At 44.4% G+C, this 288358-nt stretch overlaps 11 protein-coding genes and 1 long non-coding RNA gene across 17 annotated transcripts in view; all 12 read left to right on the forward strand.

Annotated features, from left to right (window-relative positions):
* The first annotated feature begins 2665 nt into the window (after positions 1-2665).
* On the forward strand, positions 2666-12980 carry LOC141106620 (uncharacterized). 2 transcript variants are annotated; one of them, XM_073597541.1, is made up of 7 exons: positions 2701-2869; positions 8844-8987; positions 9160-9316; positions 9433-9530; positions 9640-9778; positions 10727-10866; positions 11895-12980. In XM_073597541.1, exons 1-7 carry the CDS (start codon positions 2792-2794, stop codon positions 12285-12287), a joined length of 1149 nt encoding a protein of 382 aa, XP_073453642.1. In that variant the 5' UTR covers positions 2701-2791; the 3' UTR covers positions 12288-12980. The 2 variants fall into 2 exon arrangements, with proteins under 2 accessions (XP_073453643.1, XP_073453642.1); XM_073597542.1 differs by lacking the exon at positions 8844-8987 and having other exon boundaries at positions 2666-2869.
* A 10809-nt stretch (positions 12981-23789) lies between these two features.
* On the forward strand, positions 23790-114531 carry LOC141106771 (uncharacterized). The gene is made up of 23 exons (XM_073597698.1): positions 23790-24110; positions 27293-27436; positions 27523-27706; positions 27824-27921; positions 28032-28170; positions 28946-29631; positions 36466-37010; positions 77467-77593; positions 78665-78808; positions 78895-79000; positions 79117-79205; positions 79300-79435; positions 80770-81913; positions 88076-88322; positions 88447-88915; positions 92421-92424; positions 103659-103737; positions 103866-104057; positions 104144-104267; positions 104399-104631; positions 107874-108044; positions 108131-108254; positions 109588-114531. The coding sequence occupies exons 1-23, from the start codon at positions 23967-23969 to the stop codon at positions 111183-111185; spliced, it is 6927 nt and encodes a 2308-aa protein (XP_073453799.1). The 5' UTR covers positions 23790-23966; the 3' UTR covers positions 111186-114531.
* On the forward strand, positions 42278-55741 carry LOC141106618 (oocyte zinc finger protein XlCOF8.4-like). The gene is made up of 7 exons (XM_073597539.1): positions 42278-42425; positions 52326-52469; positions 52598-52757; positions 52869-52966; positions 53077-53215; positions 54201-54340; positions 54487-55741. Exons 1-7 carry the CDS (start codon positions 42348-42350, stop codon positions 54886-54888), a joined length of 1161 nt encoding a protein of 386 aa, XP_073453640.1. The 5' UTR covers positions 42278-42347; the 3' UTR covers positions 54889-55741.
* On the forward strand, positions 68926-71880 carry LOC141106629 (uncharacterized). Its single transcript, XR_012235742.1, has 5 exons — positions 68926-69379; positions 69496-69564; positions 69666-69751; positions 71200-71383; positions 71516-71880. It is a non-coding gene; the product is annotated as an uncharacterized lncRNA (long non-coding RNA).
* A 14658-nt stretch (positions 114532-129189) lies between the features above and the next one.
* LOC141106580 (uncharacterized) lies at positions 129190-138123 on the forward strand. Of its 2 annotated transcripts, none has more exons than XM_073597470.1 (8): positions 129190-129288; positions 131013-131121; positions 131208-131328; positions 131445-131542; positions 131653-131794; positions 132053-132150; positions 132269-132410; positions 133792-138123. In XM_073597470.1, the coding sequence occupies exons 3-8, from the start codon at positions 131247-131249 to the stop codon at positions 135327-135329; spliced, it is 2100 nt and encodes a 699-aa protein (XP_073453571.1). In that variant the 5' UTR covers positions 129190-129288; positions 131013-131121; positions 131208-131246; the 3' UTR covers positions 135330-138123. The 2 variants fall into 2 exon arrangements, with proteins under 2 accessions (XP_073453571.1, XP_073453572.1); XM_073597471.1 differs by having other exon boundaries at positions 129203-129288; positions 130952-131121.
* A 3735-nt stretch (positions 138124-141858) lies between these two features.
* LOC141106600 (uncharacterized) lies at positions 141859-159102 on the forward strand. 2 transcript variants are annotated; one of them, XM_073597511.1, is made up of 4 exons: positions 141859-141959; positions 149554-149793; positions 149931-150346; positions 150612-159102. In XM_073597511.1, the coding sequence occupies exon 4, from the start codon at positions 152879-152881 to the stop codon at positions 154484-154486; it is 1608 nt and encodes a 535-aa protein (XP_073453612.1). In that variant the 5' UTR covers positions 141859-141959; positions 149554-149793; positions 149931-150346; positions 150612-152878; the 3' UTR covers positions 154487-159102. Both variants share the same exon structure in this region, with proteins under 2 accessions (XP_073453612.1, XP_073453613.1).
* A 3227-nt stretch (positions 159103-162329) lies between these two features.
* Positions 162330-175630, forward strand: LOC141106624 (uncharacterized). Its single transcript, XM_073597554.1, has 4 exons — positions 162330-162438; positions 173508-173961; positions 174088-174533; positions 174799-175630. The coding sequence occupies exons 3-4, from the start codon at positions 174093-174095 to the stop codon at positions 175240-175242; spliced, it is 885 nt and encodes a 294-aa protein (XP_073453655.1). The 5' UTR covers positions 162330-162438; positions 173508-173961; positions 174088-174092; the 3' UTR covers positions 175243-175630.
* Positions 175631-177755: 2125 nt separating this feature from the next.
* On the forward strand, positions 177756-181100 carry LOC141106614 (uncharacterized). Its single transcript, XM_073597530.1, has one exon. It carries the CDS (start codon positions 178087-178089, stop codon positions 179371-179373), a length of 1287 nt encoding a protein of 428 aa, XP_073453631.1. The 5' UTR covers positions 177756-178086; the 3' UTR covers positions 179374-181100.
* A 21736-nt stretch (positions 181101-202836) lies between these two features.
* Positions 202837-215882, forward strand: LOC141106623 (uncharacterized). Of its 2 annotated transcripts, XM_073597552.1 has the most exons (5): positions 202843-202930; positions 210727-211170; positions 211297-211691; positions 212969-213088; positions 215076-215882. In XM_073597552.1, exons 3-5 carry the CDS (start codon positions 211302-211304, stop codon positions 215505-215507), a joined length of 942 nt encoding a protein of 313 aa, XP_073453653.1. In that variant the 5' UTR covers positions 202843-202930; positions 210727-211170; positions 211297-211301; the 3' UTR covers positions 215508-215882. The 2 variants fall into 2 exon arrangements, with proteins under 2 accessions (XP_073453654.1, XP_073453653.1); XM_073597553.1 differs by lacking the exon at positions 210727-211170 and having other exon boundaries at positions 202837-202930.
* A 3360-nt stretch (positions 215883-219242) lies between these two features.
* On the forward strand, positions 219243-259904 carry LOC141106772 (uncharacterized). The gene is given in 17 exon segments (XM_073597699.1): positions 219243-219249; positions 219321-219457; positions 219544-219667; positions 219784-219881; positions 219996-220137; positions 220311-220408; positions 220527-220662; positions 223182-224630; positions 228144-228147; positions 232741-232867; positions 235308-235341; positions 237271-237383; positions 238571-238759; positions 238846-239049; positions 239250-239369; positions 239456-239579; positions 251012-259904. Coding segments are annotated over 17 exon segments (4803 nt in total). The 3' UTR covers positions 252709-259904.
* A 1330-nt stretch (positions 259905-261234) lies between these two features.
* Positions 261235-267332, forward strand: LOC141106572 (uncharacterized). The gene is made up of 9 exons (XM_073597451.1): positions 261235-261309; positions 261817-261936; positions 262399-262566; positions 262653-262856; positions 262971-263159; positions 263246-263369; positions 263486-263574; positions 263869-264007; positions 265474-267332. The coding sequence occupies exons 2-9, from the start codon at positions 261841-261843 to the stop codon at positions 266970-266972; spliced, it is 2508 nt and encodes an 835-aa protein (XP_073453552.1). The 5' UTR covers positions 261235-261309; positions 261817-261840; the 3' UTR covers positions 266973-267332.
* A 13900-nt stretch (positions 267333-281232) lies between these two features.
* The window catches only part of LOC141106569 (uncharacterized), a 12604-nt gene continuing 5478 nt past the window's right edge, over positions 281233-288358 (forward strand). The window contains exons 1-10 of one of the 2 annotated variants that reach the window (XM_073597442.1): positions 281233-281443; positions 285018-285118; positions 285399-285551; positions 285638-285838; positions 285947-286135; positions 286222-286345; positions 286463-286551; positions 286673-286781; positions 287789-287886; positions 288006-288144. In XM_073597442.1, the coding sequence (XP_073453543.1) occupies positions 285023-285118; positions 285399-285551; positions 285638-285838; positions 285947-286135; positions 286222-286345; positions 286463-286551; positions 286673-286781; positions 287789-287886; positions 288006-288144 (1198 nt within the window). In that variant the 5' untranslated portion in view covers positions 281233-281443; positions 285018-285022. Of the gene's footprint in view, positions 281444-285017; positions 285119-285217; positions 285265-285398; positions 285552-285637; positions 285839-285946; positions 286136-286221; positions 286346-286462; positions 286552-286672; positions 286782-287788; positions 287887-288005; positions 288145-288358 lie in introns of those variants that run through there. The other variant, XM_073597443.1, reaches the window with a different exon arrangement.

A 288358-nucleotide genomic window follows, 5' to 3' on the forward strand; every position in this document is an offset into this window, starting at 1 on the left:
CACATCTGCACATCTGCAGGATTGCTGTCTCCTATGGCAACAGTCTTTAACAGTTCCTAACACAAATCATTACAGTTCTCTTTGCTTCACTACAACTTCTACGTGTAGTTCTTCAGTAACTTGAGTAACTGGTCTCTCCCTGGACCCTCTGATTCACTGACTTTGAATCCCTGGAGCTTCTGAAAACTTTTTGCGGTGGTATCTCCCTCAAGCGCCACAAACGCTTCCCTGCTGGGTCCCTAGCTTGGCACTCCAGATGCTTCTCAAGCTTCACCCCTGCTCACCGGTTCGGTCCCTGACTTGACACACAAGGCTGCTGTGCAAGCGTCACCTCCGCTGGCTGGATCGCTGACTTGATCACCGCCTGAAGTTTCCAAGTTCTCCAGCGTGCCCGTTCGGTAAGAATGCTGCTCCGGTACTTGCTTCAGTTACTCACTGTGGTCCCTGGTGAAGGTGGCTGGACCCTTTGTGGCGACAGCTTTCCCTCTACCTCCAACCACGGCAGGTTCTCCCGCCGGCAGAACTGTCACTTAAGCCGCAGTCCCAACCCTGCGCTGCCCTCTTACTTCTGGATAGACCCTCACACAGCCTGGCAGCCAGATGCCCCCAGGATAGGCCCAATCTCCAGCCTAGCAGCCTGGGCAATACAACACACATCCACCCAGACAGTCGTCCAGGTGGCACAGAACATAGATCACCTGACCTTACCCGAATATATAGGTTCTCCCAGCAGGCCAAGGGATCGAAGAAAACCCCCTGCCCATTGACTGAGATACCCCATATACCCATAACCTGACCTTCATAAAAGTGGGGGTTTTTTTTCCCCAAAAAATTGCGTTTCAAAAACCGCTGCGCGAATACCGTGTGACATAAAAAAAAACACACCCACCATTTTATTCTCTAGGGTCTCTGCTAAAAAAATATATATAATGTTTGGGGGTTCTTAGTCATTTTTGCGTTGTGGCACACATGGATACAAAGTTCTTCAGAAGGTGAAGGTTGCATTGTGGTACACATGGATTCAAAGGTCTTCAGAAGGTGAAGGTGAAGGTTGCATTGTGGCACACATGGATACAAAATTCTTCGGAACGTGAAGGTGAAGGTTGCGTTGTGGAACACATGGATACAAAGTTCTTCGGAACGTGAAGGTGAAGGTTACATTGTGGCTCACATGGATACAGAGTTCTTCGGAATGTGAAGGTTGCGTTGTGGCACACATGGATACAAAGTTCTTTGAAAGGTGAAGGTGAAGGTTGCGTTGTGGCACACATGGATACAAAGTTCTTCAGAAGGTGAAGGTGAAGGTTGCGTTGTGGTACACATGGATTCAAAGTTCTTCAGAAGGTGAAGGTTGTGTTGTAGCACACATGGACACAAAGTTCTTCGGAAGGTGAAGGTGAAGGTTGCGTTGTGGCACACATGGATACAAAGTTCTTCAGAACGTGAAGGTTGCGTTGTGTCACACATGGAAACAAAGTTCTTCAAAAGGTGAAGGTTGCGTTGTGGCACACATGGACACAAAGTTCTTTGGAAGGTGAAGGTGAAGGTTGCGTTGTGGCACACATGGATACAAAATTCTTCGGGAGGTGAAGGTTGCGTTGTGGCAGACATGGATACAAAGTTCTTCGGAACGTGAAGGTGAAGGTTGCGTTGTGGCACACATGGACACAAAGTTCTTCGGAAGGTGAAGGTTGCGTTGTGGCACACATGGATACAAAGTTCTTCGGAACGTGCAGGTGAAGGTTGCGTTGTGGCACACATGGATACAAAGTTCTTCAGAACGTGCAGGTGAGTGTTGCGTTGTGGCACACATGGATACAAAGTTCTTCGGAAGGTGAAGGTTGCGTTGTGGCACACATGGATACCAAGTTCTTCGGAAGGTGAAGGTGAAGATTGCGTTGTGGCACACATGGATACAAAGTTCTTCAGAACGTGAAGGTGAAGGTTGCGTTGTGGCACACATGGATACAAAGTTCTTTGGAAGGTGAAGGTGAAGGTTGCATACCTCCCAACTTTTTGTGATGGGAATGAGGGACACCTATCAGCAAAAGTATGCAGGCATAGGACACACCCCTTGCCACGCCCCCTTAAAAGGAGAATTGTACAAAAAACAAGTTTGGTTAAGCCCAAAAGTGCTTTTTTATACCACTACTATTCCTTTATATTGGCTTTTGGAATTTACAAATGCAGCAATTTAGACATTAGACAAAAAGGTTTAGTGCTGGAAAACACTTTTTGATAGGTAAAAAGTGCATTTTTATATACAACTATATAGATCAGACCAAAATGAGGGACAAATGAGGGAAAGAGAGACATTGCTCCAAATCAGGGACAGTTGGGAGCTATGAAGGTTGAGTTGTGGCACACATGGATACAAAGTTCTTCCAAAGGTATAGGAGACGTCAACGGGGCAGCAGAGGATTGGAACACTAGGTGCCACTTTCTCCTCATTCCTGAGGATAATAAGCTCCTGGGGACGGCCATATTATTGTAGCTCATACGTGAAGACATGTTAGCATATAACTAAATAAACACGTCACTTGCATTAGCAATGAGAAATTCATCCAACACTCAGCTGATGGTAACTTTTGGTGGATTCCATGAATAGAAGTCCTCAGGTTTGAGCATTGTTTTGTGATGAACCAGTGTGTTCCTCCAGGTCTGCTGGACTACAACAAAATGGCTGAAAAGAACCAATCACAGAACAGCCTGCCTTTTATTCATTATACTGACCGTTAGGGGGGGATGGGTGTTATTGTTGCAGGAAGTGAATAGGACAGAGTTGGGAGCAATGGAGGCAAACTGCAGCAACCTGACGGAGGGGATATTACGACTCACCTTGGAGATCATCTACCTGCTGACCGGGGAGGTGAGGAGGATTCTGGGAGCGCAACCGATATGTTTGGTTCATTTTATTGATGGCTAGCCGAGTGAAAAAAAAAACTTTCTACCAGTTTTTTTTCAGTAACAAATCTCCAGGAAGTGTCCGATGGTCGTAGTTCTCTTTTTACTATTTCAATTTGTAATTGCTGAAGTTGTTTGTACTCAAAACTTTTTGCACTAAACATTATGTTTGCATGTGCGTATTTAAGGCTGCTTTCACGCTGATGCAATTTTGTAGCGTTTTGCGCAACAACAACAAAAAAAAAAACGCAGTCCTATTGGGCCCTTCACACCGGTGTGGTGCACTTTCAAAAGTATTGCACACTGCACCTTTGGTGCATACCAAAACCGCAGATCCCCATTGAAAAGTATAGAAAACGCACCTGCGTTGCGTTTTTTTTTTTTTGGGGGGGGGGGGGTCACGCGTCCAAGTTTCACAGGTGCATGCTGGTCAATAGGCACCCAGAAAATGCCCCCAAAATGAAATGGAAACTAACCAAAAACACAGCAAAACAGCATTTTTGATGCGTTTTTATTTTAATTTTTTTTTGATGCATGTGAAAGTATTATTACTCTTGCCTCCTCCCTTAGGCCCCTTTCACGCTTTTTTGCAACCTGAAAGTGCAGCGACTTGAAGCAATGCCTAATGTAATCTTGGGGTCTATGGACCTTAAGTTGCATCAAAGTCGGACCAAAGTAGTGCAGGGACTACTTTGAAGTTGCTGCGACTTGAAGTCGCACAGATATGAACGGTACTCATTGTTTTGCTTTGCAGTCCCAAGTCGCACAAGGGGCCTAAGGCTAGGTTCACACCTATGCGTTTTTTAGGGCGTTTGCAGATTTCACACTACAGTCCATTAAGCCTGGGTTCACACTAGTGCGTGTGGAACACTGCATGTGATTCGCACAGGAATCGCACCGCATTCCTATGCACGTCATGTGCGATATCTGTGTGGTGCATTTCCCCACATCGCATGGCACAGTGTCCATGCGTTCTGCAGCAAATGCCAATGTTAGATTAATGACACCCCGAAACAAATCACAAAATGCAGTGCGATTGCCAGAATGTATGGCTCAAATCGCATCTGCACAAAAATGGTGCCGCAACCTTTTTTTTTTCAGCACCTGAATTGTTGCATCACATGGATGTTCAGAAACATGCAATGCGATTCTGGCAAACGCTTTCCTAATCAGTTTTCTCATCTGTTTTGGGGTGTCGTTAATCTAACAATTAGGTTTGCGGCAGATTGCATGGACGCCGCGCAATGCGATGAAGGGGAAATGCAGCGAATCTTGTGCGTTTCCTGCATCGCATAAGTGTGAACCAGGGCTCAACCTGATCTCCTATGGGTCGGGTTCACATCTGTGCGCTTTCAACCAGTGCGTTTTTGTTTTGTTTTTTTTTGGAAAGGGTCAGGGACTTTTTTTGCCCCCAGCAGGTTGCGTTTTTGGTTCTATGGACTTCAATGACGCATTAAAAACAAATGCACATGCGTTTTTGGTGCGTTTTTCTGCATGACACTAGACCCCTCCTCTAGCAACATTAACCCATCCCAAAAACGCAAAATGCATCGAAAACGTTTTAAAAAGTGTCAAACAATACATGTGCAAAACGCACCGGGAAATTGCATCAACCGCATAGGTGTGAACCTAGCCCAAGGCCCCATTCACATAAGCCGATTAGAAATCTCGGGCAGAATCGCTGCGATTCCAAAGTGTGGCAGAACTCGCAAAGCAGGAAGAAGCGTTCCAGCTAGCGATCTTTTTTTATTTTTTAATTTTTTTGCGGAAACGCGTGTCGCGTATACAATAATGGCACCCCAAATGCAGTACAATTCTGCTGCGTTTGTCGTGCAACAGAATCGGGTGGCAAAACGTACAGTTAAAAATCGCACCTTCGCTTGTTGCCCAAAAAGGAGCAAGGGCTGTTTTTGGGCGACAAATTGATTGGCCCCGCACATGAACGCTCTGCCCTTGTGGAATGCGCACGAGTGTCAAGAATCGTTAACCACTTTTTGTTTACAAGTTTAAAATCTGTATTTTTTGCTTGAAAATTACTTAGAACCCCCAAACATTATATATATTTTTTTTAGCAGAGACCAGAGCACATAAAATGGCGATTGTTGCCATTTTTTATGTCACTTGGTATTTGTGCAGCAGTTTTTCAAACTGAATTTAAAAAAAGAAATAAAAAATAAAAAACAAAAAAATAATATTCCCCCCAATTTTTTTGCATAATATAAAAGATGATGTTACGCAGAGTAAATAGATACCTAAAATTGCGCACGCTCGTGTAGTTGACCGTCATGGGAAATGTAGTTCCAAAACATCTGGGGTTCCAAAACTTCTGGGATGGCAAGGTTCGCCATCACAGGTCTAAGGGATGTCTTTTTGTGATTTATTGCTTGTAGAACTTATAGCAGGATAGGGATTAGGGCATGAGATACTTTAACACTCACAGCTGGAGACCATGAGAAATCCTTCAGAACAGCCTTAAGACATCACAGCTGGGGACCATGAGGTATCTTTCTAAATAGTCTTAAAGCGGGGTTCCACTATCTCGGATACATTTTTTTTTTTTTTTGGCAAAATGACAAAGATTAGGATCTAGTAATATAGAACTCACTTGTTCTGTTTTTGAGGTTCAGTGCTGCTCGTTTTCTCCTAATAAATAAAGTTATAAATTCTGCTCGAGACGGTTGTCATCTTGCCTGTGGGCATGTGAAGCCCACAGGCATCCTCTTCCGGGATACGGTGCTGCTGATTGACCAGCACGCACCGCCCGTTCTATTTCCGATCTCGCGCATGCGCAGTACACTGACATCGGAGCGCCGTCAACAGCTCAGGTTGCCATCACAACGAGCGGCGTCGTAGGAAGTCCCGCCCCGTTGTGATGGCAACGCTGATAATGACGTCACTTGCAGGATAGAAATCTCGAGATAACTCATGCCAGGCCGCCGCACTGACTCCTGGGAACAATGACACAAGCTCCCAGGAGCCAGTGTGGCTAATAGGAAGTGACGATTTAGCCGCAGTAAAGACGCCCATAACCGCAGGATGGACTTCCTGGAAGACACAAAGATACTAACAGCAACAAAGGTACAGTAGGAAAAAAAAAAAGTGCCGTTTTGTCATTAGGACATTGCGGCAATGCTCTTCATCTATTGTTTTAAAAATGGGTGGACATCCGCTTTAAAGCCTCACAGCTGAGGACCGTGAGGTATCTTTCTAAACAGTTCTAAAGCCTCACAGCTAGGGGACCATGAGGTATCTTTCTAAATAGTCTTAAAGCCTCACAGCTGAGGACCGTGAAGTATCTTTCTGAACAGTCTTTAAGCCTCAAAGCTGGGGGCCATGAGGCAAGTCTCTTTGGCACCTGGTTACCCTGCACAATTGCACAGCTGTAGTCTTTACAGTCTTGTACAGTCTTAAAGCCTCACAGCTGGGGATCATGAGGCAAGTCTCTTTGGCACTTGCAGAGCTGTAGGTACCCAGTGCAACTTCAGGAACACTATACATGGTACAGGAGGGCACTCTTCACAAAGCTTCCAGTCCAGGACTCTGCTGAGGATAGGGAATGGCCAGTATGCTGAGACCCTATGAGAGTTGTCTCAGTCCAAGCTACTTCTGGCACTTATATCCCAAAAGCACATATTCACCAGGAATCAATTCAAGGTCCCCAGGACAGCTGCCACCTTCCAGCTTCCTCCTGACACAACCCAGTGAGAGAGACTATCCTTCTCTAGACCAGATCCCTTGGAGGAACCTGCATTCGGTTCCAGATGACACCAAGGTCCCATCTCTGCCATCGTTGAGACCTTACAGAACAGTAACACAGTCCAGAGGCTGCCTAAGGGGCAATTGCCCCCAGAGGCTTAGGACTTTTTCTTGGTGAGGAAAGACAATTTCTTCAGGGCTCCAGACTTGCATATCAGCTTCCCAGACACCATCTGGCCACCACTCCCCAGGAATTGGCTAGGCCTTGAATTGAATCCTCCCTCCATAAGCTCTAGAAACTTCTTCTAGAGGCAGGGGGAAGCAATCAAACTCCCCAGCTTGCGAAACCCTCAACAGACCAGACCAAATGATCTACAGTATGCTCCTTTGATTACAGAAGGAGCTAAAGACTAAATTTACCTACAGGCCTTCATTAGGACGGTGATTATGTATGTGTGTGTGTGTGTATGTATATATAATTGCACAGTCAGTCTAAATTCAATTATTGTTTCTCTACTTAGAAAATGGATAAAAGGATTTGATGAGCCAAATATTGTGCTTGTGGCAATCACTGGACTCTAGGATAATCACTATGAGGTTGATTTACTAAAACTGGAGCGCTCCGAATCTGGTGCATGGTAGCCAATCAGCTTCTAACTTCTTCTCGTTCAATTAAGCTTTGACAATAAAACCTGGAAGCTGATTGGTTTCTAAGATTTTGCATGCTCCAGTTTTAGTAAATCAACCCCATTTTAACTTTACATCCTTGCTGTTTTTTCTTTTCTCTGCAGATGCCTCATAGACATTAATTTTGGAACTATCAGATTTGTAGACTTTTTGTCATTTAAATGTCAGAAAGCAGTCAGATATGCACTGTCAATTTCAAGATATATTTTGGTGGAACTCCAGATATAAGTGGGACCATTTAGGTCACATTAGTGTGCCTGTTATGCTATGGGAGGAAGGACGCACAGATGAAACATTTCAGATGGAAACTGGATTAGGTGTTTCAATGTATCCAAATGCTTTCTTTTCTAAGTTCTCTTGGCCAAGTCTAAACCTCCCATAGACCTCTTTATAATGGGTGACAGTCTCATGCTTCTCTTTACAGTGCTGGTAAAGTGTAATTCTGTTTGGTACAGATGGCATCTCAGTTCTGCTTTTCTGATGTGTGGGGGTCTACCACAAATTGGGAGCTTGCCAAACCACAACTGCACATTTCTTGTACACTGCAGCTCTGCTCCCATAGTTACATAGTTACATAGTAGGTGAGGTTGAAAAAAGACACAAGTCCATCAAGTCCAACCTATGTGTGTGATTATGTGTCAGTATTACATTTATATATCAATGTATGTTGCGGTCATTCAGGTGCTTATCTAATAGTTTCTTGAAGCTATCAATGCTCCCAGCTGAGACCACCACTTGTGGAATGGAATTCCACATCCTTGCCGCTCTTACAGTAAAGAACCCTCTACGTAGTTTAAGGTTAAACCTCTTTTCTTCTCATTTTAATGAGTGGCCACGAGTCTTGTTAAACTCTCTTCTGCGAAAAAGTTTTTTCCCTATTGTGGGGTCACCAGTACGGTATTTGTATATTGAAATCATATCCCCTCTCAAGCGTCTCTTCTCCAGAGAGAATAAGTTCAGTGCTCGCAACCTTTCCTCATAACTAAGATCCTCCAGACCCTTTATTAGCTATGTTGCCCTTCTTTGTACTCGCTCCATTTCCAGTACATCCTTCCTGAAGACTGGTGCCCAGAACTGGACAGCATACTCCAGGTGCAGCCGGACCAGAGTCTTGTAGAGTGGGAGAATTATTGTTTTATCTCTGGAGTTGATCCCCTTTTTAATGCATGCCAATATTCTGTTTGCTTTGTTAGCAGCAGCTTGGCACTGCATGCCATTGTGAAGTGGCAGTTCACACCAGTGCAGCTTCAAAGTCGACATCCCCGTGCGACTTCATTGTGGCTTGCATTCAACTTTTTTAACAGAAGACAACAAAGAAGGACCATAAATGCAGAACGTTGTCGTTGGATCTCCTGCACTGTGACTGATATTGTCTTAGTAGTGTAGTATCTTTATACAAGGTGATTGGAAACAACTCCAAGGTTTATTTGCAAATATGAGAAGAAATATTATCTCTAAAAGCCGTTGATTAGATCCTAGAAAAGAGGAACGATGATGGCAGTTGTATTGCCTTTTATTGGGAAATTTATATAGTGATTGCTAGTCTCTCTTCACAGAGTAACATAGTTGCGAAGAAGACCTCAGGAGATGAACAAAACCCCATTACGGTCCCTCTACATTCCTTACTGTTTCCGGAAATAAACAATGAAGAAAAGATTTTACAAGTCACCCAGAAGATCACTGACCTCCTGGCAGGAGAGGTGAGTGGTGGCGGGAATTCAGGGACATTATCCAGTAATAGACAAGGGATGTGTCTGGATGTTGACTATCATTGTCTGTGTCAAGTTCCTATAAGGTGCCGGGATGTCACTGTCTATTCCTCCATGGAGGAGCAGAGGCATTTTTACTTCTTTGTTTTACATTTATATTCAGGGTGGAAACTCCAGCAATTTTCATGTTAGTATCAAAGAAAATATAAAGGAAGGAGAGGCGAAGGATAGTGTGATGAAGGAGAAGGAGTGTTTAGAAGGACAAAAAGATCTCAACAAGAACGTTGTGATGGAGAATCAGCTGCCCCTCACATCACCGGGTAAGAGGAGACTTCATTGTAAAGGAGAGAGCAGTACGGTGGGTCCACCTAGATCCCCCATCATCTGATAAACACATAGAAACAATGTATTCAGTCAGTGTGTGTGTTTCCTACAGATGAATCCAGTAACAAAACCCCCAAAAAAAGACGTCCCCGTCCTCGGAAATCACGAAAATCCACACAGAAAGATCACACCTTCCCTCACCATGATCAGGTAGATGAGACGGAGGATGTCATACTCAAACTTGGTTCTAAACTGTATTAGATGATATTCTTCTATGTAGTCTTAGGATAATAGTAATCGCGTCATACTGTCATTTTAGGATGAAGAAGTGATGGGTATAAAAATTGTGATTAAAGAGGAAGAAGAAATGTATTTGATAGATGATCAGTTGTCTAGAAATGAAGATGAAATGATGGAGACAACGACCAAGGGGGAATCTTCTGTAAATGGCAGCACAGGTAAATATTATATGAAATGCAGCACTTAACATTTTAATTTTATGTTCATTTTTTCACATTTCAATTAATTATCATCAAATTTAGGTATGCAGTTTAACCAAAAAAAAAAAAGGATGTAAAATCAGCAATCCAACACACACAATTTTCAGACAGGGTGCCCTGTCCTTTTGAAAAAATAATTTTGAATTCTTATTCATGTTCCCAACAAATGAGGAGAAGATACTGTACACCATATGAAAGGTCCGTCTCCATTCCTCAATATAACGTCATGTTCCCAATAAACGAGGAGGAGATACTGTACACCATATGAAAGGTCCATCTCCATTCTTCAATATAACGTCATGTTCCCAACAAATGAGGAGGAGATACCGTACACCATATGAAAGGTCCATCTCCATTCCTCAATATAACGTCATGTTCCCAACAAGTGAGGAGGAGATACTGTACACCATATGAAAGGTCCATCTCCATTCCTCAATATAATGTCATGTTCCTAACAAATGAGGAGATACTGTACACCATATAAAAAGGTCCATCTCCATTCCTCAACATACTTACTGTCATGTTCCCAACAATTAAGGTGGAGATAGTGTACACCATATTAAAGGTCCATCTTCATTTGTCAATCTAACGTCATGTTCCCACACATCTGATGGAGGAAGGTCTATTTCTGTTCCTCACCATATACATGTTTTTAGTGTATGTACACCTTCACCCAGTTTACTATAGTTGCTTTGGTTGTATTGTACAGCTTATCTGGCTTCTGTCCTTGCACAGTTATCCCTGTGCAAGGACAGAACCCAAAGAGCTCTGTACCCAAAGATCTCTGTACCCAAAGATCTGGGTAACAGTTGTCTTCTAGACCAACATTCATCCTAACTGCGAAACATGAACAATAAACAATGTTGTTTTTATATTTTTATTGATTAAAAAATATATTTCCAACAGGAGGCCACAGAAGCTGGAATACCCCAGAGGGACGTCTTATTTTATCTGAAAACTGTATTAAAGAAGATCTTGGCATGGCACTGTATTCTTCAGGAAATAGCATTGTTATTAAAAATTTTCATCACAAATATAATTCTTCGGTAAGATCAACAAATCAATTTATTTCCGAAAATTCCAAAGATCTACACTATATTGTCAAAAGTATTGGGGCACATGAAATTTAATGGCATCCCAGTCTTAGTCCGTAGGGTTCAATATTGAGTTGGCCCACCCTTTGCAGCTATAACAGCTTCAACTCTTCTGGGAAGGCTGTCAACAAGGTTTAGAAGTGTGTCTATGGGAATGTTTGACCATTCTTCTAGAAGCGCATTTGTGAGGTCAAGCACTGATATTGGACGAGAAGGCCTGGCTCGCAGTCTCCGCTCTAATTCATCATCTTAACGGTGATCTATTGGGTTGAGGTCAGAGCTCTGAGCAGGCCAGTCAAGTTCCTCCACCCCAAACTTGCTCATCCATGTCTTTGTGAACCTTGCTTTGTGCACTAGTTCAAATCATTTGGTGTGGGGGGGAATTATGGTGTGGGGTTGTTTTTCAGGGGTTGGGCTTGGCCCCTTAGTTCCAGTGAAGGGAACTCCTTAAGACATCAGCATACCAAAACATTTTGGATAATTTCATGCTCCCAATTTTGTGGGAACAGTTTGGGGAAGGCCCCTTCCTGTTCCAACATGACTGCGCACCAGTGCACAAAGCAAGGTCCATAAAGACATGGATGGGCGAGTTTGGGGTGGAGGAACTTGACTGGACCTGCAGAGAGTCCTAACCTCTACCCGATATAACACCTTTGGGATAAATTAGAGCAGAGACTGCAAGCCAGGCCTTCTCGTCCAACATCAGTGCCTGACCTCACAAATGTGCTTCTGGAAGAATGGTCAAACATTCCCATAGACACACTCCTGAACCTTGTGGACAGCCTTCCTAGAAGAGTTGAAGCTGTTATAGCTGCAAAGGGTGGGCAAACTCAATAGTGAACCCTACAGGCCAAGACTAGTGTATAGTGTATCACATACCAATATCCTTTATGTCCATACAAGTTATCACAGTGCAGATAAATCATTGGATCCTTCTAATCTCGAGGAATATTCTTACAACTTTTTTGTTTCCCTTTCAGAATTGCAATCAACTTTTCAGAATAAAAGATAACCAGCTAATTCCTGTCTTCGAAGAAAAACCCTATTCCTGTCCTCAGTGTGAAAAGTCCTTCTTGAGGAAATCGGGACTTATCCAACACCAGAGAATCCACACCGGGAAAAAGCCGTTTCCGTGTCCTATATGTGGAAAGTGTTTCATCGACAAGTCGCAACTTAATAGACACAACATAGTCCACACCAAGGAGAGGCCCTTTTCTTGTCCTCAGTGTGGAAAGGGCTTCCCTCATAGAGGGAACCGTGATAAGCACATAAGAGTTCACACCGGGGAGAAGCCTTTTGTTTGTTTAGAATGCGACAAATCTTTTACACAGAAAGCGTCACTAATCATCCACCAGAAAATGCACCACACCTGAGACCTCTGAAGAACTAATGGTGACGTTTCATTGGCTGAACCGTTATGTCCTTAGAACAACCATACAATAAAGATGAGAAAGTCCGAAAAGGATCAGCCAAGCCATATGGAATGCCTTTAGTTTTATTGTCTATAGTTTTATTGTTTAATCACTGTTCTTTATTTCATTATTTTACACAGTACATTTTTTTCATTTATAATTTATTGTACATTTTTATGATGTAGTTTTGCTAAAAATTAAACATTTTATTTTTTTGCTTTTCTTCGTTCTGGGGATTGTACCCTTCTTCCTGTTACATTATACAGACAAGAACTGCGGGAAAGTTTGGAACAAAAAAAAAGAACTATAGGAATGTCTATCCAACAAGTATGCAGTCATCAATGTTGTTTGTTTAGCTTTTTATGTATGTACATGCCCCCTCCGGAGAGACTTTCTGTCCTAATGATAATTGTCAATGGGAAATTTCCTCAACAGGGATACAGATAACATAATACAGCAAGAGGCCTTCACTATCAATAACCTTCTCTATTCTGTCAGAAAAATAACTAAAAACTTTTTTTATGGATTTCCACTTTTAGTATATAAAGTTCTCTCAGAACAATGAGTGGGGTTTTGGGCTCTCCTTTTTGTCTTAGGTTACATAAAGATATGCAATGAGCGGCAGCAATAAAAAATGTTTTTCTAATTGGTAAACCATGCTGTGGACTCTTACTTTGTTTCCTGTGCACTGTTACTACTTGCTTTTCTAAGCAGCAACACTATGAAGGTGGCTTATTGGAACTTGTTTTTTTTGGAAAAGGTTATTTGCGTTCTAAAGGAAGAAATAGTAAACAGATTACAGACCTTCCCACAGAGGTACCCCTTTCTATAGGCAGCAAGTGAAGTCTGTGTAGAACAACTATCTGAAGAGACAGTCTTTTGCCCTAGTTCTTCAGCTAGCTAGAGTTGGGGCCCTGTCTTTATGGTGGTGCACATAATTACAGTTCCAGTAAAGTTTGCATGCAGCGGTAAAGGCTGCTAGTTATATATCCAGTCCCAGTGCACTCAGATTTGTGTCACATACCTGTTAGAAGAGTCTGACACGATGAGGAAGGCCTCTCTTACATCTCAAACTCAGGGCCCCTGATAGAACAGACAGGAGGCGCAGGAGTACAGTGTGGCAGAAGAGCCTGTTGGTCTTGCTAGCAGCAGAGGAAGACCGTCAGTAGACCACAGCAGAGCAGAAGACTGGAGCAGACTGGCACTGGTGAAAGCAGACAGGCAGTAAGCTGGCACCAGAGGTATATACAGTGCCTTGAAAAAGTATTCATATGCCTTGAAATTTTGCAAATTTTGTCATGTAAAACAAAAAATGTAAATGTATTTTATTGGGATTTTATGTGATAGACCAACACAAAGTGACACGATTGTGAAGTGGAAGGAAAATGATAAATGGTTTTCACATTTTTTTTACAAATAATTATGTAAAACGTGTGGCATGCATTTGTATTCAGCCCCCTTTACTCTGATGCCCTTAACTAAAATCTAGTAGAACCAATTGCCTTCAGACGTCATCTAATTTAGTAAATAGATGTCCTCCAGTGTGTGATTTAATCTCAGTATAAGTACAGCTGTTCTGTGAAGCCCTCAAAGGTTTGTTAGAGAACCTTGGCGAACAAACAGCATCATGAAGGCCAAGGAACACACCAGATAGCTCAGGGATAAAGTTGTGGAGAAGTTTAAAGCAGGGTTAGGTTATAAAAAAAATAGCCGAAGCTTTGAACATCTCACGGAGCACTGTTCAATCCATCATCCGATAAAGGAAAAAGTATGACAACTGCAAACCTACCAAGAGTTGGCCGTCCACCTAGACTGACAGGCCGAGAATGGAGAGCATTCATCAGAGAAGCAGCCAAGAGGCCCATCGTAACTCTGGAGGAGCTGCAGAGATCCACAGCTCAGGTGGGAGAATCTGTCCACAGGACAACTATTAGTCATACACTCCACAAATCTGTCCTTTATGGAAGAGTGGCAAGAAGAAAGCCATTGTTGAAAGAAAACCATAAGAAGTTAAGTTTGCAGTTTATGAGAAACCATGGTGCCCTCTGGTTAGATGAGACCAAAATTGAACTTTTTGGCCTAAAATAAAAGCGCTATGTGTGGCGGAAAACAAACACTGCACATCCCCACTGTGAAACACGGTGGTGGCAGTATCATGTTGTGGGGATGCTTTTCTTCAGCAGGGACAGGGAATCTAGTCAGAGTTGATCGGGTAATGGATGGAGCCAAATACAGGGCAATCTTAGAAGAAAACCTGTTAGAGTCTGCAAAAGACTTGAGACTGGGGCGGAGGTTCACCTTCCAGCAGGACAACGACCCTAAACATACAGCCAGAGCTACAATGGAATGGTTTAGATCAAAGCATATTCATGTGTTAGAATGGCCCAGTCATAGTCCAGACCTAAATCCAATTGAGAATCTGTGGCAAGACTTGAAAATTGCTGTTTACAGACGCTCTCCATCCAATCTGACAGAACTTGAGCTATTGTGGAAAGAAGAATGGGATAAAATTTCACTTTCTAGACATCCCCAAAAAGACTTACAGCTGTAATTGAAGTGAAAGGTGATTCTACAAAGTATTGACTCAGGGGGGCTGAATACAAATGCATCCCACACTTTTCACAGATTTATTTGTAAAAAATTTTGAAAACCAATTATCATTTCCCTTCCACTTCACAATTATGTGCCACTTTGTGTTGGTCTATCACATAAAATCCCAAAAAATACATTTACAGTTTTGGTTATAACATGACAAAATGTGGAAAATTTCAAGGGGTGTGAATACTTTTTCAAGGCACTGTAGGCAGAGGCTCACAGCAGGCAGCAGCGATGGCTACAGAGTTAGATGAACCGGGTCATACACAGGCAGATGAATCAGTAGTAGATGCTTAGGCAGGGGCGAAGTCAGGATACAGGCCGAGACACTAACAGATCTGTGGGGCAGCTGCAAGGGGCACAGGCAGAAGCGAGGTCAGAGGATGGCCAGGGTCGGTGCAGGTGGAGTTCAGGAGTAGTCAAGACAAGACGGGTCGGTAACAGTAGCCAGATGCAGAGTAACAGATTGCAGGTACGCACAGGAACACTGCATAGTACAGGCTCAGTTTACAGTAAATAGCCACTTGGCGCCAACGCGTGCAACAGATTAGTGCGCGTGAACAACAGATGTGCGCGCATGTACATTTCCTATGTGCATGTAAAGAAATATGAATTAGCTTGTGCCTATGCACAGGATGCCTTCCAGAAGAGCCATCTTGTCTGTTGGTATGCCCTTCCTGACACACTGTTAGCAGCAACAGGTTAATGGCATTGATGTCCCTCACCAATCCCAGAGATACGACAGCTCCAGTTATGGTTGCCACCTCATCTCTTTAAACCCGAACACATATTAATTACACAGGTTCTGTGGCCGATTAAGGTGGTAATAATACTCACTTGGTGCCTTATCTGCATTTAATTAGCCTCAGAACCTCTGTAATTCAAAGGTGTTTGGGGTTAAATGGATGAGGTGGCAACTCTAGCTCCAGTCCCTCTGTCCAGATGTCTTCTAAGTGGCCTGGAGCTACTCTGGTCCTCTGCAAACAGGTTGACAGCACTCCAGTCTCTGTCCTGGCATAAGGCTTGTATCAGATTGATGTGGACACCTTGGTCTACCCACAGCAAAGAGGAAATCGTCCGGTCGGCAGTCTGGGAAAATGCAGATCTCTCTCTCCCTTGTAACTGCCTCTCTCTGGGAACTGTAGTCCAATGGTCCATAGACTTCCACAGTATGACTCCTCTTCTGAGCTCCAACTCCCACAGTCCTATGTGGCCAGCATTCAAGTATCTTGAGCTTTTTCTGCTTGTTGGCTCCTCCTGGTAGGCAGAGGTTCCATGATGTTAAAAACTCATTCAGGCTGATAATCCAAGAAGACAGAGAGAAATGCAGCACTGGAGCCATGGAGGTGCAAGGATGCCAGGGTGGCTGCAGCAGAGACTACAGAGGGCTGTACTGTTGTAGGGGATAGCTTTGGTAGCTGAAGGGAGTGATAAACACACGTGGAAGAGAGGAACCGCCAGCAATGGATCACAAAAGATAAGTAGCTGTGACATTACCCCCTCTTATAGGGTCTCCCCACCTGTTGAGGGCCTAGTTTCAGAGGGAGGAGGTGATGGAATTTCCGTACAGGTTAAGGAGCAAATCATTCAGATAGAAGGGTAGTTCATTGCCTGCCTGCTCATGCTTAACACAATTGGATAGTCCCCACCAGAATGTGGCCATTAGGGCTTCTTCCAGGGTCATTAGGTTAGGACTCTGTGCGGGTCCAGTAAAATTCCTCCAACCCAAACTCGTTCATCCATATCTTTTTTGAACCTTGCTTTGTACACTGGCGCACAGTCATTTTGGAACAGGAAGGGGCCATCCCCAAACTGTTCCCACAAAGTTGGGAGCATGAAATTGTCCAAAATGTCTTGGTATGCTGACGCCTTAAGAGTTCCCTTCACTGGAGTGAAGGGGCCAAGCCCAACCTCTAAAAATCAACCCCACACCATAACCCCCTCTCCACTAAATGATTTGGACCAGTGCACAAAGCAAGGTCCATAAAGACATGGATGAGTGAGTTTGGGGTGGAGGAACTTGACTGGCCTGCACAGAGTCCTGACCTCAACCCCAAAGAACACCTTTGGGATGAATTAGAGTGGAGACTGCGAACCAGGCCTTCTCATCCAACATCAGTGCCGGACCTCACAAATGCTCTCTGGAAGAATGGTCAAACTTTCCGATAGACACACTCCTAAACCTTGTGGACAGCCTTACCTGAGGAGTTGAAGCTGTTATAGCTCTAAAGGGTGAGCCAACTCAATACTGAACCTCCATTAAAGTTCATGTGCGTGTAAAGGCAGGTGTCCCAATACTTTTGACAGTATGGTGTTTATTGTACATTCACATCATCCCTGCCTCAAAGAGCTTACAATCCAAGGTCCCTAACTCACATTCATATACTAGGGCCAATTTATACAGGAGCCAATTAACCTACCAGCATGTCTTTGGAGTGTGGGAGGAAATTGGAGTACCCAGAGGAAACCCACACAAGCATAGGGACAACATGCAAGCTCCGGGCAGGTGGCGTTGTGGATTTGAACCAACAGCCCTAGTGCTGTCTGGCAGAAGTGCTAACCACTTAGCCACTGTGCTTCCCTTATACCTCCTCAGACCCAGTCTGTCCAGATCACCTGCTGACTTGGCACCATCCACAGGCAGCTTAACTCTTCAATAAGACACACAAGTTGAACCCAATGCAATTTTACTTCAGCTAATTGCAATAGAGAGGATGTTTCCCAGTTTTTGAAGTGTAAGAAGATAATGATTTTCCCGAGCCCTGTCTCTGCGAATAACTAACACTGAAGAAGTGGGGAGGGTCTAGCTTAGGACTAAACTAACTAGCCCTAAACAGGAAGGGGAGGACAGAGGAAGATACCAAAATCGCATTAATATACAAGTTGCAGTGGGGCAGCTGTGAGTAGGTGCAGCGTGATGCGGCGGGCAGAAAACACACAGTCCAAGTGCAGCATCAAGAATATATTGTAACAGAAGTCATGCAATACAAGCAGACCCAGAGGGAAGGCAGCCTGATTGGGAGCACTCACAAGTTGTAATGTGTTGCAATGTGACAGCAGACTAGTGGATAAGAGGTGCCAAAGGCATCTGTCTCGAGGAGCGGAATGCAGCCTGGCCAGTCTATCCAAATAAGGAGGCTTCCAGAAAGGATGGTGAGTCCATCTCTGCTCCTCCTGAACCCTTCCCTGACGCTAAGCACTGTCCCTGACAGATGGATGACCTGTCCCTACTCTGATCACTCGCAAAGTGCACACAAATCTGGGATTTAGGGTCTTAAATAGACTTTGCCTGAACCAAGATGGCCGCCAAAGTCATATGGGGTGCCAGCATCCTATAGGATAGGCACGTGCAGAAAGGAAAAATTTGTTTTGTTCTGGATAGTTTTGTTATGGTACTAATTTTGTTTCATTATGGAATTTGCTTAGTTTCGTTTTGTTTTTGTTAAATTTCGTTTTGTTTAAAATTATTTTCATTTATTATTGTTCTAACGAATTCCAACTTTTCAGAACAATTAGAATTCGGATCGGTCGAAAAACGATAGACCGATCCGAATTCTGTGTGAAGAAATAGCTGGTTGTTAAGCAGTGTGCCGGTAAACCGGACGTCCGCGTCCTTAACAACCACAAGTCGTCATCTGACAGATAAATGTAAAGATAAAGAATGCCGGCAATAGAAAGATCTTACAAAAACGGCGCCCCACCCCCCCCGTCCATACCAGGCTCTTTGGGTCTGGTATGGATTTTAAGGGGAAACCCACGCCAAAATTGAAAAAAAAAAAAAAACCCATACCAGACCCTTATCCGAGCATACATCCTGGTAGGTCAGGAAAGGGTAGGGGATGAGTGAGTGCCCCCCCCCCCCATGTTGAAGGCATGTGGTCTGGTATGGTTCAGGAGGGGGTGCGCTTGCTCGTCGCCTCCCCTTTCCTGACCTGCCAGGCTGCATTCTCAGATAAGGGTCTGGTATAGATTTTGGGGGGACCCTATGCCATTTTTATTTTTACATTTTGGCGTGGAGTTCTCCTTAAAATCCATACCAGACCCGAAGAGCCTGGTATAGACTGGGAGGGGGACCCCATGCCGTTTTTTTTAAAAACATTTTTCTAATGCCGACATTCTGTATCTTTACCTTCATTCATTTACATGACTCATGGTTGTTAAGGACGCGGGCGGCCCATTTACATGACTCATGGTTGTTAGGGAGGCGGGCGAATCGGTCAATTGTTTTTCGACTGATCCGATTTCTAATTGTTCTGAAAATAAAGTTCATGTGCGTGTAAAGGGAGATGTCCCAATACTTTTGGTAATATAGTGTTTATATTGTACATTCACATCAGCCCCTGCCCTCAGGGAGCTTACAATCTAAGGTCACATTCTCACATTCATACATACACATACTAGAGCCAATTTAGACAGGAGCCAACCTACCAGTGGCGGCCGGTGCTCAAAATTTTTGGGGGGCAAAAATTTTGTGCCATCAATTGCAGCCACTGTGCCCATCATATGCAGCCTCTGTGCCCATTATATGCAGCCTCTGTGCCCATCATATGCAGCCTCTGTGCTCATAAAAATGCAGCCTCTGTGACCATCATATGCAGCCTCTGTGCCCATTATATGCAGCCTCTGTGCCCATCATATGCAGCCTCTGTGCTCATAAAAATGCAGCCTCTGTGACCATCATATGCAGCCTCTGTGCCCATGAAATGCAGCCTCTGTGTCCATCAATTGCAGCCACTGTGCCCATCAATTGCAGCCACTGTGCCCATCAATTGCAGCTACTGTGCCCATCATATGCTCTGTGGCTTACGCATGCATTTGCAAATGCGTGCAGACTAAACCCCTGCTTTTAACGCATACTGTTAGACAGGTTTAATTGGTTGTCTTGCGAGCTGGTCGGTAAGTAAGCTTGTTTTTTTTCCCTTGGATTTATCCTTGACCCTTTTTATAGCCCATCATATGTAGTCTCTGTGCCCATGAAATGCAGCCTCTGTGCCCATCAATTGCAGCCACTGTGCCCATCAGTTGCAGCCACTGTGTCCATCAATTGCAGCCTCTGTGCCCCATCAATTGCAGCCTCTGTGGCCCATCAATTGCAGCCTCTGTGCCCCATCAATTGCAGCCACTGTGCCCCATCAATGGCAGCCTCTGTGCCCCATCAATTGCAGCCACTGTGCCCCATCAATGGCAGCCTCTGTGCCCCATCAATTGCAGCCACTGTGCCCCATCAATTGCAGCCTCTGTGCCCCATCAATGGCAGCCTCTGTGCCCCATCAATTGCAGCCACTGTGCCCCCTGCCCGCTTGCTCGCTGTCTGACCGGCACTTACCCCATCTTGGTGGTGGGTCAGGCAGCAGGTGATGGCGGCGAGCTGTGGGATGGGAAGCGCTGGTCAGACGATGGCTCCTGTGTCCTCCATGCGTCTCTTCTTCGCTTCTGGTAGCTGGCCAATGGGATCGCCTGTGCCTTCAGCCAATCAGGTTGACCGGTATAGACCCACGCCTCCTGATTGGTGGGGAGGTGGTTCAGTGTTAGAAAAGCAAATATTAATTTGCTTTTCTAACACGCCTGGGTGGACTGCAAGTGCAATTCTCTGTGCTCCAAGTTCACCTTTTTTGAAGCCGATTAGAGCCTATGGCTCTAATCAGGTGCTTCAAAAAAACACCCCCGCCGCTGTAATTCAGGCGCCCCGTGTCCGAAAAGGGGCTGGACGCCTGAATAGGGGGTGGCTACAGCGGCCATGGATAGATTCATGCAATACAATGCATGAATCTATCCATTTGTCGTATAGGGGACAGCGTGACAGAGGGGGCGGCGCTCTTAATGGATGGGCCGCCCCTGCAACCTACCAGTATGTTTTCAGAGTGTTGGAGGAAACCTACGCAGGCAAAACATGCAAACTTCAGGCAGGGAGTGCCGTGGTTGAGATTTAAACCTACCACCCTAGTACTGCCAGACAGAAGTGCTAACCACTTAGCCGTCATTCTGAAGGTCCTCATAGATGTGAAGGAGAGAAGGTGCCAAGTAATGAGGGACTGGAGCGTGAGACATAAGACACCGGGTGATCTGAAGCAGGAGAGAGGATGTGACCATGTCGCAAAACTGAAAAGAAAGCTGTTCTCTAATGCCTCGTACACACGAGCGGAATTTCCGTCAAAAAAGTGTGATGGGAGTTTTTGGTCGGATATTCCAACCGCATGTATGCTCCATCCAACTTTTTCTGTCTGAATTTCCGCCAGCAAAAGATTGAGAGCTGGTTCTCTATTTTTCCGACGGAAAAAGTTCTTGACGGAAATTTCGTTCGTCTGTATGCAATTCCGGCACGCAAAAAAACACGCACGCTCGGAAACAGTTTGACACATGCTTGGAAGCACTGAACTTCATTTTCTCGGCTCATCGTAGTGTTGTACGTCACCGCGTTCTTTACGGTCCAAAGTTCAGAGAACTTTTGTGTGACCCGTGTGTATGCAAGCCAAGCTTGAGCGGAATTTCGTCAGAAAAACCATCCAAGTTTTTTCCCACGGAATTTCCGCTCGTGCGTACGGGGCATAAAAATAAGATTGTTAACGTCTCTCCTGATGTCCACAGTGCTCCACTGACTTCAGTAGACAATCCCACGGCAATAGAGCATTGTTTAGTAGGGTGGGCAGCAGGAAAAGTGCGTGTCAGCACTCTTCATTGCAGGTAATAGCTTTCTCTGCAATTTTATATTGATGAAAGGATCACTTTAAACCAAGGGTCTCCAAACTTTCTAAACAGATTACAGTACTTCAGACTTTAGAAGGCATGACTCAGGCAAGTGGGAGTAGAAAATGTAATGGTGCAAGTGGGAGTAAACAAGGCCCCATCTTTGGTATTATGGGAGGAATAGTGCCCCATCATTGGTGTCAGTGGGAGGAATAGTACCCCATCATTGATGTCAGTGGGAGGCAGTGGCGTCGCTAGGGGGTGGCTTTTGGGGCTATAGCCCCGTAGCCCCGCATCTGGGGCCCATAGCCCCAAGTCTCTGCAGGGGTCCCCAAGGGGAGGGGAAGCTCTCTGGGAACCCTGATGCAAGGGGGAGCCTCTTTGGGGACCCTGATGCATGGGGGAGGCTCTCTGATGTAAAAAGGGGCTCTCTGGGGACCCTGATGTAAGTGGGGGGCTCTCTGGGGATATATACACACACGTATTTCTACATGTGTATGCCCACCCAAGTGTATGACTTTCTTTAATACGCTGCTATGGGCTCTAGCCCCAGATCTTTTGTAGACCTAGCAACGCCCCTGGTGGGAGGAGTAGTGCCCCATCATTGGTGTCAGTGGGAAGAATAGTGTCTCATCATTGTGGAGGTAAGCTCCGCGCTCAGGATAGTATAAGGTCGCAGCCTATTCAGTTCCCAGCAGGAACTTACAAAGAATAAAAACAAAATGAGTTGGGGTGAATGGCGCTACCTTCCTAGCTGTCATGGGGGGTGAGTAAAAACAAGTGTATATAAATGAATATAACTGCCTATAGGCCAAGGAATTGACCCCAATAATGCAAGCAGCATACAGTCATATCTATATAAGTGACATAAAAGCAAACAATCATAATAATAATAATCTAGTGGGCCTATACGTGTGCAAAATGAGGTATAGATAAGTTGGTGAGATATAATCAAAGTGATGTAATTCACAATATTAAAGCCTGAAGTCATCAAAAGCTATCATAAAAATAATCCCAGAAAATTGTATGTAACACACAAAAAATTATATATAAAAAATTATATACAAAAAAACACAAATCTCAGATGTAGCAAAGTCCCAAACTGATATGGAAAACCATAAAATACTGTGATAAAAAAGAAAAAAAAAAGAAAAAAGAAAAAAACATATACTAGTGCAAAAGAGTTTATATGTGAAGCTCCAAAATGGCCAAATGTCCAAAAGCATTCAAGTGACTCTTGTGTTCAGCAAAAAGTGGGTGACTCATGTGCTTCCCCTGATGGGTCCCCACTCAACAGCTACCTGTACCCCTACAGGGGTAAAGGCATGTAGGGTAACTTTGAATGGTGTCCCTTGGTGACTCCACTCATGGTCCGTCTCCAGCTTTTGGTGATCTGTAGGACCTCTGCAGTTCTGTCCACCCCGTCAGGGCATCCGGAGGGGTTTCACTGATCAATTGTTCCAAACAGCTTGTCAGGGATGGGTCCTCTGCATCCCCTTCCACAACTGCTCAGTTGTGGAAGGGGATGCAGAGGACCCATCCCTGACAAGCTGCTGGGTTTCTCAATCACAGTTTCATGGAACCCTAGGAGGTTGCTGGGGTTCCTTTAGCAATTTATGCCTCTCAGATAAGTTCCCACTGACACCATTGATCTTTTTATCTATCCTCAAGGTGGTAATTCTTCTCAATGACCACAAGAGTAAGAAGCATTCTTCCCACGGACCTTCACACTAATGTATCATGAGTTGTAGATATAGTCATTTTAAGCAAGGGTTCCCTGAGGCTGAAAATGTATTTCAAGGGTTCCTCTGTGTTGAGAAGGTTGAGAAAGTTGGTGTAGATGATTAATGAGGGGATAAGCTCCTGGGGGGGCAGCCAAATTATTGTAGCTCATATATGAAGACACGTTGGCACATAACTAAATGAACATGTCACATGTTTTAGAAACTCATCCTGCTTTTCCCTTAGCTTACGGCAAATTTTGGTGGGTGTTTTTAGATGTCCTCAGGGTTGAGCATTAGTCTGGGTTCACACTGATGCAGCCGGGGATCCAGTGCGTCCATGTTCACCGATTCAGGTGTGAATCAGGTCTGAATTTTTGCCTGAATTCGCACCTGAAAACGGAACCAAAGATACACAGGACCCTTTCCAAATGCAGACCGTGGCCACCCTGGAGCTCCATAGAGAGCCGGTCACACTCTCCTGTCATGCAAATTGGATGCGGAGAAAACCTGATCCAATTGGCATCAGTGTGAACCCAGCCTTAATTGTATGATGAACAGTGTGTCCCTTCAAGTCTGCTGGGCTACAACAAAATGGCCGAGAAGAACCAATGACAGAAGAGCCTGCCTTTAACCCACGATGCTGAGCATTGGGGGGGGATGGGCGCTATTGTTGCAGGAAGTGAATGGGACAGAGTTGGGAGCGATGGAGGAAAACTGCACCAACCTGACGGAGAGGATATTACGGCTCACCCTGGAGATCATCTACCTGCTGACCGGGGAGGTGAGGAGGATTCTGGGAGCACCGCCAACATGTTTGGTTCATTTCGTTTGATTAATTCTGGCCTGAAAATATCTTTCCTCCTGTTTTATGAGTCTAATGGACATTTTTTAATTTACTATTTTTATTTGTAAGTATAATGGGCGTGAGTCTTTGTACTCGCAACTGAATTAATTTTTTTTATTTTTTTTTATATAACAGTTGATTTATTTATTTATTTATTTATAGCAGAATATAACAGTTGATTTAGTAAGACAAAGTTTTGCAAAATTTCTGTTACTGACAATGTCACATGTCTTTTTTACATAAAATTTCAATATATAATAAATGAAACCTAGAAGAGACAGAAAAAAAAGACCAAGAGGTACATTGAGTCTGCCCCATTTTATTTATTTATTTTTTTTTAATTTATTTTTTATATTGTTTTTTCTCATGTGAGTATAGATTTATGCTTGTCCCATGTATGTTTGAATCCTCCTACTGTTGACTGACCCCCCCCCCCCCACCTCTGCTGAAATTCTTTTCCGTGCATAAACTACTCTTTCAGTAGACATATACACATATAGATTATGGGATGGGAATATTCGTACGGAAATCCTTTTGTACATTCGATGAATGGCAAAATTTCACTAGCTTTTAACATTTAATTTTAAGATGGACGAAAACAAAGTTTCCTGTTCTGCTCCTTCGAATCTTCCCATCACCATGGTCAAAAACGAACTTTGATTTGACCCCGCTAACGATTAGAAAATCGACCCAATGTTAAAATAAGAGCATTGATGTGCTGCATGAGGGAGTGGGCGGCACTAGCACTCTGAAGATGGAGAGGAGGCACTAGTACTCTGTGGAGGGAATGGGGGCACTGGCACTCTTCAGAGGAAGGTAGGTAGAGGGGAGCACTGATGCTCTGCGGAGGGAGTGGGAGAGGGGGGCACTGGCACTCTGTGGATGGTATGGGGGGCACTGATGCTCTGCAGAAGGAAGCGGGGGAACTGATGCTCTGTGCAGGGCACTAGCGCTGTGTGGAGGAAGTGGGGACACTGGCACTCTGTGGAGGGATTTGGGGGTACTGGAGCTCTGTGGAGGGGGTGGGGGGCACTGATGCTCTGTGGAAGGAGTGGGGGGGGGGCACTGGCACTCTGTAGAGCGAGCAGTGGGAACTGATGCTCTGTGGAGGGAGAGGGGGGCCCTGATGCTCTGTGGAAATAGTGGGGGGGCACTGGCACCCTGCAGAGGGAAAGTGGGGCACTGGCCTCCTTTTTGGTGCAGTCCCACAGGATCCGGGACGGTTGGGAGGTATGGCCTACTGAGCAATGTTCTGCTCAGATTCTAGCAATGAGGGACAATGATGGCAGCAAGTTATACTTTTTTTTTTCTCACTATATCTTTTCATGTGACAACACTGAAGAAATGACACTTTGCTACAATGTAAAGTAGTAAGTGTACAGCTTGTATAACAGTGTAAATTTGCTGTCCCCTCAAAATAACTCAAAACACATCCATTAATGTCTAAACCGCTGGCAACAAAAGTGAGTACACCCCTAAGTGAAAATCTACAAATTGGGCCCAAAGTGTCAATGTTCAGAGCCTTACAGGTTGCCACTGGAGTCCTCTTCCACTCCTCCATGACGACATCACAGAGCTCGTGGATGTTAGAGACCTTGTGCTCCTCCACCTTCCATTTGAGGATGCCCCACATATGCTCAATAGAGTTTAGGTCTGGAGACATGCTTGGCCAGTCCATCACCTTTACCTTCAGCTTCTTTAGAAAGGCAGTGGTCGTCCTGGAGACGTGTTTGGGGTCGTTATGTTGGAATACTGCCCTGTGGCCCAGTCTCCGAAGGGAGGGGAATCATGCTCTCCTTCAGTATGTCACAGTACATGTTGGCATTCAGGTTCCCTCAATGAACTGTATCTTCCCAGTGCCGGCAGCATGCAGCCCCAGACCATGACACTCCCACCACCATGCTTCACTGTAGGCAAGACACACTTGTCTTTGTACTCCTCACGCCACCACACACGCTTGTCACCATCTGAACCAAGTAAGTTTATCTTGGTCTCATCAGACCACAGGACATGGTTCCAGTAATCTATGTCCTTAGGCTGCTTGTTTTCAGCAAACTGTTTGTGGGCTTTCTTGTGCATCATCTTTAGAAGAGGCTTCCTTCTGGGACGACAGACATGCAGACCAATTTGATTCAGTATGCGGCGTATGGTCTGAGCACTGACAGGCTGACCCCCCACCAGGGGCGGACTGATAACTCATGGGGCCCCCGGGCAATAGGAGATTATGGGGCCCCCAGGCAATCAGAGATTATGGTGCCACACAGTATACAATCACACAGTATACACATACATGTACACACAGTATACACAGACAGATGTAAAAAAAACCCACAGATTTATACATACTGTCCCTGGTGTTAATGAGGCTGGCAACCTTGATGGGGACCCCTAGTGGCCCAGGGCCCTCGGGCAGTGCCTGAGTGGCTCAATGGTCAGTCCGCCCCTGCCCCCCACCCCTTCAACCTCTGCAGCAATGCTGGCAGCACTCATATGTCTATTTCCCAAAGACAACCTCTGGATATGATGCTGAGCACGTGCACTCAACTTCTTTGGTCGACCATGGCGAGGCCTGTTCTGAGTGGAACCTGTCCTGTTAAACCGCTGTATGGTCTTGGCCAGCATTCTGCAGCTCAGTTTAGCCTAGGCCATCTTTATGTAGAGCAACAATTCTTTTTTTCAGATCCGCAGAGAGTTCTTTGCCATAAGGTGCCATGTTGAACTTCCAGTGACCAGTATGAGAGAGTGAGAGAGATAACACTAAATTTAACACACCTGCTCCACATTCACACCCGAGACCTTGTAACACTAACGAGTCACATGACACTGGGGAGGGAAATGGCTAATTGGACCCAATTTGGATATTTTCACTTAGGGGTGTACTCACTTTTGTTGCCAGCGGTTTAGACATTAATGGCTGAGTGTTGAGTTATTTTGAGGGGACAGCAAATTTACACTGTTATACAAGCTGTACACTCACTACTTTACATTGTAGCAAAGTGTCATTTCTTCAGTGTTGTCACATGAAAAGATAGAATAAAATATTTACAAAAATGTGAGGGGTGTTTTGTGAGGGGTTTTGTGAGATACTGTATATAGTGTTTGCTCATCTCTCTTCACAGGATAAAATAGTTGTGCAGAAGACATCAGGAGATGGACAGAACTTCATTATGGTTCCTCTACTTTCCTTACTGGTTCCAGAAAGAAACAATAAGTGGAAGGTTTTACAAGTCACTCAGAAGATCATTGACCTCCTGATGGGAGAGGTGAGCGGTGGTGGGAATTCCGGGACATTATCCAGTAACAGACAAGGGATGTGTCTGGATGGTGACTGTATCCTTGTGTGTGTCAGGTTCCTATAAGGTGTCAGGATGTCTCCATTCAGAGTGGAAACTGGAGAAATATTAATGTTAGTATCAAAGAAGAGATAAAGGGAGAGGAAAAGGAGAGTGTGATGGAGTGGGATTGTTTAGAAGGACACAAGGATCTCAATAAGGACGTCAAGGTAGAGGATCAGCCACCCCTCACATCACCGGGTAAGAGGAAACTTTATTGTAAAAGGAGAGAGCAGTACAGATGGTCCACTTAGATCCCCTATCATCTGATTAACACATAGGAACAATGTATTCAGTCAGTGTGTGTGTTTCATACAGATGGATCCAGTAATGGGAACCCACCAGAGAGATGTCCTCGTCCTCTGTATTCGCGGGATTCCACACAGGAAGATCACACCATCCCTCACCATCATCAGGTAGGTGGGTCTAAGGATGTTGAACTCAAACTTGGCTCTTAACTGTCTTAGATTATATTCTTCTATGTAAACTCAACATAATAGTGCTCACATTCATACTGTAATTTTAGGGGGAAGGAGTGATGGGTATAAAAATTGAGGTGAAACAGGAAGAGGAGATGTGTGTGACAGATCATCAGCTGTCTATAAATGAAGGTGAATTGATGGTGACAATGACCAAGGAGGAATCTTCTCTAGATGTGAGCACAGGTAAAAATTATAGAATATAAATTTCAGCACTTCACCTTTTTATGTCCTGTTCCTTAATTAATGTGACCTTTGAAAAAATAAATTTGGCTTGTTGTGATATGATGGAAAAGTATCCAGTGAACCTATATCGCATCCAATGCAGTGGAGATACTGTACACCATATGAAAGGTCCATCTCCATGCCTCAAAATAACGTCACGTTCCCAACAAATGAGGAGGAGATACTGTACACCATATGAAAGGTTCATCTCCATTCTTCAATATAATGTCATGTTCCCAAAAAATGAGGTGGAGATACTGTACACTATATGAGAAGGCCATTCTCATTCCTCAATATAACGTCATGTTTCCAACAAATGAGGTGGAGATACTGTACACCATATGAAAGGTCCATCTCCATTCCTCAATATAACGTCATGTTTCCAACAAATCAGTTGGAACTACTGTACACTAAATGAGAGGGCCGTCTCCATTCCTCCTTCAATTCAACATCATGTTCCCAGCAAATCTGATGGAGGAAGGTCCATATGAAATATCAATGTCATTAGTATACTTACATTTTCACCCATGGGCTGTTTTGTTGCATTGTACATCTTCTTCGACTTCTATCCTTGCATTGTTATCTCTGTACCTAATTCCGTAGAATATGCACCTAGTTCCATAGAAAGATCTGGGTAACAGTTGACTTCTAGACCAACATTCATTAATCCTAACTGCAAAACATCATCAATAAACATTTTACTATTTTTTTTTTTATTAAAAAATGTTTCCAACAGGAGGCCACAGAAGCTGGAAAACTAGAGGGAGATGTCCAATTTTATCTGCAGATTATAATAAAGAAGATGACATGGTACAATATTCTCCAAGAAAGAGAATTGTTACTACAAATTTACATCAAAAACTTAATCCTATGGTAAGATCAACAAATAGGTTTACTTCTGAGAATTCCAAAAATAACTCCCATACCAACATGCCATATGTCCATACAAGTGATCACTGTGCAAATAATTCACCGGATCCTTCTGATCTTGAGGAATCTTCTCTCGATAATCTGCATCCTCAGAATTGTGAAAAAACATTCATAGAAAACCATGATCTGGTTGTACACCAGAGAAATCCCACCAGCAGAAAACCCTTCACCTGTTCCCTGTGTGAGAAAACCTTCTTGAGGAAATCAGGACTTGTTCAACACCTGAGAATTCACATCGGGGAAAAGCCGTTTTCATGTTCTGTTTGTGGAAAGTCTTTCATTGAGAAATCGCAACTCAATAGACACCATATAGTCCACACCGGGGTGAAGCCCTTTCCCTGTTCCGAGTGCGGAAAGAACTTCTCTCATAAAGGGAACCGAGATAAACACATGAGGATTCACACCGGGGAGAAGCCGTTTTCCTGTTCAGAATGCGGCAAAGGTTTTTCACAGAAATCGTCACTAATCACACACCAGAGAGTGCACGCCACCTGAGGCTTCTGAAAAACCTATGATGGCGTTGCATTGGCTGAATCGTTAGGTCTTTAGTACAACCATACGATAAAGATGAGGAAGTCCAAAAGGACCAGCCATCCCATGTGGAATATTTATTGTTACTGTTGTGCAATCTGTTTTTTTTTTTTTCTATAATTTATTGTACATTTTCATTATGTAGTTTTGCTTAAAACTCACATTTTCCCCAATCTGGGAATTTTTCCCTATTCCTGTTGCGTTATGCAGACAATTATGGGAAAATCTTTCCAACAAGTACACAGGCATCAATAAAGCCATTTATTTAGTAGGTCGGGGAAGAGTTTGAGCTACTTTTTTTTGGGCTGTATAGGTGGAGACTTTCCATCCTCAAGGTAGTTGTCGCTGGGCAATTTCCTCAACAGGGATATAGATAACCATAACCAACAAAGACTCTCACCTTCTCTATTCTGTCAATAAATTACAAAAAGTGGATTATTTTTACTTGGAATGACTGAAGTTCTCTGGGAACATTGGTGGGGTTTCAGGCTGTCCTTCCTTCTTACTTACATAAAGATATGTATTGCATCACAGCGATACAATAAAAGTTCTCATTGGTAAACCATCATGTGGTTACTACTTAGGGCCGGGCCAAGGGGGGGCGGCTGCCCTGGGCGCAATGGTTTATTGCAGGGATGTGGGTACCCTGACCTTAACCCTAAGGGGGGGTGCAGTTTGGCATCTTTGCCCTGGGAGCTGGATGGCCTTGTCCTGGTGTTCTATCAGATTACCCCTAACCATCAGGTTGTGCAACGGAAGTGACATTCCAACCAAAAATGACTTGCTGCGCATGCGTGATGCGTTCCAGCTGCGTTCCATGGCACGATGTGTTCCACACAATTTATGATTTGACAGGTAGCGGTATTCTGATAGAACACCCATGCGGACATCTTACTACACCCAGCTATGTCTTGAGATTCAGAGTAATTTTAGCAATAAAGTGAGCGTATATAAATAAATATAGTATATTTAAATATATGATGCTGTTTTGATATTACATTTTGAAAGAAGCTGGACCCCATCAGTAGGAAGGTGGCGGAGGCCATGTTGGTACACCCCGCACTGCTCAGTGCTAAACATTTAGATCCCCTTTAGAGCAGGGTCCCCAAAGATCCCCCTTTAGAGCAGGCCAGGGTCCCCATAGATCCCCCTTTACTCTTTTTACCTTTTCACCTATATTTCCCATGCCACCAGGTACTCCAGGCTGTCCCTGCAAAGAAAATATATTTAGCCAACATGACCCCCTTTAGAGCAGGCCAGGGTCCCCATAGATCCCCCTTTAAAGCGGGGTCCTGAAGGGGCACAAATCCTTCCAATGACATACAACAATGGGGCCCAATGACACCAATGGGATACAATTCCTCCTACTGACACCAGATATGGGGCATTGTTTTATTCCTCTGGACCTTTTCTACTAACAATTGCCACAGTCTGCCCCCCTGATGGACAGTAAACTGGCCTTTTGTTTAGATAGTTTGAAGACCCCTGGTGAAGACCACGATTGCAGCTGGAATGTAGCAGAGACTGGGGATGTAGCTGAGGTACAGTGGCGGCTGAGACTATGGATGTTATGAAGGCTGGGAGAGAAACTGAGTTGCAGCGGAAGCGGTGTATGTACAAGAGGGCCGTAGAGGTGCAAGGATGGCTGCAGCAGAGTCAATAAGTCTTGCAGAGGGCGGTGAAGGTGCCAGGGAGGCTGCAGCGGAAACTACAGAGGACAAAACTGCTGTAGGGGATAGCTTTGGTAGCTTAGGGGAGGGATAAACACATATGTAGCTGTGATGGCTTAGTTAAATTTCAGATTCAGTATACTGCAATGGCACATGATGGGGTTGTGACACTATATGAAGAGTCCATGGCCCCGGAGAAGAGAGAAACCATCAGCAATGGATCACATAAGGTAATTAGTTGTGAAATTACCCCCCTTCTTTATAGGGTCTCCCCACTCGTTGAGGGTCTGGTTTCAGAGGGAAGAGGTGATTGAGGAGCAAAAACATTTAATGCCAGTTGAGATCCAGGAATGTTCCTCCAGGCTTTGCTAACAGATAATTCATAATACAGCTTGCCTCTCTGGATCTTGGAAATTTAGATTTGCTGGATCTTTTATCCCTGGAAGGAAGCTGCCTGAGAAGAAACTGCATGGAGCCCACAAGCGAATGTTCTATGGTAGCCAGTGAGCTTGGGCTGTCCTGGTTAGGGAAGAGTTAAGTTTTATACCACAGGTTTCCCAGGCTTTTTGGGTCCTGCCTTTCTGTGTTGAATTATCCCCCTCTCATAGGGTCTCCCCACCTGCTGAGGGCCTGGTTTCATAAGGGAAGAGGTAATGATCTTTCCGAACAGGATGAGGACCAAAAACATCTAATGCCAATGCAAAGAAAATACCGCTTTATGCATTGATGTACCTCATTGGACTAAGTCTGTCCAGGCTGTATGGTCACCTGCTGACTTGGCAAGATTTGAACCGTGTATGGACAGGCTGAATGTACCCATGTTTATCAGTCAATCAACATGGGTACAACCAGCCTGCCGGATTTTACATGCGATTATTGCTAGTGGCTGTTATGGCCCCTAGCAATAATCACTGTGTTCTCCCGGCGGGGATGGCTTCCCCCGATGGGAGAACACAATAGCTCCACCGGAGGGATTCCCCTGTCAACACTGACTGTGTTCATGGGGGAATCAAGCAAATTTGTTTTTGCAGGAAAAAAAATTGCTCTGTCTATGGCCGGCCTATTTACACTGACTGAGGGAACATGGAAGAAGTAGGGAGGGTCTTGCTTGGGACTATAATAACTAGCCTTAATGTGTAACTAAAGGCAAACACCTGTCAGGTTTTTATTGCGGTCTGTGCCCCCCATTAGGGAGATGCACCCTCTCAATTTGCCCTGTTTACCAATATCATTGAAAATGAAAGTAAAATCCTAAATTTTGGGTTTCCCCCTGAAAAGTAGTAGAGGGGAAATCTCCCTATGGGGAACACTAGTTCTGATGAGCCCCAAGAGATTCCCTTAATTTGCGGAGATTTCCTCTCACTTTCTGTTTTGGTGTGACAGGAAGTGAAGGTAAATCTCCCCAAGTGGACACAGATAGGAAAAACAAACCTTATACTTTCCCTTACTCTATCCAAACTTAAAAAAAAAAAAAAGGTTTGCTTATACTACTTTAAACAGAAGGGAAGGACAGCGGAAGATACCAAAAACACATTAGTAGACAAATTGCACACATCTTCAACTTACCCCCTCAGTCTCCTCACGTATCACAAATCAGTATGGATCTCACACCACTTCCTCAAACTCAATCTTTCTAAAAACGGAGCTTGCAATATTTCCTCCTCCCCAATCCCCTCCCCCCCATGGGTCATGACTTTACCATTGAGATCAATGGCACAACCATTGGTCCTTTCACACGCACCAGGGTCCTGGGTGTAATCCTATACTCCGACCTCTCCTTCAGGCCCCACATCCTATCGCTGACTAAGGCTGGGTTCACACTATTGCCAATTGGATGGAGGTTTCTCCGCATCCAATTCGCATAGCAGGAGAATGTGACCGGCTCTTTATGGAGTCAGAATCTGGTCAGTTTCAGGTCCGAATTCAGCCAAAAATTCAGGGCTGAAATTGGAACCCGAACCGGTGAATGGAGACACACCGGACACCTGGTGTGAGCCGCTCCATGCTCTAGTGTGAACCCAGCCTAAATCTTGCTGCCTTAACCTCTGCAACATTTCCTAACCAACGACACCACAAAACAACTTATTCACTCCTTGGTTATTACCTGCCTTGACTACTGCAACTCCCTCCTCACTGGCCGACCTTTACACAGGCTATCCCCCCCTTCAGTCTGTGTTATATCCTCCCACGCTCACTTCCAAGACTTCTCCAGAGCCTCTCCCATCCTCTGGAACTGCCTGCCCTATTATATCTGGTCAGCCCCTACCCTTAGACCAGTGGTTCTCAACTCCTGTCCTCAGGACCCACTAACAGGCCAGATTACGTTGAGGAAATGCAGACTAGAATACTGCAATCGCTGAGCAGCAAATGATATCACCTGTGATGTATTTTGCAAACCTGGCCTGTTAGTGGGTCCCGAGGACAGGAGTTGAGAACCACTGCCTTAGACCAGTGGTCACCAACCTTTTTGGCACCGGGGAGCAGCATTGTGGAAGAAAATTGTGTCAAGGCCCAGAGTGGTGTATGCGGCTTTTCGCTGGCAATTTATCAGGGAAATGGCTGGTGTTAGCGCTTCAATCATTCTGGCAGCATGATTGATATGGTGTCAGGAGGATTAAAGAGCATTATTTCTATTATTACATTGTAATATACAATGAAATAGTTCAACTCACCATAATGCAGAATGTGCCACCAGATGCAGAGTGTCACTTGCCTGCCACCAGATGCGTTTTGTTCCTTGCCACGTCCCCTGCCACCAGATGGGGATTGCCAATGCAGTGGTGCCAGCACAGGCGTGCGCATTAGTTCAGAGGCAAGCCTAGAGTAGTGGGTAGTGGGGGAGAACAGCATTGATGGGGAGGCGGGCGGTGAGAGATGGTCTCATCTCTCTGCCTCACCTCCAGCAGTGTATCGGTGTTCTGCCGCGCTGCGTGGGCGGAAGAGCAGTGATGCGGACAGGCAGTGACAGATGATCTCATCTCTCTGCTCCCCCGCCTTACCTCCAGCATTATAGCAGCCCCACTGTAAAAGTGTAAGAGCAGCGATGCAGGCGGGCGGTGAGAGATGATCTCATCTCTCTGCTCGCTCGCCTCAGTGTGGCGGCCCCACTGTGAACACAGAACAGCAGTGATACGGACGGGCGGTGAGAGATCTGCTCGCTCGCCTCAGTGTGGCGGCCCCACTGTGAACACAGAACAGCAGTGATGCGGGCGGTCGGTGAGAGATGATGTCATCTCTCTGCTCTCTCCGCCGCCGCACATCAGATAGTGCAGTCTTCGCAGCCCGGCTGCAAACAGGCCACGGGTTGATGACCCCTGCTTTAGATAGTAAGCTCCATGAGCAGGGCCCACCTATTCCTTCTGTATTAAACTGTATTGTAATCGTACTGTACCCCTTTATATTGTGAAGCGCTGCATAAGCTGTTGGTGCTATATAAATTCTGTATAATAATAATAATGGAGCAGTGTTTGGTAGGGCGGGCAGCAGAAGAGGTAAGTATTATCGCTCTTCATTCCAGGTAACAGCTTTCTCTCAGCTTACTATTTATGAAAGGGTCACTTTAAACCATGGTTATGATCATACATAATAAAATCTGTATCGTGGCGCACATGTATACAAACCTCTTCCAAAGATGAAGGAGATGTGATTGGGGCAGCAGAGAACTAGGTACCTAGGCTTGTCACCTCATTACTTTAAACCCCAAACACCCTATGAATTACACAGGTTCTGAGTCTAATTTAATGCAGATAAGGCACCAAGTGAGTTTAATTACCACCTTAATTAGCCACAGAACCTGTGTAATTAACCACTTCAATACAGGGCACTTTCACCCCTCTTCCTGCCCAGGCCAATTTTCAGCTTTCAGCGCTGTCGCAAGTTGAATGACAACATGCAACACTGTACCCATATGACATTTTTCTCAATCTTCTTTAATCATTTTCTTTACACAAATAGAGCTTTCTTTTTGTGTAAGGGTGGCTAGATGGTACCATAGGATGCGGCACCTCATCCCCAAAATAATCAAAAGACTAATGGATATATGGACAGGGGATTATAACGGTGCTAGGGTCAAAAGGTATAAAGGAGAAATACACGAAAAAGAGAGGTGTAAAAGGCAAAAAATTACAAAGTTTATTGATAATAATACATGGGTAGAAAATTACACTTAAAGCACTTAACATTTAAAATAAGTACGTATACTGTATGTGACCCAAAGAATGATGAGGTAGGCCAGATGGAGATGGCCGTGGAGAGGGGAGGGCTCGATTTCCTACATGTTTCGCCAAGACATTGGCTTCTTCAGGGAACAAGAGCTCAAAAACTGAATATGTAAAACAGTTCTGTATATGGGATATAGAAAACATCATGTAAGCAAAATTGTTTATCGGTACAGTACTTGGTATACACAAGAAAGAGTTAATATTGTGGCTGGACAGTCATGCGACCCACAGTCGTCAGCGATACCCAAATCATCCATCACCAAGGCACCTTAGGTCACACCGGCACTTCCGCACTCCCAAACGCACACTGCCACTCGGAGGGTAAGTGAACCCACCATCACTTCTATGATCCCAGCTAACCCATTACCTGTGGACCCTAAACTTGCACCTATTTTTTTAGGACAGGGCCAGGACTCCCTCTCGAGCCCATCTCCCAACCTACACACACAAACGTTGGTGATCCACGAAGATCATCCACCCCTGACGTAATCAACTTGTCTTCTATTCCATTAAACATGGATCAGATCCATGTACTTCAACTCGGCCTCACATTCTGTCCCTCTAACGACTATGATAAATTTGCCTTTATTAAAGACGTCCACCTGTTTGCACGTAAACTGCTTTTCAAAGTGATTTACGACAAATCTCCCCCCAGTACAGTACCTCTTCAAGACACGAACCACCCCCCTCAACAAGTCCCTACTTTGGCTGAAATACAAGCTCTTGAGGAATTGATGTCACTTTGGGAGGAGGGCTACACTGACGGAGAGGACCTCTTGGACTCCTATGATCCTGGGGCCACCGCCCTTGGTATCTCCTTCCCCCCTCCTGCTTCCTTCAAACCCAAATCCATGAACTTTCCGAACCTATCCACAAATCCCAATATCTGGGCTTTTATACAACAGGTCACCAACACTATTGAAGGCTTAAATTTCAATCCTTCTTATCCCTCCAACCTTACCCCGGCCCTTACCAAAGCCATCAAATCCCTTCAAAATCATCCTGAACTGATCATCAAGCCAGCCGACAAGGGTGGCAACGTGGTGGTGATGGATGTGTCTTTTTACGAACAAATGTGTCTCGACATCCTAAACAATCGCGATTGGTATAGACCAATTTCAAAATCACTTATCGACCATTACATATCCGAATACCAACAGCTGATATTTGGAGCTTATCAAAAGGGCATCATAGATTCCAACACATGGAAGTTCCTCAGCGTTAAAGAACCTACAACTCCCACCTTCTATTCTCTCCCTAAACTGCATAAATCCTTTGACCACCCTCCAGGCCGTCCAATTGTTTCCGGTCGACAATGTCTCACTGAATCTGCCAGTGCATTGGTCGACAAATACCTGGCACCTCATGTTGTGGCCCTGCCTTCATACATCAAGGACACCATCCATCTTCTTCGTATACTTGATGGTCAATCCTTACCCAATAACACATGGTTGGTAGCCCTAGACGTGGAAAGTTTGTATAACATCATTCCCCACAACAGAGGCATTTCAGTGATTAGAAAACTAATCCGAGAAAGAGGCTCTCAATATGACACTTACGGGGACTTCGTCCTCGAATTACTGAGGTTCATACTAACACGTAACTACTTTATGTTCGGCTCCTCCCACTTCCTCCAGGTGCAGGGTGTGGCTATGGGGACCAAGTGCGCCCCTGCCTATGCCAACCTCTACCTGGGGGGGTGGGAGAGGGAACTATTCGATTCGGCCCATCCCAACCCTTACCTGTCCAGGGTGATATCCTGGTACAGGTATATTGACGACATATTGCTGTTTTGGTCAGGTACTAAAGAAGAATTAGTTTCGTTTGTCCAATATCTTACCCTGAATACGTTTAATCTCAGGTTCACTATGGAGTGCAGCCAGTCGCAGATCCATTTTTTGGACCTCCAGATTGGTGTGCAACCTAATGGCCAAATCTACACTGCCCTTTACCGCAAGCCCTGTTCGGGCAACACGATACTGCACGCCCATAGTGCCCATCCTGAGCCTCTTCTCAGGAGCATCCCGTTTAGCCAATACTTGAGGATAAAACGCAACTGTACCCGAGAGGAAGATTTCCTCAGGGCTGCACATGAATTGTACAACAGACTTCTAGATAGAGGCTACAGCCACTCCCTGTTGAAAAAAGCCTTTAATAAGGCAAAGAAACTCAACAGAAAAGATCTGTTTTTTTTCCGACAAACCACTGGACCCTAAACAACCGACACGACTTATTACCCAATTCTCTAATCAACATACCCAAATTAAGGGTATTCTCAACCAATTTTGGCCCCTACTTACATCAGATCCCACAATTGCCAAATATATAAAAACATACCCTGATATCACATATCGGCGATCCCCTTCACTCCGTGATCGACTTATCAATAGCCACCATACAACTGACACTGCGCATAGGCCCACTGCCACAGGTACATACCAATGTGGCAGGTGTGACATATGTGCATTTGTCACTAACTCTCAAGTGGTGAACCTGCCTGATGGAAATACTCATACCATTAGACACCGTGTCACCTGTGCCACCGTAGGTGTCGTGTATTTGGCTCAATGCCAATGCGGCTCATACTACGTTGGCAAAACTAAGCGTCCATTCCAGACCCGTATCCGTGATCATATTAAACCGTTATACAAAAACATTACCACAACTGCCATCAATAGGCACATTGCTGCCCAGCACAATTCTGATCCCCATGTCATTTTATTTTCCGCACTCGAACATGTTCCTCCACATGTGAGAGGCGGCAGCATTGATAATAAGCTACTACGACTCGAAACAAAATGGATCCACATACTAAATGCTACCAACTTTCCAGGACTCAACGAATATATTAGTTTCAAACCCTTTCTTTAATACCTATTCCTCCATGAACTATACTCGCATACACCATGTATTTCTTTCCTCTATGCCCACCTCTCAGTCAGCGTCGCTCATAGTTTCCATCCTCCTCTTCCTCGTATCTGTTCCTTCTTCCCCAGTGTCCTGCATCCCCTTCCCTTGTCCCCTTTCCCCTTCTCTGGTTTTCTAGTCTTTCTTGCCTTTCATTCTTTTGCCATGGCTCCATTTGTGGTTTCTTTTATAGCTCCTTCTAAGATATCTCACACCACTATGACACTGTTATCTGTTATGAATGTATTCCCTTCTCACTAACATTCTTTATTTGATTTTGGAATCTTTGTTTAATTCATAAATTCCTGTTTGTACTCATAGATATGTAAAGTTCTCTCGATATCGTACCAACATAATTTTCTGACCCATATGTTTCTTTATGTAAGCCTATGTCATATGAGTATTGCTTTCTTTTTTTTTTTTTTTTTTTTTCTTCTCTTATTACATGTTTGACTGTACAACCAGGACCCGGTGGTTCTCTATGCATGTTATGCACTTCGTGGCTGGACATTGTGTGCTGACACACAGGTACTTCCTGATATCCCCAGTGACCCCTGTGGATTGTCGGGCTAGTATGGGCCTTGCCCCCCTATCCTGTGTCTCCGCCCAATATTTTTCATGCGCTTGTTGTGCCCCACTGCCGGATCGCATCTGTTTTCTGGCCTCTCGGTGCCTTTTGGGGGGGGTAGGTGGTCGCGGCGCTGGCTTCTCTCTTGGAAGTTGCACTGCCAGCGCCGTTTATGCCCGTACGGACGCCCAGGGCAGATCTCAGTCTGCCCAGGGTGTCCGCGTCGGTCTCAGACTCTCTGGTCCTTCGCTTCCCATCGGCTGATGGGAGGGGGTGGCGCCTTGGTACCTCCCATTCCGTGGCGTCTCGCTCTCCCATTCGCCCCACGGTCCGCCTGCTCTGAGCATGCGCGCGCGGTGCATGATGGAACGTGCAGTTCCGTGGCATCGCGCTGTGCGCAGGCGCGGATGCCCCTCACTGATCAGGTGTGGGGGGTATACAAGTAACCGGCCAGTCCCTCAGTTCCTTGTTGGACAAGGGACGTGCCTGCACTCGCTCTGCACACAGCAATAAGGTAATCTCTTTCCTTTATGGCATTTAACAACAACTTTTCCCCTAGTGTATCACTTACCATGCTCCTAAACATCTTTTACAGGAGTCACTCTGGACTTGTCATTCACTTTTTCGGTCAGCATCGATCCTCTTGAGCAACACTGTCTGCTATATGGCGGACTAGGTAATATGCTCTCTGTCTTCTCAGCAGTCCTGTCTTTGCTCAACAAAATCCAATTGTCCCAATTTCTCTTTCTTTCACATCTACTCTCTGTAGGACATTTTGTGATTACTGCCCTTTTCAAAAAATCGATTTATAATCTCCAAGCTAAGCATTCCATGTATGTGACTGCACCAACATGAGATTTCTATTTGACAGTTCACTTTACTAAATAAGTACCTCCTTGACTTTCCTGAAGTTCAGAGTGATCACCAGTATTACCCCTAAAGCAATCCACTCCTTTATTTAGGCCCTTTTTCAACTGATTGCTGATCTCGTTTACTTTGGCGACTACCTTGTTGTGTGTGTGCACCTATCCACAGGCACTTTGTGTCCACTCCATTCTACCGTTTTTAAAGAAAGACGTAAGTTTATACCTTTCCTAGAGATACAGATACACTGATCCATATATATATTTTTATATATCTTTTTAGCCTAATGCGATTTATGCGTAATTGTTTTATTTCTAGTCTCTCGTATGTAAAAGTGTATAATTATTCATATACTGTCAATACATTCCATCGCCAGGTCTACTGTATGCCCCCTGCAGGCACATTATACGGCGCGGCCTGCTTGCTCCCCCGCGGTGACGCCTCCGTGCGGCGCCCCCCCCCCCCTTTGGCGCCGACGTCCCAGGTACGTTTGCGTCACCGGAGTTCAGTGGGACCTGTGGGTCGCATGACTGTCCAGCCACAATATTAACTCTTTCTTGTGTATACCAAGTACTGTACCGATAAACAATTTTGCTTACATGATGTTTTCTATATCCCATATACAGAACTGTTTTACATATTCAGTTTTTGAGCTCTTGTTCCCTGAAGAAGCCAATGTCTTGGCGAAACATGTAGGAAATCGAGCCCTCCCCTCTCCACAGCCATCTCCATCTGGCCTACCTCATCATTCTTTGGGTCACATACAGTATACGTACTTATTTTAAATGTTAAGTGCTTTAAGTGTAATTTTCTACCCATGTATTATTATCAATAAACTTTGTAATTTTTGCCTTTTACACCTCTCTTTTTCGTGTATTTCTCCTTTATACCTTTTGACCCTAGCACCGTTATAATCCCCTGTCCATATATCCATTAGAGCTTTCTTTTTGTGGTATTTAATTATTGCTGGGTTTTTTATTTTTTACAAGAAAAAAGACCGAAAATGTTTAAAAAAAACGTTTTTCTTAGTTTCTGTCAGAAAATTTTGTAAATAAGTACCGTATTTATCGGCGTATAACACGCACCCCAATTTAGGAGGGAATTTTAAGGAAAAAAAAACTTTTAGAAGGGAAGTTGAAGGGAAAAAAACTTACATTGAAATGCCCATCATTGCAGATTACAATGATTACAGATTACAGACAGGCAGCGCTGATGGGTGGCACTGAAAGGCTGTGCTGACTGGCATCACTAATGGGCACTGCTGGGGCTTTCCTGTAATCAGGGCACTGATGATCAGTGCCCTGATTACCTGCCCTGGTCTCCCCTGCGAGGAGATACCAGTGATCGGCACTCCTTGCCACGCACTCTGTCAGTGTGAGGCGAGGAGAGCTGATCAACGGCACTACCACATTTACATGTGACCGGCTGCGATTGGACACAGCCGATTACATGGTTAAAGAGCCGCGTCATCGGCTCTTTACAGAGATCAGGGTCCTGCCATGTCCTAGGATTATGACGTCCTCCCAGAACGAGAGCCGCACCGTCCCTCCGTCATTTGACGGAGGGCGGCAAGCGGTTAATATGTGTTGGGGTTTAACGGGATAAGGTGGCAACGAGGGTTGCCACCTCATCCCTTTAGCCCTGTTTCACACTTGTGCGGTGCGAATTGAAGCTCAGGTTTCACTGGGGAGATAACAATCTCCTGTTCAACGGATTCATTGCGTTTTTGCTCAGTATCAGAGAGCAGGGAGAGGGGGAGGGAGGGGGAGGTGTAGTGAGGAGAAAGAGAAAATCCTTGTTCAGAACGCAATGCATCTGCGAATCAGATGCGTTCCCATAGGAGATAATAGGCTTGTAGTTCGCACCGCAATGCCCAAAAAACGCACACGTTTTTTGTGCAATGCGCAGTGCGAATGCAACGCACATATGTGAACCAGATGCATTCATATGAATGTATTTTAAAATGTCCTGCGAATTAGATGCGGTGTAAGCCGCATCTAATTCGCATAGGTGTGAACCCAGGCTTAAAACTGAACACATTTTAATTACACAGGTTCTGTGGTTGATTAAGGTGGTAATTCAACTCTCTTGGTGCCTTATCTGCAGTAAATTAACCTCAGAACCCGTGTAATTTATATACGTTCGGGTTTAAAGGGATGAGGTGGCAACCCTATAAGGTACCCCCTTCTCCTCATTCCTGTAGGTAAGCAACGAGGATAAGCTCCTGGTGGCAACATAATATTTTAGCCCATGTATGAACACATGTTGGCGTACAACTAAATGAACATGTCACATGTCTTAGAAATTCATCCTGCTGTGCTGGGCTACAACAAAATGGCCGGCAAGAACCAATCACAGAAGAGCCTGCCTTTAACCCATGCTGCTGAGCATTGGAGAGGGGGATGGGCGCTATTGTTGCAGGAAGTGAATGGGACAGAGTTGGGAGCAATGGAGGCAAATTGTACCGACCTGACGGAGAGGATATTACAGCTCACCCTGGAGATCATCTACCTGCTGACCGGGGAGGTGAGGAGGATTCTGGGAGCACCGCCAACACGTTTGGTTCATTTTATTGATTGATATCCAATTGAAAAGACAACTTTCCAACAGTTTTATTCCAGCAACAAATCACCGGGAAGTGTCTAAAGGACACACTTTTTGTTTATAAATGTTTTGCAACATTTAACAAAAATACACTTTTTTAAGCAACTTTTTTTGTACTCACAAATGGATAAAAAAGAATAGAAATATATATATATATAAAATATAATGAGACATTTGTCATGAATTGTTTAGTAAAACTTCTCCTGTCCTGTAGCTTACCAAATCAGTATTTAAAAAAAAAAAAAAAATTCATTCAGTTGTGAGTACAAAAAAGTTACTTATAGAAACTTGTCTTTCATTCTTTGTCAGTTACAAATAGAAACAGTAAACTAAAATGATGTCCGTTCGCCCCGATTCACACCAGTGCGGCCTCGAAATTGCACTGCTTTCAAAACTGCAGATCAGTGCGATTTGATTTGGCAATTTCATTGCGGCTTGCGACTTCATTTAACCACTTGCCTACTGGGCACTTTCAACCCCCTTCCTGCCCAGGCCAATTTTCAGCTTTCAGCGTTGTCACTCTTTGAATGACAATTGCGCGGTCATGCAACACACTGTACCCATATGAAATGTTTATCATTTGTTTCACACAAATAGAGCTTTCTTTTGGTGGTATTTTATCGCCTTCTGCGGTTTTTTTATTTTTTACTTAAAAAAAAAGAACAGAAAGTTTGAAAAAAAATTAAATAATTTTTCATAGTTTGTTATAAAATTTTGCAAACAGGTAATTTTTCTCCTTCACTGATGTGCGCTGATGAGGCTGCACTGATAGGTGACACTGATGATGAGGCACTGATTGGCAGCACTAATGGGCACTGATGGGCAGCACTGATAGATGGCACTGGTGGGCACTGATTGGCAGCACTGGTGGGCCAATCAGGTGATTGACACCCTCCCAGCACTGGAAGACCGCGCTGTAGCAGTGTTTCGGCTATAGTGCAGGCGGAAAGTGGTTAACAGAAGTCCAGTGGCGGCTCATGGTTTTTTGTTTCGGCAAACAACCACCACCTCAAAGCCAAACCCCCCCGCTCCCTGTCTGCCAGATTAGTCCGCTTACCCCATCCAGGTGGCGGGGATCGGGGCATAGGGTAAAGGCTCTTGTGTCTTCTCCTCCTCGCGTCAACCGTGCGTCTCCTCCACTCCTCCTAGGCATCCAATAGGGTCGCCTGTCCTTTCAGCCAATCGGGAGACGGGTATCAGACTTCCCGCTTGGCCTGGAGGAGGATCAGTGTTGAAACTTTGAGTATTCATTTGCTGTTGTAACACCTGGGTGGGCTCGTAGCACAATGCTCTGCGTCCCGAGCCTACCCTATTTTTAAGCCTATTAGAGCCTCTGGCTCTAATCAGGTGTTTAAAAAAAAAACACCCCCGCCGCTGTAATTCAGGCGCTTTTGTCCTGAAAAGGGCCAGACGCATGAATAGGGGGTGGCTGCGGCGATGGATAGAGCATCGCATCATCACTACAAGGTGGAGGGGGTTGCGGCCGTGAATAGAGGTAGCGGCGCTCAGGCGCCCCTAATGGACGGGCCGCCACTGCAGAAGTCAATGCAAGTCGCAACAAAATCACCGAAAAGTAGTGCAGGCGCCTTTTTTAAAGTTGCTGTGACTTGAATGGCAACAATTTGAGCGGTTCCATTGCCAAAAATAGGGTGCGACTTGTAATGCGATTTTGAACTGTCAAATTGCATGACAAAGTGCATTGTTGTGAACGAGGGCTAAGGCCAGGTTTACACTTGTACGACAAACGCTCCGACATTGGGAGCTCATGACGCATGACATGTGAAAATCAATGTTTCCCAATGAGAGCCGTCTTAACTGGTCCGACACAAGTCGTCCGACTTTTGAAAATGCTCCCTGCAATACTTTGAACCTACTTCAGCCCATTGAATATCACTGAAGTCAGATTGCCGTCTTAACTGATCCGACTTGGCATGCGACTTGTGTTTTAATGATCTTGAAGGGGAACTTCACGCCAAATAAAAAAAAAAAGGCATGGGTCCCCCTCCAAGATCATACCAGGCCCTTCGGGGAACCTAAGGGGAACCCCACACCAAAAAAACAGCGTGGGTCCCCCCCCCCAAAATCCATACCAGACCCTTACTCGAGCACACAGGTCAGGAAAGGGGGTGGGGACGAGCGAGCGACCCCCCCCCCCCCGAACCGTAACAGGCCACATGCCCTCAACATGGGGGGGTGGGTGCTTTGGGGCAGGGGGGACCCTGCGCCCGCCACCCCAAAGCACCTTGTCCCCGTGTTGATGAGGACAAGGGCCTCTTCCCGGCAACCCTGGTTGTCGGGGTCTGCGGGCGGAGGGCTTATCAGAATCTCCCTTTAACAAGGGGGCCCCCAGATCCTGGCCTCTCACCCTATGTAAATGAGTATGGGGTACATTGTGCCCCTACCCATTCACCTAAAAAAAAAGTGTACAAAAACAAAACGCAGTACACAGATTTTTAAAGTAATTTATTATGGCAGCTCCGGCGTCCCTTCTGATTTTCTTCTCCCCTCTCCGGGTCTTCTCTGCTGATGTCTTCTAGCCCTCTCTGGTTCTTTTCCCTCTGTCTGCTGTCTTCTGCCTCTGCCGGATCTTCTCTGCTGTCTTCTCGCTCTTTTGCTGGGTCTTCTCCGCTGTCTTCTTCCTCTGTTCTTCTTACGATGTTGACTTAACGATTTTGGGGGGACCCCCACGCCATTTTTTCAGCATGGGGGTTTCACCTTAAAATCCATACTAGACCAAAGGACCTGGCATGCTCTTGGAGGGGGAACCCATGCCGTTTTTTTTAGTTTATTTTTTTTATTTGGAGTTCTCCCTAAAGATTCATACCAGACACAAAGTGCCTGCATTGTCGGGATCAAAGTTGGATCCCCATTCATTGAAGTCGGACTTCAAGTCGCAGGGCAAAGTCGGATCCACAGTCGTACAACTGTCGTGTCGTACCAGTGTGAACCGGCTTAAGGCCCGGTTCACATTGGTGCGACATACGCTAGTGCAGGAACCTTTTTCAAAGTTGGACCGATTTGTGTCGGACCAGTTAAGACGGCTCTCATAGGGAACCATTGATTTTTTTACTCGTCATGCAACATGTGTTCCCAGAGCGTATGTCGCATGACGTGTATAAATCAATGGTTCACTATGAGAGCCGTCTTAACTGGTCCGACACAAATCGGTCCGACTTTGAAAAAGGTTCCTGCACTACTTTGGTCCGACTTCACCCATTGAATATCTTTGAAGTTGGATCAAGGTAGGATCCTTGTTCTAACCATCTGACTTGTGACATCCGACATGGTGATTACAGCAGCAGTAAAAGGAATTTATGTCATGCTGGGATTGTTTTGATTGGTCAAAAGACAAGTCGTACTATGTCAAATTCGGAGCAAAATCTTATCCTGTTCATTCAAGTTGGATGGAAGTAGGACTGATGTAGGACCAATGTTGCAGGGCAAAGTAGGATGACAGTTGTACAACAGTCGTGTCATACCAGTGTGAAGCCGGCCTCAGACACTTTGTCAAAGAACATGTATACCCATGATTACCAGGTTCTCAGCCCAAACTTGGTGGCACTAGATACAAGAAGGGCAACCCAAGGTCAGGTTATGGGTATATGGGGTATTTCAGCCAATGGGCAGGGGTTTTCTTGAATCCCTTGGCCTGCTGGGAGAACCTATATATTCGGGTATGGTCAGGTGATCTGTGTTCTGTGCCACCTGGACGGCTGGCGGGCATGGGGGGCAATTACAGAGGAGGGGAGACAATTACAGAGATTGGGGGGGCAATTAGAGGAGGGGGCAAATACAGAGGATGGGGGGTGCAATTACAGAGGAGGGGGGGCAAACGCAGAGGAGTCAAAACATAAGGGAGAGAGAGGCGACAGGCAGAATGGGACAGCCGATTTCACAGACTGACATATACAGCTCTGACATGTTGAGTGACTGGATTGTTTTTAAGCATTTATTTTAATAAAACTTCCGCACCAGCAGCTGCCTGTCGCCTCTCTCTCTCCCTTATGTTTTGATTGCTCTGTAATTCCCCCGCCCTCCGCCGCCCTTACCAGGGACCTCAGTAAGTAACTGAAGAAAGTATCGGAACCATATTACCACAGAACGGGCACGGTGGGGAATCGGGAAACTTCAGGCGGTCAGGGAGCCAACCTGCGGAGGAGACGCTTGCAGGGCAGCCTTGTGAGTCAAGCCAGGGATCTCGCCGGTTAGGAGGGGTGAAGCTTGAGAAGTATCTGGAGTGCCAAGCTAGGGACCCAGCAGGGAAGCGTGGGTGACGCTTGAGGGAGATACAACCGCCAACCTTGGAGGAGCTCCAAGGATTCAGAGTTAGTGAATCAGAGGGTCTAGCGAGAGACCGGGAAGCTCAGTGTTGAAGAACTACAAGAAGCAGTTGTAGTGAAGCTGAATTAACTGTTATGTTTGAGTGAGGAACTGTTAAAGGACTGTTGCCATAGGAGACAGCAATCCTACATGTGCAGAAGTGGCGCCTTGCTGGGGCCTTTCCCTGCCTGGCTGTCCTCCTATTGAAGTCTCGGAGTCTGTCAATTGAATCTATAACTACTTAAGGGTGTCCTGGTCCTAACCATCTTTCCCCCAAAAATACAAAAAGGACTGTCAAAGAAATAAAACCTCTTTTATATCCAAGAAGTGTCTGGCGCCCAATGACTTTCACCATCTTTGCACTCACTATGCCTTACAACCCATTACATACTGAAGGAAGTCAGCTATCTTTAGCCTTGGAGGTCCTCATTAGACTGGACAAGGCCAGAGACCTTGCTACATGTAAAACTTTGTCTTGTAACTTGTTGTTGATAACAAAAATAAAATTAAACCATAGAGGATTGACGCCAGAAAAAAGACCAAGTGGTACAAGTCTACCCTATTTTTTAAAATTTAGATATACACTATATTCTCAAAAGTATTGGGACACCTGCCTTTACACGCACATGAACTTTAATGGCACCCCAGTCTTAGTCCATAGGGTTCAATATTGAGTTGGCCCACCCTTTGCAGCTATAACAGCTTCAACTCTTCTGGGAAGGCCGACCACAAGGTTTAGGAGTGTGTCTATGGGAATGTCTGACCATTCTTCCAGAAGAGCATTTGTGAGGTCAGGCACTGATGTGGACGAGAAGGCCTGGCCCAAAGGTGTTCTTTCAGGTTGAGGTCAGGACTCTGTACAGGCCAGTCAAGTTCCTCCACCCCAAACTCGCTCATCCATGTCTTTATGGACCTTGCTTTGTGCACTGGTGCGCAGTCATGTTCGAACAGGAAGGGGACATCCCCAAACTGTTCCCGCAAAATTGGGAGCATGAAATTGTCCAAAATGTCTTAGTATGCTGACGCCTTAAAGCGGTTGAATACCTGCACAAAAATGTTTTATTTTTTTTCATAAAAACAGTAAGAAGAAGGCATAATGAGCTAGTATGCACCGCATACTAGCTTATTATGAAATACTTACTTACCTTAGAACGAGGCGTCGGCAGTTGATCCCAGTCACCGCCGAGGGAGCTGACATTTCCCCTCGGCGTGTCTTCCAGGCTCACGGCTCCGGCGCTGTGAGTGGCCGGAGCCGCAATGTCGTCACTCCCACGCATGCAAGGTCTGGCAGCGTCTGCCGGACCTTCAGCCCGACCTTCACAGCGCATGTGCCGCTGACGTCAGCGGCTGCATGCAAAGTGGATATCTCCTAAACCGTACAGGTTTAGGAGATATTCATTTTACCTACAGGTAAGCCTTATTATAGGCTTACCTGTAGGTAAAAATACAAAAAAAGGGTATACAACCACTTTAAGAGTTCCCTTTATTGGAACTAAGGGGAGAAGTCCAACGCCTGAAAAACAACCCCATACTATAATCTCCCCTCCACCAAATGATTTGGACCAGTGCACAAAGCAAGGTCCATAAAGACATGGATGAGAGAGTTTGGGGTGGAGGAACTTGACTGACATCAACCTGATAGAACGCCTTTGGGATGAATTAGAGCGGAGACTGCGAGCCAGGCCTTCTCCTCCAACGTCAGTGCCTGACCTCACAAATGCACTTCTGGTAGAATGGTCAAACATTCCCATAGACACGCTCCTAAACCTTGTGGACGGCCTTCCCAGAAGAGTTGAAGCTGTTATAGCTGCAAAGGGTGGGCCAACTCAATATTGAACCCTACGGACTAGGGTTAGGGAAAAATAACACTTACCATGGTTGTGGTCCTTTTATTAAAAAGAAAATCCACCCAGCCATCTTGGTGTGAGACCTTCTATAATGGGGTACTTGCATCGTTTTGTCTCACCTGGAGTGAGTGGTAGGTCAGGGACAGACACTTTTCTGGTTAGGGAAAGTGCATAGTGCAGACTCCTGGCGAGTGTGGTCAGCTCAGGGACAATGTCTGTTTGTAGGAGATATCCTGGTATCCAGACCAGCAATGTGGGGCTCTTCACAGCAACATTCTAGTGCCACCCTGATACACCGCTAACTGCCACCCCTCCAGCAGAAGTTGTCCTCAGGTAATACTAGGGTTGCCACCTGTTCGGGATTCACCCGGACAGTTCGGGTTTGGAATCATGCATCATGGGTTTCAGGCTGTCTGAGGGCCGGACACATTATTCAGACTGGACCAAGTCCCCCCCCCCCCCCTTCTCTCTCCTGCCTCTAAGTGAGTACACTAAGGTAAATCAGGGTTCTTAGAGCACCTCTTACATCAGAGCTCCCCCTTACATCAGAGTCCTCTTTATACACCAGAGCATCCCTTATGTTAGAGTCCCCAGAGTTCTCCCTTACATCAGAGTCCCCCCTTACAGTGAAAGGGAACTCCATGAGTTCAGATGTAAAGGGAGAACTCTGTGGACGCTGATGTAAAGGGAGAACTCTGTGGACGCTGATGTAAAGGGGGAACTCTGTGAATGCTGGTGTAAAGGGGGAACTCTGTGAACGCTGGTGTAAAGGGGGACTCTTGTGATTAACTTCATATGATTAGAAATGTTATTTAACCAATTGCCTACTGGGCACTTACACCCCCTTCCTGCCCAGGCCATTTTTCAGCTTTCAGCGCTGTCGCACTTTGAATGACAATTGCGCGGTCGTGCTACTCTGTACCAAAAAAAATTTTTTTATAATATTCTTCTTCACACAATTAGAGCTTTCTTTTGGTGGTATTTAATCACTGCTGGGTTTTTTATTGTTTCAAAAAAAAAAAAAATAAACAAAACAACATTTTTTGGATTTTTTACTTTTTTTTTCTGTTAGTAAATTTTGTAACTAATTTTTTGCCTTCACTGATGGGCAATGATAGGCGGTACTGATGGGCATTGATGGGTGGCACTGATGGGCGACACTAATGGGCATTGATCGACAGCAGTGATGGGCAGCACTGATAGGCGGTACTGATAGCCAGCACTGATTGACATCGCTAATGAGCAGGGGGGGGGGGGGCACTGATTGCTGCCATTGGTGGGCACTGATTGGTGACACTATATTGTAATCGGGACACTGATGATCAGTGCCCTGATTACATTCCTAGATGTCTCCCTGCGTGGAGATGCCTCTGATCGGCTCTCCTTGCCACACACTCTGTCCGTGTGAGGCGAGGAGAGCTGATTACCGGCATCTCCGTGTTTACATGTGACCGGCTGTGATTGGACACAGCCGATCACATGGTTAAAGAGCCGCAGAAGCGGCTCCTTACAAAGATCGGGGTCATGCCGTGTCCTAGTAACACGGCGCAGCTGCGATCGCTGCACGCCCCTGAGCGGCCGTTCTGGGACGCCGTCCCAGAACATGAGACGCCCCCCCCGCTGTCATTTGACGGTGGGCGGCAAGCAGTTAATAGCATCATCTATGCATACTATGAAAAAAAGATTGCTGTGCGACGCTGAAGTGTTCGGGTTTGACTTGAAGAAAAGGTGGCGACCCTAGGTAATACAGGCCCAACCTGGTGACACTAAATAAATACCAACTGCTCTATTGCATTCTATCGGTGCCTACAAAAACTGTCTTTAACCCCTTTGCACCTAAGGGTAAAACAAATCTTAAAGTGTTACTAAACCCAGGACTCTGCGATCACTATATCTGGTCTCCCACAGTACACAGAACATGGAAATGCAATTATTTTAGTAAATATAAACTGCTAAATACCTTTTCTCATCAGCAGTGTATATCAGTCTTATGACTTCTATCAGTGTCTGGCCAAGAACTGGCTACAGCTTGTAGGAGGAGTTTTCAGTCCCCTCTGACTGTTCTATGAGACTGCAGGACCCCTGACCCTCTGCTTGGACATTGCTGATTGGCCCTGTGCTGATCACATGCATTCTCCCCAAAAAAAAAGAGAACAAAAAAAAACCTCTCTAGCAATACACACCAAACTGAGCATTTGCAGAGTGCCTCCTTGGGCTCTGTTCTATTAGCAGATGGACTGAGGACAGTAAAAGCAGAGAAGGATCAGAGAAGACAGGATCAAACAGCTTTTTACACAATGCAGATGATTGACCCCTTAGGTTCCACAGTGAATATAACAAGAATGCTTTACTGCATATACAGACTGATTTTACTGTTGTGGGTTTAGTAACACTTTAATGCCTAAGCACAATTTTGCAACTTTTACAGGTGTTAGTAAAACTGTACATATCATCACAACTACTTTGTACATCCAGGTGGATTATACTGCGTTTTTTTCAGGACAAATTGGGCTTTCGTTTGGTGGTAAATGGATATCTCCTGATTTTTTTTTTTTTATCAATTTTTTTATTATCAAAGAAAAACTAACCCATACAAGTAAATATATATTTTTTTTTAATTTTAACCAGGGCCATCTTTAACGCAGGGCAAAAGGGGCAGCTGCCCTGGGCCCAGTAATTGTTGTGGGGCCCAAAGCAGCTGCCCCTTGAGCCTAAACTGCCTGAAAACAGTTGACAAGTGGATTCAGGAGGGCCCAAGAAAATGTTTGCCCATGGTCCAATCAATATTAAAGATGGCCCCGAATTTTTCAGTATTTTTCTTGCTAATACCCATACCCTACCACCAAAGAACAACCCAAATTAAATTCTCCTGCTCCTGACGATCTCAGCGACACCACATATGTGGATGTTAGTTGTTTGTACCTGTAGTACAGCTCAAAAACAATAGTGCGCATTTTGTTTTGGTTTTTATCCTACCTAAAACACCCTGACACTGATACTAAAAAAAAAAACTGTCCTTGACTTTTGACCCTGACTTTGACCCAAGCACTAACCCTGCCACTGACCTAGGTCAGACCTTGATCTAGTTATTCTATTATTTATTTATTTTTTTTATTATATATATTTTTTTTTTTTTTTTTTTTTACACATACTTTATTTTTTTTTTTTCAATCTGCAAGGAAAAAGAGAGACACAATGTATCTCACTTCTCCTTTCACAGAGAGAGAAAACATTGGGGGCTTGACTGATCACTGTGGTAGCCAATCGGAGCCTATCACAGCGATCAGGTGATCGGGAATCAGGAGTTCTAGGTAGCAATCGTTAGTATGGGACCCGGGGCTCCCAGCACAAAGAAAGATAAGCAAATATGCAGCCCCATGGAACAAAGCCCTGCCCAGTGGGACCGCATATTTGTGTACGCTTGGCGTGAAGGGGATAAACATTACCACTAACCTACAGGATATACAAGATAAATTAGAACATCAATAACTGTGTGTGTCTGGGGGCTCTCCCTGTTTGGGTACCGTGGGCCTAGGCCCTACCTACAGAAGGATGACAGTGATCAGATTCTAGCACAGAGGGTCATTGATGGCAGCAAGCTTTAACTTTTTTTGTTGGGACATGTATATAGTGATTTGCTAATCTCTCTCCACAGGATAACATAGTTGTGAAGAAGACATCAGGAGATGGACAGAACTCCATTATGGTTCCTCTACGTTCCCTCCTGGTTCCAGAAAGAAACAATGAACAGAAGATTTTACAAGTCTCCCAGAAGATCATTGACCTCCTGATGAGAGAGGTGAGTAGTGCTGGGAATTCTGGGACATTATCCAGTAACAGACAAGGGATGTGTATCCATAAGGTGTCAGGATGTCTCCATGGAGGAGCCGAGGCATTTATACTACTTTGTTTTATAATTATACACAGAGTGGAAACTGGAGCAAGTTTAATGTTAGTATCAAAGAAGAAGGTATTAAAGAAGACCAGGAGGAAGATAGTGTGATGAAGGAGTGGGGGTATATAGAAGGACACAAGGATCTCTACAAGGATGTCATGATGGAGAATCAGCTGCTCCTCACATCACCGGGTAAGAGGAGACTTTATTGTAAAGGAGAGAGCAGTACGGAGGGTCCACCTAGATCCCCCATCATCTGATAAACACATAGAAACATTCGGTCAGTGTGTGTGTTTCCTACAGATGGATCCAGTAATGGGAACCTACCACAGAGATGTCCTCCTCCTTTGTATTCCCGGGATTCCACACAGGAAGATCACACCATCTCTCACCGTCATCAGGTAGGTGGAACTGAGAATATTAAATTCAAACTTGGCTCTACACTGTATTAGATTATATTCTTCTATGTAGTCTCAGGATAGTAGTGTTCACAATCATTTTGTGATTTTAGGGAACAGAAGTGATGGGTATAAAATTTGACATTAAAGAGGAAGAAGACATGTATGTAATAGATAATCAGCTGTCTATAATTGAAGGTGACTTGATGGAGACAATGACCAAGGAAGAATCTTCTCTAGATGTCGGCACAGGTAAAAATGATGTAATATAAAATGCAGCACATCACCATTTTTATTTTATGTTCATTCTTTCATATTTCAATTAATTTTCATCAAATTTGGCTTGTTATGATATGATGGTAAAGCATCCAGTGAACCTATACTGCATCCCATGCAGTGGAGATATTGTACTTCATATGAAAAGTCCATCTCCATTCCTCAATATAACGTCATGTTCCCAACAAATGAGGTGGAGATACTGTACACCATATGAAAGGTCCATCTCCATTCCTCTATATAATGTGAGGTGCAGAAACTGTACTCCATATGGGAGGGCCTTCTCCATTCCTTAAAGGGGTTGTAAAGGTAATTTTTTTTTTAATGCGAGCTCCCTCGCATGGTGGTGAGTGCTTGCGGGCGCGCTCCCGTGATACAGCCGGCGGCTATAGCCGCTCGCTGTATCACTCGGCCCCGCCCCCCGGCGCGCCGCGTCATCGGATGTGATTGACAGCAGCGCGAGCCAATGGCTGCGCTGCTTTCAATCCATCCACTGCAGCCAATCAGCGACCAGGCTGAGCTGCAATGAGGACGAGCAGCGAAGATTCGAGGCGTCAGGTAAGTAAAACGGGGGGGCTGGGGGCGGCGGTACTGTCAAAAGTTTTTTCACCTTAATGCATAGAATGCATTAAGGTGAAAAAATTTTTATCTTTACAACCCCTTTAATGTAATGCCATGTTCCCACAAATTTGATGGAGGAAGGTCCATTTCTGTTCCTCACCATAATAAATGTCATTAGCGTATGTACATCTTCTCCCAGTGTCCTATAGCTGCTTTGCTTGTATTGTACACCTTATCTAATTTTTTCCTTGCATTATTATCTCTGTACCCAACTGCGGACCAAAGATCTGGGTAACAGTTGACTTCTAGACCAACATTCATTATTCCGAACTGCAAAACATGAACAATAAACATGTTTTCTTCTTATTATTATTATTGATTTAAAAAATATTTCCAACAGGAGGCCACAGAAGCTGGAATATCCCAGAGAGACATCTTATTTTATCTGCAGATTATGATAAAGAAGATAATGACCTGGTTCAATATTCTCCAAGAAAGAGAATTGTTACAAAAAATTTACATCACAAACCTAATCCTATGGTAAGATCAACAAATCAGTTTAATTCTGAAAATTTCCAAAGATAAATCCTACGCCATTACCCCATACAAGCTATCACAGTGCAGATAAATCACTGAATCCTTCTAATCTTGAGGAATCTTCTCACAATTATCTGTTTCCTTTTCAGAATTTTGAAACCTCATTCAGTAAAAACCATGACCAGGTTGTACACCAGGGAATGCCCACCAGTGAAAAGCCCTTTAAGTGTCCCGAGTGTGAGAAATCCTTCATGAGGAAAGCAGGACTTGTTCAACACCTGAGACTCCACACCGGGGAAAAGCTATTTTCATGTTCTATTTGTGGAAAGACTTTTACCGAAAAATCACAACTCAATAGACACCACAAAGTCCACACCGGTGAGAAGCCCTTTTCCTGTCCTGATTGTGGAAGGTGCTTCCCCCATAGGGGGAACCGTGATAAACACATGAGGATTCACACTGGTGAGAAGCCGTTTTCCTGTTCAGAATGTGGGAAATGTTTTGCACAGAAATCGACACTAATTATCCACCAGAGAATGCACATGACCTGAGGCTGGTGAAAAACTTATGGTGTTGTTTCACTGGCTGAATCGTCATGTCCTTAGAACAACCATACGAAAGGATCAGCCAACCCATATGGAATATTTTAGTTTTAATGTTGTGTGATCTTTGTTTTTTTTTTTTTCTTTCATTTTTTTAAAAAAAGTACCTTTTTTTTTTTTTTTTGTTTTGTTTTATATATATCTCATTTATTGTGTATCTTCATGTTGCAGTTTTTCCTAAAACTCAAACTTTTTGCCTTTCTCCATTCTGGAGATTTCCCCCTCTTCCTGTTGTGTCAAAAATGAAGGGAAAATCTATCCAACAAAGAGAGTCACAGGCATTAATAAAACCATTTAGTAGAGCGGGGAAGAGTTAGATCTGCTTTTTTTTTGGATGTACATGTCCCCCCTGGAGAGACTTTCTGTCCCAATGATGGGTGTCACTGGGAAATTTCCTCAACATGGATACATGGATGTGTCATATACTTCAAATGGATTTATCTTGATCAAGGAATTGATAGTGAAAGTCTGTGTTTTGTTTTTGTTTTGTTTTTGTTTTGTTTTTTTTTTTTTGTTTTTAGTTTTTTTTCTCTTTGGGTAATTTATTATTAATTACTCAACAAAAGCTCACGCCTTCTCCATTCTGTCTAAAAATAACGAAAAACAATTTTGGATTTCCAATAATTATTAAAGTTCTCTGCGAACAATGGTGGGGTTTTGGGCTGTCCTTCTTTCTTTATATAAAGATATATGTATTGTGTGACAGCAATAAGATGAAGTTCTCTTTGGTAAACCATAGTGTGGTCTCCTTGTTTTGTTTCATATGTACTGATTAAAGCTACTCCGATTTTTATCAGCAACATTATGATGGTCATTTATTGGAACTTTAGTTTTTGGAGAAGTTTATTTGTTTTCTAAATGTAATTGGATTATCTGCTGAACATTTTGACAAGGCTAAAGAGGGACATGAGAAGTGAGTATCTAGTCTGTTGAACCTGTGGTTGTCAGGGGTACGAGTAGTTACCATGGGGAAATAGCAACAAATAATGAAGGGAGTCCATGACAGAGAGAGAATCCCACAGTAACGTTGGCCCTTACTGAGTTAGCTAGTGTTTCTCTAGGAACCCCCTTACGGAAGTAACCCCCAGGTCTAGGGTTGCCACCTCATCCCTTTTAACCCGAGCACATAAGAATGACACAGGTTCTGAGGCTAGTTTAATGCAGATAAGGCACCAAGTGAGTTTAATTACCACCTTAATTAGCCACAGAACCTGTGTAATTAATATGTGTTCGGTTTCTTAAAGGGATGAGGTGGCAACCCTACCCAGGTCCCTCAACAAAAAAAGATGCACAGAAGGAAAGGAGTCAGGCAACAAGAACTGGTGAGTGAGAGAGGCATGAGGCAATGGGTGGATAGACGCTGGAGTGAGGCTTGAGGCTGTGGGTGCAATGGAGGGTTCAGACTTTTCAGATTTGGATGAAGTGGAGGCTCTGGGTAAAGCAGAGAATAAGGCTTTTGGTGCTGGGAGACAAAGAAGGTTGCAAGTGCATCAGAGGTGCTGTGTAGACTGTGGTTGCAGCTAGGCATGCAGCAGAGATGCATCAGAGACTGTGGATGTAGCTGAGGTGCAGCGGAGGCCGAGACTGTGAATGCTGTGAAGGTTGTGAGAGCAACTGAGCTGCAACGGATGGCTGCAGTGGAGATAATGAGTCTTGCAGAGGGCAGCGGAGGTGCAAGGGTGGCTGCAGCAGAGACTTGTGGATGTTGTAGTGGGCAGCGGAGATACTAGGGCTACAGTGCATCCAGAAAGTTTCCATAGCGCTTCACTTTACTGTATTTAGAGAATAGCTTTGGAAGCTTAAGGGAGTGATGGACACAAATGTAGCTTTTGGCAGCTCAATTAAATTACAGATTCAGCATGCCGCAACACCACATAACTGGTTACGACATGTCACATGATGTGACTGTGACCTCTCAAGTGTTTATGGCCATAAGGAAGAGCCAGCAATGAGTCATGGGAGGTAAGAAGCAGTGACATTACCCCCTCTTTTAGGGTCTCCCCATCTGTTGAGGGCCTAATTTCAGAGGGAAGAGGTGATTAAGGAGCAAAAACATCTAATGCCAGTTGAGATCCAGGTTCTTCCAGGCTTTGCTATCTAACAGGTAATTCAACTTGCCTCTTGGGATCCTGGAAATTTAGATTTGCTGGAACTCTTATGCCCCGTACACACGGTCAGATTTTCCAACGTAAAATGTGCGATCAGAGCTTGTTGTCGGAAATTCTGACCGTGTGTAGGCTCCATCGAACATTTTTCATCGGAATTTCCGTCACACAAAGTTTGAGATCTGGCTCTCAAATTTTCCGACAACAAAATCCGTTGTCGTAAATTCCGATCGTGTGTACACAATTCCGACGCACAAAGTTCCATGCATGCTCGGAATCAAGCAGAAGAGCCGCACTGGCTTATAAACTTCATTTTTCTCGGCTCGTCGTACGCGTTGTACGTCACCGCGTTCTTGACGTTCGGAATTTCAGACAAGATTTGTGTGACTGTGTGTATGCAAGACAAGTTTGAGCCAACATCCGTCGGAAAAAATCCATGGATTTTGTTGTCAGGATGTCCGATCGTGTGTACACGGCATAAGGTCTCATGTACACTGCTGCTGGTAAACGGACATTTACGAGCAGTTTGGCAGTTTTTTCATTATATTATCAGTACATGTACACAGGGTCATTTTATAGTTGTTTCTAGGCAGTTGAGTTTAGAAGCATTTTTTGGAACGCAAAAAAATGCGTTCAGGACCGATGTTTGTTTAGAGGCATTTGAAATGACAAATGCCCGTAACAGCTTGTAAACGCTGCTAAATGCAGTAACTCAAGTTTAGCAGTGTTTCGTGTAGGAGCACTTTTTTTTTTTTTGTTGAAATGAAAAAACTTCTGCAAATGCGGCAAAACGCCGCTAGCTGCGGCATGTAAACGCGGCTGAACGGACGTTTTTAAATGTAGGATTCTAGCTGTCAAGTTAAATTGTTCAGCTGAGGTTAAACAACGTTCCATGTACATGAAGCCTAAATCTCTGCCTGTCAGCTCATCCTTATCACAATTGTATAGTCCCACCAGAATGTGGTCATTAGGGCCTCATTATTCCAGACCAGTTCAGCCAATAGAACTCAAAAATGGAATCTCATATTGTCCCACTGTCATGCTTCCTTTGGTTGAGAGAGCTAGCAGCAGAGGAGGTACATCTGGGCACATTAAACATGGAGTGAAGGGCAGCATGGAACTTTGGCAAATACTAAACCAGGGGGATAGTCTCTTCTCCAGAGGGAAGAAGCCCAGACCAAGACATCTCTGGCTAGGAAGCAAGTAATATGGATCAGCGAATGGGGAAATTCCATTAGCTCTTTGGATTCTTGGAGTAATGAGGAGATGGTTGTAGAAGCAAGAGTCAAGGAGGAGGTAATTGGCTGAAATTGTACATGCACTACGAATGCATAGTAGAGATGGTCAGAGCCTCCAGGGAGGCTTCCAAGCAGTTCATGCGAGAGTCCAGGTCTTGCAAGCAAAGAACAAGCTGTCTTATGTGAAGGCAGAGGCACCTGGGAAATGTCTGTGCTTGGCTTATGCATTGTTCTGTTTCATATGCCGCTTTATGCATACACAAGAGCGGACTTTACGGCAGACTTTGCCCGGCGGACGGGATTTGGTCGGACAATTCGATCGCGTGTGGGCTCCAGCGGACTTTGTTTTCTCAAAAGTTGGACGGACTTTGAGACATGTTTTAAATTAATCCGTCGAAATCGAGTCCGGTCGAAAAGTCCACTCGTCTGTATGCTAGTTCGACGGACAAAAAGCCACGCTAGGGCAGCTATTGGCTACTGGCTATGAACTTCCTTGTTTTAGTCCGGTCGTACGTCATCACGTACGAATTCGACGGATTTTGGTGGATTGTGTGTAGGCAAGTCCGTTCATTCAGAAAGTCCGTCGAAAAGTCCGTCGAGCAAAGTCCACTCGTGTGTACGCGGCATAAGTCTCTCCAGAAAGTATGGTCACCTGCTGACTTGGTACCATTCACAGGCAGATTAACTTTTCAGCAAGACATAGAAGTTGAAGGTTAAACAATACCTTCCTTATTGGTTCATATATGTATATAGAGGGAAGGCTGGGCTCGAGATAGCTGGTAGATGGGAGCCAGAGGGTCCATGTCACTTGGAAGGATGTAGCGTTCGTCTGCCACCCCAAGGGAGTCACCAGTAATGGAAACTACCAGTTATTAACTCACACCTTCACAAGTATGCCTGGGCAGCCACAGGGTAGTTAGCTAGGAGCTGGGCTGAGATGCACTTTACGTTATAATGTTCCTGAAGCGTTTAAAGTTCTCAAACTGTTCTTGAGCCTAGTCTGGAGTTATTTGAGTGGTACATGGTGTTCAAGAGGAACAGGGCCTGTAAAGCGCACACGGGGGACTAAAGCAGGGCCACTACAGAAGGGGGTAACTTGGCAGAAGAGTCGGAGGAGGAGAGCAGTTACCGTGGGTAACCAAGAACTGGTGGGAATGTAAAGCAGCCGGTCAATAAAGCGTAGTACCAGGCTCGGGTGACAGGTCTTTCCAGGAGAGAAGGGGTCAGTGTTCTGGCTCCCTCCCTAGCCGCTGGTTCCCTCAAAGTATCTGGGACTGAACCTAGCCACATGGTATGGAAGAGAGAAGGCGTTAATCAAGTGAACGCACAGTGGGGACCCCATTCTGTCACTGGGAGGAGGGTAGCAGTGATACGCTAGACTGGTGGAGAGGGCATAGGCTCAGTGGTGCCCCTCCTAATGCAACATACATTGAGGAAGGTGTGCAGTAACATGGGACAGTACATTTTACCGAGGCACTCTGTACATTTACTGACTGTACTGAATGTTGACTTTCACATGAAGGTGGCCCCGCAAGGTCCCTGGCATTGATGAGTGCGCACACACAAGAAAGGTACCCCCATGTGCAGGGAGAGTAGGCCCCACCCACATGCTGTGCTTTCACTTTGTATTCGATTTGCTGAACAAGGCTTCCACTGAGTCAGCAGAAGTAACGCTTCCACAGGCACACAGGTCAGGCCAAGGAAGGTGACCTGTACTGGATGCCTTGTGTGCACGATTGCATGTGCGATGAAAAACTGCACCATTACACACAGGTGAACGCCCAGCCACAGCCCTGAATGGAGAGGTGTAGGCCACTGCATGAGCATGAGTAGGTGTTTGTGTCCTTGTGCTGACCGGGCTCTTCTAACACTGCTTATGACGGGGTTTGTTGCACACTTATTGTCACGACTGCCCATTTGTTGCCAGCATATTTCACATTTGCCCATTTCATTGCCCAAGTATTTAGAAGTATTTATGCTAAATACTATATGTGGGCAACAAATGGTCAATTGTAAATTGTGTATGCTGTCCTGAATATGAAAAGTACAGTAGGTTTTGAAGTATTATTATTTTTTTCATCTTCCTTATTTGTATGTAGAAAACCTTTTGGGGGCAGCCATTTTATTTTAGCCCATGTATAAAGACATGTTGGTACACAACCAAATGAACACTTCAGACGTCTCCTTGTTTTTTTCTTGCTCTTAGCTGACATGAGTTTTCTATCGAGATTTAAAGCATACCCTCAGGTTTGAGAATTCATTTATGATGAGCAGTGTGCTCATCTAGGTCTGTTCGGCTACAACAAAAAGGCAGAGGAAGCAATCAGAGGAATCTGTTTTTTACCCATGATGCACTATTGTTGCAGGAAGTGAATGGAACAGAGTTGCGAGCAATGGAGGTAAACTGCACCAACCTGACGGAGAGGATATTACGGTGTAGCATCACATATGGTGACCCATCACATTTCACTACCCACTGGAGTGCGCATGCGCGACGCCGCCATATGCGTTCCAACACTTTTACGACAAAACTCCACACCCCTCGCCATGCTTCGGGCACGACCTCACTTCGCTCGGCATAATTATATTCTAACCCTATGTCCACTTGGATGGTGGGGCTTGAACCTGGACTTTAGGGGTGGAGTTTTGTCGTAAAAGTGTTGGAACGCATATGGCGGCGTCGCGCATGCGCACTCCAGCGGGTAGCGAAATTTGATGGGTCGCCATATGTGACGCTACAACGGCTCACCCTGGAGATCATCTACCTGCTGACCGGGGAGGTGAGAAGGATTCTGGCAAAAAATTGGCAACCTTTTTTTTTTTTTTAAAACATATACCTGCCTAAGATAATCATTCTACTTTTTTCATAATATATATGTAGCGCTGGTAGATTTTCAATCTACTGTTGATAGGTAAATTTAGTGGGTTATCTGTTCATACATAGTCAGATTTGCCTCTGTTCCAGCTTGGCTGAGTTGCATGTAGTTTCACACGGTGCCTGTGGGTGTCGTTGTCACCATGGGTCAGTGTTGGAAAGGCAACACGCTGAAGCGTATGAGTGCTCCTCTGTCCCGGAGATAACTCGGTGGAGGTGGTCCTCCGAGTTGCATTCTGGGGGAGGGTATTTATGGGTCAGACGCCATGTTTGGGGTTCGTTTCGTTCCACCTGCTGGCCCTTCTGGCCAACAGGTATGTGCTAGGAGTACTACCTTGTGGTCCTCCATCCAGGAAGAAGTCTGTCTGGGGCCTACCACAGCAGCAGAGGAATGGTCCTGGGCTGTCTGTCCTAGAGGGAAGAAGCTGGACAACTGAGGAGATCCCAGGGGAGGACCCATCATGGAAGGATCATGCAGAGTGCTGGTCTGGAGAGGGGCCTGGTGACTCAGTTGGAGGACGTATCCTAAAGTAACCCTACCACATAGTACTGCCGGGTCGGCTTAAAAGTTCTAGTGCTGTGTTTGCTATTCATCTTAAACCATTACATCCTGTGGCAGAGGACTGTACGGGTTTCAATCCAATCAAGTCTGTGGCAGAGACTTTTGTTCGTGTCGCATACTGGCTGCTAGGTTAGTGAGAGAAACCTATCCAGGCGGGCAAAGATTCCACTCTTCAGAGAGAGTATATCCATTTACATATATATATATTTATATATATATAAATGACATCACCAGAAAATAAAGTGCACATTTATGATGAGCAGTGTGCTCCTCTAGGTCTGTTCGGCTACAACAAAAAGGCAGAGGAAGCAATCAGAGGAATCTGTTTTTTACCCATGATGCACTATTGTTGCAGGAAGTGAATGGAACAGAGTTGCGAGCAATGGAGGTAAACTGCACCAACCTGACGGAGAGGATATTACGGTGTAGCATCACATATGGTGACCCATCACATTTCACTACCCACTGGAGTGCGCATGCGCGACGCCGCCATATGCGTTCCAACACTTTTACGAGTGAATCAAGTCTGTGGCAGAGACTTTTGTTCGTGTCGCATACTGGCTGCTAGGTTAGTGAGAGAAACCTATCCAGGCGGGCAAAGATTCCACTCTTCAGAGAGAGTATATCCATTTACATATATATATATTTATATATATATAAATGACATCACCAGAAAATAAAGTGCACATTTTTTTTACATTTTTTTTTTTTTTTAATTCCACATTTATTAAAGCAAACTTTATTTTTTTATTTTTCTGGACAACAGGACAAAATAATAAAAAAATTATATATTTGTTAACTGCCACCTGGCTTAAAAAAAATGTTTACAGAATTTGTGTGACCATACACCTAAGGGTCTGGTATGTATTGGGGGGGGGGACCCCACAAATTTTTTTTATTTTTTTTTATTTTGTCGCTGGGGTTTCCTTTCAAGACCCAAGTCGCACTCATCTCAAAATCGGATCCCGTTCATTAAAGTCGCATTGGAAGTCGGATCAATGTCCGACCCATGTCACATGGCAAAATTTAACCGAGAGTCGCGTGACTTTCATGTGGCACCAGTGTGAACCCGGCCTCGATACTGATTCAGATATTGTGATTGTTAACCTTTGTTTTTTATTAAATAAAGAATTTATAAAATAAATAAAAAATAATGTTGTTTGTGTCCAGGCTGCATTATACTCATTGTATGTCACTGTGGCAGGTGATAATTTTACGCAATTTGCATCATAGTCAAAGTCTATTTGTTGGTCAACTATAACAAGGGTCTCCAAACTATGGCCCTCCAGTTGTTCAGGAACTACATTTCCCATCATGCCTAGTCATGTCTGGGAATGTCAGAGTTTTACAATGCCTCTTGGGATGTGTAGTTCCGCAACAGCTGGAGGGCCATTGTTTAGAGATCCCTGAACTAGCCTAAGAACAAATTAAACTGGTCATTTTTTGAGAGCTGAATATTAGCGTCTGTGGCAACCATTAGTACTTTAGAGAGGTTACACTGTACCGCCACATTCCTCCTTTCCTCCAATCTTTACTACATCCTTTAGTTGCAAGTTTAAAAGGACAATTGTTGTTGGATTTTCCACGGACAAATGTTGGATGGCAGGTTTTAAAATTTTCCGCGGACAAATGTCTGTTGTCAGATTTTCCGAGCGTGTGTACACAAGTCCGTCGGACAAAAGTCCAAAGTACAAACACGCATGCTCGGAAGCAAGGACGAGCCGGAAGCGGTCGGTCTTGTAAACTAGCGTTTGTAATGGAGAATTAACATTCGTGACGTGGCAAATTATGAAATCTCCAAATGCAGCGATTCTCTTCTTCTTTAATGGGATAATAATGAAGCTGCTTTGCTGGTGATACTGATGGAGTTATTGCTAACTAATTTTCAAAGGCTTTTTTTGCTAGTGATATCAAGAATAATATTATTATGTTTTTTTTTTTTTTTTTTTATTTAGGCAAGTTACCACAACACCATCATCCCGTAGTTTTTAAGATCAAACATACAACTATGTTGGTGTCCCTTGTCAATTGTACATTATATTTAAAAAAATACAACTGCCTAACCCCAAACTGTCATTTGAAGTAAAACACAGTATTATTCTACACAATTTTTTTATTGTGCATTAAAAAAAGAAAACAAATAAAATTAGACATGCTATCTGCCAAAAGAACGTAACCAAAAAGTGCATTCTATGCATCCAAAAATATAGAAAATATACAAAATCAAATCATTATTCAACCAAAAAAATAATGTCAAAGCAATAACTCCAAGGCCAATAATAAATAACACGTTATCTCCTCCGATTCCGCAACATGGCTGGTTGACGAACGGCCGTTCAGAAACAAACTGAAAAGCGCAAAATGAAAAGTAAGACATGAAAAGTGCGAATCAACACGAAATTAGCAGAAGGAGCCCAAAGGGTGGCGCTGAAGAGCTGAAAAACAACGTAGTACGTCACTACGTTCGTATCTGTTGGCCGACAAATCCTCGCCATTTGTATGCAAGACAAGTTTGGGCCAACGCCCTTCGGACAAAAGTCCATGGTTGTGTTGGCCAATGATCCGATCGTGTGTGCGAGGCTTAAGACTTTTTGTCCATAAAGATCAGTGAGCAGTTAGATAAGCACTGTCCATCTCAGGATGGATTTTGGTGGAACCCCAGCCATGACCTAACACCAGTACACCAGAAAGAGGACACCCAAGTAGGCCTTTACAAGATTATTGAACCAAAGTGGACCACAGTTGCAGGAAGGTAAAACTAGATGTCCTGGACTATGATTGTGATAGTAACCTACAACATTTAAGAGGAAATAGCCAAAAGGGCTTTTTTTGCAAATTTGCAAAAATTTGCAAAGAAGAGCTGCCTTTGCCTCTCACTTTTCACCGTTTCAGGTCCGACTTCAGTTTGATTTTTTCAGGCTGAATTCAGACCCGAAGCGGACCAGAAGATGCACAGGACTCAGGGGCGGACTGACAACTCATGGGGCCCCCGGGCAATAGAAGATCATGGGGCCCCCTGTGTCTCCGCCCACATGCAAGCCGCACCTACACAAAGCCCCACTTACATGGGGCACACAGTAAGGCACATCACATGGCACACAGCAGAGCACGGGGCACATTATGGGGCACAGGGCATACAGTAGGGCACATCACAGGACACATAATGGGGCACCCAGCAGGGTTTATTATGCTGTACACATCAGGGCACATTATTGAGCACAGCATGGTGCATCACAGAGGGTACAGGGCACATCAGTGGGTACACAGCGGGGCACATCACAGAGCACATCAGGAGATACACAGCAGGGAGCGTGCCGCACATCACAGGGCATGTGGCAAATAGTAGGGCACACAGCAGGGCACACAGTAGGGCACATCCTTGGGAACAGGACACAGGCGGTACACATCAGGGCACACATCCCAGGGCATGGGGCACACAGTAGAGCACATTACAGGGCACACAGTAGAGCACAACAGGCGGTACACAGCAGGGCACATCACAAGGCACATCACAGGGCAAGGGGCACAGAGTAGGGCACATAAGGGGGTACACTAGCAGGGCACATCACAGGCCATGGGGCACGCAGTAGGGCAAATAGCAGGGCACAAACCAAAACACAGGGCACACAGTACAGCACTGGGATCCTCCAGGCTTAACACAGTGTCTTTCAGGGTAGCCATCAGGGGGAAGGCGACACAGTGGGGGTGGAGGACACAGGGAGACACCATGGGGGGGTTGGAGGGCACAGGGGGACACTGTAGGTGGGTGGAGGGCACAGGGGGACACTGTGTGAGTGGCACAGGGAGACACCATGGGGGGGGATAGAAGACACAGGGGGACACTGTGGGGGGTGAAGGGCACAGGGGGATACTGTGGGGAGGTGGAGGGCACAGGGGGACACTGTGGGGAGGTGGGGGGCACAGGGGGACACTGTGGGGGGGGTGGAGGGCACTGTGGGGGGAGGTGGAGGGCACAGGGGGGCACTGTGGGGAGGTGGGGGGCACAGGGGGACACTGTGGGGAGGTGGGGGCACAGGGGGACACTGTGGGGAGGTGGAGGGCACAGGGGGACACTGGGGGGGGGTGGAGGGCACTGTGGGGAGGTGGGGGGCACAGGGGGACACTGTGGGGGGGGTGGAGGGCACAGGGGGGCACTGTGGGGAGGGGGGAGGTGGAGGGCACAGGGGGGCACTGTGGGGGGCACAGGGGGACACTGTGGGGGGCACAGGGGGACACTGTGGGGAGGTGGGGCACAGGGAGACACTGTGGGGGGGTGGAGAGCACAGGGAGCACTGTGGGGGGGTGGAGGGCACAGGGGGACACTGTGGGGGGTGGAGGGCACAGGGGGGCACTGTGGGGAGGTGGAGTGCACAGGGGGACACTGTGGGGAGGTGGAGGGCACAGGGGGACACTGTGGGAAGGTGGGGGGGCACAGGGGGACACTGTAGGGAGGTGAGGGCACAGGGGGGCACTGTGGGGAGGGGGGAAGTGGGGGGCACAGGGGGCACTGTGGGGAGGTGGGGGGCACATGGGGACACTGTGGGGAGGTGGGGGGGCACTGTGGGGAGGTGAGGGCACAGGAGGACACTGTGGGGAGGTGGAGGGCACAGGGGGGCACTGTGGGGAGGGGGGGGCACTGTGGGGAGGTGGGGGGCACATGGGGACACTGTGGGGAGGTGGGGCACTGTGGGGAGGTGGGGGGCACAGGGGGACACTGTGGGGAGGTGGGGGGGGCATAGGGGATCACTGTGGGGAGGTGGGGGGCACAGGGGGTCACTGTGGGGAGGTTGGGGTCACTGTGGGGAGGTGGGGGGCACAGGGGGACACTGTGGGGAGGTGGAGGGCACAGGGGGACACTGTGGGGAGCACAGGGGGACACTGTGGGGGGCACAGGGGGACACTGTGGGGAGGTGGGGGGCACAGGGGAACACTGTAGGGAGGTGGGGGGTACAGGGGGACACTGTGGGGAGGTGGAGGGCACTGTGGGGAGCACAGGGGGGCACTGTGGGGAGGTGGGGGCACAGGGGGTCACTGTGGGGAGGTGGGGGGCACAGGGGGACACTGTGGGAGGTGGGGGTCACTGTGGGGAGGTGGGGGGCACAGGGGGACACTGTGGGGAGGTGGGGGTCACTGTGGGGAGGTGGGGGGCACAGGGGGTCACTGTGGGGGGTGGAGGGCACAGGGGGGCACTGTGGGGAGGTGGGGGGCACAGGGGGACACTGTGGGGAGGTGGGGGTCACTGTGGGGAGGTGGGGGGCACAGGGGGACACTGTGGGGAGGTGGGGGTCACTGTGGGGAGGTGGGGGGCACAGGGGGTCACTGTGGGGGTGGAGGGCACACAGGGGGGCAATGTGGGGAGGTGGGGGCCACAGGGGGACACTGTGAGGAGGTGGGGGGCACAGGGGGACACTGTGGGGAGGTGGGGGTCACTGTGGGGAGGTGGGGGGCACAGGGGGTCACTGTGGGGGTGGAGGGCACACAGGGGGGCACTGTGGGGAGGTGGGGGGCACAGGGGAACACTGTGGGGAGGTGGGGGGCACAGGGGGACACTGTGGGGAGGTGGGGGCACAGGGGGACACTGTGGGGAGGTGGGGGGCACAGGGGGTCACTGTGGGGGTGGAGGGCACACAGGGGGGCACTGTGGGGAGGTGGGGGGCACAGGGGGACACTGTGGGGAGGTGGGGGGCACAGGGGGACACTGTAGGGAGGTGGGGGGTACAGGGGGACACTGTGGGGAGGTGGAGGGCACTGTGGGGAGCACAGGGGGGCACTGTGGGGAGGTGGGGGCACAGGGGGTCACTGTGGGGAGGTGGGGGGCACAGGGGGACACTGTGGGAGGTGGGGGTCACTGTGGGGAGGTGGGGGGCACAGGGGGACACTGTGGGGAGGTGGGGGTCACTGTGGGGAGGTGGGGGGCACAGGGGGTCACTGTGGGGGGTGGAGGGCACAGGGGGGCGCTGTGGGGAGGTGGGGGGCACAGGGGGACACTGTGGGGAGGTGGGGGGCACAGGGGGACACTGTGGGGAGGTGGGGGTCACTGTGGGGAGGTGGGGGGCACAGGGGGACACTGTGGGGAGGTGGGGGTCACTGTGGGGAGGTGGGGGGCACAGGGGGTCACTGTGGGGGTGGAGGGCACACAGGGGGGCACTGTGGGGAGGTGGGGGCCACAGGGGGACACTGTGGGGAGGTGGGGGGCACAGGGGGACACTTTGAGGAGGTGGGGGGCACAGGGGGACACTGTGGGGAGGTGGGGGTCACTGTGGGGAGGTGGGGGGCACAGGGGGTCACTGTGGGGGTGGAGGGCACACAGGGGGGCACTGTGGGGAGGTGGGGGGCACAGGGGAACACTGTGGGGAGGTGGGGGGCACAGGGGGACACTGTGGGGAGGTGGGGGGCACAGGGGGACACTGTGGGGAGGTGGGGGCACAGGGGGACACTGTGGGGAGGTGGGGGGCACAGGGGGTCACTGTGGGGGTGGAGGGCACACAGGGGGGCACTGTGGGGAGGTGGGGGGCACAGGGGGACACTGTGGGGAGGTGGGGGCACAGGGGGACACTGTGGGGAGGTGGGGGACACTGTGGGGAGGTGGGGGTCACTGTGGGGAGCACAGGGGGTCACTGTGGGGGTGGAGGGCACACAGGGGGGCACTGTGGGGAGGTGAGGGGCACAGGGGGACACTGTGGGGAGGTGGGGGGCACAGGGGGACACTGTGGGGAGGTGGGGGTCACTGTGGGGAGGTGGGGGGCACAGGGGGTCACTGTGGGGGTGGAGGGCACACAGGGGGGCACTGTGGGGAGGTGGGGGCACAGGGGGACACTGTGGGGAGGTGGTGGGGGCACAGGGGGACACTGTGGGGGTGGAGGGCACACAGGGGGGCACTGTGGGGAGGTGGGGGCACAGGGGGACACTGTGGGGAGGTGGGGGCACAGGGGGACACTGTGGGGAGGTGGTGGGGGCACAGGGGGACACTGTGGGTGGGAAGCTGTGCAGCAACTTTCTAATAGCAGCGCATGGTACAAGCTGCTGCACTTTCCTTCCTAGATGCAGAGTAGCGCGGGAAGCGGCTGTATACAGACCTCTCGTGATGCGCTCCTCCTCCTCGCCGGCCCCTCCTCTTTTCTGTCCGTCCGAGGTGATGACAGATACAAGCACCTGGGGTGGACGGGAGGGAAGGAGGGGCCGGCGGGGAGGGGGAGGAGCGCATCACGAGGTGTTCTGTATACACTGCAGTCTCAGCAGTGAGCAGGGACCCGATCAGCCCGTCAATCACAGCTAGCTGACGGGTAGATCGGGTCCCGACTCCCAAAGTGGAAGCTGCCATGGGGCCCCCTACTGGCCACGGGCCCTCGGTCAGCGTCCGAACTGCCCGATGGTCAGTCCGCCCCTGACAGGACTCCTGTGCAATTCACACCGGAGATATAGAGAGCCGGTCACATAATCCTGAAATGCGAATTGGATGCGAGGAAACCTACAGCCTGTGAACCCAGCCTAAAGGTGGGTAATATGTATAAAGGTTACTAACTGTATCATTGTGTGTGTCAGGTTCCTATAAGGTGTCAGGATGTCTATTTCTCCATGGAGGAGTGGGAATATTTAGAAGGACACAAGGATCTCCACGAGGACGTCATGATGGAGAATCAGCCGCCCCTCACATCACCGGGTAAGAGGAGACTTTATTGTAAAGGAGAGAGCAGTACGGAGGGTCCACCTAGATCCCCCATCATCTGATAAACACATAGAAACAATGTATTCAGTCAGTGTGTGTGTTTCCTACAGATGGATCCAGTAATGGGAACCCACCAGAGAGATGTCCCCGTCCTCTGTATAAGATCACACCATCATCAGGTTGGTGGAATTTAGCAAGTCAAACTGAAACCTATAATCTTTTATTAGATTATATTCTTCTATGTAGTCTCCACATAATAGCGATGATTTTGTTGTTTTAGGGAGAAAAAGGGATCCGTATTGTCCATGAAGGAAGCTGAAATGATGATAAGTGACAAGGAGGAATCTTTTTTGGATTTCACCACAGGTGAGCAGCAATTCACATTTTATTTATGTAGACTGACCAAATGTGACAAAGAATCGGCAGACCTTCAAATCATTTCACATAGTGTACATTATGAAAGGAAAAAAAGTGTTTGACAAAACCCTGTTACGCCCATAGCCCCAATACCACGCTCTCTTCGCCTAACCCTTGAAGTCTGCCAACATACCCCCTCCTTCCCTCTCCTCCTTTTCCATTACCTCTCTACCCTCCCCCCTCAACTCTACTTTCTCTACCCCCCCTTTTCTCCCCCCCTCCTTTTTTTTCTCAGCCCCCCACCCCAACTCGGAACCTTCACTAAGCAAACCCCATAAGTCCCCACATCTTTTATCATAGCCTACAGTCTCCCTGATATCATGCATCCATTGCTACTCTCCTCTATCAGGGAGCCTCATTACTACCCCCGAAATTAACGATCGGGGATGTCACGGAGATTCTAAGCCGAACCCCTCTCCCCCCTCTCCCCCTTCCTCCCAAATTCCACACCCCTGCAATTAATGTGCTCTAAGCCCACATCATACTCACTCACCCCGACGTAACCTAACACAAGGCGTTCTTCCTTGCTTTGCATTATTTAGCCTTCTGTGATATTTTCTGAATATTATATACTTAAAAGACCTAGACAGGAGGGTGGGACTTTGAATGAGGCGCGAGGTGTGTAGGGCCAGGCGCCTCCATCCCCAATAATTTGGACAAGGAGCAAAAAAGGTGGGACTTTAAATGAAACATGCACTCCAGGAGACAACACCGCCACCATGAATATGGCAGGTACCCAAAAATAGAGCAGAACCAAAGACGTTAAGTAGAAGCATCACATGACATCGATTGGCATAAAATGATTTAATAATATAAGATTGTAGAAAAGGTACACATTGTAGCATGGTCCATAGTGGTACTATAAACAACCTGGATCTAAGAGAGCCGAGTCTTACATCATACATAAAAAATATCATAAATACAAAAATAGTTTTATAAAGTAAACATTGTATATTGTAAACATTGTAGAAAGCAGTTTCATAGATAACAGGTCTCAATAACAATCCATTGTATTCTTAGTTGGTAAAAAATATATATCCAGTTTAAATGTAAAGTAAGAATAAAAATAAAAGCTGATGCAATTATAGACAACGGGGGGCCAGGTAATGGCTCGTACTCCCATAGTAAAACAACTTAATTGGTTCATGCCATAAATAATGTAGATAGCCAAATTCACTGAGGTGTGTCTCCATAGTAGGTGATTATAATCATCGTTGATTGGTGTGGTCCAATTAGTATATATATAGTAGTAGGGTAATATGGTATAAACGTAGGGGCATCTATTGGCTCAACGCGTTTCGTGGCGAACATACATACATACATACCACCACTCACACCAGTCACCATCCCATACACACACACACATACATATTCACTTTTTATCCCTTTGTTCATAGATGGCTATCACTTGGCATCACACCCATTCCCGCATCCATGGGGATTCCTCCTTGGGGGTTGCTGTTTGCACTCGGACTTCCTCCTGTGAGCTCTGGGCCAGTCCACCTCAGCTCCCAACAGGCTGATGTTCCGCCGGTTGGCCCCCAGCCTTCCACGCCTATGCCCAACCTCATAGGAGTACCCGTAAGTAGCTTATTGAATCGGGCTCTACCCCCCCGCTTCTTCTGTCTTCTCCCCTCCTCCACACTTACACAGATTAAATATACGATATTATTTTAGATGTTTTTTAATATGGATGTTCTTTAATACCCATAGACACCTACCTCATACTTGCTCCTGAAGAGTGGCGTTCGCCACGAAACGCGTTGAGCCAATAGATGCCCCTACGTTTATACCATATTACCCTACTACTATATATATACTAATTGGACCACACCAATCAACGATGATTATAATCACCTACTATGGAGACACACCTCAGTGAATTTGGCTATCTACATTATTTATGGCATGAACCAATTAAGTTGTTTTACTATGGGAGTACGAGCCATTACTTGGCCCCCCCGTTGTCTATAATTGCATCAGCTTTTATTTTTATTCTTACTTTACATTTAAACTGGATACATATTTTTTACCAACTAAGAATACAATGGATTGTTATTGAGACCTGTTATCTATGAAACTGCTTTCTACAATGTTTACAATATACAATGTTTACTTTATAAAACTATTTTTGTATTTATGATATTTTTTATGTATGATGTAAGACTCGGCTCTCTTAGATCCAGGTTGTTTATAGTACCACTATGGACCATGCTACAATGTGTACCTTTTCTACAATCTTATATTATTAAATCATTTTATGCCAATCGATGTCATGTGATGCTTCTACTTAACGTCTTTGGTTCTGCTCTATTTTTGGGTACCTGCCATATTCATGGTGGTGGTGTTGTCTCCTGGAGTGCATGTTTCATTTAAAGTCCCACCTTTTTTGCTCCTTGTCCAAATTTTCTGAATATTAACTAAAAATACATTATACCTGCTTTATCCCAAAGACCCTGATAGTGTTACTCTCACTTCTATGTTGCACTGTATTGTTCCTTTCGTTTCAATTGTTCCAATAACTACCTAATGACAGAACGTATTGTCTTTCCCTCATGGCGCAGTCTGCTCCCAGTTGGGGTGCCTGAGGGTGCTAGACAATACTCCACACCATTCACTTAGCCCCTGGAAAGGCTTGTGATATCCGCAGACACCAGTTCTCTACATTTTTACCTTTCCATGCACTACCTATTACTGGCTTTAACTAATTGTAAGTTATGCTTATTCTTTCTGTATACCTTGTAAAACTTCAATAAAATGTTAAAGCGGAGTTCCACCCAAAAATGGAATTTCCGCTTTAAGTGCAGGTGACCCCCTGAAATGCCACATTTGGCATGTAATTTTTCACTGCCTTACTAAAGAAGCTGAGGGTAAAGGTGATGGACTGGCCAAGCATGTCTCCAAACCTAAACCCTATTGAGCATCTATGGGGCATCCTCAAACGGAAGGTGGAGGAGCACAAGGTCTCTAACATCCACCAGCTCTGTGATGTCATCATGGAGGAGTGGAAGAGGACTCCAGTGGCGACCTGTGAAGCTCTGGTGAACTCCATGCCCAAAAGGGTTAAGGCAGTGCTGGAAAATAATGATGGCCACAAAAAATATTGACACTTTGTGCCCAATTTGAACATTTTCACTTAGGGGTGTACTCACTTTTGTTGTCAGCGGTTTAGACATTAATGGCTGTGTGTTGTGTTATTTTGAGTGGACAGCAAATTTACACTGTTATACAAGCTGTACACTCACTACTTTACATTGTAGCAAAGTGTCATTTCTTCAGTGTTGTCACATGAAAAGATAGAAGAAAATATTTACAAAAAACGTGAGGGGTGTACTCACTTTTGAGAGATACTGTATATGTAAAATGGCTAGCTTGAAGGTTTTGTGTGGCCCTCATTCAACTTACAAACTAAATGTGCGGTCATTAAGTTTGGGACGAGAGAGATCAATTCTTTTTGGCTTCCGCAGCTTTTCTTTGATTGTCAGTGTCTCTTTTCATTTGTTCTCTCCCACCCATTTATTCAGCTATGGTATATCCCGTTGTGTGCTGACGTGAGGTGGGCCAGGAAAATGAAAAATTGTTATCAAATACTTTCCATAATTTTCCTTTTTCTGCCCCATCCTCACGTCAGCACAGGACTCCCTCCCCAGTGGCCTGTCGCAGACTAGGTTATGGAACACCATAGTTGGGGGAGGGGCTGTCTTTTATTTAGCTAGGAAGAGGTGATCCTGTGGGGCTCCAGAGGAGGTGTTAACCCATTGTGTGCTGACGTGAGGATGGGCCAGGAAAAGAAAATTTGATAACAATTTTCCGTTGTATTGAAGAGTGGGGAAAAGGTACATTTGCTGTTGTGCTTTTATGTTTGTTTTTTTTATGGTTTTTCTTTTCTCCACCGAAAAGATTCCCAGTCACTTCCTATTCTGATGATGTACAAGAAAACAAAGAAGTTTCCTCACCTGGGACCGACTGAAGCTCTCACCTTCACAATTTTGTTGACAATACAAATAAGGGTTTTAAGCTGCATTTCCTCTTTAATCAGTGGAATTCTCTTGGAACAATGGTGGGCTATCAGGCTAACCTTCCCACCTATGTTACATAGTAACATGCATTATATAACAGGAATAAAGTAAAATTCTCACTGCTAACCCATACCGTGGACTCTTGTTTGTTACGTGCTAGGCCATCCATAATTTTATTTAACCAGAAAACACTATGAAGGTGACTCATGGGAACTTGGTAATTGGAGAAGGTTATGTGATTTCTAACAAGCTAAAGATAATCCAAGTATCTAGTCTGATGGGTTGCCAGAGGGGTGCTGGTACTCCATATGAGCAAACGGCAACGGGTGATGAAGGTAGCGAGAGAAAAAGAATCATAGAATGTCCTTTTTACAGTTTTTTACAAAACTAAAAAAAAGGGTATTGGTAGGAATTTGGGATTTAAAGGCTCCTTGGTGTCTGTACATGGGTTAAGGTTATGAAACACTCATGTTGCTGGGAAGGCGCAATTTATTCTTTTCTTATTGAGTTCCTTGGTGTGCTTGTCGAAAACCTGTGAACAAAAAAAGTAAACCGTGAAATCACAGCACACAAAAAGCATGCCTGCGTGTACAATAATGGTCCAACCTCCAAATTTGAAGGGCCTCAAACCCTGAACACCCCTGGGGTGCAAGGCTCCTGATAGGGGTAAGGCACTCTATGCTCTACCTAGGTGGAAGCCAGGTGGACCCCGCTCTTCAGGGGCCTGACGAAGCCAGTCCTTCAAGTGCTTGATGGGAGGTTTTCCTGAAGTGAGACCCCCCCCCCGTTTGGGGAGAAGAAAAAGACCTGAAGGAGACGGATCCACTCTCCCACATGAGGGTGGCCCCGATATCCTGCACAATGTAGAGGCGGTACCAGGCAACAATACAATTCAATACAAGAGGGTTAGAGGGGCCCTGCTCCTGGGAGCTTACAATCTACTAGGGAGGGGCTGTTGCAACAAAAGCTAATAACTGTGAGGGATGAACTGATGGGAAAAATAGAAGATTTGGTTATTAGCTGAAGGCAGGATAGGCTGCTCTGAAGAGATGAGTCTTCAGGGATTGCCTAAAAGTGGACAGAGTAGGAGATAGCAAGACAGATTGAGGTACTCAGTTCAGAGGATAGAAGAGGCTCTGGAGAAGTCCTGTAGATGAGCATGAGAGGAGGAGACAAGGGAACTAGAGAGTAGGAGGTCTTGGGAGGAGTGGAGAGGACGGTTTGGCCACACATTATAATCTATGTTGTGACACTTGTTCGGAGGGGACAGTAAGTTTCCCTTTCCTGGAACCAACATGGCAGCAAACATATGGTATTGGCTCTGCCGCCTGGCCCTGGTCCACAGGATTGGCAATATGTATTAAAAAAAAAAATGAAATATCCCATAATGAAATGTGTGGATGAAAAGAAGTCATCACAGGTCATGAAATCTTGAGAAAAATAGCAAGTATGGTGGGTAGAGTGGGAAAAACCTTTGTATAGATATTCACCAACCATATGTATGCTGCCATAAATGCACCAGGAAAGTATAATTATGTCATGTAATGAAACAATATTCACCTGTTCTGCCTTATTAGGCAATACATGAGTACACTGCTGATCCCACATGCTATGGGATCGATGGTAAATGTGACCTCTGCCACTCCAACAGTTTGTAGATTCAAGGAAAAGTACACCACCCCAACCCTCCGAGTTTAGCTGGAATCAGGTCCTGGCTTGGAGTCCATCCTTCTCCACACAATGGCTCAGAATGATTAAGCTCATGGGGTAAAATATGTCTGGGGGTGGTTCTTTCTGCTAAGATCAAGTCTATCATCTGTTCTTATCGGTGTCCAGTAGGGGTGCTACTCCATCATTCTGGTCTTTTGGTAGGAATAGCTTGCTGCATAGTATCCCTGCTGGTATGATGGGGGCTCTGAAGGCTAGCACCGGCAAGAACAGAAACTGGCAATTGGGGCACAGGAGTAATTCTGAAGTCTAGGGGGAGGATGTGTGGCCAACAGGTTCCTTCTTTGCCTGAACCTGGGGCAGTGTTGCCAACCCCCCGAAGTGAAATTTACTGGCAGAACGTCAAAATTTACAAACGGTGTCAATTTTTTACTGGCAAAGAAAAAACCATGAATTTTACTGGCAGTTCCACATTTTTTTACTGGCACTGCAAAAAAAGTACCTAGAATTACTGTTTTTAGTGCTAAACATATTAATATTAATATTTGAACTATAAACACATATCTAGTGCTATTAGCAATGTGTTTAAGTTAAACAAAGGTCAAAAAACATATTTCTCAATTTACATGAAGGTCAGGTTATACTATAACCCAGCCAGCAGAGAGTTCTCCCTTACATCAGAGTCTGCAGGATGGTGACCAGAGACCACCTTCCGCAGAGTGAATACACTAAGGTAAGGGGGGATTACTAATATAAGGGGGAACCTTTATATCAGTGCCCCCTTACATTATTGTATTCACTCCCGCCTTACATCAGTGACCCCCCCAGACTGACCTGGCGGCGCTGTCACTGACCTCCTCTCAGGTGCACCCAGCAGGGAACAGTCAGATGGCTCCAGCTTGGTGGCTATTCTATAGTCTCCTCTCCACACAGTCCACACATGTCTGTCTCTTCCCGTAACCCCCATCCCGGCAGCGCTCCCACTCTTGAATCCTCAGCTGTCAGCTTGCCGCCGTGCTCGATCGATTTGAAAATGGCGCCGGGTGGCGCTATTATGTTACTGAGCATGCGTCGCCCGGACGAGCGCGTACGAGCTTTCCCGAGCCTGGCCGGCTTCGGAACGGCACATGCGCAGTTGCGTGGCCGACTCGCGGCCATCATTTTTACGGGCATCGGTGCCCGTAACGGGCATTCACGGGCGCCCCGAAAAACGGGTTAAATTTACGGGCTGCCCGTAAATCTACGGGCGGTTGGCAACACTGACCTGGGGGGTCTCTCTTCGGGAGAGCCCCTTGACCTAGTACTCAGTGGTCAGCTTCAGCTGGCCACGAGGAGAGGGGTCCACCAGGCCTTTTGGCTAGGTGGACCAAGTTCGTAAACCTTGTCCCTGTCAGGAGCCTTGCGCCCTGGGGGTTAAGGGTAAGGTCCTACCCCTTCGGGGGATGGATTACAGCACACCCTTAGGTACACTTTTTTTGTGTTTGTGTTTTCACATGCACCTTTTTGGTTCACTTAATAGTTTTCATTTTTTTCCCACCACCGCGGATTAAAAAAATAAATAAAATTGTCATGGGGTGACATCATGTGCTGCATTTCTTTTGGCTTATACTCCAGAACTCGAAGCTACAAGTGTGATCATTGGGTGGCATTGTGTCAGCAATACTAGTTCCGATGCCATTCACATTAATTTTCCAAGCTGGAACCTCGTATTTCAAATAGTAAGTGAGGGTGCCATGTGCTTCTGGTGGTAGCCATTTTATTGTAGCCCATGTATGGTGACATGCTGGCATGTAGCCAGATGAACAACTGCTTTAGAAATCCACTCCACTCTCACACATTAAGTAATGTTTTAATAGAGGACCTCAGTTTTAACCCTTTTTTAATGCCAATGTTAGTGCCTGTTCTGCTGGGCCACAACAAAATGGCCGAGATGAGCCAATCAGAGGAGCCTGCCTTTTACACATGATTCTGATCATTGGGGGGATGGGCACTATTGCAGGAAGTGAATGGAACAGAGTTGCGAGCAATGGAGGCAAACTGCACCAACCTGACAGGGAGGATATTACAGCTCACAGTGGAGATCATCTACCTGCTGACCGGAGAGGTGAGGAGGATTCTGGGAGCACCGCAAACAAGCTTGATTTAATTTAAACTTTTTTTTTTTTTTTTTTATCAATACCTGACCAAAAAACCTCCAGTTTTATTTCAGTAACAAACCACCGGGAAAAGCTGTGCAATGTACATTTATTTAAGATTTAATTTTTAACTGACTAAAAATTACACAACTTCTCTTTCAACTCACAACTAGATAAAATTACTCAACGAGGTTAAAATAAAAAACCAGAAAAAAAAAAAAAACGGGCAGACTTGACGGACTACTCAGTCTTTTTCTGCCGTCACTTTCCTATGTTCCTAAAATATTTTATTACATAGTTTATTTTTTTAATCAAAAATAAGTACCTACTCTAGACTTTTTTTTTTATATACAATTTATTTTACTGACAGATGACTGAAATACACACTTCTTTTTTGGTTTTTATCTTGCCAAAAAGTTATAAAAGGTTAATGGTTTGGTTTTTTTTAACCCTTTCTCTGCCAGAGCCGTTTTTGCGGGGGTTGGACACGTATTTAAAAAAATAATTTTATGCCTGAATATTACATAAAACCCCCAACTATTACATATTTTCTAAAAGCTGACACCCTAGAGCATATAACAGTATTTGTTTCAATTGTTTATGTCACTCGATATTAGTGCAATAGTTTAGGAAATGCAAAATTTCAGTAAAAAAGTTAATTTTAGGGCACACAATAAGTTACCCAATTTTTTTTGCAAAATATAAAAGATGAGGTTACACTAAGTAAACAGATAGTCAACCTTAAAAATGCATATACAGTAAGTCCCCTTCATACAAACGAGTTCTGTTCCGAGAGCACGTTCGTAAATTTAAGATTTTATTTTGACATTTCGACGAAGCTCAAGCTCATCTTCCTTAGGACCTCAGCCTTAAAATTGCACGTACCTGTGAAACTGAAATAAACTTAAATACCCTATATTTTGCATAAGTGATGCTTTAAAAGCCCCCTACAGGTCATCAATGTAACGTTACCCAGGAACTCCGGTGGTAACTTCTTTTGTTTTGAAACGTATATAGTGATTGCCACACTTCCTCCACAGGATAAAATATTTGTGAAAAAGATGTCAAGAGATGGACAAAAATCCATTATGGTCCCTCTACATTCCTTACTGATTCCAGAGAGAAACAGTGATAAGAAGATTCTAGAAGTCACCCAGAAGATTATTGACCTCCTGATGGGAGAGGTGAGCGGTGCCGGGAATTCTGAGAAATTATCTAATAACAGACAAGGGATGTGTCTGGGTGGTGACTGTATCATTGTGTGTGTCAGGTTCCTATAAGGTGTCAGGATGTCTCCATGGAGGAATGTTTAGAAAGCCACAAGGAAATCTACAAGGACATCATTATGGAGAATCTGCCGCCCCTCACATCACCGGGTAAGAGAAGACTTTATCGTAAAGGAGAGAGCAGTACGGAGGGTCCATCTATATCCCCCATCATCTGATAAACACATAGAAACAATGTATTCAGTCAGTGTGTGTGTTTCCTACAGATGGATTCAGTAATGGGAACCCACCACCCCGTCCTCTGTATTCACAGTATTTTACACAGGAAGATCATACCATCCCTCACCATCATCAGGTAGATGGGACTGAGAATGTCAAACCTTAATCTAAACTATATTCTTTAATATTGTCTCGGGATAATAGTGCCCACAGTCATTTTGTTATTTTAGGAGGAAGTGATTGACATGAAAATTGAAGTTAAAGAGGAAGAAGAGAAGGATGTGAGAGGTGATCAACTGTCTATGAAAGAATGTGAAATGAAAGTGACGACTACAAAGGAGGAATCTTCTCTTAATATAAGCACAGGTATATGTTCTATAGACATATTCTTATCTTCACATCAGTTTCCACTAGCGTTTAAAATATATAAAATATATATATAATTTTCATCAATTTAGAGAACTTCTTCAAGTTGATGGAGAAAGCTCTATTGTTCATAAGAACATCAGCGATATACCTATTCTATCAGCTTGTGTGCCCAACAAATGGGGAGGAGATACTGTACACCATATAGAGGTCCATCTCCATTCCTCAATATAATTGCATGTTCCCAACAAATGAGGAGGAGACACTGACTGTACACCATATGAAGGGTCCATCTCCATTCCTCAATGTAAGGTCATGTTCCCAACAAATGAGGAGGAGATACTGTACACCATATGAAAGGTCCATCTCCATTCCTCAATATAACGTCATGTTCCCAACAAATGAGGAGGAGATACTGTACACCATATGAAAGGTCCATCTCCATTCCTCAATAAAATGTCATGTTCTCAACAAATGAGGAGGGGATACTGTACACCATATCAAAGAATCCAACAAATGAGCAGGAGGTACTGTACACCATATGAAATGGCCTTCTCCATTCCTCAATATAACGTCATGTTCCCAACAAATGAGGAGGAGATACTGTACACCATATGAAAGGTTCCAACAAATGAGCAGGAGGTACTGTACGCCTTCTCCATTCCTCAATATAATGTAATGTTCCCAACAAATGAGGAGATACTGTATACCATATGAAAGGTCCATCTCCTTTCTTGAATATAATGTCACATTCCCAAAAAATAAGGTGGAGGAAGGGCCATATATATTCCTCGACGTAAGTTATCATTGTATGCACACCTTGACTCCAATGTGTTAAAGTTGGTCAGGTTCCCCACAAATGAGGGGGAGACACTGTATACCATATGAAATGTCAATCTCCATTCCTTATTATTAAGTCATGTTTCCAACAAATGAGGTGAAGATACTGTCCACAAAATATTGGGTCCATCTCCAATCTTCAGTATTAATTCATATTCCCAACAAATGAGGTGAATGTACTATATAAGTCGTATAAAAGTTCCATCTTCCTCTTTTAATATAACGTAAGGTTCCCAAACAAATAAGGTGGAGGAACTTCCATTGCCATTCCTTGCCTTAACAAAGTTTTTAGTGTATGAACACCCTGACCCAGTGTGGTATTGTTGATTTGGTTGTGTTGTACACCTTATTTGACTTCTAGTTGGTATTGGCGTTCCTTATGCCATGCTGAAGTTCTGAGCAACAGTTGACTACTAAACCAACATACATGACTCCAGGTTGCAAAATATGAACAGTGAACATGCTGTTATTATAATAAGACTTCTTCCCAACAGGTGGACACAATGGCTGTATAACCTCTGAGGGACATCTTTTTTTGCCTCCAGATTATAATGAAGACAATAATAGCATGGCTCAATATCCTCAAGGAGTAAGCCTGTTTACCCAGTATATACATGGTAAACTTGATCATATTGTGAGATCAACAGATTTGTCCAATTCTGAGGATTTTTCTGAGAGATCACATACTATTATCCCAACAGTCCAGTCAAGCTATCACAATACAAATGGATTACCAGACCCTTTAAATCCAGAGGATTCTCCTTCCAATCATTTGTATACAGCTATAGAGAGACACAATAAAGCATTTTCATATTCAGAATCCAATAAACATTTTTCAGCAAACTCAACTCTTAATGAACATCAGAGGACACATACTGCAAGGAGTCCATTTTTGTGTTTGGAGTGTGGGAAGCGTTTTTCTCGGAAAATTGCTCTCGTTTTGCACCAGCAAACCCACGCCAGTGAGCCCCCATTTCCATGCATGCATTGCGAAGAATCTTTCCTAGAAAAACACGACTTGATTGTACATCAGAGAATTCACACCAACGAAAAACCCTTTTCATGTTCTGAGTGTGAAAAGTCCTTCAGATGCAATTCAGAGCTCATTATACATCAGAGATTTCACACCGGGGAGAAGCCCTACTCATGTTCGGAGTGTGGAAAGTCTTTCACCCTCAAATCACAACTCAACGCACACCAGAGGGTCCATGCCGACGATAAGCCCTTTTCATGTTTTGAGTGCAAAAAGATTTTCACAAACAAATCAGAACTCATCCGACACGAGAGAATCCACACCGGGGAAAAGCCGTACTCCTGTTCTGAGTGCGGGAAGTCTTTCACCCTCAAATCCCAACTCAAGACACACCACAAAGTCCACACCGGGGAAAAGCCCTACTCATGTTCTGTGTGCGGGAAGTCTTTTACCCAGAAATCGCAACTCATTACACATCAGATAGTCCACACCGGTGAGAAGCCCTTTTCTTGTTCCGAGTGCGGCAAATGCTTCCCCAGCAAAGGAAACCGCGATAAACATTTCAGAATTCACACCGGTGAGAAGCCGTACTCCTGTCTAGAATGCGGCAAATGTTTTGCGCAGAAAGCAACGTTAAGTATCCACCAGGGAATGCACAACACCTGAGGCAGCCAAAAAAACATAGGATGGAGTTTTAATAGGCTGAATCGACATGTCTGTAGGACGATCGTGTGATAAGGACGAGGCAGTTTGAAAGGATTAACACACCTAAATGGAATATTTTAATTTTAGGTGTTTTGGTCTGTTTTATTTTATTTCAATTTTTTTTATTGTGCACACATTAATGATGATGTATGTTTGCTTTTTATGTAACAATCCATTGTTCTTTTTTTATAACATAAAGCACAGAGGAAGCACAGATTACCCACTGAGGGTTTCCATTTTCAGCAGGAAATTGATGTAGTGCCATTTGTTTGTCTGCGTTTCAGTTGAGGGGGATTTCCACTCTGTCTGTTGTGCCATTCAACCAGGTTTAAAGGGGAAATACACTATATTACCAAAAGTATTGGGACGCCTGCCTTTACACGCACATGAATTTTAATGACATCCCAGTCTTAGTCCGTAGGGTTCAATATTGAGTTGGCCCACCCCTTGCAACTACAACAGCTTCAACTCTTCTGGGAAGTCTGTTCACAAGGTTTAGGAGTGTGTCTATAGGAATGTTTGACCATTCTTCCAGAAGCGCATTTGTGAGGTCAGGCACTGATTTTGAGTCAATGTACATATTCGCCAGCACACCAGAAATCTTCAATTACCTTCCAAAGGTTTTTATTGCAGATAGATCACATCACAAAGACAAGTGCAACATTTCGTCGCCAGGCACTGATGTTGGACGAGAAGGCAAGGGTGGCAGTCTCAGCTCTAATTCATCCCAAAGGTGTTCTGTCAGGTTGAGGTCAGGACTCTGTGCAGGCCATTCAAGTTCCTCCACCCCAAAACTCGCTCATCCATGTCTTTATGGACCTTGCTTTGAGCACCGGTGCGCAGTCATGTTGGAACAGGAAGGGACCATCCCCAAACTGTTCCCACAAAGTCGGGAGCATGAAATTGTCCAAAATGTCTTGGTATGCTGACGCCTTAAGAGTTCCCTTCACTGGAACTAAAGGGCCAAGCCCAACCCCTGAAAAACAACCCCACACCATAATCCCCCTCCACCAAATGATTTGGACCAGTGCACAAAGCAAGGTCCATAAAGACATAGATGAGCAAGTTTGGGGTGGAGGAACTTGACTGGCCTGCACAGAGTCCTGACTTCAACCTGACAGAACACCTTTTGGGATGAATTAGAGTGGAGACCGCGAGCCAGGCCTTCTCGTCCAACATCAGTGCCTGACCTCACAATAGCGCTTCTAGAAGAATGGTCAAACATTCCCATAGACACACTCCTAAACCTTGTGGACAGCCTTCCCAGAAGAGTTGAAGCTGTTATAGCTGCAAAGGGTGGACCAACTCAATATTGAACCCTACGGACTAATACTGGGATGCCATTAAAGTTCAAGTGTGTGTAAAGGCAGGCGTCACGATACTTTTGGCAATATAATGCATCTCCAACAAAGACAGGAACAATAGTGGGGTTTGAAGCTGTTACCTAAAGATATGCATTGTATGATAGCAAATAAAGCTATTACTAATCCAAAGAGAAGGGCTCTTGTTTTGTATGCATTGTTAGCAGTTATGACAAGTACTTGTTCCTATTTAGTAACACTATGAGGGCGACTCGTGACCTGCAGGGTACCCTGGGTCCCAAGAGTGGCAACTGCCACTCTATTACTGTGACAGGTAACTGGCGGGGAGGGATGCCGGATGCCGGTCCAAAAAAAATACACCTCAGAGCCAAGAGCAGCTTCCCCTAGGCTCCTCATCTGCTCTGATGTGTATCATAATAAACCAGTAGGAGGAGCTTGAGAGGAGAGACATCCTTCTGAAGTAAGCCATGGTGACCTGAGACAATGACTACCTGGGAGGTATTGGTGGAGGGGGGACAAAAATTTGTGTAGGAGGATTTATGCTGGGATGAGTAATTGATGGGAGTTGTGCTAAGGTGAATGCCGTCACAGGATTCAGTTCCTCGAGCAACCTTACAGGCCACTCGCACATTTTCATCCAGGATTGGTCCAGCCACAATCTCCAAGGCTCAGCCAAATAATCAACCAATCCGAAAAGCTACACATGAAAGCCACGGTAGCTATGGAGCAGCTACAACTTGATAAAAGAATCTTGCAGAACAAGACCAGAGTAAGTTGGGGAAGCAGGTTCTGTTAGTAGAGAAAACATCCATAACCTAAGGACACTAGCAAAAAAAAATGATGCTACCTAGGACGGGAGGCGTAATAGAGTGAATGCCCCTGCAGCTTTTTTTGCCAGTGTCCAATCACCTGAAGGTAGATGCCTTCATCCTTTGGTTATGTCTAGAGACCCAGTGTCCTGTACTATACAGCAGAGGTGGGGGACTCGAGTCACATGACTTGACTCGAGTCAGACTCGAGTCACCTGTTTGAGGACTTGCGACTTGCTTGACAAAATTAAAGAAATGACTCGACTTGACTTTGACTTGTCGCTAATGACTTGCGACTTGACTTTGACTTGGGCTATTTGACTTGCAATGACTGGGCACCACCAGTGCTGTGTCTTGGCCTAGGCAAAAGCCGCCCCCTCCACAAAAGAAAGCTCCCCTCAAGTCCCGGCTTCGGGGTAGATCAGTATTTTGACTTAATTTGTGACTTGACCAAAATAAATGACTTGACTTGACTTGCTTGACTTCTAGCAGGGACTTGACTTGACTTGCTTGCTTTTCACCACAGTAACTTGGGACTTGCTTGTGACTTGAAGGTTAAGACTTGAGACTTGCTTGTGACTTGCACATGTGTGACTTACTCCCATCACTGCTATACAGTTAGGAACATAATTTTTCGCCAGTAGATGGTGTGGGCACGCCAAAGACCAGCATACCTGTGCAATGGGGAAGACAGTGGCATGAGTGCCGAACGTGTAGGAGAAAAAACAATTGTTGCCCACCAGGAGGTAAGCAGGAACTTCCCGTTCCTTTTCAGAACGTGTGAAACATTTCATAAGGAAGTCAGGAGTTCATTAAACATATTTAAAGTCTTTGTGGGTGAAAAGCTCTCACAAATCCTAGGGGTCTCCTTCGGTCAGAAAAGTGTATCTAGATACTGGCACGCTTAGAGAATGACACATCAGCCATTTTTATAAAAAATATTTTCAGCTTCATAAATATATGATGATGATCTACGAGGGTTTTCAATTATTGTTTTTGTCCATGTGTCTCCATGGGAGTGATGACTGGCTCCTGGGTGAGTAGTTTAGATGTGTCATCCTCCAGGAAGTATAAGATGATCACTCGCTGTATGACAAGAAACTCCACATAGCTAAGCTCATATTTAGGGCACATATACTCAGCTTGCATGTAGGCAGGTGCAGTTTGCCACTTTACCACTAGGTGGTCTTTGTACCAGAATAGTGTCTGGTACATCAGGTAGTGACACTAATGCCGCGTACACACGAGCAGACTTTGCCCGGCGGACGGGATTTGGTTGGACAATTCGATCGTGTGTGGGCTCCAGCGGACTTTGTTTTCTCAAAAGTTGGGCGGACTTAGATTTGAAACATGTTTCAAATCTATCTGACAGACTCGAGTCCGGTCGAAAAGTCCGCTCGTCTGTATGCTAGTTCGACGGACAAAAAGCCACGCTAGGGCAGCTATTGGCTACTGGCTATGAACTTCCTTATTTTAGTCCGGTCGTACGTCATCACGTACGAATTGGACGGACTTTGGTGGATTGTGTGTAGGCAAGTCCGTTCATTCAGAAAGTCCGTCGTAAAGTCCGTCGAAAAGTCCGCCGGGCAAAGTCTGCTGTAAAGTCCGCTCGTGTGTACGCGGCATTAGTAAGAATCGTAGAAAAGGCTGGATGGCCACACTCTCTTAACACCTTTATTGAAGACGGTTTAAAAATTCTTCTGGTACAAAGACATCAGAGGTACAGGATCAATGAAAAGCTGACATGTTTCACACCACTATGGGGTGCTTAGTCATAGCTATGTTCCCATAGTCATAGCTAGGTTCTCTGTGCGTTCTTTCCTTGGGAACCTGCAAAGGGCACCCTGCTTCAAAATCCACAATTGCACGGTGGAGAAGGAATTTGATTACTAGAGCGTATGCTAAAAAAAAAAAAAAAAAAAAAAAAAGCAGCAAGCCTCTCTCGCCCAACTCTGTATAGCTCCCACCTGGTCTTTAGTTCATAATTTTCCAAAATTTTACCTGATGGATGTTAAATTCTCTGTGGATGCAGCTTTTGGCCACAAGGCTCTTGCACCAACACCCCTGAACCCGGGTCTTTTACCCCTGTTGTTGTTTGCACCTGCTGGCAAAGTTCCATTGCTTAGTTCTTGCCCACCCTTGTATTCATTGCTTAGGGACATCCCATTGAGTATGAATACGTTGTCAATGTCTTGCACTGTGTGATTAAGATCGGAGGAAGTAGAGTACAGGACACGGGTCACCTTCCCTAAACCCTCCTTGTTACTCTGCATTGCTTGCTACAAAACCGGGGACTAACATAGTAGGATAGGGTCATAGGGTGGTACCCAAAGGGAATGTATCCTCATAAGCTTGCCAGTGTCCAATCACCTGAAGATACAAGCCTCTTACCTATGGTGTATGAATAAGTTGCCTGTGTCTTGTACTGTACTCTAAGCTATGGAATTTATAGGTAAGTCAAAATTCCTTGGTTTATCCACTTGACCTCCGGAAAGATTTGCCCATCTTCATGACCAGACCATTTTTTGCAATACGGCACTGCGTTACTTTAACCACTTGCCGACCGACTCATGCACATATATACGTTGGCAAAGTGGTTCATTCCTGTGAAACGCTATACTCGTACTTCAGCTCCTATATGAGCCATAGCAGGTGTGCGTGTGCCCGCTGCACGGCGGGGGGACCCGATGCGCGTGGCCGGTGGGTGAGAAGTCATTCTTCCCACTGAGCACCAATATAAGGAGCATTCTTCCCACTGACCACCAATGTAAGAGACATTCTTCCCACTGATCACCAATCATTGATGGTCGTTGGATAGAATTTTCCTTACATTGGTGGTCAGTGGGAAAAATGCTCCTTACATTGGGGATCAGTGGGAAGAATGTTCCTTACATTCGTGATCAGTGGGAAGAATTCTCCTTACATTGGTGGTCAGTGGGAAGAATGTTCCTTACATTGGTGGTCAGTGGGAAGAATGTTCCTTACATTGGCGGTCAGTGGGAAGAATGTTCCTTACATTGGTGATCAGTGGGAAGAATGTTCCTTACATTGGTGGTCAGTGGGAAGAATGTTCCTTACATTCGTGATCAGTGGGAAGAATGCTCCTTACATTGGTGGTCAGTGGGAAGGATGTTCCTTACATTGGTGGTCAGTGGGAAGAATGTTCCCTACATTGGTGGTCAGTGGGAAGAATGTTCCCTACATTGGTGATCAGTGGGAAGAATGTTCCTTACATTGGGGGTCAGTGGGAAGAATGCTCCTTACATTGGTGACCAGTGGGAAGAATGCTCCTTACATTGGTGACCAGTGGGAAGAATGTCCCCTACATTGGTGATCAGTGGGAAGAATGTTCCTTACATTGGGGGTCAGTGGGAAGAATGCTCCTTACATTGGTGACCAGTGGGAAGAATGCTCCTTACATTGGTGACCAGTGGGAAGAATGTCCCCTACATTGGTGATCAGTGGGAAAAATGTCCCTTACATTGGGGGTCAGTGGGAAGAATGTTCCTTACATTGGTGGTCAGTGGGAAGAATGTTCCTAACATTCGTAATCAGTGGGAAGAATGCTCCTTACATTGGTGACCAGTGGGAAGAATGTCCCTTACATTGGGGGTCAGTGGGAAGAATGCTCCTTACATTGGTGGTCAGTGGGAAGGATGTTCCTTACATTGGTGGTCAGTGGGAAGAATGTTCCTTACATTGGGGGGCAGTGGGAAGAATGTTCCTTACATTGGGGGTCAGTGGGAAGGAGGAGGAGGACACACCCAAGGAGCTCTCTGTGAGAACCAGCCTTTTTCAAGCCTGGGCCTTGCCTGCTAGCTTGGCCCAGGAATAATGCCTGATCCTGGGGGAGGCCCTGGGAGGGATTCCCCTGATGATACGGGGCCTAGTGAGGAGGAGGAGGTGGAGGATCTGACTGCGGTCCAGGCCCTGGTGAGAATGTGGATGTCTACAGACAGAAGATCATTGACTGTTTTCGGGCAATTGGAAGGGCTGGGGAGAAACTTAAATGTTTAAAAGCTGAACATAAAAACTTCAGGGCCAAGTATTTCCAGGCCTGGAGTAAGAATCATTTGGCCATGAAGCCAGAGTTACAGCAAATGGAGGAAAAGGTAAAGAAACAATCTTTGTTTTTGGAGAAATTGAAAGACAGAAGTGGAGCTTTTTCAGAAAAGTTTAATAATGAGGGGAGATTTGCCAGCCAGACATCAGTGAGTTCTGTGGCTCAGCAGCTGCAGGTAACAGACAACCCGGCTTCATCTGCCTCTGCACCTCTCCCCCCCATGTCAGGCTTGGGAATCGCCAGCGGCAACCAGCCAGGGGGTTGAGAGTGAACATGGCACCCTAAAGTTCATCCAACAGATGGAGACACCCCTAAGGGCAGACATGTCTGTTGATGAACCAGCAGAAGTCCCTGAGGATAAGCAGAGGGGTTACAGAGCGGCAAAGCCAGCACTGGTGGAGAAATCCCAGTGCAATGTGCTGCCTCCTTCCAACATGTCTTCCCCACCGGCTGTTGTGGATGGTGTCCCCGCTGCGGTGAATGGTGTCCCCGCTGTGGTGAATGGGGTCCCAGCTGAGGAACAGAAAGGGAAGGAGCTCTGCAAACAGCTGCCTGTTGGAGTCTCTGTTGTGGAGAAACCCTCTGCAAACATGGAGGGAAAACCCCTGGCAGAGGTGTCATCAGACCACCAGAGCAATGTGGATGGATCTGCATCATACATCCCGGACGTGGATTTTGCTGCTCGTGCTGAGACCTGTAGTTCCACAAACAAGATGGCTGCCAGCTCCAAAGAGCCTGTTTCACCTTCACTTGGGCTGATTGATGCAGGTGGGGGAGGGGATCAGCATAGAGCAGCATGTGAAGTGGAGACAGCCAACCTCTGCCGGGTTAGCCACCCCATATCAAAATTTTATGAAAAAATCTTATGCAGTTTGTTAGATCTTTGTTAGATCAGGTTAGATCAACCGTTGTTTGCGTTAGATCTCACACAGAAGAAGCGATATTAACAGTTATTTGCTGGGGGGGCTAACCCGTCATCAGCCCCCCCTTATCAAAAAATTGACCAAACAGTTAGCTATTTTGGAAGCAATTTGTTAGATCCGGTATGATCAAGTGTTTTTAACGTTAGATCTCACATAATTAGAGACTTATTAAGTGATTGAGGGGGGGCTGGCCCCCCCTTATCAAATTTTCGGCCCAAAAATAATTCAGGCTAATAGATATTCGTTAGATCCGGTAAGATCAAGTGGTTTTAACGTTGGATCTCACATAATTAGAGACTTATTAAGTGATTAATGAGGGGGGGCTGGCTCCCCCTTATCAAATTTTCGGCCCAAAAATCATTCAGGCTAATAGATATTCGTTAGATCCGGTAAGATCAAGTGGTTTTAACATTAGATCTCACATCATTTCAGAGATATTCCACATCAAAATAGAGATATTAGGTGGTACATATGGACGGGTTAGCCCCCCCTTATCAAATTTTCGGCCCAAAAATCATTCAGGCTAATAGATATTCGTTAGATCCGGTAAGATCAAGTGGTTTTAACGTTAGATCTCACATCATTTTAGAGATATTCCACATCAAAATAGAGATATTAGGTGGTACATATGGACGGGCTGGCCTCTCCTTATATTCAGCGCAATGAAAATCACACCCAGCTTTTGCTGCGGCGCAAAAACTTTTCCTCAGCTGCGGGGGCCCAACTTATGATCCTGCACACAGGCCCACTGCTTTCAGAAAAAGCCCCTGACCTGAGCTCATCATTGCACATCCATTCCAGATGCTCGTATGTGACATCACATACATCCCATACATCACATACAAGCACGTGGGCTGGATGCAAGAGATGAATCAGCAGGATGAGTGTGCCAGGACAAGTAGATGTGTCTCATCTCTGCTTCCTTTTACCACTCTGCATATCACACATATCATAGATGAGAAGAGGGTACATTGGTGGGAAAAATGAGCAGGAGGGGTTTAGATGTGGGACAGAGGAACAGGAGGGTACAGCCGTGGGGCAGATGTGCAGGGGGGGTTCAGTTTTGGTGCAGATGAGAAGGAGGTTCAGTGGTGTGACAGAAAAGCAGGGGGGGTAGAACAGTGGGGCAAATGTGAAAGGAGGTGTATTGGTGGGACAGATGAGCAGGAGGTTACAGTGGTGGGGCAGGAGAACAGGGGGAACATAGGTGGGCCAGAAGAGCAGGGGGTACAGAGGTGAAACAGTTGTGCAGGAGGTACATTAGTAAGGCAGATGAAAAAGCGGGTTACAGTGGTAGGGCAGATGAGAAGGTGATTCAGTAGTAGACAGAAGAGCATGGGAATATGGCGGTGGAGCAAATGTGTAGAGAGGTTCAGTGGTGGGGCAGATGAGAAAAATGGTACATTGATGGGGTAGATGAGCAGGGGGGTTACAGTGGTGGGGCAGAAGAGCAAGGGGGTACAGTGGTGGTGCAGATGTGCAGAAGGTGCAGTGGTGGGAGGGATGCGAAGGGGGTTCAGCAGTGGGACAGAAAAGCAGGGGGGTACAGTGATGGGGCAGATGAGCGGGGGGTGGGTTTAGTGTTGGGCCAGATGAGAAGGGGGTTACAGTGGTGGGAAAATGAGCAGGAGGGGTTCAGTGTTGGGGCAGATGAGAAGGGGGTTTAGCGGTGGGACAGAAGAGCAGGGGGGTACAGCGGTGGGGCAGATGTGAAAGGAGGTGCATTGGTGGACAGATGAGCAGGGGGTTACAGTGGTTGGGCAGAAGAGCAGGGGGAACAGAGGTGGGGCAGATGTACAGGGGGTACAGTGGCGGGGCAGAGGAGAAAGGAAGTACATTAGTGGTACAGATGAGCAGGGGGTTACAGCGGTGGGGCAGAAGAGCAGGGGGGAACAGAGGTGAGACAGATGTGCAGGAGGTACAGTGATGGGGCAGAAGAGAAAGGGGGTTACAGTGGTGGGGCAGATGAGAAAGGGGGTTACAGAGGTGGGGCAGATGAGAAAGGGGGTTACAGAGGTGGGGCAGATGAGAAAGGGGGTTACAGAGGTGGGGCAGATGAGAAAGGGGGTTACAGTGGTGGGGCAGATGAGAAAGGGGGTTACAGAGGTGGGGCAGATGAGAAAGGGGGTTACAGAGGTGGGGCAGATGAGAAAGGGGGTTACAGAGGTGGGGCAGATGAGAAAGGGGGTTACAGAGGTGGGGCAGATGAGAAAGGGGGTTAGAGAGGTGGGACAGATGAGAAAGGGGGTTACAGTGGTGGGGCAGATGAGCAGATAAGTTCAGTGTTAGGACAGATGAGAAGATGGTTCAGCAGTGAGACAGAAGAGCATGGGGGTACGGCGGTGGGGCAGATGTGCAGGGGGTTACAGTGGTGGGGCAGATGTGCAGGGGGTTACAGTGGTGGGGCAGTTGAGCAGGGGGGTACAGTGGTGGGGCAGATTTGCAGGTGATACAGTGATCTGAGGTGTGAAGGTGTATGAATTGGGGTTGATCTGAGGCGTGAGAGGGCAGGATGTTAATTTCTCACTACTAAAGTAGTTTACAGCATTTACTTTATAAAAAATCCTTTTCGTGATTGAGATTGTGAAGTTGACTTTTTTGTTATAAAATCGGCACGCTCAATTTCTTTGAAAACATTTTTCGGCACACTGCTCACCTGCTTACCTCCTGGCCTATCAGTTTTTATTAAAGATGAAAAATGGGCTGTGGAGCAAGACCTGCTGTCGCCCAAAACTATTTTCTCATTTTCAATAGTCAAAGAAGGTAAGGAAAAAAGGATGGAAAAGGTAAAAGGAGAGAAGGGGGGGGTAAGGCTGGGGGGGGGGTGAAATGGCGTTGGTTCAGGATAACTATGGTGAACGGGCTCCGGAACTTATCTGTGACATTAAGTCCCAAGAAGGGCAGTACCCTCTGCGGAAACGACAAACTGGTTCCATAGTCCCCAAGTTTTAGAGTATTTTTGATGTTGGTGTTGTGCAGGGAGTACTAGATCTTCCATCTCATTTGGAATGGAGTTTTTATAGAGTTTGGCTCAGATGGAGGAGACATGTAGCAGGAAAAAGCTGGATCACCAGGAACCTTGTATTCCGTAAATTTTTGCGTGGTTTATCTGTCTCCCAGAAGTGGATCAATTTAGGGCACGACCAAAATATGTGAAGTAGTGTTCCTCCATCCCCCTGGCATCTCCAACATTGGTCAGTAGTTGCAGGGTGAGGTACCACCTTGTTAACAGTTTATAGTTGGTCTCTTTAATTTTCGTACAAACCGATGATTTCAACGAAAATCTGAGGACATGTTGTATCTGAGCAGATGTAAATGTATGCCCCAGCTTACTTTTCCATTTGTTCAAGAACGGTAAGTGTGGTTGTTCATCCGGACAGTTCAAGAGGGCGTATGTTTTGGATAGAGCCTGTGGAAGGGAACCCTCTTTGGAACAGTATGCTTCAAAGGACGTCAGGGGACGATTAAATCCCTGTGGATTAGGCAAAGTATTGAGAAAGTGTTGTAATTGTAGCGCTGTCCACAAGGAAAGTTTGAAGGGCTCATTAGCACTACTGTGGAAGGCCATTGGCCTCCCGTTAGGAAGTGGGATGCCTGGACCCTACCTGTTTGGCTTAGGGTCCGAAACATTTGGGGTTCCAGACCAGGGAGGAACCACGTTTTTTCTATGATAGGGAGCAATGGGGAATCAGGGAAGAAAGCCGGTTCTGTGTGCTGACCTGGGAGTATATGCGGAGTGTCGTACCCATTATGGGGTGTGACTTCAGCACAGGCGGTAGTTGGTCATAGCACCACAGAGCCCCTGGCAGCAGAATGTCAGTCTGGGCCTGTTCCAGTTGTGCCCACAATTTAGAGCAGCGATGCCAAAATTTATTAATTTTAAGCTACTGCCACAGGGGCCTAACTTCTCATATAAAATAACGAACTGTTACGTATTTATCATAGATTAAATAAAACATCTCACTGATCAAACTGCAACAAGCTTTTATCCCTACTTACATTGCGATTATTACTGATTTCTGCCATGTGCATGCTAGGTTTAATGCAATAATAACTTCATCTAACAATTATCCACTAACTTGGATGTTGTTATTGGCAAAGAATATGAAATCTCTGAAATGATGTGAGATCTTACGTTAAAACCTCTTGATCTTACCGGATCTAACGAATATCTATTAGCCTGAATGATTTTTGGCCCGAAAATTTGATAAGGGGGGGGCTAACCCGTCCATATGTACAACCTAATATCTCTATTTTGATGTGGAATATCTCTGAAATTATGTGAGATCTAACGTTAAAACCACTTGATCTTACCGGATCTAACGAATATCTATTAGCCTGAATGATTTTTGGGCCGAAAATTTTATAAGGGGGGGCTAACCCGTCAATATGTACCACCTAATATCTCTATTTTGATGTGGAATATCTCTGAAATGATGTGAGATCTAACGTTAAAACCACTTGATCTTACCGGATCTAACGAATATCTATTAGCCTGAATGATTTTTGGCCCGAAAATTTGATAAGGGGGGGGCTAACCCGTCCATATGTACCACCTAATATCTCTATTTTGATGTGGAATATCTCTGAAATTATGTGAGATCTAACGTTAAAACCACTTGATCTTACCGGATCTAACGAATATCTATTAGCCTGAATGATTTTTGGCCCGAAAATTTGATAAGGGGGGGCCAGCCCCCCCTCATTAATCACTTAATAAGTCTCTAATTATGTGAGATCTAACGTTAAAAACACTTGATCACACCGGATCTAACAAATTGCTTCCAAAATAGCTAACTGTTTGGTCAATTTTTTGATAAGGGGGGGCTGATGACGGGTTAGCCCCCCCAGCAAATAACTGTTAATATCGCTTCTTCTGTGTGAGATCTAACGCAAACAACGGTTGATCTAACCTGATCTAACAAAGATCTAACAAACTGCATAAGATTTTTTCAAAAATTTTGATATGGGGGGGGCTAACCCGGCAGAGGTGACAGCCATGGAAGTCTCCTGCAATGATTCACCTGTTGCTGTATCAGAACAACCTTCACTCTGCTCAGCTGATAGTCCTGTTCTGATGGAGGAGAAGAGTCTGCCTGGAGGTGATGTGTGTATGGGGACAGCAGTGAGTGAGGACACGACAGGAACTATGAATATGCCAGAAAATAATGACAGCAATAATACTGATAAAGCAAAGGATGTGCTGGTGGTGGTGAATAGGTTAATGTGGCTGCTTTACATAAAAATTACATTTCTTCTGCTCAGCAGAGGAAAGATTCATCAGGTGTGCAATCCAATCTTGAATCTGTGCAATCGTTATCTGCCAAAGTTGTTTTAGATGTTTTTAATCGCACAGATGGATCCTCTGCAAGGAGGAATATGGGGAGTTATGCGTCTGTTCTGGGGAGTCGCACTAAGGAGGGTGGAGGGAATTTTTTAAATGTTAGTCACAATTTGGGGAGGCTTGGTGGTGGGATGGTTAGTGGGTACAGAAGGAGGAATGTGGTTCAGTTGAAGTGGGAGGGGGAGGGGATCCCACCAGTAAGGGGGAGGGTGGCTGAGTTGGTTTTAGAAATGGGGTTTAAAGCCATGGATATATTTGCCCAGTGGGGAGTTATGAGTATAATTTGTCCTTTGTAAAGCCTAAGGGTCTGGATTTATTTTGGGAGAGGTATAGTAGGTGCAAGGGCCTTCCGCAGTGGAGTAGTTTGGTGCCAAAGGTGATTTCGAGGCAGCCTCTGATAAAATCGGTGACGATCCTGGTGCGTAACGAATCCATACCAGAGGCTGATTTGATAGTATGGCTACACCGATATGGTGAGGTCCTCGCTCCACTGCGGAGGGTCCTTAATCAGCATGGGATATGCACAGGGGCCTGGACAGTGTCACTAAAATTGGGGGGTGCTGGGCAATGTAGTTCAACACCTGCCCTGTTCAGTTTTTCTGGGGAGGGATAGGCTGACCATTTTATACCAGGGTCAGCCTAAGGTCTGTAATAAATATGGAGACAAAGGCCATTTTGCATCAACCTGTACTCGCAAGAAGTGCTCACTATGCCAGGATTTGGGCCATTTGGCCAAAGATTGTACCGAGATTTGGTGCAATTTGTGCCAGAAGCTTGGTCATGCTTACAGTCAGTGCCCGGAGGCATTACATAACTTGCCAGGATTGGCGGCTGAGCTACAGAGGCTCGATAAAGAGGATGAGGCCGCTAATGTTAGGGAGGAAACTGTTATTGCTCCTCCTGTGTCTGTTACATCTGTTCCAGATTCTGTTTCCCCTAGTAATGTGGTCCCTGAGTCTGTCCCTCTTGTGTCTGTTACATCTGTTGTTTTGGATTCTGTTTCCCCTAGTAATGTGATCTCTGAGTCTGTCCCCCCATGTAGTGGTCCCTAATCCTACTGTACGTAGATCCTCCAGACTAGCAGAAGCTGCTGGGGGGGCAGGTTTAGCGGATCTTCCCTCTCAGTCTCCAGTCCCTGTCCCTCAGCAGCGCAAACATGGTCAGGGGAATGTGGGGGTGCTGGATGGGGGTGGGGCTGATGGAAGGGTGTCCATATCCCATGTCTCACCCTCTGTTGAGGTGGATTTGGATGATGGGGGTGGGAGAAGTTTATTAGGAAGAAAAAGAAGAGGAAGACAAGTAAAGTGGTAATTTCTTCCTCAGAGTCGGACCCAGCAGGGGTTCCTCTTGGCAATACTTTTTCAGTTTTGTCGGGTGATGAGATGTCTGATCTATCTTTTTCTTTATCATCCATGGATGAGGGGGAGTCACGTAGTCTGAAGAGAGCTGTTTCGGGTGATGAGAGTGTGGCAAAGGTTAAAAAACGACTACCCCAATCATCCTGATGGCAGTTCCCACTCTGATAAAGGTGGCGACCATTCATGTCGCCAGCATTAAATCTGCAAGAGCTTGTGATATTGCCTTATTTTTGCTTAGCAAGTTTGATGCTGAAAAGGTTATGGGGTATTCCTGCGTATCGTGGGAGGCACCCACCATCACTGAGTTAATACACATATAATCATTGCCTATCTTAAAGGATTAGCGCAGCACCACATTTTTACCCAAGTTTGATGCTGAGATTTTATTTTTGCAAGAGACCTGGCTCAATACTTTGACCGATGTCCATCTAGCAAAAAGGGAGTGGAGATGCGGTCCCTCCTTTTGGTCTCTTGCGGCTGAGCCCTGCAGCGGAGTTGCGGTCCTTTTTAAAACCGATATGGTAACATGCCGACGGGTAATTGAGGTAGAAATGGGGAGATGCATGGTCTTAGACGTCTCTGTTAGGGGGCAGGACCTGCGCCTGATCAATATCTATGGACCGCAATCAAAATGGGGCAGGAAATGCCTCCTCACAGAGATCAAGCCCTTCCTTTTTACATCCCAGCAGGTTGTCTTTGGAGGTGATTTTAACACCATAATTAGGCCTGAAGACAGGAGAGGCTCCATAGACAGGCTGGGTTACGATAGCGTTTTTCTTAGAGATATGGTGAGACAAGCAGGCCTGGTAGATGTGCATATTAAGCACTGCCCTGGCAGCACAGGATTCACATTTCAGAGAGGGAATAGTCAGAGTAGGATAGATAGGTTTTTTTTAAAGGAGAACTCTGCTTTCTCGGCTCCTGAGTTGAGGGCGAGGGAGTTCTCTGACCACTGTATGCTGTCTGTGACTCTGAATGCCTCGGACACTCCACCCAGGGGAAGGGGTACCTGGAAGCTGAATTCAGCTCTCCTGGAAGATGTAGAGGTAAGACAATCCTTGGAGGATTTTTTTCAGGCACAGGTTTCTATTCTGGACTTTTGCAGCAGTAAGTCAGAGTGGTGGGAACTTGTGAAACAAAGGGCAATTGGACTTTTCAAGGGCATAAGTAAGAAGAAGCAGCTTGGTATGTACATTGCCTACCAGCATTTGCGGAGGAAGCTTGATCATCTTGTCTCGTATAGAGGAGATCCAGGGGAGATCTCTGAGGTGAAGTTTCTTCTTAGGAAGTGTCAATACGACCGGCATGCCTCCTTGGTTCTGGAGAGGGATTATGGAAAATATCACTCGCCTGATCCTTACCAGAACTGTAAGCAAGGCATAGCAGTTAAGATGGTCATAGGCCTGAGGGATAGTACGGGTTCCCTGGTGAAGTCCAGATCAGGGATCCTGGAGATCTTCAGATCATATTACGCAGACCTTCTGGGAAGAAAGGACCTTTGTCTGGACAGGATGGAAAGCTTTCTGGATTCTACTCCAGGATTGGGAAATGGTACGTCGCCTTTGATGGATTTGACAGAACCAATTTCAGTGGATGAGGTAGTTCATGCTATAGAGAAGCTGGCTACCAAAAATTGCCTGGGCCAGATGGGTTGACAGCTGAATTCTACAAGTGTTTTAAGTCCATTCTGGCTCCCTTTTTAGCAGAGGTTTATAACAGCTGTCTAGAAGAGGGTTCGCTCCCTCCCTCCATGAGGCAATCCACTGTGATTCTTCTGTCAAAAGGTAAAGACCCCTCAATGATTGAGAACTGGCGCCCCATCAGTCTTCTCAATGTTGATAGAAAGATCTTGGCGAAGATTCTTTTTTGGCGCTTGTCGTCAGTGGCAGGCAATTTGTTGTCCAGTCATCAGCACTGCTCGGTCCAAGGTAGAAGTACCTTTTTTCAGCTTTTTTAGCTGTCCGGGAGGCTTTGGAACGATGCAGGGCTGCTGGATGGAGAAAGTACTTGCTGGCATTGGATCAGGCGAAGGCTTTTGATAGAGTCAATCACGAGTACCTGTATTTGCTACTTGGTAGATACGGCCTGCAGGGGAGGTTTATAGATTGGCTGAAGACATTATATAAAGGGGCTGAGAGCCTCCCACTGGTTAATGGTTGGGTTGGACGGCCTTTTGAGGTTGGCTCTGGTGTGCGCCAGGGATGTCCTCTGAGCCCCTGTTATATGCATTCACAATCAACCCCTTCAAAGGAAGGCTAGAGAGTGGATCTTTGTGCGGGGTGCCTTTGGGCATTACTGGTGTGCCACCTTTGATGGCCTATGCCGGTGATGTGTCTGTCATTGTCTCTGGGACGGAGGAGGAGGCGCAGAAGGTGGTCTCTATGATAGAGCAGTACACCGAGGCTTCTGGTTCTAAAGTCAACCATGAAAAGAGTGAAGTTTTCTGGATGGGTGAGGAGGGTGAAAGCTCCAAGCTTCCGAATGCCTTCCCAGAGCCCCAGCAGGAAATTAAAGTGTTGGGCATCAAATTTGGTCCTGGTGACTATGGTCATCGAAATTGGGAAAGTAGGTTGGTGTGTGCCAATGCCAAAGTAGCAAGCTGGAAGAAATGGAAGCTTTCCTTGAGGGAGAGGGTTGACTTGATCAAAACATACCTGGTCCCAATCTTTTTATATGTCAGCTTCGTCTGTATCTTACCAGCATCTCTTTATGCAAGGGTGTACAGCTGTTTTTTCCAACTGTTATGGGGAAATAGGCTGAACCTGATCAAACGCAATGTATCTTACCTGTCTAGGTGGGAGGGTGGCCCAGGAATGGTCAACCCAATAGTTTTATTTTCTCTGCTCTTTTTAAAGTACAATCTTGGTAACATGTTAGCAGAGAACCCGCCGGGATGGGTGGGTATATTTCAATCTTGTTTTAGGCCTCTTCTGCGATGGTGGGAAGATGGCGGGCCAGTGAAAAGTCTGAGAGTCCGACATGGCAAGCTACCGGCTAGATTTTGAGCTCTGATTTCAGTGTGTCACTGGCCTTAAGGGATTGCCCAAGCTCTGTAATGAGGGAGGGGTTGCGTTTGATCAATTTAGAAAGAATCCCCTTGAAGTTTAGGGATCAAGCCTGGCTTGCTTTCCATGGAAGGCTCTATGTGAGAGGGAACTTGAAGCATCGCCCTGTGGATGATCGGGATTGTCCTAGAGCGGAGTGTGTTGGTAAAGTGGAGTCTATGGACCACTTTTTGCTGCAGTGTCCCTTTAACATAGAGGTGTATAAAAGGGTGGGGAGGGCTCTAGGCATCCCCTTTTTCTATCGCATGAGTTATGCGGAGTGGGTGTACGGGGCATTCCCGACTCACTGGGAATTTGATTTGGATACACTGTTTGTAGTTAGTTTAGTTGTCCGTTACTTCACATGGAATGCACGGTGCCAGATTACCCTGTGGAAGAAAGTCCTCTCTGTTGAGGTGGTGGTGCGCGATATTCTGGGTGAGGTTGGGAAAATTTGGGGTCTTGTGAAGGGCAGGGAGCCTTGGGCGGTCTGGAAAAGGGCGTGGAGGAATATCAGACCTGCTTTTGGTGAACTGCCCATCTCTGGGTGAGGAGCTCTTTTCTTTTTCTGTTTCTTTCACTCCCTTAGCTTTTGTTGGTTAGTATCTTCTTTTTGAAGAAGGGCTGCATGCATAATGGATGCGGGTTTGTTTCTTGACCTCACAGGTTTGATGTCTGGTGTAGTGGTGTGAGTCGTAGTGAGATTATCCCCAATAATAACATGTTCATCATGATTTTTGTTTTTGCTGTAAAGTCTTTTTCTTTTATTTGAGAGCAGATTTTCTATATTTATTTTCATTTATGTAAATATGTATATATTTATGCATATTATATATATAGTGATTTTATGCTTATTGATTGCAAGACTTTTAATAAAGAAAAATTGGGAAGAATGTTCCTTACATTGGTGGTCAGTGGGAAGAATGCTCCTTGCATTGGTGGTCAGTGGGAAGAATGTTCCTTACATTGGGGGTCAGTGGGAAGAATGTTCCTTACATTGGTGGTCAGTGGGAAGAATGTTCCTTACATTGGTGGTCAGTGGGAAGAATGTTCCTTACATTGGTGGTCAGTGAGAAGAATGTTCCTTACATTGGTGGTCAGTGGGAAGAATGTTCCTTACATTGGGGGTCAGTGGGAAGAATGTTCCTTACATTGGTGGTCAGTGGGAAGAATGTTCCTTACATTGGTGGTCAGTGGGAAGAATGTTCCTTACATTGGTGGTCAGTGGGAAGAATGTTCCTTACATTGGTGGTCAGTGGGAAGAATGTTCCTTACATTGGTGGTCAGTGGGAAGAATGTTCCTTACATTGGGGGTCAGTGGGAAGAATGTTCCTTACATTGGGGGTCAGTGAGAAGAATGTTCCTTACATTGGTGATCAGTGGGAAGAATGTTCTTTACATTGGTGGTCAGTGGGAAAAATGCTCCTTACATTGAGGATCATTGGGAAGAATGTTCCTTACATTTGTGGTCACTGTGGGAAGAATGTTCCTTACATTGGTGGTCAGAGGGAAATGTCCCTTACATTGGTGGTCAGTGGGAAGAATGTTCCTTACATTGGTGGTCAGTGGGAAGAATGTTCCTTACATTGGTGATCAGTGGGAAGAATGTTCCTTACATTGGTGGTCAGTGGGAAGAATGTTCCTTACATTGGTGATCAGTGGAAAGAATGTCCCTTACATTGATGGTCAGAGGGAAGAATGTCCCTTACATTGGTGGTCAGAGGGAAGAATGTCCCTTACATTGGTGGTCAGAGGGAAGAATGTCCCTTACATTGGTGGTCAGAGGGAAGAATGTCCCTTACATTGGTGGTCAGTGGGAAGAATGCTCCTTACATTGGTGATCAGTGGGAAGAATGTCCCTTACATTGGTGGTCAGAGGGAAGAATGTCCCTTACATTGGTGATCAATGGGAAGAATGCTCCTTACATTGGTGATCAGTGGGAAGAATGTCCCTTACATTGGTGATCAGTGGGAAGAATGCTCCTTACATTGGTGATCAGTGGGAAGAATGTCCCTTACATTGGTGATCAGTGGGAAGAATGTCCCTTACATTGGTGATCAGTGGGAAGAATGTCCTTTACATTGGTGATCAGTGGAAAGAATGCTCCTTACATTGGTGATCAGTGGAAAGAATGTTCCTTACATTGGTGATCAGTGAGAAGAATGCTCCTTACATTGGTGATCAGTGAGAAGAATGCTCCTTACATTGGTGATCAGTGGGAAGAATGTTCCCTACATTGGTGATCAGTGGGAAGAATGTTCCTTACATTGGTGATCAGTGGGAAGAATGTTCCCTACATTGGTGATCAGTGGGAAGAATGTTCCCTACATTGGTGATCAGTGGGAAGAATGTACCTTAAATTGGTGGTCAGAGGGAAGAATGTCCCTTACATTAGTCATCAAAATGCCACTTTAAACTGCTAAAATGAAGATTGGTTGGTGCTCTGCCAAGTGGTATTGAACTTTGCAGACATCATCAGATGGGAGGTCATTCAGTCACAGCTCAAGAAACCCCTAACAACCTCTCGAAGAACCCTGGTTGAGAATGGTGGCAGTAGAAAAACAAAGAGCAAGGGAGAAGTGACAAACACAAACAGGAAGTGATGTTGAGGACCAACAGGAAGTGATGTTGGGTACAGACAGGAAGTTCCGGGTGAAAGGTGAGTTGGAGGGAAGTAGAGAGGAGACATTGGTGGAACTGGCAGCAGAGGAGGTAATAAGATATTATTTTATATTTACACCCAGTAACCCCCCATTGTGTTGTCTTATCACCAGCAGACTCTGCTACACACATATATAAAGTATAATAGTACGACAATAGAATTTTGTCCACTGTTGTCCGTATTTTGGGTTACCTCCCTTTGCAGTGGCCATCAATAGATGATCAGGACAATTGGCTTCTCTAAGTCACGTATTTGGCTTCCTTGGGGTGGAAGGACGATCTCTAAAAGTGTCCACGAGATTTCTTTGCTTTTTATATCGCAGTAAATTAATGCTTCAGAAGCTAATTGCCCAGCCAGAGCCAGTTTACTCACCGATGTTTCAGAATGATGACTAGGGACTAGCGTAGCCACCTCATCCCTTTAAAACTGAACACATATTAATTACACAGGTTCTGTGGCTGATTAAGGTGATAATTAAACTCACTTGGTGCCTCATCTGTATTGAATTAGCCTCAGAACCTCTGTAATTCAAAGGTGTTCGGGTTTAAAAGGATGAGGTGGCAACTCTACAAGAGACTCTTTGACGAGGACCCAAAATAAAAATAAAAAACGTGGTGTGGAAATTGCACTACCTGCCTAGGGAATAGAGGGGGTGTGGCCAAAATGAGTGTGATTTCACATTGTATTGGACGGCTTGTAGCGTCACTTTTACTAATTTGCTGAGTTTAAAGGATTCGTTTACTTTGAGGGCTGGTTCACAACACTTGCGGTGCGGGAATTTGCACAATAAGTGTGCGCTTTCCCACACCGCATTTCTGCAGACGCGCACAGGTCCCATTAATTCATGCATTCACGGCCACCAAATTGCAGAGTACCACAGTACCGTGCGGTTTGGTGCAGTGCAATTTTGAAAATGCTTCAGGCAGTACTTTTTGCATGTTGGGAAACCCATTGAAATTAAAAACGTGCACGCTCAGGATGCACCTTTTTATGGTGCGAACAAGCCCTTAGAGAAAACATCCTATAAACTGTACACCCATTGGTCTGTCCATCCAAACCTGCTGGTTAAAGCAGAGTTCCACCCAAATTTTGACCAATATCTGTATGTATTCTCTTCCTTGCCTAGATGCTGACATGCTGTTTAAAAAAATTTAAATCGCCGTAATTACCTTTTATTTTTCTATTCTTCTTTGCACTTCCTGGTTCTCCTCCCATGGGAGTAGGCGTGTTTCTAGCCTCTCCCAGACTCCTGGGAGCTAGTCTCAGGCTTCCCAGGATGCCACTGAGCATGTGCGGGAACGAGCGGTGAATGCTGGGAGCACAGCATTCACCACATCCAGGAAATAAATGCTTGTGGGCTTCAAATGCCCACAATGAAGATGGAAACCGCCTGCAGTGAATAATATAAGTTATTCTTTCCAACGAAATCTGACACAGGTGGACATATTACACACAATATGTGAGTATGTAATGCTGAGAAGAAAAGTTTGTGAATGAACTCAAAAAAAACAAAAAAACGATAGATAGGTGGTCCCCCGCTTTAATAGTCCAGATACATCCTAAATATAGATATAGAACCATTTGTCCAACTGTCCATCCAGAGCCTCTGGTTTATAAACGAGATACATCATAAATATAGAACCATTTCTCCAACTGTCCGTCCAGAGCCTCTGGTTTATAAACCAGATACATCATAAATATAGAACCATTTCTCCAACTGTCCGTCCAGAGCCTCTGGTTTATAGACCAGATACATCCTAAATATAGAGCCATTTATCCAACTGTCCATCCAGAGCCTCTGGTTTATAGACTGGATACATCCTAAATATAGAGCCATTTATCCAACTGTCCATCCAGAGCCTCTGGTTTATAGACTGGATACATCCTAAATATAGATCCATTTATCCAACTGTCAATCCAGAGCCTCTGGTTTATAGACCAGATACATCCTAAATATACAGTAGAACCATTTATCCAACTGTAGTTTTCTTTCAGTTACATTGATTGACAAAGCTTACAATGTAGCATAGGAAGCCGACTCGTGTGAAGGATTATAGACGAATGCTGTGTAGTAATTATTTATCCCGTACAGTCCAGGTAATCGAATGTTTTTTTTTTTTTTTTGCAACTAAACACAGGAGAGTCGTACATAGATCACACGACCGACCACCTGAATGAGGATGGATGAAGACCGCAGTGACATGACTGAGACATTATTAGACCTCACCCTGGAGATCATCTTCCTGCTGACCGGAGAGGTGAGGAGGATTCTTGGAGGACACTTATGTCTGATTTAGATGTAAAAAAACATGACCAGGTGTGTTAGTGATAATGAGAATGGCTGTAGGAAGTACGTATTCATATCTGTCATGCATACTCTCAATAGGATTGCACAGCAGTGAAGAAGCCATCTGGTGAGTATGTGACATCCAAGACCCATTTGCATCTGAGAGGAGAATGGAGAAGGGCCCAGAGCTTGATCGCCATGTCTACATCAGACTCCTGGAAATATGAGAGAACTAATAATCTGAAGATTCTGGAAGTCATCAGGAAGATCACTGAGCTGCTGACAGGAGAGGTGAGTTGTGCCGGGAATTCTGGGACATTATCCAGTAACAGACAAGGGATGTGTCTGGATGGTGACTGTATCATTGTGTGTGTCAGGTTCCTATAAGGTGTCAGGATGTCACTGTCTATTTCTCCATGGAGGAGTGGGAGTATATAGAGGAAAACAAGGATCTCTACAAGGAGTTTGTGAATGAATATCAGCATCTTTTTGAATCATTTGGTAAGCAGACAGTAAATAGTTATCCTAGTCTAATGGAGATATTTTAGCTATGGGTGAATCCACCTAGATCCCTCATCATCTGATAAACACAATGAAACAATGTACTCAGTCAGTGTGTGTGTTTCCTACAGATGGATCCAGTGCTGGGAATTCACCGGAGAGATGTTCCACTCCTATAAAAGAGGAGATTGAGGAGGTAGTTGTGACAGAGGAGCTTGAAGAAGGATACATGGATATGTACAAGAACATTGTGGCTGGAAAACGGCAAAACTTACGTTATGTGAGGATGAGAGGGGATACGGTTCACCTGAATGACAGAATAATGAACATTACTCAGGAGATCATCTACCTGTTGAGTGGGGAGGTGAGGAGGATTCTGGAAGATCACATGACATCACTCTTATTTCTATTAATCATTATTATTTTCTATTTTTATAGTATTATTAGTATATATGAGGTGGGCGGTCCTTAAGTGGTTAATAAAACACAGACCTGACCGGAGAGGTGAGGAGGATTCTGGGAGGTCACATGACATCACTCTTATCTCTATTAATTACTTCAGCCCTGGAAGGATTAACCCCCTTAATGGCCAGGCCATTTTTTTGCGATACAGCACTGCGTTACTTTAACTGACAATTGCGCGGGCGTGCGACGCTGTACACAAACAAAATTGATCTTCTTTTTCTCACACAAATAGAGATTTCTTTTGTTGATATTTGATCACCTCTGCATTTTTTTTTTTTTTTGCGCTATAAACAAAAAAAGAGCGACAATTTTGAAAAAAAAACAAACAATATTTTTTACTTTTTGCTATAATACATATGCAGTAAAAAAATGTTAAAAAACAAATTTCTTCATCAGTTTAGGCCAAAATGCATTCTTCTATATAGTTTTGGTAAAAAAAAAAAATCGCAATAAGCGGATATTGATTGGTTTGCTTTGCGTAAAAGTTATGGCGTCTACAAAATAGGGGATTAAGTTTTGACATTTTTAAAATTCTTCTTTTTTTATCTTTACCAGTATCGGTGATCAGCGATTTTTTTTTTTTTTTTTATGCGGGACTGCGACATTGCAGTGGACAGATTGGACACTTTTGTGTTTAAAATATTTTTATTGAATTTTTTTTAGAAAAGAAAACATCTAATTGCTTAGCATGACATTCAAAGATCACGACATACATGATTACATAACGTGACATTCAAAAGATCGGACACTTTTGACACTTTTTTGGGACCAGTAATATTATTACATTGATCAGAGCTAAGAATATGCACTGTATAAATGACACTGGCAGGGAAAGGGTTAACACTAGGGGGTGATCAAAGGGTTAAGTATGTCCTAGGGAGGTGTTTCTAACTGTGGGGGGAGGGGACTGACTGGGAGTACAGAGATTGCTGTTCCTGATCACTAGGAACAAACGATCTCTCTGTACTCCCCTCTCAGAACAGGGATCTGCTTTGTTTACTTAGGCAGATCCCCATTCTGCCTCTTTTTGGAGCAATCGCTGGTGGCCAGCGGTCATGTGGCCGCTGTTCCCATGGATCGGCTCCCCCGCCGGCAGCGGGCAAATGCCGGCAGTGTCTCGTGGACGAAACGACATACGGGTACGTTGTTTCATGCAATAGGGCCGCCCTGCCGCAGTATATATACGGTGGGCAGTCTTTAAGTGGTTATTAAAACATAGACCTGACCGGAGAGGTGAGGAGGATTCTGGGAGGTCACATGATATCACTCTTATCTCTAATGAAGCCCCACTTCAGGACGATTTTTCTCTTTACCTACCTCTAACTAATCACTTAAATAACAACCCTATCTATATGCCCTTTTTTTACTTAGCTAGAGCTGCAGCCACATGATGATCCAGCCCTGAACCTTCTCCTCTTCTCTTTAATTCCTGCTTGGATCCTTCTTCAGATGTCCACATCACTGCCTGTGTGACGTGGACACTTCCTATTTGATGTCCAGCGGCGAGGGGTCCTCTTAGGATCCAGAAAAGGACTGACATCTGCAGAGGGGAGTGGAGAGAACTGGTGGTTTTGGGCACCATCGCAGCACTGGATTAGTGGTCCCCTATATATACAAAGAAAAGTATTGCTTTCTTCAGGATCCCATGAGAAAGATGAGAAGCTGATACTCAGGCTTATGGTGTCTCCGCTAGTGCTCAATAGAAAGATTCAAAGGGATAAACAGCCAGCAACTCTGTATCATACAATTGCAGAAGTGTTTATTGGTTGCAGGGGGAATACAATATAAATATGCTTTTTGGCTGTGACTAAGGCCTCATGGTCGAAACACGTAAGGATATTCATGTTGTATTCACCCTGTAAACAATAAAAACTTCTGCAATTAGATGATACAGAGATGATACCAGAACCAGCTAAGGCAGGGGTCAGCAACCTTTTTCCACTTTAGGGCTGGATTCAATGTATGTGGATGCATGGAGGGTCTCATTCACCTGCTAATAAATTAAGATAACATTACACAGCCCCCTCATCTCTGACCCCCTTTACATCACACAGTCCTCGCACCTCTGGCCCCCTTTAGATTACACAACCCCCTGCACCTCTGGACCTCTTTACATTACACAGCCCCCACACCTCTGAACCCCTTTACAATACACAGCCCCACACCTCTGGACCCCTCTACATTACACAGCCCCCCCTGCATATTACACACACCCCAGCTCCTAGGAGGGATTGGGCGCTTTAAATTGTTTATTATTTTTTTTCTTATTTTTTTAATAGTTTATTTTTCATTTTTACACGGTCCCTTTTGAAAAAAAAAATCTGTTCAATTTTATTGCTGTCACAAGAAATGTAAACATCCCTAGTGATAGTAATAGGCAGTGACAGGTACTCTTTATGGAGGGATCAGGGGTCTATAAGACCCCAAATCCCTCCTTTGCAGTTAAAAGCATTCAAAGCGCCAAGTTTGGCTGTTTTAAATTCTGTCATTTTTTAAAATGTGGCGCATTTAAGTCTTCTGTAATCCGGAAGTGATGTGATGACATCGCTTACTGGTTACTAGATCCGATACCCCGAAGCCGGTTCCGCTATTGTTCGGGTCTCTGGCCAGCCGACGGATGGCTGGTTGCTTTGGCCTCCCGGTGGGAGGTTGTTAACCCAAAAAAGCCAACCGCCGGCTCTAAAAAACGGTACCGGGGTGATGCGTGCAGCTGCAGGCATCACCCTGGTACAACCCCTTCAACCCAAGGCCACATATTTGCATACGGTTGGCGTGAAGGGGTAAAAATGTCCACTGGCCGGGTGCACGTGAATTCCTCACGTGCACTGACGGGCAGGGTGCAGCCCGTGGGCCGTAGGTTGCCGGCCCCTGAGCTAAGGCAAGGGACCTGGACTTGGGGGCTTCACCAGGTAAGGAGTAAATAAAAGAAACTTGGCAGGATGGGTTAGAGAGGGGTGGGCAAGGAACAGCTTTAGGATGTAGTGGGGTTTTAATAGAACACAGACCTAACCAGAGAGGCGAGTAGTGTTTTAGCAGGTCACATGACATTACCCTTCTCAGTGAAAAAAAGCACAGACCTGGTGAGGGTCAAGGAGGATTCTAGGAATATACATAGTAACGTTTATGTCTATTTTTACACAGGAATATGAAGTAGTGAAAAATTCATCTGGTGATCCATTCATGCCCAGCAGCCGACCCCAGGATCAGTTCCTTATGACAGATCCTAATCTTTCCTCCTTGATACCTGAGAGAAACAATGAGCTGAAGATTTTAGAATTCACCTACAAAATCACTGAACTACTGACAGAAGAGGTAAGAGGTGCCGGGAATTCTGGGACATTATCCAGTAACAGAGAAGGGATGTGTCTGGATGGTGACTGTATCATTGTGTGTGTCAGGTTCCTATAAGGTGTCAGGATGTCACTGTCTATTTCTCCATGGAGGAGTGGGAGTATATAGAAGGACACAAGGATCTCTACATGGATGTCATAATGGAAAATTTTCAGACCTTTACATCACCGGGTAAGAGAAGACTGAAATTATACGATTGCCAAATCTTGAAAAAATTGTATCCTATTCATTGCAAGCTGAAGAGGCTCTTCCTATTAATGGGCAGCTTGGCTTCTACTACTGATAACATATTTATTATTATTTTTCAGAAGTTGTTTAAAATAAATTAACCTTGGTTAAATCTTTTTTTTTTTTTTTTAGAAAATTTTAGGTTTTTCTTATTTACAGTTTTTGTGCCAAAAAAAGACTATTTTAATACAGAGAACAACTTTCATAATTAGAAAATTGGGAATTTCCCATTGATAGTCATGACTGATGCATCTATCCATCATTTAATGTGCCTAACATATGAGGTGGGATTGTTTTACACCATATGGTGTTCAGTCTTCACCAGAAGAATGTAATCTTTCTGCTCCCACATGACCGAATATTCCCAAGAAATGAGATTGAGATATTGTACTGAAAGCTCTATTCCTCAATATAACGTCATGTTCCCAACAAATGAGGAGGAGATACTGTACACCATATGAAAGGTCCATCTCCATTCCTCAATATAACGTCATGTTCCCAACAAATGAGGAGGAGATACTGTACACCAGGGATCCTCCAACTACTGCCCTCCAGCTGTTGCGGAACTACACATCCCATGAGGCATTGTAAAACTCTGACATTCACAGACATGACTAGGCATGATGGGAATTGTAGTTCCTGAACAACTGGAGGGCCATAGTTTGAAGACCCTTGCTATACACCATATGAAAAGTCCATCTCCATTCCTCACTATAACGTCATGTTCCCAACAAATGAGGAGGAGATACTGTACACCATATGAAAGGTCCATCTCCATTCCTCAATATAATGTCATGTTCCCAACAAATGAGGAGGAGATACTGTACACCATATGAAAGGTCCATCTCCATTCCTCAATATAATGTCATGTTCCCAACAAATGAGGAGATACTGTACACCATATGAAAGGTCCATCTCCATTCCTCAATATTACGTCATGTTCCCAACAAATGAGGTGGAGATACTGTACACCATATGAAAGGTCCATCTCCATTCCTCAATATAACGTCATGTTCCCAACAAATGAAGTGGAGACATGTTCACCTCTATTCCTCATCATCATCGACAAAATAAGAATGGTATGTATAGCCTTAGCCAGCGTGCCATGGCTGGTTTGGTTGTATTGCACACTTTCATTTCTACTAATATATTACTGTTATATTTATACTCAATGTCTTGGCAGGAATCTAAAACCATTGACTTTTAGACTTCTAATTGCAAAGTATTAATAAAGAAGATGTTTTTAGTAATAATAAAAAAAAATTCTTTCTAACAGATGGGCACAGTATGTGGACTTCTTTGGAAGAACATCGTATGTTCTCTCCAGATGATTACACAGAAGACAGTGGTTTTGCACACTTTTATCCAGGTGAAAATCTCATTACGCAAATGATGTATGGTGGCCTTTACCATGAGGAGAGATCGAGAAGGCACCCCAGTACAGCGAGACGTTCTTTCAGTAATTCAGAGAGAGAGCCATCTACTGAACGAGCATATCCGTGTCTGCAGTGTGGGAAATCCTTTTCCTGGAAATCAGATCTTACTAGACATAAAAGAACTCACACCAAACTGTATACCCTCAACTGTTCTGAGTGCGGGAAACCTTGCAGAGACAAAACTGACCTTATCCAACATCTGAGAATCCACACTGGCGAGAGGCCTTATGCATGCTCTGAGTGCGGCAAGTGTTTTCAACGCAGCGATCTTCTGAAGAGACATCACAGAGTTCACACAGGAGAAAGGCCTTTCGTGTGCTCCGAGTGCGGTCACAGTTTTAAAGAGAGAGCCCTGCTGACGAGACATCTCAGAGTGCACACGGGCGAGAAGCCATTTTTGTGCACAGAGTGCGGTGAGTGTTTTATGACGAAAGCGCTTCTAAATGTACATCATAGGGATCACACGGGCGAAATTCCTTTCGCGTGTATGGAGTGCGGCAAAAGTTTCACGCGGAAGGACACCCTCATCGTACACCAGAGAAGCCACACGGGCGAAGTGCCATTTGTCTGTCCAGAGTGCGGGAAGGGTTTTAAAGAGAAAAGTTCCCTTGTTGCGCACAAGCGAACCCACTCGAACGAGCGCCCGTTTCCCTGTCCGGAGTGCGGGAAGAGCTTCAGAGAAAAATTGTATCTTGCCCGGCATATGAAACGCCACATGGGCGAGGGATCTTTTCCGTGCTCGGAATGCGGGAAAGTTTTTGCGTGGAAGCACAGTCTTATGATACATGAGAGGACCCACACAGGGGTCATGCCGTTTGATTGCCTGGAATGTGGCAAAGGCTTTGTGGAAAAAGGCGCGTTCATCAAACACCAGCAAAGCCACACGGGAGAGCAGCCATATACTTGCCCGGAGTGCGGCAAGCAGTTCACTCAGAAATGGTATCTCACCCGACACCTGAAAAATCACAAGGGGGAGCGTCCCTTCCCGTGTTCAGAATGCGGAAAATGTTTTACGAAGAAGCAGAATCTCATCGTACACCAGCGAATCCACACGGGTGAAATGCCCTTTATATGCTCGGAGTGCGGGAGAGGGTTCGCACGGAAAGGAACGCTCCACCAACATCAGTCCACCCACACCGGGGTGCGGGCCTATTCCTGCCCAGACTGCGGGAAGTGTATTACTCGGAAACATAATCTCATCATACATCAGCGAACCCACACCGGGGAAATGCCATTCGTATGTCAAGAATGCGGGAAAGGTTTCACAGGGAAAGGAGAACTCAATAAGCACCAGTCCATACACACTGGCGAGCGGCCATTTTCCTGTTCAGAGTGCGGGAAAACTTTTAGGCAGAACAAACATCTGATTGGGCACCAGAAAACACATCACCAGAAACTTTCTATGGTGGTGGCAGTGAAAGATGAAGGCATTTTATAGGATACATTTTTGTGCCCAGTTATGGTAAAGGCGAGAAGCTTAAAGGACTGATAGTTCTGTTACAGTCTGGTGAGTTGAGGTCAACTGGCTGTGTTCCCATCTATATTGCTGTGCTTACATTTGTCTCTGTTGCATTCTCCATAATGTAAAATAAATTTAAAAAGTCAACAGGAGGGGGCATAGCTTGCTTGTGCATATAGATAGACTCATCTTAAGTCCTTCTGAAACCGAACTTGAAAAGTATTAAATGATGTGTCGGCTCTTAAATGGGCCAAAAAGAAGCTGGAAATTTCGAGCAGCTTGACAAAAATGGCACCATTCCCACCACCAAGGATGCCAGCCCAGGCAGTACCGGGACAGGGTCGTCCACCGCCCAGGGCAAGGATCCAGCATTGCACCCCCCCTCCCTCACTGTTAATACATACCATAGAATGGGTGTAGCACTCTGCGTCTGTTCTTTACCCCCTTGCTCATCTGCGCCCAGGGCAGCTGCCCCTCCTGTTCACCTGGTGTCCAGGCCTTGAGCTCTGGTACATGGCCGGACACCACCAAGGGTTTAGAAACTAGAGCCGATCCATATTTACCTCCATGATTGAAGAAGTCCAAAACGGACATTTCACTCATGCAGCACAATGTACAGAAGCTGTAAGTTGGAGTCTTCGAAACTGAGGTACACATTTCTACATTACACGTGTAAACTCTGCTAGCTGTGAATAGTAAAAAGATGTGGAATAAGGACTAAATTTTTAAGCAAACTCAAAGGGGTGGGACCTCTCTTGATACTTTGAACTTGCTCTTCTCCATCCTAGAACCAGTTTAAAACCTTTACTGTCCAATTTTCGAGCTTCAAGACACTTTACTTCTTCGAGAGAGCCAGTCTTCGTGCTCCACTTCGTCTTTATACCCTGATTTTTTCAGTTCAGACAAAAAAACTAGAATCAAGTGTACATAAGTTAGTAAAGATGTCGTGTAAGCCTCAAGTGTGCCCTCCTTTATCCTCAAAATTTGTTGGTGTTGGGTACCAGCATTGGGTCAACACTTTTAAGAAAACGTACACGCTGTGTAGACTCACAATCTACAGAAATTGCATAATGGAAATTTCCAAACTGAGGTAAACATTCTTTCGATTCACGTCCACCCAACTCCACAATCTATGAATACTGCTAGCCATGGATATCTACCAGGAAGTTAAAAATGGACTGTAAATGTCAGCAAACTCAAAGTCAAAGAGGGGTGGAACTTGCTCTTCTTCATCCAAGAACCACTTAGAACCTTTACTATCCAATTTTCGAGCTACAAGACACTTTACTTCTTTGAGAAAGCCAGCTTAACTGCTCCACTTCGTCTTTATACCCTGATTTTTTCAGACACAATAATCAGAATCAAGTGTACGGAAGTTAGTAAAGACTATGTAATGTAAGCCTCAAGTGTACCCTCCATTCTCCTCAAAACTTGTTGGTGTTGGGTGCCGCCGCTGGGTCAACACTTTTAAGGAAACTTATGACTCACAGTCTACAGAAGCTACATAAAGGAGTTTCCAAAACTGAGGTATACATTACTTCGATTGACGTCCACCTAATTCCACAATCTATGAATACTGCTAGCCATGGATATCCACCAGGAAGTCGAAAATGGACTGTAAATCTCAGCAAACTTAAAGATCTAGAACCCTTCCTTGTACATTGAACTTGCTCCCCTCCAACCAGGCATCACCTAGAACTTATACTGTCAAAGTTTTGAGATGAAAAGACCAAGACACTTTACTTTGTTGAGAGCTAGTCTCCAGCTAAATTGCTTTACCGTATCTTTTAAACCCAGCTTTTCAGTTCAAACAAAAAAAACCCCAAAAACTATAACCAGGTTTATGAAAGTTAGAAAAGGTTCTCCTTTATTTAGGACTCAAGTGTGTCCTACTTTAGTCTTTGAAATTGCTGGTGGTGGAAGTACCTGGGACAGGGTATAGGATCCAAAATTGACCCCCTCTCCCTCACTGTTAATACATGCCGTAGAACCACACTACATCTATACTTTGCCCCCTTGTTCGTCTGTGCCCAGGGCAGCTGTTCCTCTTGCCTGCCCCTTGTCCTGGGTGGTGAGTACCAATTGGGTCTTGTGTTTCAAGGGCTTAAAGGAATCCTACACAGTGGCTGGACTCAGTGCTCTTCAGGGTACAGGGGAGCGACTCCCTGTCAAAGACGCTTAAGCCTTCTCCAAACTGACCTTTGGTGCCATTAACATCATGTTTGCTGTTTTCAGAGGCTACATGTCTGTTTGAAACTTTTGCCACAAACTTTGTTGCTATGCAAGCACCTCCATGTCATTTTTCCAGATGCTTTTGTACTTTTGCTTCAGTTCATGGTTATTACTTAGCTAAAGGGTTTTGTTTAGTTTTGCGATGGAGGGAATAAGTCGGAACTCCTGTTGGATTTCTACTGCTATTTGGGGCTCCATTAGAGATGATTTCCTCACTTGCTTTGGTCATAAAGGGCCTATAGCACCGCTCCAAGCTGAAGGCTACGGGATCTCCCCACCAGTACTCAGAACACAGGAGCAGGCATCTAAGTGCACCAATCCAGAAGTTTAAGTATTCCAAAGAAGACACACCACTCAAACTGACCCAATGTAGTCACGGTGTATAGCCTTAGCTAGCACTGCTTCACCCACGCCCTCTGACACGTTTCGCCCCGCCCACCGGGGCTTGCTCTCAGAGGACTTCTATGAGCAAGCCCTGGTGGGTGGGGCGAAATGCGTCAGTGCATGGCTGGAACAGTGCATACACCGTGACTACATTGGGTAGGTTTGAGTTGCGTCCCTTTCTTGGTTTCCTCACTTGCTGGTTTTACTAGACTAGAAGGGAGGAGGAAAATTTGTAACAGAGACCAAACACCAGTAATAAGTTGACAGAGATTGTAGCCTTTTCTAAACTTTTGTCTGGACATATACTTTAAAACTCATTCACTATGGGGTTGGTGTGGATGTGGTAAGGGGTGATATGGGGGGGTTGGTGTGGATGTGGTAAGGGGTGATACGGGGGTTGATGTGGGAAGGGGGATACATTTGGATCACTCACACCTTCTGTATTTTTTTTTAATACATCTACTACTAATGCTTAGGGGTGTCGTTTTGGGATATTGGGCTATATGTGATATCCAGGCTGTATGATTATCTCTAACCACTTCAGGACCCTTTATGGTAGGGGTCGGCGGCCAGCGGGCCGCACCCAGCCTGCCGCCGCTAAATCTCCGGCCCGTTAGGGCCTGTGATTAACTCGCGGGCACAAGGGCTCGTGGATAAATGATTGGATGTTTAATACTGTTATCTGCAAAAGTGTCTGTTAGGTGATAAAACTGCAGCTATATACCTCATTAAGAGAGCACCACTCGGCGCTCAGATTACTCCTCTCTTCTCCCCCCTCCTCCCCTCCTGACTGACGTCATTCTCGGTCCCGCCCGTTGAATTGTCAGACAAGGAGAAGAGAGGCGGCGAGTAATCTGAGCGCCAAAAGGTGGCGCTCTTAATGAGGTATATAGCTGCAGTTTTATCATATAACAGACACTTTTGCAGATAACAGTATTAAACAGCGAATAATAGGAATATTCAGGGCCATCTTTAATATTGTCTGGACCCAGTCCACAGCCACCACTGTACCCCCCCCCCCCCCCAGTCCACAGCCACCACTGTACCCCCCCAGTCCACAGCCACTACTGTACCCCCCCAGTCCACAACCACCCCTGTACCCCCCAGTCCACAGCCACCAATGTACCTCACCTGTCCACAGCCACCACTATACCCCCCCAGTCCACAGCCACTACTGTACCCCCCAGTCCACAGCCACCCCTCTGTCCACAGCCACCACTGTACCCCCCTGTCCACAGCCACCACTGTACCCCCCCTGTCCAGAGCCAAAACTGTACCCTCCCAGTCAACAGCCACCACTGTACCCTCCCAGTCAACAGCCACCACTGTACGCCCCTGTCCACAGCCACCACTGTACCCCCTCAGTCCACAGCCACCACTGTACCCCCCTGTCCACAGCCACCACTGTACCCCCCTATCCACAGCCATCACTGTACCCCCCTATCCACAGCCATCACTGTACCCCCCCTATCCACAGCCACCACTGTACCCCTCAGTCCACAGCCACTACTGTACCCCCCCCCCGTCCACAGCCTCCTCTGTACCATCCCCCAGTCCACAGCCACCTCTGTATTCCCCCCCTGTCCACAACCAACATTGTACCCCCCAGTCCACAGCCACCTCTGTATCCACCCCCCCCGTCCACAGCCACCTTTGTATCCCCCCTGTCCACAGCCACCCTTGTATCCCCCCTGGTCACAGCCACCTTTGTACCCCCTGTTCACAGCCACCTCTGTACCCCCCGCCCCCTGTCCACAGCCAGCTCTGTACCCCTCCTTTCCACAGTCACCTCTGTACCCCCCCTCCTGTCCACAGCCACCTCTGTATCCCCCCTGTACCCCACCAACTTAATTTATTAGCAGGAGAATGCGCCCTCCATGCATTCACATACATTGAATCCGGCCCTTAAGTGGAAAGGGTTGCTGACCCCTGCTTTATGGATTCAGATAAGCGATGGGCCTACTGATTTACCAATAACTTTGTTGATAGTGGTGTTACCAAAGGCATGTGTATATTGTTTTTGGGGGGCTAAATCTGTCTCTTTTAGTGGTAGTTTTTTTTCCCAAGAATTAATCTTGCCTATGCAGTTTAAAGGAGATAACTAAAGAAATTTGAAAAAAGATCCCCCGTTTTTTACAATTTTGCCTAGATTTGGCATTAAAACGAGTGTTGTGGTAGATACAATTACGGATTTTATTTTGCAACTTGTTCTGTTGATCATGGTGCTAAAATCATGTAAGGGTGCAAAGTATAAGGCTACTTACTGTATGTTTGTAAAGCCCATCTCCAGCCGAATATTAACCCTCCCCTCCATATCACACCCCTCTAATGGTTCTGTATGTTCTGTATGTTTTAATTGCACACACAGAACATAGGATGGTATTCAGAGATGAAGGGTTAGGTTGTCACCTTCAGGAAATTTGGACACTGGAAACCAAAGCTCTAAGACAGCCGACTCCCAACACCCTCAGTTTTACGCTAGTGTCCTTAGGAGATGAACATCTTCTGTCTCTTCTAGGGGAAGCAAGATTTTATTTTCTACTGGCAAAATGTCTTCAGTTTCTCCAGACTTTAGGGTCCATTTTGAAGCTTTCCAGATAAGACTTTCATTGGCATAGCAATAAAGTACCTGGACCCCGCTGTGAAGAAGAAGCCTTTGTGCATTAGACACTGCGTTAGGCATACACTCGGTACTTTAGAGGCAATGGGTGGGATCCGTAGCTCCAGGGCTGTGGCTTAGAGTTTGGTGGAACCTTGTACCTGAAGACTCCTGAGAGTTTGCTTGGCTGAAGGGCAAGAGTGTGAGAAGGGTTTTAAAGAGAAAAGTTCACTCTAACGTGGGACATGGTACTCGGACCTCCTGAAATATCTGGCGGACTATCCATTGGCCCTCCCAGATCATCCAGATCCTCTGTCCCAAGAGCCAGTTTACCACTTGCTTCACGGTCACTAGATTTAATAGACCAGCCGTTGAAGCCCAGGTCCTGAAGTATAGGGACCTATGCACAGAAGTTCTTTATAAAATGTTGAAGGCTAGGAAGTAGACCGCTTGCAAGGTTTTCCATTGCACTTGAAAGGCATATTTCTCGTGATGTGAAGCAAGAGGTTTCCATCCAAAGAATAATTCCTGGCTTTTTTCCAATCGGGTCTGGGTCGACATTTGGCCTTTGAAGTCCAGGTTCTGAATTATAGTAGCCTATGCACATCAGTTATTCCCAAACTGTTGAAGGCTAGGAAGTAGACCGCTTGCAAGGTCTACCATCACATTTGTAAGGCATATTTCTTGTGATACGAAGCAAGAGGTTACCATCCCAGGAAGAATTCCTGGTTTTTCTCCAATCTGGTCTGGGTCTACATTTGGCCTTTGAAGTTCAAGTCCTGAAGTATAGGGGCCTATGCACATCAGTTATTTCTAAACTATTGAAGGCTAAGAAGTGGACCACTTGCAAGGTGTACCATCACACCTGGAAGGCTTATTTCTCATGATGCGAAGCAAGACGTTTCAATCCCAGGAAGTTATCCTGGCTTTTCTCCAATCGGGTCTGAGTCAACATTTGACCTTGAGTACCATCAAGGGTCAAATGTCGGTCCTGGAGATTCTCTTTCAGAGACCACATGCTTCTTGCTCCTTGTCTTTGTACAGGTCGTTGCTCACATTGCTCCTGTGACTCCGTAGGAGCTCAACCTGGTACTGTCGACTCTCCAGAAAGGGATGTAACTTCAAGCACCGCTCCGAGCAAGAGGAGATACTCTCTTGCTCTTTACCGTCGGAATAAACTCCGAAGGTTTCTCCGACTGAACTTAGACGGAATTCCATTCAAGCGGTCTTGCCTACACACGGTCAGCCCAAAGTCCGACCGTCCAGAACGTGGTGATGTACAGCACGTACGACGAGACTAGAAAAAGGAAGTTCAGTAGCCAATAGCTTCTGTCTCGTACTTGCTTCAGAGCATGCGTCGTTTTTGGACTGTCAGAACAGCATACAGATGAGCGGTTTTCCCGATAGGAATTGGTTCCGTCGGAAATATTTAGAACATGTTCTATTTCTAGGTCCGTCAGAATTTTCGGGTAAAAAAAAAAGTCAGATAAGGCACACACACAATCGGAATAGACGATGAAAAGCTTCCGTTGGACTTTTTCTGTCGGACATTCCACTCGTGTGTACACAGCTTAAAAGTATCGTTATCTCCAGATGGGGATGTTCTCTTGTCTACTCTCATTTGCTTAGTTGTTGTTCTTGTTGCGATCACCTTGGCACATTGTGTTTCTGAGTTAGTGGTCTTAACCTGTGAATAATCCTTCCTTATACTGCAAAGGGACAAGGTTGTTTTGAGGCCAAAATCCTCCTTCCCCCCCCCCCCAAGATGGTTTCTCCTACCTCCACCAGGACATTATTCTGCCTTTTCTATGTCCTTCTCCAAGCCATCCCAAGGATGTCCCCCTCAACTGTCCAGATGTAAGTACATGCTGTCTGAGTCTAGCTCTCTGTACCACTTTGTTTAGACAAACTTGATTCTTTTTTGTCATTCCTGAGGGTCTCTACAGGGGGTGACCTGCAGATCACTCTACCATCTCGAGGGAGATTCTTGCAAGCCCTATGGGCTTAAGGGCAAAGTTTTAATTTTCCCTGACAAAGCACACCCTTGTATGTGTTGGGAAGGGAGGTAGAGGGGAGGTTGTGGGCAGGGGGCTTTGGTGGGGGGGGGGGGGGGAGGCACAACAAAAATGTGGAGGGGAATAGCCCACCCCAGCACCCCCCTGTTACAGCCAAGTGGCATCTACTTGCCTGGCGCTATGTGGAATCCCTGCATTTGCTGTTGCCGGTGCTTTTACAAAAAAAACAGCACTCCTGGCATCTCTTTAGCTGTGCTTGTTCCTGCATTCTATGTGTTTTCCGCCACGGCCTCTATGAATATACATATTTGGCATCCCCTGCGTTCCTCCATGTGTGCTGGCTGCCGTAGCTTGCAGGACCTCATGCTGAACATTCGCGGCCGTCAGTTGAACACCCCTGGCTTACGGCTTTGGTTGCCGGTGTACAAATATCCTGAAGGTGAAAGCATAACCCCATGTCTCTTAATACGATCTTGTGTCCTGTAATGTACTCCAAGAAAAGGATTTAACAGATACTGTAAGACAAACATCCTATTTTTGCTCACCTAAAGCCTTAGTCACGTGACACTCTGTCCTGAGTCTTTTTTTGCTTACAGCAGGCAGGGTCCTTCTTCAGGCTTCCATGTCATGCAGGCAATGACATTTTGTAATTCAGGAGTCTGCAGGGGTGATGTCAGTATGAGGCGATTGCTGGGGTCCAGCTGGTGCGGCATTGGATTAGTGCAGGGGTAGGCAACCTGGGGCCCTCCAGCTGTTGCAGAAGTCCCATCTCTGGGAGTAATTGTAACTGCCAGCCTTGCAATGCCTCCTGGGAAATGTAGTTCCACAACAGCTGGAGGGCCCCAGGTTGCGTACCCCTGGATTAGTGGTTGCCCAAACCTGGAAAGGACATTGGCGAGGGACCAAGACAGCTGACCTAGGGTGAGTACATCTTTCTTCACAAGGTAAGAGGGAAGAAAAAATGTGCAAGATGGGTTGGAGGGAGATGGGATCATATTTGCCCAGAGATTGGCTTTAAACACACACACACACAAAAAAAAAGCAAAATGAACAGTAGAAACAGTTTGCACACTAACAGTAACTTTTATTTAAAAAACTGGGGAAAAGTAAAACTACTTGAGAAGGGAAAGGTAGAAAGAGGTTGGTTAGGTGCTCAAAAGGCTAAATAAATGATTAGGGTAAGCAGGAAAGATCTTTATTAAAGCTCATCTCCAGCTAGGGTAAAACACATCCCATTAAATGCTATGCACCTACCCCTGTTGAGATAACCCTCAAATGACCTAAATCCAGTCACGTGGCAGTTTCTGAGTCCTCGCTTTCACTGCAGTGTGGCACGGTCCCTCTTTGGGTGCCCACGTCTCTTCCTGGTGACTTGCGGAATTCCTATTGGCAATTGGTCCTAACTGGGTCCTGAAGACTCTAGAGGTGGTGTGATGTCACTGTGAGGGGCAGCAGCAAGACCAGCCTGAGGTGGGCCCAAACTGCAGCAGTGGATCACTGATGTTCACTTCTGGAAAAGGTGGCGGTGACGTGTAAAAAAAGTAGTTTTGAAGGTGACATTGGGAATTCCCATTGGGATTTGGTCATCACAGGGTCCTGAAGACTCTAAAGGTGGTGTGATGTCAATAGGAGGGGCAGCAACAAGATCAGTATGAGGTGGGCCCAAACTGCCAATGGTGAATCCACTGGTGTTCACTCCCAGGAAAAGTGACAAGTAAAAAAGTAGTTTTGAAGGGGACATTGGGAATTGATCCTCACAGGGTCCTGAAGACTCTAAAGGTGGCGTGATGTCAATATGGGTGGCAGCAACAAGACTGAGGTGGACCCAAACTGCAGCCGTGGATCCACTGGTGTTCACGCTTGGAGAAGGTGTAGGTGAACTCTGATGAACAAAAGTATTTCCGAAGGTTTTTATGAAAATAACTGGATGGAAGGAGAGAGGGAGTAACATGGCTTTCTTTTTGCTTTGCTGCAATATTTTAGGGCCTATTTACACCGGCGGCTGTTAGAACGCAGTCGCTGGTGTGTGGTAGGATGACAGTGGTGCCCATTGTGGCAAATTGCACAAAATTGTTTTTTTTCTTGTTTGATATTTCGTTAAGTTCTATTGGCTGCAGCCAGTGTGAGGTATTGGATTGTGTTGCCCCTTGCTGCGCTGAAAAAAAAGTATGCTACGTGGTATACTTTTGGAGCGCACGCCACTGCAACGTGGCGGTGTGAACTGGTCTGGTAGATTACCAGCTTTGGGATTCTATCCAGTAATAAAAGGTCTTGAGGCTTTAGTGAAATTCCTTAATTGGAAAAGCACATGACTGGTCAAATATCTCATCCCTAAGGGCTCTTTCACATGGGTGGGAGTGCTTACTGCTTCCACGGTTGGTGCAGCACTTTTCACAGGGTGGAATAATAGTGGTTGCCAGGTAGAGAAAGGAAAAATGCCGCACACCATGAGAGCCCAATACTCATTGTAAAGAAAGCAATCTCAGCCCGGCTCCTCCCAGTTTTTTACCATCCAAAGGGCTTAGTCGTGTAGATTGGGGCAGGACGAAATGTGTTGGGGTGTGACCTGGATGGAATCGGGCTGGGGCTGCTTTCAATAGAGTGACTGTCAGGCTCTGATGTTGTACCGCACTTGAGGTTACTTCCTTTCTCTATACTGTATACGAGCCAGGACGGGTTTTTCCTCAGCCTGCACCTCCAGCGGGAGTCACTGGACTTGGGATATACTGGAACCTGGAGTGGCACCCCTAACATTCTGAGAATGGCTGTCAGTTGTTCAGAAGGCAATCCTGCAGCCCCCCTTGATGTCTTTTTTTTTTTTTTAATCCCAAGGGGATTTTGTATTGCAACAGTCAACCGTTTGGCTCATAGTTGTAGCACAGTCCTGCTGACTTTAACATTGACTTATCTGAGTTAAAAATGCCGTAACTACAGCATGTGTACAACCCTGTCTGCCTGTAGTGGTAGAAATTAGGTGGGCGGTAAAAGCACATCCTGGTCGCCTGTGTGAAAGAGCCCATAAAAGTTTGTGAGATCTGTTGGGATTGGATCAAAATATCTGCTTTTATAGCTGAAATGATTGGCCCCCCCACCCACCCCACACAAGGGCCCACTGCTTGTTCTATTCAGGGGCAGAGGGATAATTTGTAATACTCTCCCTGGGTAGCTTTCTTCTCTCTGACGTTCCAGATTATGTACAATGGAGGACTTGTTGGTCCTACATAATATATCATGAAGTCGGATGGCGACCACCAGTTGGAGCCCTGTTTTGGGGGAACGATCGCACAGCATGGTGGAAGCCTGCTAGAATAAAGGAATAAGGAAAGATTTGGAAGACACAGTGAGCTGTTAGAATTTCTCTTGGGTTCTTTCTTTTTTTTTTGTGACTCCAATGGGGACACTTGTTCTCGGTGCTTGCCCCTGTGACACCAAGACAGCCATAAAAATATTATGTAAGGGTAATCTCCCCAATAGGGACAGATACGGCAACAAAGTCCCTCACCTCTTTATCCAGAACCAAAGATTTCAGTTGGAGATGGGCTTTCAAGCCATACCCCAGGCAGCTATGAAGGATCACCATATAGCCAAATCACGTATCCATGTAAATGACATTAAAAAAAACATAAAATGTATGTTATATACAGTACCTGAAGCTGTCGTTATATTCGTTAGCTGTAGCCTTTTTTTTTTAACACTAGATGTAAGCCGCATAGATTTCATTTGTAGTCTTGTTACCTATAAGGTTGAATTGCATATTGTGATTACATAAAATTAGTCGTAAACACTTCCATTGATGTCTTGTGTCTTTTGTTGAAATTCTCTTTCATTTGTTGAAGAGCCACCTTTGGCATTGGGTCTCCTAAAATAAAATTTAATTATCACTGTCCCAGCCTAGGCAGGTTCATCTAAGAAGCTGAGTCTCCTCTCTGTAATATAGGGAAAGGGTTGTATAGGGTTGTAATGTATGCAGTCAAAGGAAAGAAGCACACCAACAAGACCCGAATGTCATATAAATGAAATCAGCTTCAGCCCAACGTCCAGGCCACACCACCAACACGTTGCGTCCCGCCACGGGAGCTTAGTCATTCCTCGTGTTATGTTTCCCACAAGGTGTACAGGAGATACATCATTTAAAAAATTGATCTCCATTCCTCATTCCAATGTAATGTTCCTTGTAAATGAGATGCAGGTAGGTTTATCTCCATTACTCACCATCTCATAACAATGTCCATAAAGGAGAAGTACAGCCGAAGCTCGTTTGGTTGTATTTCTCGTGTGGATCACAGGAGTGCAGTTTATTCTGCAATCCTGTGACCCGTTGGCTGAAGTCACAGAGCTGGTGCAGGTTGGGGAAAGATCGTGACCATATGGTCCATACCATATGGTCGGGATCCTCCCAGAACCTTGGCCCAGCACCTGGCTCAGCCTCTCAGCGAGCCGCTGAGTGCCTGGGCCAGCCGCTCCCGCCCCCTCCACAGCCCAGTGCCCTAGTGAGCACAGGGGGAAGACTGAAAGCCAGCAGCTCTCTGCTCACGGAGCTCTGAGAACTGAGCGATCAGCGGTGTTTGATCACTCGGTTCTCAGTCTTAGAGCCAGAGGGGGACCGATGCTGCATCCACCTAGGTAAGTTTTGATTCTTAAAAGAAAAGTTTGGGGATTTTTTTTTTTTTAAACCACTTGAAGACTAGGCCTATTCTGACACTTTTTGTTTACATGTAAAAATCAGTATTTTTTTTTTTGCTAGAAAGTTACTTGCAACCCCCAAACATTAGATATATTTTTTAGCAGAGGCCCCGGAAAATAAAATGGTGGTCGTTGCAATTTTTTTTATGTCTCGCGCTATTTGCGAAGAGGTTTTTAAAATGCAATTTTTTGGGGAAGAAATACACCTAAATGAATTTTAATGCAAAAAAACAATATATAACCCAATTTTTTGGTAAGATATAAAAGATGTTACTCCGAGTAAATAGATACCTAACATGTCACGCTTTAAAATTGCGGACAAACTACGGTACTTAAAAATCTCCAAAAAAAAAAAAAAAAATTTTTGCAGGTTACCAGTTTAGAGTAACAAAGGGGGTCTAGTGCTATAATTATTAATCTCGCTATAATGTTTGCGGCGATACCTCACATGTAAGGTGCGAACACAGTGTACATATGCGTACGTGAGCACGGAGGGGAGGGGGTTCATTTTATATTTTAAAAACTTTATTTTCACACTGTCTTTTATTTAAATTTTTTTATCCTTTTTATTCCATCACAACAAATGTAAAATTAGTCGTTTCATTTGTTGAAGAGCCACCTTTTGCATTGGGTCTCCTAAAATGAAGCAATTTAATCATCACTGTCCCAGCCTAGGCGGGTTCATCTAAGAAGCTGAGTATCCTCTCTGTAATATAGGGAAGGGGTTGTATAGGGTTGTAATGTATGCAAAGGAAAGAAGCACACCAACAAGACCCTTCCCTGCCAGTGACATTAATAGAGTAATCAGCGGCTATTTTTAGCTCTGATCGCTTTATAAACGTCACTGGTCCCAAAAAAGTGTGAAAAGTGTCCGATTTGTCCGCCGCAATGTCACAGTCCCGCTAAAAAATCGCTGATCGCCGCCATTACTATTAAAAAAAAATGTAGTAATAAAAATACCATAAATATATCCCCTAGTTTGTAGACGCTATAACTTTTACGCAAACCAATCAACATACGCTTATTGCGATTTTATACTTACCAAAAATATGTAGAAGAATACATATTGGCCTAACTGATGAAGAATACATAAGTTAAACTGATGAAGAAAAATTTTTGGGGGGGATATTTATAATAGCAAAAAGTAAAAATTATTGTTTTTTTTTTAAATTGTCGGCTTGTTTATAGCGCAAAAAACAAAAACCGCAGAGGTGATAAAATACCACCAAAAGAAAGCTCTATTTGTGGGGAAAAAAAAGGACATACAATTTTTTGTGTACAATGTTGCACACCTGTGCAATTGCCAGTAAAATGACGCAATGCCGTATCGCAAAAAATGGCCTGGTCATTAAGTGGGTAAAGCCTTCTGGGGCTAAAGTGGTTAAACAGGTAACCTGTAAAAAAAATGTAAGCGTCGCCTATGGAGATTTTTAAGTACCCAAATGTGCGCAATTTTAAAACGTGACATGTTAGGTATTTATTTACTCGGCGTGACATCATCTTTCACATTATACAAAAAAAAATCGGGCTACCTTTAATACCTTTAGCGTTTTTTTTTTTTTTTTAATCCCTAAAACAGTTTTTTTTTCCCCAAAAAAATGCGTTTGAAAAATTGCTGCACAAATACCGTGTGACATAAAAAGTTACAACGACCGCCATTTTATTCTCTAGGGTCTCTGCTAAAAAAACATATAATGTTTGGGGTTTATGAGTAATTTCCTAGCAAAAAAAATATGATTTTTTACATGTAGGACAGGAATGCCAGAATTGGCTTCCCCCACAAAAAAAATTAAGTCAGCAGCTACAAATACTGCAGCTGCTGACTTTTAATATTAGGTCACAACACTGGCAACCGAATACAGTCCGGTACAGGAAGATTCAGCTGTTTTGACAGCACATCAGCTAACGAGGACAAAGTTGTCGCTGCCTCGGAGGCGACCACTTTGTTGGCTTGTATCGGAGTGGAGTAACAATCTCCACTCATAATATCGTGCACCGGATTGTATTCGGTTGGCGATGTTATGTCCAAAAAAACAGCAATTCATCAAAATCTCTAATTACTGATGGTTTCAGGAAACGGGAAGTTAAGTAGTTGGAGTTTCTGACGAGTTGGCTATTTTGACAGAACACCAGTGGCAGGGGGAAGGAAGAAGGGGGCTGAACTTTCGGGTGATCTTGCTCCAGCCAGGTCTCCCAAAAGTGGGGACGGGTAGCACCGGAGGGGGGGAGGAAGCAGATAAGTGGAGCTTCCACTTTTGGGTGGAACTCTGCTTTAACATCCACTAAAAGAGCCACCAGGAGGTGTCATCAAGAGGTTAAAGAGGAACTGAACTCTAGAAGTTGTGCCCAAAAAAGAAAGACAAAGGGCAAAGGATTAGTCACCAGTATTGTCTATGGTCTCCCTGCAGCTGATCTTTGCTGATCACTGACTTACCATGCCTTGTTTTGCACTCTGTCCCTGTGGGGAGGTGGCCATCTTGGTAGAGGCAGGATTTTGCTTCCTCGTGTCAGAACGTCCAGTCAAGAGAACAGTGAGCAGCAGTGGCAGCCTGTCCATTAGGGGCACCCAGGCGCCGCCACCTCTATCCACGGCCAACACCCCCTATATGAATAGATAGATTCATTCATATCCATGGCCGCCGCAGCCACCCCCTATTCATGCATCCGGCCCCTTTCAGGACGCCAGGCGCATGAATTACAGTGGCGGGGGGTGTTTTTTTTGAAGCACCTGATTAGAGCCATAGGCTCTAATAGGCTTCAAAATAGGGTGGGCTGGGATCACAGAGCATTGCGCCAGGAGCCCACCTTGGTGTTACAACAGTGAATGAATATTCGCTATTGAGACACTGATCCTCAATCCGGCCAATCAGAAGCAGATCTAAGACCCGTTTTCCGATTGGCCGAAAAGATAAAAGTCCCAATTGGCCGCTCTCTCTGCCACAGAGGAGGAGGGAGGAAATGGAAGCTGCCACGATGCCTGGAGAACAGGGGAAGCCGCCGACAAAGCCTGGGAGAAGTGCTGACCACCATAGATGGGGTAAATGCTTCAGACCTGACCGACTGACTGACCACTGGCCGCCACAGGTGAGCAGCATGGTAGTGACATCACCAAATCTGATGAGACTTGCAGTCAGGGGCAGCAATGCCTTAGATCTCGCACTGCAGATATACCGCTATTAGGCTATAGGCACAGGACTGCCTAGGCTCCCTCAAAGGTTGCACAGTTGTTTGTCCAGCTTGGACCAATGTAAGTATGAATATGCCATATCTATGGGATTCCTGTAGAAGCTAAAAATCACTGTAGTGGTCTCCGCTGCTGCAATGATCTCCACTATCTTCCGGTCCTGTGCAGAGCAGCTGTCCTGCTACATTGTGAACACAGTTGGTTGCCCACTCAGCCAAGGTTGAGGTGGGGCAGTGACATCACGATTTCCACCTAATCCAATCAGAGAGCAACTTGAATTCACTATGCAAATTGTTCCGTGAACGGCTCTGTGTTTACTATACAGCAGGGTAGCTATTCAGATAACAGCTATCACTGTAGGAGCGGAAGACTGTCCAGCTTCCACAGTGATCCATCAGTTATGGAATATGCATACTTAAATTGGTCCAAGCTGGTCCAATTTAAGTAGGTTATGAAATCCATACCTGGAAGTTTGCTTTACCTATCCCTAATTAACACCTTCTTCCCCTTCCCCATGTACCAGGCTGGGTTCACACTTATGCGAATGGAATGCGGTTTCTTTTGTTGTTTTTATCCATGAAGCTATAATTTACTACCGTCTGTTTTCCAAATATTGTGTACGCCCCTGCGTGGGCTAATTGCCTGAGATTTGGAATGTTATGGTGTGACTGTATTTCTATGTTTTTGTACCTATTAAAAATAATAAAAAGACACCTCAGACCTATCAATATTCTCTTTTGATCATCTACGGTCTCACCACAATGCCCCGCTGTCATACAAATTCAGACATTTACAGTTGTCCCATGCTTTCAAGGCTCAGTTCCCATCTGGCGAAAAGCAGCTGGTGCAGTCCGACCTGGAGAGGATCTTGCGCTTTGATTGTACAGACAAGCCCACCTCCATGCTGTATGCACATCTCCTCCGGGTCTCGTCTCCTGAACTATCCAGGCTCCAACAGCAATGGGACTGGGACGTTCCAGGGATGGACTCCGAGGACTGGAGTGATGTGTGGGACTTTCCATTTAAAGTGGTGTTCCGGCCAAAATTATACTTTTTAGATAAAAATACCCATATAATACACAAGCTTAATGTATTCTAGTAAAGTTAGTCTGTAAACTAAGGTCTGTTTTGTTCGTTTGTAGCAGTAGTTTGTTATTTTATAAACTTACAGCAGGCCGTGGCCATCTTAAGTCTGGGCATCTGAAGCCAGACTGTATTTCTTCCTGGATCTCACCCTTGCAGATCTCGCACATGCTCAGTGCAGCACAAGCAGTGTAATAGGTTTCAGGTCAGGTTTCCATAGCAACGGCAGTGTCAGAGGAAGTTGCCACCCCTTCCCAGAAGGCATTGCAAACAGGAAATGATGCGATGAGCCACGGCTAGGGAGGAGGAAGTGAAAAATGAATGCAGCAGATATAAAGTAGGTGCTGAGAAAATTTTTTTTTAAATATCCAATTCGTTTGCAGTGCACAGTTTAGTGAGGGATGCTGAAGAGTTGTAAAAGTGGGTGGAACTCCACTTTAAAATACTTGTTTCCTTGAGAGACCGACTCATTCAATACAAGATTGTCCATAGGGCATATCTTACTCCCGTTCGAGTGCACGGGATGAGGTCCTGTGACCATCCCCCCGGGGACTGCATTCACGTCTTCTGGTATTGCCTGGTAATTACTGTTTTTTGGTCACAAATCCTTAAAGAGGTGAATGAACTAATAAGTATTCCTATTGTTCCATCCCCACGAATTTCCCTGCTGGGGCTGGTGGAGGACCTGGTGCCCAGGGTGGCTGGGAGAACCTTATTGGGTCTCCTGCTGTTCTATGCCAGGCAATCCATCGCCCTATGCTGGAAGCAAAAGACTCCTCCCTCTATATGTCTATGAAAAACGCTTGTAAACAATGTGATACCTCTATACAGAGACACCTATACACATAGAGGCTGTCCGAAAAAATACGACAGAGTCTGGAGTAAGTGGTTAGCGGAACCCTCTACTGCTGCAGCAAACCAGGAAGCCTCCCTGATATACGATGGCCTCCCTTGTAACCCTAATAGACCAATTCCTGCTAGCACGATAATTTAGGTGAACTAGCTAATTGTCAGCCCACCTTTGGAGCATAAGCCAGGCCAGCACGTTGATGTCGATATACTACGGTAGTCGTAAATATTCTAACGCTTCTTGGTAATGTAAGGATACCTTGTGCCCCTGCGTGGGTCCCTTCCCTGTTAATAGCCAGATGTTGGCTGTGATGTTGTACGGTTGTATTGTCTGTGTGTTTGTTAAGAAAAGAAAAAAAGTTATCCAAAAATAATAAAAAGATTTATAAGAAAAAAAAGTGCCTCCTACAGAGGATTTTGGGTACTATAGTTTAGTTTATTTTTGCAATTCCACGGGCATGCACTATTTTAGGGCTTGTTAAGTGTCTGTTTGCTCAACGCAACCCGGTATTTTATGTTTTACCAAAAAAAATAATATTGTGTTCGTTTGCGTGTTCATTTTAGTGTGTTTTTTTTTTTTTTTCTGAAAATATCTGTTTGATAAATAACTGCGCAAATATCGAGCCTCATAAAAAATTGCAACTACTACCATTTTATTCCCCAAAGTCTCTGCTTTCAGAAAATATATACTTTCTGGGGTGTTTACAGTCATTTCTAGCAAAAAAAAAAGTAGATTTTTTTATTGTGTGCAAAAAAATAATTAAAAAATTGCCCTGGTAGGCAAGCGGTAATGTGTAATAATGTATGGAAGAATGTGCCACAATTCAGCGGTTCATGCCGGAAAACAACTACGGCTGTAGATTTTATATTCTCTGCAATGTGGTGGCGTTATATTGAGTGGAATGCACAGACAGGAAGTGATATCCAAGACAGACAGGAAGTGATATCCAAGACAGACAGGAAGTGACATCCAAGACAGACAGGAAGTTCCAGGTCAGAGGTGGGTTGGGAGGAAGTAGAGAGGAGACATTTCTGGAACTGGAAGCAGAGACGGTAATATAAATAAGCTATTTCGAGTTTACACCCAGCAGTCCTCTTTGGTGTTTAGAACCCGCATACAGACTAAATATAGAACCATTTATACAGCTGCTGGCTTGATCTGGGTTCACACCTGTGTGTGTCAGAAATAAACGCAAAATCGCAATGCTTTCCCGACTAGGGTTGTCACTTTTTCTTCAAGCCAAACCTAAACACTTTAGCGACGAATAGTAAAAAATTTTAGTTTTAGTATACACTGTAGGATTGTAACAGACCTTGGGCACTCCAAAGAGAATAGTAATGCTGGGCACATAGTTGCTCCCTTACCCTCCTGTCAAGTGCCGTTCCGAGCAACATTCCTGTCTTAATAATGTGTCCGGGTTTCAAGTAGACTGAAACCCGGACACATGATTCAAAACCCGGGCTGTCCGGGTGAATCCTGGACAGTTGGCGACCCTATTCCCAATGTGCTTCCCTTTAACAGATGTGCAGGGGGGGTGCCATTAATTGTTAGTGACACCCCCATGGATCTCCTAATGTGCGCATGATTTGAAAAAGTGTGAGGGACTTCACTTCCACATTTCTCCTGCCTAGGGAAACCCATTGAAATTAATGGGATAGACAGGACAGAATCTTCAAAGCAAATGAAGTGCATCCAAATCACCACCCAAAGTCTCACCCAGCCTTGGGAAGTAAGGTCTCCCTCAACCGTTATGGAAAATCCGGAACTCCCGCTGTTTACTAGGGGTACTCAGAGACATAAAACAAAAAAGGCTTCCATAGTGTAGTAAGTTGATGAATAAAATTTATTAAATTATTATCTTTTAATTACTAGTAAAAAAAAAAAAAATATTAATAAAAATGCCATAAAACGATGCCCTATTTTGTAGACGCTATAACTTTTGCGCAAACCAATCATAAACGCTTATTGCAATTTTTTTTTTTTTTTACCAAAAGTATGTAGAAGAATACGTATCGACCTAAACTGAGGAAAAAAAAATGTTTTTTTTATATATTTTTTGGGGATATTTATTATAGCAAAAAGTAAAAAATAATGCTTTTTTTTTTCAAAATTGTCGCTGTTTTTTTTGTTTATAGCGCAAAAAATAAAAACCGCAGAGGTGATCAAATACCACCAAAAAAAAGCTCTATTTGTAGGGAAAAAAGGAAGTGAATTTTGTTTGGGAGCCACGTCGCATGACCGCACAATTGTCAGTTAAAGCGACGCAGTGCTGAATTGCAAAAAGTGCTCTGGTCTTTTGCCACCCAAATGGTCCGGGGCTGAAGTGGTTAAAGGGAGAAAATCTTCAGGGGTTGAAGTGGTTAAAGCCAGATACATCCTAAATATAGAGCCATTTATCCAACTGTCCATCCAGAACCTCTGGTTTATAGACCCGATAGATCCTAAATATAGAGCCATTTATCCAACTGACCATCCAGAGCCTCTGGTTTATAGACCGGATACATCCTAAATATAAAGAAATTTATCCAACTAACCATCCAGACAGAGCCTCTGGTTTACAGACCCGATGCATCCTAAATATTCTGGTCACAGGACCTCACTGTTACCACTACAATATAAACACACACCTGACAATAGGTGGGGATTATGAGAGGTCAGAAGTGACAGTTGATACTATCTGTATTTACACACATTTTACACACTGTATTTACACAGACTTCTAAAGCAGTAAAGAAAAGATCTGGTGGACCATAACACCCAGTAGCTGTCTTTACAGGACATCTCCCATCACAGTGCCTTCACCTCACTGCCTGACAATAAAGGTAACCAGTGTCAAGAAGATCCTAGAAGTCACCCAGAAGATCATTGAGCTGCTGACAGGAGAGGTGAGCGGTGTTGGGAATTCTGGGACATTATCCATTAACAGACAAGGGATGTGTCTGGATGGTGACTGTATCATTGTGTGTGTCAGGTTCCTATAAGGTGTCAGGATGTCACTGTCTATTTCTCCATGGAGGAGTGGGAGTATTTAGGACACAAGGATCTCTACAAGGACGTCATGATCGAGAATCAGCCGCCCCTCACATCACCGGGTAAGAGGAGACTTTATTGTAAAGGAGAGAGCAGTACGGAGGGTCCACCTAGATCCCCCATCATCTGATAAACACATAGAAACAATGTATTCAGTCAGTGTGTGTGTTTCCTACAGATGGATCCAGTAATGGGAACCCACCAGAGAGATGTCCCTGTCCTCTGTATTCCTGGGATTCACCACAGGAAGGTCATACCATCCCTCACCGCCATCAGGTAGATGGGATTGAGCAACCAGAACACAAAACCATTTGTAAGCTACGAGAAAACATCCTTCTCTATAACTTCTTGTTTTACATATATATTCTATCATCTCTGGAATTTAGGATGAAGAAATAAAAGGCATTAAAGCTGAGATTAAAGAGGAAGAAGAAGAGACGTTGGATGGTGGAGCTTGGCAGTCTGTGGAGGAGGGGGAGATGATTATAAAAAGTAAACAGGAGAAATCTTCTCTACATATAGACATAAGTGAGTAAAAAACACTAAATGCAGAAACAGCTCATATGTATAGATTGATGACCGAGGATATGTAGATTTTCTCTTCATCAAATAAGTTAATCTCCACAAGGACGTCATGATGGAGAATCAGCCGCCCCTCACATCACCGGGTAAGAGGAGACTTTATTGTAAAGGAGAGAGCAGTATGGAGGGTCCACCTAGATCTCCCATCATCTGATAAACACATAGAAACGATGTATTCAGTCAGTGTGTGTGTGTTTCCTACAGATGGATCCAGTAAAAGGAACCCACCAGAGAGATGTCCCCGTCCTCTGTATTCCCGGGATTCCACACAGGAAGATCTCACCATCCCTCACCATGATGAGGTAGATAGGACTAAACATGTAGACTTAAAAATATATTCTAAACTATAAAAAGAACATTCTTCTATGTAATCTCTTTTTCCATATTTACAAAATGTATTCTATCTTCTCTGGAGTTTAGGACGAAGAACTTAAAGACATCAAAGCTGAAGTTAAGGAGGAAGAAGAAGAGATGCTTGTGAGTGGGGCTCAGCAGTCTATGGAGGAGGGGGAGATGATTATAAAAAGTAAACAGGAGGAATCTGCTCATTATATCAACACAAGTAAGTAATACACAATAAATGTAGCAACAATTCACATTTTCATTTTACTTCTGAAGCTCAATACAAGATCATGTCCCCAAGAAATGAGGAGGAGATACAGTACACAATATGAAAGGTCCATCTCCATTCCTCAATATAACGTCCTGTTCCCAACAAATGGGCTGGAGATACTGTACACCATATGAAAGGTCCATCTCCATTCCTCAACATAACGTCATGTTCCCAACAAATGAGGAGGAGATACAGTACACAATATGAAAGGTCCATCTCCATTCCTCAATATAACGTCATGTTCCCAACAAATGAGGAGGAGATACTGTACACCATATGAAAGGTCCATCTCCATTCCGCATTATAACGTCATGTTCCCAACAAATGGGCTGGAGATACTGTACATCATATGAAAGGTCCATCTCCATTCCTCAATATAACGTCATGTCCCCAAGAAATGAGGAGGAGATACTGTACACCATATGAAAGGTCCATCTCCATTCCGCAATATAATGTCATGTTCCCAACAAATGGGTTGGAAATACTGTACACCGTATGAAAGGTCCATCTCCATTCCTCAATATAACAATGTCATCAGTACACAATTGTTGTTGGAGACAGCAAGGGATCCGTCTGATCCTGAGGAACCTCCTGGTCAATCACATACTGTTACATCAGACATCCATCTCAGATCAGCAGATCCTTCACTGTCCTGTATGGAGTGTGGAAAATCTTTTAAAATGAAATCTAAACTTCTTATTCATCTCAAGTCTCACACCAACATGACCTTTACATGCTCAGAGTCCATCTTCATTCCTCAATATAATGTCATGTTTCCAACAAATGTGGAGGAGATACTGTACACCATATGAAAGATCCATCTCCATTCCTCAATATAACGTCATATTTCCAACAAATGAGGAGGAGATACTGTACACCATATGAAAGGTCCATCTCCATTCCTCAATATAACGTCATGTTCCCAACAAATAAGGAGGAGATACTGTACACCATATGAAAGGTCCATCTCCATTCCTCAATATAACGTCATGTTTCCAACAAATGAGGAGGAGATACTGTACACCATATGAAAGGTCCATCTCCATTCCTCAATATAACGTCATGTTTCCAACAAATGAGGAGGAGATACTGTACACCATATGAAAGGTCCATCTCCATTCCTCAATATAACGTTGTGTTCCCAACAAATAAGTAGGAGATATTGTACACCATATGATGGTCCATCTCCATTCCTCAATATAACAATGTCATCAGTACACAATTGTTACTTGATGAAGTATAGTTTGAATGTATTGTATGTTTCATCTGAATTATTGATATGGTGATTGCAAAATGTGAAACTATTTCTTTTAATATTGCTTTCTTATAGATGGTCTCCATGTATCTCCAGATTGTGATGCAAAAAATAATGATGTCAAAGAATGTTCTCCAGGAGTAAATCCTATTCCTCAAAATATACACCACAGACCGTATCATTTGGAGACAGCAAGGGATCCGTCTAACCCTGAGGAACCTCCTGGTCAATCACATACTGGTACATCAGACATCCACCTCAGATCAGCAGATCCTTCACTGTCCTGTATGGAGTGTGGAAAATCTTTTAAAATGAAATCTAAACTTCTTATTCATCTCAAGTCTCACACCAACATGACCTTTACATGCTCAGAGTGCGGGAAATGTTTCAGTGAGAATAAAGAACTTCTAAGACACCAGAGAAGACACATAGGTGATAATTCCTATTCCTGTTCTGAGTGTGGAAAGTGTTTTACTCACAAAAGAAGCCTTCTAAACCACCAGAGAAGTCACACAGGAGAGCATTCTTACTCATGCTCAGAGTGTGGGAAGTGTTTTACTCTTAAAGGAAACCTTCTAAATCACCAGAGGAGTCACACTGGGGAGGGTTCTTTTTCATGTTCAGAGTGCGGGAAATGTTTTACTCTCAAAGGAAACCTTTTAAAACACCAAAGAATTCACACTCGTCAGCGTTCTTATTTATGTTCAGAGTGTGGGAAATGCTTTACCCACAAAGGAAACTTTCTATATCACCAGAGAATTCACACAGGTGAGCGCCCCTATTCATGTTCAGAGTGCGGGAAAAGTTTTACTCGCAACACAACCCTTCAAAAGCACCAGAGAAGTCATACGGGTGAGCGGCCTTATTCATGTTCAGAGTGTGGGAAAGGTTTCACTGTGAAAGATAAACTTCTTGCACACCAGAAAAGTCACACAAGCGAGCATACTTTCTCCTGTGCAGAGTGTGGGAAATGTTTCACTAGAAACGAAGACCTCATTGGACACCAGAAAATTCACACGGGTCAGCGTCTTTATTCATGTCCAGAATGTGGAAAATGTTTCCGTTGGAAAATACAGCTGCTAAGACACAAGATCACTCACACTGGTGATTATCCTTATTCATGTTCAGAGTGCGGGAAACGTTTCGCTGCGAAAGGAGAACTTCTTATACACCAGAGAATTCACACTGGTGAGCGCCCTTATTCGTGTTCAGAGTGCGGGAAATGTTTTATTGCGAAACGAAACCTCCTTGCACACCAGAAAATTCACACGGGTGTGCGTCCTTATTTATGTTCAGAGTGCGGGAAATGTTTCACCGAAAAAGGAAAACTTCGTATACACCAGAGAAGTCACACAGGAGAGCGTCCTTATTCATGTCCAGAGTGCGGGAAATGTTTCACCGTGAAAGGAAGCCTTCTTAGACACCAGAGAAGGCATACGGGTGAGCGGCCTTATTCGTGTTCAGAGTGCGGGAAATGTTTCACTGCGAAAGGAAAGCTTCTTAAACACCAGAGAAGTCACACAGGAGAGCGTCCTTATTCATGTTCAGAGTGCGGGAAATGTTTTAGGTGTAAAAGTCATTTAACTAGTCATCAAAGAACACATACCCGCTGATGTCGTATTGAAGAAAGAGCTTGATGGCCGCACTCCGTTATAACCTCCTTTATTGAAGACGGTAAAATCCATACGGTTACAGAGACATCAGAGGCACAGGGACAAATATACTGACGCATTTCACACCACTATGGGGTGTTTAGTAATTGCTACCAGAAGGTGGGCTGACTGTCCATATATATGGGGGTGGAAAAAAATCAGAAGGCTTCATGTAAAGGACCGCCCACATGGGCACGTCAGCCCAAATTCGGAAACTTATAGGAAGCACCTGGAGTCATGCAGGTGTATGGGATGTTCAACCTAAGTTAAACAATTAATCCCAATGAAGACATACCAGGATTCCTATACAGCACAATGATACAAATAAGCAGACATTTAAAAATACATATAGTGGGGACGGAAAGTATTCAGACCCCCTTAAATTTTTCACTCTTGGACTTGATTGGGAAAGCCACACACCTGTCTATATAAGACCTTACAGATCACAGTGCATGTCAGAGCAAATGAGAATCATGAGGTCAAAGGAACTGCCTGAAGAGCTCAGAGACAGAATTGTGGCAAGGCACAGATCTGGCCAAGGTTACAAAAAATTTCTGCTGCACTTAAGGTTCCTAAGAGCACAGTGGCCTCCATAATCCTTAAATGGAAGACGTTTGGGACGACCAGAACCCTTCCTAGAGCTGGCCGTCCGGCCAAACTGAGCTATCGGGGGAGAAGAGCCTTGGTGAGAGAGGTAAAGAAGAACCCAAAGACCACTGTGGCTGAGCTCCAGAGATGCAGTCGGGAGATGGGAGAAAGTTGTAGAAAGTCAACCATCACTGCAGCCCTCCACCAGTCGGTGCTTTATGGCAGAGTGACCCGACGGAAGCCTCTCCTCAGTGCAAGACACATGAAAGCCCGCATGGAGTTTGCTAAAAAAAACCTGAAGGACTCCAAGATGGTGAAAAATAAGATTCTCTGGTCTGATGAGACCAAGATAGAACTTTTTGGCCTTAATTCTAAGCGGTATGTGTGGAGAAAACCAGGCACTGCTCATCACCTATCCAATACAGTACCAATAGTGAAGCATGGTGGTGGCAGCATCATGCTGTGGGGGTGTTTTTCAGCTGCAGGGACAGGACGACTGGTTGCAATCCAGGGAAAGATGAATGCGGCCAAGTACAGGGATATCCCGGACGAAAACCTTCTCCAGAGTGCTCAGGACCTCAGACTGGGCCGAAGGTTTACCTTCTAACAAGACAATGACTTTAAGCACACAGCTAAAATAACGAAGGAGTGGCTTCACAACAACTCTGTGACCTTGAATGGCCCAGCCAGAGCCCTGACTTAAACCCAATTGAGCATCTCTAGGGAGACCTAAAAATGGCTGTCCACCAACGTTTACCATCCAACCTGACAGAACTGGAGAGGATCTGCAAGGAGGAATGGCAGAGGATCCCCAAATCCAGGTGTGAAAAACTTGTTGCATCTTTCCCAAAAAGACTCATGGCTGTATTAGATCAAAAGGGGCTTCTACTAAATACTGAGCAAAGGGTCTGAATACTTAGGACCATGTGATATTTCAGTTTTTCTTTTGTAATAAATCTGAAAAAATGACAACAATTCTGTGTTTTTCTGTCAATATGGGGTGCTGTGTGTACATTAATGAGGAAAAAAATGAACTTAAACGATTTTAGCAAATGGCTGCAATATAACAAAGAGTGAAAAATGTAAGAGGGTTTGAATACTTTCCGTCCCCACTGTAAATGCATGAGACCAAGACCAAAATCTGTACATACCGTATTTATCGGCGTATAACACGCACTTTTTCACTCTGAAAATAGGGGGCATGGTCCAATGGCGGAGGCGGGACCGTGTATGTGACTGCCGACTGAGTGCCGAGTAAACAGGAGATGACGGCTCGGAGATTTCCTGCATTATTCTACTGCATGAGAGATGGTGAGGCTGCAGATGGGCATCAGGCTGCATTGATGGGAGATGGGCGCAGATCAGACTGCAGATGGGCACATATCAGGCTGCATTGAGGCTGCAGATGGGCACAGATGGCGATTTTTGCCTCCTTTGTGGTTTCATCAAATGATCCACCTCCCCTGTTTGATTAGAGCCTTAGATTCAGATCTAGTGCCTCCTCATCAACTTACAGGTAACTTAGGACCGAGGTTTGGCCTTCTCCTCTTTCTGCTCATCCAGGACAATTGAATTTGAGACTGTGATATGTTTTTTGCTTGGATTTATGTATTGAATATCTTTTGAGTTTAATAATTGTGTTATTATTTATAGTGACTATATATACAGTTGACTGATACTGAGTTCTCCTGAAGAAGCCATCGTTATGGCGAAACATGTAGAGACGTATTCAGTCGTACCTCTCTATGTACCGTATGATCTGTTTTCGACAGTAACATGTTGAATTTTAGGATGTCTGTCTTAATAAAATTTTGATATTTTTATATATTTCTTGTTTGGCTGTGTTATAAGCACCTTATAAAAATCCAATTTTCCCTGATCTGTGCCTTTATACCTGTGATTTAATAGCTGTATAAAGATTTTGGTATGTTATATCTAATATATATTTCTTCAGCCAGTTTGCACTTCCTTAAAGCATGTGAAGGGTCCTGAGGAAGCAATTTTGCGAAACGCGTTGATCTATGTGCTTGTTATGAAGATATGTATAAACAGCTTGAAATACTCCTTGTTTTTTGGAAGATGTAATTGTATAATGGAGCAACACATGACACCCCAATTTTAATATTGTGTTTTTAATACTTTATAAATAAAGTTATTTGTATTTTAACTAAGAGTGTCTTCCTTTGGTACCAGTAAAGTCCCTTTTTCTCCCTTATTTGCTAATTTTTTTGTGGTTTATGTATTTGTGGGATGTGGTAATTATTTTGGCAGTGTATTCACCTATAAATGTTTAATTGTAAATTTTCACTTGTATTTTATATAAAAATATATAATGTTACAAAAGAGTTCCTCTTTAGCAGTGGTCTCCAAACTGCGGCCCGGGGGGACCAGATGTGGCCCTTCACTTCACCTTTACCTGGCCCTTGGTGCACTATTCCAACCAACTGGCACCAATGATGGAGAACTATTCTTCTTATTGATATCAACAATGGGGCGCTATTCCTCCCATTAAAACCAATAATGGGGCATTTTCTACTTCCACTGGCCACAGTCTGGCCCCCCTAAAGTCTGAAGGACAGTAAATTGGCCCTATGTGTAGAATGTTTGGAGTCCCCTGCTCTAGAGTCTTATTGAACTGAAGATGGTTTTCTATGCTATCGGGAGACAGGAACATGGACTTACTAATGGACTAAATCTTCTTGACTTCAGCCAAGAAGTGGTACAAACTTTTTATAGGTCCTATTTGTATCACTCTGGAAAGGTATATAAGTCATTGTTTGGTCTAATAAACCATCTTATTCTACCTTTTGTGTTGTACTGATTTTTGGTTGTTATTCTGCCTCACTGCGATCTGAAAGGAAATAAACTTTGCCGAAGCTTTATCCTAATCTGGGTTTGTGCTCCTTGGTGGTTACCGAGCGATAACCCAACAGTGAGCCATCGTTATTCTTTACATGGTGATCAATTTTTTTGCTTCTTTCTTGTGGGTTCATTTTAATGGGCTGCCTTGATGCAATTCAGATTAGCATGCATTAACACCAGACACCCAGGGGTCTCCAAACTATGGCCCTCAAATTGTTCAGGAACTACAATTCCCATCATGCCTAGTCATGTCTGTGAATGTCAGAGTTTTACAATGCGTCATGGAAAGTGTAGTTCTGCAACAGCTGGAGGGCCATAGTTTGGAGATCCTGAACCATCAAGTGTGAAAGCGTCCAAGGCTCGGTTCACACTACTGCAATGCGACTTTGACGCAATTTTCAGTGTGATTATGTATCTGTGTTCAAGGTATCTTTGTTGGTCAGTAAGTCATTCATAACTGAAATCTATTTCCTACCCTATTCCGTATATACGTAGAAGATAAAGAGTGATGCATGTGTCCATCACGCCTTCATATCATAGAAGTTTGTTTGTCCACACAACACTGAGCTTGTTCATTATCCTCTCACCTCCCATCTCATAGACCACATGCGGGAGATATACAGTCACCGGCCACTTTATTAGGTCCACCTTCCTAGTACCGGGTTGGACCCCCCTTTGCCTTCATTCTTCGTGGCATAGCTCCAACAAGGTGTTGGAAACATTTCTCAGAGATTTTGGTCCATAGTAACATGATGGCAGCACGCAGTTTTTTCAGATTTGTCGGCTTCACATCCATGGTGCGAATCTTTCGTTCCACCACATCCCAAAAGTGTTCTATTGGATTGAAATTTGGTGAGTGTGGAGGCCTTTGGAGTAGAGTGACCTCATTGTCATGTTCAAGAAACCAGTGGTGAGATGATTGGAGCTTTGTGACATGGTGAATTACCCCACTGGAAGGAGCCATCAGAAGATGGGTACACTGTAGTCATAAAGGGATGGACATGGTCAGCAACAATACTGTGTGTAAATGATGCTCAATTGGTACTAAGGGACTCAAAGTGTGCCAAGAAAATATCCCCCACACCATTACACCACCACCACCAGCCTAAACCGTTGAAACAAGGTAGGATGGATCCATGCTCTCATGTTGTTTACACCAAATTCTGACCCTACCATCTGAATGTCGCAGTTGAAATCGAGACTCATGAGACCAGGCAATGTTTTTCCGATTTTCTATTGTCTAATTTTGGTGAGCCTGTGCGAATAGTAGCCTCAGTTTCCTGTTCTTAGCTGACAGGAGTGGCACCCGTTGTGGTCTTCTGCTGCTGTAGCCCATCTGCTTCAAGTTGTGATGTGTTGTACGCTCAGAGATGGTATTCTGCATACCTTGGTTGTAACGAGTGGTTATTTGAGTTACTTGCCTTTCTATCATCTCAAACCAGCCTGCCCATTCTCCTCTGACATCAACAAGGCATTTCCCTCCACACAACAGCCGCTCACTGGATATTTTCTCTTTTTCTGACCATTCTCTGTAAACCAGAGAGATGGTTGTGTGTGAAAACCCCAGTAGATCAGCAGTTTTTCAAATACTTAGACCAGCCCGTCTGGCACCAACAACCATGCCACGTTCAAAGTCACTTAAATCCCCTTTCTTCCCCATTCTGATGCTCTGTTTGGACTTCAGCAAGTTGTTTTCACCACGTCCAGATGCCTAAATGCATTGAGTTTCTGACATGTGATTGGCTGATTAGCAATTTGTGTTACCAAGCAATTGAACAGGTGTACCTAGTAAAGTGGCCAGTGTGAGTGTTAACCGATCAGCTGTAACTTTATGACCACCCACCTAATATTAGGGGTGGCCTCCACTAGACCTCTGAAGGTATGCTGTTGTATCAGGCACCAAGCCATCAGCAGATCTTTTAAGTCCCGTAAGTTGGAAGGTGGGGCCTCCATGGATCGGACCTGTTTTTCCAGCACATCCTACAGATGCTCTATTAGATTGAAATCTGGAGAATTTGGAGGCCAAGTTAAACTCGTTCTTGTGTTCCTCAAACCATTCTTGCAGTGTGGCAGGGTGCATTATCCTGCTGAAAGAGGCCAGTGCCATCAGGGAATACCACTTCTATGAAGGGGTGTATTTGGTCATCAACAATGTATAGGTAGGTGGTAAGGGTCAAAGTAACACCCACATTAACCACAGGAGTCAAGATTTCCCAGCAGAACATTGCTTTCATAAGAATGCTTTCAGAAATAGAAGTGTTAATAGTTTATTTTTATCAATTAACAAAATAGAAAGTAAATGAACAGAAGAGAAATCCAAATCAAATCAATATTTGGTGTGATCACCCTTTTGCCTTCAAACCAGCATCAATTCTTCTAGGTAGACTTGCACACAGTTTTTTAAGGAACTCGGCATGTAGGTTGTTCACAGACATCTTGGAGAACTAACCACAGAGCTTCTGTGGATGTCGGCTTCCTCAAATCCCTCTTATGTTGGCCAAACATGGGTTGAACTTCGACTGAATTTTCTTTCAAAAATCTGAAATTTTGTGGGTTTTGTGATCAGATGATGCCACCATTGATTTCAAAATTCGACCAGCCAAGCCTTGAATTTCACCTCATGTTGCTACAGAAAATAATTTTCGTGGCCGGGATACTTTTCTTTCTGGGAGTTTTCTTTTCTTGTGCTCATGTGCACTTCTTTTTCAATTATATTTCTCACACGATTCTCCCATCATTGATTAGAAAATTGTTTTTCTTTTTTTCAAAAAAAATTTCCAACATGCTCGATCACTCAAATTCGAATGGCTGCACGAAAATCGGCCGTTGCTGTGGCCGACTAATGATGTGAAATTCTAACAAACATTCTGATAAAAAGGCCAGCGGTTAATGTGTCATAATGTATGGAAGAATGTGCCATGTCTGAAAACATCTGCGGCTGTAGGTTTTATATTCTCTGTAATGTATTGGTGTTATATTGAGTGGAACGCACAGACAGGAAATGATATGCAGGACAGACAGGAAGTGATGTCAAATACAGAAAGGAAGTGATGTAACATACAGACAGGAAATTCTGGGTCAGAGGTGAGTTGGGAGGAAGTAGAGAGAAGACATTTCTGGAACTGGAAGCAGAGAGAGACGGTAATAAGACATTTTGAGTTTAAACCCAGGAGCCCTCTTTGGTGTTTAGAACCCGCATACAGACTAAATATAAAACCATTTATACAACTGCTGGCTTAATCTGGGTTTACACCTATGTGTTTCAGAAATGCACGCAAAATCGCATGCTTTCCCGACATGCACATTTCTGAAACACATAGGTGTGAACCCAGATAAATGTGCTTCCCTTTAACAGATGCGTGTGGGGGGGGGGGTGGTGCCATTAATTGTTAATGACACCCCCATGGATCTCCTAATGTGCGCATTTATGAAAAAGTGTGAGGGACTTCACTTCCACATTTCTCCTATGTAGGGAAATCCATTGAAATGAATGGGATAGACAGGACACAGGGTGCGTACCTGTATGGTATGAATGGAGCCCAATGCATACTCCCGAGTTGTCCCAGATCCCATCAGACTGTCCTGGTGAACAGAACCCCACAGTCCCGAAAGTCCCGTCACATAAATAAATGGAAGTCCACCTTGCCAAGCTGTCCAGCTGCACTTTTCCTCCCACTGACCCCCCAGACAAGGGCATATTTTGTCCAGTTGACACCATGGCATTTTTTTCGGCACTGTTGCCTGGAACGTTTTTGGATTTTCCTCCCACCAACAACAAGCATTTTTTTTTTCAGGGCACTTTTCCCACCACTGATAATTACTGCTAGGGTTTTTTTTTCCTTACACTGACATGTACATGGAAGGTACACCAGTAATGCATCTGGACCTCAAAGAGGCATAGTTAGATTTTGATGCAAGCTCCATTCTAAACCAAGCGTAACATTTAGTGCAATGTAGCCATGATGACTTCCCACAATGTGTGCCGCATGCAATCCCAACATCATAGCACCCCTCTTTCTTAAGTTAGAATATATGTAAATAGGAGAGATACATCCTAAATGTGGAGCCATTTATCCAACTTTCCATCCAGAGCCTCTGGTTTAAAGACCAGATACATCATAAATATAGAACCGTTTATCCAACTGTCCACACAGAGCCTCTGGTTTATAGTCCACATACATTGCCTTGAAATTTTCCACATTTTGTCACGTTACAGCCAAAAACGTAAATGTGTTTAATTTGGATTTTATGTGATAGACCAACACAAAGTGGCACATAATTGTTAAGTAAAAGGAATATAATAAATGGTTTTAAATTTTTTTTACAAATAAATATCTGAAATGTGTGGCGTGCATTTGTATTCAGCCCCCTTTACTCTGATTCCAACCCCCTAACTAAAATCTAGTAGAACCAATTGCCTTCAGAAGTCACCTTATTAGAAAATAGAGTCCACCTGTGTGTAGTTTAATCTCAGTATAAATGCAGCTGTTCTGTGAAGCCCTCAGAGGTTTGTAATGCCTCGTTTCCACTGAGCAGATCGGTTCGGTACGATACGCTATTTTGGGTGTTTCCATTATGAAAGCGGCCCATACAACCGAACCGAACCGTTCCATTCAGGGTCCTGCTTCAGATGTGGGGCCATAGAAAATGGAACGATTCGGTTAGGGCGGAGCTACGATACATTCCACTGATTGGCTGACAGAAAACCCTCTGCTGTGCTATGCTGAGGCATTTTTTCTAAACCCTGTATGGCCCCTTGTGGTCCCACTTGCAGTGGAAACGCTCACCAGAATAGACCAGACCATTCTAGGCCATTCAAACTGTACTGACCCGAACTGATCCGCTCAGTGGAAACGAGGCATTAGAGAACCTTAGTGAACAAACAGCATAATGAAGGCCAAGGAACACACCAGGCAGGTCAGAGATAAAGTTGTGGAGAAGTTTAAAGCAGGGTTAGGTTATAAAAAAATATACCAAGCTTTGAACATCTCACGGAGCACTGTTCAATCCATCATCTGAAAATGGAGTGTGGCACAACTGCAAACCCACCAAGACATGGCGGTCCACCTAAACTGACAGCTCGGGCAAGGAGAGCATTAATCAGAGAAGCAGCCAAGAGGCCCATGGTAACTCTGGAGGAACTGCAGAGATCCACAGCTCAGGTGGGAGAATCTGTCTACAGGACAACTATTAGTCGTGCTCTCCACAAATCTGGTCTTTATGGAAGAGTGACAAGAAGAAAGCCATTGTTGAAAGAAAGCCATAAGAAGTCCCGTTTTGCAGTTTGCGAGAAGCCATGAGGGGGACACAGCAAACATGTGGAAGAAGGTGCTCTATTCAGATGAGACCAAAAATAAACCTTTTTGGCCTAAAAGCAAAAGTGTGGCTGAATACGAACACTGCACATCCCCCTGACCACACCATCCCCACTGTGAAACATGGTGGTGGAAGCATCATGTGGGGATGCTTTTCTTCAGCAGGGACAGGGAAGCTGGTCAGAGTTGATGGGAAGATGGATGGAGCCAAATACAGGGCAATCTTAGAAGAAAACCTGTTATGCCTCGTACACATGATCGGATTGTTGGCCAACAAATCCGTGGAATTTATTCCGAAGGGCGTTGGCTTAAACTTGTCCTGCATACACATGGTCACACAAATGTTGGCCAACAATTACGAACGTAGTGACGTACAAGACGTACAACGAGCTGATAAAAAGGAAGTTCAATAGTAATGCGCCACCCTTTGAGCTCCTTAGGCTTATCTCGTGTTAGTAGAAGTTTGGTAAGTGACGATTCACGCTTTTCAGCCTCGTGCTTTTCAGTTCATTTCTGCTTTTCAGGTTGTGCTTGTCGGTTCGTATCTGTTTTTTAGTGCGTGCTTGTCAGGTCGTTTCTGTTTATCAGTGCGTTCTATTTATAGTTTGCTTCTGATTTTCAATGCGTGCTTGTCAGATCCTTTCTGATTTTCAGTGCGTTCTGTCTGTTTGTTCTGAGCAGCCGTTCCTTTACTAGCCATGTGGTGTTCTCGAGGGAGAGATCGTGCTATTGTTGGGCTTGGAGTTATTGCTTTGACCCAAGTCCAGTCCAGGAACAGGGGAAGGAGGAGTTCTTGGACCAAGAATTGATTGCTTAATCGTGACCAATTCTGTCATATGCCTTTGCTGCTGCTAGATCTCCAGGAGAATAATCCTGATGATTTCAGGAATAATCTCCGGATGATGGACCCCGTCTTTCACCGTCTATTGGCTTTTCTGTCCCCTTATATTACTAAGCAGGACACCTGCATGCGGCAAGCCATCACTCCCGAGCAAAGGCTCGTCGCCACCTTGCGGTACTTGGCGACAGGGAGGAGTCTCCAGGACCTCAAGTTCACGACTGGGATCTCCCCCCAGGCTCTGGGAATCATTATTCCAGGACTATATTCGGGTAAGTTTTATCCTTTTAATATCACATTCTATGTATTTAATGTTCGCTAATGTATTAATTTCTTCATTCCATAATTACCATGATTGTGATATGCTGTAAATGTCCTCTTTGTCCTCATGCATGCTGTAAGCTTTAAATGCTCCTTTTTTGTCCTTCATGCATATTTGCCTTCACTAACCTCCCCAGCATGCTATCCTGGGCCCATACACACCTAGCCTAGTAACTTAACAGTGTTTTTTGTCAGCTATATTTTAGTGCTCACCCTAAACACCCCCTAAAATGTGTCCAAATGTTATTGTTGTCCTTAATTTCAGGCAGAGTGCAAGAGGCTATTTTTTGGGGGCCCAAACTCATTGGGAACCCTCTCTCCCCCCCAACCGCTAAGTCAACCGATACCAATACTCTATCTGCTGACTTTGCCAAACCCATACACACTATACCTACCTCTTTTGTGGTCATATTTATGGATGAATTCACCAAAGCCTGTAGTGCAAGTGCCTGCCAGAATACTTTCAAATGGTACTGTTGAAAGTTTTGTCCTCCTATTATCTTGATAGGTAATTGCAGAATATAGAAATGTGCTTCAATTTGGACAGTGTGTATTCATATTTTTGGATCATGACACTTCTTACACGTTATTTATGCATTCAGCTCTTAATGAAGTGGAGAGGGTTACCTGACCAAAACATCTACCCATCCCCCATCCCCCTACTATAAAATGTTTCCAATGGGCCACCAGAGGGGGTGAGGAATCTGATAAGTTGACCTTATACTTATGTCTTTAAATACTCATTTCAACAAATGTTATACTTATGTTGACCAAGAATGTTTGTGTCTAATCTGCTTGCAATGTTATGTGCAAAAGTGCTAATTTTTTTTTTCTTGTTTGACTCCACAGTTTCCTTCCAACCCACAGGAATGGCAGACTGTGGCTTGCCAGTTTTATCACCAGTGGGATTTTCCCAATTGTGGTGGTGCTATATATGGGAAGCACGTAAGGATCGTACCACCACCCAACTCAAGGTCCTAATACTACAATTATAAGGGGTTTAGTAGTATTGTGATGTTGGCGGTGGTGTTGGCCAATTATGAGTTTCTCTACCTGGATGTTGGGAAGAACGACAGAAACTCTGACGGAGGAGTGATCACCCAGACTGAGTTCTACAGGCGTCTACAAAATGGCACATTGCGGTTGCCACCTCCGGAGGAGAATGTTGATTTCGTTTTGATGCCTTTGCTCTGGGGGAACATCTCATGAGGAACATGACCCCAGAGCAGAGGGTTTTTAATTACCGGCTGTCACGTGCCAGAAGAGTGGTGGAGAATGCCTTTGGCATAATGGCAAGCCGGTTCAGGATCTTCCTAATGTCCATAAACCTGGCCGAATATAAACTGAACCATGTTGTGTTGAGCTACTGCATTCTCCACAACTACCTTAGGAAGAATGCAGCCAGCTATCTGGCCTCAGTTTAGACCGAGGCCGACTTTGCATCAGATACAGCAGCGATGGCGGCTATCGAAAGTGGCCATCCTGGCTTACCCCCCAAAGCGCCCGCAAAGTTAGGCAAAAATATGTTGAGTACTTCGTGGGTAGAGGGGCAATTGATTTACAACAAAATGTTGCGGATGTGCAATAAATTTTTTTGAAAAACTAAACTCATATTTCATTTGAATTACTGTTTGTGTTTTTTATCTGTCTCCTAGGTTCTCAAATAGCCTCTTAATTTTGGCCATTTTCTTCAATAGTGCAAATGTAACTTATTTGATACATGAGGTGACAATCTCTTCTTCAGCTAACTATTAAGTTGTGCTGTGGGTCTGCTACACACACACACAATCGTTGTTAATGTATGTAATGCATTAATGATAAAAATATTCATCCTTTTCACTCCTTGAATTAATTGTTTGGAGTCCCTAAAATGGCTGATTTTGTCACATTTTACAGCACATTGTCACTGTAACTACACCAACTTAACAAATACACTGATATTGAGCATTGAAATAAGAAGCCACACATTGTTGAGTATAAAACATTTTACTCCGAGCACATTCACATGTGCGGTATAAACGGTTTTTGACCAAACCAACATCTTGGAGTATAACATGTATGTTTGACATTAATCTGCCATTTTTGGGGCTAAACAGGCATGTTTAAAAACATAACATACACATCCCCAACCCAGGAACTTACAAAGTTCGACTTTGCTAAAGTGAAGGCCATATGAGACATTAGTATGTCAAAACTGTGTTGATCTTGCCTTCATCAGACGGGGTGATCTCACCCCTCTAAAAGCCAAATTTTGAAGATGCACACAAATTGGGACTCCAAATTTGGATTTCCCTCATGATCCCATGCCTAAAATGTGTGTCTTTTCCCTACATCTATTTCGCTAAAGCCCCAAAGCACATGTTGACACACTGTGTGTTATCTCCCATCATGGGATATCAATGTCCGCATTTTGTGGGTGCAACCCCTTCCTCCAAACTAAAGTAGGTGACAGGAAGGGGTTGCACCCCCGAAACACGTCCATTGATCCCCCATGATGGGAGCTAGCACATGTTCACACACTGGGCAAAGTGGTTTTGCCTTTTTGTAATAAGCCCCGGTGTGTCAACATGTGCTAGATCCCATCATGGGGATCAATGGATGTGTTTCGGGGGTGCAACCCCTTCCTCTCACCTACTTTAGTTTGGAGGAAGGGGTTGCACCCACAAAACGTGTACATTGATATCCCATGGTGGAAGATAGCACATGTTGACACACTGTGTGCATCTTCAAAATTTGGCTTTGCGATTGATTTAAAACTGTAAAAACACGTACAACATAACGACATCTATAAAATGTTATTTTTGTTTAGATTTTTCCTAAAATATCTATGATGTTGCTGAGTTTTTTGAACATGGATGTTTTGTTTCATTTGTTCCAAATCACGATTACAAACCATGATCTCACTGATCAGGATTTGTGCTCTTGCACTGCTGAAGTGAGTTTCTTCTTCCGCAACATCCACATCACTGTCAGAGCTGGCTCAGCCCTTCCTTCTCTGAGCTGGCTGCTCAGCTGTCGGCTAATTGCCAGCTCTCTCTCTCCACAGTTAACCAGCTGTTGTGGATCTGCTCGTCAGTCCCACCTACTTAAAGACGTCCAGCTCACTTGATTCCTGCCTTCGCCTTGGTCACATCACAAGAAACCATCTCCTGTGTTCCTGTTTAAAGACTAGTCTGGCTGACATCCCTTCTGGCTCCTTATCCTGCTTGCTGTTCCTCTACTTGGATCCCTGACTTCTGGCCTGGCTCAATACCTGATCTGGTTACTGAACTCTGGCTTGGCTGATTACCCGATCTGGGTACTGGACTCTGGCTTTGACTACGCTTACTCTATTTACCTTTTTATTTTTATTAATAAACAAGTTTGATTTTACTGTTCTTCTGTCTCGGTCTGGTTCATGGTTTCTGACAATCACCTAAAAATAAAAAAAAACACACCATGTATTAAAAATATGCAGGCATCCATCTATTACCTGAAGCTGTGGTCTCAGACACTGACCTGTGGTCATGACCATTTCTCCACCTTCACCAAAGTACTTCAAGCACATCCACATCTTCAGGGTGTGTGGTGAATTGCCTTTATTCAGGATGTTCAGTGGGTGCTGGGTTACTGGTGTCCCCAGATGTCCCTCTTCTTTCCCCCCCCTATGTGAATACAAAAAAGGTATGCTTAGCAGACAGATATGTTAGGCTAGAAATAGTAATATGAAACATTTTTTGGAAGTGTCTTCCAATTGTCTGTTTTGGCAGAGTTCCAAGATGAATACATGATTTGTTCCATTTCCAAAGCTGGAATACTTACCTGGTTTGTGCAAGTTTCATACATGTAGAGACCCCTAGTATCCACTGGAGCACCTGCGTGGGACACCATAACAAGGGTGTTATGGTTTCCCACACTAGTGCTCCTGTGTCCAGATGTGTAAACAGCTGCTTAGTGTCCTCTCCTGACATAGACTAAAGTTGACATGTCATTATAGTTTCAAACACATCTAGACAACAATCTAATGAACTTATTTTTGTACAAATAGGCCTGAACAAATTTGGTAACCTGCATTTCCCAAAATGATGTTTTAGTTGTCAAAGGAACAATGTTTAATGTCCCACGAACGATTCCTACTTGGCCTTTTAAACTGTACAACAGTAAAGAAAAGAACATGGAGCAGCATGCAAGTAATAATAATAATAGGAACACAGGACAAATACTTATTTTTTTGCAGCACTCTCCTGATATTTCTTTTCTGATCTTCCTCTCTCAATTTAAGGTCTGACCAGCGTTTTCTCAACTGATCCTTGGATCGTCGTGCCCCAAAATTCCTGTGCAGACTTCTCACAACTGCCCCGAAAGAGAAGAGGCGCGGAATACACTAGAAAGAAGGACAGGGGCGGAGTTTCACGCATGCGCAGTGAATAAAAAAGCCATACCACGCGGGCCAGGTAACGGACATATGTACGATCTGTGAGGGGAGGACGGTGGATCGTTTCAGCGGATCATTCACATGAAGGTACAATTGTAAATTGGGGCATCAGTGGTTAGTGGCCTATACTGCTTATAGTTTGAGGCCTATATTGGGACAAGATTATGACAAGATTATGAGAGTTTGGCCTGACGTTAGGGTTTGTCTTATGTTGTGTCTTGCAGATAAAATGGTTGATAAATTTTCGGCCCAAGCTTTTCTGCCAGAGTTTATAGAAAAATATAGGGAGCTGCCATGTCTCTGGCAAGTAAAATGCAGGGACTATTCAAACAAGATAAAGAGGAAGGCAGCGATGGAGAAACTGTTGGAATTAGTGAAGCCTGTGTATCCCATGGCAGACATCAACTATTTGAAGGCCAAAATTGATGGTTTGAGGAGAACATATAATAGGGAGCGCAAGAAAGTCCAGGATTCCCAGAGATCCGGAGCATCAGCAGATGACGTATATGTCCCCAGGCTGTGGTACTACAACAGCCTGCGGTTTTTGTCCAACCAAGAAGATGAAGATGAAGATGAAGATGAAGAAGAAGAAGAAGAAGATGAAGAAGAAGAAGATGTGAAGGAGCCCAGCTTGATCCAGGTATAGCATTGTTGAACATATTTCTTGTCAAAAATTGAATGATGTTAACTAGATGTTATTGATTACAAATTTCTGATTTAACAAAGTGGTTTACATATCAATAGACAGTAGTGGCCAAAAATGATTGGGACAAGAATGAAAAATGCTGGGGTCAGAATGAAAGTCTTTTCTATTTGTTAACATTCAATTTGCAACAGTCATTAGCTCAAAATTGTGTGTGATTGATGACCAAAAACCTAAAACTATCTACCATTTTCATACACAGGAAAGTCTCAGCCTCAGCCAAGAGGAGGCCGTGGCAAGCAGCTTGACAGAATCGCAGGTTCCTCCCCTCCGCCCTCCTTCAAAAAGGGCCATGAAGTCAAGCAACCTGGAAGATGCCACGGCTGCTTTTCTACGCAAAGCTACAGCTGCAATTAGCACGGCCCCTGATGGCCAGGAGGCATTTGGATGCCTGACAGGCAATAAATTAAAACAGATGGAGGAGGACCAGCGCACTATGTGCGAGGAAATAATTCTTCAGGCCCTAAACAAGGGGACGAGGGGCGAACTCACCCGTAAAACGCACCTCTGCGAGTTGGACCATGCTCCTCCACCACCTCCACCAACACCACAGCCACCCCACCCACCACAGCAGCATGACGGACCGTGGCCAATGCAGCCACACCCCCAACAAGGCCACTCGGCTAGGGATTATCCCCATTATAATTTATGATTTTCGTTTTTGTTTAACCGCTTGCCGACCGGCTCACGCTGATATACGTCGGCAGAAGGGCACGTACAGGCATATTAACGTACCTGTACGTTGCCCTTCAAGAAGCGCCTTGCGGGCGCGTGCCGCGATCTCTGTGAGTGTGATCGCGGGTCCCGTGGACTCGATGTCCGCAGGGATACCCGCGATCGTCTCACGGAGAGGAAGTACAGGGAAATGCTAATGTAAACGAGAATTTCCCCGTTCTGCCTAGTGACACTGACACTGATCACTGCTCCCTGTAATCGGGAGCGGTGATCAGTGTCGTGTCACACACAGCCCATCCCTCCCACAGTTAGAACCACTCCCTAGGACACACTTAACCCCTACAGCGCCCCCTAGTGGTTTAACCCCTTCACTGCCAGTCACATTTACACAGTAATCAATGCATTTTAATTGCACCGATCGCTGTATAAATGTGAACGGTCCCAAAATGGCGCCAAAAGTGTCCGATCTGTCCACCATAATGTCGCAGTCACGATAAAAATCGCTGATCACTGACATTACTAGTAAAAAAAAAAAAAATGAATAAAAATGCCATAAAACTATCCCCTATTTTGTAGACGCTATAACTTTTGTGCAAACCAATCAATAATCGCTATTGCATTTTTTTTTTTTTTTTTTACCAAAAATATGTAGAAAAATACGTATCGGCCTAAACTGAGGAAAAAAAATGTTTTTTTAAAAAATATTTTTTGGGGATATTTATTATAGCAAAAAGTAAAAAATAATGCATTTTTTTCAAAATTGTCGATATTTTTTTGTTTATAGCGCAAAAAAAAATAAAAACAGAGGTGATCAAATACCACCAAAGGAAAGCTCTATTTGTGGGGAAAAAAGGACATCAATTTTGTTTTGGAGCTACGTCGCACGGCCGCGCTATTGTCAGTTAAAGCGACGTAGTGCCGAATTGCAAAAAGTGCTCTGGTCTTTGGCCAGCCATATGGTCTGGGGCTGAAGTGGTTAATTTGAGTTTTTTTTGTGTGCAGAGAATGCATTTTTTATTTAATTTCCTTCATTTGTGTGGAAGGAAGTGTTGGGAGTGATGGCCTGGGTTCGGTGTGGTCTGGCCAAAAACGCAGGCTGTTGGAAGATGTGTTGCGTTTGACATAAAATATAGATTTTCTATAAGACTCATAGCATTCTGGTGTCACAGAGACAGACTTTCTCAAACAAATGTTGTTGGATACAATGGGAATGTAGATATCATTGTTGTATCCAATTGACAGTTTCAACAGTCCATTGTCTACACAGCTACAGTAGACAGGTATGTTTTCTGTTGTTTGGTAATTATGGTAAACAGCCTGGCACATAAAAGGGGGATTCAGGCATAAGCTAGGGACACACACACACATCATCATGCTGCTTTGAAGATCAGAAGCCACCACTTAGATACAAGAACAGTGCCTGGTGTCCAAGAAGCATCGTTGCCAATGGAGATCACGAACATACAGTAACAGAAGATAAGTAACTTTTAAGTGTATTTGTACTGATATAGACCATAGGCTGTTCATTTGATAGGCATTTTGTTTGTTATAGATATCTGTCAGTCTTGTATTGTATTCCTAAGATTGTAATAGTTTTGTATGTACAGCATCTTTGTATCGCAAAAGCACATTTACACCCTGCAGAAATCTCAGCTTCCTTGCTTATACCACAGAGTAACCTTGCTAGATAGATGCAAGCAAAACATTTGGGAACTTGTGCCATGATCTGTGCTATAATTCAATTGAAGCAGACCTGTTTTTCTGTAGTGTGTTGTGTAGCTTGTGCTAGGTAAAATGCTGCGTAAGCTGTTTAGGAAAAGCAAGGCTGCAGAGGGTTCCGGTGGCCAGAAGGAAGTGTGCAGCTTACCTATCTGGGCCAGAGACAATGTGTGGGAATTTGTGAAGTATTCTTCTCCCTTGAACCTGACTTGGAGTGATAAAGTCTCATATCATTTTGTAGATTTTAGCCTTAAGGGGTTGAATTTAAGTAAAAAAGAGAAGAGGACAGTGTCCACAGTGAGCTGGTATTTTCTTCATGCTATTTACACCGAATCACATAGAAGGGAGAAGGCAGAGGCAGAAGTTAAGGTATTAGAAGACCAGCTAGCAGTTGCTTCAGAGTGTGTATGTTCAACTGCTAGTCAGGCTGATGCTTTGCAAAAGCGGTGTGCAGCCCTCATGACCAAATCAATTAATGCCTTAAGGAAAAGGAAGGGCCATAAACCTGTTAGTAAAACCAGGGTACGTGCCATTGTCACATGCCAAAATTGGGATTGTGAGGATGTGCTCTCCTCAAATGATAGTGAGGATGAGGTGATAGAGTTTGATATTTTGCATGATGATCTGCTAGTGGGAAAGAAAAAGTATGCCAGACCTCTCATTACTAAGCATAGAAAACGGCAACATGATAGAGAGGATATGGCAGATGGGGAGATGCATTATCGCAACCCCAGAGATGTTGAATTTGAAGAAGTACGGGAGTTTACACAAACTGAACTCCATGAGCTGGCAAAACAATACAAACAAAGGTCTGGGGAACCCCTATTGAGTTGGCTCCTACGCTTATGGGATGAAGGGGCAGACAGTGTTGTTTTGTCAGGTAAGGAAGCAGTGACTATGGGAGTGTTAACCCATGATCCACAATTGTGTCAGGCGATGCAAAAAGCCAGAGAGTTTAGCGTGAATTTTTCACTGTTAGACCTCGTGAGAGATGGAATAGTCCGAGTATACGCTAGTCCTACTGACCTGGAAAATACCTACACCTGGAGATTAATAGGAGAGGGTATTTCCAGGTTACGTGAGATGGGTTGTATAACCGGATTAAATACGTTTCCAGAATGGATGGGTCCAGATATGGAACCCTTTACGTCTGCTCTGCGCTCTAAGATGATGAAGTCTGCGCCATTTAATCCCAGGGCTCCATTATTGTCCTTGTTGGTAGGCCTGGGATTAAACAGCAAGATTAATGAAACCACAACCCTTTTAAGCCAGTTGGGGGAGCTAGAGGAGGCTAAAACAAAACCTGTCAGAGCAGTAGATAAGGTCAAGGCCAGACAGGAAGAATACAAGCAGAAAAGAACAGAGAAGAAAGGGAATGGGGTAGAGAAGACAGGAGGTGAAGAGAAAACCAGGCTAGTTATTTCTAGGAAAGAAATGTGGGTAGACCTATTAAAGGCAGGAGTACCTAAAAATGAGATAGATGGCATTTCTACTGCAGAAATGCTGAAGAGGTGGAAACATTTAGTAGGGAAAACTGTCAGGGTTAGAAACACTACTCCTAGTGAAGACAACATCAGCCTAGACTTGGAGAAAACAGAACAGACCCCTCCTGTTAGCCCCAACCCAATTCCCAAAATGGAACATGAACCCAAACCAAATCCCTTTATCCTGGGGAGGAATTAGAGAGAATCAGAAAAGGTGATTGGGAGGTTCCATATCCTTTATGAAGGGAAGGTGAGTCTCCTGTAATAGCAGTGAGGACAGTGACAGCAGGAGACCGACGCCCATATGCACTTGTCACTGTGTGGTGGGGGAAGTCATCTTCTACACACGCAATGGCTTTAGTTGATAGCGGAGCTGAAGTTACACTTTTGCAAGGAAATCCTTCCCATCACAAAGGAGAATTGATTTATGTAGAAGGTTTGGGAGGGCAAACTACACCAGCAGTTAGGATACGGGTGAAATTGGCTATTGGCAAGGGATCAGGATTTATGACAAATGTTTTGGTATCAGAGTTACCCGAAAATATTCTTGGGATGGATGTACTTCAAGGTCAGTCAATTCAGACTGAAAGAGGTACATTCACATTCGGGTATCCTGATAAAGTGTATCTGGTAAGGGTGGTGAAGGCTGTGGTCAGAGGTCATGCGAAATGGACCCCTGTCTATATTCCTCCACCAGAGAAGCCAGTCTGTCTTAAGCAGTACAGACTTCCTGGAGGCCATAAAGAAATTGGGGAGACCATTCAAGAACTGTTGAGAGTAGGGATCCTTAGACCTGCTGTAAGTCCTTTCTTGTCTCCGGTGTTCCCAGTAAAAACACCTGATGGGACAAATAGAATGACTGTGGATTACAGAGGTCTAAACAAAGTGGCACCTCCATTGAAGTCAGCTGTACCAGATATGATGTTAATTGTTGAGAAAATTGCTAAAGATGCAGGAGAATATCATGCTGTGATAGACCTGGCTAATGCTTTATTTTCTATTTTGATAGACCCAGAGTGTCAAGACCAGTTTGTTATGGTGTGGGACAGCCGCCAGTACACTTTCACAGTGCTTCCTGAAGACTATGTTCATTCTCTAATGATTTGTCATGGACTGATTGCCCAAGATTTAAGTACCCTGAATTTGAAAGTCGCTGTGTTTCACTACATTGATGACATCATGATCTCTGGGACAAAAGAAGATGTAACTGAAGCACTGCACCTGCTGATAGAGCACTTAGAGAACACAGGGATGGTCTATTAACAGAAACAAAATCCAAGGAGCTGCCACAGAAGTGAAATTCCTGGGAATGAATTGGACTGGACCACAGAGGAAAATTCCAGAGACAGTTGTGCAAACTATCCAGGCTCTGTCGCCCCCTACTACCAAAGAGGAGGCACAGAAGTTCATTGGAGTTGTGGGGTTCTGGAGATCGTTCATCCCACATCTTGGACTAATTCTGAGGCCTATATATAATGTCACCAGAAAAAAGACTGAGTTCTCATGGGGTTCAGAGCAGTGGACTGCATTCCTGGCTGCTAAAGAAGCTATTTTGCAGCATCGGGGATTAGGACCTGTGAGACAAGGAGTACCATTTCAACTGGATGTAGTGGACCAGAATGGTACCATATCTTGGAGTCTCTGGCAGCCAAATGAAAAGAAAGGACTGAGAGCAACACCCATTGGATTTTGGTCCAAACAACTGACAGGGGCACAGAAGAGATACACGCCCCTAGAGAAGTACCTGTTTGGGGCCTCTACAGCACTTCAACATGTAGAGACCATTACAGGAAAGGACACAGTCACCATCCATACTGCATTGCCAAAAGCAGGATGGGTGAGAGATAATGGACTGACCACTAGGGCAGCTGTAGCCCGGAACCAGACACTGATGAAATGGAAGTGGTACCTTCAAGAAAGAGGGGGTATTGCAGCTGGGGATGTTAGACATTTCAAAACAGTTGGCAGGGCTTGTTACTTTTACCAGCACCCGGCCAGAAGAAGAAATTCCTGTGTTGCAGTCATCCCCCATTGAAGAGGTTCCACCCTTTGAGTCTCGGTCAGAAGACATGAAGGAGTCAGCGTGGTTCACTGATGGTTCAGCCATAGTCACCTCGTCTGGGTGTAAATGGGCAGCAGCAGCCTACAACTCAAGTACAGACACAGTCCTGCAGGAGACCAAAATTGGAGGGTCCAGTCAGTATGCAGAGTTGAAAGCTGTAGTGAAGACTCTTCAGGAGGATCCTTCTTCCCATGTCACTATCTACTCTGACAGCTGGGCGGTTTTTAAAGGATTGACAACTTGGATGCTCACTTGGAAGTCCAATGAATGGACGATTCATGGAAAGGTGGTGTGGGGAGGCACAGAAGTCTGGGACTACATCTGGAAGGAAGCTCACTCCCACACCATAAAAGTGGGGCATGTTGATGCACATGTGCCCCTAGTCCCAGACTTTGAGAACTATAACAGAGTTACAGATGAAATCGCCAAGGTGAAGGCAGTTGTGCCAATTGATCCTGTCTTAATTAACTTGGCCAACTGGGCCCACAAGCAATCTGGACATTTGGGTCAGAAAGCAACATATGAATGGGCAGCAGAGAGGATTGCCTATATCCATGGACATGATCAAGACTGTAATAGGGAACTGTACAGTGTGTGGAGAAGTGCGACAATGGCCATTGCAAAAGTACTCCACCGGGTCGATTAGGAGGGGTAAGAGGCCTGCAGAGATCTGGCAGATTGACTTCATCGGTCCCCTGCCCCGGGGGAAACAATGGACTGAGATATTGTTGCACTGTAGTGGACACCTATTCAGGACTTATGCTTGTTCATCCTTGCAAACGTGCAGATCAAGCCGCAATGCTTCAGCTGCTCCAGAAACTTGTCGTTGCTTATGGTTGTCCCAAACAAGTCCAAAGTGATAACGGCTCACACTTCACCGGATCAGTACAGCAGTGGGCCAAAGATTCTGGAGTGTACTGGTTGTGCCACATCCCATACCATCCACAGGCAGCTGGTTTGATTGAAAGATACAACGGGCTATTGAAGGACCAGATATGCAAACTTACACCCACACATACATTAAGGGGGTGGGATCGGATCCTCACACAGGCAGTCATGTTGTTAAATTATAGGCCAATAGCCAAAAGCACACCATATGAAAGAATGGTAGGGGCTGGGGCACAGCTTCCACAGCTGGGGTGCAGAGTTCAGTATTTATGTAAGGTTCCTAAAGGAATAGGGCTTAACAGATACCATGTTACTGCTTCCCATGACATAGAAACCAAGAGTGATGTATCTGAAGCTGAAGCCTATCTAGGAATGAGAGGGAATCTAGCAGGAAGGTTTGAAGTTACATTTGCATTGGCAGAGGAGCTTCAAGACAGTGGCTGGTACTCTGACTGGTTAGTGAATACTTCTCAGCAAGAGTGGAAAGTGAGGCTACATAACATCAAACCTTCCAAAATAAACAGCAGTGATATTCTGGGAATATCAGTATATTTGCTCTCCTCCCTATTGATGTTCTTTGGGAAGGTCAGAAGTGGGTACAGGCAGGATGAAAAGCGTTAGTCAGATATCCAGGCAAGAAGCCATTTAGAGGAGAGATTGTAGCTGAAGGGCTTGGATCTACTATTTATGTATTATTAGAAGGAACAGATAATCCGCTTTGTTTTCCACTCCACAGGCTGACTCCGATTTGATCCATAGGACATGATGGAAAGAATGACGGAAGATCCCAAGAGCTGTGGAGAGCAAGGCCTTTGATGTATTACAAGCCTTGACTTGTTTCTAAAGAACTTTAGAATGGACTTTCTAATGAACAATTAGTTAAAGACTGAAACATCTTCTCAATGACAGAAATGGGAGGTGTTGCATTCAAGGAAAATTAATGTTTGTAATGAGTTTAGTAATGAAGAGATTTTCTGTGTGTAGTCCGAGAGAAATCAAGGGCGGAATGTGTTGCGTTTATATAATTTTTCTTTTTTAAGACTCATAGCATTCTGGTGTCACAGAGACAGACTTTCTCAAACAAATGTTGTTGGATACAATGGGAATGTAGATATCACTGTATCCAGGGCTTTTTTTCAGGGGGAACTTGGTGGAACTCAGTTCCACCACCTCTGGCTCAGACCCTTTGGTGCCTGCTCACCACAATCACTTATAATCACAGAAGTCTGGTTTCTGTGTTTACAAGTGACAGCTCTGCACTCTGTATGTAATGCAATCCTGGTATTTAATGCCCCTTTAAGACCCTCCTACTGTTTTCGTGAAATTTGACTGAACACACCCACTATTTGATGGGATTTGGAGGGTGTGTGTAGGGGGGGGGGTTGTGGGGCCGTGGTTAAGTTCCAGCACCGATTGTTTGAGAAAAAAAGCCCTGGTTATATCCAATTGACAGTTTCAACAGTCCATTGTCTACACAGCTACAGTAAACAGGTATGTTTTCTGTTGTTTGGTAACTATGGTAAACAGCCTGGCACATAAAAGGGGGATTCAGGCATTAGCTAGGGACACACACACACACACACATCATCATGCTGCTTTGAAGATCAGAAGCCGCCACTTATGATACAAGAACAGTGCCTGGTGTCCAAGAAGCATTGTTGCCAATGGAGATCACGAACATACAGTAACAGAAGATAAGTAACTTTTAAGTGTATTTGTACTGATATAGACCATAGGCTGTTCATTTGATAGGCATTTTGTTTGTTATAGATATCTGTCAGTCTTGTATTGTATTCCTAAGATTGTAATAGTTTTGTATGTACAGCATCTTTGTATAGTAAAAGCACAATTACACACTGCAGAAATCTCAGCTTCCTTGCTTATGCAACAGAGTAACCTTGCTAGATAGACACAAGCAAAACAGAAGACCACAGCCCCTATGTCATCTGCTGCTGCTCCCGATATCTCGGAGTCCTGGACCATATTGGGCTCCCTATTAAATGGACTCCTCACGTTACCAATTTCATCAGTCAAATAATTGATGTCTGCCCTGGGGTACAAAGGCTTCACCAATTCCAACTGTTTCTCCATCGTTACCTTCCTCTTTGTTTTGATATGACCTTGTGCTCCCTATTGAATTAAAAATACAATGTCAAATTAACAAGGGACACCAACATAGTTGTATCCTTGAGGTTAAAAAATACAAGATAACTAAACTCACTAGAAAAAAAAAATATTATTCTGGAGATCACTAGGAAACAAAAATATTATTGTGGAGATCACTAGAAAAAAAATATATATATTATTATGGAGATCACTAGAAAAAAAATAAAATACGTTTGTCAGAACTCCGTGAATATCACCAGCAAAGCAGCTTCATTATTAAACCATTATAAAAAAGAAGAGAATGCGCTGCATTGAGAGATTTCAAAATTTGCTGCGTCATGAATATGGTGTGAATATTCCATTCCACCACATCCCAAAGGTGCTCTATTGGATTGAAATCTGGTGAGTGTGGAGACCTTTGGAGTAGAGTGACCTCCATTGTCATGTTCAAGAAACCAGTGGTGAGATGATTTGAGCTTTGTGACATGGTGAATTACCCCGCTGCAAGGAGCCATCAGAAGATGGGTACACTGTAGTCATAAAGGGATGGACATGGTCAACAACAATACTGTGTGTAAATGATGCTCAGTTGGTACTAAGGGGCCCAAAGTGTGCCAAGAAAATATCCCCCACACCATTACACCACCACCACCAGCCTAAACCGTTGATACAAGGTAGGATGGATCCATGCTTTCATGTTGTTTACACCAAATTCTGACCCTACCATCTGAACGTCGCAGCTGAAATTGAGACTCATGAGACCAGGCAATGTTTTTCCACCCTTCTATTGTCTAATTTTGGTGAGCTTGTGCGAATGTTGTAGCCTCAGTTTCCTGTTCTTAGCTGACAGGAGTGGCACCCAATGTGGTCTTCTGCTGCTGTAGCCCATCTGCTTCAAGGTTGGATGTGTTGTGCATTCAGAGATGGTATTCTGCATACCTTTATTGTGAAGAGTGGTTATTTGAGTTACTGTTGCCTTTCTATCATCTCGAACCAGCCTGCCCATTCTCCTCTGACCTCTGACATCAACAAGGCATTTTCCTCCACACAACAGCTGCTCACTGGATATTTTCTCTTTTTCTGACCATTTTCTGTAAACCAGAGAGATGGTTGTGTGTGAAAATCCCAGTATATCAACAGTTTTTGAAATACTCAGACCAGCCCGTCTGGCACCAACAACCATGCCATGTTCAAAGTCACTTAAATCCCCTTTCTTTCCCATTCTGATGCTCTGTTTGGACTTCAGCAAGTTGTCTTCACCACGTCCAGATGCCTAAATGCATTGAGTTGCTGCCATGTGATTGGCTGATCAGCAATTTGTGTTACCAAGCAATTGAACAGGTGTATCTAATAAAGTGGCCAGTGAGTGTGCACCGATCAACTATAACTTTATGACCACCCACCTAATATTAGGTAGGTCCCCCTTTTGGACAAAATAGTCCTGACACATCGAAGTGTGGCCTCCACTGGACCTCTGAAGGTATGCTGTGGTATCTGGCACCAAGCCCTCAGCAGATCCTTTAAGTCCCATAACTTGGGAGGTGGGGCCTCCATGGATCGGACCTGTTTTTCCAGCACATCCTACAGATGCTCTGTTAGATTGAAATCTGGAGAATTTGGAGGCCAAGTCAAACTCGTTCTTGTGTTCCTAAAACCATTCTTACAGTGTGGCAGGGTGCATTATCCTGCTGAAAGAGGCCAGTGCCATCAGGGATTACCATTTCCATGAAGGGGTGTATTTGGTCATCAACAATGTTTAGGTAGGTAGGTGGTATGTGTCAAAGTAACACCCACATTAACCGCAGGAGCCCAGATTTCCCAGCAGAACATTGCTTTCAGAAGAATGCTTTCAGAAATAGAAGTGTTAATAGTTTATTTTTTTTATCAATTAACAAAATAAAAGGTAAATGAACAGAAGAGAAATCCAAATCAAATCAATATTTGGTGTGATCACCCTTTTGCCTTCAAACCAGCATCAATTCTTCTAGGTAGAATTGCACACAGTTTTTGAAGGAAGGTAGGTTGTTCACAGACATCTTGGAGAACTAACCACAGATCTTCTGTGGATGTCGGCTTCCTCAAATCCCTCTTATGCGGGCCAAACATGGGTTGAATTACGACCAAATTTTCTTTCCAAAATCTGAAATTTTGTGCGTTTTGTGATCAGATGATCCCACCATTGATGTCCAAATTCGACCAGCCAAGCCTTGAATTTCACCTCATGTTGCCTTAGAAAAAAAAATTTCGTGGCCGGGAATCCCACTAATGATGTGTAATTCTAACAAACATTCTGAATAAAAAAAGGTTTTCGAAAGAAAATTCTTGCGCAATTCGACCCATGTGTGGCCGGCCTTACAGTGTATTACACCACTTCCAGGGTCACAGCTCTCATTCCTTGGCTAGTGAGAGCAATAATTCTAGGACCATAATTTACAGGTAACCCTAAACTGACAACACGTAAAAGCTTTTAAAGTGTATCCTACAGAGAATTTTGGGTACTATAGTTTTTTTTTTCCGATTTCACGGGCATGCAAATTTTAGGGCTTGACATGTTAAGTGTCTGTTTACTCAACGCAACCGGATCTTTTATATTTTACCAAAAAATAATATTGTGTTTGTTTGCGTGTTCAATTTAGTGTTTTTTTATTCCTGAAAATAAGTGTTCGATAAATAACTGCGCAAATATCGTGCTGCATTAAAAATTGTAACTACCACCATTTTGTTCCCCAAAGTCTCTGCTTTCAGAAAATATATACTTTTTGGGGTGTTTACAGTCATTTCTAGCAAAAAATGTTGATTTTAACGTGTGCAGAATAAAAATTGCCCCGATAGGCCAGCGGTTAATGTGTAATAATGTATGGAAGAATGTGCCATGTCTGAAAACATCTGCGGCTGTAGGTTTTATATTCTCTGTAATGTATTGGTGTTATATTGAGTGGAACGCACAGACAGGAAATGATATGCAGGACAGAAAGGAAGTGATGTCAGATACAGAAAGGAAGTGATGTAACATACACACAGGAAGTTCTGGGTCAGAGGTGAGTTGGGAGGAAGTAGAGAGAAGACATTTCTGGAACTGGAAGCAGAGAGAGACGGTAATAAGACATTTTGAGTTTACACCCAGTAGCCCTCTTTGGTGTTTAGAACCTGCATACAGACTAAATATAGAACTATTTATGCAACTGCTGGCTTGATCTGGGTTCACACCTGTGTGTGTCAGAAATGCACGCAAAATCGCATGCTTTTCTGACACGCACATAAATGTGCTTCCCTTTAACAAATGCGCGGGGGGGGGGGGGGGGGGTGCCATTAATTGTTAATGACACCCCCATGGATCTCCTAATGTGCGCATTTATGAAAAAGTGTGAGGGACTTCGCTTCCACATTTTTCCTGTGTAGGGAAACCCATTGGAATGAATGGGATAGACACGACACAGGGAGATGTGTGCGTACCTGCATGGTATGAACGGAGCCCAATGCATTCTCCCGAGTTGTCCCAGATCCCATCAGTCCTGGTGAACAGAACCCCACAGTCCCGAGAGTCCAAGATATGTCCCGTTACAAAAAATAAATGGAAGTCCACCTGGCCAAGCTGTCCAGCTGCACTTTTTCCTCCCACTGACCCCCCAGGCAAGGGCATATTTTGTCCAGTTGACGCCATGGCATTTTTTTTCTGCACTGTTGCCTGGAAACTTTTTGTTTTTTCCTCCCACCAATAAGCATTTTTTTTTTTCAGGGCACTTTTCCCACCACTGATAATTACTGCTAGGGTTTTTTTTAACTATGCCTCTTTGAGGTACACCAGCAATGCATCTGGACCTCAAAGAGGCATAGTTACATTTTGGTGCAAGCTCCATTCTAAACCAAGCGTAACATTTAGTGCAATGTAGCCATGATGACTTCTCACAATGTGTGCCGCATGTAATACCCACATCATAGCGCCCCTCTTTCTTAAAGCGGAGTTCCACACAAAAATGGAACTTCCACTTTTCGGAACCCTCCCCCCCTCCGGTGTCACATTTGGCACCTTTCAGGGGGGAGGGAGGTGCAGATACCTGTCTAAGACAGGTATTTGCACCCACTTCCGGCATAGACTCCCATGGGAGTCTACGCCTCTTCCTGTCCCTGCGCGCTGTCTCCTGGGAAACACACAGCTCCCAGGAGAGAGCGGTGACCACTTGGGACGCGCAGCGCGACTCGCGCATGCGCAGTAGGGAACCGGGAAGTGAAGCCGCAACGCTTCACTTCCTGAATCCCTCACCTAGGATGGCGGCGGCAGCTGCCGAGAACCGAGCGGGTTCTCGGCGTCCCCTGCCGACATCGCTGGACTCTGGGACAGGTAAGTGGCCATGTATTAAAAGTCAGCAGCTGCAGTATTTGTAGCTGCTGGCTTTTAATATTTTTTTTTTTAGATGATGTAGGTGGACCCCCGCTTTAAGTTAGAATATATGTAAATAGGAGAGATGCATCCTAAATGTAGAGCCATTTATCCAACTTTCCATCCAGAGCCTCTGGTTTAAAGACCAGATACATCCTAAATATAGAACCATTTATCCAACTGTTCATGCAGAGCCTCTGGTTTATAGACCAGATACATCCTAAATATAGAACCATTTATCCAACTGTTCATGCAGAGCCTCTGGTTTATAGTCCAGATACATTGCCTTGAAATTTTCCACATTTTGTCATGTTACAGCCAAAAACGTAAATGTATTTTATTGGGATTTTATGTGATAGACCAACACAAAGTGGCACATAATTGTGAAGTGAAAGGAAAATAAAAAAAATGGTTTTCAAATGTTTTTACAAATAAATATCTGAAATGTGTGGCGTGCATTTGTATTCAGCCCGCTTTACTCTGATTCCAATCCCCTAACCAAAATCTAGTGGAACCAATTGCCTTCAGAAGTCACCCTATTAGTAACTAGAGTCCACCTGTGTGTAGTTTAATCTCAGTATAAATGCAGCTGTTCTGTGAAGCCCTCAGAGGTTCGTTAGAGAACCTTAGTGAACAAACAGCATAATGAAGGCCAAGGAACATACCAGGCAGGTCAGAGATAAAGTGGTGGAGAAGTTTAAAGCAGAGTTGGGTTATAAAAAAAATATACCAAGCTTTGAACATCTCACAGAGCTCTGTTCAATCCATCATCCGAAAATAGAAAGAGTATGGCACAACTGAAAACCTACCAAGACATGGCCATCCACCCAAACTGACAGGCCGGGCAAGGAGAGCATTCATCAGAGAAGCAGCCAAGAGGCCCATGGTAACTCTGGAGGAACTGCAGAGATCCACAGCACAGGTGGGAGAATCTGTCCACAGGACAACTATTAGTCGTGCTCTCCACAAATCTGGTCTTTATGGAAGAGTGGCAAGAAGGAAGCCATTGTTGAAAGAAAGCCATAAGAAGTCCCGTTTGCGAGAAGCCATGGGGGGGGGGGGCAAACATGTGGAAGAAGGTGCTCTGGTCATATGAGACCAAAAATAAACCTCTTTGGCCTAAAAGCAAAAGTGAAAACAAACAATGCACATCCCCTGACCACACCATCCCCACCGTGAAACATGGTGTTGGAAGCATCACGTGGGGATGCTTTTTTTTGACAGGGACAGGGAAGCTGGTCAGAGTTGATGGGAAAATGGATGGAGCCAAATACAGGGCAATCTTAGAAGAAAACCCGTTATGCCTCGTACACACGATCGGATTGTTGGCCAACAAATCCGTGTAATTTTGTCCGAAGGGCGTTGGCTCAAACTTGTCTTGCATACACACGGTCACACAAATGTTGGCCAACAATTACTAATGTAGTGACGTACAATGAGCCGATAAAAAGGAAGTTCAATAGTCATGCACCACCCTTTGGGCTCCTGCTAATCTCGTGTTTATCTCGTGTTAGTAGAAATTTGGTGAGTAATGATTCGCGCTTTTCAGCCTCATGCTTTTCAGTTCATTTCTGCTTTTCAGGTTGTGCTTGTCAGTTCGTATCTGTTTTTCAGTGCGTGCTTGTCAGATCGTTTGTTTTTCAGTGCGTTCTATTTATAGTTCGCTTCTGATTTTCAGTGCGTGCTTGTCAAGTTCTTTCTGAATTTCAGTGCGTTCTGTCATTTCATTCTGAGCAGCCGTTCGTTTACTAGACATGTGGCGTTCTCGTCGGAGAGATCGTGCTATTGTTGGGCTTGAAGTTATTGCTATGATCCAAGTCCAGTCCAGGAACAGGGGAAGGAGGATTTGGTTGGTTGCTTAATCCTGACCAATTCTGTCATATGCCTTTGCTGCTGAAGCTCCAGGAGAATAATCCTGATGATTTCAGGAATTATCTCTGGATGACGGACGCCGTCTTTCACCGTCTATTGGCTTTCCCCTTATTTCCCCTGTCCCCTTATATTACTAAGCAGGACACCTGCATGCGGCAAGCCATCTCTCCCGAGCAAAGGCTCGTCGCCACCTTGCGGTACTTGGCGATAGGGAGAAGTTTCCAGGACCTCAAGTTCACGATTGGGATATCCCCCCCCAGGCTCTGGGAATCATTATTCCAGAGACCCGTTCTGCTATCATTCAAGTCCTGCAGAAGGACTATATTCAGGTAAGTTTTATCTTTTAAAATCACATTCTATGTATTTAATGTTTGCTAATGTATTGTATTAATTTCTTCATTCCATAATTACCATGATTGTAATATGCTGTGAATGTCCTCTTTGTCCTCATGCATGCTCTAAGCTTTTAATGCTCCTTTTTTGTCCTTCATGCATATTTGCCTTCATTAACCTCCCTAGCATGCTAACCTGGGCCATGTACACCTAGCCTAGTAACTTAACAATGTTTTTTGTCAGCTACATTTTAGTGCTCACCCTAAACAACCCCTAAAACATGTCCAAATGTTATTGTTGTCCTTAAATTCAGGCAAAGTGCAAGAGGCAATTTTTATGGGGCCCAAACTCATTTGGAACCCCCCCCCCCCCCCCCCCCAACCACTAAGTCAACCAATACCAATACGCTATCTGCTGAGTTTGCCAAACCCATACACACTATACCTACCTCTTTTGTGGTCATATTTATGGATGAATTCACCAAAGCATGTAGTGCAAGTGCCTGCCTGAATACTTTCAAATGGTACTGTTGAAAGTTTTGTTTTACTATCTTAATAGGCAATTGCAGAATGTAAAAATGTGCTTCAATTTGGACAGTGTGTATTCATATTTTTGGATTATGACACTTCTTACCTGTCCAGTGGGCTGCTAATAGTGTAAGTGAGGAGGGGCTGGCCAAAGTAACACACATTGTTTATGCATTCAGCTCTCAATGAAGTGGAGAGGGTTACCTGTCCAAAACATCTACCCATCCCCCCCCACTCCACCATAAAATGTTTCCAATGGGCCACCAGAGGGAGTGAGGAATCTGATAAGTTGACCTTATACTTTTGTCTTTAAATACTCATTTCAATAAATGTTATACTCATGTTGGCCAAGAATGTTTGTGTCTAATCTTCTTGCAATGTTATGTGCAAACGTACTAATTTTTTTTTCTTGTTTGACTCCACAGTTTCCTTCCAACCTACAGGAATGGCAGGCTGTGGCTTCCCAGTTTCATCACCAATGGAATTTTCCCAATTGTGGCAGTGCTATAGATGGGAAACACGTAAGGATCGTACCACCACCCAACTCGGGGTCTTACTACTACAATTATAAGGGGTTTAGTAGTATTGTGATGTTGGAGGTGGTGTCGGCCAGAACGGCAGAGACTCTGACGGAGGAGTGATCACCCAGACTGTGTTCTACAGGCGTCCACAAAATGGCACATTGCGGTTGCCATCTCCGGAGGAGAATGTCGAGGGCCTTAATTTCGTTTTTATCGCTCATGAGGCCTTTTCTCTGCGGGAACATCTCATGAGGCTGTTTCCCCATGAGAAACATGACCCCAGAGCAGAGGGTTTTTAATCACAGGTTATCACATGCCAGAAGAGTGGTGGAGAATGCCTTTGGCATAATGGCAAGCCGGTTCAGGATCTTTCTAACGTCCATAAACCTGGCCGAATATAAACTGAACCATGTTGTGTTGAGCTGCTCCATTCTCCAAAACTTCTTAAGGAAGAATGCAGCCAGCTATCTAGCGTCAGTTTCATCTGAGGCCGACTTTGCATCGGATACAGCAGCGATGACGTCCTAGCTTACCCCCCCAAGCACCCGCCAAGTCAGGCAAAAACTTTGTGGGTAGAGCGGCAATTGATTTACAACAAAATGTTGCGGATGTACAATAAATTTTTTTTGAAAAACTAAATTCATATGTCATTTGAATTAGTGTTTGTGTTTCTTATCTGTCTCCTAGATTCTCAAATGACCTTTTAATTTTCTTCAATAGTGCAAACGTAACTTATTTGATACATGAGGTGACAATCTCTTCTTCAGCTAACTATTATGTTGTGCTGTGGGTCTGCTACACACACACAATGTTATTGTTGTTAATGTGTGTAATGCATTAATGATAAAAATATTCATCCTTTTTCAACTCCTTGAATTAATTGCTTGGAGTCCCTAAAATGGCCTGATTTTGTCACATTTTACAGCACATTGTCACTGTAACTACACCAACTTAACAAATACACTGGTATTGAGAATTGAAATAAGAAGCCACACGTTGTTGAGTATAAAACATTTTACTCCAAGCACATTCACATGTGCGTTATAAACATTTTTTGACCAAACCAACATCTTGGAGTATAACATGTATGTTTGACATTAATTTGCCATTTTCGGGGCTAAACAGGCATGTTTAAAAACATAACATACACATCCCCAACTCAGGAACTTACAAACTTCGACTTTGCTAAAGTGAAGGCCATATGAGACATTAGTATAGCAAAACTGTGTTGATCTTACCTTCATCAGATGGGGTGATCTCACCCCTCTAAAAGCCAAATTTTGAAGATGCACACAAATTGGGACTCCAAATTTGGATTTCCCTCATGATCCCATGCCTAAAATATGTGTCTTTTCCCTACATCTATTTTGCTAAAGCCCCAAAACACACAGTCTGTCAACATGTGCTATATCCCATCATGGGATATCAATGCTTGCGTTTTGTGGGTGCAACCTCTTCCTCCAAACTAAAGTAGGTGAGAGGAAGGGGTTGCACCCCCGAAACACGTCCATTGATCCCCCATGATGGGATCTAGCACATGTTGACACACTGGGGCTTATTTCAGAAAGGCCAATACACTTTGCCCTACAAGTGCACTTTCAAGTAGTGCAAAGTGGTTTTGCCTTTTTGAAATAAGCCCCAGTGTGTCAACATGTGCTAGATGCCATCATGGGGAATCAATAGACGTGTTTCGGGGGTGCAACCCCTTCCTCTCACCTACTTTAATTTGGAGGAAGGGGTTGCACCCACAAAACGCGTACATTGATATTCCATGGTGGGAGATAGCACATGTTAACACACTGTGTGCTTCTTCAAAATTTGGCTTTGCGATTCATATAAACTATAAAAACGGGGGGCGTGGTCTCGGCATGAAGGAGCGAGGGTGCATCTCCTTAGGGTTCCCGGACCTCGGCTCCTTAACAGGCCACCCGTTCAGCCATACCGATTACATCGGCTTCTCAACCCCTACAGACACTACCAGGGAGGATATCCTACAGATTGGCATACCCCGGAGTTCTCATGGAACGGTTTCTTGTTCCAAAACAGCAAGCGGCATCCACCCCGAACCCAGCCAAGATGGTGCCGGCATCAGCCACGAGGAGGGAGCCTGGCTCGACTCGGGGATATGAGACAGAGGTTCTCCCCTCCTAGCGATCTCTCCCTCTGCTTCCCCCGCTCCCTGTCCCTCAAGTCTTTAGTCAGCCTGGGAGGAGAGCCTAGCAGCTCCTTGCACTGGACCCCGCAAGGCACACTGCCTTCCCAGCTCCAGAGTTCATCACTAAGTGCACCCCTGACTCTCTCTCAGCAACCACAGGCACAGATGGATGCTGCTCCTATAACTATGCCCTCACAAGAACAAATGCCTATGCTCAGTAGTGACAGAGCGATATGGGCGCTCCTGCAAAAACTTCCCATTAGAGACGATTTAGACTCTGTGGCAGTCAGGATGGAGACGGCACTCCGCAGTGAAATTATGGGAATTAAGCAGGAAGTGACAGAGGTGACTGCACATGTCTCCTCTCTTGAAACAGACACTTCAGCCCTCCGCCATGATATCTCTGCCATACAGGTTACATATGAGGAGGTAACAGACCAAATTGCGCAGCTACATCTATTAATGGACGATTTGGAAAATCGTAATCGAAGGTGCAATATCAGGATTCGCGGTTTGCCGGAGGCTACCCGGCAGGCTGATCTAAAGATGACCGTGACAGCGATATTCAATGACTATCTAGAGCGCCCCACAGAGACACCCGTTGCTATCGACAGAGTCCACAGAACCCTCGGCCCCAAAGACCCCGCTGAGGACAGACCCAGAGATATCCTTTGTTGTTTACACAATTATTCTGTAAAGGAAGACATTCTTCAAAGGGCCTGGCGCAGAGGACATATTGACTTTGATGGAACACAGATCACTCTCCTACCAGATGTGTCTCGGAGAACACTTCAGATGCGCGGCTGCATGAAGCCTTTGCTGGAGAAATTTGGGGATCAAGGAATCACCTACAAGTGGGACCACCCCTTCCACTTGAAGGGAGGGCGGACATACACTCTTCGACACCCCGCAGATGTTCCTGCCTTTCTCAGCTCTCTCGGGCTACCACTGATGTCGTTTCCCAATTGGTTGGCCTTTGCTCTGCCCGCTGGCAACAATAACGCACCGGTGAACCCTACTGACAGGCCTCAAAGGCCTCGACGCAATCGCAGATCTCAGGCTCCTCAGGACAACGAACCATGAGCCCCTAAAGTGGGATGTCTCTTGAACTGAAGGAGTGTCCAAGACTTTGTTGTCCCCCTTCACAAGTAAGTTTAACCACTCACTATTTGCATCACGTTGACCCATCTCCCACTGATTTGTGGGCCTTTTGAATCTCATAGTCTAGAGGGACCGAGGATCACCTCCTATCTACCATGTACCCTCAGGGCTCGTTGGTCCCATAGAAATACCCTGGACTGGGTTGCCCTGGGGGGAGAATGGGGGACCCATAGGAGACACTATGGCAGTGCTCGTTGGAGGAGGTCAGGCCCATCGAAACTTACAGGTGTGGACTGGAAACAGGTGTTCACAGGAACAGTCACTTAAAGTCCCCCTTCCAATCGAGTCTCTGGCTCCTATATGGGTACGCATTACAAGAGGATAGATATCAATACACAATACACGGTGTCAGGCTTCTGGGGGGCTCCTTGTGGGTGCGAGGGCAGCTTCTGGTGGGAGAATCGGAACAGATGGAAATCATCAAAATAGAGGCTGGTTTACATCCTTCTATATATCTGATACAGCTCCGACCCACGGGGTGTTTCGCCCCTGTTGCCAGCAGGGAGACCCGGTATTCTGATTTACTCATGTGTATCCGGATGGGACGAGGTCTTGGGTTGTGTGTGAGTTTACATAAAGTTGATATTTTGTCGCAGTTGGCAGCTGATAGATCTCCATACTGATTGTGAGGGTAGATACCTCTTTGTTAAAGGTACACTTCAGTCGCAAATGTTCACCTTTGCTAGCCTCTACCTGCCTAATGTGGATCAGCTTTCGGTACTCGAGACGTGTTTATCTGCCCTGGCTTCATTCGCAGAGGGTACACTGGTGCTTGGGGGAGATTTCAATCTCACCATGGAAAAAAAGAGAGAGGACACACAAGAAGGAGATAGAATGCTGCTCACCCCTGGTATTGAAAAAGGAAAAAGAAAAAAGTTCCCCCAAGGTGGGGTTTTTTGGCAGCAAAGTACAAATATTGAGTCAAAATATGTATAAAATTGAAAAAGTTTATTTTACAAAAAAATCAAATATCATGAAAGTTAAGAAATGAGCTCCAGTAGGAAGTATTTTGACCTTTTAAAATCGACATACACTATACAGACATATTTACATAGTAGCATTGAACAATAATGTCAACAATATGAAAAATAAAGCTGACGCGTTTCAACCCATATACTAGGGGTCTTCTTCAGAGGGTCAGTCTGTTGAGAGATATGTTATACAAGTACACATGTAACAGAGCACTTACATATGATAACAGTAATATGCAATGTATACACCTGATATAATTACCCAACAGTGTATTCCAGCAGGGGAAAAGAAGACTTCCTACATATAGATCCCTTTAAAAGCTGCTCACTCTCTCACCCCCAAGGGGTCTCAGAGCACCTCCACTGATACCACAACCAGAAAAAGGGGCAGTAGTCCAACGATGTGGCTTACGAGAAGTCACACAAAAAAGTCACCCCCCATCGGGCCAAGTGATCGGTCGAGGGGAAAATCCACACCTGCAGCGGAAATCCAAAAAGAATGGACTAAACAATATATCCCTATATATAAGAAAGGATTATTTGAAAATATATAGTTGTCCAAATAGATGGTCAATTGACCAGCTACAAGGCACCAGTCTAGCTGCATTCCATATATGCAGCTAGCGGCCTCTGGGTGTTTGGCAACTGTATTTTTAGTAAACAGTAATAAATATAAAAAGATGAATTAAAAGAAAAATGGATAAATACGTTAAGTGGTTAACTTAAGTAGTGGATTAGAGGGTCAGAGTAATACATGTCAGCTCGATTAAAATAAAGGGATTGTGAGAGTGAGAAGGATGCAGTGAAATATTAGCTATCTAAAGAAATACTTGTGCATACATAGTATTAGAAAGGTGACCCAAAGGGTGAGGAGGGATGCATACAGTGTGTGCAGGACCACACATAATAGGAAACTAGTGGGGCACAGGGGTGCAAAAAACCAAACAGTGTATGACTACAAGGGAAGAAAGAAAGGTCACCACTAGAACCAGATATAGAAAAAGAAAAAAACAGGATAAACCCAAATATACCTTGACAAGTGTTGAAGCAGATATGAAGCTGCGCCAGATCGCCCTACATGATCAGACTATAATTTGCGGCCAATCCCGGGCTAGGTCACATTGTGGCATTTGTGTATAATCTGCTTTCCCTAATTAAAGTTAAAAAAAAAAAACACTATAAAAACACGAACAACATGACAACTATAAAATGTTATTTTTGTTTAGATTTTTCCTAAAATATCTATGATGTTGCTCAGTTTTTTTTTAACATCATGGATGTTTTGTTTCATTTGTTCCAAATCACGATTACAAACCATGATCTCACTGATCAGGATTTGTGCACTTGCACCGCTGAAGTGAGTTTCTTCTTCCACAACATCCACATCACCTAAAAATAAAAAAACACACCATGTATTAAAAATATGCAGGCATCCATCTATTATCTGAAGCTGTGGTCACAGACACTGACCTGTGGTCGTCACCATTTCTCCAATTTCACCCAGTACTTCAAGCACATCGGCATCCAGGGTGTGTGGCGAGTTGCCTTTATTCAGGATGTTCAGTAGGTGCTGGGTTACTGGGGTCCCCAGATGTCACTCTTCTTTTCTCCCCTATGTGAATACAAAAAAGGTATACTTAGCAGACAGATATGTTAGGCTAGAAAGAGTAATATGAAACATTGCTTGGAAGTGTCTTCCAATTGTCTGTTTTGGCAGAGTTCCAAGCTGAATACATGATTTGTTCCCTTTCCAAAGCTGGAATACTTACCTGATTTGTGCAAGTTTCACACATGGAGAGACCCCTAGTATCCACTGGAGCACCTGCGTAGGACACCATAACAAGGGTGTTATGGTGTCCCACACTAGTGCTCCTGTGTCCAGATGCGTACAGCTGCTGAGTGTCCTCTCCTGACACTGACTAAAGTTGACATTTCATTATAGTTTCAAACGCATCTAGACAACAATCTAATGGACTTATTTTAATACAAATAGGCCTGAACAAATTTGGTAACCTGCATCTCCCAAAACGATGTTTTAGTTGTCGAACGAACAATGTTTAATGTCCCACGAACTATTCCTACTTGGCCTTTTAAACTGTACAACAGTAAAGAAAAGAAAATAAAGCAGCATACAAGTAATAATAATAATAATAATAATAATAACACAGAACAAATACTTACTTTTTTGCAGCACTTTCCTCTTGCCATCTTTCTATACTGATCTTCTCTCTCTCTCTCAATTTAAGGTCTGACCAGCGTTTTCTCAACTGATCCTTGGATCGTCGTACCCCAAAATTCCTGTGCAGACAACTTTAGCCATGAACTTGGCCTTTCTGACATTTGGGTTTCTGTAAGGTCCACGCTTCTCATCATAGTCTGTCCTTTTTAAGATGTCAACCATCTCCAGCATTTCTTCATAAGACATATTTGAGGCCTTATATCTCCTCCTGGATCTGGAACTGCCTTGCTCCGGGCTTTCCTCGTTGCTGCTAACAGCACACACCTGCTGTATCTCCGCCATGTGCTCTCCCACTGCCCGAAAAGAGAAGAGGCGCTAAATACACTAGAAAGAAGGACAGGGGTGGAGTTTCACGCATGCGCAGTGTATATAAAGCCATACCACGCAGATGAGGTAACGGACGTACATATGATCTGTGAGGGGAGGACGCAGGATCGTTACAGCGGATCATTCAAACGAAGGTACAATTGTATATTGGGGCATCAGTGGTTAGTGGCCTATACTGCTTATAGATTGAGGCCTATATTGGGACAAGATTATGAGAGTTTAGCCTGACATTAGGATTTGTCTTGTGTTGTGTCTTGCAGATAAAATGGTTGATAAATTTACGGCCCCAGATTTCCTGCCAAAGTTTATAGAAAAATACAGGGAGCTGCCATGTCTCTGGCAAGTAAAATGCAGGGACTATTCAAACAAGATAAAAAGGAAGGCAGCGATGGAGAAACTTTTGGAATTAGTGAAGCCTGTGTATCCCACGGCAGACATCACCTATCTAAAGGCCAAAATTGGTGGCCTGAGGAGCACATATAATAAGGAGCGCAAGAAAGTCCAGGATTCCCAGAGATTCGGAGCATCAGCAGATGACGTATATGTCCCCAGGCTGTGGTACTACCACAGCCTGCATTTTTTGTCCGACCAGACAGAACCCTGGCCATCGCTCTCAACACTTCCTTCAACATCAGCTGAGGCTCCTGAGGTCCAACCTTGGCCTTTCACCCAGGACGAAGATGTGGAGGAGCCCAGCTTGACCCAGGTATAGCATTGTTGAACATATTTCTTGTCAAAAATTGAATGATGTAAACTAGATGTTAGTGATCACAAATTTCTGATTTAACAAAGTGGTTTACATATCAATAGACAGTAGTTGCCAAAAATGATTGGGACAAGAATGAAAAATGCTGGGGTCAGAATGATAGTCTTTTCTAGTTGTTAACATTCAATTTGCAACAGTCATGAGCTCAAAATTGTGTGTGATTGATGACCAAAAACCTAAAACTATGTACCGTTTTCATACACAGGAAAGTCTCAGCCTCAGCCAAGAGGAGGCCGTAGCAAGCAGCTTGACAGAATCGCAGGTTCCTCCCCTATGCCCTCCTTCAAAAAGGGCCAGGAAGTCCAGCAACCTGGACGATGCCAGGGCTGCTTTTCTACGCAAAGCTGCAGCTGCAATTAGCCCGAATGGCCAGGAGGCGTTTGGATGCCTGACAGGCAACAAATTAAGACAGATGGAGGAAGACCAGCGCACTATGTGCGAGGAAATAATTCTTCAGGCCCTAAACAAGGGGATGAGGGGCGAAATCACCAGTAAAACGCATCTCTGCGAGTTGGACCATGCTCCTCCACCACCTCCACCAACACCACAGCCACCCCACCCACCACAGCAGCATGACGGACCGTGGCCAATGCAGCCACACCCCCAACAAGGCCACTCGGCTGGGGATTATCCCCATTATAATTTATGATTTTCTTTTTGTTTAATTTGAGTTTTTTTTGTGTGTGCAGAGAATGCATTTTTTATTTAATTTCCTTCATTTGTGTGGAAGGAAGTGTTGAGAGTGATGGCCTGTGTTCGATGTGGTCTGGAAAAAAACGCAGGCTGTTGGAAGACCACAGTTTCGGGACATATATGTCATCTGCTGCTGCTCCCGATCTCTCGGAGTCCTGGACCGTATTGTGCTCCCTATTAAATGGACTCCTCAGGTTACCAATTTTGACAGTCAAATAATTGATGTCTGCCCTGGGGTACAAAGGCTTCACCAATTCCAAATGTTTCTCCATCGTTGCCTTCCTCTTTATTTTGATATGACCTTGTGCTCCCTATTGTATTAAACATTTTTGATTTGACAAATACTTGGCTATGTGTTTTACTTCAAAAAGGATAGTTTGTTTGTGAGTAGGCAGGTACATTTCAAAAATACAATGTCAAATTAACAAGGGACACAAACATAGTTGTATCTTTGAGGTTAAAAAATACAAGATAATAATGGTATTGAAGATAGAAATTTGGATGGGACTTTGAGTGAGGCATGTCAAAGGATATATGTCTAATTATTTACCGAGAGTAATTTTTTAGATTATAAATTTGGTTTCATTTAATGTAATGTCACGGTACCAAATCAATGGTCCAAGGTATTAAAAATCTAGCAATAATAATATAGACTGAATAACATAATCAGAAAGGATTTACATAATATTCATATAAACATATTTAATATAGTTAATCACTGGACATGATGGTACACTTTATACAAATGAATCAGACAGTAAACATGATTAATACAATTGATACAAAAGGTAAATACATGAGAGGATATAAAACGATTTTTGATAAAAATAAAAATATATATATTTTTTGGGAATCCATAAGTTGTTAACTCTACGCGTTTCTTTTCTTGTAACCAATCATCAGGAGTCAGATGCATGTATAAACTAAAAGAGTTTTTGAAATAATGAGATATCTGTTAGTATATAAACCGTCTAAATAAGGGGGACAGGATGAAAAAATCTATTTCAAAAATACTTACAGAACAGCCCATAAGCTAATCACAGCTCTTAAATGGGATCATAACAGCGGCCTGGGCTGTGTAGTCTCACCCAGGGTGGAGGCAGAGAACACCCCTCAGTATTCCAGAAAAGGGACCTGGGGATGGCAGCAGCCAGGAGACAAGACAGACCACTCAAACACATGACTCGATGGATTGAATATTCACATTTGAACGTACACCCAGTTCTAGAAGGAATAAAGGTAAAATTAAAATTTCAGACTGAAATAAAAATGTTGGATATAAAGAAAAAACGGACAAGGGGGGGGGATAGGTGATGTATCAGTTTGGTATTGATGCATCACCTATCATCATAGAGATTACTGTACACCATATGAAAGGTCCATCTCCATTCCTCAATATAATATCATGTTCCCAACAAATGAGGGGGAGATACTGTACACCATATGAAAGGTCCATCTCCATTCCTCAATATAACGTCATGTTCCCAACAAATGAGGAGATACTGCACACCATATGAAAGGTCCATCTCCATTCCTCAATATAATATCATGTTCCCAACAAATAAGGTGGAGATACTGTACACCATATGAAAGGTCCAAAATGTGAAAATATGAAAATACATTTATTTTCATATTGCTTTCTTATAGACGGTCTCCATATATCTCCATATTGTGCTGCAAAAAATAATGATGTCAAACAATGTTCTCCGGGAGTAAATCCCATTCCGCAAAATATACACCACAGACCGTATCATTTGGAGACAGCAAGGGATCCGTCTGATCCTGAGGAACCTCCTGGTCAATCACATACTGTTACATCAGACATCCATCTCAGATCAGCAGATCCTTCACTGTCCTGTATGGAGTGTGGAAAATCTTTTAAAATGAAATCTAAACTTCTTATTCATCTCAAGTCTCACACCAACATGACCTTTACATGCTCAGAGTCCATCTTCATTCCTCAATATAATGTCATGTTTCCAACAAATGTGGAGGAGATACTGTACACCATATGAAAGATCCATCTCCATTCCTCAATATAACGTCATGTTTCCAACAAATGAGGAGGAGATACTGTACACCATATGAAAAGTCCATCTCCATTCCTCAATATAACGTCATGTTCCCAACAAATAAGGAGGAGATACTGTACACCATATGAAAGGTCCATCTCCATTCCTCAATATAACGTCATGTTCCCAACAAATGAGGAGGAGATACTGTACACCATATGAAAGATCCATCTCCATTCCTCAATATAACGTCATGTTTCCAACAAATGAGGAGGAGATACTGTACACCATATGAAAGGTCCATCTCCATTCCTCAATATAACGTCGTGTTCCCAACAAATAAGTAGGAGATACTGTACACCATATGATGGTCCATCTCCATTCCTCAATATAACAATGTCATCAGTACACAATTGTTACTTGATGAAGTATAGTTTGAATGTATTGTATATTTCATCTGAATTATTGATATGGTGATTGCAAAATGTGAAAATATATTTTAATATTGCTTTCTTATAGCTGGTCTCCATGTATCTCCAGATTGTGATGCAAAAAATAATGATGTCAAAGAATGTTGTTCAGGAGTAAATCCTATTCCTCAAAATATACACCACAGACCAAATCATTTGGAGACAGCAAGGGATCCGTCTAATCCTGAGGAACCTCCTGGTCAATCACATACTGGTACATCAGACATCCACCTCAGATCAGTAGATCCTTCACTGGAGTGTGGAAAATCTTTTAAAATTAAATCTAAACTTCTTATTCATCTCAAATCTCACACCAACATGACTTTTACATGCTCAGAGTGCGGGAAATCTTTCAGTGAGAAAAAAGAACTTCTAAGACACCAGAGAAGACACATAGGTGATAATTCCTATTCCTGTTCTGAGTGTGGAAAATGTTTTACTCACAAAAGAAGCCTTCTAAACCACCAGAGAAGTCACACAGGAGAGCGTTCTTATTCATGCTCAGAGTGTGGGAAGTGTTTTACTCTTAAAGGAAACCTTCTAAATCACCAGAGGAGTCACACTGGGGAGGGTTCTTTTTCATGTTCAAAGTGCGGGAAATGTTTTACTCTCAAAGGAACCCTTCTAAAACACCAAAGAATTCACACAAGTCAGCATTCTTATTCATGTTCAGAGTGCGGGAAATGCTTTACCCACAAAGGAAACTTTCTATATCACCAGAGAATTCACACAGGTGAGCGCCCTTATTCATGTTCAGAGTGCGGAAAAGTTTTACTCGCAACACAACCCTTCACCAGAGGAGTCACACGTGAGCGTCCTTATTCATGTTCAGAGTGCGGGAAATGTTTTAGTGCGAAACGAAACCTCCTTGCACACCAGAAAATTCACACGGGTGTGCGTCCTTATTTATGTTTAGTGTGCGGTAAATGTTTCACCGAAAAAGGAAAACTTCGTATACACCAGAGAAGTCACACAGGTGAACATCCTTATTCATGTTCAGAGTGTGGGAAATGTTTCACTGTGAAAGATAAACTATTTGCACTCCAGAAAAATCACACGAGCGAGCATACTTTCTCCTGTGCAGAGTGTGGGAAATGTTTCACTAGAAACGAAGACCTCATTGGACACCAGAAAATTCACACGGGTCAGCGTCTTTATTCATGTCCAGAATGTGGAAAATGTTTCCGTTGGAAAATACAGCTTCTAAGACACAAGATCACTCACACTGGTGATTATCCTTATTCATGTTCAGAGTGTGGGAAACGTTTCTCTGCGAAAGGAGAACTTCTTATACACCAGAGAATTCACACTAGTGAGCGCCCTTATTCGTGTTCAGAGTGCGGGAAATGTTTTATTGCGAAACGAAACCTTCTTGCACACCAAAATATTCACATGGGTGTGCATCCTTATTTATGTTCAGAGTGCGGGAAATGTTTCACCGAAAAAGGAAAACTTTGTATACACCAGAGAAGTCACACAGGAGAGCGTCCTTATCCATGTCCAGAGTGCGGGAAATGTTTTAGGTGTAAAAGTCATTTAACTAGTCAACACATACCCGCTGATGTTGGATTGAAGAAAAAGCTTGATGGCCGCACTCTGTTATAACCTCCTTTATTGAAGATGGTAAAATCCATACGGTTACAGAGACATCAGAGGCACAGGGACAAATATACTGACGCATTTCACACCACTATGGGGTGCTTAGTAATAGCTACCAGAAGGTGGGCTGACTGTCCATATATATGGGGGTGGAAAAAAAATCAGAAGGCTTCATGTAAAGGACCGCCCACATGGGCACATCAGTCCAAATTTCCGAAACCTATAGGAAGCACCTAGAGTCATGCAGGTGTATGGGATGTTCAATCTAAGTTAGACAAATAATCCCAATGCGCACATACCAGGATTCCTATAGAACACAAAGATACAAATAAGCAGACATTTAAAAATACATAAATGTATATCAGACCAAGACCAAAATCTGTATATACCGTATTTATCGCCGTATAACACGCACTTTTCCCCCCTGAAAATAGGGGGCAAATCACGGGTGCGTGTTATACGCCGATAGTGTACCTCAGAGGGGAAGGAGGGCAACGAGCGCCGCCAGAATTCAAGTCGTCATCTCCTGTATGATCGGCTCTCACTCGGTTTTGACGTCACACACACAGTCCCGCCTCCGCCACCGGCATTGGACCAGTGTTCTGTCAATCACAAGAGCTGGTCCAATGCCGATGGCGGAGGCGGGACCATGTATGTGACTGCCGACTGAGAGCCCAGTAAACAGGAGATGACGGCTTGGTGATTTCCTGCATGAGAGATGGTGAGGCTGCAGATGGGCATCGGGCTGCATTGATGGGAGATGGGCGCAGATCAGGCTGCAGATGGGCGCATATCAGGCTGTATTGAGGCTGCAAATGGGCACATATCAGGCTGCATTGAGGCTGCAGATGGGCACAGATCAGGCTTCATTGAGACTGCAGATGGGAACAGATCAGGCTGCATTGAGACTGCAGATGGGCACAGATCAAGCTGCATTGAAGCTGCAGATGGGCACAGATCAGGCTGCAGATGGGCACAGACAGGCTGCAGATGGGCACTAATCAGGCTGCATTGATGGGCACTGACCATTATTTTGCTTCAAAGTGGTTTATTTAAAAAAAAGTTTTTTTCCTGAAACTTCCCTCTTAAATTTAAGGTGCGTGTTATAAATGTAAATATATATATATTGTAAGGTTTGGGGGTTGTTTAGCTCAAGTGTAGCACCCGCTAGCAAGAACAGTCCACACAGATGATTCCTTTCAAGGCTTTTTTGGCCCACTTTTATTAAAGAAAATCAAAGTTCCAGAAATGAAAACAAAAGTAGTTTTCCTCGCAGGGGGGTTTTCACCATGTGCTTTAAATAAAAGGATATTCAGCCTCCTGGTTTATACATGCAGCATTGCAAACAAAAATACCGAGCCACCTGGCTCTCTTCAGCAGCAGACGCACCACGGCTCAGGCTCCCACATGGAGCTCTCCTGACTACTTTCAGCGACCTCAGACTCAGGTCTCTGGCTTTTACCCTACAGCCTGCACTCTCTGGGTTCTCCCTTGCAAGCCTGGACTCCTGGAGACCTCCTGTCTCTCTGGGTGGAGCCCAGAATTATGGTTCTGACTCTGCTATCAGGCCCACACACACCTGAACAATCAGTGTGCCGGTGAGTTCCAAAACCTGGACCCAGGACTGGGGATTTCATCCCACCCAGATCTCTAAGAAATCCCCAGGCTCCAGGTCCCTAAATGGACCTTACTAAATAATGAAGAAACTGAAATACCAGTTTCCTCTCAAACAAGCAAATACCCTGGAGCCCCTCAACCTGCCTGGTTGAGAATCCTGGACCAATACACTGGTGGGGTACCACACTATCATATATATATATATATATATATATATATATATATATATATATATATATATATATATATATATATATATATATGTACATGTGTCAATAAAAACATTACAATACAATGATCTTATTTTTGTATTTGTTCTATGTGACACAGGGTCACCGGAGAAAAATATACAATCAACACTAGTAAATATAATAGTATAAATCCAAGCAAAAAACATATCACAGTCTCAAATTCAATTGTCCTGGATGAGCAGAAAGAGGAGAAGGCCAAACTCCGGTCCCAAGTTTCCTGTAAGTTGATGAGGAGGTACTAGATCTGAATCTAAGGCTCCAATTAAACACGGGAGGGCAAAGAGTGGATCATTTGGTGAAACCACAGAGGAGGCAAAATCGCCTCTTATAGGTCCATCTATAGGGAAAATGATGTATATGCTAATGAACACAGAATCAAAGATGCACAGTTTTTGACCAAGATGATTTATATGGCTGCCTACTTGCAAATGGCAAAGGGCAGGAAAGTCTTATATGATTACAATGGCTTGATATCCATATAAAAGTCTCCCTTTAGACTCAGGGTGGAGAAGGATGCCACCAAGATTTTCCAATCAGGCTCCAAAAAAATTCACAACCACTCAGGGGGGCCTAAATAAACCAAAAGAAGTAACCCTATAGATATATTGGCCGTATATATAAAATTGTACATAACAAATCAGCCAAGCTAGACTGTACTTACACAGGTCAAACCTTGAGCTTGCACTCCCTCTCCTGTCCTGGACCATGAAAAATTTGTCAAAACAGGCGTGCTTCTAAGCCCCCTCCGCCAATGGCACCGGTGGAGGTGCGGATGCCAAAAAGAGGCACCGGAAATAACGCTACACGTCATTTCTGGTGCGACATCTGACGCGTCGTTGACGTTGTACGTCATTTTCGGTGCGACCCAATGCATACGCACTAGCCTCTTTTTGGCGTCTGCGCCTCCTTAGCATGCGTTAACACCAGACACCCAGGGGTCTCCAAACTATGGCCCTTAAATTGTTCAGGAACTACAATTCCCATCATGCCTAGTCATGTCTGTGAATGTCAGAGTTTTACAATGCCTCATGGAAAGTGTAGTTCCGCAACAGCTGGAGGGCCATAGTTTGGAGATCCTGAACCATCAAGTGTGAAAGAGCCCAAGGCTCGGTTCACACTACTGCAATGCGACTTTGACGCGATTTTCAGTGTGATTATGTATCTGTGTTCAAGGTATCTTTGTTGGTCAGTTAGTCATTCATAACTGAAATCTATTTCCTACCCTATTCCGTATATACGTAGAAGATAAAGAGTGATGCATGTGTCCATCACACCTTCATATCATAGATGTTTGTTTGTCCACACAACACTGAGCTTGTTCATTATCCTCTCACCTCCCATCTCATGGACCACAAGAGATATACAGTCACCGGACACTTTATTAGGTCCACCTTCCTAGTACCGGGTTAGACCCCCTTTTGCTTTCAGAGCTGCCTTCATTCTTCTTGGCATAGATCCAAGAAGGTGTTGGAAACATTTCTCAGAGATTTTGGTCCATAGTGACATGATAGCTTCACGTAGTTTTTGGAGATTTGTCGGCTGCACATCCATGCGAATCTTCCGTACCACCACATCCCAAAAGTGTTCTATTGGATTGAAATCTGGTGAGTGTGGAAGCCTTTGGAGTAGAGTGACCTCATTGTCATGTTCAAGAAACCAGTGGTGAGATGATTGGGGCTTTGTGACATGGTGAATTACCCCGCTGGAAGGAGCCATCAGAAGATGGGTACACTGTAATCATAAAGGGATGGACATGGTCAGCAACAATACTGTGTGTAACTGATGCTCAATTGGTTCCTAAGGGGCTCAAAGTGTGCCAAGAAAATATCCCCCACACCATTACACCACTACCAGCCAAAACCATTAATACAAGGCAGGATGGATCCATGCTTTCATGTTGTTTACACCAAATTCTGACCCTACCATATGAATGTTGAAGCTGAAATCCAGACTCATGAGACCAGGCAATGTTTTACCAATCTTCTATTGTCTAATTTTGGTGAGCTTGTGCGAATTGTAGCCTCAGTGTCCTGTTCTTAGCTGACAGGAGTGGCACCCAGTGTGGTCTTCTGCTGCTGTAGCCCATCTGCTTCAAGGTTGGATGTGTTGTGCATTCAGAGATGGTATTCTGCATACCTTGGTTGTAACGAGTGGTTATTTGAGTTACTGTTGCCTTTCTATCATCTTGAACCGGTCTGCCCATTCTCCTCTGACCTCTGTGTTTGGCTTGCGTCCATCTAGCAAGGTTACTTTGTAGTATAAGCAAGGAAGCTGAACTTCTGCAGTGTGTAATGTGCTTTTACTATACAAAGATGCTGTACATGCAAAACTATTACAATATTAGGAATACAATACAAGACTGACAGATATCTATAACAAGCAAAATGCCTAGCAAATGAACAGCCTATGATCTATAATAGTACAAATACACTTAAAGTTACTTCTCTTCTGTTACTGTATGTTCGTGATCTCCATTGGCAACGATGCTTCTTGTACACCAGGCACCTTTTCTTGTATCATGAGTGGCTTCTGATCTTCAAAGCATGATGATGTGTGTGTGTGTCTCCTTCTCTACTCATCCCTTTTATTTGTACAAGTTTGTTACCAAAAGTTAATGGTTACAAACTTGTTTCCATAACAACCGACTAACAGTCATTCTTTCAGTTTGAGAGCTGAAAGAATCTCAAACAAGTTGTTTACTGTAGCTGTAGAAACAATAGACTGTTGAAAACTGTCAATTGAATACAACAATGATATCTATGTAAACCATTGTCTACTCAAGCCAAGACAGTAATCTATGAGCAACCACTATTGTGTAATGTTATGTCTGATTAAGAGCCCTTTCACACCGGGCCGCCCATAGCGTCGAGACAATGCTGCAGCTGTTTGAGGGCGGATTGCAGGCGCTATTTTTAACGCTATAGCGCCTGCAAAACGCCCTCGGTGTGAAAGGGGTCTAAGTTAAAAAAATCATATTTTTAACAAACGCAACCCCTTCTGACATCAACAAGGCATTTTCCTCCACACAACAGCCGCTCACTGGATATTTTCTCTTTTTCTGACCATTCTCTGTAAACCAGAGAGATGGTTGTGTGAAAATCCCAGTAGATCAGCAGTTTCTGAAATACTCAGACCAGCCCGTCTGGCACCAACAACCATGCCACGTTCAAAGTCACTAAAATCCCCTTTCTTACCCATTCTGATGCTCTGTTTGGACTTCAGCAAGTTGTCTTCACCATGTCCAGATGCCTAAATGCATTGAGTTGCTGCCATGTGATTGGCTGATTAACAATTTGTGTTACCAAGCAATTGAACAGGTGTATCTAATAAAGTGGCCAGTGAGTGTACACCAATCAGCTATAACTTTATGACCACCTACCTAATATTAGGTAGGTCCCCCTTTTGGACAAAATAGTCCTGACACATCGAGGTGTGGCCTCCACTAGACCTCTGAAGGTATGCTGTGGTATGTGGCACCAAGCCCTCAGCAGATCCTGTAAGTCCTGTAAGTTGGGAGGTGGGGCCTCCATGGATCGGACCTTTTTCCAACACATCCTACAGATGCTCTATTCAGTGGCGTAGCGTGGGTTGTCAGCACCAGGGGCAAGGCAAGTAATTTGCGCCCCCCTCCCCCCAACCTGCGGACTTTTAGCTATCCCTGAGTCCCTTCAAATACAATAGTACTGACCTACCTGATTCCCAAACTGACCACTACACTGAGAATTACACTGTCCACTACACTACATTGTCCACTACACTGACCACTATACTATACTGACCACTATACTATACTGTCCACTATATTACACTTACCACTACACTGACCACCATACTACACTGTCCACTATACTACACTACACTTGACCACCATACTACACTGTCCACTATTCTACACTATACTGACCACCATACTACACTGTCCACTATACTACATTATACTGACCACCATACTACACTGTCCACCATACTACACTGTCCACCATACTACACTGACCACCATACTACACTGTCCACTATTCTACACTGTCCACCATACTACACTGACCACCATACTACACTACACTGACCACCATACTACACTGACCACCATACTACACTATACTGACCACCATACTACACTGACCACCATACTACACTGTCCACCATACTACACTGTCCACCATACTACACTGTCCACTATACTACACTGTCCACTATACTACACTGTCCGCTATACTACACTGTCCACTACACTACACTGTCCACCATACTACACTACACTGTCCACCATACTACACTGTCCGCTATACTACACTATACTGTCCGCTATACTACACTGTCCGCTATACTACACTATACTGTCCGCTATACTACACTGTCCGCTATACTACACTGTCCGCTATACTACACTATACTGACCGCCATACTACACTGTCCGCTACACTACACTGTCCGCTACACTACACTGCACTGTCCGCTATACTACACTGTCCGCTATACTACACTACACTGACCACCATACTACACTGACCACCATACTACACTGTCCACTATACTACACTGTCCACTATACTACACTATACTGACCGCCATACTACACTGTCCACCATACTACACTGACCACCATACTACACTGTCCACTATTCTACACTATACTGACCACCATACTACACTGACCACCATACTACACTGTCCACTATACTACACTATACTGACCACCATACTACACTGTCCACCATACTACACTGTCCACTGTACTACACTGACCACCATACTACACTGTCCGCTATACTACACTGTCCACTACACTACACTGTCCACCATACTACACTACACTGTCCACCATACTACACTGTCCACCATACTACACTGTCCGCTATACTACACTATACTGTCCGCTATACTACACTGTCCGCTATACTACACTGTCCGCTATACTACACTACACTGACCACCATACTACACTGTCCACTATACTACACTATACTGACCACCATACTACACTGTCCACCATACTACACTGTCCACTATACTACACTATACTGACCGCCATACTACACTGTCCGCTATACTACACTACACTGTCCGCCATACTACACTATACTGACCACCATACTACACTGTCCACTATACTACACTATACTGACCACTATACTACACTGTCCACCATACTACACTGTCCACCATACTACACTGTCCACTATACTGACCACCATACTACACTGTCCGCTATACTACACTATACTGACCTCCATACTACACTGTCCACTACACTGTCTGCTATACTACACTGTCCGCTATACTACACTACACTGTCCACCATACTACACTACACTGACCGCTATACTACACTGTCCGCTATACTACACTGTCCGCTATACTACACTACACTGTCCACCATACTACACTATACTGACCACCATACTACACTGTCCACTATACTACACTATACTGACCACCATACTACACTGTCCACCATACTACACTGTCCACCATACTACACTGTCCACTATACTACACTATACTGACCACCATACTACACTGTCCGCTATACTACACTGTCCGCTATACTACACTGTCCGCTATACTACACTACACTGTCCACCATACTACACTACACTGACCACCATACTACACTGACCACCATACTACACTGTCCACCATACTACACTGTCCACTATACTACACTATACTGACCACCATACTACACTGTCCGCTATACTATACTGTCCGCTATACTACACTACACTGTCCGCTATACTACACTACACTGACCACCATACTACACTGACCACTATACTATACTGTCCACTACACTAATCACTACACTGACCACTATACTACACTACACTGACCACTACACTACACTGTCCACTATACTACACTGTCCACCATACTACACTGACCTCCATACTAAACTACACTATACTGTCCACTACACTGCCCCCCATAGTGACCACTACATTGACCTCCATACTATACTACACTACATTGTCCTGCCTACAGTCTCTCTCTCTCGCCCCCCTCCCTCCCCCTCCCAGTAACATGACTCTCACTCACCTTCTTATCCTGGCTGCATCGATCCGGATGAGGAGGAGAACACAGCGGCGGCTCACTTTCTTCTCTCCCCTGCGCTCTGCTTGCTGCCATGTTCAGTATCCAGCGCCCTGTGATTGGGCGTATGGGGGTCATGTGCGGAGGCGGGATTTCAGGAGCGATCAAGGACAGGCCAGCCCTACGCCTCACATGACCCCCATACACCCAATCACAGGGCGCCGGACACTTAACATGGCGGCCGGAGCCCGGGGACACAAAATTAGAAATTAGGAGGAGGCAGCCAGTGACACATACTGGCGCCCCCCTAAATATCGCGCCTGGGGCCACGGCACCCCCTGCACCCCCCACGCTACGCCACTGGCTCTATTAGATTGAAATCTGGAGAATTTGGACGCCAAGTGAAACTCGTTCTTGTGTTCCTCAAACCATTCTTAAAGTGTGGCAGGGTGCATTATCCTGCTGAAAGAGGCTAGTGCCATCAGGGAATACCATTTCCATGAAGGGGTGTATTTGGTCATCAACAATGTTTAGGTAGGTGGTACGTGTCAAAGTAACACCCATATTAACCAAAGGAGCCAAGATTTCCCAGCAGAACATTGCTTTCAGAAGAATGCTTTCAGAAATAGAAGTGTTAATAGTTTATTTTTATCAGTTAACAAAATAGAAAGTAAATGAACAGAAGAGAAATCCAAATCAAATCAATATTTGGTGTGATCACCCTTTTGCCTTCAAACCAGCATCAATTCTTCTAGGTAGACTTGCACACAGTTTTTGAAGGAACTCAGCAGGTAGGTTGTAGGAATGGGCGAACGGTTAGGCCCGAGTATAAGTTCGGCCGAACTTTCGTTGTTCGGTCATTCGGCAGACAGCCGAACAAACGGATGGTTCGACCGTTTGTTCGGCCCCCCGAACCGACCACAATACATTGCGGGGCTGAACACTGCATTGCAAGCCCTGATTGGCTGAATCAGTGAAAGCTTCAGCCAATCAGGGCACAGAGCACTGTCAGAGGCATGATTTGACACTGTCATCATAACTTTATCCAATCATGGCTCTTTCCCGCCCCACAGTATAAAAGTATTCTTGCAATGGCAGCCAATTTCAGTTTGATTTTGGCGTGGAGAGAGATAGAACTTTGAGCTCTGTTCAGTGCTATTAGTTAGTTAGTGTGCTATACTGTGCTACTTTGCTTCAGTTGTCAGTGTACAGTGGGGCAAAAAAGTATTTAGTCAGCCACCAATTGTGCAAGTTCTCCCACTTAAAAAGATGAGAGAGGCCTGTAATTGTCATCATAGGTATACCTCAACTATGAGACAAAATGTGGAAACAAATCCAGACAATCACATTGTCTAAATTTTTGAAAGAGTTTATTTGCAAATTATGGTGGAAAATAAGTATTTGGTCAATATCTAAAGTTCATCTCAATACTTTGTTATATATCCTTTGTTGGCAATGACAGAGGTCAAACGTTTTCTGTAAGTCTTCACAAGGTTGTCACACACTTGCTGGTATGTTGGCCCATTCCTCCATGCAGATCTTCTCTAGAGCAGTGATGTTTTGAGGCTGTCGCTGGGCAACACGGACTTTCAACTCCCTCCAAAGGTTTTTTATGGGGTTGAGATCTGGAGACTGGCTAGGCCACTCCAGGACCTTGAAATGCTTCTTATGAAGCCACTCCTTCGTTGCCCGGGCGGTGTGTTTGGGATCATTGTCATGCTGAATGCAGCCATATTTCATCTTCAATGCCCTTGCTGATGGGAGGAGGTTTGCATTCAAAATCTCACGATACATGGCCCCTTTCATTCTTCCATGTACACGGATCAGTGGTCCTGTTCCCTTTGCAAAGAAACAGCCCCAAAGCATGATGTTGCCACCCCCATGCTTCACAGTAGGTATGGTGTTCTTTGGTTGCAACTCAGCATTCTCTCTCCTCCAAACACGACAAGTTGTGTTTCTACCAAACAGTTCTACTTTGGTTTCATCTGACCATATGACATTCTCCAAATCCTCTTCTGGATCACCCAATGCTCTCTAGCAAACCTCAGACGGGCCCGGACATGTACTGGCTTAAGCAGGGGGATACGTCCAGCACTGCAGGATCTGAGTTCCTGGCGGCGTAGTGTGTTACTGATGGTAGCCTTTGTTACGTTGGTCCCAGCTCTCTGCAGGTCATTCACTAGGTCCCCCTATATGGTTCTGGGATTTTTGCTCACCGTTCTTGTAATCATTTTGACCCCACGGGGTGAGATCTTGTGTGGAGCCCCAGATCGAGGGAGATTATCAGTGGTCTTGTATGTCTTCCATTTTCTAATTATTGCTCCCACAGTTGATTTCTTCACACCAAGCTGCTTGCCTATTGCAGATTCAGTCTTCCCAGCCTGGTGCAGGTCTACAATTTTGTTTCTGGTGTCCTTCGACGGCTCTTTGGTCTTCACCATAGTGGAGTTTGGAGTGTGACTATTTAAGGTCGTAGACAGGTGTCTTTTATACTGATAACAAGTTCAAACAGGTGCCATTAATACAGGTATTGAGTGGAGGACAGAGGAGCCTCCTAAAGAAGAAGATACAGGTCTGTGACAGCCAGAAATCTTGCTTGTTTGTAGGTGACCAAATACTTATTTTCCACCATAATTTGCAAATAAATTCCTTCAAAAATCAGACAATGTGATTGTCTGGATTTGTTTCCACATTTTGTCTCTCATAGTTGAGGTATACCTATGATGATAATTACAGGCATCTCTCATCTTTTTAAGTGGGAGAACTTGCACAATTGATGGCTGACTAAATACTTTTTTGCCCCACTGTACAATATTAGTTTAGTGTCAGTCTAGGGATAGTGTGAGTGTAGTGAGGAGGACCATCATTCAGCTTTGCATAGTGTGCAGCTAGAGTAGGCACAGCTTAGATATTTTCACTGTAGTTTAGTGAGATCGTGTCATTAATACATACATTAGTGTAGAGTAGGGACAGCTCAGATAGTTTCAGTGTAGTGTAGTGAGACCGTGTCAGTAATCTTTACATTTGTGTATAGCTAGAGTAGGGACAGTTCAGATAGCGTCAGTGTGGTGACGGCTGAACAACGTCTATTTGATTGTGTTACTGCCAGTTTAACGCCATATAGTGTAGCGTGTGTTACTGCCAGTTTAACGCCATTTACTTCTGTGTGCGTTACTGCCAGTTTAAAGCCATATAGTTTTGTGTGCGTTACTGCCAGTTTAACGCCATATAGCTTTGCATGCGTTACTGCCAGTTTAACGCCATTTACTTCTGTGTGCATTACTGCCAGTTTAACGGCATATAGTTTTGCGTGCGTTACTGCCAGTTTAACGGTATATAGTTTTGAGTGCGTTACTGCCAGTTTAACGCCATTTACTTCTGTGTGCGTTACTGCCAGTTTAACGCCATATAGTTTTGCGTGCGTTACTGCCAGTTTAACACCATATAGTTCTGTGTGCGTTACTGCCAGTTTAACGCCATATAGTTTTGCGGGCGTTACTGTCAGTTTAACACCATATAGTTCTGTGTGCGTTACTGCCAGTTTAACTCCATTTACTTCTGTGTGCGTTATTGCCAGTTTAACGTCATATATTTTTGCATGAATTACTGCCAGTTTAACACCATATAGTTCTATGTGCGTTACTGCCAGTTTAACGCCATTTACTTCTGTGTGCGTTACTTCCAGTTTAACGCCATATAGTACTGTACGTTTGGCGCATTATATTGTAGTATATTATAGTGTATCCGTGGATAGGGATGAGGTTTGAGTTTGAGTCGAACTCATGTTCGACTTGAACATCGCCTGTTCGATTGTTTGTCGAATTGCGAACGTTATGGGCCGTTCGTGCCAAATTCGAGTGGCGCGTCACGGACCATAATTCACTGCGGCATTGCAGTGCATTGCTGGCTGATGATTGGCCAAGCATGCACTATGACCCGCATGCTTGGCCAATCACACCGCCATCTGTACAGAGAGCCGTAATTGGCCAAAGCCATGGTGGCTTTGGCCAATTATGGCTCAGGGGGTTTAGTACACGCCCCACACTATATAAGGCCGTCTGCGTGGCGGCCTGGTGTAGTGTGTTGCGGCGGCGGAGAGAGATAGACAGAGAGACAGTGTCATTTGATTTAAGTTGCTGTTGTTCTGATCCTATTAATACCACAGGCAGGCAGCTGCAGGATTTACAGTTAGTGTACTGTGTCCTCTGCACAGTGTGCACCTAAAGCTAGCTGAAGACCGATTGCTGTTGTTCTGATCCTATTAATACCATAGGCAGGCAGCTGCAGTATTTACAGTTAGTCTACTGTGTCCTCTGCACAGTGTGCACCTAAAGCTACCTGAAGACAATTGCTGATGTTCTGATCCTATTAATACCACAGGCAGGCAGCTGCAGTATTTACAGTTAGTGTACTGTGTCCTCTGCACAGTGTGCACCTAAAGCTACCTGAAGAAAATTGGTGGTGTTCTTCTGATCCTATTAGTACCACAGGCAGGCAGTTGATTCTGCTAGCTGCAGTATCAGTATATATATACATCCCAGCTTTGTGCAGCTACATCTCACTGCAGGCCATTGGTATGTCTGGAAGGCCAACAAGGAGAGGCAGACAGTCACAAGCCAATAAAAGAGGGCAAGCAGGCTCTGTGTCTAGAGGCAACAGTGCTGGTCGTGGAGACGGTGCATCCTCATTAGCCCATGGCCGTGGGACACCCTTCTCCTTTTATTCGGCAGCTGGCCGCGTTGAGCCGCAACATGCCAAAGACTTGGTAGAGTGGATGACCAAGCCGTCCTCATCCTTCTCATCCTCTCTCACCCAGGCTCAGGGTACTTTGTCTGGCAAAGCTGCTGCCAACGCGGCCTCTTTCCTCGGCTCAATGGCATCAGTCACTGCTTCCCTAGCCCCACCACGTCCTCCTGAGGGTGTCCCCCGAACTGTTTGACCACAGTGTTGGGTACATGCTCCAGGAGGATGCCCAGCGTTTTGAAGGCTTCTATGATGGTACCCAGCTAGAGGAAGGCAGTAACATGAGCCCAGAGAGAGGGGGTGCCCAAGAAGGACAGCAATCTGGCAGTCATGTTCCCCCAGCTGCAGCATACTGCCAGCTTTGCTCCAGTGATGAGGAGGGAGGGGATGATGAGGAAGTCACTGACTCCACGTGGGTGCCTGATAGGAGAGAGGAGGAGAAGGAGGCACATCTCCAACGAGGCAGGATGCCCCGCAGGGGCCAGCTTAAGGGCAGCACACCGACTGCATCACACCGCAGAGCTCCGCATGTGCAGGGTGCTGCATTCTCTGCGCGTTATTCCAAAAGTTCTTTGGTGTGGGCCTTTTTTGGGACGAGTGCATCAGATTGCACCACTGCTATTTGCAACATATCTCTCAAGCGTATCTCGCGTGGCCAAAACATCACCCACTTGGGCACCACATGCTTGACCAGACATATGTCGACCTGCCATGCAGTTAATTGGCAAGCGTACCTAAAAGACCCACACCAAAGAACAAAGCGGACCTCTCCTTGCTCCTCATCAGCTGGGATCTCCAACCCCACTATACCTTCAGTCCTCTCTGAAACCTGCACTGAGAGGAATGAAGGTGTAGAATTAGGTGTGTCACAGCCAAGTACTTGCGGGCAATCTGCTATCGGTACACCAACGTCAGATTGTACCAGGCAAATTTCCCTGCCTCAGCTGCTGCACCGCCAAAAGAAGTTTGCTCCCAGCCATCCACATGCCCAGCGGGTGAATTCTAGCTTGGTTAAATTGCTAGCACTTCAACTGCTGCCTTTTCAGTTGGAAGACTCTGCCCCCTTCCGTGAGTTTGTGGAATGTGCGGTTCCTCAGTGTCAGGTTCCCAAACGCCACCTTTTTCTCACGGAAGGCGATTCCGGCTCTACTGGCATGTGGAAGGCAATGTCTTTGCCTCGCTGGACAGGGCGGTCAGCAGTAAGGTGCATATTACTGCTGACTCATGGTCCAGCAGGCATGGACAGGGACGTTACCTATCTTTCACCACGCACTGGGTGATTCTTCTGGCAGCTGGGAAGGATTCAGGACAGGGTGCAGTAGTGTTGGAGGTTGTTCCACCACCACGCCTCCAAAATTCTACTAGTGGTGATTCTGCCACACCTCTCTCCTCCACCCCCTCCTCTTCTTCTTCCTCCATGGCCTCTTCCTGTGCTGATTTGTCCTAGAAACCAGCGGTGCTTCATAGGCGCTCAAGGGTCTAAGCAAGCATGCAGGCAAAAAGGTGCCATGCAGTGCTTGAGCTGGTGTGCTTGGGGGACAGGAGCCACACTGGGGCAAAGATTCTGTCAGCTCTGCAGGAGCAGGTTCAGAGGTGGTTGACGCCATGCCAGCTTAAGCCAGGAATGGTGGTTTGCGACAATGGCACCAACCTCCTCTCCGCCCTCCGACAGGGACAACTGACCCATGTGCCCTGTTTGGCTCACATCCTTAACTTGGTGGTGCAGCGGTTCTTGGGCAGGTACCCGGGCTTACAGGATGTCCTGAGGAAGGCCAGGAAAGTCTGTGTGCATTTCCACAGGTCATATAATGCCAGTGTTCGGCTGGCTGACCTCCAAAAGGAATTTAACCTGCACAAGAACCACCTAATCTGTAACATGCCCACCAGGTGGAACTCAACGTTGGCCATGCTGCAGTGGCTGCACACGCAGCAGAGAGCCATCAATGAGTACTTACATCAATGAATACTATGGCACCAGGACAGGGTCAGCGGAGCTTGGTTTTTTCCCCACGCCAGTGGGCTATGATCAGGGATGCATGCACTGTCCTGTCACCATTTGAGGAGGCCACGAGGTTGGTGAGCAGTGACAGTGCATGCATCAGTGACACTGTCTCTCTTGTCCACCTGTTGGAGCACACGCTGCATGGAATAATGGACAGGGCACTTGAGGCAGAACAGAGGGAGGAAGAGGAGGACTTCCTTACCTCTCAAGGCCCCCTTTATCCAGACAGTGTTCCTGCGTGCCTGCCGATCACACAGGAAGAGGAGGAGGAGGATTGTGTCAGCATGGATGTGGAGCCTGGCACTCAGCATCAGCAGCAGTCTTCAAGGGATCATTTACAGTCTGAAGAAACCCATGGACTAGTACGTGGCTGGGAGGAGGTGGCTGCGGATCATGTCGTCCTTAGTGACCCAGAGGACTCTGGACCGAAAGCCTCAGCAAACCTATGCTGCATGGCCTTCCTGATCCTGCAAAGCCTGTGGAAGGATCCTCGTATTCGTGGTATCAAAGGGAAGGGATCATTAATGGCTGGCAACCCTTCTTGATCCACGTTACAAGGGTAAGGTTGCGGACCTTATCTTGCCATTGCAGAGGGAGCAGAGGATGAAACATCTTCGGGAGGCCTTGCAGAAAGGTTTTTGCAACGCGTTTCCAGAGCCTGGGAGGTTACAATTTCCTGGTCCTCCTGGACAACGTGTTGCTGAGGCTTTAGTCAGTCACAGAAGGAGCGGTGAAGAAGGTGGCCGTCTCTGACCGATGCGCTCAGACAATTTTTTAGTCTGCAGCCCCAAGGTATAATCGGTTCCAGCAACCATCGCCAGCGTCTGTTTTACATGGTGCAGGAATACCTAGGGGCAAGATCAGACTTGGACATCTTTCCCACCGAAAATCCTCTGGGTTACTGGGTCTTGAGGATGGATCACTGGCCAGTATACAATTGAGCTACTGGCCTGTCCTGCATCCAGCTTTCTTTCGGAACGCACATTCAGTGCTGCTGGAGGCTTTGTAACCGATCACAGGGTGCGCCTGTCCACCGATTAGGTCAATCGACTGACCTTCATAAAAATGAATCAGTCTTGGATCACCACCAGCTACCAAGCACCTGATGCTGATGTAAATGTCAGATCTCTTCAAGACTGCCTATGCTAATGCTGAGTGACTATCCTGTTATGCTGAGTGACTATCCTCTTCTTCCTCAATGATCATGCTGATAGCTTGTAAGAACATTTTTGGTTCTGGGCGCCGCCACCAGTGGCTAAGGCCCAATTTTTCAGCCCCTGTTTAACAGGGGCGTGTAATTACAATTTTTGATGCAATAATTTGCAGGAGGGTTTGCTTGCTGCGCTCAACTACAGTATCTACAGTATCTATAAGGGGTTGCAGTGTTGTGGCACCAGCACCAGTGCCCAATTGTCCAGCCCCTGTTTAACAGGGACATATATGTACAATTTTTGATGCAATACTTTCCAGCAGGGCTCATTCCTGCGCTCCAACTATAGCATCTGCGAGGGGTTGCAGTGTTGTGGCACCAGTGCCTAAGGCCCAATTTTTCTGCCCCTGTTCAACAGGGACATGTAATTACAATTCTTGATCTAATATTTCACAGCAGGGCCCATTCCTGCGCCCACCAAGAGTAATGCCCCGTACACACGGTCGGATTTTCAGACGGAAAATGTGTGATAGGACCTTGTTGTCGGAAATTCCGACCGTGTGTAGGCTCCATCACACATTTTCCATCAGATTTTCTGACACACAAAGTTTGAGAGCAGGCTATAAAATTTTCCGACAACAAAATCCGTTGTCGGAATTTCCGATCGTGTGTACACAAATCCGACGCACAAAGTGCCACGCATGCTCAGAATAAATAAAGAGATGAAAGCTATTGGCTACTGCCCCGTTTATAGTCCCGACGTATGTGTTTTATGTCACCGCGTTCAGAATGATCGGATTTTCCGACAACTTTGTGTGACCGTGTGTATGCAAGACAAGTTTGAGCCAACATCCGTCGGAAAAAATCCTAGGATTTTGTTGTCGGAATGTCCGATCAATGTCCGACTGTGTGTACGGGGCATAACTGTGAGGAATTACAACACCACCACCACCAAAGGCCCAATTTTTCTGCCCCTGTTCAACAGGTGCATGTAATTACAATTCTTGATATAATATTTCACAGCAGGGCCCGTTCCAGCGCCCACCAAGAGTAACTGTGAGGACTTACAGTGTTGTGGCACCAGCACCACCACCAAAGGCCCAATTTTTCTACCACTGTTCAACAATGGCATGCAATTACAATTCTTGATCTAATATTTCACAGCAGGGCCCACCAAGAATAACTGTGAGAGCTTACAGTGTTGTGGCAACACCAACACCTAAGGCCCCAATTTCTGCAGAGTATGTAGGGCAGGCCCCTACTTTTAAACATTCAAACATCCAACTTACAAACGACTCCTACTTGCAAATGGAAGGAGACAACAAAAAGTGAGATGAAATATACCCCTAGGAAGGGAAATTCTCTCCTGTAAGAGTTAATATGGGAAAACGTGTCTCCTCTCCACTGATGCTTTATCACCAATCCTTGTTTCACTAAAAACCCCAAATTTTCAAAAAACATTTGTCATTGGGACAGAAAGTGAGGTGAAATCTTCTGAAGAGGTGCACAGACAGCAAAACAAATGTTACAGGGGTGATAACCCTTCCCTATGTTTTCCAAAAAGCTTAAAAATAGATTTTTTGGCTGGAGCTACACTTTAAAAATGTACCAGTTCGAAATTACAAATAGATTCTACTTAACAACAAACTTACAGCCCCTGTCTTGTTTGCACCGCGTGTATACTGCTGTTCAGAGTATATAGGGCCTTCCCTTTTTTTAATTTGGGTCCGGAGTTCCCCTTAATATCCATACAAGACCCAAAGGGCCTGGTAATAGACTGGGGGGGGGGGGTATCCATGCCGTTTGTCGCACTGATTTTCATCCATATTGCCGGAACCCGATATTACAATAAAGCCGCAAACAGTTTTAAATGACTTTTATTCCTTTACACATGTCATTTTGTGCAGGGACTGTTCTAAGCACGGGAAACACACGCCACTTTACAGGCATACTATAGACACCCCCCATGTACGATATTTAAAGGAATATTTAACTTTTTTTTTTCACTTTAAGCATCATTAAAATCACTGCTCCCGAAAAAACGTCCATTTTTAAAACTTTTTTTGCATTGATACATGTCCCCTGGGGCAGAACCCAAACCCTTTTTAGGACAATAACTTGCATATTAGCCTTTAAAATTAGCACTTTTGATTTTGAACGTTCTAGTCCCATAGACTTTAACGGGGTTCTAAAGTTCGTTCAAACTTTCGGTCTGTTCGCAGGTTCTGGTGCGAACTGAACCACGGGGTGTTCGGCTCATCCCTATTCGTGGAGTGTGAGTACTTAGATTAAAGTGCACCAAACACCTCTTTACATTGATTAAAGTGCATCTACGTACAGATTTCAACTTCTTCTTTACATTTGCTTAAAAGCACCGCCCCCTCCCTCCCAATAATGTCTGGGAGGACAACAAGGAAAGGCAGACATTCCCTTGGCACTGTAAGGGGGCCAGCAACAAATGTGGCCACAGGCAAAGGTGGAAGAGGTGGTCAGTCCTCAGGCAGGGCATCATTTCCTCTGTTTAGTGAGTTTGCCCGTGCTATCCAGCCACAGCATGCAGAGGAGGTGGTGGACTGGCTTACTAAACCTTCCTCATCTTCCTCATCCTCTGTCACGCAAGCAGAGACAAGTGAGCAGTCCTCTGCAATTGTCAGAGTGAATAAACCTGCCTCCTTGTCCACATCTATTCCTGCCATAGCCCCAACATCAGCCATTGAGGAGTCAGCTGAGTTATTTGACCACAGCATCAGCCACTTGCTCCTTGATGATGCCCAGCCATTACTGGATTCAGATGTTGGTTCTGAGGTTGAGGATGACAGGAACATGAGCCTAGAGAGAGGGAGGAACATTGGTAGACAAATTGGCATTCATGTTCCCCAAGCCACAGCGTATTGGCATTCATGTTCCCCAAGCCACAGCGTATTGCCAAATTGTCTCCAGTGGTAATTATGAAGATGGAGGAGATGATGATGATGATGAGATCACCGATGCGACTTGGGTGCCAGATAGAGCAGAGGAGGAAACTGAAGATTAGGAGGCACAACCTCAAGGAGGCCGATATCAAGAAAGAGTAGAGAGCAGCCACCCTATTCCATCACATTCTGCAGCTGTTATCTCCCGGCCCACTCCCCACAGCTCAGCTGTCTGGGCCTTTTTCAGCACATCTGCAGCAGATCGCACTGTTGCTATCTGCAAACTGCGTCTCAGGCACATCAACCACTCAGCCCGTTGACAAGAGCACCTAAAAGCCACACAAAAGGAGCACAATCATGTCCCTCCTCCTCCTCCTCCTTACCCACTTCAGTCTGCCCTTGCGATACTTAGTCATTATTTTTCATCAGCCTCCACTGACAGGGATGATGGTATAGCACAGGGTGTCCCAGGTCCTAGCAGCACATCTGCCAGCAGCACACCACCAGCTATAGACTGTAGCTGGCAAATTTCTCTGCCCCATCTGCTGCAGCGGAAAAAAAAAAAAATACAGTCCCCGCCACTCACATGCCCAGCGTCTGAATGCAAGCTTGTCAAAGCTGTTGGCTCTCCAACTTCTGCCTTTCAGCCTGGTTAATTCTGCCCCCTTCCGTGAATTTGCACAATTTGCTGTACCACAATGGCAGGTTCCCAGTCGCTACTAATTTTCACGTAAGGCCGTTCCATCTCTCTACCATCGCGTAGAAGGGAATGTCCTGGCATCGCTGGGCAAGGCAGTCAGCCGTAAAAGAATCCACCTTACTGCTGACACGTGGTCCAGCAAGCATGGGCAGGGACAATATATTTCGTTCACAGCACACTGAGTAATGCTGCTTGCAACTCGAAAGAATGCAGGACAGGGCTCAGTGCTGCAGCTTGTTGTGCCCCAACGTCTCCATACAGCTGGTGGTGATGATGCTAGACCTGTGAGCTCTACCCCCTCCTTCTCCGCCTCCTCCATGCCCTCCTCTGCAGAATTGTCCTATGAACATCAGGTACCCCCCTAAGCGCTCAAAGGGCTATTCCCAGAGTCAGGCTAAAAGGTGCCATGCAGTGCTTCAGCTGGTGTGTTTAGGGGACAGGAACCACACCGGAGCAGAGATTCTTGCAGCTCTGCAGGGACAGGCCCAGAGTTGGTTCATACCACGCCAGCTGGAGCCAGGAATGGTGGTGTCTGATAATGGCTCAAACCTCCTGTCTGCCCTTAGACTGGGAAAGTTGACACATGTGTCATGCCTGGCACATGTCCTCAATTTGTAGGTGCAGCGTTTCCTAAGTACGTACCCAGGGTTGTAGCCATTCCAGGCGGTCATACGCAGTCAGTTCTCGGTTGGCTGAAATTCAGCGGGAATTCCACCTGCCTGTAAACTGCCTGATTTGTGACATGCCCACCAGGTGGAACTCAACTTTGGGAATGCTGCAGCGACTATACATGCAGCAGAGAGCCGTCAACGAGTACCTGTGCCATTACGGCACAACGTCAGGCTCAGGCCGCCTCAGCTTTTTTTTCCCACGCCGATGGCTGATCATTAAGGATGCATGCACTGTATTGTCATCATTTGAGGAGGCCACAAGGATAGTGAGCAGTGACAGTGCATGCATTTGACACAATCCCTGTTGTGTTCCTGCTGGAGCAGACTCTGTGTGGCATTATGGACAGGGCACTGGAGGCAGAGCAGCAGGAGGAAGAGGAGGACTTCCTTTCCTCTCAAGGCCCAATTTATCCAGACACCATCATTCCCATGTCACAGAACACACAGAAGGAGATAGGGGAGGAGGAGGATTCTGGCACTTTCATAGCCTTCGAAGAAGAGGAAGACATGCGTCAATCTGTAAGCGATGTCTTTCCAACCCCTGGACCCTTGGGAGTAGTACGTGGCTGGGAGGAGGAAGTTCCAGATGCTGTGATCCTGAGTGACCCCAAGGAGTTTGCTTCTCAAGTCTCTGCAAATTTGAGGTGCAAGGGCAACCTCATGCTTCAAAGCCTGCGAAAGGACCCAAGAATACGGGGCATAAAGGAGAAGGATGATTACTGGTTGGCAACCCTCCTTGACCACCGTTATAAGGGGAAGGTCTCAGAACTTATCTGTCCCCACAGAGAGTGCAGAAGATAAAATCTCTTGAGGACACGTTAAAGAGATTTTTATTGAACATTTTTCCTGACTCCAGTAGGTTACAGTGTGGTGGAAAACGTCGTTTTGAGTCTTCTGCTGGTCAAGAGAGGAGCGTTGGAGAAGGCATCCGCCTAAGTGAGGCATTTCAGATTTTTTTTAGTCCTCGCCGCCCAGGGCTGTCAGCTTCCACATCCAATCGGCAGCATCTGCATCACATGGTGGACGACTACCTCGGGGCTAAAACAGAGATGGAGAGCTTTCCAGCTGACGATCCACTGACTTACTGGTTCATGAGAATAGACCACTGGCCAGAACTTGGCCAGTATGCTATTGAGTTGTTGGGCTGCCCTGCATCCAGCGTGCTTTCAGAATGGGCATTCAGTGCTGCAGGAGGTTTCCTTACTGATCATAATACGCGTCTGTCCACAGACTCCGTGGACCGTTTGACTTTTATAAAAATGAATCAGTCCTGGATTACCAGCTATGAAGCCCCTGATGCCGATGTCACTGATAAAGTCTTTTTGGGATGTGGAATCTCTGCAGGACTTCGAGGCTGCCTAGATTTGAGGGTGTTCAATCATTTCATCTGGAAGAATGTTTTTGGTATAGATTTCATGGGCACAATTAACACCCAAAGACCAATTTTTCAGCACCTGTTTGACAGGTGCATATCATTGCAATTTTTTACAGCAATGCCAATTCTTGCTTTCATCAAGATTACCTCTATAGGGTTATGGTGGGAAGGCGCCACCGACACCCAAAGACAAATTTTTCAGCACCTGTTTGACAGGTGCATATCATTGCAATTTTTTTACAGCAAGGCCAATTCTTGCTTTCATCAAGACTACCTCTATAGGGTTACAGTGGGAAGGCACCCCCAACACCCAAAGAGTAATTTCTCAGCACCTGTTTGACAGGTGCATTTCATTGAAATTTTTTTACAGCAAGGCCAATTCTTGCTTTCATCAAGAGTACCTCTATAGGGTTACAGTGGGAAGGCACTCCCGACACCCAAAAAGTAATTTTTCAGCACCTGTTTGACAGGTGCATATCTTTGCAATTTTTTACAGCAAGGCCAATTCTTGCTTTCATCAAGAGTACCTCTATAGGGTTACGGTGGAAAGGCACCACCGACACCCAAAGACAATTTTTTCAGCACCTGTTTGACAGGTGCAATTAATTGCAATTTTTTTTTTTTACAGCAAGGCCAATTCTTGCTTTCATCAAGAGTACCTTTATAGGGTTACGGTGGGAAGACGCCACCGACACCCAAAAACCAATTTTTACACACCCGTTACTTTTATCCAAAGTCAAAGTGCCACCAGAATGTATCCAAAAAATCTCTAATCTTGTTCCCAGTGCACTACATTGTGGCCTCATCATACACAGTGGCTCCCCAGCTGTTATTGAGCAAAATAAAGGCAGCTTGCAGGGAAAATTTCATTTTTTATGGCTTTATAAAAGCAATTATTGCTGCAGCAGATTCTAGACATGGTACAGATCTGCCACTTTACAGGCACTATATTGGAAGGATTTTTGCCTTTTTTATGCTTTCACTTTAAAAATAAAAAATTCACTGCTCATTTAAAAATGACGTTTTTCCCAAACTTTTTTTTTACTGATACATGTCCCCCAGGGCAGGACCAAATTACTTGCATATAAGCCTTTAAAATGGGCACTTTGGATTTTTTATGTTCAGGTCCCATTGACTTTAATGGGGTTCGGTATTCGGGTCCCAATTTTCGCGGTGTTCGAAAGTTCGGGTGCGAACTGAATAGGGGTCCATTTGGCACATCCCTAGTAGGTTGTTCACAGACATCTTGGAGAACTAACCAGAGATATTCTGTGGATGTTGGCTGCCTCAAATCCCTCTTATGCGTGCTAAACATGGGTTGAATCCTGACTCAATTTTCTTTCGAAAACCTGAAATTTTGTGCGTTTTGTGATCAGATGATGCCACCATTGATTTCAAAATTCGACCAGCCAAACCTTTAATTTCACCTCATGTTGGCACAGAAAATAATTTTCATGGCCAGGAATCTTCTTTTCTTTCTGGGAATTTTCTTTTCTTGTGCTCATGTGCACTTCTTTTTCAATTATATTTCTCACACGACTCTCCCATCGTTGATTAGAAAATTGTTTTTGTTTTTCAAAACAATTTTCAACATGCTCGATCACTCAAATTCGAATGGCTGCACGAAAATTTGCCGTTGCTGTGGCCCACTAATGATGCGTAATTCTAATAAACATTCTGATAAAAAAGATTTTCTAAAATATCGTGCTGCATAAAAAATTGTAACTACCACCATTTTATTCCCCAAAGTCTCTGCTTTCAGAAAATATATACTATTTGGGGGTGTTTACAGTCATTTCTAGCAAAAAATGTTGATTTTAATGTGTGCAGAAAAAAAATTCCCCCGGTAGGCCAGCGGTTAATGTGTAATAATGTATGGAAGAATGTGCCATGTCTGAAAACATCTGCGGCTGTAGGTTTTATATTCTCTGTAATGTGGTGGTGTTATATTGAGTGGAACGCACAGACAGGAAGTGATATCCAAGACAGACAAGAAGTGATGTCAGATACAGAAAGGAAGTGATGTAACATACAGACAGGAAGTTCCGGGTCAGAGGTGAGTTGGGAGGAAGCAGAGAGAAAACATTTCTGGAACTGGAAGCAGAGACGGTAATAAGACATTTTGAGTTTACACCCAGCAGCCCTCTTTGGTGTTTAGACCCATACATACAGACTAAATATAGAACTATTTATACAACTGCTGGCTTGATCTGGGTTCACACCTGTGTGTGTCAGAAATGCACGCAAAATTGCATGCTTTTCTGACACTCACATAAATGTGTTTCCCTTTAACAGATGGGCGGGGAGTTGCCACCTCATCCCTTTTAACCTGCACACATATTAATTACACAGCTTCTGTGGCTGATTTAGGTGGTAATTAAACTCACTTGTTTCCTTATCTGCATTAAATTAGCCTCAGAACCTGTATAATTTATATGTGTTTGGGTTTAAAGGTATGAGGTGGCAACCCTAGGGGGGGGTTGCCATTTATTGTTAGTGGCACTCCCATGGATCTCCTAATGTGCGCATTTTATGAAAAAGTGTGAGGGACTTCACTTCCACATTTCTCATGTGTAGGGAAACCCATTGAAACGAATGGGATAGACAGGACACAGGGAGATGTGTGCGTACCTGTATGGTATTAATGGAGCCCAATGCATTCTCCCGAGTTGTCCCAGATCTCATCAGACTGTCCTGGTGAACAGAACCCCACAGTCCCGAGAGTCCAGGATATGTCCTGTCGCAGAAGTAAATGGAAGTCCACCTTGCCAAGCTGTCCAGCTGCACTTTTCCTCCCACTGACCCCCCCAGGCAAGGGCATATTTTGTCCAGTTGACGCCATGGCATTTTTTTTCTGCACTGTTGCCTGGAACGTTTTTGGGTTTTCCTACCAACAAGCATTTTTTTTTCAGGGCACTTATCCCACCACTTGTAATTACTGCTAGGGTTTTTTTTCCTTACACTGACATGTACATGGAAGGTACACCAGTAATGCATCTGGACCTCAAAGAGGCATAGTTAGATTTTGGTGCAAGCTCCATTCTAAACCAAGCGTAACATTTAGTGCAATGTAGCCATGATGACTTCTCACAATGTGTGCCGCATGCAATCCCAACATCATAGCACCCCTCTTTCTTAAGTTAGAATATATGTAAATAGGAGAGATACATCCTAAATGTAGAGCCATTTATCCAACTTTCCATCCAGAGCCTCTGGTTTAAAGACCAGATACATCCTAAATATAGAACCATTTATCCAACTGTCCACACAGAGCCTCTGGTTTATAGTCCAGATACATTGCCTTGAAATTTTCCACATTTTGTCATGTTACAGCCAAAAACGTAAATGTATATTTTTGGGATTTTATGTGATAGACCAACACAAAGTGGCACATAATTGTGAAGTGAAAGGAAAATAATAAATGATTTTCAAATTTGTTTACAAATAAATATCTGAAATGTGTAGCGTGCATTTGTATTCAGCCCCCTTTACTCAGATTCCAAACCCCTAACTAAAATCTAGTGGAACAAATTGCCTTCAGAAGTCACCTTATTAGTAAATAGAGTCCATCTGTGTGTAGTTTAATCTCAGTATAAATGCAGCTGTTCTGTGAAGCCCTCAGAGGTTTGTTAGAGAACCTTAGTGAACAAACAGCATCATGAAGGCCAAGGAACACACCAGGCAGGTCAGGGATAAAGTTGTGGAGAAGTTTAAAGCAGAGTTAGGTTATAAAAAAAATATAGCAAGCTTTGAACATCTCACAGAGCACTGTTCAATCCATCATCCGAAAATAGAAAGAGCATGCCACAAATGAAAACCTACCAAGACGTGGCCATCCTCCTAAACTGACAGGCTGGGCAAGGAGACCATTAATCAAAGAATCAGCCAAGAGGCCCATGGTATCTCTGGAGGAACTGCAGAGATCCACAGCTCAGGTGGGAGAATCTGTCCACAGGACAACTATTAGTCGTGCTCTCCACAAATCTGGTCTTAATGGAAGAGTGGCAAGAAGGAAGCCATTGTTGAGAGAAAGCCATAAGAAGTCCTGTCTGCAGTTTGCGAGAAGAAATGAGGGGGACACAGCAAACATGTGGAAGAAGGTGCTCTGGTCAGAGAAGACCAAAAATAAACCTTTTTGGCCTAAAAGCAAAAGTGTGGCGGAAAACGAACACTGCACATCCCCCTGACCACACCATCCCCACCGTGAAACATGCTGGTGGAAGCATCATGTGGGGATGCTTTTCTTCAGCAGGGACAGGGAAGCTGGTCAGAGTTGATGGAAAGATGGATGGAGCCAAATACAGGGCAATCTTAGAAGAAAAGCTGTTATGCCTCCTACACACGAATGCATTGTTGGCCAACAAATCTGTGGAATTTTGTCTGAACTTGTCTTGCATACACATGGTCACACAAATGTTGGCCAACAATTACGAGCGTAGTGACGTACGACGAGCCGATAAAAAGGAAGTTCAGTAGTCATGCGCCACCCTTTGGGCTCCTTCTGCTAATCTTGTGTTTATCTCGTGTTAATAGAAGTTTGGTGAGTGACGATTCACGCTTTTCAGCCTCGTGCTTTTCAGTTCCTTTCTGCTTTTCAGGTTGTGCTTGTCGGTTCATATCTGTTTTTCAGTGCGTGCTTGTCAGATCGTTTCTTTTTTTCAGTGCGTTCTATTTATAGTTTGTTTCTGATTTTCAGTGCGTGCTTGTCAGATCCTTTCTGGTTTTCAGTGCGTTCTGTCAGTTCGTTCTGAGCAGCCGTTCGTTTCCTAGCCATGTGGCGTTCTCGTCGGAGAGATCGTGCTATTGTTGGGCTTGGAGTTATTGCTATGACCCAAGTCCAGTCCAGGAACAGGGGAAGGAGAAGTTCTTGGACCAAGAATTGGTCGCTTAACCACTTAAGCCCTGGACCATATTGCTGGCCAAAGACCAGAGCACATTTTACGATTCGGGACTGCGTCGCTTTAACTGACAATTGCGTGGTTGTGCGACGTGGCTCCCAAACAATATTGACGTCCTTTTTTTCCCACAAATAGAGCTTTCTTTTGGTGGTATTTGATCACTTCTGCGTTTTTTATTTTTTGCACTATAAACAAAAAAATAGCGACAATTTGGAAAAAAAAAAAAACATTATTTTTTACTTTTTGCTATAATAAATATCCCCAAAATATATAAAAAAAACATTTTTTTTCCTCAGTTTAGGCCGATACATATTCTTCTACATATTTTTGGTAAAAAAAATTGCAATAAGCGTTTATTGATTGGTTTGCGCAAAAGTTATAGTGTCTACAAAATAGGGGATAGTTTTATGGCATTTTTATTAATCTTTTTTTTTTTTTACTAGTAATGGCGGCGATCAGCAATTTTTATCATGACTGCGACATAATGGCGGACACATCGGACAATTTTGACACGTTTTTGGGACCATTGGCATTAATACAGCGATCACTGCTAAAAAATTGCATTGATTACTGTAAAAATGTCACTGGCAGTGAAGGGGTTAACCTCTAGGTGGCGCTGTAGGAGTTAAGTGTGTCCTAGGGAGTGATTCTAACTGTGGGGGGGGAGAGGCTGTGTGTGACTCTCACACTACACTGATCACTGCTCCCAATCACAGGGAACAGAAATCAGTGACAGTGTCACTAGACAGAATGGGGAGATGCTTGTTTACATTAGCATCTCCCCCCCGTTCTTCCTCACCGTGAGACAATCACGGGTATCCCAGCGGACATCGGGTCAGCGGGACCCGCGATCACGGTCATGGAGCTCCCGACAGGCGCGCGCCCGCAAGTCGCCTCTAGAAGGGCAACGTACAGGTACGTTATTCTGCCTGTACGTGCCCTTCTGCCGCAGTATATCTGCGAGAGGTGGTTGGGAAGCGGTTAATCGTGACCAATTCTGTCATATGCCTTTGCTGCTGGAGCTCCAGGAGAATAATCCTGACCCCATCTTTCACCGTCTATTGGCTTTGCTGTCCCCTTATATTACTAAGCAGGACACCTGCATGCGTCAAGCCATCTCTCCCGAGCAAAGGCTCGTCGCCACCTTTGCGGTACTTGGTGACGCGGCAAAGTCTCCAGGACCTCAAGTTCACGACTGGGATCTCCCCCCAGACTCTGGGAATCATTATTCCAGAGACCTGTTCTGCCATCATTCAAGTCATGCAGAAGGACTATATTCGGGTACGTTTTATCCTTTAACATCACAGTCTATGTATTTAATGTTCGTTATGTATTAATTTCTTCATTCCATAATTATCATGATTGTAATATGCTGTGAATGTCCTCTTTGTCCTCATGCATGCTGTAAGCTTTAAATGCTCTTTTTTGTCCTTCATGCATATTTGCCTTCACTAACCTCCCCAGCATGCTATCTTGGGACCATACACACCTAGCCTAGTAACTTAACAACGTTTTTTGTCACTACATTTTAGTGCTCACCCTAAACACCCCCTAAAATGTGTTCAAATTTTATTGTTGTCCTTAAATTCAGGCAGAGTGCAAGAGGCTATTTTTTTGGGGCCCAAACTCATTTGGAACCCTGCCTCCCCCCAACCACTAAGTTAATTGTGCTTTAATTTGGATAGTGTGTATTCATATTTTTGGATTATGACACTTCTTACCTGTCCAGTGGGCTTCCAATAGTGTAAGTAAGGAGGGGCTGGCCAAAGTAACACACATTATTTATGCATTCAGCTCTCAATGAAGTGGAGAGGGTTACCTGTCCAAAACTTCTACCCATCCCCCCACCATAAAATGTTTCCAATGGGCCACCAGAGGGGGTGAGGAATCTGATAAGTTGACCTTATACTTTTGTCTTTAAATACTCATTTCAATATATGTTATACTTATGTTGACCATGAATGTTTGTGTCTAATCTGCTTGCAATGTTATGTGCAAAAGTACTAATTTTTTTTTCTTGTTTGACTCCACAGTTTCCTTCCAACCCATTCCAGGAATGGCAGACTGTGGCTTCCCAGTTTCAACACCAGTGGGATTTTCCCAATTGTGGTGGTGCTATAGATGGGAAGCACGTAAGGATCGTACCACCACCCAACTCAGGGTCTTACTACTTCAATTATAAGGGGTTTAGTAGTATTGTGATGTTGGCAGTGGTGTCAGCCAATTATGAGTTTCTCTATCTGGATGTTGGGAAGAACGGCAGAAACACTGACGGAGGAGTGATCATCCAGACCAAGTTCTACAGGCGTCTACAAAATGGCACATTGCGGTTGCCACCTTGAGGAGAATGTCGAGGGCCTCATTTTCGTTTTTATCGCGGATGAGGCCTTTGTTCTGGGGGAACATCTTATGAGGCCGTTCCCCATGAGGAACATGACCCCAGAGCAGAGGGTTTTTGATTACTGGCTATCATGTGCCAGAAGAGTGGTGGAGAATGCCTTTGGCATAATGGCAAGCCGGTTCAGGATCTTCCTAACGTCCATAAACCTGGCCGAATATAAACTGAACCATGTTGTGTTGAGCTACTGCATTCTCCACAACTACCTAAGGAAGAATGCAGCCAGCTATCTGGCCTCAGTTTCGACTGAGGCTGACTTTGCATTGGATACAGCAGCGATGACGGCTATCGAAAGTGGCCATCCTGGCTTACCCCCCAAAGCGCTCGCAAAGTCAGCTAAAAATATGTTGAGTACTTTGTGGGTAGAGGGGCAATTGATTTACAACAAAATGTTGCGGATGTGCAATACATTTAAAAAAAAAAAAATAAACTCATATTTCATTTGAATTACTGTTTGTGTTTTTTATCTTTCTCCTAGGTTCTCAAATGGCCTTTTAATTGGCCATTTTCTTCAATAGTGCAAACGTATCTTATTTGCTACATGAGGTGACAATCTCTTCTTCAGCTAACTATTATGTTGTGCTGTGGGTCTGCTACACACACACAATGTTATTGTTGTTAATGTATGTAATGCATTAATGATAAAAATATTCATCCTTTTCAACTCCTTGAATGAATTGCTTGGAGTCCCTAAATGGCCTGATTTTGTCACATTTTACAGCACATTGTCACTGTAACTACACCGACTTAACAAATACACTGGTATTGAGCATTGAAATAAGAAGCCACACATTGTTGAGTATAAAACATTTTATTCCAAGCACATTCACATGTGCGGTATAAATGGTTTTTGAACAAACCAACACCTTGGTGTATAACATGTATGTTTGACATTAATTTGCCATTTTTGGGGCTAAACAGGCATGTTTAAAAACATAACATACACATCCCCAACCCAGGAACTTACAAACTTCGACTTTGCTAAAGTGAAGGCCACATGAGACATTAGTATGTCAAAACTGTGTTGATCTTCCCTTCATCAGATGGGGTGATCTCACCCCTCTAAAAGCCAAATTTTGAAGATGCACACAAATTGGGACTCCAAATTTGGATTTCTCTCATGATCCCATGCCTAAAATGTGTGTCTTTTCCCTACATCTATTTTGCTAAAGCCCCAAAACACACAGTGTGTCAACATGTGCTATCTCCCATCATGGGATAGTAAGTGAGAGGAAGGGGTTGCACCCCTGAAACACGTCCACTGATCCCCCATGATGGGAGCTAGCACATGTTCACACACTGGGGCTTATTTCAGAAAGGCCAATCCACTTTGCTCTACAAGTGCACTTTCAAGTGCACTTGCATTGCACTTCTAGTGCAAAGTGGTTTTGCCTTTTTGAAATAAGCCCCAGTGTGTGAACATGTGCTAGATCCCATCATGGGGAATCAATGGACGTGTTTCGGGTGTGCAACCCCTTCCTCTCACCTACTTTAGCTTGGAGGAAGGGGTTGCACCCACAAAATGCATTTGGCTTTGCGATTCATTTAAAACCGTAAAAACACGTACAACATAACGACTTATTTTTAATTTTATTTTTGTTTAGATTTTTCCTAAAATATCTATGATGTTGCTCAGTCTTTTTTGAACATCATGGATGTTTTGTTTCATTTGTTCCAAATCACGATTACAAACCATGATCTCACTGATCAGGATTTGTGCACTTGCACTGCTGAAGTGAGTTTCTTCTTCCGCAACATCCACATCACCTAAAAATAAAAAAACACACCATGTATTAAAAATTATGCAGGCATCCATCTATTACCTAAAGCTGTGGTCTCAGACACTGACCTGTGGTCGTCACCATTTCTCCAATTTCACCCAGTACTTCAAGCACATCAGCATCCGCATCCTCAGGGTGTGTGGTGAGTTGCCTTTCTTCAGGATGTTCAGTTGGGTTACTGGTGTCCCCAGATGTCCCTCTTCTTTTCTCCCCTATGTGAATACAAAAATGTATGCTTAGCAGACAGATATGTTAGGCTAGAAATAGTAATATGAAACATTGCTTGGAAGTGTCTTCCAGTTGTCTGTTTTGGCATAGTTCCAAGCTGAATACATGATTTGTTTCCTTTTCAAAGCTGCAATACTTACCTGTTTTGTGCAAGTTTCACACATGGAGAGACCCCTAGTATCCACTGGAGCACCTGCGTGGGACACCATAACAAGGGTGTTATGGTGTCCCACACTAGTGCTCCTGTGTCCAGATACGTAAACAGCTACTGAGTGTCCTCTCCTGACACAGACTAAAGTTGACATTTCATTATAGTTTCAAACACATCTAGACAACAATCTAATGAACTTATTTTAATACTAATAGGCCTGAACAAATTTGGTAACCTGCATCTCCCAAAACGATGTTTTAGTTGTCGAACGAACAATGTTTAATGTCCCACAAACGATTCCTACTTGGCCTTTTAAACTGTACAACAGTAAAGAAAAGAACATGGAGCAGCATGCAAGTAATAATAATAATAGGAACACAGGACAAATTCTTACTTTTTTGCAGCACTTTCCTGATATTTCTATTCTGATCTTCCTCTCTCAATTTAAGGTCGGACCAGCATTTTCTCAACTGATCCTTGGATCGTCGTACCCCAAAATTCCTGTGCAGACTTCTCACAACTTTAGCCATGATCTTGGCCTTTCTGACATTTGGGTTTCCCATCATAGTCTGTCCTTTTTAAGATGTCCACCATCTCCAGCATTTCTTCAAAAGATATATTTGAGGCCTTATAGCTCTTCTTGGATCTGGAACGGCCTTGCTCCGGACTTACCTCGTTGCTGCTAACAGCACACACCTGCTGTATCTCCGCCATATGCTCTCCCACTGCCCCAAAAGAGAAGAGGCGTGGAATAAACTAGAAAGAAGGACAGGGGCGGAGTTTCATGCATGCGCAGTGTATATAAAGCCATACCAAGAGGGCGGGGTAACGGACATACGTATGATCTGTGAGGGGAGGACGGAGGATCTTTACCGCGGATAAGTCAAACGAAGGTACAATTGTAAATTGGGGCATCAGTAGTTAGTGGCCTATACTGCTTATAGTTTGAGGCCTATATTGGGACAAGATTATGAGAGTTTGGCCTGACATTAGGGTTTGTCTTGTGTTGTGTCTTGCAGATAAAATGGTTGATAAATTTACGGCCCCAGCTTTCCTGCCAAAGTTTATAGAAAAATATAGGGAGCTGTCATGTCTCTGGCAAGTAAAATGCAGGGACTATTCAAACAAGATAAAGAGGAAGGAAGCGATGGAGAAACTGTTGGAAATAGTGAAGCCTGTGTATCCCATGGCAGACATCAACTATTTGAAGGCCAAAATTGGTGGCCTGAGGAGCACATATAATAGGGAGCGCAAGAAAGTCCTGGATTCCCAGAGATCCGGAGCATCAGCAGATGACGTATATGTCCCCAGGCTGTGGTACTACAACAGCCTGCGTTTTTTGACCGACCAAGAAGATGATGAAGAAGAAGAACAAGAAGAAGAAGAAGATGTGAAGGAGCCCAGCTTGACCCAGGTATAGCATTGTTGAACATATTTCTTTTTCAATTGAATCCTTTATTTTTATTTTTAAATCAAAAGAACAAAATATATTCCATACACATCAAACATTATATGATAACCATCTCTATCTACTAGATGACATACCGTAGTATCTTTATAGTCTTATCTATTGATATACTTGATAATCTCCTTCTCTCTAGAACCTTACTCATATCATTTTGAATCAAAACCATTACTCCTTCTCAAACATAAAGATGGATAACCACCAACCCCCCCCCCCCCACCCCCCCGACGCTCTCCTCCAAGGCTCTCTGTCCCTGGATCCAAAACACAAAAAAAAAAAGAAAATCTCTCCTCATTTCATAATTTCTCCCCTCTCACCCTCCAACAAAACAAACAAACAAACAAAAAAGAAAATGAAGCGGGGAGGGAATAACCTCCCCCGTCTCTCCCCCATTGCGTCCCCCCCCAAAGACCAGAATAGCATCCGTTCAGTCCACATCCATAAGGGATCTTCCCTCCTCTGTGTATCTAAAATGATTCCACAGGGACCACGTTTCCAGATAGACCCCCCATTTCTGCCAAGACATCCAAACCAAGTCTTCCATTATCCCTACATCCCTACTGATGGAGGTTGTGTCTGTTTCCACAGGGCTGGGATGCATGCTCTCGCTGCATTCAGGAGATGACAAAGACCCGATCTTTTATAGAGGTTAACCGGAATGTCAGTATCTTGCAGTAAAAAAAAGGTTTGGTCTTCCGGGATCTCCTGCTCACTAAACCTTTGGGCAATTTTCCGGACCTCCTTCCAGAAATCCTTTATTTTGGGGCAGGACCAAAAAATATGGACTAGCGTCCCTCCTTATTCCCCACATCGCTAACAGTTATCTGGTATGTTAGGGTAGCATCTATGTAGAAAAGCAGGGGTTTGGTACCACTGTGATAAGATCTTAAAACTTGTCTCTTGTATTCTTATACTAACTGAGGATTCAAATGTGTTATGTAATATCTTATTCCGTTGCTCCTCCGAGAAAACCCTGCCTACTTCTATCTCCCACCTCCTAAAAAAGGGCAACTGAAAGTCCTCAGAGGGTGCACTCAACAATACATTTATTTTAGAAAGAGTGTGATTCAATATACCACTCCCCATACAGTATTCCTCAAACTTTGTTAGCAGTCGCTCATATCTACTTGGTAAAGTCAGAGTATCCAAGAAATGCCTCAACTGCACTGCCCTCCAGAAATCCAGTTGGTAAGATATACAACCTGTTATCATCTCCTGTATCGTAGGTCATGTTCCTGAACTCACAAAAAGAGAAGCTTGGAAAAACCCCTGGTTTATCAATCTACCAAAAGGTCCCTTCTTCAAACCCGGACCAAACTGAGGGTTCCCTAAAATGGGGAATAGAGGTGAGTACCTTGTTGATAATTTACATTTAGAGAAGAGCCCGTGTCCCATACGTAGAGTAGGTCCTATCAAAGGATGCCCCTTCATACTATTCTGAAGGTCCCTAAAACACCAAGCCGCTCGTTGCAATAAAACACTGCACAGAGCCTGTTCTAAGTCGAGCCAGCTTTTCCATTCTCTATGTCGGTTCCAATCGATCAAGCGGCTCAACAAAGCCGCCTGGTAATATTTATACAAATCTGGCACCGCCACTCCTCCAAATCGTTTAGGTAAAGACAACAGGGATCTCCTAATTCTTGGATGTTTATTTGCCCATATGAATCCAATGAAAAGGGAATGTAGTTGTTTGAAAAAAAATTTGGGTATGGCAATGGGAAATGTCTGAAATAAATACAGAAATATCGGTAAAATATTCATTTTAATAATATTACACCTCCCAAACCAAGAGTGAAACCCCCTCTGCCATCTTTTTAAAACAATCCTTACTCTGGATAGTAGTGGTGGAAAATTAAGCCTATATATGTGTGAGAGATCAGCCGGGAATAAAAGTTCCCAAATAATACAATGCTTGGTCTGTCCATTTAAATTTATAACTAGACTTCAATACTATCAACACCTCTTCGGAGCTCGCAACCCCCATTGCTTCAGATTTTGAAAGATTAATCTTAAAATTTGATAAGGAGCCATATGTCTCCATCTCTTTCAGAAGATTATGAAGGGATATTAATGGGTTAGTCAGTGTATACAACATGTCGTCCGCATAAGCTGAAATTTTAAATTCTGCTCCTCCCACTGACAATCCCCTAATATCTGAATTCAATCGGATCCTACTCAATAAAGGCTCCACCGACAGTGCAAATAGGATTGGGGATAGTGGACACCCCTGCCTGGTCCCATTTGATACCTTAAAAAAAGGGGACAAAACCCCATTCACTTTAACTTGAGCGGTTGGTTGGGTATAAATACTCGAAATCCATCGGACCATATTATTTCCCAACCCTGCGTGTCTTAAAACCGAAAACATAAATAAGGTCAAAAGCCTTCTCTGTATCTGTTCCCAAAAATACACATGGAACTTGATCTGTATTTGCTATATGGTTAAGGTTCAAGGTCTTGATCGTGTTATCCTGTGCTTCCCGCGTCTGCACAAACCCTACCTGGCCCTTATGGACCAGGGAGGGTATCTTCTGTTGAAGCCGTGTCGCCAGGATCTTAGAAAAAAGCTTCAGATCCGCATTCAGTAGGGATATCGGTCTATAACTCCCGCATTGTGATGGATCCTTGCCCTCCTTAGCTATGATCGTGATTACGGCTTTCAAGGATTCTATATGAAAGGAGCTTGTATTTCCTAAACCATTGTACATTTTTACCAGATATGGCCCTAATATAGGAAAAAGAAGTTAACAAATGTAAAAGGTAAAGAAATCCCTGCTGTCCCTCCTCTTCCCCTGCGGGATAGATATATACACATATGGATACACTTTTTTTCTCTTTTTTTAGGTTTTGTTTTGGAGGGGTTTTTTTTTTTGTTTGTGTGTTTTTTGTTTTTCTTTTGGGAGAATATTGTGAGACACACGGGATACACAGGAGAAAAGGGATGAGGTAAGGGTTTTTCCTCCTCTGCCTCTTTTGTTTTGGTAGTAAAGAGGGAAAGTAATATCATAATGAGGGCATTAGGCCACTACAAGGATATAAGGACACGGGCATAAATATATAAATCACAATAGCACAGAGTTGAACATATTTCTTGTCAAAAATTGAATGATGTTAACTAGATGTTATTGATCACAAATTTCTGATTTAACCAAGTTGGTTTACATATCAATAGACAGTAGTGGCCAAAAATGATTGGGACAAGAATGAAAAATGCTGGGGTCAGAATGATAGTCTTTTCTATTTGTTAACATTCAATTTGCAACAGTCATGAGCTCAAAATTGTGTGTGATTGATGACCAAAAACCTAAAACTATGTACCATTTTCATACACAGGAAAGTCTCAGCCAAGAGGAGGGCGTGGCAAGCAGCCTGACAGAATCACAGGTTCCTCCCCTCCGCCCTCCTTCAAAAAGGGCCATGAAGTCCAGCAACTTGGACGATGCCATGGTTGCTTTTCTACGCAAAGCTACAGCTGCAATTAGCACGGCCCCTGATGGCCAGGAGGCGTTTGGATGCCTGACAGGCAATAAATTAAAACAGATGGAGGAGGACCAGCGCACTATGTGCGAGGAAATAATTCTTCAGGCCCTAAACAAGGGGACGAGGGGCGAACTCACCCGTAAAACGCACCTCTGCGAGTTGGACCATGCTCCTCCACCAACACCACAGCCACCCCACCCACCACAGCAGCATGACGGACCGTGGCCAATGCAGCCACACCCCCAACATGGCCACTCGGCTGGGGATTATCCCCATTATAATTGATGATTTTCTATTTGTTTAATTTGAGGGTTTTTTTGCGTGCAGAGAATGCATTTTTTATTTCATTTCCTTCATTTGTTTGGAAGGAAGTGTTGAGAGTGATGGCCTGGGTTCGATGTGGTCTGGCCAAAAAGTAGGCTGTTGGAAGACCACCCATATGTCATCTGCTGCTGCTCCCGATCTCTTGGAGTCCTGGACCGTATTGTGCTCATAAAAAATGGACTCATCGGGTTACCAATTTTGACAGTCAAATAATTGATGTCTGTCCTGTGGTACAAAGGCTTCATCAATTCCAACTGCTTCTCCATCATTGCCTTCCTCCTTATTTTGATATGACCTTGTGCTCCCTATTGTATTAAACATTTTTGATTTGACAAATACTTGGCTATGTGTTTTACTTCAAAAAGGACAGTTTGTTTGTGAGTAGGCAGGTACATTTCAAAAATACAATGTCAAATTAACAAGGGACACGAACATAGTTGTACCTTTGAGGTTAAAAAATACAAGATAATAATGGTGTTGTGGTAACTTGACACACACAAAAAAATTAAAAATATTATTCTGGAGATCACTAGAAAAAAAAATATTATTCTGGAGATCACTAGAAAAAAAAATATTATTCTGGAGATCACTAGGAAAAAAAAAAATTCTGGAGATCGCTAGGAAAAAAAATATTATTCTGGAGATCACTATAAAAAAAAAAAAAAAAAAAAAAAAATATATATATATATATATATATATATATATATATATATATATATATACAGTGGGGACGGAAAGTATTCAGACCCCCTTACATTTTTCACTCTTTGTTATATTGCAGCCATTTGCTAAAATCATTTAAGTTCATTTTTTTCCTCATTAATGTACACACAGCACCCCATATTGACAGAAAAACACAGAATTGTTGACATTTTTGCAGATTTATTAAAAAAGAAAAACTGAAATATCACATGGTCCTAAGTATTCAGACCCTTTGCTGTGACACTCATATATTTAACTCAGGTGCTGTCCATTTCTTCTGATCATCCTTGAGATGGTTCTACACCTTCATTTGAGTCCAGCTGTGTTTGATTATACTGATTGGACTTGATTAGGAAAGCCACACACCTGTCTATATAAGACCTTACAGCTCACAGTGCATGTCAGAGCAAATGAGAATCATGAGGTCAAAGGAACTGCCTGAAGAGCTCAGAGACAGAATTGTGGCAAAGCACAGATCTGGCCAAGGTTACAAAAAAATTTCTGCTGCACTTAAGGTTCCTAAAAGCACAGTGGCCTCCATAATCCTTACATAGAAGACTTTTGGGACGACCAGAACCCTTCCTAGAGCTGGCCGTCCGGCCAAACTGAGCTATCGGGGGAGAAGAGCCTTGGTGAGAGAGGTAAAGAAGAACCCAAAGACCACTGTGGCTGAGCTTCAGAGATGCAGTCGGGAGATGGGAGAAAGTTGTAGAAAGTCAACCATCACTGCAGCCCTCCACCGGTCGGGGCTTTATGGCAGAGTGGCCCGACGGAAGCATCACCTCAGTGCAAGACACATGAAAGCCTGCATGGAGTTTGCCAAAAAACACCTGAAGGACTCCAAGATGGTGAGAAATAAGATTCTCTGGTCTGATCTGATGAGACCAAGATAGAACTTTTTGGCCTTAATTCTAAGCGGTATGTGTGGAGAAAACCAGGCACTGCTCATCACCTGTCCAATACAGTCCCAACAGTGAAGTATGGTGGTGGCAGCATCATGCTGTGGGGGTGTTTTTCAGCTGCAGGGACAGGACGACTGGTTGCAATAGAGGGAAAGATGAATGCGGCCAAGTACAGGGATATCCTGGACGAAAACCTTCTCCAGAGTGCTCAGGACCTCAGACTGGGCCGAAGGTTTACCTTCCAACAAGACAATGACCCTAAGCACACAGCTAAAATAACGAAGTAGTGGCTTCACAACAACTCAGTGACTCTTCTTGAATGGCCCAGCCAGAGCCCTGACTTAAACCCAATTGAGCATCTCTGGAGAGACCTAAAAATGGCTGTCCACCAACGTTTACCATCCAACCTGACAGAACTGGGGAGGATCTGCAAGGAGAAATGGCAGAGGATCCCCAAATCCAGGTGTGACAAACTTGTTGCATCTTTCCCAAAAAGACTCATGGCTGTATTAGATCAAAAGGGTTCTTCTCCTAAATACTGAGCAAAGGGTCTGAATACTTAGGACCATGTGATATTTCAGTTTTTCTTTTTGAATAAATCTGCAAAAATGTCAACAATTCTGTGTTTTTCTGTCAATATGGGGTGCTGTGTGTACATTAATGAGGAAAAAAAATGAACTTAAATGATTTTAGCAAATGGCTGCAATATAACAAAGAGTGAAAAATTTAAGTGGATCTGAATACTTTCCGTCCCCACTGTATATATGTATATATATATACTGTATGTATGTATATATATATATATATATATATATATATATATATATATATATATATATAATTATGGAGATCACTTGTAAAAAAAAAAATACATTTGTCAGAACTCTGTGAATATCACCAGCAAAGCAGCTTCATTATTAAACCATTATAAAGAAGAAGAGCTGCATTGAGAGATTTCAAAATTTGCCACGTCACAAATGTGATCACTCTATTACGAACGCTAGTTTTACAAGACCGACCGCTTCCAGCTCTTCCTTGATTCCGAGCATGCATGTTTGTACTTTGGACTTTTGTGCAATGGACTTGTGTACACACGATCGGAAAGTCCGACAACAAACATCCGTTGGCGGAAAATTTGAGAACATGCTAGCCAACATTTGTTGGCGGAAAGTCCGGCAACAATTGTCTGATGGAGCGTACACACGGTCTGACTTACCGCCAACAAGCTCACATCCAACATTTCCCCTCGGAAAGTCTGATCGTGTGTACGGGGCTTTAGAGTCTGCAAAAGACTTGAGGCTGGGGAGGAGGTTCACCTTCCAGCAGAACAACGACCCTAAACATACAGCCAGAGCTACAATGGAATGGTTTATATCAAAGCATATTCATGTGTTAGAATGGCCCAGTCAAAGTCCAGACCTAAATCCAATTGAGAATCTGTGAAAATCCCAATAAAACACATTTACCTTTTTTGGTTGTAACATGACAAAATGTGGAAAATTTCAAGGAGTATGAATACTTTTTCAAGGCACTGTACATTCTAAATATTCTGGGAGGATCTTATGACTTTGCTGTTACTACTGTAATAAAAACACAGACTTAAAGTGGACTTCCACCCACTTTTACAACTCTTCAGCATCTCTCACTAAACTATGCACTGTAAACGAATTGGATATTTTTAATTTTTTTTTCTCAGCACCTGCTGTATATCTGCTGTGTACATTTTTCACTTCCTCCTCCCTGGCCATGGCCCATCGCATCATTTCCTATTTGCAATGCCTTCTGGGAAGGGGCGGCAACTTCCTCTGACACTGCCGTTGCTATGGAAACCTGACCTGAAACCTATTACACTGCTTGTGCTGCACATGAGATCCAGGAAGAAATATAGTCTGGCTTCAGATGCCCACACTTAAGATGGCCACGGCCTGCTGGAAGTTTATAAAATAACAAACTACTGCTATAAACTAACTAAACAGACCTTAGTTTACAGACTAACTTTACTAGAATACATTAAGCTTGTGTATTATAGGGGTATTTCTATTTAAAAAGTATAATTTCGGCTGGAACACTACTTTAACAGGAGGTGGAGATCATGAGAGGTCAGAAGTGACAGTTGTTACTTTCTGTGTTTACACAGACTACTAAAGCAGTAAAGAAAAGATCTGGTGAGCCATTACACCCAGTAGCTGTCTTCACAGGACATCCCCCATCACAGTGCCTCCACCTCGCTGCCTGACAACAGAGGTAACCAGTGCCAAGAAGATTCTAGAAGTCACCCAGAAGATCATTGAGCTGCTGACAGGAGAGGTGAGCGGTGTCGGGAATTCTGGGACATTATCCAGTAACAGACAAGGGATGTGTCTGGATGGTGACTGTATCATTGTGTGTGTCAGGTTCCTATAAGGTGTCAGGATGTCACTGTCTATTTCTCCATGGAGGAGTGGGAGTATTTAGAAGGACACAAGGATCTCTACAAGGACGTCATGATGGAGAATCAGCTGCCCCTCACATCACCGGGTAAGAGAAGACTTTATTGTAAAGAAGAGAGCAGTACAGAGGTTCCACCTAGATCCCTCATCATCTGATAAACACATAGAAACAATGTATTCAGTCAGTGTGTGTGTTTCCTACAGATGGATCCAGTAATGGGAACCCACCAGAGAGATGTCCCCGTCCTCTGTATTCCCAGGATTCCACACAGGAAGATCACACCATCCCTCACCATCATCAGGTAGATAGGGCCGAGCAACTAGAACACAAATGTATTTCTAAGATACAAAAAACATTGTTGTCTGTAACTTCTTGTTCCCTTTTACATATGTATTCTATCATCTCTGGAATTTAGGCTGAAGATATAAAAGACATCAAAGCTGAGATTAAAGAGGAAGAAGTAGAGAGGTTGGTGAGTGGAGATCAGCAGTCTATGGAGGAGGAGGAGATGATTATGAAAAGTAAACAGGAGGAATCCTCTCTACATATTGACACAGGTAAGTAAGAAACACTAAATGCAAAAATAGATCAAGTGTATAGATTGGGGATTGAGGATATGTAGACCTTCACATTATCAGGAGAGAGCAGTACTCAGGGTCCACCTAGATCCCCCATCATCTGATAAACACATAGAAACAATGTATTCAGTCAGTGTGTGTGTTTCCTACAGATGGATCCAGTAATGGGAACCCACCAGAGCGATGTCCCCGTCCTCTGTATTCCTGGGATTCCACACAAGAGGATCACACCATCCCTCACCATCATCAGGTAGATGGGACCGAACATGTAGACTTAAAAATATATTCTAAACTATAAAAAGGACATTCTTCTATGTAATGTCTTGTTCCATTTTTACAAAATGTATTCTATCTTCTCTGGAGTTTAGGATAAAGAACCAAAAGGCATCAAAGCTGAGATTAAAGAAGAAGAGACGCTTGTGAGTGGGGCTCAGCAGTCTATGGAGGAGGAGGAAATGATTATGAAAAGTAAACAGGAAGAATTTTCTCATTATGTCAAAACAAGTAAGTAATAACAATTAAATACAGCAACAATTTTCATTTTACTTCTAAGGCTGAAAAGTAGGTTCCAAATGAATAAGGTGGAGATACTGTACACCATATGACAGGTCCATCTCCATTCCTCAATATAATGTCAAGTTGCTAACAAATGAGGTGGAGATACTGTACACCATATGAAAGGTCTATCTCCATTCTTCAATATAATGTAGTGTTCCCAACAAATGAGGAGGAGATACTGTACACCATATGAAAGGTCCATGTCCATTCCTCAATATGTCATGTTCCCAACAAATGAGGAGAAGATACTGTACACTATATGAAAGGTCCATCTCCATTCCTCAATATAGCATCATGTTTCCAACAAATGAGGAGGAGATACTGTACACCATATGAAAGGTCCATCTCCATTCCTCAATATAACATCATGTTTCCAACAAATGAGGAGGAGATACTGTACACCAGTGGTTCTCAACCTTTCTAGTGCCATGACCCCTTGATAAAATTTCCCAAGTTGTGGGGACCCCTAACAGTAAAATTATTTTTGTAGCTTGGGTTGTCAATACCCAAGGCACAAAGCAATTTGCGCCACCTAACCCATGGACATTTAGCGCTCTTTGAGTCCCTTCCACTCGTACAGTATTAAAACCCCTTATGGTTCATTTTAGAATGTACAACTCTTTCTCTTTGTTCTCCTTTCTTTCCCTTTTATCTCTCTCTATTCCAATTTCTTGTTTTTTTCCCCATCCCTCTCTCTAGCCATCTTTCTTGTTCTTTCTCGTATTCTTTCTCGCCCTTTTTCTTTGTTCCTCCCCCTCTTTTCCTCTTCCTTATTGTATTCTCTATTTTTATTCCTTCTCTTACTCCTTGGTGGAGGGAATGGGATGAGTGACAGTGCTGGCGGGGAGTTCTGATCAGCCAACTTAGGTGCTCTTGATTAAGATCATCTGCTGATCTGAGAACTGTAGTGAAGACTTTTAATGGCAACTATAATCACAGGTAGTGTTACTCACTGTCTCCGGCTTCACTGTGGTTCCGACTTTGTGGTCTCGTAGCAGTGACACCTATGCCGAAATCAGGAGATAGGGTCTCTTCCAGCCCCTCCCACTTCATGTTCCTCACCAGTCAGCTGACCTCTAGTCTCTGCCCCCCAGCCATGCCGTGAACAGAATGGGCGACTGCGAAGAGGCTGAGTGGGCGTCCGCGGGCTCCAGGAACAGCCCAGCTGGGCGGACACAGGCTTTAGGGACAGCCCTGCTGGGCGGCCACAAAAGGCTGGGCAAACGGTGCGGCCTCCAGGAACAGCCCAGGATTTGGTGACCCCTGGCAAATCATCATTCGACCCCCAGGTTCAGGACCGCTGCTGTACACCATATGAAAGTTCCAAAATATGAAAATACATTTCTTTTAATATTGATTTCTGATAGATGGTCTCCATGTTTCTCCAGATTGTGATGCAAAAAATAATGATGTCAAACAATGTTCTCCAGGAGTAAATCCTATTCCTCAAAATATACACCACAGACCGTATCATTTTGAGATGGCAAGGGATCCGTCTAATCCTGAGGAACCTCCTGGTCAATCACATACTGGCACATCAGACATCCATCTCAGATCAGCAGATCCTTCACCGTCCTGTATGGAGTGTGGAAAATCTTTTAAAATTAAATCTAAACTTCTTATTCATCTCAAGACTCACACCAAGATGACTTTTACATGCTCAGAGTCCATCTCCATTCCTCGATATAACGTCATGTTCCCAACAAATGAGGAGGAGATACTGTACACCATATGAAAGGTCCATCTCCATTCCTCAATATAATATCATGTTCCCAACAAATGAGGAGATACTGTACGCCATATGAAAGGTCCATCTCCGTTCCTCAATATAACGTCATGTTCCCAACAAATGAGGAGGAGATACTGTACACCACATGAAAGGTCCGTCTCCATTCCTCAATATAATATCATGTTCCCAACAAATGAGGAGATACTGTACGCCATATGAAAGGTCCATCTCCGTTCCTCAATATAACGTCATGTTCCCAACAAATGAGGAGGAGATACTGTACACCATATGAAAGGTCCATCTCCATTCCTCAATATAACGTCATGTTTCCAACAAATGAGGAGGAGATACTGTACGCCATATGAAAGGTCCATCTCCATTCCTCAATATAATGTCATGTTCCCAACAAATGAGGAGGAGATACTGTACACCATATGAAAGGTCCCTCTCCATTCCTCAATATAACGTCATGTTTCCAACAAATGAGGAGGAGATACTGTACACCATATGAAAGGTCCATCTCCATTCCTCAATATAACGTCATGTTCCCAACATATGAGGAGGAGATACTGTACACCATATTAAAGGTCCATCTCCATTCCTCAATATAAAAATGTCATCAGTACACAATTGTTACTCGATGAAGTATAGTTTGAATGTATTGTATGTTTCATCTGAATTATTGATATGGTGATTGCAAAATGTGAAAATATATTTTAATATTGCTTTCTTATAGATGGTCTCCATGTATCTCCAGATTGTGATGCAAAAAATAATGATGTCAAAGAATGTTTTCCAGGAGTAAATCCTATTCCTCAAAATATACACCACAGACCGTATCATTTGGAGACAGCAAGGGATCCGTCTAATCCTGAGGAACCTCCTGGTCAATCACATACTGTTACATCAAACATACATCTCAGATCAGTAGATCCTTCACTGTCCTGTATGGAGTGTGGAAAATCTTTTAAAATTAAATCTAAACTTCTTATTCATCTCAAGACTCACACCAACATGACTTTTACATGCTCAGAGTGCGGGAAATCTTTCAGTGAGAAAAAAGAATTTCTAAGACACCAGAGAAGACACATAGGTGATAATTCCTATTCCTGTTCTGAGTGTGGAAAATGTTTTACTGACAAAAGAAGCCTTCTAAACCACCAGGAAGCCCACACAGGAGAGCGTTCTTATTCATGTCCAGAATGTGGAAAATATTTCCGTTGGAAAATACAGCCTCTAAGACACAAGATCACTCACACTGGTGATTATCCTTATTCATGTTCAGAGTGCGGGAAACGTTTCGCTGCGAAAGGAAAACTTCTTATACACCAGAGAATTCACACTGGTGAGCGCCCTTATTCGTGTTCAGAGTGCGGGAAATGTTTTATTGCGAAACCAAACCTCCTTGCACACCAGAAAATTCACACGGGTGTGCGTCCTTATTCATGTTCAGAGTGCGGGAAATGTTTCACTGAAAAAGGAAAACTTCGTATACACCAGAGAAGTCACACCGGTGAGCGTCCTTATTCATGTTCAGAGTGTGGGAAATGTTTCACCGTGAAAGGAAGCCTTCTTATACACCAGAGAAGTCACACCGGTGAGCGTCCTCATTCGTGTTCAGAGTGTGGAAAAAGTTACACTGCGAAAAGAGACCTTCTTATACACCAAAGAAGTCATACGGGTGAGCGGCCTTATGCGTGTTCAGAGTGCGGGAAATGTTTCCCAGTGGAAGGAAAGCTTCTTAAACACCAGAGAAGTCACACAGGAGAGCGTCCTTATCCGTGTTCAGAGTGCGGGAAAAGTTTCACCATGAAAGGAAACCTTCTTAGACACCAGAGAAGTCATACGGGCGAGCGGCCTTATTCGTGTTCAGAGTGCGGGAAGTGTTTCGCTGTGAAAGGAAAACTTCGTATACACCAGAGAAGTCACACAGGAGAGCGTCCTTATCCGTGTTCAGAGTGCGGGAAGTGTTTCACCGTGAAAGGAAGCCTTCTTAGACACCAGAGAAGTCATACGGGTGAGCGGCCTTATTCGTGTTCAGAGTGCGGGAAATGTTTCACTGCGAAAGGAGGCCTTCTTAGGCACCAGAGAAGTCACACAGGAGAGCGTCCTTATGCGTGTACAGAGTGCGGGGAATGTTTTAGGTGTAAAAGTCATTTAACTAGTCATCAAAGAACACATACCCGCTGATGTCGTTGACAAATGTATGCTGCGATTTAACAGGACGATTGGCTCAGGCAATCATAGACGAAACAATATAATGGAAAATGGTATTTAAAGTGGTGTTCCGGCCAAAATTATACTTTTTAAATAAAAATACCTCTATAATACACAAGCTTAATGTATTCTAGTAAAGTTAGTCTGTAAACTAAGGTCCGTGTTGTTAGTTTATAGCATTAGTTTGTTATTTTATAAACTTACAGCAGGCCGTGGCCATCTTAAGTGTGGGCATCTGAAGCCAGACTGTATTTCTTCCTGGATCTCATCCTTGCAGATCTCGCACATGCTCAGTGCAGCACAAGCAGTGTAATAGGTTTCAGGTCAGGTTTCCATAGCAACGGCAGTTACAGAGGAAGTTGCCGCCCCTTCCCAGAAGGCATTGCAAACAGGAAATGATGCGATGGGCCGCGGCCAGGGAGGAGGAAGTGAAAAATGAATACAGCAGATATACAGTATGTGCTGAGAAAAAAATTTAAAAATATTCAATTCGTTTACAGTGCACAGTTTAGTGAGGGATGCTGAAGAGTTGTAAAAGTGGGTGGAACTCCACTTTAAGGGGGTTCATTCCTGTAAAAGTGCCATTCAGGTATCGGGGAACTTTGATTGGCTTAGTCATTTTCTGGCTTCCTCTATTATTTGAACGCTCCAGTTGTGATATCCGCCTACTACAGTTCCTGGTCCTGTTCCCGCACACCTTGGCCGAGTGAGGGGAAGATGGCCCCCACTCGGCTCCATAGCATTGACTGATGGAAACGACGTCAAACGTCACTTCCGCCCATAGCTCTTAAAGGAGAAAACTATTATTTATTTTTTTTCAAATGACATTTTTTTTATTTTATTTATTGCATTTTAGTGTAAATATGAGATCTGAGGTCTTTTTGACCCTAGATCTCATATATAAGAGGTCCTGTCATGCTTTTTTTCTATCATAAGGGATGTTTACATTCCTTGTAATAGGAAAAAAAAGTGATCCAAAAATGTTTTTTTTAAAAGGACAGTGTCAAAATAAAAACTAAAAAGTAAAATAAATAAGAAAAAAAAAAAGTTTTTGAGCGCCCTGCCCTGACGAGTTTGCGCGCTGAAGCAAACGCATACGTGAGTAGCGCCCGCATATGAAAACCACATATGTGAGGTATCGCTGCGATCGTTAGAGCGAGAGCAATCATTCTAGCCCTAGACCTCCTCTGTAGCTCAAAACTAGTAACCTGTAGAAATTGTTAAACGGATGGAGATTTTTAAGGGTTAAATATTGTCGCCATTCCACGAGCGGGGTCGCATTTCTAAATCAATTTACTTGGCGTAACATTATCTTTCACAATATAAAAAAAAATTGGGCTAACTTTACTGTTGTCTTATTTTTCAATTTAAAAAGGTGTATTTTTTCACAAAAAAAAATATGCGCTTGAAAGACCACTGTGCGAATATGGTGTTACAGAAAGTATTGCAACGACTGCCATTTTATTTTATAGGGTGTTATAAAAAAATAAAGTTTGAGCTAGCTGTTGATGTAATACACACGCATCTACCCCTGATGAAGCGAGCATGGTCTTGCGAAACGCGTAGGGTTACTTTCTATGCATGTCTATATTGCTATGTACATATATACTGCTATACATGTAATGATACTGTTTTACACTGTATGTATCAGCTGACCGGCTTTTTTGTTGTTGTTCATTTATGAATGACAGCTTTTAATAAACTTTGATACTGTATTTACTTGTGTCATGTGACTGGCTAATCGCATTCATCTCATTTAAAATCTTGGGGCGACTTTTTGTGTTTTGTATATATTGGGATGGAGGTGCTTTTCGGGTAACACCAGGCCATTTTTCCCTTTTCTGATGGGCACTAATATGCAGCACTAAACTGATGGCCACTGATATGCAGCACTGATAGGCAGCACTGATGGACACTGATAGCAGCATTGAACTGATGGGCACTGATATGCAGCACTGATTGGTGGCACTGATAGCATTGAACTGATGGGCACTGATATGCAGCACTGATTGGCACCACTGATTGGCGGCACTGATGGGTACTGATAGCAGCACTGAACTGATGGGCACTGATATGCAGCACTGATTGGCGGCACTGATGGGCACTAATTGGCACTGATGGGGCTGCACTGATAATCAGGGAACTGATTATCTGTGTGCTTGTCCCCGATGAGGATTGCCGGTTACAGCGCGTGAGGAAAGGAGAGCCGATAATCGGCAACTCTGTTTACATTGGGATCAGCTGTGATTGGACACAGCTGATCATGTGGTAAAGGACCACTGTAATTGGCCCTTTACCTTGATCTGTGATCAGTTGTGTCCCGAGGACACAGCAATTACAGAGCGGCCGGATGCGAGGCCCAGGGGGTGCGCGAGAGGGGTAGTTCTGGGGGGTCGTCCATTGACACCCTCACGGACGCTCTTTCGTTCTGGGAGGATGTCTATGGATGACCTCCTGGAAGGAGAGAGCCGTGCTGTAGCCATCTTTTGGCTATAGCTCGGTAGGGAAAGTGGTTAAAATTGGGAGAGTCATATGTTGCCCCATTATGCAATGACATCTTCCAAAGAACAAGGAGTTTTTCAAGCTGTTTACACATATCTTCATAACAAGCACATAGATGGGTCGACGTGTTCTGTTGCCGGCTGTAGTCTTCCCTGTCTGTGGGGGGCATGTGAATGCATTGACACCTGTGATTTAATGACTGTATAAAGATTTTGGTATGTTAGATCTAATATATGTTTCTCCAACCATTTTGCACTTCCTTAAAGCGTGTGAAGGGTCCTGAGGAAGAAATTGTGTGAAACGCGTCGACCTATGTGCTTGTTATGAAGATATGTGTAAACAGCTTGAAATATTCCTTGTTCATTGGAAGATGTCATTGTATAATGGGGCAACACATGACACCACAATTTTAATATTGTGTTTTTTAATATTTTGTATATAAAGTTATTTGTATATTAACTAAGCGTATCTTCCCTTGGTACAAGTAAAGTCCCCTTTTTCTCCCTTATTTGGGGATTTTTTTGTGGTTTAGGTATGTAAGGGATGGAGTAATTATTTTGACAGCATGTTCTCCTATAAATGTTTAATTGTAATTATTCACTTGCATTTTATATAAAACTATATAATGTTACTAAAGAGGTCCTCTACAGCAGTGGTCTCCAAACTGTGGCCCTTCACTTGCCTTTACCTGGCCCTTGGGGCACTATTCCACCAACTGGCACCAATGATGGAGCACTATTCTTCTTAATGATATCAACAATGGGACGCTTTTCCTCCCATTAAAACCAATGAAGGGGCATTTTCTACTTCCACTGGCCACAGTCTGGCCTCCCAAAGTCTGAAGGACAGTAAATTGGCCCTATGCTTAGGATGCTTGGAGGCCCCTGCTCTATAGTCTACTTGAACTGAAGATGGTTTTCTAAGCCATCGGGAGAGAGGACCATTGAATTACTAATGGACTAAAGCTTCTTGATTTTAGCCAAGTAAGAAGTGGTACAAACTTTTTTTCAGTTCCTATTTGTATCGCTCTGGAAAGGTATATAAGTTCTTGTTTGGTCCAATGAATCAGAACTGATCATCGTATTCTCCCTTTTGTCCTGTACTGATTTTTGTTTGGTATTCTTTCTCACTGCGATATGGAAGAAAATAAACTTTGCCAAAGCTTTATCCTAATCTTAGTTTGTGCTCCTTGATGATTACCGAGCGACAACCCAACAGTGAGCCATCGTTATTTACATGGTGATCAATTTATTGGTTCTTTCTTGTGGGTTCATTTTAATGGGCTGCCTTAATGCAATTCACATTAGCATGCGTTAACACCAGACACCCCCTGGTCTCCAAAATATGGCCATCCAGTTGTTCACGAACTACAATTCTCATTATGCCTAGTCATTAGGGATGAGCTGAACACCCCCCGGTTTGGTTCGCACCAGAACATGCGAACAGGCGAACACCGTTAAAGTCTATGGGACACAAAAGTTAAAAAAACAAAAGTGTTCATTTTAACCACTTCCGGACCGCCGCACGCCGATGTACGACCTCACTTTGAGGACGGATATCGTTGTTATGGCAGCAGGTAGCTGCCATAACCCCGGTATCCCGTGTTCGGCCGGTGGTCTGGTACAAGATAAAAGTGGTCTCTGCGGCAGATTCGCCGCAAGATCACTTTTATTGGCGGCGGGAGAGGGCCCCCCTCCCACAGCGATCCGGTGCCCCCTCCTCTTAGTCTGCCTGTAAAGTAGCGCATCTTTCCAATGTTTATAACAGTACCACAGCAAAATGACATTCCTAAGGAAAAAATGTAATTAAAAATTGCTTGCAGCGGTAATGTATTGCCGGATCCCGACAATATACATAAGAAATCATTGCAAAAAAACGGCGTGGGTTCCCCCTCAGTCCATACCAGGCCCGAAGGACCTTAAAGAACCTTAAAGTGTGAACAGGGCCAAGGCTCAGTTCACACTACTGTGATGCAACATTGATGCGATTTGCAGTGCGATTATGTATCTGTGTTCAAGGTATCTTCGTTGGTCAGTGAGTCATTCGTAACTTAATTCTATTTCCTACCCTATTTTGTATATTCCGGGCCCTAGAAAAAGTATTCACACCCCTTGAAATTTTCTACATTTTGTCATGTTACAACCAAAAACGTAAATGTGTTTTATTGGGATTTTATGTGATAGACCAACACAAAGTGGCACATAATTGTGAAGTGGAAAGAAAATGATAAATGGTTTTCAAAATTTTTTACAAATAAATATGTGATAAGTGTGGGGGGCATTTGTATAGCGCCCCCCCCTGAGTCAATACTTTGTAGAACCACCTTTCGCTGCAATTAAAGCTGCAAGTCTTTTTAGGGATGTCTCTACCAGCTTTGCACATCTAGAGAGGGATATTTTTGCCCATTCTTCTTTGCAAAATAGCTCAAGGTCTGTCAGATTGGATGGTGAGTGTCTGTGAACAGCAATTTTCAAGTCTTGCCACAGATTGCCACAGATTCTCAATGGGATTTAGGTCTGGACTTTGACTGGGCCATTCTAACTCATGAATATGCTTTGATCTAAACCATTCGATTGTAGCTCTGGCTGTATGTTTAGGGTTGTTGTCCTGCTGGAAGGTGAACCTGAGCCCAAGTCTCAAGTCTTTTGCAGACTCTAACAGGTTTTCTTCTAAAGATTGCCCTGTATTTGGCTCCATCCATCTTCCCATCAACTTTGACCAACTTCCCTGTCCCTGATGAAGAAAAGCATCCCCACAACATGATGCTATGACCACCATGTTTCACAGTAGGGATGGTGTGTTCAGGGTGATGTGCAGTGTTAGTTTTCCACCACACATGTGTTTTTAGTTTTAGGCCAAAAAGTTTAATTTTGATCTCATCTGACCAGAGCACCTTCTGTGTCCCCCTCATGGCTTTTCACAAACTGCAAATGGGACTTCTTATGGCTTCCTCTCAACAATGGCTTTCCTCTTGCCACTCTTCCATAAAGGCCAGATTTGTGGAGAGCACGACTAATAGTTGTCCTGTGGACAGATTCTCCCCTAAAAAGAAAAAAAGACAGAGGGCGCACCAGCTTTGCGCATTACCTTTGCGACAATTGTTTAATCTTTAAAAAGCATATGAAACATACTCACAAAGATTAAAATCAGGCAAACTGTAAAATCCACCAGATGCTCGTCCAGCATGGTCCGCTGGTCAGTAACAGTTGTGGAAGGAACAGTCAAAAAACTGATGTGTTTCGAGGAATGTCCCCTCTTCTTCAGAGATAAATTTGGAGTACAGGTAGATGGTCTTTATACCACCAGTGGAATTCAAAAAATATATATATATATATCTATATTATTTTCCACATATCTATTCTTTGTCCTTTACCATTCCCAGCATATGTGCAGTGACACATTAACCTATGTGGTTGGTCTCTGGGGGGTGGCCACGGCTGAGATTTCCACTTCCTAGTCCAGCGGCCGGATTTCACGTCATCCCGTATCACCGGAAGTGACGTCAGCGAGTCATGGGGTCATCGTCTGGAAAGCACAGCATGGCCATACTTCCTAGTCTCGGCTGGCATGCATTCCAGTAGCTTTAGGACAAATCAGAAGTGGTACCTGTTAATTGTGACAGTGCCCGCTCTGTTCTTCCATTTAGCCATCAACAGCATTGCTTCCTACTTTATGCTTTGCTACTCTGGACCTCTGCACACCCCTACACTACCGTAGATGACAGTGAGTATCCATAACAAGCCTGATACACAGTGCAGAATGCTTGAAGATGCAGATATATATATATATATATATATATGTAAATATCTCATATGTGGAGGCCATTGAAGTACAATGACCTCATTGTCCAGTGGTGAGATGATTGGAGCTTTGTGACATGGTGCATTATCCTGCTGGAAGGAGCCATCAGAAGATGGGGACACTGTAGTCATAAAGGGATGGACATGGTCAGCAACAATACTCAGGTAGGCCGTGGCATTTAAACGATGCTGAATTGGTACTTAAAGGGCCCAAAGTGTGCCAAGAAAATACCCCGCATACCATTACATCACCACCACCAACCGTTGATACAAGGCAGGATGGATCCATACTTTCATGTTGTTCACACCAAATTCTGACCCCACCATCTGAATGTCGCAGCTGAAATCAAGACTTATCAGACCAGGCAACGTTTTTCCAATCTTCTATTGTCCAATTGTGTTGAGCCTGTGTGAATTTTAGCCTCAGTTCCCTATTCTTAGATGACAGGAGTGGCACCCGGTGTGGTCTGCTGCTGCTGTAGCCCATCTGCTTCAAGGTTGGATGTGTTGTGCTATTAGAGATGGTATTCTGCATACCTTGGGTGTAACGAGTGGTTATTTGAGTTATTGTTGCCTTTCTTTCATCTCCAACTAGTCTGCCCATTCTCCTCTGACAACAACAAGGCATTTTCCTCCACACAACAGCCGCTCACTGGATATTTTCTCTTTTTTGTACCATTCTCTATAAAACCCGAGAGATGGTTGTGTGCAAAAATCCCAGTAAATCATCAGTTTTTTAAATACTCAGACCAGCCCGTCTGTCACCAACAACCATGGCACGTTCAAAGTCACTTGAATCCCCTATCTTTCGTATTCTGATGCTCGGTTTGAAAGTCAGCAAGTTGTCTTCACCACGTCCAGGTGCCTAAATGCACTGAGTTTCTGCCATGTGATTGGCTGATTAACAATTTGTGTTGCCAAGCAATTAAACAGGTGTACCTTATACGGGCAGTCCTCGGGTTACAAACAAGATAGGGTATGTAGGTTTGTTCTTAAAGTCTCCTTTTTTTTAAATAACAAACATGTTATACTTGCCTGCTGTGTGCAGTTGGTTTTACACAGAGCAGCCCTGATCCCCCTCTTCTTGGGTGAATCTTTGCTGCTCCTTGCCCCTCCCTCCTGTCGAGTGTCCTCACAGCAAGCAGCATTCAGACACGAAGCTGCCTTTCGGCCCCGCCCACCTCTCCCCTGATTGGCTAACTGACTTTGACAGCCATGGGAGCCAATGGCGCCGCTGCTGTGTCTCAGCCAATCAGGAGGGAGAGTCCCGGACGGCCGAGGGATTCATGGACATCGCTGGACAGAGATGGGGCTCAGGTAAGTATTAGGGGTTGCTGGGGAGGCAGCTACACACATATTTTTTTTTATAAGATAAAAAAACCTTCTGCCTTTACGACTCCTTTAGGTTGAATTTGTATGCAAGTCGGAATAGGTACATTTTTTTAAGTGTAACTCCAGCCAAAAAAAAATATTTTTTAAATTTTTTGGATAGCCTAAGGAAAAAGTTGACACCTCTGTAACATTTGTTTTGCTGACTATGTTTCCATGCAGAAGATTTCACCTCACTTTCTCTCCCTGTGACAATTGGATTTTGAAAATTTTGGATTGTTGTGGAAACAAAGATTGGTGATAAAGCTTCACTGGAGTCACCTTTTTCCCATGATAACTCATACAGGAGTGAATTTCCCTTCCTAGAGGTAGATTTCCTCTCACTTCCTGTTGTCTATCTTCATTTATAAGTATGAGTTGTTTGTAAGTTTGATGTTCATAACTTAGGCCACTTATGACCACCCAACTAATACTAAGTACTGTAGGTACAGGGCTGTTTTGGCGACAGAAGGGGGACCTTGTCACCAAAACAGCCCTGACCATTCGAGGTGTGGCCTCCATTAGACCTATGAAGGTATGCTGTGGTATCTGGCACCAAGCCGTCAGTAGCAGATCTTTTAAGTCCTGCAAGTTGGGAGGTGGGGCCTCCATGGATCGGACTTGTTTTTCCAGCACATCCCACAGATGCTCGATTGGACTGAGATCTGGAGAATTTGGAGGTCAAGTCAAACTCCCTGTTGTGTTCCTCAAACCATTCTTGAACCATTATTGCAGTGTGGCAGGGTGCATTATCCTGCTGAAAGAGGCCGCTGCCATCAGGGAATACCATTTCCATGAAGGGTGTGTATTTGGATATCAACAATGTTTAAGTAGGGAGTACATGTCAAAGTAACATCCACATGAACCGCAGTAGCCAAGGTTTCCTGGAAGAACATTGCCTAAAGCATCACACTGCCACCGCCGGCTTGTCTTCTTCCCATACTGCTTCCTGGTGCCATCTCTTCCCCCAGGTAAGTTTCACCCCCCCGGCCATCCACGATATAAAAGAAAACATGATCCATCAGACCAGGCCACCTTCTTCCATTGCTATGTGGTCAAGTTATGATGCTCACGTGCCAATTGTAGGGGCTTTTAGCTGTGGACATGGATCAGCATGGGCACCCTGACCGCACTGTGACTACACAGCCCCATACACAACAAACTGCAGTGTCCTTTTTTTTATTATTTCAGCACATCAGCTTCAGGGACAACATGTTTACTAGCTGCTAAATATATCCCACCCACTCTTAGATGCCATCTCAACGAGATAATCAATGTTATTCACTTAAAGCGGAGTTCCACCCAAAAGAGGAACTTCCGCTTTAAGCACTCCTCGCCCCCTGACATGCCACATTTGGCATGTCATTTTTTTGGGGGGGGGGGTGTACCCTTTTTTCGTGGGAATTCCTGTCCCACTTCCTGCTTCCTATCTTCGGCCGCCTAGACAACTCCTCCTCTCGCCCTAGGCGGCCCCTACCTGCCAGCAATCTTCTGGGACACCACTCAGGTCCCAGAAGATCGGCTGGCCAATAGGAGAGCGCAGCACGACTCACGCATGCGCAGTGTGTGCCCGGGCGTGAAGCCGTAAGCTGTCACGGCCGGATGCCCACAGTTACCATGACGGCGCCAAAGAGAGGAGGGGGAGAGGAGCTAGCCTCTGGGTGGCCACATCGCTGGACCGTGGGGCAGGTACCGTATTCATCGGCGTATAACATGCACTTTTTTCCCCTTAAAATTAGGGGAAAGTCGTGGGTGCGTGTTATACGCCGATCCCCGCTAATTGTGAGCTATCGGCGGCGATCGCTGCGACATTCACATAGCGAGTAGTTCTAAATATGGCGCCGCAGAGTTCGGAGGGACTCGGCGGTGCTGAACGAGCGCCGCCGAAATCACAGAGCCGAGATACACAGTCGAGTGTATTCGGCTCTTTCCGGCGCCGCTCACAGTCACGCCCAGTCCCGCCATTGGACCTGTGTTATGTCCATCATAGGGCGGGACTGTGAGCGGCTCTGGAAAGAGCCGAATACACTCGACTATGTGTATCTCGGTGGCGTTTGTTCAGTTCCGCCGGCGCCGAGTCCCTCCGAACTCCGCGGCGCCATATTTAAAACTACTAGCATGTGTATGTCGGCGGCGGCGGCAGGCATGGACACTGGGGACAAGGCTGCACTGAGGCAAGGCTGCACTGGGGACAAGGCTGCACTGGGGACAAGGCTGCACTGGGGACAAGGCTGCACTGGGGACAAGGCTGCACTGGAGGCAAGGCTGCACTGACAAGACTGCACTGACAAGACTGCACTGGGGCAAAGCTGCACTGACAAGGCTGCACTGGGGCAAAGCTGCACTGACAAGGCTGCACTGACACTGAAAAGGCTGCAATGACACTAACAAGGCTGCAGATGAACACTGATGAGGCTGCATTGATGGGCATTTTAATGTAAGTTTCTTTTCCTTAAACTTCCCTCCTAAAAGTTTTTTTCCTTAAAATTCTCTCCTAAACTTGGGGTGCGTGTTATACGCCGGCGCGTGTTATACGCCGATAAATACGGTAAGTCTCGGTTTATTAAAAGTCAGCAGCTATGCTTTTTGTAGCTGCTGACTTTTAATAAACTAAAAAACGGGTGGAACTCTGATTTAACCTCCTAGTGGTCATAAAGTTATAGCTGATCGGAGTATATACAACATAATGGAAGAATGTGAAATTTATAGAAAAGAAGGAAGGCTGCAGTTTCTATTTTCACCCCAAGGTGGTGACCTCACTTACAGTATTACATGCTGGGCATAGAGACAGCAAGCAATGTAGGGTATCGAGAGGAAGTGATATCGGATACAAACAGGAAGTGATGTAAAGTACCAAGAGGAAGTGATATAGGATAGAAACAGGAAGTGATGTAAGGTACTGAGAGGAAGTGATGTAAGGTACACACAGGAAATGATTTACATTTCAATCAATGTGTTTATTTGGAGGGAAGTAGAGAGAAGACATTGCTGGAACTCAAAGAAGTGGAGGTAATAAAATATTATTTTATATTTACACCCAGCAACCCCCCCCCCACTGAGTTTACACCCCACATACAGTCTGAACATAGAGCCATTTGCACAAAACTGCTGGTTTATACATGCCACCGATCTGTCCCTGATCCCATAAGACCGTCCTACTATTTGAATAGAATTCCACGTTTTCAGGGGCCCAGGCCACTGCCTGCCACAGAAGTGAACATCTAGTTGTTCTTTCAGTTACAGGTAGGGTTGCCAGCTCATCCCTTTAAACCTGAACACGTATTAATTAAACAGGTTCTGAGGCTAATTTAATGCAGATAAGGCACCAAGTGAGTTTAATTACCACCTTAATCAGCCACAGAACCTGTGTAATTAATATGTGTTCGGTTTTAAAGGGATGAGGTGGCAACCCTAGTTGCAGGGCCACCCACTGAACACTGTTGCCAGAGCACTACTCCCCCCGTTGAACATCTCACGGAGTACTGTTCCATATATCATCCGAAAATGGAAAGAGTATGGCACAACTGCAAACCTACCAAGACATGGCCTTCCACCTAAACTGACAGGCCGGGCAAGAAGAGCATTAATCAGAGAAGCAGCCAAGAGGCCCATGGTAACTCTGGAGGAGCTGTAGTGAGCCACAGCTCAAGTGGGACAATCTGTCCAAAGGACAACTATTAGTCGTGCACTCTGCAGATCTGGCCTTTATGGAAGAGTGGCAAGAAGAAAGCCATTGTTAAAAGAAAGCCATAAAAAGTCCCATTTGCAGATTGTGAGAAGCCATGTGGGGGACACAGCAAACATTTGGAAGAAGGTGCTCTAATCAGATGAGACCAAAATTTATCTTTTTGGCCTTAAAGCAAAACGCTATGTGTAGTGGAAAACTAACACTGCACATCACCCTGAACACACCATCCCCACCGTGAAACATGGTGGTGGCAGCATCATGTTGTGGGGATGTTTTTCTTCAGCAGGGACAGGGAAGCTGTCAGTTGATGGGAATATGGATGGAGCCAAATGCAGGGCAATCTTAGAAGAAAACCTGTTGGAGTCTGCAAAAGACTTGAGACTGGGGCGGAGGTTCACCTTCCAGCAGGACAACAACCCTAAACATACAGCCAGAGCTACAATGGAATGGTTTAGATCAAAGCATATTCATGACTTAGAATGGCCCAGTCAATGTCCAGACCTAAATCCAATTGAGAATCTGTGGTAAGACTTGAAAATTGCTGTTCACAGACGCTCTCCATCCAATCTGACAGAGCTTGAGATATTCTGCAAAGAAAAATGGGCAAAAATGTCACTCTGTAGATGTGCAAAGCTGGTAGAGACATCCCCAAAAAGACTTGCAGCTGTAATTCCAGTGAAAGGCGGTTCTACAAAGTATTGACTCAGGGGGGGCGCCATACAAATGTACCCCACACTTTTCACAGATTTATTTGTAAAACATTTTAAAAACCATTTATCATTTTCCTTCCACTTCACAATTATGTGCCACTTTGTGTTGGTCTATCACATAAAATCTCAATAAAATACATTTACGTTTTTGGTTGTAACATGACAAAATGTGGAAAATTTCAAGGGGTGTGAATACTTTTTCAAGGCACTGTATATATTATTTTTGCATTGATAAATGTCCCCCATGGCAGTGCCCTGAAACCCAGGCACTCTTTTTCAACAAAAGCATGGCTATTAGCTTTGATAGAGGCCAGGAAATAATAATTAGTTTTGCCTTACATAAACTTTAATAGGATTTGACACTAAGCTTAGAGCTCTTGAATTTTCTGCTGGGTTCACTAAACCTCCTGGGAACTGAACCCGGCTCAGTTTGCTCATCCCTACTGCTGGTTTATAGCACAGATATGGTGTCAGTATGCTATCCAGACACTGGTCATCCTGGGACAGTTCAGATAATCAGTTTATTGTCCTTCTCTATAGAGAGAAGAGTCCTGTATATGACCACATCAGTGAAGATGGACAAGGACCAAGGTCACATGACTGGGAGGATATTAGACCTCACCCTGAAGATCATCTACCTGCTGACCGGAGAGGTGAGGAATTGTGGGGTTGTTACACAATCATTTTTCTACTTATAAAATAAAGTCCTCATGAATGAAGTGAAGATGATGTGACCTGATAAAGGGGGGAGATTCTGGGTTTGTCACAGCCTTCGGCTGGGTTCACACTGGTACAACACGACTGTTGTACGACTGTCATCCTACTTTGCCCTGCAACATCGGTCCTACATTGGTCCTACTTCCATCCGACTTGAATGAACAGATTTTGCTCCAACTTTGAGATAGTCTGACTTGTTCTTTGACCAATCAAAACAATCACAGGGTGACATAAATTCCTTTTCCTGCTGCTTTAATCACCATGTCGTATGTCACAAGTCGGATGGTTAGGATCCGACTTCAGTGATATTGAATGGGCTGAAAACGGACCAAAGTCGGACCAAAGTAGTGCAGGAACCTTTTTTAATGTTGGAACAACTTGTGTCGAACGAGTTAAGACGGCTCTCAAAGGGAACCATTGATTTGTACACGTCATGCGACATGTGCTCCCAAAGTTGCAGCGTATGTCGCACCAATGTGAACCGGGCATAAAAGAGGAACGAAACCCATCTATTTAACCGTTTCAAAAAACAGTTACATTCCTGGCACGTGCCGGGAATGTAACTTTCACATTTGCTTGTGCTCGCAACCAAACTGTCAAACCATCCAATGGCTGGAGTCATAACTGATCTCGTGTGCAGAACCATGGCAACTGCAGATCAGAGGCCAAGATGGCAGCTTCCTAGTCTGAAAAGGAGAGGAGGGTTTAGTTCCACTTTAAGGAATGCTAACTGTCACATTGCTTGTGCCCTCAACCAAATTGTCAAACCATCAAATGACCGGTGTTCTAACTCAGTGTTTCTCAACTCCAGTCCTCAAGGCACCCCGACAGGTCATGTTTTCAGGCATACCATTATTTTGCACAGGTGATTTGATCAGTTTCACTGCCTTGGTAATTACCACAGCCGTTTCATCTGAGGGAAATCCTGAAAACATGACCTGTTGGGGTACCTTGAGGACTGGAGTTGAGAAACACTGTCCTAACTGATCACATGTGCAGCATCATGGCCGTTGAAGATCAAACAGAGGCCCAAATGGCACCTTTCTTGGCTGAAAACGAAATGAGGGTTTAGTTCCGATTTAATTTAGTAAGCATTTCCATTTCTCATAACATCTCTCAATAGGATTATACAGCAGTGAAAATGACATCTGGTGAGTATGTGACCTCCATTGAACATCACCGTGTGTCAGGACGGAGAAGGAGCCAGAAACACATCACTGTCTCTTCACCCGTGTCCCTGACTCCTGGGAGTGACGAGGGCAAGAAGGTTCTAGAAGTCGCTAAGAAGATGATGGAGCTGCTGACAGGAGAGGTGAGCGGTGGGGGGAATTCTGGGACATTATCTAGTAACAGACAAGGGATGTGTCTGGATGGTGACTGTATCATTGTGTGTGTCAGGTTCCTATAAGGTGTCAGGATGTCACTGTCTATTTCTCCATGGAGGAGTGGGAGTATATAGAAGGACACAAGGATCTCTACAAGGACGTCATGATGGAGGATCAGCAAATGTTCAATAATGTAATAATAGGAAGAAACAAATTAAGTTTGAATGATGTGATACTAAACCACACCCTGGAGATCATCTACCTGCTGACTGGACAGGTGAGGAGGATTCTGGGAGGTCACATGACATCTCTCTTATCTCTATTAATAAAACACAGACCTGACCGGAGAGGTGAGGAGGATTCTGGGAGGTCACATGACATCACTCTTATCTCTATTAAAAAAAAACAACCAGACCAGAGAAGTGAGGAGGATTCTGGGAGGGTAATATGAAGTACGATTTTTATTTTATTATTTAGTATTATGGACCAATAAGAAAGCCTAATGATCCACCATTTCCCTCACTGATACTGGAGAGAACCAATGACAAGAAGATCCTGGAAGTCACCCAGAAGATCATTGATCTGCTGACAGGAGAGGTGAGCGGTGCCGGGAATTCTGGGACATTATCCAGTAACAGACAAGGGATGTGTCTGGATGGTGACTGTATCATTGTGTGTGTCAGGTTCCTATAAGGTGTCAGGATGTCACTGTCTATTTCTCCATGGAGGAGTGGGAGTATATAGAAGGACACAAGGATCTCTACATGGACATCATGACGGAGAATCAGCCGCCCCTCACATCACCTGGTAAGAGGAGACTTTATTGTAAAGGAGAGATGCAATACAGATGCAGAATGTGTTTCCATTTTAAAATACGACTAAAATATAATGGAGATTTTAGTTGACTAAAATACAACTAACACTAAAATGGCATTTTGGTCAAAAGACTTTGACTAAAACTAAATCGAAATTTGACGTCAAAATTAACACCTCTGCTACAAACATTAAAGGGTAAAGGGTTTGTTAACCCACATGTCTTACTTGACATAATCCGCTTGGTCTTCTAAGGATACGTCCTCCTGTGTGTGTGTTGTATAAAAAAAAAAAAAAAGCTGCATATACCTTATTTGTGAGCGATGATCAGCGTTCACGTGACGCGCTGCCTCTCTCCTCTCCTCGTCTGACAGCTCCAGAGGGCGAGGCTGGGATACCACTGCTGACGCCAGTCTGGAAGGGAGTAGGAGAGAACCGGTGGGTCACGTGACCGCTGATCAGCGCTCACAAATAAGGTATATACAGTGTATATTGATTGGTTTGCGCAAAAGTTATAGCATCTACGAAATAGGGGGAAGATTTAGCAACTTTTTTTTTAATTGTTTTTACTAGTAACGGCTGGGATCAGCAATTTTTAGCGGGACTGACATTTCAGCGGACAAATCTGACCCTAAGTGACACTTTTTGGTGACCAGTGACACCACTACAGTGATCAGTGCTAAAATAATGCTCTGATCCCTGTATAAATGGCACTGGCAGGTAAGGGGTTAACACTAGGGGCGATCAAGGGGTTAAATGTTCCCTAGGAAGTCGTTCCTAACTGTGGGGGCAGTGTACTGACAGGGGGTAAAGAGAGATCGCTGTTCCTGATTACTAGGAACAGCTGATCTCTCTTTCCTCCCATGACAGAACGGGGATCCGCCTTGTTTACATTCTACCTTTCTTCACATCAAGTCCGCCGGACCCTGGGGCGAGCTCCCGCGACGGGGCGCGCGCCTGCAGTACCACATACACAGACCGAGCCGCCTTGCTGCACTATATATGCGGAAGGCGGTCTGCAAGTGGTTAAAGGAGCAGGATCCTTTTTTTTTTCTGGGTTAACAAATGCTTTAACCACTTCAGCCCCGGAAGGATTTTCCCTGTTAATGACCAGGCCATTTTTTGCGATCCGGCACTGCATCGCTTTAACTGACAATTGCGCAGTCGTGCGATGCTGTACCCAAACAAAATGTATGCCTTTTTTTCCCCACAAATAGAGCTTTCTTTTGGTGGTATTTGATCACCTCTGCGGTTTTTATATTTTGCGCTATAAACAAAAAAAAGTGACAATAAAAAAAAAACAATGTTTATTACGTTTTGCTATAATAAATATCCCCAAAAAAATGCAAAAAAACGAATTTCTTCGTGAAATTTAGGCCGATATATATTCTTCTACATATTTTTAGTAAAAAATATTGCAGTAAGCGTATATTGATTGGTTTGCGCAAAAGTTATAGCGTTTACAAACTACGGGATAGATTTATGGACTTTTATTTATTTAGATTTTTTTTTTTTGGTAATGGCGGTGATCTGCGATTTTTAGTGGGACTGCGATCCCCGTTCTGCCTCTGTGCGCAACGAGCGTGGGCGGCCGGCAGACGTCAAGTCCGCCGGACCCGCGTGCACGCCCCCGCGGGTTCGCGCACGCAATCTCACCTGTACCTGCACAGGAGAGCCGACCTACCGCAGTAAAAGTACAGCGGCTGGTTGGCAAGTGGGTAAACTTATTCTGTAAAAACTTGTAATCCGTTAAAGTTAAAGTCCTTGTAAAAACATGCAATCCGTTTTGTAAAAAGATTATATAATGTGCATTTATTTATTTATTGCGATAAATACCTTATCTAGAGTGCCTCTACGATTTTTAGTGGGACTGTGACATTGTGGTGGACAAATGTGACCCCAAATTATACTTTTTGGGGACCAGTGACATTATTACATTGATCAGTGCTATAAAAATGTAGTGATCAATGTATAAGTGACACTGGCAGGGAAGGGGGCGATCAAGGGGTTAACTGTGTTCCCTCAGCGTGTTCTAACTGTAGGGGGGATGGGCTGCCAGGGACATGACAGAGATCGATGTTCCCTATCACTGGGAACAGAAGATCTCTGACATGTCCCCTGTCAGAACAGGGTTCCGCCTTGTTTACAAAGGCAGATGCCCGTTCTGCCTCTGTGCGCAACGATTCTCGGCGGACATCGCGGGTTCGCAGGCGGGCACGCGGGTTCGCAATCTCACCTGTACCTGCGCAGGAGAGCCGACCTACCGCAGTAAAAAGTACGGCGGCTGGTCGGCAAGTGGTTAAACTTATTCTCCATGGAAAAGAGATTTGAGGACCAAAGGACGTATTTGTCCCATGTTTTTAATTGCCTGTATCATCTGATTAAGAACTTTTAAATACTTTTTTTTTCGGTTTGTGTCAAAATATTAGTTCTTATCAACAAATGGATCTAGCTTTTTGCCAGTTATTTCATGAAATGGCTTAGTTACAGCAACTGAAGTGTACGAACTTAAAAAAAAAAGCAAATTGCTTCTTTTGGCGTTCCATAAAAAGTGACCTAAATAGTCAGATGTTATTGGATCATCTGATATTTGTTGATAGACTTGTGTTTGACAACAACAAATGTTTTTTTTGAGAGATTTTATCATTTGAACCAGTTTGGCTGACCATTTTTTGCTCTGAGACACATATGTCCCTGTGGTCCTCAATGGGCCATACCTTAAAGAAACCCTGCCGCTATGCAGAGTTGTTTATCAAATAACTTTGGACAGGTATAGAAGTCATCCAGCCTGTGCTTTATCTAAGCTCTGTGGAACTTTAGGGACCGTCGATAAAAAGCAGTTTTCCAGTTATGCCGTGTACACACGAGCGGGCTTTTCGACAGCAAAGGTCCGATCGTGTGTGGCCTTCATCGGACCTTTGCTGTCAAAAAAATCAGACAGACTTTAGAAATAGAACATGTTTGAAATCTTTCCGACGGACTCGAGTCCGGTCGAAAAATCCGTTCGTCTGTATGCTAGTCCGACGGACGAACAATGACACAAGGGCAGCTATTGGCTACTGGCTATGAACTTCCTTATTCTAGTCCGGTCGTACGTCATCGCATTCAAATCAGTCGGACTTTGGCGTGATCGTGTGTAGGCAAGTCCGTTGCTTCGGAACTCCATCGAAAGTCCGTCAAAAGGTCCTTCGGAGTTCAGTCCGTCGAAAGTCCGCTCGTGTGTACACGGCATTACTGTACAGTTTTGCCTCTTGGAACTCAACAGCAACTGATAAAACTGTCATTCAGCATGACACTAGATGCACACAGGCATACAGCTAATGCTATGCTAAGCAATAGCAGTGTTAGAAAGTAAAAGATAATTTGTACAAAATAAGTGGGACAAGATAATGTGCTACACTCCCTTCTGTAACCCTTTGAGAAGAAGGGAGGAGGGAGTGAGGAGATGCAGCACAAAGAAATTCTGTATAACTGTCAGTCAGTCAGCCATCAGTGAGAAAGGTGTGTTTGTTGGACAGTGCCGTCCCATTGCTGTATGATTGAAGTGTGCTGTACAGTAGGCATGTGCAATTTATTTCGTTCCGAATTTGTTTTTTAACGAATTTCGACAAATTCGATAATTCGGGAATATCCGAATTAACGAAAACCCGTTTAACTAATTTTTTCCGAATATTCGTAAATTCGATAAAATTGGACATTCGTACATTCGTACATTAGTAAATTAGTGAATTCGTAAATTTGTAAATTCGAAAATTCGGAAATCTGAAATAATAGTTAATAACTTAACTATTAGTAATTACCAGTAACTTTTAAATTATAGGTATTGTAATTTCCTTTCAAATTTGGCTGTTAGTGAACTTAACACATACAAATTTATCTGAAGTTATGAATGATTTCAAAAAACGGAATGGAACGTAATGAATTATTAATAATAAATAACAATAATAACAACGTTTTATTATTATTATTTACTATTAGTTTGTTCCGTTCCATTTGTTTAGATGCAGCATTCATTTTGGATAATTCGTAACTTCGGATAAATTCGTATTTGTTACGTTCACTGACAATCAAATTTGAAAGGAAATTACAATACCTATAATTTAATAGTTAGTTACTATTTCAGAATTTTCGGGTTTTTGGATTTACAAACTTCGAATTTACAAATTTCCAAATTTTCTAATTTACAAATGTACGATTTTACGAATTTACGAATGTACGAATTTACGAATGTACGAATGAACGAATGTTTGAATTTACGAATGAACGCATTTACGAATTTACGAATGTCAAATTTACGAATCGTGATCATAACGAATGACCCGAAAAACGAAAAAAAATAATAAACTAATGAAACGAAAACGAAAAAGAACAAATTTTTTGGCTGTGCACATGTGTACTGTACAGGAGACATTTTCATTACACAAGTATTATTATCTAATTACAGCAGTACATCAGGAGGCAGCTGAAGGAAAGCATTCACTTCTTCAGCTACATGAAGTGGCAGAGTCACTAACTGTCGTAACCCATTTTGTTCGCTATTGTCCATCTGTTCTTAGCAAGGCCTCAAACACGATGGCACGGCGTGAACGCTTGTTTACAATACGTGAAGAGGATATACAACGGCTGTTGTTTGCCGACCACAGTGATGAAGAGGACCTCACTCTCGATGACGAAGATCAGAATTTCTTGCTTGAAGCTGTTGACGGTGTTACCCAGGAAGTGATCATAGAGCATCCTGATCCTTCATCATCAACTGAACCCAGCTCTAGCACAAACCTAGCTTGTACAGCTCTACCTGTCAAACCTTTGATGTTCTATGGCTTACCGAAACGTAAATGTACACTCCAGACTTCAGCGGTGAACTGCGAAGAAGGAGAGCAACTGCCTCTGCCGAAAAAGTCGCGATCTAGTTCAAAAACTCAGTCAGTGATCACTGGTTGTGACTTTAGGTGGAAAAGGGGAGCAACTAAAGTCATAACAAACACTACTGAATATGACTATGGACAAGTGAACTTGAAATTAGATGACTCCGCAGATATTGATGCCGTTGAAGTCTTTGAACAAGCATCTGATTTCAGCACTTTAGTCTCACTCGTTGTGGAGCAAAGTGAGCTTTATATGAAACAGAAGGGCATTCCATTCCAGACAAATGCAGATGAGCTTCGAGCCTTCTTTGGAATATACCTTGTTATGGGGTATCATGTTCTGCCATCGATCAGAGACTATTGGTCTACTCAGCCAGATCTTCACGTACCATTTATAGCAAATACAATGAGTCGTGCTCGATTTGAAGCAATTCGCTCTGCTTTGCACTTTGCAAATAATGGGGACATGTTAGCTAGAACTCATCCCCAGTGTGATAGAGCTTTCAAAGTTCGTCCATTGATCGAGCACTTCAATCGATGCTTCCAGGCTGCGAGAAATCCAAGCAAGCAACAGTCAATTGATGAGCACATGATAAAATATAAAGGTCAAAACATCATGAAGCAGTACATCAGAAACAAGCCCGTGAAATGGGGGTTCAAGCTGTGGTGCAGATGTGATGCTATCTCAGGCTACCTTTATCAGTTCAGACACAGAACATGGTCTTGGAGAGAGTGTCATTGTTGTGCTGACAAAACAACTAGAACAGCTATGCTGTCAGGTTTTCATCGACGATTTTTTCAATTCTCCACTGCTGCAATACGACATGTTGCAGAAGAAGATCTACCTTTGCGGCACAGTTCGCGTGGACAGAAAAAATATGCCCAAAAACTTGAAAGCTGACAAAGAAATGAAACGAGGAGATGTGGATACTATGAGTGCCAATGGTGTCACATGTGTGAAATGGATGGACGATAGATCAGTGACACTGTTGTCAAATTTCCTTACATGCAAAAAGGATGATATGACGCATGTGCTGAGAAGGCAGGCAGGATGTGCAGAAAAGCTGCATATTCCATGTCCAACCATTGTTACTATTTACAACAAGTACAGGGGGGGTGTGGACCTGATGGATCAGAAGAAAGTGTCCTATGAGACAGACCGGAAGTCAAAAATAAAGTTTTATTTGAGGATTTTCTTTGACCTCCTAGATATTGCTGTAAACAACAGTCACTGCATTTATATACAAGCAAAAGAAGAGAGGAACCCAGAGTACAAAGCGATGACACCACTGGAATATCGGCAGATGATAGCAAGGAGTCTGGTGGGTGGATACTCCAACAGACAAAGAAAAGCTCCATCAGCGCCAGTCAGAGGTTCACCAAGTGTCCTTCCAGCACCAAAGCCGAAACATTCCATGATTAGAAGCGATAGACGCAAACGATGTGCTCAATGTGCCAAACATGGGAATGAAAATCGCACGGACAGCCTCTGCGACATATGTAACGTGCACCTTTGTTACACAAAGACACGCAACTGCTTTGCTGACTATCATAGCCTGAACTGTTATGCCGCGTACACACGGTCAGACTTTTCGTCTACAAATGTCCGACGGACGCCGACGGACTAAAGCTGGCTGACAATCCGATCGTGTGTGGGCTTCCCGGGACTTTCAGCGGACTTTTTTCCAGCCGCAAATCTGACGGACTTTAGATTTGGAACATGCTTCAAATCTTTACGTCGTAACTACGCCGGACCCAGAAATCCGTTCGTCTGTGTGCTAGTCCGATGGACAAAAACCCACGCTAGGGCAGCTATTGGCTACTGGCTATCAACTTCCTTATTTTAGTCCGGTGTACGTCATCACGTACGAATCCGTCGGACTTTTGTGTGATCGTATGTAGGCAAGTCCGTTCGTAAGAAAGTCCGCCGCAAGTCCGCCAAAAGTCCACCAAAAGTCTGACAAAAGTCTGTCGAAAGTCTGTCGGACTTTTGTAGCCGAAAAGTCCGACCGTGTGTACGGGGCATAAGGCTATCACATATTGAGATTTTTGCATTTTGAGACAGTGACAGTACCTTGATGCATACGTTTTTGGTTTTGGCCTACCATGAGGCTGTTAGCATATGTACATAAATACATGTTATTGTTGAAATTGTTTCGAGCAAGTATCTGAATAAATGTCAAAATAGTTTAAGAGTAGCAGAATTTGACTCCATTTATTATGACCTTCTTTAGAATTCATTGTAAAATAAATGTAAAGTTCCAGAAACAGACAATGCTTGCAACCTTGTCTCCCTTGAGGACCATATGGACACATTTGTCCCGTGTCATAATTCCTCCCCCAAAAAAAGTGTGGAAATGGTTTTATTAGTGGGACTGCTTCAGTCTAACTATTGATATTCGTTTTTTATTATTCCGTAGGTTTTTTGGCTCTGCGTAACCTCTGCATACTTTCAGCTATTAAAACCATTCAACTTTTAAAATGTTCATCTCTTTCAGCTAATGATGGGACTTCTTCAACTTTTTTTCTACTATTTATACTTTTTAAAATATTAAGCTTTTTAACACTTTTTTTAACATTGAAGTGAATGAGAGCATGCTTCAGATCCTTAAAATCTTCTTCTGCTCCCAAAAGTCTCAGCTCCTTCATACTCCTTTTAGTTTTGGCTGGTTGAGCTTCCGAATGACAAGAGTTCTACACTTTCTTCCATTGACTGTCCTGTATAAAATTCTTCGCATTTCCCAGCGAAACGCACAGCCAACTTCTTTTTTTAAATCGCTGACATGCCCACATTTTTAAGTTTATCAACATAAATTTTATAGCGATACGTTCACAAAGGCCGTGTGTCTCTAACGGTGAAGTCGCTGTTTCCATAGCATGTACTGTTGTGGATTTAAGGCTTGTTTGAAGGGTTCTCTCACACTGTCTCTCACTCATTAGGTGTGGGGATTAATGATCAAAAAAGCTTTTCAAAAAACCTTTAAATATTCCACATCTTTCCTACATTAGTGGTGTTGTTAAACTTTTTTAATGAAATTCATGTTTATTTTAAAACCATTCCTACTTTTCCAACTATTCTCACTTCTTCAACTTTTCCTTACGGATTTAAGCTATTCATCCAGTTAGCTTTAGCAATTCATCTATTCAGCATTCCCACTGCATTTTCTAGTTTATTGTTCAAATGCATTCTTAAAGGGAAAAAAATATAATTATTTTTATATTGCTGATGGTAATCTTATGGTCCTCAAAGGAGCAGGATCCTTTTTTTTTCTGGGTTAACAAATGCTTTAACCACTTCAGCCCCGGAAGGATTTTCCCTGTTAATGACCAGGCCATTTTTTGCGATCCAGCACTGCATCGCTTTAACTGACGATTGCGCGGTCGTGCGATGCTGTACCCAAACAAAATTTATGCCTTTTATTCCCCCACAAATAGAGCTTTCTTTTGGTGGTATTTGATCACCTCTGCGGTTTTTATTTATTGCTCTATAAACAAAAAAAGCAACAATTTTGAAAAAAAACAATGTTTATTACGTTTTGCTATAATAAATATCCCCCCAAAAAATGTAAAAAAACGAATTTCTTCATAAAATTTAGGCTGATATATATTCTTCTACATATTTTTAGTAAAAATAAAATTGCAAAAAGCGTATATTGATTGGTCTGCACAAAATTTTTCGCGTCTACAAACTACGGGATAGATTTATGGACTTTTATTTATTTAGATTTTTTTTTACTGGTAATGGCGGTGATCTGCGATTTTTAGTGGGACTGCGATCCCCATTCTGCACCTGTATGCAGCGATCGCGGGCGCCCCCCGCCGGGTTCGCAGGTGGGCGCGTGCGCCCGCAATCTCACCTGTACCTGCGCAGGAGAGCCGACCTACCGCAGTAAAAGTACGGCAGGTGGTCGGCAAGTGGTTAAACTTATTCTATAAAAACTTGTAATCCGTTAAAGTCCTTGTAAAAACATGTAATCTGTTTTGTAAAAAGATTATATAATGTGCATTTATTTATTTATTGTGATAAATACCTTATCTACAGTGCCGCTGCGATTTTTAGTGGGACTGCGACATTGTGGTGGACAAATGTGACCCCAAATACACTTTTTGGGGACCAGTGACATTATTACATTGATCAGTGCTATAAAAATGCAGTGATCAATGTATAAGTGACACTGGCAGGGAAGGGGATGATCAAGGGGTTAACTGTGTTCCCTCAGCGTGTTCTAACTGTAGGGGGGATGGGCTGACAGGGGCACGACCGAGATCGCTGTTCCTGATCACTGGGAACAGAAGATCTCTGACATGTCCCCTGTCAGAATGGGGATCCGCCTTGTTTACAAAGGCAGATCCCCATTCTGCCTCTGTGCGCAACGATCGCGGGCGGCGGGCGGACATCAAGTCCGCCGGACCCGTGTGCACGCCCCCGTGGGTTTGCAGGTGGGCGCGCGGGTTCGCAATCTCACCTGTACCTGCGCAGGAGAGCCGACCTACCGCAGTAAAAGTACGGCGGCTGGTCGGCAAGTGGTAAACTTATTCTCCCTGGAAAAGAGATGCTTAAGAGGAGATATGATCGCAATAACAGATATCTACAGTAAATAGCAATTATAGCAAAGAGAGGGAACTGTTCACTCTGAGGTCACTTAAAGTGGTTGTAAGCCCCATTCATGAAATGTGAACTACCATGTTTCCTCAAAAATAAGCCCTACCCCGAAAATAAGACCTAGCATAATTTTCAGGGATGACTGCACTATAAGCTCTACCCCGAAAATATGACCTAGTTAAAGTCCTTGTAAAAACATGTTATCTGTTTTGTAAAAAGAGTATATAATGTGCATTTATTTATTTATTGTGATAAATACCTTATCTACAGTGGCCACGCGGAGATCTTCTCTCCTCCTGGCTGGCGTCAAAAACAAGACAGCAGTAAAGTTAGCGCAATTTTTTTTTATATTGTGAAAGATAATGTTATGCCAAGTAAATTGATACCCAACATATCGCGCTTTAAAATTGCTCCCGTTCGTGGAATGGCGACAAACTTTGACCCTTAAAAATCTCCATAGGCGAAGTTTAAAAATATGTACAGGTTACCAGTTTAGAGTTACAGAGGAGGTCTAGTGCTAGAATTATTGCTCTTGCTCTAACGATTGCGGCATAACCTCACATGTGTGGTTTGAACATCGTTTTCATATGCGGGCGTGACGTGCGTTTGCTTCTACGCACAAGCTTGGGGGGACAGGGCGCTTTAAATTTATTTTTTTTCTTATTTATTTTACTTTTTAGTTTTTAGCTTTATACTGTCCTTTTAAAATTTGGGTCATTTTTATTCCTATTACAAGGTTACAAGGGATGTAAACATCCTTTTTAATAGAATAAACCAAGACAGGACCTCTTAAATGTGAGATCTGGGGTCTTAAATTTCCCCTTTAAGACCATTGGGCGGAAGTGACGTTTGACGTCACTTCCGTCGTCTAATGTTATGGAGCCGAGTGGCAGCCATCTTTCCCCCACTCGACTCCATGCTACTGAGGGGAAAGGATCGGATTGTCTCCGCCGCTGTCATGTTCCTAACAAGGTGGAGAACGCTGTGCTCCATAAGGGGTCCATCTCACTGGTCCAAATCATTTGGTGGAGGAGGAATTATGGTGTGGGGTTGTTTTTCAGGGGTTGGACTTGGCCCCTTAGTTCCAGTGAAGGGAATTCTTAAGATGTCAGCATACCAAGACATTTTGGATAATTTAATGCTCCCAACTTTGTGGGAACAGTTTGGGGAAGGCCCCTTCCTGTTCCAACATGACTGCGCATCAGTGCACAAAGCAAGGTCCATAAAGACATGGATGAGTGAGTTCAGGACTCTGTGGAGCCCAGTCAAGTTCCTCCACCCCAAACCCGCTCATCCATGTCTTTATGGGCCTTGCTTTGTGCACTGGTGCGAAGGCATGGTGGGACAGGAAGGGGCCATCCCCAAACTGTTCCTACAAAGTTGGGAGCATTAAATTGTCCAAAATGTCTTGGTATGCTGATGCCTTAGGAGTTACCTTTACTGCAACTAAGGGGCCAAGCCTAACCCCTGAAAAACAACCCCCCCACACCATAATCCCCCCTCTACCAAATGATTTGGACCAGTGCACAAAGCAAGGTCCATAAAGACATGGATGAGCGAGTTTGGGGTGGAGGAACTTGACTGGCCTGCACAGAGTCCTGACCTCTACCCAATAGAACACCTTTGGTATGAATTAGAGCAGAGACTGTGAGCCAGGCCTTCTCATCCAACATCAGTGCCTGACCTCACAAATGCTCTTCTGGAAGAATGGTCAAACCTTCCCATAGACACACTCCTAAACCTTGTGGACAGCCTTCCCAGAAGAGTTGAAGCTGTTATAGCTGCAAAAGGTGGGACAACTCAATATTGAACCCTACGGACTAAGACTGGGATGCCATTACAATTCATGTGCGTGTAAAGGCAGGCGTCCCAATACTTTTGGTAATACGGTGTATTTTCATTTGAGAGTGGTGGCTGCAAAATGTGAAAACGACTTTTCTTTTCTTTAAATCTAACAGATGAATGCCATATCAGGAATACTTCGGAGGGAGATCCTATTTTATCTCCAGATTGTGATGCTGAAAGTCAAGATATTGGACAATGTTCTCCGGGAGTAAATCGAGTTACTCAGAATAGACACCACAGATCATATGGCTTGGAGGCCGGAATGGATTCCTCTCATCCTGAGGAACCTCCTGAGCAATCACATACTGTTACATCAGACCTTCATCTCAATTCAGGAGAACGTCGTAAACGGCATAGACAGCAGAGAGGTCACACGGGTGAGGGTCCTTATTCATGTTCAGAGTGCGGACAATGTTTCCCTGGAAAAGGAAGCCTTCATAGACACCAGAAGCTTCACATGGGTGAGGGACCTTATTCATGTTCAAAGTGCGGGAAAGGTTTTATTGTAAAAAAAGAGCTTCTTATGCACCGGAAAATCCACATAAGTGAGCACCCTTATTCATGTTTAGAGTGCGGGAAATGTTTCACCAAAAAATCAAGCCTTCATACGCACCAGAAAACTCACACAGGGGAGCGCCCTTATTCATGTTCTGAGTGCGGGAAATGTTTTGCTATGAAAGCAAACTTTTTTAGACATCAGAAAACTCACACAGGGGAGCGTCCTTATTCGTGTTCAGAGTGCGGAAAAAGTTACCCTGCGAAAAGAGACCTTCTTATACACCAGAGAAGTCACACAGGTGAGCGTCCTTATTCGTGTTCAGAGTGCGGGAAATGTTTCACCAAAAAAGCAAGCCTTCAAGGGCACCAGAGAATTCACACGGGGGAGCGCCCTTATTCATGTTCAGAGTGCGGGAAATGTTTCACCAAAAAAGCAAGCCTTCAAGGGCACCAGAGAACTCACACAGGCGAGTGTCCTTATTCATGTTCCGAGTGCGGGAAATGTTTCACTATGAAAACAAACTTTCTTAGACATCGGAAAACTCACACAGATGAGCGTCCTCATTCGTGTTCAGAGTGTGGAAAAAGTTACATTGCCAAAAGAGACCTTCTTATACACCAGAGACGTCACACGGGTCAGCGTCCTTATTCATGTTCAGAGTGCGGGAAATGTTTCACCAAAAAAGCAAGCCTTCAAGCGCACCAGAGAATTCACACAGGGGAGCGTCCTTTTTCATGTTCAGAGTGCGGGAAATGTTTCATTCAAGGAGCAGCCCTTTTTACGCACCAGAAAACTCACACAGGGGAGCGCCCTTATTCATGTTCTGAGTGCGGGAAATGTTTCACTATGAAAGCGAACTTTCTAAGACATCAGAAAACTCATACAGGGGAGCGTCCTCATTCGTGTTCAGAGTGTGGAAAAAGCTACACTGTGAAAACAGACCTTCTTCTACACCAGAGAAGTCACACAGGTGAGCGTCCTTATTCATGTTCAGAGTGCGGGAAAGGTTTTCATGCCAAAAGGAGCCTTCTTACGCACCAGAAAATTCACATCGATGAGCGTTGTTAATCTTGTTCAGAGTGCAGGAAAAGTTTCACTCAAAAATCAAACCTTCAAAGTCACCAGAAAATTCACTCGAGTGTGCGTCCTTATTCATGTTCAGAGTGCGGGAAATGTTTTTCTGTGGGAACTCTAATGCCGCATACACACGGTCGGATTTTTTCCGACGGATGTTGGCTCAAACTTGTCTTGCATACACACGGTCACACAAAGTTGTCGGAAAATCCGATCATTCTGAACGCGGTGACGTAAAACACGTACATCGGGACTATAAACGGGGCAGTAGCCAATAGCTTTCATCTCTTTATTTATTCTGAGCATGCGTGGCACTTTGTCCGTCGGATTTGTGTACACACGATCGGAATTTCCGACAACGGATTTTGTTGTTGGAAAATTTTATATCCTGCTCTCAAACTTTGTGTGTTGGAAAATCCGATGGAAAATGTGTGATGGAGCCCACACACGCTCGGAATTTCTGACAACAAGGTCCTATCACACATTTTCCGTCAGAAAATCCGACCGTGTGTACGAGGCATTAGGGCGTCAGCATAACAAGACATTTTGGACAATTTCATGCTCCCAACTTTGTGGGAACAGTTTGGGGATGGCCCCTTCCTGTTCCAACATGACTGCGCACCAGTGTACAAAGCAAGGTCCATAAAGACATGGAGGAGCGAGTTTGGAGTGGAGGAACCTGACCGGCCTGAGCACCTTTGGGATGAATTACAGCGGTGACTGTGAGCCAGGTCTTCTCATCCAACATCAGTGCCTGACCTCACAAATGCGCTTCTGGAAGAATGGTTAAACGTTCCCATAGACACACTCCTAAACCTTGTGGACAGCCTTCCCAGAAGAGTTGAAGCTGTTATAGCTGCAAAGGGTGGGCCAACTCAATATTGAACACTACGGACTAAGACTGGGATGCCATTAACCACTTGCTTACTGGGCACATCACCCCCCTCCTATCCAGATCAATTTTCAGCTTTCATCATTGTCGCACTTTGAATGACAATTGCGCGGTCATACAACACTGTACCCAAATGAAATTTTTATCATTTTTTCACCACAAATAGAGCGTTCTTTTGGTGGTATTTGATCACCTCTGCAGTTTTTACTTTTTGTTAAAAAAATTTTTAAAAAATGATATTTAAAAAAAAAAAAATTTTTATTCTTTTATATTTTGTTATAAAAAATTTAAAACGGGTCATTTTTCTCCTTCATTGATGTACACTGATGAGGCGGCAGTGATGGGCACTGATGGGTGGCAGTGATGGGCACTGATGGGTGGCAGTGATGGGCACTGATAGGCGGCAGTGATGGGCACTGATAAGCGGCAGTGATGGGCACTGATGGGTGGCAGTGATGGGCACTGATAGGCGGCAGTGATGGGCACTGATAGGCGGCAGTGATGGGCACTGATGGGTGACAGTGATGGGCAGCACTGCCAGGTGGCACTGATTGGCACTAGAGGTGGGCATTGATAGGTGGCACTTGTTGGCATTGATAGGTGGCACTTGTTGGCATTGATAGGTGGCCCTTGTGGGCACTGTTAGGTGGCACTGTTAGGTAGCACTGTGGGCAGTGTTAGGTGGCACTATTAGGTGGCACTGATGAGGCAGATGTGCCTCTTCCACTTGGGGACCGATGTCCCTCACATCCGAGTCGGTGATAGGCTTTTTTTTCTTTTTTGAGTAAAAAAAAAAAAAGGATTACCGATCTTTTGTTTACATCATGTGATCAGCTGTCATTGGCTGACAGCTGATCACATGGTAAGGGGCCGGGACCGGCCCCTTACTCGGATCGGTGATCAGCCGAGTCTCAGTGACTCGGTGATCACAGCGAGCCCGGCGCGCGCCCTGCAGGGAGCGTGCACAGGGGAGGCCGTCATACAACGGCCTCCCGGGAATTCAGGTCCACGCTGTGGCCGTCATTCGGCCATAGCGCGGATGTGTAGCGGTTAAAGTTCATGGGCGTGTACCAATACTTTTGACAATATAGTGTATATTTGCCTTGCGGACCAGTAGGGTGCTATACAGGTTTAGTGATTGCCAGACTGGGGAGCTGAGGCCCTGAAGAGCTTTGCTGTGTGGACTTCTATGATGAGTGAAGATTGGACCTGGGGTCCTACAGTTGGAATGGTGAGTGCTAGTAGCCATGCTATTAACCTGCACTTGTGATGCCCCCTTATTTGGACCTTCTGTCTCTTGACCCCTGGCTAAGTGAGTGAGACCTTCTGTCTCCAATATGGAAGCTTCATTTGTCGGGTGGGCCCCTGTACGGGTGGTTAAACTATTGTCACAAGAAGTTAGTGGATGTCTAACGGGGGCACCAGACAACTGTAAAATCTGACAGGGAGTTCTATTCTTCTGTCCCCCCAAAAAAACTTTTAGCTGGACCAACACCTGAACCAGTTCACCCCGATGAGCCAAAGCCATTTTTACATTTCAGCTTTGGGCTAAGGCTCTGTTCGCACCTGAACGACTCCAATCGCGGGCGGAATTGCTGCGATTAAGCCCGTCATCCTAAATCGGACGCTCGTGTGATGCCAATACTTCTTAATGGCACCCCAATCCCGGCATGATTTTGCCGCGCTATAAATCACACTGCAATCGCGGCAAATACCGATGCTGTTGTTCAAAAGAAACCCCTACTCCTTGAGATTTCCCCCGCGATGGCGGCGCAATTTATTGCACCGCAATTGGGGTGCCATTAAGAAGTAATGACATCGCACAAGTGTCTCCTTTTGATTTGCCGCAATTCCGAATCGTGGGCTGATTCCGCCCGAGATCCAGAACGGAGTGAACGGAGCCTTATTGTTCGGTGATAATGGTCATTAAATGTAATACATACTGTATATATTTTTTTTTTGGGGTACAAACAAGGCTTGCATTTTGGCAATATTGTCTTGCAAAAAATATTTTACAGTAAAACCTCAGATTGCGAGCAACGCGGTTTATGAGCGTTTCGCAATACGAGCTGTTTCTTTTTTTTTTTTTAATCCTGACTCGGTTTAGCGAGCGTTGTCTCGCAAGACGAGCAGGGTTCAAGCCTCTGGGGTGTGCAGTACCGCATTTGGCCAGAGGTGCGGGGGCGCCGAGCGTCACCGAGTGTCTTTGAGTGGTCTCCCAGCTTCTCCGAGCTTCTCCAAGTGTCTCCTAGCTTCTCCGAGGGGTCTCCGAACATCGCCGAGTGGTCTCCGAGTGTCTCTGAGCATCTCTGAGTGGTCTCCGAGTGTCTCTGAACTTCTCTGAGCTTCTCCGAACTTCTCTGAGCTTTTCTGAGTGTCTCCGAGCTTCTCCAAGTGTTTCCGAGTGTCTCCAGTGCCCCCCCACCTCTGGCCACATGTGGTACTGCATAGGCAAGCAGTGGTTTCTTTTTTTTTTTTTTTTAAGTCCTGACTCGGTTTAGCGAGCGTTGTCTTGCAAGACGAGCAGGGTTCAAGCCTCTGGGGTGTGCAGTACCGCATTTGGCCAGAGGTGCGGGGGGCGCCGGTGACGCTCGGAGCGTCACCGAGTGTCTTTGAGTGGTCTCCCAGCTTCTCCGAGCTTCTTCAAGCGTCTCCTAGCTTCTCAGAGTGGTCTCCAAACATCGCCGAGTGGTCTCCGAGCTTCTCTGAGTGTCTCCGAACTTCTCTGAGCTTCTCCAAGTGTCTCAAAGTGTCTCTGAGTTGTCTCCGAGCTTCTCCAAGTGTTTCCGAGTGTCTCCGGCGCCCCCCCTCACCTCTGGCCACATGTGGTACTGCATAGACAAGCAGTAGCTGTGGAACGAATTATCTGATTTTTTATTGATTCCTATGGGGAAACTCGCTTTGATATACAAGTGTTTTGGATTACAAGCATTCTTCTGGAACGGATTATGCTCGTAATCCAAGGTACTACTATATTTCCTAAGTAATTTATAGACAAAAGATTTAATAAAATAAAAAAAAAGTGAATTTTACAGTTTGGTTAGAAGTAGTTTTTAAAACAATATGTTTTCCATTAGATAAAAAGGTATACATTTTATTCTATATTTTTTTCTATTTTTATTATGACACTAAAATGATGTTTTTATTACAAAGCGTGATGAAGATCATTACAAATGAAATAAAGGTTGTTGTTTTTTTCAGTTTTGTGTGTTTTTCATTTTCTTTCACTTGAATTTTATTAGAAACAATAAGAAAAATGGTCAATTATACACAAGGATACTATGTGAAAAAAAAACTGATTCAAAAGGGAGTTTCCCTCCGTAAATATTGAACATTAACCACTTGCTGACTGCTCTATGGCAGTTTTACTCCTACAGGGCGGCAGCTGTGCGCCGGATCACATACTGTATTTATACGTGATCTGGCTCTTCCAGGTAAGGCGCGTGCAAAACAGGAACACTGGTCTATGCTTTCGCCTTAGTAAAAGCACCTCACACAGTACACTAAATTACCAGCTAGACACACAGTTAACCCTTTAATCACCCCCTTCCCAGCCAGTGTCATTAGTACAGTGACAGTGCATATTTTTTTAGCACTGATCACTGTATTAGTGTCACTGGTCCCTGAAAAGTATCAGTTAGTGTCAGAATGTCCGCTGCAATATTGCAGTCCCGCTATAAGTCGCTGATCGCCACCATTACTAGTAAAAGAAAAATATATATAATATCCCATAGTTTGTAGACGCTATAACTTTTGCACAAACCAATCAATATACAGTGGAACCTTCGGATTACCAGCATAATCCGTTCCAGGAGTATGCTCGTAATCCAAAGTACTCGCATATCAAAGCGAGTTTTCCCATTGAAGTCAATGGAAACGAAAATAATTTGTTCCGCATTGACTTCAATGGGATGCAATACCGCATGCAGCCAGAGACGGGGGGGGAGGGGGGCGCTGGAGAGCCTCCAAAACGTCCGAAAAGGCCCGAGGGACACTTCGGCGGACCTTGGCAAACCTCGGAAAGACTTCCTACCCGAGATTTGCCGAGGTCAGACGTGCTGTACTCGGGCCTTTCCTTGCATTTCCGAATGTGACGTTCGGCTCTGCTCAGGCGCCCCCCCCCCACCTCAGGCCAAAAGCAGTACTGCATACCGCTTTGGCCTGAATCGTGCTCGTTTTGCGAGACAACACTCGCAAACCGAGTTACGATTTTTAAAAATAGTGCTCGTATTGCGAAACGATCGTTACCGCGTTACTCGCAATCCGAGGTTCCACTGTACGCTTATGGGATCCGTTTTTTACCAAAATATGTAGCAGAATACATATTGGCCTAAATTGATGAAGATTTTTTTTTTTTTTGTTCTAATTTGTATTGTATATGTTTTATAGCAGAAAGTAAAAAATAAAGTTTTTTTTCAAAACAGTCGGTCTTTTTTTTGTTTAAAGCATAGAAAAAAAAACCGCAGAGGTGATCAAATACCACCAAAAGCTCTATTTGTGGGTAAAAAAATGACATCAATTTTATTTGTGTACAGCGTCACACGACCGGGCAATTGTCAGTTAAAATAACTCAGTGCCGTATCGCAAAAAAAAAAAAAAAGGCCTGGTCATGAAGGGGGTAAATCTTTTCCGGAGGTCAAGTGTTTAAGCAATTGTTGCACCCTCTACCTTTAGGTAGGTGCTAGAGTAGTGGGTTCATTTTGTACTGTCAGCACAGGTAAATTTAGGCAGGCCTATGCTGTGAGCTAGGCCTGTTTGTTTTGATCTGGGGGCAGGGGAGTGGTTTAGTAATAGCAGTAGGTGACTGACGTGTTTCAGCTCTTGGGCGCCTCCTCTGTTTCCAGGGAGAAGGTTCTGGAAAAGGGGCAGGGCCGAGGGTTGGAGTGACATGGGGTGTATGTGGGAGCCCTGACTAGGATAGGCAGGGGACGGGCCTCCTATATTTACCCATGGTCAGCCTGCTGTGTGAGGTATCGTTGGGTGGATAAACTGAAAGAGGGAGTGTTAGACTGAGGGAACACTCTTTCTGTGGGGGGTGGGGTGTACCTCAGGCCGGGAGCTCGGAAGCCTCTCATTACACGGTCATTGAGAGGTGTCCTGGAACAGGAGCAGGAAAGAGGACAGTTGGGGGCACATCCAGGCAAGTCATTCAGGAGGGATCCATGCCGGGGTCAGTGAGCGAAAAGCACAGTGGAAAGCTCTGGAAGAGACATGCCAGGAGTTGGATGTGGAGCCAGAGGGAGAGACTGTGGGGTTGTGGTAGAGTCACGTCGCTGCAGCCAGGAGGGCTGGCAGGATTTGCATAGGACGTGTTGGGATCAGTAGTCCACCAAGTTTCAGTTAGCACATTTATTCTTCTCATCTAAAATGGTTGCTACCACAGAGGGGACTGAAAACTCCTGCCTGTAATAGGCTATCAGGAAAACGTTAGAACTTATTCAGAGTAAGGCTAATGTGACAGGAATCTAGATTTGGACAGTGAAGTGAAGCAAGTGATCTTAAGTAGTGTGCTGGAGATGTGCAGAGGAAGAGACTCTCAGATCTAGACGCAACTACTTTTATTCTACTTAGAAGTATTCATTATCTGGGCCTCCCATGTCCCTTTTCCCATCCAAGTTTATTCCCGTAATAAAAACAACAAAAACAAGCAAGAGACAATTCATTGTCTGGGAAAGTGTGCCAAAATGGATAAATGACCAGCAGGGTGAAAGGTGTGGATGTTGAAACACGCAGCGACCCCACCGGGCCATCGCTACACAATGGATGCAAAAATGAAAGATAATCAGTCAAAGCAACACTGGATTGCTCGGTGATCAATTAGCAAAGGCCTGCCTGGAATTGTGATGCTCTTTTTTTTCCCCCCAAAAGGGAGCCCTCAACTAGGAGCCATGGAACTAGAAAAAACAATATAGCCATCCGACCATGTGGGCAAATACACAGTTCCAAGGTAGAGAGGGTCAGATGAAAGGTATGAAAAAGTAAGAGAAAAAAAAGGAAAAGAAGAACAAAAGAAAGAGAGGGGGGAGAAAAAAAAGGGGGGAGGAGGCCATCTCTGTCCCAGAGGCCCGCTATGGGTATATTAACCCGTCGCATTAGATTGCAGCTCCAGGAAGTGCCTAGGTGGTTGTGTTGATGGGAAGTAATCTAGCCAGGGCGGCCAGGTACGTAAGAATGTAACACGTGTGTCGTTTATTATAGCCGTCAGTTTCTCATTCACCAGGTTACCGCGCACCTGATTTTCACTTTGTTGACGTTGAGAATTGGCGTCTTCCACACTTTTGCACTCATCTGTTCCGTGTCCGAGAATATATGGGTCACGAGAGCACGCTCTCGCTTGGTAGCGCCTTCTGTCGGTTTGTGCAGTAGCGTCTCCCAAGTGTCTTTTTGTAAATTTGTGTGTAACACCGAATTGACCATTCTATAGACCCTTATCCACAGTTGTTTGACCTCAGGGCATGTCCACCAAATATTTAGAACAGTCTGACAACAAAATGACATTTTAAAGGAAAAAAAGTCATTTAAAACTACTCGCGGCTATTAATGTATTGTCAGTCCGACAATACACATAAAAGTTCATTGATAAAAAGGGCATGGGATTTCCCCCCGAACCAAAATTGAAAAAAAAAATGGCGTGGGGGCCCCCCTAAATTCCATACCAGTCCCTTTAGGTCTGGTATGGATATTAAGGGGAAACCCGCGCCAAAATTTAAAAAAAATGGCGTGGGTGTCCCCCTCAAAATCCATACCAGGTCTGGTATGGATTTTAAGGGGACCCCCGCGCTAAAATTAAAAAAAAATGGCGTGGGGTCCCACCAAAAATCCATACCAGACCCTTATCCGAGCACGCAACCTGGCAGGCCTCAGGAAAAGAGGGGGGGCAAGAGAGTGGCTCCCCTCCCTCCTGAACCGTACCAGGCCACATGCCCTCAATATTGGGAGGGTGTTTTGGGATAGCGCCCCCCCAAAGCACGTTGTCCCCATGTTGATGAGGACAAGGGCCTCATCCCACAACCCTTGGCCGGTGGTTTTGGGGGTCTGCGGGCGGGGGGGCTTATCGGAATCTGGAAGCCCCCTTTAACAAGGGGACCCCCAGATCCCACCCCCCCCCGTGTGAAATGGTAATGGGGTACAAAAGTACCCCTACCATTTCACAAAAAAAGTGTTAAAAATGACAATTCCTTTATTTAAAGTCTTCTTTCCATCTTCTTCGGGTCTTCTTCCTTCCTTCTTCCTTCGGTTTCTTCCTCCATCTTCTTCTTCCTCTGGTTCTTCCTCCGATCCTCTGCTTCTTGCTCCGGTGTTCTCGTCCGGCATCTTCCTCCGTGGCGTCTTCTTCCCCGCTTTTTTCTTGGGCCGCTCCACATCCATGATGGGAGGCTCCCGCTGTGTGACGCTTCTAGTCTTCTGACACTTCTTAAATAACGGAAGGCGGAGCCACCCGGTGACCCCGCCCCCTCTGACATCACGGGGAAACCCATAGGGAAGATAATCTCCAGGGTGAGGTTTAGTATCTTCTCAGTTATGTGATTCCCATCATCCTCTATCTTCTTTGGCGTAGTCATGTTATCTATACATAACAATCCACTTTTTTGGCAAAGAGTTGGCATGAGTCTAAAGCCTGTAATTGTGTTTGTTTTCTGTAAGCAAGAATATTTTATTTATAAAAGTGTTATTAGATTGAATAAACAAACATATAACAAAGACATTATTGATGTTATTAATGACTAATGTCGTATTTAACATAACCGTTATCCTCCACAAATCAGCTCTCGATGATGAAAAACCTAGGATGCAGTTTTTATACTCTCCACAAGGTGTTGATCTTACTTACTGTGATTGAAACATACAGACAGGAAGTGATGTAATTTTCAGACAGGAAGTTCCAGGTGAGAGGTGAGGATGGAGAAAGTAGAGAGGAGACATTGTAGAAACTGGCAGCAGAAGAGGTAGACTGGATACATCCTAAATATAGAACCATTTATCCAACTGTCCATCCAGAGCCTCTGGTTTATAGACCGGATACATCCTAAATATAGAGCCATTTATCCAACTGTCCATCCAGAGCCTCTGGTTTATAGACCAGATACATCCTAAATATAGAACAATTTATCAAACTGTCCATCCAGAGCTTCTGGTTTATAGCCATTTATTATACTGGCATACAGTTAATAGAAACAGCCCACTATTTTACTATTTATTTTACAATAGTGCTTTATTTTTCTATTTCTAACTTACTGGTTGTCCTGTCTCTGTCAAGTGAGATCCCACACACCAATCACAGCACAGCTGCCCCTAGACCTGGTGGAGTTGGGTGCACGGTACATGCAGTGCACAGTGACACTAATAAGAGGGATCTCACAATGTCATGTCTACATCATACATGTTCAATAAACATCAAAAACAATTCTGTAAATGCATATTGTGCAGATATTTTTATTATTATCTTTTTACAGAGTGGGTTGTTATGTATAGATAACATGACTACGCCAAAGAAGATAGAGGATGATGGGAATCACATAACTGAGAAGATACTAAACCTCACCCTGGAGATTATCTACCTTTTCATAGGAGAGGTGAGGAGGATTCTGGGAGGTCACATGACATCACTCTTATCTCTATTAATAAAACAGACCTGACCAGAGAGGTTAGGAGGATTCTGGGAGGTCACATGACATCACTCTTATCTCTATTAATAAAACACAGACCTGACCGGAGAGGTGAAGAGGATTCTGGGAGGTCACATGACGTCACTCTTATCTCTATTAATAAAACACAGACCTGACCGGAGAGGTGAGGAGCATTCTGGGAGGTCACATGACGTCACTCTTATCTCCATTAATAAAACACAGACCTGATTGGAGAGGTGAGGAGGATTCTGAGAGGTCACATGACATCACTCTTATCTCTATTAATAAAATACAGACCTGACCAGAGAGGGGAGGAGGATTCTGGGAGGGTTAGATGGCATCACTCTTATCACTATAAATACAAACCTGACTGTACAGTAATAATTGTTACTATCTCTTTGTACACAGGATTATGAAGTGGTGAGGAAAACATTTGGTGGTGAATTAATACCCATCATCTGTCCTCTTGGGCCTTTCCCTTTACCATTACCTACATCTCCTTTGGCAACTTCTGAGAGCAATGACAAGAAGATCCTTGAGGTCATCCAGAAGATCATTGAGTTGCTGACAGGAGAGGTGAGGTGTGGCGGGAATTCTGGGACATTATCCAGTAAGAGACAAGGGATGTGTCTGGATGGTGACTGTATCATTGTGTGTGTCAGGTTCCTATAAGGTGTCAGGATGTCACTGTCTATTTCTCCATGAAGGAGTGGGAGTATTTAGAAGGACACAAGGATCTCTACAAGGATGTCATGATGGAGAATCAGAGGACCTTCAGTCATGGACACATTATAAAAAAGCCATATCACTTGAGTAAGGTTATATTGAACCACACGCTAGAGGTTATCAACCTGTTGACCGGAGAGGTAAAGATGATTCTGGGATTGTATAATCACATCACTTATCTATGTTAATTAACCACATATGATCGGAGAGATGAGGAACTCTGTCCTTTTAATATTCATTTTTGTATTGTACAGCAGTGTGCAGTAGTGAAGAGGACATCTTTTGAGCAGAACGGAGAAAAGACAAATCACAATTTATTCCCAAGATTGTGCAAAAGCCAAAGTCCCATTATCCTACCTCCTCCCCACTCAAATTCTAAAGATGAACATAAGCAGAAGATTCTAGAAGTCTCCAACAAGATGGCTGAGCTGCTGACAGGAGAGGTGAGCGGTGGTGGGAATTCTGGGACATTATCCAGAAACAGACAAGGGATGTGTCTGGATGGTGACTGTATCATTGTGTGTGTCAGGTTCCTATAAGGTGTCAGGATGTCACTGTCTATTTCTCCATGGAGGAGTGGGAGTATTTAGAAGGACACAAGGATCTCTACAAGGACGTCATGATGGAGGATAAGCCGCCCCTCACATCACCGGGTAAGAGGAGACTTTATTGTAAAGGAGAGAGCAGTACGGAGGGTCCACCTAGATCCCCCATCATCTGATAAACACATAGAAACAATGTATTCAGTCAGTGTGTGTGTTTCCTACAGATGGATCCAGTAATGGGAACCCACCAGAGAGATGTCCTCTGTATTCCCGGGACTCCACACAGGAAGATCACACCATCCCTCATGATGTGGTAAATCTGGAAAAAGTGCATGAGCTTCTTTAGTTCTGAATTATGTACTGTTAGCCCCATAGACTTTGAAAGGAGCACCAAAAACACGCTTGAAAAACATGTGTTTACGTGTGTTTTTCAGGTGCTGCATTTTAAAGGTCTATGGGGCCAGAAATGTGGGATTCTGCTCCTTTACTAATGCCTCTAAATCATGAAGCTATGCGAAGTGTGATGGATCCTTAAAGAATATATCTCTGTATGAGGCCTTAAAATCAATACATTTGAACTATGTTGTTTATATTTCTGTTGCTTTAGGATGAAGAAATTATTGATGTGAAAGTTGAGGTTAAAGAGGAAGAAGAGACATATGTGAGGGGTGATCATCTGTCTGCTGGAGAGGATGAAATCATCCTGATAGTTAAAGGGAAGGAATCTTCTCTCGATAGCAACACAGGTGAGCGATTAACACTGAAAGCAACTCACACTTGGCCATTTATTTACAGTATACTTTTTATTCATACAATATATACAAATATATTTTTGGCAAGTGGCTGATAACATTTCCAAAACTTTGCACTCTGGGCAAATAATGGTGCATATAGTCAGTTGCAGTTGACGTTTTTGGTATGCTGTCTTTGTATAATGAGGTTTTCTGTGTTTGTGAGTATCTACCATACAATCATCTTTTTAGTTATTAAAAGAGTTAAAGTATGCTTCATGTTCTCTAAGAGTGCAGGAGATACTGTACACCATATAAAAGGTCCATCTCCATTTCTAAATATAATGTCGTGTTCCCAACGAATGAGGAGGAGATACTGTAGACCATATATGAAAAGTCCATCTCCATTCCTCAATATAACGTCATGTTCCCAACAAATGAGGAGGAGATACTGTACACCATATGAAAGGTCCATCTCCATTCCTAAATATAATGTCGTGTTCCCAACGAATGAGGAGGAGATACTGTACACCTCATGAAAGGTTAATTTCCATTCCTCAATATAACATCATGTTCTCAACAAATGAGGAAGACATACTGTACAGCATATGAAAGGTCTATCTCTGTTCCTCAATATAATGTTGTGTTCCCAACAAATGAGGAGGAGATACTGTACACCATATGAAAGGTCCATCTCCATTCCTCAATATAATGTCATGTTCCCAACAAATGAGGAGGAGATACTGTACACCATATGAAGGGTCCATCTCCATTCCTCAATATAATGTCATATTCTCAACAAAAGAGATGCAGGTAGATCCACTTGTCACCAATACAAATTTTATTAGTGCACACACACCAATGCTGTGTGCCATGATTGGTTTTGTCGTATTGTACTATTTATATCAGCGTGACAATCGCTCCCTTTTCCTTGTCCAAGTTCTATAAAAGTGTGAATGACTAGACCGATCTACATGACCCATGACTGTAATGCCCCGTACACACGGTCGGATTTTCCGATGGAAAATGTGTGATAGGACCTTGTTGTCGGAAATTCCGACCGTGTGTGAGCTCCATCACACATTTTCCATCGGATTTTCCGACACACAAAGTTTGACAGCAGGATATAAAATTTTCCGACAACAAAATCCGTTGTCGGAAATTCCGATCGTGTGTACACAAATCCGACGGACAAAGTGCCATGCATGCTCAGAATAAATAAAGAGATGAAAGCTATTGGCCACTGCCCCATTTATAGTCCCAACGTACGTGTTTTACATCACCGCGTTCAGAACGATCGGATTTTCCGACAACTTTGTGTGACCGTGTGTATGCAAGACAAGTTTGAGCCAACATCCGTCTGATAAAATCCTAGGATTTTGTTGTCGGAATGTCCGAACAAAGTCCGACCGTGTGTATGGGGCATTAGACATGGAAGAATAATAGGTTTTGATTATATTTTTCTTCATTATTTTCCACAGATGGCCGTATTTTGAATTTCTCAGAGGAACATCTAATATTCCCTCCAGACTATAAAGTCCAAAATGATAACATTGCACAGATTTCTCCAGGAGTAACCCTTATTACTCCAAGCATGTATCACAGACATTACTGTGCAGACAGATCAATGGATCCCTCAAATCTCAAGCAAACTCCCGAAAGATCACACAGTGCTACCCCAAGTGCAGTTAGATTACAACATCCTTCTAATCTTGAAAATGACTCTTCCAATAATCCAGGTACAGCTGGAGAGAAGAATGCATTTCCTTGTCCTAAACGTGATAAATGTTTTAGTGAGAAGTCCCATCTTCTTGTACATCAGAGGTCGCACACCGGCCAGGGTCCATTTCTATATTCAGAAGGGGAAAAGACTTCTACTCACGAATCAGTACAACTCATACCTCAACAACATCATCAGGACAGAGGGTGGCCCTACTCATGTTCGGAGTGCGGGAAATCCTTAAAAACAAAATGTGAACTTCGCGTACACCAGAGAACCCACACCGGGGAGGAGATCTTCTCCTGCACCGAGTGCGATAAATCATTCACGGCAAAGTCGCAACTCAAAAAACACCAGAAATATCACACCAGGGAGAAGCCCTTCTCGTGTCCCCAGTGCAAAAAATCATTTATGGAAAAATCGCAGTTTGTGGCGCACCAGAGGTCTCACAGCGGAGAGAAGCCCTTCTCCTGTAACGAGTGCGGGAAACCGTTTGCAACCAAGTCCTACCTCGTTAGGCATCAAAAAGTTCACACTGGAGAAAAGCCTTTTCCATGTTCGGAGTGCAAGTTGTCCTTCACAACAATATCAGGTCTTGTTAAACACCAGAGAGTCCACACCGGTGAGAAGCCCTTTTCATGTCCTCAGTGCGGGAAATGTTTCTCACAGAAAGGACACCTCATTACCCATTTGAAAAGGCACACCGGCGAAATGCCCTTTTCATGCTCAGAGTGCGGGAAGTGTTTCACTTCAAGTGGACACCTTCTTACGCACCAGAGAACCCACACAGGCGAACGTCCTTTCTCATGCCAAGAGTGCGGGAGAAGCTTCACTCAGGAAGTGAACCTCCTTAGACATCAGAGAAGTCACAAAGGCGAGCGTCCCTTTTCCTGTCCAGAGTGCGGGAAATGTTTCATCGACAAAGCATACTTGCTCGTACACCAGCGAATCCACACGGGGGAACGTCCTTTTGCATGCTCAGAATGTAAGAAGTGTTTCACACGGAAGGGACGCCTGCTTAAACACCAGAGAAGTCACACAGGTGAACGCCCTTATTCGTGTTCAATGTGCGGGAAAAGCTTCACTGAGAAAGTACACCTTATTACACACCAGAGGACCCACACTGGCGAACGTCCTTTTACCTGTCTGGAGTGCGGGAAATGTTTTGCCGATAAGAGAAACCTTCTTAGACACCAAAGACTACACGTGGTCAAGCATACTTTTCATGATGAGATTGCGGAAAGTGTTATAAATGGATAAAATATCCTCTTGCACACCAGAAAAGTAAATCGAGAGAGCATTTTTATATATATATATATATATATATATATATATATATATATATATATATAATCTCTGGTGTGAAGTAAATCATTTAAAGAGAAATGTAGATATATTCTGTGGTGGCTTTTATAAGCTGAATTGTTATGGCCATGCACAATTTTGTAACTAAAGTGAACAGTTTTTAAAAGGTTAGTACATCTTTTTGAAAAGTCATAAGTAGGGTTGAACTGATACTAGTATCACTATCGGTGCCGATACCGAGCATTTGCACGAGTACTTGTACTCGTGCAAATGCTCCGATGCCTAATCCGATCCCTAGGCAGCCTCAGAGATGAACGGTGCGGCGGTGGGGGCAGTTACAAGCACCGATCTTCCCGTATAGATTTTCTGACAGACGCTTCTTCTGTCCCTCCCGCGGCTGTCAAGGAGATCGGTGCTTGTAACTGCCCCCTCTGTGCTCCCTGGGTCTTTGTGTCCTCCAGGTCCCCCTCTGTGCTCCCTGTGTCCTCCTACGAGTCCCCCTCTGAGCCCCCCAGGTCTCTGTGTCCTCCGGGTCCCTCTCTGTGCTCCCCGTGTCCTGTGTGTCCTCTTCCGGGTCCCCCTCTGTGCTTTCCGGGTCTCTGTGTCCTCCGGGTCCCTCTCTGTGCTCCCGGGGCCCGTGTGTCCTCCTCCGGGTCCCCCTCTGCGCTTCCCGGGTCTCTGTGTCCTCCGGGCCCCCCTCTGTGCTCCCCGGGTCCCCTGTGTCCTCCTCCGAGTCCCCCTCTGTGGCCTCCAGGTCCCCCTCTGTGCTCCCCGTGTCCCGTGTGTCCTCCTCCGGGTCCTGATCCGTGTCGTCCTCCGGGTCCCCGTCTGTGTCCTCCCCGGCTCTCCGGCTCCTCCCCCGGTCCCCCCCACCCCACTGTCCCGGATCTGTCAGGATGGAAAGCGGAGGAAGGTGTCGGTAAACCTGTCATTTACCGGCACCTTCCTTTTCTGAATGGACAGAGTCAGTGATCACTGACTGTCCATTCATAACTGAAGCATCGTAAACTCTGTTTAGGATGTTTCAGTTTATGAATGGAGAGGAGCCGCTGTCTCCTGTCCATTCATTTTCAGTGCAGCTGAGGATGCTGAGAAAGGAGGAATCTGTGTCCTCAGTCCTTTTCCCTGTCTCGAAGGGAGATGTCAGGGGTGTATTTAAACCCCTGATATCTCCCCCCCCCCCAAGGGCTAATAAATAATAATAATTTAAAAAAAAATGTAATAAATATTTAAAAGTTAAATTGTAAAAAAAAGAAAAGAAAAAAAAACACTGACGCCACCCACTTTCCCTCCCCCAAAAAAGGAAGCATTGTAAAAAAAAAATATATAAAAAAATATAAATTGTAAAAAATAATTAAAAAAAATAAATTGTAAAAAGGCAAATTTGCAAAAAAAATAAAATAAAAAAACTACTGACACTGGTGCATATTAGTGTCACTGTCACATGACATTAAAAAAAAAAAATATATCGGTATCGGCGAGTACTTGAAAAAAGTACCGGTACTTGTACTCGGTCTTAAAAAAGTGGTATTGGTGCAAAACTATTCGTAAGGCATATTTTCCGCAATACGATATATGGCCAGAAGTGTCATCTGTTAAAGAAGAATCCCGGGTACAGATATTGTATATATATCATCCGGCTTGAACCAATGTAATTACGTATACACCATACCTGGCTGATGCCACTGGAAGCTGAAGTTATGAAGGCGACAACGCTACTCCGGTGATCTCCACTTGGTTCAGGTGCTGAGCAGCTGGCCTGCTGCTTACTGAACACAAGAGGTCGGCTGCTTGGCACATTATTCTGAGAATGCTTTGCCACACAACACCAGACCAAGAAGCAAGTGGAGATCGCTGGAGTAGTGGTGTCTACTTCATTGTTTTCCAGCTCCAAGGGGCATTGAGCATTGTTACATTGGTACAAGCTGGACTATATATACTATATTACTGAAAGTATTGGGATGCCTGCCTTTACACGCACATGAACATTAATGGCATCCCAGTCTTATGCCCCGTACACACGGTCGGACTTTGTTCGGACATTCCGACAACAAAATCCTAGGATTTTTTCCGACGGATGTTGGCTCAAACTTGTTTTGCTTACTCACGGTCGCACAAAGTTGTCGGAATTTCCGATCGCCAACAACGCGGTGACGTACACCACGTACGACGAGACTAGAAAAGGCCGGTTCAGAACCAAGCGCGGCACCCTTTGGGCTCCTTTTGCTAATCTCGTGTTAGTAAAAGTTTGGTGAGAGACGATTCGCGCTTTTTCAGACTCGTGGCTTTCAGATCGTTTTCTGCCGTTCAGTTTGTGCTTGTGGGTTTGTATCTGCTCTTCAGTGCGTGCAGCAAGTTCCGCGTGACTTTAAGTAGTCATTGTATTTTTGTTCGTTCATTACTGGTTTTCAGGTCGCTCTTCACAGGCCTTGCTGTTCTTCAGTGTGTTCTGTTACTTCGTTCTGAGCAGCCGACCGTTTTCTAGCCATGTTTCGTATGCGTACTCCTCGTAGAGTTCGTGCTGTGCGGGGGCTTGGTGTTGGGGTCCTGACCTTGACACAAGTCCAGTCCATGAACAGGGTGGGGAGGAGTTCATGGACCAAGAATTGGTTGCTTCAGCGTGACCAGTTCTGTCATATGCCTTTGCTCCGTGAGATCCGTGAGAATAATCCTGATGATTTCAGGAACTTTCTCAGGATGACGGACCCCGTATTTCACCGTTTGTTGGCTTCGCTGACCCCCTATATCAGCAGGCAGGATACCTGCATGAGGCAAGCCATCACTCCGGAGCAGAGGTTGGTCGCTACCTTGCGGTATTTGGCCACAGGGAGAAGTCTGCAGGACTTGAAGTTCTCGACAGGCATCTCCCCCCAGGCTCTTCTTTGTGGACATTTACTGCTTGTGTTTGTTTGAGCTGACCCTGACAGAAATGTGTGGAGTGCAGAAAATATCGTGATTGTGTAACCTTATACAAAGCGCTGTTGGCTGTTATTTACTAAATGCAAAGACACTTTTCACTACAAGTGCACTTGCAACTGCACTGAAACTGCACTTGTAGTGCAAAGAGGATTTGCCCTTAGGAAATTACCCCCATTTTCTCATAAAACAACAATTACATCACCCCAAAAGTGTTGTAACATTGAGACAATAATCCACACATTCTTGATGAACAATCTTTTTAATACCTGCACAATCACATGTGCATTTACCAAAGGTTTTTCTGACAAACCAACATGTTTGTTGTATAACAATTTTTGTGGTGGCATTATCCCAAATCAAAATGTGCATTTTATAGAAAACAGGCCTGTGTAAAACCCACAAGAAAGACACAAATCTTGATCTTACAAAGTTCACATTTGATAGAACTTGAAGGCAATATCAGACATGAGTATTTAGGAACTGTGTTTGATATTGCGTTCAGATGGGGGGAAATCACCCCTGGCAAAGCCAAATTTGGAAGATGCACACAAATTTCACAATGTCAACATGTGCTAGCTGCCATCACGGGGGATCAAGTGATGTGTTTTGGGGGAGAAAGCCCTTCCTCACCGCTGCTTTATTATTGAGGAAGCGGTTGCACCCCCAAAACGCGTCCATTGATCTCCCGTGATGGCAGATAGCACATGTTGACACACTGTGTGCATCCTCCAAATTTGGCTTTGGGAAAAATCACAAAAACATTTAGCACATTGTAGCAGACAAAAGAAGAAAGTGATTTGGAGGGGCTTTAAACTCGCCCCAAAACATCAATGATGTTTTTATATTTTGGAATAACATCATTGATGTTTTGCTTGATGTTTTCCAATTGTAAATTACACCCCATGATCTCCCCGATCACGATCTGGGCACTTTCGGATGTGAAAGGATCTTCATCCACAACCTCACGATCACCTAAAAAGAGAGGAACCCAAAATAAATTAGGTCTAAAAAATATGCCGCCATCCATCTCTTATCTGAGCCTGTGGTCGCAGACACTCACCTGTTGTGGTGACTAGTTCCACCACGTCTTCATCCTCCTGCTCATCTTGTGTTGGGTGGATTTCCCCTTCTTCCAGAGGGGGGGGGGGGGCTCTGGTCTCCTGGGGTGAGGGGTGTCCTCCGAGTCTTTTCTCCCCTATGTAAAACAAAAATGGTATACTTAGCACACAGATATTTGATGGCAGAACTATAAAGATGAAACATTGCTTGGAAGTGGGGTACAATTATCTATTTTAGCAGAGTTCCAAGATGTAGCTTTTTTAGTGTCCTTTGTCAAGCTTCAATACTTTACCTGTTTAGTACAAGCTTCACAGATGTAGCCCCCCCATAGTATACACTGGAGCACCTGTGTGGCCCCCCTAATAAAAATGGTGTTCTGGGGTCCCACACTAGTGCTCCAGTGTCCAGATGTGAAAACAGCTGCTGAGTGTCCTCTCTTTACACACAATCTAGTTTGCATTTCATTCTAGTAACAAAGCCATCTACACAACCCAATTCTTTGAAGACAAGTATAGGGCCTCAAAATGGTGGCCAAATGCATATGGCCTAAACAATGGTATTTTATAGTCCGCAAAAAAAATGTGTGATCCGAACGAATAATGTGCCCATGAACATGAAAGTTGCCATTTTAAACTGTACAACAGTTCCTAAAAGCACATGGAGCAGCACGAACGTAATAAACACAAAAAAAATAGGAACACAGCACAACTACTTACTTTTTTGCAGCACTCTCCGGATCTTTCTGTACTGCTCATGTTCTCATAATTTCAGGTCTGACCACCGCTTCCTGAGCTGATCTTTCGATCGTCGTACCCCGAATTTCCGGTGCAGACTCCTGACCACTTTCGTCGTGATCTTGGCCTTTCGGACGTTGGGGTAAGGCCCATACTTTCCATCATAGTCGGCCTTCTTCAGGATGTCCACCATCTCCAACATCTCCCCAAAGGACATATTTGAGTCCTTTAATCTCCTTCTGGATCGGGACGTTTCAGGCTCTGGCCTTTCCTCCTCCTCCTCGTTGCTCCAATTATCAGGATCCTGCTGTCTATCCGCCATGTGCTCTTCCTCCACTGCGCCGAACGAAAAGGGGCGGGGAATAGAATAGAAAGAACGTCAGGGGCGGGCGGAGTTATACGCATGCGCAGTGTGTATAAATCGTAACGCGCGCGTCTTACGTACGATCTGTGAGCGGAGGAAGGAGCATCGGAGACGCCGATCGTGCTAACGAAGGTAGGATCTAAACTTGGCCCTATACTGCTTTGAAATTGAAGCCTATATTGTAACAAGATTAGGGGAGTTTGGCCTGACATTAGGGTTTGTCTTGTGTTGTGTCTTGCATAGAAAATGGATGGGTTCAACGACCACAATTTCCTGCCCCTGTTTATTGACAAGTACAGAGAGCTGCCCTGTCTGTGGCAGGTGAGACACCCCCACTATAACCACAAACAGAAGAGGCAGGCAGCGCTGGAGAAACTGCTGGAGTTGGTGAAGCCGGTGGTCCCCACAGCAACCATCCCTTATTTGAAAGCTAAAATTGGTGGCCTGAGGAGCACTTATCTTAGGGAGCGCAAGAAGGTCACAGATTCCCAGAGGTCTGGAGCTGCAGCAGATGACGTTTATGTCCCCAGGCTGTGGTACTATGAGAGACTGCGATTTCTGTCAGACCACACTGAAGTCAGGGAATCCCTCTCCACTCTTCCTTCCACTCTTCCTTCCACCCCAGCAGAGGCTTCTGATGTCCAACCTGGGCCTTCCAGCCAGGAAGAAGTGGAGGAGCCCAGCTTGAGTCAGGTATAGCATTCTTCTACAGATTTCTGGTCAATAAATAAATGATGTTTATTAGATGTTATTATTGATCACTAATTGCTGATTGAAAAAAGTGTTTTACATATCAATAGACAGTAGTGGGCACCCAAAATTGGGAGAAGAATGAAAACTGCTGGGCTCAGAAGGATAGTCTGTTATATTTGTTAACATTCAATTTGCAGCAGTCAGGAGGTGAAAATCGTGTGTGATTGATGAATAAAAAACTAAAACTATGTCCCTTTTTCATACACAGGAAGACCTCAGCCAGGAGGAGGCTGTGGAATGTGGCAGTCAGGAGGAGGCGGGGATTATTAGTGTCAGCCAGGAGGAGGCGGGGCTAAGTGTCAGCCAAGAGAAGCCTGGGACCAGTCGCAGCCTGACTGAGTCTCAGGTTCCTCCCCTCCGCCTGCCATACAAAAGGGCCAGGAAGGCCACTCCGAGTCCCGTGCAGGATTCAGCGTACAGGCTGATCCAGGAGGCTTCTGCGTCCCTCCGAGCCTTCCCCAGTCCTGAAGAGGCCTTTGCCTGCATGGCTGCCACAAAATTGCAGGGCATGCAGGAGGGCCAACGCAAGATTTCTGAGGACCTGATTTATAAAGTCCTACGTAAGGGGGAGAGTGGGGAACTGACACACAAGACAGATGTCATGGAGAGGGACGATCCTCCTCCTCCTCCTCCTCCTGCTGCCACAACTCCACCACCACAGCCTAAGGCTGGAAGGAGGCGTGGAAAGAAGACCAAAGAGTGATTGCCCTGGGTTCAGTCTGGTCTGACAGAAGATGCAGTCTCTCGTATGACCACAGCCTGGGGACACAGATGTCATCTGCTGCTTTCCGGATCTCTGGGACTTCTGGACCACACTGCCCTCCCTTAGATAAGGACTCCTCAGGCCACCAATTTTACTTTTAAATAATTGATGTCTGCCCTGGGGGTCCAAGGCTTCACCCACTTCTGCAGTTTCTCCAGCGTTGCCTCCCTCTTTGTTTATAGTTGTGACCCCTTAATAAAATATTTTTAGGTAAATTCTACTCTCCTGTGTGTGTTTTCATCAAAAAAGGACAGTTTGTTGGTGACGATTCAGGTACGTTTCTAAAGTACAATGTGAAATTAACAAGAGACAACAACACCAAACAATCTCCTACAGATTAAATAGAACAACATATTAGTGGTGTTGTGGGAACTTGTCACCAAAAACACACAAACATTTTCGGGAATACAAATCCAAATCACCAAAAAAAAACAAATAAAAAGAGAAACACAAAAAAAGATTCTACATTAAAGTAAAAAAACCTAAAAAAAAAAATATGTTGTCAGATGTGAGAAATCAAAATATATTGAGGGAATCCCGATAAATAGTAACGAAAAAAGTTTGTGAGAAGTGTGTGTGAATATGAGCATCAAAACGACTTAATTCTTGTCACATTATAAAGAAGAAGAGAGTGCGCTATATTAAACCATTTTGAACATTGCAGCGTGATGAAAGTGCTTTATCCATTACGAACGCTAAGTTTACCAGAACGAGCTGTCCCGTGTCTGAATTTCTTCTGAGCATGCGTGGCACTTTGTGCGTCGGAACAGGCCACACACGGTCGGAATTGACGCGATCGGATTTTGTTGTCGGAAAATTTTATCTCCTGCTGTCCAACTTTGTGTGTCGGAAAATCCGATGGAAAATGTCCGATGGCGCCCACACACGATCGGAATTTCCGACAACACGCTCCGATCGGACATTGTCCATCGGAAAATCCGACCGTGTGTACGGGGCATTAGTCTGTAGGGTTCAATATTGAGTTGGCCCACCCTTTGCAGCAATAACAGCTTCAGCTCTTTGGGGAAGGCTGTCCACAAGGTTTAGGAGTGTTTCTATAGGAATGTTTGACCATTCTTCCAGAAGCACATTTGTGAGGTCAAGGAATTGATGTTGGACGAGAAGGCCTGGCTTGCAGTCTCCGCTCTAATTCATCCCAAAGGTGTTCTACTGGGTTGAGGTCAGGACTCTGTACATGTCAGTCAAGTTCCTCCACTCCAAACTCGCTCATTCATGTCTTTATGTCTGCAGAGCTCAGTGATGAGAGTTGTAAGAGCTGTTGGGGGGAAGGGACACAACCCCTTCACACAGCTCACAGGAACACAACTGAGGCTGTCAATCAGCTGGAGGTCCCTCCCCTGCCACCTTTGTTCTCTCGGTGTCAGGATCACTTGGCAGATGTAACTCATGCTGATAGCAGAGGAAGGAGGCAGCAGACAGAAATTACACTTAGTGCTCTAAATTGAGACAAGTAAACACTATAGAGAGATATACTTTGTTCATATTTCATGTTTATAACCACTGTAAGTAACGCTGACTATAGTACAAAAGGGATAGTAGCAGCATACAGTCTGTGCTAATGTTCTTGGCCGCCTCCTTCCATATATCTTCCAGACACCTCTCCAGTGAATTTTTCAGACCAGATCCCCTAAAAAGAAGTCCCTCAGCTCCAGTGAATTTCAGCCGAATAGCCCCCCCCCCCAGCTACCCTAGCCGGGACCTCGATGAGCAGCAGACACATGGCAGGCCTGCCCAGAGGGGCAGCAGCCCTCCAGGTTGGGATCTCCTCCTCTAGGACGCGAAGCCTTCTGTTCCAAGCCCCAAGCTATTTATGTTGCCTTCCAGCCACCATCTGGTCACCACTCCCCAGGGATTGGCTAGGGCTGCATAAATATTCAGCTGCTGATTTGACTCTCCCAGCCCACTATCCTCCAGAATTACAGGGAGACGCAGTCAACCCTGCAGTAAGTGAAACAGACCAGATGCAGCTACACTGATTACCGTGAGCTAGTAACTAAATCTATCTTTCCTAACACCAATCTAGGAGGGTGCTATATAACATTGGATTTTGCCCCCCATTTACACAGAACAAATGTGTGCGCAGTATCGGGGGACGAAAAGCTCTGCACATCTTTTTATAAACAATCCCGTAAGGGTGTGCTAGGAATTGCGTTTTCCATATGAATGTTTAAATTGGTTCTGCTTTGTGGGCCTTCACTAATGTGTTCTTCCTACGCACTGTACGTATATTGTGTATGATATCAGTTTTAAAATATACATAAAGAATATCTAAACTTCTTACTGACATGCTCAGATGACACTAGACTTGCAAGGTCCCAAAAGGTGCTGCTTCTTCAACCTTTGACCCCAAAGGCTCAATTACGCAATGCTTGGACTCTAAAGCCCCTACTGATTCAGCATGCTTTTTTCTGGTTCAATAAGTTTTTATTGAACCAATGTCAACAATGTCAAAGGCACCTAGATTGCCCACGCAGGGGCTAGAACTGGCGTATAAGAGACAAAAAAAAAAAATACAACATAAACAGAGGAGGGTAGCCTCCTATTTAAACAGATACAGAAATCCTGAGTGCAACATCAGTAATTTGGGGTAACCCCCATAAGTGCAGGAATCACCAGGACAAAAAAATTATTAACTCTGCATTAAGATCGTCTTGGGCATCTGTTAGCAATCAAAAAGGGCTTGTTAAGAGAAGGAAAACAGAGAGAAATAAGAAAGAGAGGGGGCGAATAAGAAAAAGTGGGGTAGGGGGAAGAGAGAGAAGGAGAAGGGGACCCCGGAATCACCCAGGAAACCAGTCAGAGCCGATCCATACTAGCCAGAGGGAGTTTGGGGAAGGCATATGCCAGGCATGACTCCCAAACTTTAAGGAACTTGGCATGCGTGTCTTTGAGTACAGTAGACATTTGTTCATTGGCCATTATGGACATCAAGTGGTTTTTCACTTCCTGAAAGGGGACTGTTTTTTTTCCCATGCTTGAGCGATCGTCCATTTGGCCACTATAAACAGGTTGCCAATTTCTGTTGACGAGCAAACAAACCCGGGATGGGGCGATGTAATAGTGCAAATTTGGCCTCTTTACGCAGAATGCAGACCACGTCAGTGGAGTACATGTAGTCAACATATGGCGTACCTGGGTAAAGCCCCGTGAGGTCCACATTGCGAAGGCCTGAGCAGATCACCAGCTCATTGGTATCTTTGTTCAGTAGATCCCCAGCTCATTGGTATCCTTGGTCAGTAGATCCCCAGCTCATTGGTATCCTTGGTCAGTAGATCCCCAGCTCATTGGTATCCTTGGTCAGTAGATCCCCAGCTCATTGGTATCCTTGGTCAGCAGATTCCCAGCTCATTGGTATCCTTGGTCAGCAGATCACCAGCTCATTGGTATCCTTGGTCAGTAGATCCCCAGCTCATTGGTATCCTTGGTCAGCAGATCCCCAGCTCATTGGTATCCTTGGTCAGCAGATCCCCAGCTCATTGGTATCCTTGGTCAGCAGATCACCAGCTCATTGGTATCCTTGGTCAGCAGATTCCCAGCTCATTGGTATCCTTGGTCAGCAGTTCACCAGCTCATTGGTATCCTTGGTCAGCAGATCCCCAGCTCATTGGTATCCTTGGTCAGCAGATTCCCAGCTCATTGGTATCCTTGGTCAGCAGATTCCCAGCTCATTGGTATTCTTGTTCTGCAGATCACCAGCTCATTGGTATATTTGGTCAGTAGATCCGCAGCTTACTGGTATCTTTGGTCAGTAGAGCCCCAGCTCATAGGTATCCTCGTTTAGCAGATCCCCAGCTCATTGGTACCCTCAGTCAGCAGTTTCCCAGCTCATTGGTACCCTTGTTCAGCAGATTTCAAGTTCATTAGTATCCCCACCTCTGCTGATGCCCCACTCAGTAGTAACCCCCCAGCTCTGCTGATCCCCCACTCAGCTGTTCCCCCAGATTTGCTGATCCCCCGCTCACTAGTAACCCCCCAGCTCTGCTGCTCCTCTGGTTTGCTCTCTCTCCAGTCCCCACTCACCTCCCTCTATATTGATCCCACACTGTGCACCAAATCGGCTAGTTTTTACTGCTCTTGTCCCCCAGCTCTGCCTCCCAATTCTCTCTCCTGTCCCCATTCACCTTCTGCTATAGTATTCCCATGTTTCACACCAAGTCTACCGCATGCTAGTTGCTCTGCTCCAGTCCACACCCCCCTCACCTTCCTATTGCTCCGGGCTGCTCACCAGATGTGACGTCTGCCCCAGACACTTCCAAAATATATACACATGAACCAGAAGTGACTGCTGATGATGTCTTTCTGGTTTATTGGTTTCCCATGGCGTTACCATGCAAATTCAGCCTGCCTAGGAACACCCCCCCCCCCCTTAAGACTGACACCCACCCATCAAGCCATTTTGTAATTTGCATAACCCCTCCCACTGTTTGCATTAAGACTGAAGGCTCTTGGGAGGAGTACTGGGGCAGGGGACTGTGGTGTTTTCAGGAAGCCATGTACATCACCCTGCCAGCCCCTCCCACCCGCCATGATCTGCCTGCATTTCATAGAGAAGCGCAGAGACTTAGTGATGACATGACTGGGTCAAAAATAAAGTATGTAATGAAAAACAGGAAAAAAAATTTTGGAAAAATGTCATTAGCATGTTGATGAGGAGGGAGGGAGGAACTAGGAAAGACACCTAACAGTGTGTTTATTATATGTCAGTGGTTCTGTTGGAGTTCCTGGCTCTGCACAGTTTCCACCATAACAAGGCATCCCCTCTTTACGTGCTGGATGTTTAATCTATTTCATAAAGTTTGATAATGCATGGAGTCCCGAGAATGCTGAGGAATACTATTGTACAGCAAGAGGAGTGAGACTCTACAATACAGAAAGAGAAGGATATAATAAAGCAGGAGCCTTATCCCAGCAGATTCCAACTATACTTAAAATAGCAGTTTTGAACGGATTTACCCTTTATTCCTAGAAAGAGTTTTTAATGGGATTGGATATCCTGGCACAGAACAAACCCAGATATTACATTGTAATAGGAGCAGTGACATCATCACTGTGCTGTATATAGCCTGTGCAGAGAGCAGAGCTGTGGGAGGGGCCCAGCAGGCTCCACCCACCACAGGCTGCCTGAACGCTTATATTTTGACATTTACTTATCACGGAATTCAACTTTAACAAATCAAGAGCAGAGTCAGGACTTTTGGATATATAGACAAGGGAGGCATTCTATGTTCATAACATGAATTAAATACAATAAATGCACATAGAATCTTACGGGAAGATTTTGCGGACCGCCCGCCGTACATTTACTGCAGCAGGGCGGCAACTCTTACGTACCTAGTACGTGATCTGACACTTCCTGGTCTGGGGCATGTGCGCACCACCACCGCCCCGCTCCCGCTGTGATTATATACAGCGGCGGGCACCACAGACTCGATATCCACCCAAGCCCGCCGATTACCCAGGGCACAGGCAGAACGACGATCTGTAAACAAGGCAGACTGCCATTCTGTCAGTAGGAAGACATGGATCCTGTGTCTCTGCTAAACAGGAACACAGATCTTTGCCTTCCCCTAGTCAAAGCACCTCCCCCCCCCCACAGTGAGTAATCACAACCTAGTCACACATTTAACCCTTTCATCGCCCCTGATGTTAACCCCTTCCCTGCCAGTGTCATTAGTACAGTGACAGTGCATATATATATTTTTTTTAGCAGTGATCACTTTATTAGTGTCACTGGTCCCCAAAAAAGTGTCATTTAGGTGTCTGATTTGTCTGCTGCTATATCGCAGTCCCACTATAAGCATACCTCCCAACATTTTAAGATGGGAATAAGGCACACCTACTAGCAAACATATGTAGACATATGACACGCCCCCTGCCACACCCCCTTAAAGGAGAATTACCCCCCCCCCAAAAAAAAACATTTAAAGAGGAGGGCCCATCAAGAAAAAAAAAATTAAAAGTCAGCAGCTACAAATACTGCAGCTGCTGACTTTTAATTGGACACTTACCTGTCCCTGGGTCCAGCGATGCAGGGGATCGAAGCCCCGCTCCTCTCCCCCTCCGTTCAGCGGCGCCGGCATTGCAACTGTGGGCGCCGGGCTGTGGCTTCACAACCTGGCACCCACTGCGCATGCGCGAGCGGCGCCGCGCGCCATGATTGACCGCTCAGTCACCTGGGACCTGTAATGGGTCCCAGATGATTGACAGGAGGGAGGGAGCAAAGCCGAGTCCTTCCTGTGCCGAGGGGGAAGTGATGTCACCAGCCCAGGAAAAGGAAGAGGCAGACTACGAGGGACCACCTAGCAACAGGCATTTAGAGGTAAGTATAAAAAAAAATTTCCAATTTTTTTTTTTTAGGCACAGTCATGAATTTTTTTTTTTTAGGGTGGAACACCACTTTAAATCCATAAGGGCTTTTTTACCACTACTATTCCTTTATATTGGCTCTTAAAATTTACAAATGCAGCAATTTAGAATTTGGATGAAAGGTTTAGCGCTGGGGAACACTTTTTGAAAGATAAAAAGTTAATTTTATATACAACTCTATAGATCAGACCAAAATGAGGGACAAATGAGGGGGACAGAGGGACATTGCTCCAAATCAGGGACAGTCCCTCAAAATCAGGGACAGTTGGGAGCTATGTATAAGTCACTAGCCACCATCATGACTAGTTAAAAAAAAAAAGAATTTAATAAAAATATGACATAGTTTGTAGACGCTATAACTTTTGCGCAAACCAATCAATATACACTTATTGGGATTGTTTTTTAACCTAAAACATGTAGCAGAATACATATTGGCCAAAATTGATGAAGAAATTATATTTTTCTTTTACATTTTTTTTATTGGGTGTGGTGTATAGCAGAAAGTAAAAAATATTGTTAGTTTTTTTTTAAATTGTCATTTTTTTTTCGTTTGTTTATAATGCAAAAAAGAAAAATCACAGAGGTGATAAAATACCAGCAAAAGAAAGCTCTATTTGTGGGGTAAAAAAAAAAATGTATTTGGGTACAGCGTCGCGACCGTGCAATGGTAAGTTAAAGTAACGCAGTGCCTTATCGCAAAAAATGGTCTGGTCGTGAAAGGGAGTGTAAACCTTTCGGAGGTGAAGTGGTTAAAGCGGAGTTCTGCCAATTTTTTTTTTTTTTTAAAGTCAGTAGCTACAAATACTGCAGCTGCTGACTTTTAAAATATGGGCACCCGCCATGTCCTCACCCGAAGCCGATCTGTCTCTCGGGTGGAGGCGCCGCCATCTTTGGTAAGGGAATCAGGAAATGAAGCCTTGTGACTTCACAGCCTGTTTCCCTGCTGCACATGCGTGAGTTGCGCTGCCCGTCCTCACTGGTCCCTGCTGTCTTTTGGGACCTGTGTGTCTCCCAGAAGACAGCGGGGGGGGACAGGAGGGGCCGGACATGGCATAGATCACCGCAGACCCTGGGGTGATCTATGCCCGGAAGTGGGAGCAAATACCTGGCTTAGACAGATATTTGCTCCCCCCTCCCCCCTGAAAGGTGCCAAATGTGACACCGGTGGGGGGAAGGAATCCGTTTAGCGGAAGTTTCATTTTTAGGTGGAACACCGCTTTGAAATGAATGAACCGGTGACAGGGTCTCTTTATGAAGGCTGCAGTTCTTATACTTTTCACAAGGTGGTGATCTCGCTCATTCTGAATGGAACACACAGACAGGAAGCAGTTGATCGTAAAAAAAAACAAACAGGAAGTGATGTAGGAGAATAAATAGGAAGTTCCGGGTCAAAGGTTTGTCAGGAGGAAGTAGAGAGGAGACATTGCTGGAACTGGCAGCAGAGGAGGTAATAAAATATTATTTTATATTTACGCCCAGTAACCCCCCGTCATGTCTCTTCTTTATCTCGAGTAGCTGATGCTGCTACAGAAATGTGCATAAATATATATTATGTGACTATAATAATATTTATAATATAAAACTAAACATACAGCACTCAATTACAGTGTACATCCAGAGTGGAGATGAGTTTGGGCGTCCTCTGAACTCATCTCTAGCCGAACTCGGAACTCAAGCCCTTTTCACAATGATGATCTGCAGGCCGGGTCATTCCCGATCCCCCAAATCATGTCCTCAAAGCCTAGAGCAGGAGAATCCTGATCAAACATGACACCACGATTAAAAAAAAAGGAGCACGGTTTTGCGGTGGTGATTGACATTAAAGCCAAGCGGTGATAGTATTATACACTCACAGGCCATGTTCTTTAGGTCCACCGTGCTAGTCCCGGGTTCGACACCTTTTGCCTTCATTCTTGGTGGCATAGATTCAACAAGGTGTTGGAAACATTCCTCAGAGATTTTAATCCATAGTGACATGATAACATCACACAGTTGCTGCAGATTTGCCGGGGGGCACATCCATGATGCTAATCTCCCGTTCCACAACATCACAAAGGTGCTCTATTGGATGAGATCTGGTGAGTGTGGAGGCCATTGGAGTACAGTGACCTCATTGTCCAGGGTGTTCTATTGGATGAGATCTGGTGAGTGTGGAGGCCATTGGAGTACAAGGACCTCATTGTCCAGTGGTGAGATGATTTGAGCTTTGTGACATGGTGCATTATCCTGCTGGAAGGAGCCATCAGAAGATGGGTATAGTCATAAAGGGATGGACATGGTCAGCAACAATACTGGAATTGCCAACTCATCCCTTTAAAACCAAACACATATTAATTGCACAGGTTCTGTGGCAGATTAGGGTGGTAATTAAACTGACTTGTCTGCATTAAATTGGCCTCAGAACCTGTGTAATTAATATGTGTTTGGGTTTAAAGGATGAGGTGTGAACTCTAAACAATACTCAGGTCGGCCGTGGTGTTTAAATGATGCTAAATTTGTGCTAATTGTCCAAAGTGTGCCAAGAAAATATCCCCCACACACCATTACACCACCAGCCTGAACCGTTGATACAAGGCAGGATGGATCCATGATTTCATGTTGTTTACACCAAATCCTGACCCTACCATCTGAATATCACAGCTGAAATCCAGACTCATCAGACAAGACAATGTTTTTCCAATCTTTTATTGTCCAATTTTGGTGAGCCTGTGCGAATTGTAGCCTCAGTTTCCTGTTCTTAGCTGACAGGAGTGGCACCCGGTGTGGTCTTCTGCTGCTGTAGCCCATCTGCTTCAAGTTTAGATGTGTTGTGCGTTCAGAGATGGTATTCTGCATACCTTGGGTGTAACGAGAAGTTATTTGAGTTACTGTTTCCTTTCTATCATCTGGAACCAGCCTTCCCATTCTCCTCTGACAACAACAAGGGCATTTTCCTCCAGACAACTGCTGCTCACTGGATATTTTCTCTTTTTCGGGCCATTCTTTGTAAATCCGAGAGATAGTTGTGCATGAAAATCCCATTAGGCACCAACAACCATGCCACCTTCAAAGTCACTTAAATCCCCTTTCTTCCCCATTCCGATACTCAGTTTGAACTTCAGCCAGTTGCTGCCATGTTATTGGCTGATTAGCAATTTGTGTTACCAAACAATTTGAACAGGTGTACCTAATAAAGTGGCCGGTGAATGTATATACCATGCACAGCCCCGTCTCTCTTATGTCCATAATCGGCTGGAGGGAGGGAACAGCAACAATTGATAATCTTTGGTATATATTGCTTGTCTCTTGACTGTATCACTGATTCGTTGTTCTGATTTCCTCGGTTAGGACTCAATGTCAACTGATGTCATTGCCCCTGCGTGGGCCTAGCAATTGTTATGATTTCTGCTTTTGAAATTCTCAATGAAAATCTTTGAACTAGAAAATAAATTAAAAACTTGCAGCCTGCAGGTGAGCACTGCCATCTTCAGGCGGAAGTGTTCATCTATGGAGCCATCTATTTAATACATAAAAATTGTAAAGAGAAGTGGTATGTGATACTGCGCCACGGAATATACAAGCAAAATGCAAGTGAAAGATAACGGTGAAAACAAAACAAAGAGAGGAGAAAAAAAGAGGTGTTGGTGTGTTTTACACCCTCTGCCTTCTACACAGGTGAATGAAAAGAAAACGTGTTACAAATATTGAATGCACTGCCTCCTGGTGTAAAAAACACAAACTAATTTATGACATACTAATGTGTTACACCCTCTGGGGTGTACAGGATTTTAAAGCTATCACGCAGTGTATGCTAGCTTTGTAGAGGATATGAGTCCTCTGTTCCCCTGCGTATACAAAGGGACATGTGTGTTTGACCCTCTGTGCCAAAAACCAGTGTACAAACATAAACATATAATCACAAAGAAAAGAATATAAAGAAAAAAGCAGAAATAATAAATATATATCTATATCCCACCATAAACACAAAAATGGGTAGGCAAGCTAATTCAAACAGTATGTAATTAGTCCATTGAATAAAGTGACTTGTGCTCAAAACAGTGTCCAGTGCCTGTTCAGAATAGTGCTGATTATACTTTCAAGTGACAATGGTGATATTATCCGTGCTGGTAAAAAGATTTCACTCACCAGATGACATTACCCCCCCAGGGGTATTGAACGTTCACAGTATGAGCCACTGTGTAGCTCTCTGGAGCCTGCTGGGCAATCTGTAAATCACTTGCTGGCTTTCCACCGGATTATCACATGCAGAAAAAGAGGAATGCCCATAGCATAATATTGCTTGAAAAAGGCTTTGTTTTAAATAAAATGTGGAAATATACTCACATATGATAAAATTTTAACATGCATCAATAAGAAATGGAGCCGGCGCTGTGTAAACAAACAATCGCCGCTCCGACCGGAGGTGACGCAAAGACGTATTGTAATTTCCCCCAAGCGTTTCGTCATTCAAGACGTCATCTGGACGCTCCAGATGACGATGAATTACTGCACTCTCATGGTGCAGTAATTCAAATAATTTATTATACATGGACTTCACAATGTTTATGTATGCTTTTATAATTCAAATTAAGATTTATTTGTTCTCTATGTTGATTTATGATCTGTATTTTATGATCTAAGAGCGCGGTTTCTTTGTTTCTTTTCACGTTTTAGGTGTTTTTTACACTTAAACTACAATTTAAGAGCTACGTGTTGTAATTTTGTTTTTTGGTCATTGTTTTGCACGGGTTTGGAACCTATTGGCTCCTATATTTTCTTTCAGTATGGAGCCTGTGTATAAACATAGGGGAAGCAACGTTTTTAAACCCTCATCATTATCATTTTAGTCTTTTCTAATATGCTAATTATTTTATAAATCTCTGGTCTAAGAACATTCCTAAATCATAATTTTTCAGTATGTTAAAAAATACAAATGAGTAAAATGATAGCGGGGGGGGGGGGGGGGGATTGGGGCTATAGATGACCCTCTCTGAGTAAGAGGTCTCCTAATTACCAGTTAAAATCTGTTTAATCTCCGTTAGATCACATGACCGCCTCAATGAGGATGAATGAAGACCGGAGTCACATGACTGGGCGGATATTAAACCTCACCCTGGAGATCATCTACCTGCTGACTGGAGAGGTGAGGAGGATTCTGGGAGGTCACATGACATCACTCTTATCTCTATTAATAAAACACAGACCTGACCGGAGAGGTGAGGAGAATTCTGGGAGGTCACATGACATCACTCTCATCTCTATTAATAAAACACAGACCTGACCAAGGAGGTGAGGAGGATTCTGGGAGGTCACATGACATTCAATATTTCCCTTGTTAATGCACACATACGATAATGAATGAGATTCTGAGGAGGATTCTGGGATTGTAAGCAGTTTTAACTGTTTTGTCCCTTCTTCCTCAGGATTATGAAGTGGTGTGGAAGACATCTGGTGAGGGATTAACACCCATTATCCTTCCCCATGGACCTCTACTTCACCCCATGACAAATAAACGATTTATCAACCAGAAGATTATAGAAGTCACCCAGAAGATGATGGAGCTGCTGACAGGAGAGGTGAGCGGTGCTGGGAATTCTGGGACATTATCCAGTAACAGACAAGGGATGTGTCTGGATGGTGACTGTATCATTGTGTGTGTCAGGTTCCTATAAGGTGTCAGGATGTCACTGTCTATTTCTCCATGGAGGAGTGGGAGTATATAGAAGAACACAAGGATCTCTACAAGGATGTCCTGAAGGAGGATATGGAGACCTTAAGTCAGGAAAACACTGCAGAAAAGCAATGCAACCTAAATAAAATACTAAACCATACTATTGAAGTCATCTACCTGCTGACTGGAGAGGTGAGGAGAATTCTGGGAGATCACGTGACATCACTCTTATCTCTTATTATTTAATACACAGGTAGGAGAAATGAAGTATTCTGACAATATATTTGCTCTATTATACAGGAGTGTTCAGTAGTGAAGAAGACCTCTTTTGAGCAGAACAGAGAGAAGACAAATCACAATGTGCCCCCAAGATTTTCTAAAAGCCAAAGTTCCCCTATCCTACCTCCTCCTCACTTAAATTCTAAAGATGAACATGAGCAGCAGATTCTAGAAGTGACCAATAAAATGTGTGTCCTGCTGACAGGAGAGGTGAGCGGTGACGGGAATTCTGGGACATTATCCAGTAACAGACAAGGGATGTGTCTGGATGGTGACTGTATCATTGTGTGTGTCAGGTTCCTATAAGGTGTCAGGATGTCACTGTCTATTTCTCCATGGAGGAGTGGGAGTATTTAGAAGGACACAAGGATCTCTACAAGGACCTCATGATGGAGAATCAGCCGCCCCTCACATCACCGGGTAAGAGGAGACTTTATTGTAAAAGGAGAGAGCAGTACGGAGGGTCCACCTAGATCCCCCATCATCTGATAAACACATAGAAACAATGTATTCAGTCAGTATGTGTGTTTCCTACAGATGGATCCAGTAATGGGAACCCACCAGAGAGATGTCCCCGTCCTCTGTATTCCACACAGGAAGATCACACCATCCCTCACGATCATCAGGTAGATGGGTTCGAAAAGCTAGACCTCAGAAGTTATTCTAAACTTTTAATCTATTCTTCTTCTCAGTTTTTTTACAATCAGATTTTTAAACATTTTGTTTTCTATTGCTCTGTTGGTTTAGGACAAAGAGCTGATAAATAGGACATTTGAAATTAAAGTGGAAGAGGAAGAAGAAGAAGAAATGGTGATGGTATCCAAACAAGGGAAATCTTTACTAGATATAAAGACAGGTAAAAAATTAACATTAATACAAGAACATTTTATAGTATCATTTTATTACTGTGTGTTTAAATTAGACAGCACAATTGAAAGAAATGTTTGGCAAATATCAACCTCTGTTGAAGAGAGAACAGCCTGCCCAAATGAAACCCTATCTATAAATTGTGTACAATCCCTTTTGAACTGTTTGGTTTTTTACATTGTAAATTTACCTTAATAGTTCTCACCAATCTCACATAGGGGTTGATTTACTAAAGGCAAATCCACTCTGCACTACAAGTGCACTGCAAGTGCAGTCGCTGTAAATCTGAAGGGAAGCTCTGCTGATTTGATCTTCCAATCATGTACAAGCAAAAATGCTGTTTTTTTCCTTGCATGTTCCTCTCGGATCTACAGCGACTGCACTTCCAAGTGCACTTGCAGTGCAAAGTGGATTTGCCTTTAGTAAATAAACCCCATAGTGTTCTATATTGTAATAAAAAAAATCCACATAGAAGAATTGTCCATTGCTGTCTATAAGAATATCATCTACGTACCTAATCTGCCAAACAAATGTGGTGGAGATACTGTACACCATATGGTACATAATCTTGTCTTTAGTATTCACCAGATTAATGTATTACTTTTATGCCAGTCCTAGTAATCCCAACAAATGAGGAGGAGATACTGTACACCATATGAAAGGTCCATCTCCATTCCTCAATATATCGTCATGTTCCCAACAAATGAGGAGGAGATACTGTACACCATATGAAAGGTCCATCTCCATTCCTCAATATATCGTCATGTTCCCAACAAATGGGGAGGAGATATTGTATGCAAAACTCTGTGAAACCCGTGTGTAGTAAACCCACAGATTCCTCCTGACTGCAGAGAAAATGAATTATTCTTTTGCTATAAAAAAAAAAAACATTTTCAATAGTTGAATAAATTATCACATTTTCTCTAAAGTTTAATTTCCTTTACCCCATATATGCATAGAAACAATGTATTCAGTCAGTGCGTGTTTTTCCTACAGATGGGTCCGGTAATGGGAACCCACCAGAGAGATGTCCTCGTCCTCTGTATTCTCGGGATTCCACACAGGAAGATCACACCATCCCTCACCATCATCAGGTAGGTGGAATTGAGAATCCAGAGCTTAAAAATATTCAAAAACTCTGTATTCTTCTATGTAGTCTCAATAAATTTTTGTCTAATTTTTTGTTGTGTTTGGTATCATTCTGTTGGTTTAGGGTGAAGAAATGATTGACATGAATGTTGAGATTAAAGCGGAAGAAGAGACGTATGTGAGGGGTGATCAGCTGTCTACAGGGACGGTTGGAATGATGGTACCAATTAAAGAGGAGGAATCTTCCCTAAATATCAGAACAAGTATATATGTTTTTTTTGTTTTGTTTTCTATATTTTATTTTTTATTTTACTCTAGCAAGGCCCCATTAAAAAATAAGGCAGGCTTGGAAAAAACTTAAAATATAATAATACAAATGTCACTGTAAAATATAGAAACGTATCTTACCTTTTTGAGCTTCAGCAAGAAACTTGGCATTCACGTTTTATTTACGATTTTGCTAGACGTGGGTCTGGG

The sequence above is a fragment of the Aquarana catesbeiana genome, linkage group LG08 (genome assembly GCF_042186555.1).
Source record: "Aquarana catesbeiana isolate 2022-GZ linkage group LG08, ASM4218655v1, whole genome shotgun sequence".
Taxonomy (NCBI): Eukaryota; Metazoa; Chordata; class Amphibia; order Anura; family Ranidae; genus Aquarana; species Aquarana catesbeiana.

Excerpts from the sequence above, each read along its gene's own strand:
- LOC141106620 (XM_073597541.1), top strand. The coding sequence starts at position 2,792 with ATGGAGGCAAACTGCAGCAACCTGACGGAGGGGATATTACGACTCACC. Across the intron at positions 9,779-10,726 it reads TTCTGTAAATGGCAGCACAG|GAGGCCACAGAAGCTGGAAT; the intron begins GTAAATATTATA and ends TATTTCCAACAG. Across the intron at positions 10,867-11,894 it reads ATCACAAATATAATTCTTCG|AATTGCAATCAACTTTTCAG; the intron begins GTAAGATCAACA and ends TTTCCCTTTCAG.
- LOC141106771 (XM_073597698.1), top strand. The coding sequence starts at position 23,967 with ATGCTGAGCATTGGGGGGGGATGGGCGCTATTGTTGCAGGAAGTGAAT. Across the intron at positions 104,058-104,143 it reads CTGAGCTGCTGACAGGAGAG|GTTCCTATAAGGTGTCAGGA; the intron begins GTGAGTTGTGCC and ends TGTGTGTGTCAG. Across the intron at positions 104,268-104,398 it reads GCATCTTTTTGAATCATTTG|ATGGATCCAGTGCTGGGAAT; the intron begins GTAAGCAGACAG and ends TGTTTCCTACAG.
- LOC141106618 (XM_073597539.1), top strand. The coding sequence starts at position 42,348 with ATGGAGGCAAATTGTACCGACCTGACGGAGAGGATATTACAGCTCACC. Across the intron at positions 42,426-52,325 it reads TCTACCTGCTGACCGGGGAG|GATAACATAGTTGTGAAGAA; the intron begins GTGAGGAGGATT and ends CTCTCTCCACAG. Across the intron at positions 52,967-53,076 it reads CCATCTCTCACCGTCATCAG|GGAACAGAAGTGATGGGTAT; the intron begins GTAGGTGGAACT and ends TTGTGATTTTAG.
- LOC141106580 (XM_073597470.1), top strand. The coding sequence starts at position 131,247 with ATGGAGGAGTGGGAGTATTTAGGACACAAGGATCTCTACAAGGACGTC. Across the intron at positions 131,329-131,444 it reads GCCGCCCCTCACATCACCGG|ATGGATCCAGTAATGGGAAC; the intron begins GTAAGAGGAGAC and ends TGTTTCCTACAG. Across the intron at positions 131,795-132,052 it reads TTCTCTACATATAGACATAA|ATGGATCCAGTAAAAGGAAC; the intron begins GTGAGTAAAAAA and ends TGTTTCCTACAG.
- LOC141106600 (XM_073597511.1), top strand. The coding sequence starts at position 152,879 with ATGCTGCGTAAGCTGTTTAGGAAAAGCAAGGCTGCAGAGGGTTCCGGT.
- LOC141106624 (XM_073597554.1), top strand. The coding sequence starts at position 174,093 with ATGGTTGATAAATTTACGGCCCCAGATTTCCTGCCAAAGTTTATAGAA. Across the intron at positions 174,534-174,798 it reads AGGAGCCCAGCTTGACCCAG|GAAAGTCTCAGCCTCAGCCA; the intron begins GTATAGCATTGT and ends TTTCATACACAG.
- LOC141106614 (XM_073597530.1), top strand. The coding sequence starts at position 178,087 with ATGACTTTTACATGCTCAGAGTGCGGGAAATCTTTCAGTGAGAAAAAA.
- LOC141106623 (XM_073597553.1), top strand. The coding sequence starts at position 211,302 with ATGGTTGATAAATTTACGGCCCCAGCTTTCCTGCCAAAGTTTATAGAA. Across the intron at positions 211,692-212,968 it reads AGGAGCCCAGCTTGACCCAG|GTCATGTTCCTGAACTCACA; the intron begins GTATAGCATTGT and ends CCTGTATCGTAG. Across the intron at positions 213,089-215,075 it reads CCCTAAAATGGGGAATAGAG|GAAAGTCTCAGCCAAGAGGA; the intron begins GTGAGTACCTTG and ends TTTCATACACAG.
- LOC141106572 (XM_073597451.1), top strand. The coding sequence starts at position 261,841 with ATGACTACGCCAAAGAAGATAGAGGATGATGGGAATCACATAACTGAG. Across the intron at positions 262,857-262,970 it reads TCAACCTGTTGACCGGAGAG|CAGTGTGCAGTAGTGAAGAG; the intron begins GTAAAGATGATT and ends TGTATTGTACAG. Across the intron at positions 263,160-263,245 it reads CTGAGCTGCTGACAGGAGAG|GTTCCTATAAGGTGTCAGGA; the intron begins GTGAGCGGTGGT and ends TGTGTGTGTCAG.